At 41.0% G+C, this 248,984-nt stretch overlaps 3 protein-coding genes and 2 long non-coding RNA genes across 12 annotated transcripts; all 5 read left to right on the forward strand.

The window, feature by feature from the left end:
- Nucleotides 1-41,127: 41,127 nt before the first annotated feature.
- LOC129783708 (uncharacterized) lies at nt 41,128-59,225 on the forward strand. The gene is made up of 3 exons (XR_008745541.1): nt 41,128-41,414; nt 43,556-43,712; nt 59,129-59,225. It is a non-coding gene; the product is annotated as an uncharacterized LOC129783708 (long non-coding RNA).
- Nucleotides 59,226-69,718: 10,493 nt separating this feature from the next.
- QRFPR (pyroglutamylated RFamide peptide receptor) lies at nt 69,719-89,544 on the forward strand. Its single transcript, XM_055797982.1, has 6 exons — nt 69,719-70,211; nt 83,418-83,576; nt 84,200-84,261; nt 85,071-85,306; nt 86,852-86,949; nt 88,953-89,544. Exons 1-6 carry the CDS (start codon nt 69,872-69,874, stop codon nt 89,354-89,356), a joined length of 1,299 nt encoding a protein of 432 aa, XP_055653957.1. The 5' UTR covers nt 69,719-69,871; the 3' UTR covers nt 89,357-89,544.
- A 32,452-nt stretch (nt 89,545-121,996) lies between these two features.
- On the forward strand, nt 121,997-181,270 carry TNIP3 (TNFAIP3 interacting protein 3). The gene is made up of 13 exons (XM_027794984.2): nt 121,997-122,133; nt 130,302-130,387; nt 139,551-139,686; nt 150,386-150,472; nt 151,505-151,594; nt 152,731-152,796; nt 154,088-154,219; nt 158,009-158,137; nt 163,626-163,742; nt 166,931-167,056; nt 169,121-169,279; nt 172,676-172,736; nt 181,132-181,270. The coding sequence occupies exons 1-13, from the start codon at nt 122,131-122,133 to the stop codon at nt 181,161-181,163; spliced, it is 1,224 nt and encodes a 407-aa protein (XP_027650785.2). The 5' UTR covers nt 121,997-122,130; the 3' UTR covers nt 181,164-181,270.
- A 2,055-nt stretch (nt 181,271-183,325) lies between these two features.
- NDNF (neuron derived neurotrophic factor) lies at nt 183,326-226,227 on the forward strand. 8 transcript variants are annotated; one of them, XM_055796542.1, is made up of 11 exons: nt 183,326-183,459; nt 189,691-189,817; nt 190,485-190,575; nt 191,156-191,237; nt 191,986-195,742; nt 195,822-195,977; nt 196,107-196,385; nt 199,985-200,051; nt 221,926-222,114; nt 223,137-223,261; nt 224,168-226,227. In XM_055796542.1, exons 8-11 carry the CDS (start codon nt 200,032-200,034, stop codon nt 225,559-225,561), a joined length of 1,728 nt encoding a protein of 575 aa, XP_055652517.1. In that variant the 5' UTR covers nt 183,326-183,459; nt 189,691-189,817; nt 190,485-190,575; nt 191,156-191,237; nt 191,986-195,742; nt 195,822-195,977; nt 196,107-196,385; nt 199,985-200,031; the 3' UTR covers nt 225,562-226,227. The 8 variants fall into 8 exon arrangements, with proteins under 8 accessions (XP_055652517.1, XP_055652519.1, XP_027650756.1 ...); XM_055796544.1 differs by lacking the exon at nt 191,156-191,237; XM_027794955.2 differs by lacking the exons at nt 183,326-183,459; nt 189,691-189,817; nt 190,485-190,575; nt 191,156-191,237 and having other exon boundaries at nt 191,261-195,742.
- Nucleotides 226,228-232,649: 6,422 nt separating this feature from the next.
- On the forward strand, nt 232,650-241,718 carry LOC129783980 (uncharacterized). Its single transcript, XR_008746196.1, has 3 exons — nt 232,650-232,722; nt 233,329-233,451; nt 241,560-241,718. It is a non-coding gene; the product is annotated as an uncharacterized LOC129783980 (long non-coding RNA).
- The last annotated feature ends 7,266 nt before the right edge of the window (nt 241,719-248,984 follow it).

The raw sequence follows: 248,984 nt of genomic DNA on the forward strand, positions 1-248,984 counted from the left end.
CAACCAACAAGCAGAAAGGGCACATCAGGCCATAAGCACACATTACACCAGTGGGGTCATAAAAATGGTCCTGGTGGGATTGGGAACCAAGTTCAAGCTGTGTGGGTCAGGTTGAAGTAACTAACTTCTTGACCAAGACCAGCCCTGCAGTCTGACAGGTAGTAAGTGGCCTGCTGGTCATTGCTGTTTTGGAGTGGATGTGTGTTGTGAGTGTGCTCCTGGTGTTGAGGAACTGTTTGAGGGCAGGTAAGGAATCTTCTAGTACCTATTGGCATGTGCTTAAGTTGCAATGTGATGTACAATATTCAGCATTTCCTTATGGGATCATCTTATCCTGCTTTGCTGTCGCATTTAATGTGTTAGAAGAATTTTGAAATTAAAGACATTGTCTTAGCAAGAAGTACTCCAGGATTTTTTTTTTCTTTTTTCTTTTTTATTTTTTTTAATAAAAAGACTTAAAAATAATCATCGTCTCCTTTTGGTTGAAGACTTATTGAAATAAAAATATAATCTACCTGTGGTATTGAGAATATGAAACTTTTGAGTAGCTGATTTACTGCTTACTGATAAGGGATGTGCATATGCTTCTGGCTCTGGGGGAGACTGCCAGTTTTCAAAGCTGATAAACGTGTAAGAAGGTCACGCAGACAAGAGTAACAGCTCAGGGGCAGATATCTAGCTATGTTGTCAGGAAATAGGCTACTATAATTAACTAGGAAAAGTGCGAAGTAGCACGTGTAAAGAAAAAAATAATCCGAGTGAGGAGATATGTTTGGGGCAGACACTTGGAAAATAAAGTAATGCAAAAAGAAACTGAAGGACAGGCTCGTAGATGGCAGCTGCAGTGTGTGTAACAGCAACTGGAGCCATTCTGGCTAGTCTGGGAACCTTGTTAGTGAGCAGGGAGCAAACCCTTTTTCTACTAACATCATCTTTGTAATTTAGAAGACTGCATTGTAGATGTCATTAAGACAAAGATTTTTGGCAAATGAGATGGAGTCTAACACAAATTGGAAGGTAATGAAAGAACCGATGTGTTACAAAGATTAAGCAGAATAGAGATGAAGGACTGATTTATTTAGTTACAACCAAAATAATGGGGTGAAATTAAGCCAGGTACAACATTTAGGTTGAATATTTCGGACGGAATTTCCTCATTAGGAGAACTACTGTCTATGTAGATGGCTTCCTGGGAAGTGCTGAAGCCTCAATTGCTGTGTCTCATAGAATCAGGCTGGATGAAAAGCTGGTAAAGGCACAATAAAGAAACCCGGCCTTTGTTAGGAGAGGGATGCTGTAGCTCCATTATGAGGACTTTTCCCTGCTTAGGGCCAGTGAATGAGCTTTCCGATAAGCTTAAATGAGGAGCCCTTTATTAGTTCAATGTTATTCCTTCATTGCTCCATCACTTCCTTTTTAGAAAAATTTGTAGCAGGAAGGCTACAAGCAGTGACAGCCACTGAGGCTCAGCACAGCTCACCGTAGCACCTGAGGAGCAGCCCTGGATGGCGTGTAGGTATCAGCAGCCCAAGGCCACGGTAGCCAAGACTGCTGGGCATCTCAGTAGGTGAAGTTTATTTACACAGCTCTAACCAGGACCGTCATTAAAATTTGTAACCTCGGATACTCATCTCATTTAATTTGAAATTCAGGGTTGTACTCATTATACTGTTACTTAAAAGCATTGATGCTGAAAGACTGTTTTTAACACACAGTAAACATATCTGCTGGGAAAGATTGCCACTTTCAAGCTCTTCTAGTAGTGGTAAGTGGCTATTCTACAAATTAAATTTATAATCTGCTCAGTTACGTGCAGTTTTGGAAAGCAGACTTGAACCTTGTGAACAGTGTCATTCTAGAATGAAGCAACAGTCCTTCCAAGCAGGTATTTTATTGCTAGCATACTGATAGGGTTATTTAGTGATATAACAGTTATGATCCTTTAACAGTAATACCAGGCTGGTGATCTCACTGCAGAGAGCATGCAGGATATCTTCTGTTTCTGGTTGCAGCTTTGGCCACCCTTATGGGAAACATTAATGGTATGTTAAGAATGAACCAAAATTTAAGTTTAGATATTCTGAACTCAGCATTATGGAGTGTAACTAATGTGTATACTGAGAACATTAGTCTTTTGAAGATGTTTTCTGTTAAAAAAAAAAAAAAAAAGTGGGTTTGTGTGCCTCTTCTATTGACTTTTACTTTCTCCCATACTTAGTGCTTTCAACGATATGTATTATATCAAAATTCCTCTTACAGTTCATCTGTTCTAGACCTTTCTTTCTGCTTAGTTGTCCAACATTTCCCTCTCAAATACTATTTCACAGAAGTAATGTTTTCTTTTATTGTAACTCTATCCATAAAGCCTGTACCTGGTGCAAGAATGTAAACAGCGCTTCTTTTTCAGTTCTGTACCTCAGGATGTTTCCCCCTTGCCATAGTAATACGATGTGAACAGTCACTGGGATGCGATATACTTCTGCCTTTGTTTACTGACCTCTGCCCAGGAGTCTCTTGGGAAGATCCAGGAATCTGTAGACATAGCTCCTTTTGCATGTCTTACAGTGTTTTGTTGAATATGTTGTTCTGTTTTGCAGAAAATTGTTTTTAGAATCCCACTTGTTAAAGAAAAAGTATTTTGAATTAAGAAATTTCAAGTGCTGAAGCTGCTAAATGGCAGAACCAGGCCTTGTCCCTTGTATAGCCCTGATCCAAGGCTGGTTTAAAACTTAGTTCAGTTAATCAGTGGGAGAACAGAGAAACAATAGATGATCAGTTTGTGTCCACAGGTGCTCTCAGAAGCACAGGTGGTTTTAGAAAAATTAGTATACGTGAATAGGAATTGCTTGTTTAAAGAGTAAGTGTGCTCGGAGGATTGTGAGAGTTAAAGCCCGCAGAAAGACGACCATGACCTGAGGAGAAGCTTGGAACCAAGGCAGAGACTGGACCAAACAGATGAATCAACTGGGACAGAGTCAGGTGATGGATTCGCAGAACTGACAAGACCAAAGGGAGCTCCTAAAAGCTTTGGACATTGACTAATGAATGGATAAGTGTATGTGAGCTGTGCTGCAGCCCTTTGGTCTCTGCCACTCACCGAGCTGGTGGCCCAACTCTGAGTTGTGACTGAAGCAAGCCTAGTGGTACCCACATGTCTGTGAATTTTTTCTTTAACACCACTTACTCTGGAATATTCTATCCTTAAGGAGGAGTGCTTGGATTTTAATTATTTGTCAGATGAATTGCAAATAAGTGCAAACCCCATGTCCAATTTAACTCTGTGGACATATTCATAGAATGATAGAGGGTTTGGGTTGAAAGGGATCTTGAAGATCCTCTAGTTCCAGCCCCCGTGCCATGGCAGGGACACCTGCCACCAGCCCAGGCTGCTCCCAGCCCCGTCCAGCCTGGCCTTGAGCACTGCCAGGGATGGGGCACCACAGCTGCTCTGGGCAGCCTGGGCCAGCGCCTCACCACCCTCACGGTAAAGAGTTTCTTCCTTATAGCTAACCTAAATCTGCCCTCTTTCAGCTTAAAACCATTCCCACTTGTCCTATAGCTACACGCCCTTGTACAAAGTCCCTCCCCAGCTTTCCTGTAGGTCCCTTTGGGTACTGGAAGGATATTAGCTTGCAAACTTAAAGGAAACTGGTGTTTTTTTTCTGAGGGCTACTCTAGGCATACCTTTGTTATCCTTGCTCTCCCCCATGCCCATCCCTCTCCCTTGTTTCTTCTGTTTTCTATCTGATTATCACCTTTGATATGTTTGGACATAGCAAAGAAAAGAGTTCATTAGTTTGTAATAATTAAGCATGTTTTGTGATCTGTTAGCCACAGAAGCAAGGGTTAGGTCTGACTTGAGCATGACTGTGTGTTGAGCATCTTGTTCTGCTGAAGGGAGTGGAGACGGTGCAGCAGGGTGGTGTGGGGCCTGCACTGGGCAGTGCTGGGACAGAGGGTGTGGAAGGGAGCGGGCCCAGCCAGGAGGTACCCCCCAGGTAGCAGAGAGGGCAGGAGGGAATCCTGCTGCATGCCATTTGCCTGGGCTTGGGCATCTCTTTTTTTTTTGTGTGTGTCTTTTTTTGCCTTACAGCTGTTTAAAAACATACAGGCAAATGTATTTTAGACAGAAAAGAATTAGTGGCAAGCGTAAGCTTTTTCAAAAAGCTTTGCTAGCTGTGTAGAAGGACATATATAACAGATGATCTGTATAGATAAACCTGTACAATAGGCTTATATAGGATCACAACTAGATGAGGATCTCTAATAGTCTGTTTATATTTCCTCTTTCACACTTCAAGTGATAACACCCAAATATTATGATAAAAGAATTTTATGTAACTGGATGAGGATGAGCTGTTGCTTTTTACCAAATTGACTTAAGATAGCTGTCTTGGCTTTGGCTTTCATTCACATTTAATGTGCACTTCACAGAGCAACTGAGTCACCTCTAGCTGTAAATACTAAGAAATGACGTGCGGAGGAGGAAGGCAGATAGTGAGAGCTAGCAGCCTGCAACTGGCCTGGAATTGCTGTCACATTGCTCGTCTTGTGGTGATTTGGCAGCCTGGACCTAATCTGAGGTGAGCTGCTATCAGTAATTGCCTAAAAGGAATTAAAAGGTACAAGCTAAAGATAATTAAAACATTCTTCTGGAAGCTGTAGAAAGCTGTTCTTTAGTATTACTGTAATAGGCTGTCGATGGGATTAACCAAGGTTGTTTATGTGAAAGAGTTTATCCAGCCACAGAGGGAGGTACACAGTGCGGCCTATTTGTAAATTAAGCAAAGTTTGTAAATTAAAGAGGTGCTTTCTGCACGTTGCCTTTCAGACTGAAGGTGAACTTAAATCCCTACCACGCAGCCTTGCTGTGAGAAAGAATGTCCTGCTGAGGGTGAGTTTGGGCGAGTCCCAGCACTTTCCTGCCCTGCTCAGAGAGGTTATGGAGAGTTTTCTGAAGGTGGGATGCACAGTGTTCCCCTCAGTCAGTGCTAGCACTATAGTCAGATTGGCAACCGAGCCAGCGTTAAAGGTCACTAGCACCTGTTAAAGCCAGGTCTGCAATGGGGAAGGGAAATGGGGCACCTGCTGCATTCAGTTCAGACTGCAGTGGCATCTCCTGTATAGAGAAAGCCTGAATCTGAAATGCCAAATAGCTGCCAACACCCGCTGATCTCCTCAGGGTTAGCCCTCCTCTATGGATGTGCCAGATGCAGTGTGGGAAGGAGAGGGGCTTCCTGAGGAACATTTCTGAAAGGACTCGGTCTGCTTTACAGGATTTCATTAGTTGAGCCTGCAGTTTGTAACTGCTTACATCCCGTGTAAAGCGAATAGAGCCTGCTGCTTCACATTTGGCTATGTAAAAAACCCCAATGCTGCGAAGCTGCTTCTGGCAGGAGATACCATTGTGGGCCGTTAACAATTCTGCCTTAGGGTGCTTTTAGGGGAAGCAGGAGATGGTGCTCACTGAGAAAAGGGAGAGGATTTCAAGTAGGGAAAGTGTAATCACCGGTTTTAGGGGTGTGGGTGATAGAGGTATTTAGCTGAAGAATGCAGAATTTCTGTGAAAAAACCAAACTGGATGTTTGCTTCCAGTAGTTAAAATCCCTTAAAGACCTCACGGGGTGTGTTTGATGCTGCCTAGTGGGTTAGGACAACAGTGTAAGTGGCAGAGAATATTTGGGTTTTGTGGGGAAAATACAAGGGATTTCAGAGCAGCCTAGTTTTATGGTGAAACCGAAACAAGTCTGCTTTCCCTCCAAGTAAGAGACAACTCCTTTTTCAGAGCTTTCAAATAAGAGGTAGGGGAAGAAGGCAAGTTTATATACACTTCCTTAGACTGAAGAAAGGAAGTTAATGAGCACTCATGAAAGCAGGCATGGGGTTAGATTTACCCTGGTTTCAGAACATATGTTTAGGTTTTGTTCTGTTCTTTCAAATAAACTTGTGGGTTGCTGGGATTAATCCCAGGCTTTTTGCTCTGCTCAGTGCCATAATAAATTGGCTCATTCTTTCAATGTTCCTTCAATAGCAATGAGTTCAGTTAAATAAAAAATATTGAATACATGTTCACTTAAAGCTTCTGTTGCTCACATGGGGCTTGTTCTGGGGGCTGATAAACTCCCATGAGTGGGAATCTAATTGTCCAACATCATGTCCAGGATCTGCTCCGGAGCCTACAGTTTATGAATTGCCTTTTCTTTTTTTGAATTATTAGACTTGGATCTGCCATATCTCTTAGGGGGACAACAGGCATGCCTGCCAGGTGGCAGAAGAAGGGCTGGGCGAGGGCAAGCACCGGTGCTACCCTGAGAGTGCTCTGCTGAGCGCTGGGGAGCAGCTGCATCCAAATGCTCTGCCTCTCATAGCTGAACTCATCAAAAAATACAGGTTTCATGGATATTGCTGGCTCAGTGCCCAATTAGTCATCTCTTCGTACTTCGTGTAGTGCTTTACACTTGCGCAGTGTGGCTGTAAAATATTTCAGCTCTTGACGGTATGTGGCTGTGCACTTGTAAATAATTACACAGGGTATAAAGCAGTGGAGGATCAGGACAAAATGCGTGCCATTCCTCTCACGACGCTGGTGCTACAAAGTTAGCTATGTAATCCTGAAGTAAAAGTTTGTTGGAAGTGAATGCAGAAACAATACCTTCAACTCTGTGATATTAATCAGTGGCAATTAATGCAGACTTTGATGCTTGTAGTCTTCATCTGAATTTAATTGGCATACTTCTGTGTCTGCTTTGGTTGATTTTTCCCTGCACATTTAGTGAAATGTCATGGAAAAATAAATCAGTGGAACAGACTCTATGCTAACTCTTACTGTTGTAAAAAAAATAAAAAGGAAAATGTTTTCTGGAATTTGTCAGTCTTAGAAGAAATTTAATATAACCTGGTCCCATCTAAATTATGTTGAAATGGCCTTTCTCTATTTTATTGCTTCTATTCTGTTTAAGTTTGAATCATTTTCAATGACTTTGTTTCCACTTCTATTAAAAATGTTTCCTCACTAGTAAAATGAAATGCATTTCCAGTTCTGAATTGAACTAGTAGTTCAGTAGTTCTGCAGATAGTTTGTGGGGTTTTTTCTTTTTTGTTTGTTTCGGGGTGGTTGTTTGGTGTGGGGTTTTTTTTGTTTGGGCATTTTTTTGCTGCTGTGGCTGACATAGTCATTCAGAACAAACATAATTCATTGTTGGAGTTTCACATACAGCAGAAGATCCAGATCTTTAAACAGCTCAGGTAGTTATGGACTTGCCATTCAAATGATACTTGTGTTTCCTTTTTAATAACCATCACTGTTTTGTTTTATAATTCTGGTAAAGCTGGAGATCATACCAGTGCAAAATCGGAGTCTGAAAGAAATGCAGTTTGTGTTCGAGTTATTACTTGTCTTAAATGATATTAACCACATGTATTTTTCTTGTTGCAGGTAGCAGGGTGGTTGTTGGAACATGTTCTTCTAGAGTTGTTATGCCTCTCCCTTGCTTGTGACCTTTCTGAATGACTCTAGAAAGTCAAAGAACGACGCATTTCTTCCTCATTCATCCTAAAAACAGAGCCATCCTATTCTCATATCTGAGAGGTGCTTTTACTGAAAGCAGGGGCTAAGTAGGATGCCACCATTTTCTCTGATGAAACTGTCTGGAAGGTTAGGTCTTACTGAGTGCAAACCCAAAGATAAAAGAACATCCTTGGTGCCTGGTGGGAACAGAGAAAATGCTTCTCTCTTCCTCCCTCATGTCATCAGCAGCCAGGGCTGGGCATGACTTTGCTGTTCATCTGGAGTCTCTGGGCTTCATGTGTAGGCTCAGCTTTGGTGCCTCTCCTCTTAGGTGTGCTGAGCATGACTGTGGCTGCTGGCAGTGCACCCAAAGGGCAGCCAGGCGCTGCGTCTCTAGGCACACGCCCACAGCCCTCTGGGGGAGCCAGGAGGGGAGTGAGAAGTTCCCTTGTCCTTTTGTTTTGTTCTCTGTATGCAAAAGTCTTTATTTTTTGCTACTTCAGATCGTGGTTCTTTTCTTTATAGAGTCTTTTTTTCCTCCCCATTACTTTATTCTGAGTAGAATATTTTATTTGGAAAAGCTATAGCTACGTAGAAGGGCTGGGGAGTCTGACCTACTAATTCTCCATCATGTTGCACTGTGCACTCGGTTATATTTGCAAGAAGTGGCAGTAGAATGATACCTAATACACATGTAGTGGGCAGTACAGTTTTGGTGTAAGTGTAAAAACATGATGTGCAAGGAATATAAAAATCCAGCCTACGCTCACAGCCTAAATGCTTTAATGTATGCCATGCTTTTCCTTTATAGCAACTTTAACCTTTCCCCTCTGTGATATGCAAGCATTGCAGCAGAATTTAGTAGCAGTAGGTTGGAAAGCCCAGTATAACCAGAGCTCCAATATTACTTCTAAAAGTTACTCGTTAGGTATTTAGCTAAATATTTAATGGTTGAGGTCAACATTACCAAGAAACCAATTTCTGTGCTAGTTTTGCTAGTAATCTTCTATTAGATGAGTCTTTTCTGTACTTTACGCATGATCTGTTAGTTGTGTTGTTAGAAATTTGAAGTTTCTTTCCCTTAGCTCTTATAATTTCACACTAGCTGTGTGTTCTTTTCACTGGCATTAAGTTCTTCTAGGAAAATTAAGCACTGTATTCAGCAGGAAAATATTTTGCTGATTACGTGTCTTCAGGGGAGAAATGATTACCTGCAACAGCGTGATAGTTAATGTGATGCATATGGTATGGGAACTTGTGGGAACACTGGGCTGAACAGACCCCCTGTGGGAGTGAGCAGTTAACTACTGAGAGGGTTTGAGAGTGAAATTCTGTTCCAGCCAGGGCACCAGGCTCACGGCCTCGGTACTTCTGCCTGCTCTGAGTAACTGTGCCACATAAACCAGCTGCTTGGGAATGCCACTGGTTGCACATGAGGCTTGGGATGACTGTTTTTCATTTGCTGATTACTGGTTTTCAGTCCACAGGTGTCTCTTTCCCCCCCCCAGTATACTTTCACAATTCAGGTGTTCAAGAGTCTGATGTTAATAGCTCTGTGTCTCTTTGTACACCCCATGGGTGGCTGTTTGAGTCTCGATTTACATTTTCCGTAATTAACTCTGAGCTTTAAGGATACCAAACAGACAATTTACTCAAGTGGCAGGATGCCGCTTTTTAGAAGACATACACTGTTTGCTTAGCCAATGTGGAGCTAGTGTTTCACAGTAGAGGAGCAGTAGAGCTGTCTGGGGGTTCAGCTCCACCAGACATTCAGATCCCCAAGTCCCAGGGCTGGCAAAAGCTCCAGGTAGGGTTTGTCTGGTGTAAGGGATGGAGGCTGGGAATTTGGTAGCATCATAGGGCAAGGATGGAGGCTGCTGCTTATAGAGGAGAGGGGTTACTGGCTAGTTCCTGACCAAACGTGCAGCTGTTGGCAGCTGTTACGGCTACAAAGCACAAGGGTACGGTTTGGTGCTGCAGAAGCTAAAGAATCAGGATTACAGCAACGTCTTTAAAGGCTTGCAGGACTCTGTCTGAGGAGGCCTGGTTCTGGAAAACAAAACAGCTACAGTACATGTGGGCTGCAGGGTTATGGTTAAACCTGGAGATAAATTTGGGGGTGTTGTCAGAGGCTGTGAAAACAGGGGCTATACAGTTACGTTTTACCAAGGCAGCAGCAATGATGGGAATAGTGCCAGTGAATCGAGCTTTTTTAGAGCCTGTTCCTGTGCTGTGGTGGGCCTTAACCTGTGAGCGAGGTTAGGGTCAGGGTTAGAGTTCCCAATCCAGCTGCGAATTAGGACAATTAGTTTGTGGTTTTAAAGTACTGTGTTTAGTGTGTTGAGGCTGAGTATAGGGTTAGGTTTGTGTTGGGTAAGGGAGAAGTTGAACACCAAGTTTGTTGTTGGATCTTGGAAAGCGTGCCGAGGTAGGATGGAGATTTGTTCTGGTACAGCTGGGGTTGCGTGTGTGTAAAGGAAGGATTAGGTGATTAATGGGTTTAAGGCTTTGGTGACAGTAGCCAGGCGGCAGAGCTTACTGATGGATTGCATACCTTCTGTAGGGGCAACCAGCTCAGTCTGGTCTGCTGTCGTTTGGTCTGACACAAAAAGTGTCTTTAGGACATCAGGAAGGCTAGCATGAGGCGGCAGTTGGTGGGTAAAATTTTTAGGATTATGTTACTCATTGTTAGTTACATCACTAGGGCTTCTTTAAGCTTAGGTTTAGAAGGGTGGTGAGGATTTAGACTCCAGATCCTAAGAACAACTATGTTGATTGCTTCTCTACTTGTGTCGGATCCAACTGTCTTACAGTTAGTTTTTACTCAGGAGAGGATCACTGTCGTTTTTCTGGGAGTAGGTTTGGGGGTTATAGGACCTAAAGAGCTACATTTCTTGTTTGCCTCCTAAGACTACAAGACCAAGGTAAAGATGATCCTAGTCAGCCAGCCATCAGATGCTGCTGTCTTGAGCTGCCAGGCTGGTGTGAGGCCATGTCTTGTGTCAGGGTTAGCATTAGGCCTTGAAACACAGGGCACTGAAGAGCTTGGTGTAGTCCTTCTAGCCTGAGAGAGTTCATGATCGGCAGTAAGGTGGGGTTTGTTAACACTGGTTGGGAGGGACATACAGGTAAGACTTGGATGCTTATGGTTGTAAGATTAAAGCTTGTGTTAAGGGCCAGATCAAGAGTGGCTGAAAAACTGCATTCATTGCTCAGCCTGGAAGGCTGGTGGGACTGGGATGATGGGCTGAGTGGGCAGCAGTTCTTTATTATTGAAGTTGGATGTTTTTGTTCACTGCAGTGTCAGGGCTAGAACCTGTGTGAGTTATAGCTAGAGTTGGGTCCAGAGTGTAGCTTGTGGGTGATTTTGAGGATTGGCTGTGTCCTTTTCAGGGGAGAGCTGAGATTCCAGTTTGGAAAGCCTTGTGTGCGGCCCCTGAAATGTTAAAGAACTGTTCACATTTAGTGCTGGTTGTCCTTTTGTGTAGACCAAACCAGCAACATTTTGGGAATGAAAAAAGCTTGCAGAAAATAAAACTCGTATCTCAAAGTATATTGCATCTTAATTCTATATGCTTGTGGGAGTGGAAATCAACAGAGCTAGTCTTTACTGATAAATATTTTTGTTTTACACTGGAACAAATTTTAGTTCTGTTTCACGTGTGTCTCTCCTTCACTAATAAAAGTTTCATGGAGTGTTTGGGGGAAAAACCTATTGTAGATAAAATGGTGTAGATAAACAGTGTAGATAAACAGGACCTGCCTGGGAGAGGGGGCCATGCAGCTGAGACCGAACATTATTGCATTTATGAGAGAAAGTAACACAAGTGCTGTGCTTCCCAAGTGGTTTTTTTTTTTAAATATATTTTTAGCTGCTTCCCAGTGGTTCAAATAAAAGTAATATTTGCCTTAAAGGCTCAGTAAAAATCAGTTTTGCTAGTGTAGGCTGGTATTTCAAGCAGAGACAGTGGTATAACAGAAAACCTCGCATTGCTCACCGCAACGGGATAACTACTGAATGTAGCATCCTTAGTTATGCAACGAATAGGAATTGCTAATTATTTTTTTGTGGGCTGGCATTCATGGGGCTTTGTAGGTATATGATACCAGGACTTCTTGGCTGGTCCTTCCTGCCTAGTTTGATAGAATGCCTTGGTTCCATGAGGTGGCCCAATTCAGCTCCATGCAGAGATGAGCAGCAAGCCTCTTCCTTTGCCAGAAGGGCATGAGATGATCTTAGTAGCGGCATTCTCGATATGCATCTACCTGAGAAGCAGTCCTATGAGGACTTCAGAAGAGGGAACTGGCTCTCCTGACTCAATGCAGTGCCTTTGACAAGGCTGCATGCAGGTTTTCAATGTGTAGAGTAATGCAGACCCACTGCTCCTTCCAGACTTTGGGGTAAAGTGGAAGGAACGCAAGAAAGAGCAGGCTTCAGAGAGGTTTGTATTTGTAATTGTTCGTGTGTTATGTTTGCAATTGTTTATCCTAAAAACTATTCTAAAGGACTTAATGCAAACTATGTGCCTACTCTTTTGAGAACATTTTAAAAGCTAGTTCTAGTAAGAAAGGTCACGTGTAAATTTTGATAGATTAGAAATTACTCTAGGCTGCTGTTTTTATGTCAGTAGCCTATGTAGCTATGTGAGCAGCAGCCTGTGGTAAGTGCGTGAGTGTCCCCTGCTACTATTTACTGACAGGTTCATTTTTATTAGCTAATGGCATTTTTGAAAACAACAGGCTTTCTCATTTCACTTCTGTGACAGTATGAAGTAAGAGATTCATCTTTCCAAAGAACTAAGGAATGGATATTGAAAAATCTTTTCTATACATAATTTCATCTGATGATGAAATCATCGGGATCAAGTGATGCTTTTGTTGAATTAGCTCTAACAAGGTCTACTCACCTTATTCTTGTTTTCTAAAAATGAGTGTTGAATGATGGGAAGCATTATGTAAGGAGTGAATGCAAACAAGGCTTTCAGTATCACGGAAAACCAACATTACTTCTGAGAAAGAGAATGAAGAGCGTGGTAAAAATGACAGCACGATGATTTAAAGTTAGATGAAGTATACATCTCAATAGAATTATATCTTATTCTTCTGACATGTTTTAACATTTGCAAGAAGATTAAACTAAGTCTCAATTTCAAGTTATGCAAGGGACTCATAATAATTCAGATACAGCATGTTTCAGGGAATTGATTTACTATAAAACATACTCAGACACTGAACAGATTGCTGGTACTTCTTGTTTCAATTTTGTATAGGCATTTTTGTGAGATTGAAGTGTTTCAGTGTGCAGAGTTTGAAGTCAAGATCCAGCAATTCATCCTCAGTCAAAGCTCCAAAAAGTCCTGGAATTGTATAGGAGTTCTGTGTGGTTTTTCTTCTTTAAAACTGGAGCGTCAATCAGAGGTAAAGACCTGTAGAAACCCTCTGTGTTACCCCAAACCATTCAGCACTAAGAAAGGAATATCAGGATTTTGCTTTCTTGCCCCAGCTTCACATCATTATTGTGCAATTTTGTCACTTGCCTAAAGCCTCAACGGTCAGTCCTGGAAGCATAAGAAGACTGTATGTAGCACCGAGAGTGATTTCCTGATGCTTGATGCCTGGTTTAGGTGTTCATTGTCCCGCCTGTGCAGAGCTAGACACAGTAAGGGATTCCTTTCTAGTCACGAGAGCTGAAGCGCTGGAGAAGCTGGATGGGTCTGTACCATCAGTGGTTTGAGTGTGAGTAGTGGTATATCTCTTTTGGATTTCCCAAGTATAGAGCATCATGCTGTTTAAGCAGGAGGCTTGAAACAAACTAGCCTTATTACATGAAGTACACTATTATCTGTGTCTGTGTGATTAAATAAACTTGCTTAAATGTGTGCTGTGTGGCAGCTGAAGGCAGAGTGTGGTTCAGCTTATGGCTGGGGAGGGGATTGGACCCGTACAGGGGCAGGTACTCCCTCTAAGGCGTGTAAGTACATAAACTTGCAGGTTTTTCTTTAAGTATAAGAAGAATTAAGAATATTTAGCAAACCAGGTACAGTCTATTAATTAAGTACTCAAATTTTAGTTTGCCTGCAGTCAGGGACAAATACTTACTTCAAACGTAAAGAAAATAGTTTGCTGGAGTGATTGATATCTTGGTTGATGTTTCTATGTCTGAAGTCCTGTAACCTTGTATAGGAAAAGACACTTCTGAGACACTAGAAAACACAGCCATGAGACCAGGCTGCTACCTGTAAATAAGTTTAATTGTTCTTGAAAACCTAGTAGGATGTATGAGAAATGAAAGGCACTTTTTAAATGGGTAGCAGGTTCTGAGATAAATAATTGCAGAGAGAAGAGTGTTTGGGACTATCTGCATTAGGGGGAATGTTTTAAATGTTCTCTCCTGTATTTTTTTTCTTACCCATTGTGTAGATTTTTTATACTGAGTTCTGAAGTTTGCCTTTTCTCTTTCCAGGTCTTGGCAATTTTAATTTTGTTTTGTTTTGTTTTAGAGGAGGAAGACATTTGCTTCAGACTTGTCCATCAATGTCACTGGACATGTTGCATCATGTTGCTTATCAGCTCGTGTAATTTGTCCTTCACCCAGGTCTAAATTTGAATGTCTTTACTTGAGCATGTCACCCTGTGTTACCTTTATACTTGATGGAGAGAAATATATATGTTTAGGGTATGACTTTCACGTGCATTTTACACACATGCTTCAGGATGAAACTCATCTAATCTAGGAACTGAACCTAAAATATTCTGTGTTCAAGAACAGCCCCTTCAACGAAGGTGCAGCACCTTTCCTCTGTGAGCAAGGGCCGGCATTGATTCCATTGCTTAGGAGGCTCTTGTTCAAGAAAAGCCTTCTCTGCTTGTGGGCCCTCAGAGTTGCAAAGGAGGACTGCCGGAGGCTGAGCGGAGTCTGAGTGTGAGCAGCGTGGGTTTGCAGGGGGGACTGTCTGTGTCTGGCAAATCTGCTTGTGCTGGATGCTCTTGCATCTTTTGGTTGATCTTGTTCAGTTTTTGTATTATTTTAAATTGTATGTTATCAGGGGACTAAGAATACTTTAACGTGAAGTAACTTCACTTGCTCAGAGACATTTTTAAAGTTTGAAATACCTAATCTCCCTACGTTATCACAGCTTTCCCAGTTACTTGAGGGTCATGGCAGCTATGAGAAAATACCTACCTTTAATCTGATTCTATTAACCCTGGTATAGTACTGTGCTTAGCAGCTTTAGCAGATGAAGAAAATTTTCCATGAGCTCTATGGTGGTAAACATTGTATTTTATTGAATGGCATGCGTAGGCCTGGGCCTTGGGAATCAAGTACGATGTAAGTCCTAACAGTTCCTGGAATGAAGCTGTGGGTGAGAGATGTGTCTAGCTGCAGCATAATTGTTGAAAATGTAGGATCTTAGCTTGGATTTTGGCCAGCACTGTCTGCGCTTTAAAACTGAAAACAGCTTTCAGTACTGTTTACGTGCAATTGAGCTAATCTTGTTTCAACTTTCTGTTGAAAAATACATTGGATATTTGATATGGTAGTACATTCTTTCAAGTGAAGAGAGTGGCACTAGAAAATAAAATATTACTAGTTGCTTTTTCTCCAGGAAGGCCAAAAAATATGCCTGTTGTATATCTCTGTGTGTGGCTGGTGGAAATACCATGCCTTGGAACCCTGCCAATGAGATTTTCTCGTGTTATAACACCAGGAATTTACTGTCCTGCTTTCAGGCTTTTACTGTGTGACCAGTGGAACCGGCTGCTGTCAGGGCTGGTGTCTGCAATTCCAAAGTGAGCTGAAATTGTTTCTCATTAGGGATGCGGTGGATTTCTAATTTCCTGACGGACACTTAAAAAGCTATTTATTTCTAAAAGACAGTATAGCAAAAGAGGCAGATAAACTCATGGAACAGGAACTGAGATTTTGAGTGCCACATAGACATAAAAGGGAATAGATCACTTGCTGTCCTGATGTAGCTAATTGGTCTTTCTGGCAAGAATTTCTATGCTGATTGAAATGTTTAAAGTGAAACCTTATAATTAAGATGTTTTTGTCTTTCTTGCTGAATTGCTCTTTAGCTTTGCAGCTTATCTGTTACTGAAAAGCATCTCTCCCACACCTGGAGTTTGCAATACAGTAGCTATCTGCGTAGGAAACATTTTCTTTGTACCTTATCTAAGCAGGAGGGGGAAAATTCTTCCTTATTCTATGTCTATATGCAAGAACATGGGATTGAAAAGATATCCTGGGTGATCAAGTCCTGTTCCTTGCTGTCACAGCCACCACATCATACAATTCCCTTTGTAAATGTGTTGTACTTCATCTTACAACTGATCACATGTCTCTATTGCCCTCTGTCTCCGCTGTCCCAGGAAATCATTGCTCTACTGATTAGGGACCTCCTAATTTTTGGTTTAAAATAGGCCACTGTGTTCCCATATCTTGGACCAGTGCTGTCTTTCAGCTTGAGTAGCGCTTACTGCTCACCGTATTTCATGTCAGTGTATTTGACCGAAGCAGTCATGCCCTGCCTCCCACAGGCTAATTTAGGAGGCTGATTGCACAAAGGTGATAGTTAACTCTTTCCTTGGGGGAGTGGCTGCTCTGCTTCCTAGTCATTCTGTTAATCATTTTAGCTTGGGTTCATATTCTTGGGTATGGATGACCAGAACTGCAGAATGCCAGCTCTGAAAGTACAGTGAAAACCAAATTGCCTTTCGTTTCTAAGATTTTTGGTTAAGAAACACACCATATCCTCACCCTCCATGGGTAGTTTAGGCTCAATTTCTGTAGCTAAAGTGTATTAATTACCACTACTGTATCACCTTGAGTTAAGACCCTGATAGTAGGCAGCCCACGTTGCATCTCTGACTTCCAAACTTTGACTGACTACGTAAGTAAAGAGGATGAAAGTAAAGTTCAAAGTTAGATGCTTGTATCAGGTTGCTGCTTACAGCTTACTGAGTGATGTGCTTGATGCATTTCTCAGCCCACTACTACAGAGGTATTTGGATGACTGAAAGCTGTGCAGTAGCAGACTGAGCCAGCGTTAAATTTGCTATATGTTACCTCATGTCTGAAGTAGCACCATTAGAGCTAGTCTGAAAATGTCTAGCAAAACCAGCTGCCCAGAAGAAGTAGGAAATGGAAAAGAATGATGATATTTTATCTTTTTCTCCTGCTGCTTTCTCTTGGTTAACTCGATCATTTAGTTGACCTTACCTGACAGCAGTTTTCTTTCAGCAGCCATTTATATAGGTGTATAATGGCGCTTTAGTGAATTAGATCACCTTTCCTTGTTGAATCAGGTAAAAGAAACAGATGGAAACTCTCACATGTGTCTGAGACACACTTTGGAAGTGTTTATAAATTAAGCCTGACAATTTGTGTGCCAGCGTTTGGAATGCACTGTCTTGACAACATTTCCTAATGTCACCAGAGATCTGTAAGCTGCTGAAGAAAAATGCATATGCCATCGGAAATAGATGTATGGCTTTTTGTGGAAGGAGAATACAGTCTTTCCTTTTCATATTAGAGAGGCTAAGGGAGAGCAGCCAGATCTGAAAAAGCAATCCCTGGTAAATGTGAGATGTGTTTGTATCGTTGGTAAGCTTTCAAATTGCTATTTTAGCCACTGAACCACATAATACAGCTTTTCCTAAAGCGAAATTGAACGCATGGTTTTATCTCTTGCTTGGCAGATAGAACTGAGTACTTGTTTCCCTGGAATTCCTGTCTTCAGAAATATTATCCAGGCTTTCAGCCATGTTCTTTGCAGAAATGTTGGTGCTTGAGCAAAGGCATAATCTGATCTTCCCATGCTATTCAAGACGCAACTCAAGATCTTACCACAGGTCCCAAGAAAGAGAGATTGTGGCCATTCCCTGACTTGTTCAAAGTGCCGTTGCTGCTGGTGCAAAGGCCAGATGAGGTAACCCTGTAACGCTTGTCAGGGCAGCCCGCGGGAGCTCAGCTGGCAGGCCATTCCCTGCAGAGCAGGGCCTTGGCACATCCTCTCTGGCAAATGGAAGAGCTCTGATAAATAACAAATCCCTATGTGATCAGAACAGAAGATTATGATAGAAAATTTCTAACCAAATCAGAATTAGTTTTCTAATGCTAGACTGTGGTGGGGCAAACTGTTGTGATCTAATTCAAGTGATTTATCTCGAAGTTACAGTCACCCTGCCTGAGGGGCAGTGGCCATGTGATTGCCCATAGTTCACTTCTTCACAAGTCAGCTCAGGCCACCTGCCGCTGCACATTGTCATTAGCACTCAAGGGTCACTGCCTTTTCAAGGTAGATTGCATGAATTTGCTTGGCCAAACCCTCTGCTTACAGTGATGATGGTTAATACTAGTGTTGTTTATATCCTTCTGTCCTATAGCCCCATACCCAAAGACCCCTTCTGATAATACCAAAAAAACCAGTATTTTGCATAATTGTCAGATAAGTCATGTCAAAGAAATATTTGTTTCTGCCTTTCACAAACACATTTCCTCCAAATTATATCTGAGATTTGAGATAAACCAATTTCATTTCTACAGCAGTGAGAGTTTTCTTTTACGTTTTCACCTATAAATATAAAAAAATGTCACTTAGCCGTGCTAGGGCTCGAAAAAGAGATTTGATTTTTCAAAAAGAAGTGTTCCTGGTTTCTCAACAGTACACAGTAACTTCTTGTAGCCTAGTGTAGGCCCAGAATACCAGATAATAATAAGAAATTATTTGTGAATGGAAAGTACTGAAGCTATGTCTGAAAGGAATCTCATCAGTAAAAAACCCCACCAAACCCCTAATGCAACTCTCCCACCAAAGCAAACAACCTCCCCCTACCCCCCAACCCCCCTCAATATGATGAATACGCAACTAGATAAATGGTAGCTAGAACAATTCTGTGTGTAGATAATCTACTACATCTTCATAAAGTTTGAAGAAACTTTATGCATTTTATACAGACTTCCTGCCTAAGTAGTATTGAAATTAGTTTTGGGATGATCTAATTCCCTCAGAGGTAATGTGGCTGACCATATTTTTGCTACTCAAACTGTGTTACTTCACTCTTCTTTGCGTTTTGTTGTATGGCAAAGTCAGAATGACTCACAAGCACTGAAAAAGATAAAACTGACTGAGTCAGGTGGATAAAGACATGTTAAGCTCCCTCTACAGCAATAGTATGGAACCCCTGTGTGATAAAAAGGAATAGGTATAAGGTAACTTAAATATCTGCTAGTACTTTTTGTGTAGTGATGAAAATGGTCAACCAAGCCTATGTTGCCCAAAATAAAAACGGGGGAATTGTGGATAACTGGCTAGCTGAAAAAGTTCACATAGACATAGTCCAGCTGGCTGGACAAAAATGCACATCGCTCTCAGCTTATCTGAAGTAAAGCAAAATACACTGTCTTTGGCTGTCCTTGTTACACAATAACAGGAAGATTTTGGTGGGAAAAGAATGTTGCAGGTGGGAACAGAAAACTACAGAAGAGAAACTAGGGGTGGGCTTGGTATTTAGGCAACTAACCAATAATGAGCTTAACTTTTGTAATATGTATGAGCTAATTATAAGAAGGCATAAAAGGTGACTGTAAGAGACAGTAAACGAAGTCTGCTGATCACTCATATTGAGCGACTGCGTCTTCCCTCCGTCGCAACATTGATTCATTTATGTAATTCCCTAAAATTTCAAACATCATGTCATTCAAAGTATTAAGGAAAAATAGATTAAAATGTGGTGAATAGTGATTATTTGCACTCCAGTTTTCTCTGGGCAAAGATGTCTGAAGTGGCTATTAAAAAGCATAAAGCTCTATCACCTAACTATCACATGCTTGTAAGGTGCTAAAACAATTTTTCTGACAATGATATTTGGAACTAAGGCATAAAAAGAATTGTGTCCCAGAGAACTGAGGTGCAAACAGAGTTGTCTGTCAGTTCCACTTCAGTGCTGTTTCTTCAAACAGGAAGATCTAGCTGTAGACCACTGCCAAATTACATGACAAATTCTAATAAGCTGTTTACTCTTCAGAATAAACTATTGTCCAGAAGGCTTTAGTGATACCTAACAACTGTGCAAGTGCTTTGCATGGTGTGATCAGTTACACTTTCATGTGGATTCACTTGCACAGCTCAGAATGTTTGGCCATTTTTTCTTACTGAGGCATAACTGATTTTTTCTTTCCTGTGGCTGTAAAACTGAAATAATAGGATTAGCAGGATATATAGAAATAGAAAAAAATAAGTATAATACAAAGGAACATGAATTTAAATTTAGGAAAAAATCTAGAAAGCAGGATTTTTATGCGGTGTTGATGAAGGATGTACATACTCACTGACTGGCAGAAGTATGATGTATATTTTGCAGACAGGTTCTCACAGAAAAGCAAGCTGTGGATCTGCTTCTGCAATGTGTTTCCCTTGAAGGGGGGTGCTGGAGCAGATGTGGTATTTGCCTACTTGTGCACTGACTGGCAGGGTCTGGTAATCTCACTTTTGACATCATATTCACCCGTCTGTGCTACTCAGGCTATGGATTTGGTTTTCATTTTTGGTTTCTGTTGTGGGAATTAGAAAAATCATCCTCCTTTAGTGTCAACCTAATAATACTAAGCTTCTAGGGTTTGGATAAAATCCTGGGGTGGTTTGTGTTTGGTTTTTTTTGTGGTCTGTGTGTTGTTGTTTTTTTAACCTTATGGATGCAATTTTTAAAACACTCTTACAGTTCTCTGTTCCCTTCATGATTACGGGCCAATCCTCCAGGAGTTTAGTGAGAACTGAAACTGTGTAGTAATGGAATTACCCACTTATTCTTTACAAACTGCTTTTGGTGGCTGGTTTCTGTGAGCAGCCAGCCTCCTCTCTTTACACAGTTCATTCTGATGTTGACCCAGATGGTTAGACTTTTTGTTTGTCTCTGTCTCTTTTTGGCAACTCAACACCTATGTGTTTATCAGAAAGACAGAGATACATGTGCCCTGTCTCCTGGTGACTGTTGGCAGCACAAGAGTAACAGTGGGGCCAGGAAGGTGCAAATTTGATGGAAATGAAAAATGAATTGCTCTCTGGAAGCGAAGACCATACCTACAGCAGTAAGCATCTCTGCCAGTGCAGCCTCTGTGTAGGCAGAGCAGCGTCCTTACAAGCAGTGTAGAACCAACGCTAGAAATAAGGCTTGGAAGAGGCCTGACAGTTCCGCTATGAAGCCTCATGCCCCCAGCATCCTGGACACCTATTCCGTTCTATTATTCTTTACTACAATTTTTTCACAGCATTTACCTGTCCTTGCATGTTAGCCATGTTCAATGAAAAGTCATAGACCAAAAAAAACATCTCTGAATCCTGTTAAAAAGCCACTGGCCCATTTTACAACTGAGCCATGGGTATATGCCAAGCGCTAAATGCTCTTTACTGAGATGGGAATTGCAGTTAGTGTAACAGCACAGTCACTGACAGCAGCAGTACTTGCTCTTTTTATTACAAACTTCTGTCCTCATCTTAACAGCTTTAAGACAATTTTTTATAAACTTCAGTGAAAATAATTCTAAGTTATATATTGCTATATAATCTATTTGATTCTTTTCTTAAATGGCATTGAGAAACCTAAGGAGCTTTAAATCCAAACTGGCTAATCTCTGCATTGCAATTTATTTCTTTTTCATTGTTTTTCTTACATCAGCTCAGCTACAGAACATACATTATTGCCATAAACCTTTAAAAAAGGTTTTTGCACTCGTGCATGAAAATAATCTAGTTTGATAGAAATCATTTATGCACAATTTCTGATGCTCTTAGAATTATTTCCACTAGAAGCTATATTCATCGTACATCAATGGGAAAGGAAGAGTCTAGCAGCAGTCCTCAGAAGAATCTTCTCTTGTGTAAAGCTGTGTTCTGGGTAAGATTTTGAAATATAGATGAGGAACCATCTTTCAGAAGTTATTTTTAATTTGTATTTTTCTTGGACTTCTGACTCCAAAAAGCCTTGCTTCTGGCAGCTTCTAAGTTTTAAAACAGATTTTTTCAGAATATTTTTTAACAGAATAAATTTCATGAAATTTGTAAAATAAAGCTGTTGATTCAATACTATTTTTTAAGTATAGGGGGAAAAGTTCTGATTTAATTTTCTAGATAAAATTTTAATTAAAGCTCTAATTTTATGTTTCATCTGGAAGGGTTAAATGTATTTCTCCATGCATAGCAAGTAATTGTAAATAATCCTTTGGGCTAACACAGTTAGCCTTTTCCATCACTAATGTATTGGCTGATATAGTCTTTAAAAAATCCTCATAAATACGTTCTGTAGAAAAGATTATGAAAATGACTAGCCAGATGATCCAGCGTCTTGTACAAACTACCATGAAACTTTACTATCAGGTTGCATTCCTTCATATTGTCATTTAAGAGCTGGGACTAAGACCCAATGAACTGAGCATTGAGAGCATGTTTTTATCTTGCAGATATCGTTGTGATGCTTGTTAGTGGCTCCAAACACCTTCTGCGAATGTCCCTGTGTGTTTCACATGTACGTGTCTTCTATGACAATATAATATAGACCCTCCTACAGCAAAGGTTTTTGTGACCAGCTTGAAAGTTGATCAGTGTTATTTTTAGCCCAGTCTTTTTGGGGGAAGTCTTTGCAAAGCTTCCACTGTGTTTGTCAGAGCGTAAAGAGGTATCTAGATGCTAAGCCAGCATTGTGGTCTTTCTAGAGTTTATTTCCTCCCCTATTTAGAGTTTGAACTATTTTGTGTTTGACCACAACCGGTCATTGTTTCATCTTTACATGCACAAGAAAAACAAGGGAAGTTGACAGAAAAGTTGATAATGTTATTACTGTGGTTGGCTTGGGTGATCTCATCCTGCCTGAGTTTCCTTTCCCGTGTCAAATCAATCTGCCAGCATTTCCCTTATTTACAGAAAGGTGTTTTCATTAGAATGCTTCCAGAGAAATTAGTCCTGCAAATGACTAAGGACTTACAAACAATTGTGCATCTCTGAAGAGATGATCTGCATGGATTCTTATTCCAGGATGCAGACATTGCACATAGGACCCTGAACTCCTTATATTTCCACTGGCTTTAGGTCTTCATGGGTAGCAGCAGCAAAAGTGGATGTAATCAAATCTGTTAGTGGATGTTGTCTGGTAAATTGTACTGCCTGCCTTTTGAATGATTGGAGTTAACCAGCTGAGGTAGAAACTGGTGACAAGCAGCAGGGCACGGGCATCAATGGGTTGTAAAAGGTACTGGCTATAGTGGGAGTCACAACCCCTGCTATGCAAGCAGACCGCTTTGCATTCGACAGTGAGGGCTTTGTGACAGCAGCTGCAGAGCATTATGACTGATAAAACCAAAACATCAGGGAGGTATTGGCACACTGAAACTCTTAGTTACTCTTTTAGAGCCTTGCTTGCTTTCCTTTTCACTGGAAAATATAAATTGCTGTCAGATGTAATGTCTTTCACAAAGGCCAAGTCCAGTTTACCTGCTTCATTGTTATTGCATAATGAGTTTTAATTATCTTGAGTTGTAATATCTAAAATACAGATAAGATTAAAACCAGACTCTGCCTTCTAATTCACTTTCTGTGTTTTACTCTTGATTAGTTTTTTTCAGTTATTGGATGGATGGAAAGCTTACTTGTATCTGTAAAATTAAAACTCATGTGGCATCATAAGCAGAACAAAATTCTGCTCAGAGAAACACACACATGAGAAATATTGAGAAATTACTGAAATATATTTTTTAATTTAGTTATGTTCAGAAATCCCTGGGAGTACACTTTAAATTTGTAGCCAGTCTACCACTGTTCTGCTGTAGTGTTTCAATTATAAGAAATTATCGCTGATGACATATTACAATTTCATGCCAAACACATTTGTTAGCTTTCTTCTTTTCAGTAAAACTTTCATAACATTGCAAAATCACTTAGCTTGATTCCTTTAATGAGCTTACTAGAAAGCTGCACGGCCATTACCCTTAACCTGCAAGTTTGTATGCATACTACCCCTTAAAACATCAAATTTGGGACAGTAACGTACTCCTAAGCAAAGAGAACAGTTTTGGAGCCTATTTTCATTAATATAGAAAAATACTGTTTATATCTAAAGTCTGTATTTGATGGAGTCAACTGTTGTAGATTGAACCTCAGACCAAGACAATAAACGCAGTCTGGCTTAGGTGTTACACAAGTGACTTATGACCTCTTCTTGGGGCTTGCTGGTGGTGGGACATGAAATGCTAGACTTCTGGTATGAGGTGTGAAACTAGAGAAAAGAAGCTTACTTGAAATGTTTTAGAGGTACATTAATCACCTTGAGGGAAAACACTGGTGGGCATGTGAAGGGAAATGTCTACAAAGTCTAGAGAGCATTTTGTTCCTGGTGTTCAGGAGAACGTGCAGTGAACTGTACATCTCTAACAAGAATGATATCTGGGGGAAAAAAATCAATGACTGAAAGACAGCGTCAAGCCTTTCAAGTACTGGAAAGTACTAAGGGCTAAGTTTTCTTTTGGATTACATTGGTAATAAATTAGATCTCAGATTGCTATGGTTAGAAGAAGATAAATCAATGATGGCTGAAGCAGCAGCCCAAGTACAAGGGAAGATCTACCATGATACAAATACATGTATCTCCCTTTCCTTGGGTTAATTTGATTGGTACAGTCTTAATGGCTCCTATGGTGCCGTGTGGACATGCCTATTACTTGCTACAAAATGCAGCTATTTCTGATCGATTCCTTTATGTCTGTCTTGGGAGATTATACTACACCACCACAGCCAGCAGGCAGACTATTTCCTGTACGTCACATTGTTACATGCAGTAAGTATCTCAGTGTTGGCATTAACCACTCACTGAAATAGTTAGCTCTACATTGACAACTTAACACACTGAAACTCAGGGCACTGCTGGATGGTAAATGTTACCTGCCCTGCACTTCGCTTGCTGGAGCTGATACAGCTCCGGGCAATACAGAGTTAAAGCTAATAAGCTTTAGAACTCTCCTGAAGGGATAAGCAGTTAAGTCTCCTGTTTTGTAGATGGTGCTGAGATACTAAATACCTGATGCAGTGCAGTCTGCCCTTGGGGTCCACATTCTGCATCAGCAAGAGACAAATTGGCTCCCAATAGATTTCTTTGTTTTATACTTGAGCTAAATAAAAATAACTTTTTATATTTACCATGGCTACCTGCAGCGTTAGCAGCTTTGGTAAATGGTGTGAGATGGGGTAAAGTGTGGTAGGGGCAGCAAGTAAAGCCACAGGGTAAATGTATGCTCCCGGCTTGGTTTACAAAGCAAACTGGCATATGTCCTTATAGATAACAACTCAGGTAACCAGCAGGATTGTGGGCAGGTAGCATGGCTAGAAGAAGCAGAATTAAGTGGGACATGACCTTCAGAATGATAGAAGATTTTCCAAGTGGAGACAGTAAAGACTTATGGTTTGGGGTTATCAGCCAGTATGAAATCTGGGTTGGCAGAACAAATGGCTGGAGACCCAAAGACAAGGGGCAAAATAACAGCAATGCACATCAGAACTGCTGAAATCCAATTAGCAATGAGCAAAATCATAAGGGTTTTTGAAGGTTTCAAACATCTGCCGTCTGAAAAAGCAGACTGGAACATTCAAGAAACCAAGTTTTCAGACAAATTTCATAACTTGTGTGTGTTTGTTGTTGGGGTTTTTTTTTCCTTTGGAAATATTGTAATCACCTTTTCTCCTTCAAAACAGCTTTCTTCTCACAGGAGAAGGAAGGAAATGCAGTGAAGCTTCTCTTTACCATTTAAAGGTATTGCATCTTGATCTGATGATAGCAAAGTCTATTGCGTGATTACACTGAGGCCTATGATTACATGGAGGGAGAAAAAAGGAAAAGAAAGGAGGAAAAATAATGCTGAATAAGATGCTTCACATGAAACATTTCAGATTATTGGTACCTAGGCTAGTCGTCTGAAAGTACTGACTGTCTTCTGCCAGACAGCAAGCAGTTATTTGCATTAGATGAACCAATGCCAAAACAGACAAAAACTATCAGTAACCCCAGTTCAGGTGTGTGCATAAGACTTTCAAATACAGTCCAGCAAAAATGGCATGCCTTTTAAAACGATAGTTAAAATACCAGGTCGTCCTTTTTTGATGAGCCAGAAACACAAAAATACAGGTAACTACTATAGCAGACCACTGGCACCTTAGCAGGATGCTGAACTAGCTTTACATGAGCAGGCAGCATGTCTCTGCCAGCGCAGAGCTCAGTGCATGTTAATCTGTTTGACCTTATTGTTGCTGTCTTTTGGTTTCCAGGTTAAAGTCAGGTTAGAGATCTTTATACCAGGGCACAGACTACATATAGCTGTTGGTTTCCAAGACCTGTTTATGAATCTCTCAGCCTTTTATAGCCAGTGGAGCTCTAACATTGACCTGGGGTCTATTTCTGCAGGTACAGCATCAACTGATTTATAGACTTTGTTGTTTAGTAAGTCTGTGTGAAAGTTCAGAAGGCTGGAAAATAATGTGGGTTTTGTTCTTCAGCTTCATTTGTGCTGTCTTCAGGTAGAAAAAATGTCTTTTGTCATTAACCCAGAGCAGCTAAAGTCCCGTGGAGGTGCTCAGATCAAGTTGCTTGGGAATCAAACTGCGTTTTCAGTATGAGATGTGGCATGTCACTTCAAAAATTGATTCCAGTTGTGTGTTGACTGATCTGAAAAAGGCAATGTAGGGCACTTGGCTGTGAGGAGCAGTGATTTGCACTGTCTGAGCTTTGCTTTAGTTTCTTTTCAAACATTGGAGACTCAGAACAGTGCAAAGGAATCATGGGTGTGGGGAAAGTGATGAGATGACAGAAGGAATGTGTTTAATTTGATGATGGTACATGGCTAGGAACAGGGTCCATCTGGCTATTGATTCCAGCTGACCAGCACACGTTTGAATATTATCACCATTTACCTAGTTAATGGAGCCACTGCAGCTCTGATCACAGCCCCAGGAAAACGACTGCAACTTTGCTGCTGACTTGCCAAACCTGCTGTGCCTCCAGATGGAGGAAAATAAGGTCTGTATTTATTAATAAATGCAGGCCATGCAAATAAGAGATGGATGAGTGAAACTGCAAGTAATCAGTATTCTGTACTCCGTGTGCCCAAAGGAGCAAGAGAAATCTACATATATAGTACAGCCTGAAAAATAAAAAAATTATTGTAGAGCTGAACTTGGACTTCTGGGGTTTCCTGACTTGTCAGTCATCAAAAACTTTGGCTTCCATATCGACTCAAAATTTTTTACATTTACTGACCTCGGAGTTGTATAGTGCTGTTTCTTATGACATGTGCTTTAGGAGGAATAAACATGGGGGCAGGGCAAGTTGTTAGCAGAGAACTAACAGCAGGCAAATCTGCTGAAAATTATGTGGGGAAAAAGGTATGTTGAGTCGTGTTTTATGTTTTAGCTGTTTTCAGCAGTCTGTCAGTGTCTAGACAGCTCAAATGGAAGTACTGAGGCTCAGCAGTGCTCAGTAAGCCAGGATTACAGGACTGGTTGCTTGTTTTGCTTATTTGCTTGGTTTTGCTACATCCCAAGTGAGTTTTCCTGTTGCAGTGGCTGTGAAAGTTGATCTGTGGAGGGCAGAGAAACAAATATACTTTGTGGGGTAGCCTTGTTGAAGAATGACAGGCATTTAGTAGGTGAAGCAGCAGATCAAAACCAACCTATTTCAGTATTTTAATGGATTTGAAAATGTCTGTTTGAAACACCTCTGAATAATTAGAGACATTTATTTTGATATAAAAGAAGGAAATTTGAATAACAGTAAGCATTATTTATAAGATTATATTGAGCTTGGAAAAAGGTGACAGATAAAAGGTGAGATCTTACCAAACATTCCCTTCAAACACAAACTGCCAGGGACTGACTGATCCCTGGGGATCAGCCTCTACATAATTTACCTACTCTGACACTGACTCAATTGTGCTGACTAGCAGCCAAAACATATTTAGAGGGAAAAATATTCAAGGCAAACTTGTTGAAATTAGTTGCTTTTCTTCACCTCTGTGCTCTTCAAACCTGGGGGGGAAAGTGTCTTTTAAACTGAAGCAGTTGTTAGTTATTGCAGCTGATGAAAGAAAAGGAAGGAAACAAACCAGTACATAGTCAGCTGGAGGTTTTAATATTTGTCCTTCACCATTACTGACTTTTTCACATTTGTATACAGGTAGTATACAAATTTTCACAGTTGTGAGACTCCTTCCTGATGACTCTATGCCCTGGTCAGACAAACTTTCTGTGCTTCACAGTCACTTCCTCCGGCTGTTTTGGGCACTTCTAGGGGCATTTGTCCTTGTCATTGCGGCTCGCATGGCTGGCACTACACTACTCTGCAACTTTCTGAGTGGGGATTGGGACCTAGGAAGATAAGAGGCCTTCAACCTCCAATTTTTTTCCCAAACTCTCCATCCATCCATCCATCCATCCATCCATCTATCTATCTATCTATCTTCTATTTTACTTTCAATGACCATACCCCTCTCCTTGGAGAAAAAAATAAATTGATGCTAGGTTTAATTATTGTGTCTCAAGCTGACTATTGCAAAACTAGCTGTTGGGTAACAGCCCTTTCTGTTGCCTTTTCAAGGATCACTTTGATGGAGTGTGTTGAGAGCTTTGTTTAACACAGCATATAGCCTGCATTAGGGTGCAAGCCTCAGAGCATTTAACAGATTGAAGACTAAATCTGACTCATCTTTATTTGGGCGTATAGTTTCTCAGACATCTTGCAGCTACTTTAGGAGCTTTGCTACTTTGCTTTCAGATAGAACTCATAGATTGGTATGGTACGTGTTTGGCATCTGTGGTAGGAACCTTACTGCTAACTCTCCCCACTATCTCCCCTACCAATAAAATGGCATTACCATAAAGCCTTGCTTTGTTTTCCTCCTGAGAAGCTCACAGAGTTGGCTCCCATCTTGTCTGCCCTACAGCTGGGCCTGTACTTCACTTGGTGGTAGGACTGCCTGGGGTGTCTCTCCAGCACCAGCTCATTGGCCTGATTTATGATTCCCTATTTAGCCACAAAGTGCTGGCAGCAAGTTTCAGTCTGGTTGGTCGATCTGTCTGTTACAGACTTCGTGTTCCCAGTTAGATGGGATACTTGTGTTGCCTGTCCACTGCTGGCCAGCGTTGCCAAATGGTGCTGTTACACAACTGCTGCTCCTCACCAGAAGTAGAGGGGTGGTAAAACTGTGGATGTATTTGACTAGATTTTGAATTTTGTGAAGGTCCTTTGCCATTTCTTCGGTGACATAAATGCCTTAAAATGTTGAAAGTGGTGCTCTGAGACCTCACCTTTGGTGGGTGGGCTTCCCAGGTGGTGTGGGACTGGCATATAGCCCTCTTTCCCAATGCCACTGTTAAGAGAGTGGCCAGGCTGCAACTTTCTGAAAATGCTGTTTTCTGTCTTGAGCTGTTGAGAGAAGCCTACTAACCTTTCATTTATTTTGCGGGATTCCCAAGGCTCAGTACAACCTAGTCTCTGGGAGTACCTTGAGTGCTTAAATTGTCCTTGGCCATGCCTGCATCTGTTTCTGGCTGTTCACAGAGATTGTGTGTGTTAGCTGCCACTTTGGAGAGCCAAAGCTTTCTTTGTTTTGTCATGCTATTTTCAATTAATTTTCAATTAATTTCTGAACATCTGTGAGATAACCTTGAGAGAGGTTTGGAGGAATATAAAGGTTCTTAACAAACTGCTCTTAGGTGAAATAAGAAAGTAAGGTTTCTCTGAGATGAGAAGCATCTTCAGGAGACGTTTTTTCTTATTCTTAAACAGTGGGCTTCATTGTCAGCAAGAAGCTAGTTTCTCAGAGTAAGTGTGTGTTTATCTTTCAATAATTGCTATGTGTTGTACCAGTGAAGCATTTTTCAAGGCAGGGAGTTATGCAATAAGGCAGCCATTCAGTAAATGGCATAAAAGTTGAAGTCATAAAACATTAGAGATATGCTCATAATGTAATGTTGGTTTAGTTCTGGAGGAGCAATAACTGATGTCGAATAATAATGTACAAACAAAAGCCTTAAAAACTTAAATTCTGAATTCTCAATCCGACTACGTGTAGGAAGGTAGGTTTGAATGCATATGTTCCTTGGTATCAGAAACGTCTGATTTCTCTAGGAATAAAATATAATAGATGATGATAGTTGTTGATATTCAGTTGTCTCTTATTTATGGGCAGGTACAACACTCTGACGTCTTGTCCTGGAAGTCTGCAGATAATCGTTGGTGTTTCTGTCTAAAAGCATGAGCACAGAGCATAGATGTGGACCAGACAGGGATGAAAACTGCTCAGTGTAGTTAATGACTTGGACAAAGAACCGGTGAATGGCCTTTTTAAAACCTCAGAGGACACTAAGTGGAGAGGGTGCCACAAATATGTGGGAGAATAAAAAGCTCAGGATTTGAAATGATCTTGACAAACTGCAGGTGTAGTCTGAAAAGAATAAAAAATCAACAGGTACAAATGTAAAGCACTGTGCTTAGGAATAATGATGGCATGGGAGAGCTGGCTGCATAGCATTTGTACAGAAAAGGATGACAGTTTCAGGGGAAGACTGTAAAAAGAAAAATCCTGTTGGGTGATGTAAATGAGATACATAGTCTGGGTAGGAGGTTAATGAGTTTGTCTGCATTATCAAGGTTTCTCCTAGAATATCAGGTACCAAATCTTAAAACATTTGGGTACTGAAGTCCAAGAAAGCTGTGTACCAGTTGAGGACTGTGTAGAGAGGAAAAGAGAGTTGCTGGAAGGATGGAAACACGATCTGTGAGGAAAGACGAAGCATATCAATATTCTTTAGCTTGAAGAAGAGAGGATTGAGAGGATCTGTCCTTTGCACATATTTACGGACTGTTGCAGGGTGGAAGGGAATGGCTTGTTCTGCCTGACCGCTGCTGGTAAAGGTAAAATGAACAGGCTTAAATTTAAATGAAGAAAATACAGAGGTGCTTACTAGGACTTTTCAAAGGTAAGGATACTGAAATGCTAGCATAGGTTGGAAAGACTGAAATCTCTGTCAGACCCTGACATCTTTAAGCACAGGCTGCAGAAATAAATGTCAAAAATAACATGTACAGCTGGTCTTGCCACAAGGCACAGAAAAGTAATCCTTTCCTAGTTTTACTGCCTATAAAACTTGCATGTGCTTAGGCAACCGTGTAACTGATAACCTGTGCCTTCCCATTCCAGATTACATTGCAGGGAAGAATAAAATCAATGGTGTTTATTAAGAAAAAGTTACAGCAAAGGCAGAGCAAAGCAAGTAGCTGTTGGACATAAGCTCTGTTCTGCCACAGCTGCTTAGTGATTTGTTTTGATCAATAGACTCTCTCATACAACATGTTAACCAGGCAGAGTGGTGAAGGGGAGAACAAGGAGGCTTGACGATACTGAGTGTAGGTGGCAGAATTTAGGATCCCACCACAGAATAATCTTTCTGGGGTTGTATATATACATCCTTGGTCCCCTTCCTAAAATCTGCTGTTTTCTCCACCTCCTTGCATTTGGGAGTTTTATCTACCTAGTAAGGAAGAATCTAGAATCACTTAATTGCTTGCGATGCCAGAGGCCACACATCTCTATATAGTTTTTTTCATTTGTCTCATAAAGCAAAATAAAATGGAGATAGTGACTTATTAAAAACCAGGTTTCTGAGCTGCTTATTTGAGAAGTAAAAAACTAAACAGAGAGACGGTGGTGGAGTTTGCATTCTGCCTGCTCTGTGCTGGTGTGTGCTTGCAAGTCTGTTTCAGGAATGAAGGCTTTATGCTCCCAAAAAGCTTCATCAAATCAAGTGTAATGGCTCCTGCTGGTTTTGATTTTTTATGCCTTTCAAAAATGCTGGTTATTTCCTCTATACCTACCTACCTGTTAGGTAAGCTGGATTTACTGTTTTGTTATGTGAGTAGTTTTTGAAAGGTACTTTCTGGTGGCAAGATGAATTCAGCACGAATATTTGCTGGAATAAACAAATCTGTTGGCTGTGCTTTCTATTGAATGGATAAAGTGTCTAGTTTTTCAGGATTTTGGTGTTAGAGATTTTCTTTTGTTAACTTTTTATATAAGCTGAACAGTATTTCCAATTTTTCAGTGAAGACTGACCTACTCAAGGTCTGTGTAAGAACCATCAATCAGATTCTGTATTTAAAATTTATTATTAAATATGTAAATAGCTACATAATGCATACAAATAATTGTTGGACTAGCTATTCACCGAAATACTTGAATGAGTTGCTGAAGTGCCACTATACTGATGTATTTGGTTATGTGATAAAAAAGATACAATAACTTCTATATTTCCTAGTTACCTGCATTGGAAATTCATAAAAGTACAAAGAAACAGGATTTTAAAAGCACAACCATAACGATATGGGCTTCATAGCTTGGTGTGTGTGGGGGTGGGTGGGTGGGTGTGTGTGTGTGAGACAGAGAGAGAGAGAGAGAGAGAGAGACATATTCAGGCTGCTGAAATTTCAATCCAAATTTGGCCCAAACCCTCCGAGTTGTGCCCTAGAAGGTGGAAGATTGTGTGTGGAAGTTTGTTTCCTAGTTACATTCAACTGGGTTGAGAGAATCAAGGAATCAACTGAAAAGCAGCCATCTCTGTGTTTGGAAACATGCAGAGTGGAGATAAATAAAGCCAAAGTTTGGTAGGAAGAAATGGCAGGAACCAAAACCAGTTACCTCAAAGCATGTTGAATTTCAGAAAAGTTGACCTCATGTATGAAAACATCTTCTTTGCAAATAAACATTTCTGACAAGCATCTGCTCATTTAGCCATGATTTCTCGAAAGATAAAGAAATCAGGTAGGGAGCAGTTCTGTAATTACTAGTGCAAAGTAGGTTATATCAAATTAACTTATTTCTTGATCCTAAGTTTTTTTGACTAGGAGTTCTTTGAACACAAAAAGGAAAGGAAGGCAGTCACCTTCAAAGCCTTCCATTCTGTTGTGAAGCTTAAAAAGAAAGATAAAAGTAAGTGGCCTGGAGCAGGTCAGCTACCCATGGATAGGAATAAGCTGAGGATGAAAGAATTCAGTTTGACTTTCTTCTGCGAGTCAATAGTAAAATTGCTACAGGTTTTTGACAACAAAACCAGCCTCAATTGCCCTTTGAAGTAAAATCTTCTTTAAACACCTGATGAAATCACATGTCAAAAGGTGAGCTGAACCTCTACGTGTAAGGACACCTTCCATCTTCATTGCCATGTTCCTTGTCTAGTCCTGTTTCATTAGACTTGCATAAAGGTCACCCACTCTTTTTCTGGTAATGCCATTGCTCTAAGGAGTACACAGGACTTCAGAACTCTTGAGCTTCCTTCTCCCCCAGGGCTCTGTAGAATGCCTGCAGGTTTTCTTTCATAGTTCCTCACAGAGATTAACATCCCTGTTTTTGGACTCACAGAATCTCATTTAAAATCTGTTTCTTCATAAAAAATGATGCTCTCACAAAGGAAATCTTTTCAGCCTCAGTTGAGAACCAAACCAGCCGACTTTAAACACGAATCCCTCACTCCAACCACAACTTTAATTTTGACACGTTCTAAAAAGAATCAAATTTAATTGAAATGTCTTCTGAAGTTCTAAAATATGCCGCCTTTGTCTTCTGTTGTTATCAACACTGAACAAAGTGGATGTAGTGCATTATCATGAAAGAATGTTTTTCAAGATGCTCTTAGATCAGAAGTGGAAGTCTCTGAAATAATGAATGTGAAGCTGTCAAGAAGCTTTTAGCCAAATATCACAAACCAAGGCAATTGAGAGTAATTTCAAATAAGCACCTATGCTTGTGAGCATTTATCCTTCTGGATGATTTTTTTTTTTAGACAGCACACTCAGCTAGTTTCTAATTTCCTTTAGAAGACTTTTTCCCTTTAGGGAAAAGTTTGATTACAACCTTTTAAAAATGTTGGAATTTTAAATAGTAAACCAACCTGAATAAGCATTACCTCCTGCTCCAGTTGGAATTAGAAATTTGTTGGCTTTTCATATTTTCCTGGAAGACATCTTGATCTTCTCAATGGGTTTGTACTGCCAGTTCTCACACTTTCAGACTGAAGACTGTATCTTCTTCAAATATTTTCCATTTGATATTGAAACTAAGTATTGTGCAAACAAATCTCGTTGCGAGTTGCACAGTTTTCATTTTCCCAATCCTGAAAGTTTTTTCTTGTCTTCAAATATCATACAGCATTCCAACTTCTCATTCAGATGGAAAGGTTTGAAAAAGATGAAAAGAAGAAATTATAGTCCTTTAGACATAAACATGCTGAAGAGAATCTACATTTTCCTCATTGACAGGCTGAGTATCATCACTACTATTTATCATTTTTGAGTGTTGGACCTGATTCTTCTGCTGCTGCAGATCACTAACCTCTAACCTCAGTAGAGTTGAGCCAATAGCAGAAGAGCAGATCTCCTGTTGCCTTTCTCTGAGCAGTGCCTTGCTTCGATCCCCGAGTCATGTTTTCCCCAGTCCCCCACACCTTTCTTCCTTCATTGCCTTCCTTGACTACACCCAGGACCACCTGATTCAGTGGGGGAAGTTAACTGCTATGTGCAGTACACATCTCTTATGGAAAGAATACTGCCAAGGCCTTGTTATCCTCGTGCTTCCTCAGGTGTGACATGGTGTCTCCGAAGCCAGCTCCTGTGTATGGCACTGAATCATTAGCAAGCTTGACTTGGCTGCGGATGTTTCAAAGCGCAACAAATGAATGCATGTTCCTGGGGTTGATATGCCACTGAAAGCTCCTGGTAGCTGCACCCATTTGGACAGGATCAGGTCTCCCCCACACTTCTGTGCAGAAGCTGATGATGAACAGTCTCTCCTTTCGGCTCATCCTGAAATGCCCTTTCTTTGAGTCCCTAATCCTTCACCCCTTCTCATCAGGTGCAGGTTCTGCACACCCCAGTGCAGATACCTAAGCTCTCCTTTTTGGTTAGATAACAGCAAAGCACCAGCTTTTCATTAACCTCTAGGGTAAAAAACTAGTTTGGAAAAGTCACATTCTCCTCCTCCAGGGAGAAGAAAGGATTATTAGCAAGATGCCTTTCTATGCTGAAACACAATTTTCTTTCTAGTAGTACTATAGTTTTAACACAAAAATATTTTTCTAGCCACAGTAATGGAATATGGTACAATAACAATACAAGTGTGACTGACGCCACTGAAAGCATTAGGATAAATGTAGCAATGTACTAATCGTGTTAGAATAAACTACTTGATAATTAATCAGCAACAGATAAATAAGGCATTTTTATAGCTTTTGCAGTTGTGGAAGACATGCTTACTATTATAATTGTTATTCTACCTGTACTTTCATTCCTTACTCATTATTTTGCTGATTCAATAATAAAAAAAGAAGAAGTAACAAAACAACTGCAGCCAATCCCTAAAAAGAGACTGCTTAAGCACTAGTGATATTTATAGGGGATGTTCTCAGTATCTTGTCTCCCTATTTTTCTGTTTTTAAAATCAATCTTTTTTTTTTTCACCTTCTGAGGATATTGTGAGTCACAAGTAAGTCATGACAAGGTTAAAGTGATCTTGGGTTTTTTCCCCTTTGCTGATTGTTGTTTTTAAATATTGTTCTAGAACAAAAATATCTAGAAGACTGTGTTTAGTACTTCTTTCAGGAGAAGCTTATTCTCTGAAAGAAGGAATAGACAACTTCTTTTCTTAATTATAAAACCATAAACAGACAAGTATATCACTACCCTGTCTGTTCACTGGTTGAAAAATTGAATTTCTGTCTTTGCTAATTATTGTTCAAATTTGGTTTTATTTAAAAGAAAGTTTAAAGAGCTGTTTCTTGAAAAAAAAATGCTTTTGATTGAATTAATGTAATTAAATCCCTCAGGTAGAAACCTGTGGAAGATGGGTGATCATTGGCCAAATATTTGTAAGTTTTCCAGAGTGTAAGTCCATGCCAGAGTGAAAACTGCTATTGGCGTTTCTTTTCAGGGCTTTTGCCTCAAGTCAACTTAAAAAGATTTTCATTTTGGCAAAATGAGCTTTGGTGAAATTGTCGAATATATTTTTCAAAGGAGAAATGAAATGATTGCTTGAAAATAAAACCAAAACCCAAATCTGGTTCATATGAAACACCAAAGTAAAATGTTTCTGCCTGGGTGGTTGACCTGTATGTGCTGCAGGACTTGTGAATGACATGATTTAGCCTCCTTTTCCCACCCCACCTTCTGGATTTTTCTGGAGTTTGTCTGTGGGTTTCATGCGCTCTAGTTCATGAAGCTCCACAATTACTAGCATCACATCTCCATAGTGTGATAGGCACTGGTGAAGAATGGCTGGAAAATGTATTTTACAGGTTGGTCTTCTAGATTTTTCTTTTGACAAGGTCAGGAATAAAAATACAATCTGGCTTGTAGAAGGCAGCAGTGACACACAGGGTTGTGCCAGTTCCTCTGAACAGTGCAAGCAGTGCAAAGCAACCAGTGATGGAGCTAGAAAGGGAGTGTCACTGGCTGATTTAAAATATGTGAATGACATCCAAGTCTGAAGATGCTAAAATTTAAACAAAATACTCTTCAAAGTCAGCAAAAGAAACTGTTGTAAATTTTTATTATTCTGCTGTGTTCTATACTCATTATATTCCTCAGAAGTGGAAAAACCTTGAAAGATTAATTAAATAACTCTTTCACCATACTTTCTGATAAGGTAATACAAATTGCTGTGAAAGCTAGTGAAGCACAGCTGACAATAAATGAACTAACATTTCATTTAAGACTCCTCTAACCTACACAGATGCTTAATATCAAATCCTGAAGCATGGGTGAAAATATACACAGAATGAATGAAGAACAGTGATTGTCAACAACTTCTACAATATTTTTCTTTGTACTGGGAACAGTTGTGCTCTTAACTTAATTTCGGAGTCAACCTCTGAAAAACATGGCACTTTTCTGTTTGTTTGTTTGTTTGAAGGCTTTTGTGCGGATGGTGTTACTGTGAAATATAACAATATGCTTAAAAGGGCAGCTTCTCAGTCAATGTGTACCTTTGTGTATTTACCAAAGAAGTGTGCCTCATAGAGTAGCAAATATATTAAAAAATTGCTTTTTGAAGCATTTTGGCTCACTTTCAATTCCTTCTTCTGCTTTCTCAATTGAATTAGTTATTAATCTGTGATAGTTGCACCTGTGAGACTATATAGGTGTCACTGAGAACACAGAAAATGAACAAAGCTGTCCTATTAAGATGAAGCTTCACAAATCAATTAGGTCTTTGATGCTAGCAGTGATAGAGAAAGCCCCACCTGAGTGTACTTGCTTGGCAACTACGAAAACTGTTACCAATAAATGATGATAATTGCTGATTTGCACAGTGGTACTGCCTGAAGGATTAAATAGCAAGGGGCTGGCATGGAGAGGTGGTTAAGAGCTGTGGCTTTTGTCCTTGAGAGCATTCATGTCACAAATTGTTATTAACTGGTTCCTGCTAGTGTGTTTTTTATTTAGATTTAATATTAAGCAAAACACCTGTGCACAAGCCCCAAGAGCCACTTTGGCAGTAATTACATTTGCAATTGCTGCCCAGCAGTATGAAGACAAATGCACCAATAAATAAACTTTGCCAAGCCAGCACCAGTGAAAACGCTGATTTAGCCCAGCAGATGAAAATAGAAGAATTCCTCTGAAGACTTTAATTTCCAAAGCTGCCCAGGAACAGGTATTCAGCCTTTTCCAAGAACCCTGGCCAGAGGCTGGTGTTGTTTCTGGAAAGTAACCTGCGTTGGATTATTTCAGGTCAGGGAGCATGCCCCTTATTTCTGGGGGTCTTCTGAAGAGCATTCTGCAGACAAGCCTCAGACTTCTCACTCTGAAGATCTCTACTGAGCGTTATTACAGCTAAGGCAGTAGGTAATTGGGAGAGAAATGGCTTGGTGGGCTGTATATCCCCTGAAAGCACTCCAAGTGCCATGGAGAGTTAAAAAAAGGTCTTGTATTTAGTGTTGTGTTGTGTAGTCCTGGTGAGTTTCCCTGCTTTGTGATACGTGTAGTTGTCTTTGCTGAAGCCAAGCAACTAATCAGCATCACACGTTCTTATGGTCACCATCTATCAATATATGAAAAGGGATAATGCTTTCTAGGCCTGTGAACTAATTATATTTTACAAACAACATGTTCTTTTAGAGGTGTGTGTGTGTGTTTCTTTACATAGACTCCAAAGACAAGTTTCTGAAGTCATAGAAGTGTGAATATTCAAAATTTTCTTGCTATAAAGAAAAATAAAGATTATTGGCAGGAAAAAAAATCATTGGCATCCTCAAAAATAATGATATGAGGAAATTAATTCTAGCAAAAAAAGAAATAAGTGCTTTCAAGTTAAACATAATGTATATTTGGACAGTTATTTTTCTGTTAGTTTCCATGAGAATTCGATGGAGTCCCTAGTTTATATGCAGACAGGCTATGTAAGGTATACATGGGTTCTTTACATGAACTGGAGTATGGATGGGTGAATTATTTGGAAGTATGGAAAGCTTAAAATTGTAGAACTTTTTTTTTTACAATGTAAGACATCTTGGCGATTTATTTTTTTTAAGGTAAAGATCTTGTACTCTGGAAGTAAATGAGGGAGCAAAGGGTCTTTGGTAACTGCATGTGCTCATAGCTGAAGGCAAATATGAGGTAACTGAATCGCCTCAGCCCTCAGTACAGGAGGATAATCTGGGTAATTTTGCAGCTACTGAAGGCTGGCAGTGAGCACGCAAATGATTGTGCTGAGTTAGAAACAATAACAAGGAAGGAAATTCCAAGGGCAGGTTGCCAGGGAATCGGAAGCAACCTCCTGTGCCAGTGCAGGAAAAGGTAGTAGCTCTGAGAGTGCAAGGGGTAAAATTTGTAAGCTTGTGTGCAGAATAAGTTTCTCTTAAACCAGGTAACTGGTTTGCCGAGGCAAAACATCCACCATCACATATTTATGTTGTGCTATGGATCAGTCAGGGCATGACACAAATCCTGCCTTATGCTGGGCTAAGGCCATTAGTGGAGTGCTTCCAACATGGTTTGGGAAAGTAGAAAAGAATACATAGAGGGACTAGTGCACATTTGTGATGCCCATGAGAAACTATCTGCAGGACAGACACAAAGCAGTGCTGGCTAAATTTATAAATATTAGATGCCATGTTAGTATGATTTCCATCAGAGCTGGCACATAACCTGCACTTTTAAAAACAGACAAAACATCACCTATCATGCAGTAAATAAGTACTGAGTTTCATGACTGCTATTTTAACATGCATGTATTTAAAGCTGCTCTCTTATTTTGGGGAAAAGTAGCACTGGTTGCAATTCAACAACTATGCTCGTGTTTTGCAAATCCCAACAGTTTCTGAGAAAACTGAAAATAGAAAATTGCTAAAAAGCACAGGTGCAGCTAAGACTGGAATTCATGATCTGAATAAAGCTCTTGCATTTAGTGATTTAAAATTGTGATTACATCTGGTAATCGGAGTTGCTTTCACTGCCTGCCTGCTCTTCACTTTGGTCACTGTGGTTCTGTATCAAGACAAATTATTGTGATGGCTCTCCTGTCACAACTAGGAATGCTTCATTCCTCAGCTGTGACGGGTACAAAATCTGTTTTACTGCCTTCCTCTGGCACATTGGGGCTGATCTTAGCTGTAAGTGTGACACAAGACTCCTATGGGCCTTTGATGTGGCACAAAGGATACTTTTTCTGGTCTTTGTCTGACATTTTTGCTTCCATGTGTATGCTCATATTTGAGCATCTTTGAGTTGGAGATGGAAATGACTTTGCCCTGCAGGTATCTCACAGATTTCCACCTTTCTCTGATGTCTGGGGAGCATCTGGGGCTGTCAGGGCTTATGTCAGTCATCCACTTCCCTGCTATTACTACTGTCTTGGGAATAATTGTCTTGTTGCCTGTCTGTGAAACAGATGCCTCCTGATAGCTATGGCACGTTAGACTGACTAAACTCTCTGGGCTTTGTGAAGGGGAGCCAGAGGGAAACTAAAGTGGAATTTTTTCCCTTTGACTTTGTGAGAGGATATGACTAGAACAGACAAGATGAAAAAAACCTTTTCCAAAGGCTGACAGTGCACTTATGGTGAATGCTCATCTTTCCCCAGGGACACTTTCCCGTAGCCTGGAACCCACCCACGCAGCCTCTGACCCTATGATCTCTGTGGAGGGTGGTGGTTGTGCCACACCATGTGGGAGCCGTCCCCTGTCCTGGTGTGGTGGCTGAGCACTATAAGCCACTTGACTTTGATAATTGCTGTGAAAGGAGCAGTCCACACCTCACCTAGACCTGCTGACAACTTTCAGGACTCAGCATTGTGTTGCTCATTCAACTGCACCACCCCCCACCCTCTATCCTGTGCCGTGATAAGGTAGAAATGCTGCTTACTAATGAGTGCAAGCTGTACAATCCAGGTGGCGATTAGCAGAGGAAAGCAATTAGAAATGAATGTTCCCATGAGATTTTCTGAAGTTGCACTTGATGCTTGATCTAATTATTTTTACCAGCTGTTAATTCTTTTCCATACCCTGATAATTCTGTACATCTCCTTTATGGTATGATGAATAACTGTAGTTGAATTTTTAAAAGAACTAAGAACTTGAAATAGCATGTGGACTGTATTGAATACCCATAAATAAGATGTAATTCTAAGCTTTAAGAATAATGACTTCCCAGAGTAGAGCTAGTATTCCCTCTTAAAAACTTTTAAATGAAGTTAACTTCTTAGTCTTTCAATTTAAGGAACAAGGGTGTTTCCCCCCCCTGTATTTTTTAATTTGATGGAAACTTAAAATAGTTTTTTGTGTAACAGAGGTGAATGATTAAGAGTAAATATTTGTTCCCATTTCCTTTTCTTTTGGTCCTTTTCTCTGCGTCCAAAGAAGAGCAACAAAGCTGGTGAAAGGTCTAGAGCACAAATCTTATGAGGAGCAGCTGAGGGAATTGAGGTTGTTTAGCCTGGAGAAAAGGTGGCTCAGGGGAGACCCTATCGCTCTCTGCAACTAACTGAAAGGTAGTGGGGTGGGTGTCCACCTCTTCTCCCTAGTAACAAGTGACAGGAAAAGAGGAAATGGCCTCAAGTTGTGCCAAGGGAGGTTTAAATTGGATATTAGGAAAAATTTCTTCCCTGAAAGGGTGGTCAAGCATTACAACAGGCTGCCTGGGAAGGTGGTTCAGTCACCACCCTTGGAGGTATTTAAAAGATGTGCAGATGTGGCACTTGGGCACATGGTTTAGTGGTGGGCTTCGTAGTGCTGGTTTAATGGTTGGACTTGATGATCTTAAAGGTCTTTTCCAATCTAAACAATTCTATGATTTTATTTTCTTTGCTGCTCTTAACCCTTTCATCTCTCTTTCCTTTTGTTCTTGTTCTCCTTTCTTGATCTCCATAGTGGTCTCCTATTCTAGCTACTATCTCTTTCCCCGCTCCCCCTGAAGACTTTTAAGCATTGAGAAGGTAGCTGGAAAAATACAGGTGTATTTGAGTTATAATAATGGTGGAAAAACATTCACTATCGTTAGGTCTGTGTCTGATCAAGGCCTTTTAAATGTGTCTCAGGGTGCTTACAGTAATGTGTACAAAAAAGACTCAGAAGAATCTATGCAATAATCCCAGAGGACATCTGCAAGATACCAGAGAGACCGGTAGGAGGGGATTAAGGGTGAGGAGAAGCCATTAATGTTGTTGGTACCGATGCTGGTACGTGATCAGTGGTTTAACAGGTTTGGACAATGTGATGTTCTGCAGGGTGAAATAGGACTGGACAGCTGTGGCACTCCTACACCTGTACCAGAGATTGTTCCTTGAAGCCAGTTCAAGCTGGACATGATTTATTTTTGCGATTGTAAAAAGGTGCACTGTTTATGACCCTTGTTTTTCACCTTTTATTTGTGATGTATTTCTATTATTTGCTCTATAAGGATATTGCAGATACTGACCCTGTGACAAGATCAGTCTGATGCTTTTAATATCCTAGTGGACACGCCAGCGTGCTAACCTAGATAAAGGACATTTCCCTGATGTAGCTGAGATGGAGATCAAGTGATATTACAATGGATAGCATATGGTTAAGTTGTAAACTTAAGTTGTATATCCACTGAGGAAGGTGAAACTTTTGAAAAGAGATTACATCTTTTTTCTTCACCCAGAAATCTGGGCAAACCAGCAAATTCAATGCTACAGTTTATAATATATCACTTGCTCCAAAACAAATTAATCATTGTTGATATACAACAGTTTCTACACTGATACTGTGAACGGAGTATCTTCACTACTTAATGCTACATGCCATGTTCATAATCTGTAAGACTAATTTTATATATGTTTGGTACTTCATCTCATAATTCTACTTTCATGAAACATCATGTAGAAAAAGGCCAACTATGTCAATAATTAAACTTCATATGTGTTTGAAAGCTTTATTAGGCTCCCATCCTACTTAATACAATTGGAAATTTTACATCTATTTCAAATTTATATTGCTTTCACCTACCAGGCACAGCCTGGGCAGCTCAAAGTAACTATCCTCTTTCAGAGGTTACAAGTAATACAGCATTGCTGTTGCAGAAGCATCCTCAGAGCTTTTAAAAGTTCCTGGAAATTCTGAGGATGAAAATGCTATTAAAAACTAATATATCATTCAACACCTTGAAACTAATTGCAAAACAATATTTGACCAGATAGGAAGCTGTCTTTGAAGGAATCTTGGACTTTTTCTAGTATGTTATTTTTCCCATAATTGGTGTCAAGAGACAAAGGGATGCTTTTATAGCCTGTGGCACGTGTGGCAGTAACATCAACTGCATTTTCTGGAAACTTGTAGTTGGAAGTAAGAGTAAGGGTGAATCCCTGTCTTACTAATTAGATGAGAAGGACAAAATTGGAAAGAAGAAATATATGCACAAGACTGAAGCGATTAGTAGAGAAGGGATGAATCCCAGGATTTTTACAGTTTAGGAATGTTCAGATACATGTGAACTTTTTTTTCCCTTCATGTTATCCTGAGATAACAAAAATTTATAAAGTATTTGTTAACATGCATATAAATAAAATAGGCTAAGAACCAATGGGGACTAAAAGTGTTAACATGCTTTTTTTAACTTCTCTGGAAAAAACAAACAAAACAAAACTAAGCATTATATTGAACTCATAGCATTAAAGAATGCTCATGACTGAACTTCATATGAACTTTTTATCTTGTTTGTGATGCCCCTGGAAGCTGAAGCCAATAGGTAGTATGCAAACAAAATGGATTACTGGGATGTGTTTCTTTTGGTGAGAATTATATATCAGATGTTTGTGTAACTTCAGAGAGTTTTTATATTGCCTTTGCAGGCAACAGCAGTGGAGCAGTTAGAACCAATTCAATACACAACTTGCCAAGTGTTGCATCTAGTGCAAGCCTGACAAGCTAAACCAGGTCTTGTCCCTGGTTTTACTGATGTGTATGTTATTAAATACAGATGGAGTTTTGACTGCAGCCATCTGAGACCAAAGCAATTTTGTATTTCTGATAGTTTGTAAGGATGTGTTTATAGTCATGCCAGATAAACAGAATAAATCTTGATTTGACAAGTCATATTACATAAGCTTATTAGAGCTATTATATTTGCTCTATTCTGATGAGATTTGCATATGATGATTGTTTCCTGTGTCAAATAGTTTCAGATAGTTTCTGCTGTGTCAAATATTAAAACAAAGTATTTGGGATAGAGCTTCCCATACAGTGACACAGTACAGTAAGACTTCAACAGAATCTAATTTAAGCAAGAGATAGATTTTCTTTTCATACTTACACTGAGAAGAGCCTTACCCCCGTTAACTAGAGTGCAGGTGGAATGAACCTCTGCTTGGTAGAAGTGAGCATCCGCTAGTGTCATAAGTCAATCAGAATTGTCTGAATATAGCACTTTCACTTAAGAGTAATTTTATTTGACTTTTGTATGAAAGGTGTGTATCAACAGAACAAGTCTTCCCTCTTTTTAATTCCACAGGATAAGGAGCTGTGGTCCTAATAGCACAAAGGAAAGAAGCAGGAAGCGACTCAGGAGAAGCTACAGCAATGGAAAGGCATTGAAGTGAATGGTCACCATTACCTCTCTGGGTCAAAGAGACTGTGCACAGCAGTTCTGCTGAAAGTTCTCTAAACGGGTGAAGAAGAAAATGTGTGTTAGCCTCTGAGTTTGTTAAACAGTAGAAGTTAGATGTCCTTGTGCTCAGGCTGGGCTTTGAGAGGTCAGAAGTGAGCTTTTACTCTGCAGTTAATTTCCATTGGGTTAGACTCCAAAGTGGGACATCTGTGCCAAATATTTCTGTGAAGGCTTTAGCTGCCAGTATAAAATATTGCCAAAACCTTCTATATAGCTCATCCTTATAAACCTCTTCCTCAATTGCAGTCACTCCCAGTAGGTGTTTAAAGCTTCAGTTCCTGACAATGCAGCTGGAATATCAAGCATTTGAGGATCTGCACGTCTGTTCAGAAGTGTTCTCTTGGTGTGTTTCTGTAGGCAACATTATCTCCCTAATTCAGAACAGATTTATTCTCAGTGGAGGCCACATAGTTACCCTTACTCATTCTGAGCTCATCCGATGATGTATAACTCATCTGCTACTCTCAGTAGGATGTAGGATGATGTCTTCAAAAGTCGACGTCTGCTCAGCCGGCTCCAAACTCTTAGGTGCCCCCCAATGCTGTGGGATTCACAGCCTGAAGTTAATACACCAGCTTATTTGCAATATGTGAGGAATGTTAGGTGCCTCTAAGTAGCATCTATAAAAGCCAATATGGTGCTGAATAAAAAATGTCAAAGAAAAGGTGAGGTCTGGGTATTGAAGGCTCTCTGAGCTGGAAAAGGAATCCTCTCCAGGTAGTGTTGCTGCCTGGACCCTGGTACTGCCCTGAGCTCTCTAAGCCAAGGAAGTCCTCTGTTGCACTAAACGGGGCAAAGCAAAAGCGTTGCTTTGAGAATAATGCTTTAAGAACTGAAAAGGTAGAATGTTTTCACAGCTTAATGTGGTTCAACTTTTCTCAATTCTTCCTGAAAGAAAATAACACCTGCCCTTTCAGAATGAGTGGCCAGCTGAATGCCATGATAATCTTCCAGTGTGCCTATTGGAAAGGCATCACTTCTTTTTATAGGCTGGTTTGAATTGTGGGTGATAGCATGAAGTTCTCATCAAAGCTGTTACTGTTAGAGGGTTGTATTGAGACAGACTTTTGTAGTAATGCTCAGTAATGAGAAATTTTGAAAAAATTAGAAGTATTTCCAGAAATTTAAAATATTTCCTAACACTATTGATGACTTAACTTCAATTATTCAGAGGTGATTTTAAATTTAAAGCAGGGTAGACTTATGAATTTGTCTTTTATTTTAAGAAAAACAGGCACTAGATTGTCATGGGAAGATATTCTTGTAATAGATCAGAAATTATTGTACCTTCTTGTGACTGAAGTTTTGAGAAATATCTGATGAATTCTACCTTTAAAAGAGTCTATCAGCAGCTACAAATTTCAGACAGAAATTAAAGCAGTAATTCTTCACCTCAGCACTAGGGAGGACAGCATCTAGGTCAAGATGAATGGAACTCAGTTTTAAAATAAAAGCATTTTTCAGGGAAAAGGAGTCTTTCCTGAAAGCAGTGAGCACATTGAAGTACATGAGCATCACTGCAGGAGTCAGTAGGTACCCAGTTTGTTGCAATGGTGAACAGTATTTACTCTGCTGTCCTTTACCCCACGTTCCCTGACTTGAAGTATTAAAATACAAGCAGTGCCCTCTTCACGTACAGGACCAGAAATAAATGCTGTCAAAAGCATGGGTGGTCACACTGCTGTCTGGGAATAGTTCTCACTAACAGGTGCCCCAGAGGGCAGGCGTCTGAGCTCAGCAATCTTCCTGTAAGCTGGATGAGTTAGATCACTGTGATCTCACCAACAGCTTTTAAGATGACTTTATAACCTGTTGCTGTGCAGAATTAAAGAAGGAAATTAATCAGAAAGGGAATTGTCGTAGCTGTTCTAGAGTAACATTCTGAGAAGTGAACTTGACTTCCTAAAAAGCCCAGTGACATTTCAGGTCTAGGAAAAACTCTGCTCTCCAATGCAAGTATTAGTGCATTGTTAGAGAGAGTTGGTGTTTCTCTGAGGGATGAATATGAAAGTTAAATGACTTAAGTCCAGCTAGATAGGCCTGATGAGGAGCAGATATACTCAGAGATGCCTTTTTCTGTCACATACCTCTGTTGGAGTAAAGTAAAGGAACTGCTCTTGAAATGAAACAAGTTCAAGGAAAAGGAAACTGGAAGCTCTCACAAGAAACCACACAGTTTGTAATTGGGCGTTATTTTTTTTGGCAACGTATTAAGTTGTGAACTTCTTCATAGCTATTTATTTGGTTATGGATAAGTAGATGGTACAATGCAGCTTAATGGAGACACTGGTATGTTTTTCTACTTTTTTTTTTTTTCTATGTGGTTTTTACTGGTTTGGTTTTGTCTGTGTTCTCCCCCCCATTTATATGAAATTGATTTTTGGAGATGCAGGAAAAACTATTATTTATTAATTTGATAAGTGTGAAAGCTTTATGAAACTTTGGGGTCTGACTTTCCAGATACTTCAAGTTTGCACATGCTTTCCATGGCTAACGTTTGTGCAGCTGCACTGTAACTACCTATGTAGGCAGTGTGTGAGGCGTGCCTCTCTGGGAAGGTGGGGACCTTGTCTGTTCTCTTCCAACCTGTGTCAGGATCCAGCAGTCTTTGCCAATGAAATGTGAGAGAAGAGCATCTCTGAGCAATTGCTGTGGCATCTGTGAGGCTCTCTGCATATGGGCCTGCCTGTTGTGCCTTAGCTAGTGATATCAGAGAGAAATCCCCGGCATCAATCATCAGACATAAATTCCCAGAAAAACTCCTCTGTTTCCAGAACAGAAGAACATAAACCAGGGTGAATTAAGGAGCATCTGTCTGAGACTTTCTCTTCCCCCTTGCAGTCACAGGCATTTCCCAGAGCAACCCACCACTGTGTTTGTAAGTGCTTTTAGTCTGCGCAAAACTCAGGAGAAGCAGCCTGAATATTCTGGGTCAAAGCAAAGGTAACTAGGATGCAACCTTTTAACCTAGCACACACTAATAATTTCTGAAAAATGCAATAATGTTGCCAAAAAACTAATGAATCTTATTATAGTGCTAATACATTAGGTAGATCCAACAATTTACTGAGATGAAATTTTTCAAACTTTTCTTCTAACTCACAGTTCGATAATTTAATTGTGAAAGTATTAAACTATCTTGACAGCTACTACTTTCTTGTATGTCATAAATTTACCTGTTTTGGTATAAACAGTTATTTCTTGGGAAAATAAATTATAAAGTTATAGTGGATATAAAATTAAATTGGGACGGACGAAGTGAATTTGTATGTTACATGAGTTATAGATAACTTATGTGATTGTTGTATCCTTAAGTCAGTTATGGATAAAAAATTATCTTGTTGAAAAATAAGTGAAGGTGCAGCCTGCAAAAAGGAGAGATTTCTGTGTAGACCATATAGCAGACTAATTTTACATGAAGAAATAAAATACGTGATATGTCAGGTTCATAACAGATTATTCATACTGGGGAAGAAAATAAAAAATGATTATGTGTTGTTAAATCCTCAAAAGTCAGGGAACGCTACTTTTAAGTCTTCATATTACCTCTGTTTTCTCTTGAGAGTAAAATGGAAATTTCTGCAATATTTGGAGAAAAGAGCAAAACCCTAGCAGTTCATTTCAAGAATTTCAAAGCTTTTTCTGGAGCAGCCTGCCTTGAGAAACTTCCATGCTTTATTTCAGGAGCTGTTCTTTCACAACCAACGTTTTACCTCTGACCAGCAGTACAGAGCAGCACAGACCGGTGGTACAAAGTTTGAGTCCCAGGGCCTTGCTCCTCTCCATCATATAAATGGTTCTGTGGGCCTTTCCCTTTTTTCAGCTTCACTAGACTTCCCCCCCCGAAAGAAACTGTTTCTCAGACTGCAATTTCCCTGATACATACTCCCTAAAAGTAGCAAATTCCTATTTTAAATGTCTTCTGGATTTTTTTTTAAGTATAGTCATGTGATGACCTGAGACCTGCTTTTAATGAGATTTTTTTTTTAATAGGTGTTTCTGTATTACTCTTCAGCTTTCTTCCTTCCACTGTTTTAGCTGCTAGGGCCATGGAAAATACATCTTTTTAAAAAGGTAGCCTTTCAAAACTGCCTTTGTACTTGTAACTATTTCTGCCTAATAGTTCAAAACTTATTTGATTCAATAAACTAGGAGAAAATTGGAAACTTTGGCTACAATTATGAAGATGTAATGCTGTAAGGGTGTTCCTGCTTCTGCCATGATAGACTGTGCTGACAAGTGAAAATGTGAGGAATTGACGCTTCCAGAATGCATGATAATGCTAATCTGTGGTACTGTCCTCTTTCACTTCTCTGTTCTCAGTCTTCGTCTCTCCTGGTGGTGGTAAGTCCTCTTTTTTTCTCAAAAGCATTGTACCATGGTCAACACTTTTTATTTTTATGGCATTTCTTTTGATGTCTAATAAGTTTATTCAATGCAACATGGAGGCAAATTAAGATTTCACAAGCAGACATAATCCTGATACTTCCTACCTGTCATTTGATATTCCTAGTAATTTTCCTTTTAGATGTAGTAATTTTTGTGTATCCCATCTGTGTGTGTGTATATAAACAGAATATATTTAAGCTTGAATTTGTATTTTTGTGTGTGTGTGGTAATTTTGTACATTTAAATTTATTTTTTTTTACAAATGTTTGTATTTACAGGATTTTACTCTTGTATTTTTAAATAAGAAAATATTCAGTGCTTAATAACATTTGAACTCGATGATCTTCAAGTTTTTTTCCAGCCTAAATGATGATATGATTCTAGGGGTATTTTCATTCTTACTTGAAAGGATGAATAAAAATGCAACTGGGGGCAGGCAAACAGTTTTCAAGGACATCCTTTAAATTACTTCTTTGTAAAAACATGTGTCAATCAGGATAGAGATGCTGAAATTAAAGGTTGATATTCTTTGTGCCTATAGTCAGATTTATCTGTTTTGAATTCAATATGAATATGAAACACAGAGAAATATTGTTGATTGCAACTTTCTTCCCCAAGTTAAACCAGTTTAAATATGCTCTGAATGCATAATGTCCTTAACATTTCTAAGAAATGTGTGCTATGTATGTATACCTATAACCAGTTTTAAGGGGAACAAGATTAGATAACATATACCTGAAAAAATGTGAGGGCACTGTGGAAGTCTTCCAGTGAAGGACAGAATAATAATAATAAGCAGCCAGTTGCTGTTGGGATCATATAACCAAGCATTGCGCACCTGTTAGAAGAAGAAACCTGTCTTCTGGGGAAATAATTTCCACTAAAAGCAAACCCAGGAATGCCTGCCAAAATCACTATTACCAATTTATTTTTGTTAGCTAGTTTCAAAAGTTTGAAAAGTTAGAGAAGGAAGGGATATTGCCTCAAGGATTTGACTACTGGTACTTTCAGGATTGGTGCAGTCCCCCCAGCCTATGTGGTGGCTGTAAGGCATGCCTAGCACTTGCTGTTTTCATTCAATTGCTGCTGGTGGTGGTGAAGTGGGAGTGATTATCTCTGGAGACAAGAATTTTATTCTCTAATTTATTCTGAGCTGCCTTTTCTAAGTAAAAATAATATTTTGAAATGTGGAAGGAAAGATCATGGGGGAGAAAAAGACTTCATACCTAAACCCCAAGTTTTCCCAGTTTCCTGGCAGAAATGGAACCTGCACATATACAAATATTGAGGTTAGAAGCTCAAGGGGTTTGCTGTGCATCTATTGACAAATGCACAGAAGCTCTTGCCCTTTTTTCTCATTTCCCATTGCTGACTGAAACTGGTGATTGTAATTGCAAGATTCCTTGAATTCCTTTGAATTTATTGCTAGCCACAGATGCTCAAATAGCCTGATCTTTCCTGTACCTTCTGCTCTGTAAGAATCCTCATTGTTTGGGGCTGGCAGCGACCATCCATGCATCTGTCACCTTTAGTTGCATTACTGGATCTCTACATGAGAATGGTGCCTGTTGTCTACTGGTACCAAACAAAAGTGCCTCTTTCAACACAGTCTTCCAAGAATATATTGCTGCTATATTCACAGTCCTGCATGATGTCCTGGCCAGGTTCTGATGCAGGTTTAAGATCTTGGTCCTAACCTTTAACAAAATTATTAGGTTGAGGCCAAGCTAACTTGAATAAAAACAAATTTAAGCTATGAACCTTCTAAATGTCTGTGTGCCTTGAAAGGTGCAGGCTACAAACCCCTCAAGTAAAGGACATGAGAGTGTAATTTCACAAGGTAATGGCATCAGCAAAGAAGGCAGGTTCCTGTCTAGTAATTTAAATCTCTGTGCTTTAGCTCGCTGTCTAGCAGGTGGTGGGTTATTTCTGTAGTGCATCATTTCAGTGGTAGGGTTTATACTGTGAATCCACAAGCCATTGCACTGGTTCAAATGGGAGGAAGGTAAACTGTGCAAGCAGGTCATGGGAGGCAAAATCAATAACTTCTTATGCCAGGTTTTCCACCAAAGAAATGGCTTCTTGAATTATGTCTTGAAAGTTGAAAACAAAGTTGTCTTGAATGGCCTGCGAACAAACATTGACAAAGCTTTCTGACCCATAAAATGGAAATGCTATGGGGTTGTTTTTAAGCTTGAGTGCCTGCCAATTCTTTTCATCTCACCAAACCCCACAATTACAGGATGGTAACTTATGTAGAGTTTTGAGAAGCACTTGAAACTTGTGCGTAAATTTGCCACTGCTACTGATTTTACCCAAAAAGGTGCCTGAATATTCTTGGGTTTGCTTGAAAGATAAGCCAATGTTGCAATGGTTAAATGGCACTTGAAAGTCATGTGTGTACCTGGAGCATACCCACATGAGTTATAGTTACAGTGTGAATTTCATTCAGACTGGATGTTCTTTCTAAGTGTTATTTTTTTCATTTAACAAATTCACCATGAAACAAATAGGATGACATTTCCAAGGCTGGTTGGAAAACATTGTTAGAATTGATCGGTCCTATCTATCACTATGTGTTAACTACAGCTCTATGTAAAAACTTGAAGTGAGAAAGAAATCAGTCTGATATTAAAAATTAGGAATGAACTGTAATAAAAAGGTAGCATATACTGAAATCTTTGAAATCTTAGTCTTGGGAAGAATACTCACTGTTAGATAGCTGTAGTTGCTCAAACCATTTACTGAAAACATACTAAGCTATAAGGACAGATTGCGTACTGTAGGCAATTATACAAGGTAATAATCACTATTTCTGGAATAACACTTGTTTCTAAACCGTGGGGTTGGAGGGCTGCCCAGTGCATCCACACAGCATGATTGCTTGGAGACACCAAAGTCACCAGCACAAGTTGTATGAGTCATCCCACAGTGTTTCCATCATGGCAACTATGTCATAGTTTTTTCGTGCTGTGCAGTGGCTTCCAGCTCCTCCTGTTTGCTGCCCATGCTGCGTGCGTTGGTGTAGATACACTTCAGTTGGGCTATTGATCCTGCCACCATTTTAAGGGAGAGAAGCCCTAATTCCTACATGACCTTTTGTCATTTTGTCAGGTGCTTCTGTGGTTGCTAACATGTTAGAGTTAGTGGAGTTTTGTAAAGCTAAGAAAAGATGGATATGCCCTTCTCAAATGAAATTCAAAATCTGACAGATTGTTCTCTGAAGGTTTCTAATGTTATCAAATATTAAATGCTGAGTGCCATGGTACGTATGTTGTCTCTGGATTAAAAAAGCCCACATAATAAAGGCTTCTGGAAAATACATTTTTTGGATTTGCATGGAAATGATAAGAAAAGGTTCTCAATGATACTTTACCAAAGGCAAAAAGATAAGAATAAATAAATGAGGACTGATATAAACCAGTGTGATCTAAAGCAACAGGCAAGCAATCATGTTTTAATAACTGAATTTACTTTCCTTTTGCATTCACCAGTGATAATTGAAAATGGTACTTCCATGTCCACACTTCCTGCTCCCCCTCTTTTCTGTCTCCATCCCTCCATCTCCCACCAGCGCAAGGTGAGGCAGGTTTCTGCCATCTTTGAATATAACTAATAACGGGGTCCTCTGGCAGAGGACTTGCACTCTGCTTGGGCCTTGGACTGTACACCAGACAGCAGGGCAGCTGGAGCCTGCACTAGAGAAAAGGTTACTGCAGGCACCCTGATTTCCTTCTGTCTTCCTCAGGCCTAACTGTCTCGTGATTATATCTTACTGGTCTGTTTTTCACTAGCAGGTCAAAAGCCATTTTCACAGCAATGGCACCACCACAGATGTCATCTGTCATACACTATTTCCCCGTTTGGCATGCCAAGTTCTCAGACTGAAGAGGCAGCTGATGTCACTTAGGCTGGGACTAACACAGAAGGGACATCTTCCTGTTGAATGTAGTTGTGTCTTAAGGCTTTTTTTTTTTTTTTTTTGGTGCATTGAGTGACTCTTATAAGAAGGAGAATTTATAATTACTTGTTTGGGATGATTTATACTTTTCTGTGGATAAAATTCATGGGAGGACAATTTCTGAAGCTTGTCAAGTCTTGTCAGCCTGGAACCTGGAGTTAGCAAAGACTGAAAACCTGAATGAGTAGGATTTGGCATCTTGCCGGAGTTGTGAATGAGAAGGCATGATGTTTACTAACGACCATCTCTCTTTTCTGATCTGGATCAAGTTATTAATTTTTTTTGTTGAGGCATTTTATATTTCAACACAATGGACTTAACGATAACCTAGAAAACTGAACATTGTGTTCTCAAAGTTATGATTTTAATATTTTATGCTTTTGACAGCTTGAAAACAGAAAATATAATCAGGGAAATTCTTCAGAAAAAGGGCAAGCTATATAAATAATATAACTGTAGTTGGGTGTTGCAGTACTCACAAATACAGGCAAATGAGCAACATACCTGTGATTCAAATGACAGAGTAAATCTGAAGATATAGGAGCACAGGACTAGAAGCAAAGGGGACTTAATGATCTTGACATTGCATCATCTCTGTGATACTGTATCTGCTACACCATGCAATCCCTTAGAGGAACTAATCTGTCTCTACTTTTGAAGGCTTTGCATCCTCTGCTTTTCTTGGGACGTAATTCAGGAATCTCACTCTGAGAAGTTTTATAAGAAGCAGAGGTTGGCCATAGCGCATGAGACTGAAAAGCCATCCAGTTTATTAGGCATATCTGAGAACAGCTTAGGAAAGCATGTTAACATGGGGCAAGTATAGACTGGTACTTCCTCAGCTGAGGTTTCCACTGCAGCAATAAACACATTAGGTAGTATATTTATGTATTGTCAGTTTTTAATTTCCCTATTGCTCTGGTCACTTTTGGAACACACATAACTATGCTAAGTGGAGGAAGATCTCGCTGCTTTTTTTAACCTGATAACTGCTGGTTTCATGTTGTGCCCTGTTTTTCATTCTGTTTAGTGTTTGCTGCTTTTATTTATTTTTTTTTTAAGAAACAACCATGCTCACTTCATCTTCCGTCACTCAGCATTCTTCTTTTAGATTTCTATTCTCTCTTCCCTTTAGTCATGCCTTTCCAAGCTGAAGAGTTTTGGATATGAGAAAACTTGGTACCATTAGCTATCCTTCTCTGCACCTTTTCCAGTTTGGCTCAGTTGTTTTTAAACTGAGAGAAATCAGAACTGCATCTTGTGTTTAATATGCTGGCACAGCATAGACAAGATTTTGTAAAAATGTTGACTTTTCCTTATTCTTAAACTAAAACTATTCCTGACATCTGGTTTTGGCCCAGCTGAATTTTGCAACTTAAATAACTCTTCTTGTTCTCCACAGTTTTTTAGGTGTTTAAAAAGAGCAATCAATTTCTTTCTGTGCAGTTATTTCAAGCCCTTCCTGGGATGAGGTTACACTGAGTTGCTGCGGGGCTACAGGAGACTGTTCCTATGAGTCGTCCTATGCAAAACATCCACTTGTTTCTAAACAGTGGGGCTGGAGGGCTGTCCAGTGCATCTGCACATCAAAGTCACCAGCACAAAGCTCCTTTGGAAAGGCTCTTCTAGTGCTCCTGCTTTGCTCTCAGCTTGTTAGAGACACACAGACCTGTCACAGCACTGCATGGGAATGTGTGGGCTTGCCTGTCCTCTGCCAAACCCTCATATCCAAGGAATAAGATATTTGGGTGTGGGACTAGCAGCTTTCCCCAAGGCTCATCTGCTATGACCTAGCAGCTCACAAAAGGCAGAACAGCACTCCTCCCTGTCCAGGAGGCGGCACACAGCCCTCTTTCCCTGGGTCTTTCCTCCCCTTCTCTCCATCTTGTCCAGACCTCCTTCCCAGCATGATCCAGCCTGGCTTGGCCTCCTCAGTGCAGCTATATGGGACAAGTCACTTGGCTGCGTGGTGTTATGAGTACAAGGAGCTGTTTCGATGTGAAACTCACGCGAACACCCGATGGCCCCATGTCAGGGTGCACGTATCATCTAGTGGCACAGACTTTACATTAGGCAAAAGCTGATGGGAAGAAAAGGAACCTATGCAATAGATTTCCCGTAGGGGGGAGTTATAGTCTAGTTGAAAAAACACTGGTCTAATGCCTAAGTCCCATGCTTGGTTTTGTTTACAGAATAACCTTTAGCAAATCATATTTCTTTGTACCTGAGCTTCCCCCTCAATAACATTTTACTGCTCTCCGTTGTCAGGTGTTTGAATGTCAATTGATGACAGAGTCTGTGGGCTGTGCCATATTGCATTCCAGAGGCGTCACAAACACTTGCATGGCGGACATGCCTGCTGTCAACTGCTGTTGTTATTCTGTCCTTTCTAACATAAGGAAGGGGGTCTTTCCTGAAACCAGTCTTCACCGATCTTACACCTGGGACTGCAGCCACTCGTTTGTTCTGGGTATGGGAGAAATGGGAAACCTCAAACCCTAGGAAAACTTTTCTAGAGATCTAGTAAGGAGGAATTACACACTTGCCTCATCTGTGGCCTCAATACCTTCAGAACTGGGAAGAAGATTTCAAGGGAGCTCTGTAACACTCATTTCCTGGCATCATCCTTACAGGATCCTCTTAGACAGCTTTGAGCAAACTCAGGCTGAAAACCAGCTCAGCCAGGGAAGCGGTGGAGCTGCATTTGAGCTAAATAGCAAGAGGTCATTTTAGCTTAGACTTATTTATGTTAGACTACATTAACATGACTATGTGTCTTTTGAATGGTAGCTGGCTTGCTTGCAGCTGGTTCCCAGGATGTGCAGAGCTTGCTTGTGTTTCCCGACAAAGGGCAGACAGTTTGACCAAACTGTTCAAATTCAGCTTGAGAGGGATGATGACCTCCAGGCTTGGTAACAAAATATTAGGCTTTCTCTGGCCTGAATGTGACTTGGAATCTGAATTTGCCTTGCCTCAGCTGGAGATCTCTGTGAGTAGTACCCCCAAGCCTCCATGCTACTCTCTCCTGGCCTTGCCTGTGGTGCCTGACTGCACCTGTATGCAGCAGAACACTTGGCTGCATCCTTGTGGCCACAGCTCCTGTGGTGCCTTGAGCTTGTGGCACCACCGTGCTCCTTGGGGCTTGCTAACACCTAGCTGATGGCAATGGATGGGTTTGCTGCCAGCACGGTGAAATGCAGGGTGGGTCGGCTCTTGTCCCTGTATGGAGGTGGTGTGTTAAAGACAGAAATGGTACTGCCAGCCAGTGTCCTTTCTCTTTTTTCCCCTCCACCATCTTCTGAAGTTGAGGAAAGTGTCTGAAATCCCACAGTGGGACTAAGATATATGTTGGAGTAATGCAAATCAAACTACTCTGTGTGCCTTCTGTCCATGCTTCAAGCCATTGCTGGGTAAATTAGTCCAAGCTGAAAGTCATAAAGCTGGATTTCTGTACACAGACCCTAAGTAGCCCCCAAAAGATAATTAGAATTGCTTTTCAGCAACAAGAAAGGACATGGTTCCCCACCTACGATCCAGTGAATTTATCTTGATTAAAATGAATTGATGAGCGGTCAAACAGGCTCTCATTTTTGCTGCATGCTTGTAAATACTGATTAGAGATTTAATTTGCTTGACTGAGTGTATGGAAATGCAGAAACATTTAGAGATAATATTAACTTTGTGTGTTTTCCTGGGATCCAGTTCATGTGCATGCAGAACTATCTTTATCTTTCTTCTCCTCTCTGTCTTGGGGAGTGTGCAGGATCAAACACAAGCTTGTCCAAGGCTGTTAAATACAGCTTTTCTAGAAAACGCTTTGCACTACCAGGCAAAGATGGATGAGGTGCTTAACACACAAGTGATTTAACTTTTGAGGATTTGGGAAACCTCTAACTTGTGTTCAGGCATGAGACTTTCTGATTTACTGGATTTTTTTGGCAAAATGTCTTTACCTTTTTCAACTAAATACTTCATTTACCAAATAAAGGACTGGAACAATGCATGGAGCCATGGCCAAAACGCTCCTTGAAAAAATCCAAAGTTCTCTGCCATTGATTCCTTAACAGGCTGGTTTTTTTCTGAACTCTTTTTTCCCATGAAAAAAATTATCTAAATTATATAAATAGTTCAGTGGGCAGTGTACAATATAATGACAGCTGTGAAATATTAAATGGCAAAAACTTGCTTCACAGCTCTATTTTCTTGTCTCCATAATGTTTAGGAGAAAACTACTTAGATTCATTTCACAGTGTTTACTTTGTAAACCACTCACAGTCACACCAAACAAAGACCACAGTGGCCCCAAATACATTTATGTAATGTGAAAAATGAATTGTGCACAAAAGGCTTATTGATACTGACACTATTTGAAAATCAGATTGTTCCACTGCACTTCAGTTAATTTAAGATTTCCAGGATTTCTTACACAATTCAATCTTTAATGCCCAGATTGGTTCCAGAAAACTCCTGCTTTTTTTAATGAATTTGCTTTTTTCCCACTTTCTTGGCCTTTTTTATCCTTGGATTACACTGAGGAAGTTGCTTTTGTGTCTCAAGGTTTTTGAGGCCAGGTTTGTCAAGTGCTGCACCAGCATGCAAAGATGCAAGTTTCTTCAGGATCTCAAAAGAGTTGAAAGTGATGGCAACTGAACATCTAGCTGCTTCTGCAAATCTCACTTCTCCTATGGATAGTGAGAGAGATAGTGAGAGCTTATAAAAGTTTCCTGTAGCATAACACCACCTGAGTGGATAAAATTATCGAAAAAGCTGGTCTCTGGTGATTGCATCTACCTATGATAGGTTTTTGTTGTTTCAGCCTTAAGCTGAAATTCTGTAACCAACAGTGAAATCCTACATACCTTTTTCTACCTAGTTATGGCATTCAGTTATTTAATAATTTAACATTATTTAAAATTATTTTGGAACTGGATCCACTTTTAACCTATTATTCTGAAGCAAGGTATAACTGAGCGCTGAGGTGGTGCGTGAAGGGGGAAATAAAACCATTTTTTGCCCACATGGACTATGAGAATGAGACTCTACCTCTTCTCACTCCTGTTCTTTCCCCTCAGTCTCATTCTTACCACTGCTTTTGCCAGCCTGTGGACCACCTCATTAGTCGGATGTGACTCTGTGTGACAAATTATATATATTCCTCTTCCATACCTACTGCCTAAAGGAGGTGATAACTGGTAGCCTTACTGGTAAATTTTTCATGTCTGGACAACCTTTCTTTTTCTGCCCTCTTGATTCATAACACTTAGGATGTCAACAAAACCTTGTTTGGAGATTAACCCATATTCTATAGGTCAATGTGTAGGCTTGCAGAATGCATTCAGACAAATTTTGATTCCTATTTCACTGTCTAGCAATGGCATGTATGTTGCTGACATTATATGCTGTGACACTTGATTCATGGAGATAATGTTAACTGAAGGTAAATTAGCTAGTCTGTCACAGAGGTGATCATCATCATGTTTAGCCAGGTTGAAAACAACTCCCAAACCCTTAAAAGCAGAAAATTAAATTGCTTCTGTATACTGTTGATCCTGGCAGTTTCAATATGCATTGTTAAATGCCCTAAATCAATCTATTCATAAGAATTATTCCCTGGAAACTGCCTGTACATTGAAGTCTGTATTTTTCCAGATATATCTCCTTCTGTAAATTTTATTTTTCAGGACAGCAGGTGGTAGCATGAATAGAAGCAGGATAAGTATGCTAGGATGAGCCTCTTGCTGCTTAGCACATTGTGCTACCCTTTCCAGCTGGAGTTATGCAAAATATTAAAAAGGAAGAATGATTTAATATTCTAACTGAAAGAAAGAAATGACTCATTCAGAGCAAGCTGATCTAATTTAGAATAATCCCAGTTATGTGAAATTAATCACACCTAACTAAATCCTGGTGTAATAGCATCCTAGCAGGGTCACCAGTCACAACAGTATTAAAGAAAGCTTAAAAGATACACAGGTTATAGCCAAAGAGCTTGATTATTATTCACACGAGCCCCACATTGCCTGTGTCTGGCCACATTAAGGGGCCTGTGATTCATCCCTACTTGAATACTGTGTGGATTGTTTAAAGGAGAGTGGTGTACAGGGTATTTCATAAACTGATTTTTTTTTTCCTTTCTGAAATCCTGTGATCATCTTTAAATTAGAAAACTGCTGCCAATCAAACAAAACATGTAGGGGAAAGAACGTGTTATTATGTAATAAAACCTTCTGGAGTTTAGCAGGACCAATCCAGTTGCTATTCAAATCATGGCAAAGTAGTAAGCACCCAGATCAAAAAGGGTAGGATTAGCCATTTCCTGAGATTTTTGTAAGTGGTGGTGTGCCCTGCCTTTCAGTGAGACTAGTACCTGTTAAGTAATCTGATGGTTTTTGAAAGTCTAGTTCATGGCTTTTGTAGAAGTGTGATTGTTTTAATCACCTTCTCAGAGAAAGTGCAGATTAATCACAGTAGGAAGATCCTTCTGAGACAAAAAAAGCCTGAAAGTCTAATTCTAATTTCATCAAAAAGGGTAAGAAATACTTTATCTCCAGGTGATCAGCCTTCATCTCACTCTATCTATGGATATGCTCTGAAAACTCTTTTGTGGAAGTGAACTATGGGGCCAAGCAATATTACCAAATTTTGTTAATACTTTTGTGTTGATCTCCCCTAGTTATTTCTGTTACAGGCTATCTTTCCAAGATTTCTTATTCTAATAATCAGCTTTTTCCCCTGAGTAATTTCTCAGCAACACTGTCTTGCATTTGAAGTGGCTATTTTTTAATTTTTTAATTTGTAAATTGTAAAGGGATTTTTAAGGGGTTGCAAATATTAATCTTACATAGAAAAATTCATCACATAAATGAATATGGCATCTGCCATTTAGCTGTTACTGTTGTCATTCGGTTCAGCAGGAGTGATTGTTAAGTGATTGTTAAGTCTTTTTGCAAGACAAGGGTGAAAAGAGAGTCAATCAAATGCTTTGCTCCAGTGTATGGAATATCCAGCCTTTAATGCTTGTAAAATGTTGGAACATCTATTAACTATTTTTTCCAATATCTTTTCAGAAAGCAAAAGCCATTCTACAAGCTGTAGCAGATATGAAACATGAAATCCACTATCCTAAAGCAAAATATGGATCATTGCAATCACCTATGACAAATGTACTATGCTGAGCTCCTTCTAGGAGTAAAAAAATTGTTGCCTACCTGTGGCTGCTCATGGGTGACACGTTTCCTGTAGTCCACTGTCAGTGTGGCATGGCATTTGGTAACTATTCCCAGTATCAGAGTACAAAAGGCAGAATAATCTGCCAATTATTGAAGCCTGCTGCAGATCTTAAGCTCTTTTGGTGAGCTGGGTGTATGTACTGCAGCATGGTTTCCTGGAAGACAGAAGCTGTTGGCTTGAGCTTATAAGTGAGAAGTAATGGAAATGTTATCTTGCATCTGAGGTGCCTTATCATCCATTGAGGACTCCTGTATCAAGAATGGGACAGACTCTCTTCCATCTCTGGTAATTTTTGAATTATGGGGAGTAGAGTCTTGTTCTACTCTTCCAGATGAAACAACGGAAACATTTCTGTCTGTGGTTGGCTGTCACCAAACGGTTCCTCTGGAGAGGGCAGATTCATTAGAGGGGCTACTTACAGATGGCAATTTCCAGTATTGGTTTTCTGGTGTCCAGTTTGAGGTCATTTCTGTTGGCTGAGCTCTGTGAACTGCCTTTAGCATTGCTTCCATCAGTTCTGCCAACACTTAACAGGAGCAGGGTGAAGCACTGAGGGAGAGAAAATACATGTGTTAATATTATTTTCCTTGCCCACTGCTGGTGCTAGGGTTTCTGCTGCAAAGGAGGACTGATATATCACATGGAAGAGAAGTAGGCCAGCACTCTTACTAGAGCTGACAGAAGACAGGTCTTGAGTTTTCACCCTGTGCCTCTTCTGAAATGTCCAGTGCCTGGAGTTCGTGGCTGCTGCAGTAGCTAAGTGTGTAAGGCAGGCTAGAAGGCCACCTTGACATTTGTTTGGCTTTTTAAAATTATACCCCTGAGCTCCTCTTTGATAATGCAGTGTGACCCAACAAGAAGGACAATTGCTCTGTATTTTTCAGTTTCAGAGGCTGGCATTTGACTATGCATCTGGGGCAACCCAAGTAAGGTTTCCTCTCAAGCTGGTGTATGTGTATTTTTGAGGACTCGGGCCTGTGGAAGACTTTTGATGGCCTTGAATTTCTCACATAACTCAAATAGCAGGGAGGCAGGATTGACATGAAAATACAAGTATTTTAACTTGAAAATGAGGTGGGTGATACCTCTTTTTAATGCAGTTAGAGTTAATTTGGAGCAGCCTGCAACTTCCAGAGTATTCCTACGGGTCTAATAGAATGTCATTAGTGGTGAGGTTCATCTTGACTATATCACAAGCTGACTTATTTTCCTTTGTGAGGTGACTGAATGTTTTTGCCTCTAGAACATTAGCAACTGAGACACAATCGAGCTCTTACAAGCTGTTTGATGCCAGGGTCAGTACCAAAACTACAAGTATGTTTGGTAATAATGAGGAGAACAAGTAAAGGTGATGAAATATCAGCCTTTCTGATGCTTCACTTAACTAAGTGTTGTCTTTGATGCTGAGAATAAGGTCGTGCCAGTAAGGTTGCCGTACCATGACTGATATCAATGCTTATATTAGCACTGAATCTTCTCAATGTACCAGTTGCCTGTATGATCAATGGGTCATTAGCCCACATTAATTTGTCTATTAACAGGGTTTTAGAGCATTATTTTGGGACTCAGTTTGTTTCTCAAAGAGAGAGTCAGACGGTGGATCATCAGCCTCACATGCCACTTGTAATTCTTGAGAGCACTCGGGCAACTCAGGCTTCTGTGCATCATATTAGCAGCTGCCTGTTAAGGAAAATTAGTGTACGCATCTGACCAGTGACACATCATTGCGAGGCTGTGGAGGTTGTGTTTGGGACTCTGACTTCAGGCATGGTTTAGAGTTTTCATGAACTCTTTCTCCTTTACATCTGTTACCAAACCATGTTTATTACAGTTTGGTTTATAGGGTTTAGTAATTATCTAGTGATACCTGATACAAATGCAAAGCACAAAAATATGGACCTAGTTTTCAATAAGCTTTTCAAAAGATGATTGATGAATCACTAAGTATTCATTTGGCAAGAAGGTAGGATCCTAGTAAGTTGGTTACAGAAGTTTAATGATCTCATTTTACTTTTTAAAGTAAATTTTCTAACATAGATCTATCTTTCAGAAATAATTTAGGGTAATTTAACTGAATACTACACATCTAGAACTGCACCATTATATTCTTTAGCAAGGAACTTTTTCTGAGGTGTATTTGATGCTTGAAAATGTGTGACTGAAATTTTGTCAGATGGTCATTATCAGTCAAACAGTTTAAATCTCTACTTGACAACATCAAATTAATGATTATAAATAGAAACAATTAAAATTATTGACAGAATTACAGTATCATAATCCTCATACCAAAGTATTTTAGTAATATTCAATGCACAAAATCATGACTGTAACTCAAATTTTAAAAGTGCTTTCTTCCAAAATGGTGCAGCTTCTGTTGTCAACCCCTGTAACACCATATTCTCCATTTCCCTGGAAAGGCTTAGATCCAAAGAGTCCCTCAGTTTTTACTTGGCATCTAGGATGGAATCTGTTTTTTTGTGATAAATGGGTCTTTACTTGAGAAGGAAAAAAGAGACAATACTGCAGTACAGACACTTAATACAATGTTTTGCAAATGACAATGCTGAATACTAGAATCGATAGAAGAGAAGAAAGAAAATGAGAATTGGACTATCAGGAAATGGAATTGCTTTTGTATTTTATTTCTTGAACGAAAGTGTGGAAATTTCCTTGTCTGCTCTTAGATGGAGAATTCATTCCTGAGCAAGCTGAATAGAGGGCTAATAGCTAAAAGTTGTGCAGGGTAATAGGTCTTTTGCAATTAGATAAGGCTGTGTCTGACAGTCAATTGAAGTCTTAAAAATCAGTACAAAAATTAATCCTTAAAGTGAAAGAAAAAGCAAGAGGTATTCAGGATTTCTGATACATTTGAGGCTGACCAGACAACTAGCTGAAAGATTTTACGTGAAAGAAAATATTTACTAATGGAATCCTTTCACTGTGGTTGTAAATGAGGTTTACATGAGGTTTAGAACTGATTTTTGGATACAAGTAATCTGGAAATCGTTGAAAGTAATGAAAAGGACATGAGGGCTACAAGGGGTGATGGTATTTGCATCATGGTACTGTTCCCATTATTTCCTGATACTCATTACAACTGATCTGAGGACAACAGAAATAATTTGTGGATGGCCACGGTGAAAACTATTTGTTGAGGAATTTGTGACTATTTCTAATATTCTGAGGCAAGGCTTAGACTTGGTATTGAATCAGAAGATGAGGAAATTTAATTTCACATTGGTGGAAACAGTGGTAATTGATAACTGCTAGTAAAGAGATGCTGGGTTTCTGTGTATGTGAATAAAGGAGAATACCAATTGGAATTGTAACTGGAAAGAGGAAAGATGTAGAGAAATGAGGATGGATGAACTCCTCAGCACAAGCACATGGAAAGAACTTAAAAACCTAATCAATATACAGCTTAGCATTTGGGCATGTGTATGACTGATACTTGCATATATGTACATAATCAGTACTTAATGGTTTAGATTAAACCCACTCTTCAAATTCACCCCCCTCCAACAAATTAAATAGTGTATTTTTTTACATTCTACAGCTGTTGATTGTTGTCTTTGTTTTGGGTTTGTTTTTTTTTTTTCTTCATTTGCATGACAAGAGAGAATAGGGAAGGAAAGAAAGGGAAGTAGAAGAAAACAAGTGCATTTAAATTATTTCCTTTGAGCATTCTGCTTGCTGCAGCTTATTTTTGATTCCACAAGTTCCTCACTAAACATTTTGGGATGGCAAATGGCAGAAGTCAAAGTGTCTAAAAGAATAAGTCCTAGTTCAGCACAGACTCTGTTAGAAAAGTCTTCATTTGTGATAGGAGGAAAGCCCAGGAAGGAGCCTGAGGGAAGCTTGTCAGAAAGTGGGGTAAAAAGCAAATGGAGGTAGTCATGACATGCATCAGGACCTATTAGAAATGTGTTCTTTTGAGGGAAGGGATCAATTTCTCAAGGTGATCTTAAAGGCTCCTGCTCAATGAACCAATTTCTGTGCTTACTGAATAATTTGAGGGGCTGGGATACAGTGCAGAGAATAGAAACTGTAAATCAATGTCAAAACAGCCTTAGCAAGAAAGTCTTGGTTTGGGTGAATAATCACCTACACTGGGGTGGGTTGCTACTTTTTCCGTAAGACATAAAGTTAGTCTCCCTGTGAATTCTTTAAGATGCATAGGTGCTACAGTTGCATGTTCCACGGTGAATTGTTGGTGTATCTGCAGTCCTTAGCAGCTTATGTGGGGGAGTTGTGCCAGGTGGGCTGCAGCTGCCTGACCCAGCACCCTGCATTCTGGAGACATGCCACTGTGACAGACACTGATGGATCTATGGTTCCTCTTCAAAGACAGGACTAACGAGGTCAGGCTTTCCCAGTTTAAACAAAGAGACTCATGCATGAAGTAGTTCTCGTTTGATCATTGTATCAAATATGACTAGCAAGATGTATGGGGCTGTAAGGTTTGTATCTCTCCCACAGCCATGTGTGCATTATACATTAATATCACTGATAGATGGGGTTGTTATAAAACTAAGTGGGGATCACTCAGTCTAGAGGTGTGCATGAATTCAACCATGGAGGCATAAGGCTTCACAAGAATAAAGATTTTCAGCCATCAGCGTTTATCAGCAGAATCACACAGTATGAGACAAAACATTTTGGAGTTAGCCCACGCGCTAGGTTATCGTAATTTATTTTCTGTTCAACCACTCCAACATACCTTGCAACTGTGGGAATCTCTATTTTAGATATTGATGTTTTCCTTAATAAATAGTGTTTTGTGGGAGCTGCCTGTCATCACAAGTGATGGAAAGTAAAGCATGCTCAAAGAAGATGAGACAATAGCCAGAAACAAGTATATATTGGTAAGACCAACCCTGAGCTGTATCCTTAGTAAACAACGAAGATTCTAGTCCATTTAGTGTCGAGTTTTCCCTTATCTAAGAGAATTTATGGTTTATCTAAAAGTATAAAAGCATGTAAAGATTAGGATTTAGCTTCTGTGCTCTCCCCAAACACACATTCTCAACAAACAGCAAATGTTCTAACTAAACTTATGTTTCAGAGGCTGCTTTGACCACTTCAATAGCTACTTTATTTTTGATGTAACCTAAAATTACCTAATGATGATGGTAAGCTGTTCCGTTCCTTTGAAGAATGATCCTAAAAGCTGTGATACTAATATGGATTAGCAGTGAGTGCATCTCCAACACAACTACCAAAGGATCCAAAGCTAGTAAGGTTTACTATTCATTAGTTGCAGTGGCTGTTCAAAAGCTGGTAACATGGCTCTGAAAGGAATTATCTCTTCCGATGTCTTTTGAAATGTCAAAGGAGTGAAAGAGGAGGAGGAGGAGGAGGAAAGGGATTATTTCTGTTAGTTTTGTCATCTATTTCTCTTGCCCGAACTAGGGAATGTGAGTAGAGATTTGGAAGGAAAAGAATACATTTTAACATTTCTGTGTTGGGATTACACAATAAGTATTTGCTTTCTCAATGTTCAAAATGTGTGCTGTTACAGTTTTTACAAACTTCACGCTCAGTTTACAAAACTTACGCAAAACTATGCATGCACACTCTTTGTCATTGGCTTTTTTTGACCGCAGCCATACATGGACCATACTGCTTGCTATTAAAAGGAAAACAGAGTTCAATTACAGCAGTATTTTTCAGTCTGCAGAAAATTGGCTGTCCCTTTTGAATAAGAAGAAAGAGTCATACCTCTGAATCATCTAGGCAAAAAAAAAAAAATTAGCTTATGGTGGCATGAAGAAATGAGTGGTTTTCACAGAGTGCAATCTGGTACAACTCATTTACCACTTTTCACACTTATCAGTCTGTAGGTTTGTGACAAAAGAATATATAATTTCTTTGAAGTCAAGTAAAATTACTGGCAAACCCAAGACTTGATCTGTGTTCAAGGTGCAAAGTTGTTTCACAGGGATTCTACAGAAGTAAAATAATTCTAGCCATTTCTTTAGTAGGAGGCTTAATTTTTTCACTTACTTAAGAATAATGACAAATATACTGTTCCTGTATAGTCAATTAGTTAGAATATTTTGGTTTTTCAAACCCTACTTTATATTTTTAACCACATCAGTTTAACAATTAAAAATCAAGAGGAACAGAAAAGTGCCTTGTAATTTATTATTATCTATAAAGGTGTGTATGGGCTAATCACAGTCTTTATTTTACAGAACACTACAGCTTCTGAAATTTAGAACAGAGATTAATTTGTTAAGTATTACAAAAATTATGTAACAGCATATGACATGATGCAAATATCACAACTCCATAGACTTCAATGGAAACAGAAGGATTTGGAGGTAGATGATAAAAGATATGGAGAATCATCATTAAAAACTAAAAAAAAAGTCATGCAGGAGAATATAAAAGATGTGTGTGTATATATATGTAAGTGTACATATATATTTTGGCAAGGGAGGCAGCTGTAAAGTTGCTCAAATCTACGAAGTAAGAAAGTCAATCAAGGAAGAAGAAACCCGTTTGTTTCAAAAGGCTGTTTTATACCTCATCTGTCAAGAACCAAGGCAGGACTGCCTTCTTATGGTGCTGGTTTTGGCTGCGATAGAGTTTATTTTCTTCATAGTAGCTAGTATGGGGCTATGTTTTGGATTTGTGCTGAAAACACTGTTGATAATACAGAGATGTCTGCGTTACTGCTGAGCAGTACTTACACAGAGCCAAGGCCTTTCCTGCTCTCACACCACCACCGAGTAGGCTGGGGGTGTGCAAGAAGCTGGGAGAGGACAGCCAGGACAGCTGACCCTGGTTGACCTAAGGGATATCCCATACCATATGATGTCACACTTAGCATATAAAGCTGAAGGAAGAGGAAGGAAGGGGGTATGTTGTGTTTGTCTTTCCAAGTTACCATTACCTGTGATGGAGCCCTGCATTCCTGGAGATGGCTGAGCACCTGCCTGCCCATGGGAAGTGGTGAATAAAATCCTTTTTTTTGCTTTGCTTGTGCCTGGCTTTTGCTTTACCTATTGAACTGTCTACGTCAATCCACAAGTTTTCTCCCTTTTCCTATTGTTTTCCCCATCCCACCAGTGCGGAGTGAGAGAGCAGCTGTGTGGGGCTTAATTGCTGGCTGTGGTTAAACGACAACCCTTGCACATGCACACCCTCTCTTTCTGTTTCTAGAGAAACACATTTACATGGTGTGTCATTTTACTGGAGAGCTGAATGACATTGTGCAATGTCGGAGCAGCCCCAGATTACTTTACTTTGCAGACTGCAGGAAGCAGCAGGAGTCAGCAGCAGCCACAAGGTGCAGGATAAGGCAGAACTCTAGTTGCTGAAAAGTAAGCAACACTTTTACCAATCATTTGCAGCCCAGGGAACCAGAGAAGTCATTTCAGTAATTTCAGCAGGTTTTAGATGAGATCACCTTTCGTAACTCAACCCTTTTTACTCCAAATATAATTTTATTCAGGTCAAGGAGATGGGTAATATGATTACTAGCGATTTGCCATATCACTTTTATGATGCCCATGCTGTTATTGCTTTAGCCAAGAGGATCAATAATGCTCAAGAGAATGAAAGTTTCTGTAAATCCTGCATTTATCCTCTCCATGTGAGTAAATACTCAGGACAAATGTTGTCTGTAAAATTACCTGCATCATGCCTTTCTTTGCACGCAAACACCAGCTAAATCTGCAGCAGATGTAATGGCACACTTCCATAGCCTAGAGCTTCAAGATTTGTTAGTATTATGTAGATTAACCATTCAGACGTTTTTCATTTTTAATGCTGTTTGATTACTTGTAATGAACAATCATAGTAATAAAATAAGGATAGATGCAAAACAAGTGTCCATGTTAACCATAAACCCTGATTATTTGCAGTATTTAGGTGAGAGCTTACTCCTTTTTGCTTGTTAAGTTCCTGATATGCTTGGATGCTTTTGCAATGAATAACACAAAACTGCAGTCCAGGATGACAAAGACTGGCTTTCACATTTGGCCTTTCTTTATTTGTAATAGGAATGAAATCTGCTGAAATGCATCTGGTTGGTTTGTTAATAGAAGAGGTTCTAAATGAGGTTTCTGTTATTAACACAATGGGGCAGAGAAGAGGGGAAAGAGGTATAGGAACTGGTGTATGAACAGAGTACCTGAAATGGCTTTAGGCTACACCTCGTGTACTTAAGTATGTAGTCCAAGGGAAGGTGCTGGGAAAATTGAATCCAAAAGAAGTCTATCTGCGCTATGGAGTATAAGGTCAGCAAGATCATTACAGGATTAAAAAAGTGAACTTTTCTAGCCAACAAGGTAGGCCTAAGGGAAGGTGAAAGGGGCTGTCTGAATGTTGGGAACTAAGCTGGTATGGTGAGCATTTCCCTCCACAAACAAGGCTTTAGAAAGTCTGTCAGAGAGGGAGCCTGATTATATTGATCTCAAGAGGAAAACTCAGGGCCATACTGCACCAAGGAAGGGTGACAGGACTCTTTCACAATGGGATAATGAAGAGAATCTTAATTCTTTGACATGAAGCTATATCTTAAAAGAGGATTGTCAGCATTTGGAGGACTGACTTGTGCAGACTGGAATACATATATAAGCGCAGGCATGGGAACTTCTGTCTGTTGATTTCCACTTAACACAATTTTTTCCCCAAAGATTACACAAAATACCTTTGCTGTTGTTGAGAACATTCATTTTGCTGAGAACGACTTGGTGGCAGACTCTTCCCTCCCCAGTCTTCCTTGCAAGCCAGCAACACAATGCCTAATAAATGGACAACTTTTGTTAGACTTTCCTTCATTCTGTTTTATACTTCCCTGGTACAGGTAAAGATGTGTATGTACCCAGGGCAAGGAGCACACTTTCTGTATAAAATCAAATTTTGCAGCATTGTCCCAGGTGATTCTGTTTCCTTAGGAAACACCTATCACTGTGGGGAGGAGGCAGTGTTGCTAGAACAATTTTCTACATTGTTATTGCCTTCTTTGGATCTTTTTCAATAATTTATTATCGTGACAGATTAAAAACAAGTTGTTGCTGTTAAATATATTTTCATATGGTACAAAGAGGGTATACCTACACTAGTGAGAAAGCTGTGCTAAGCAATTTAAAACAGGATGGAAGCCAAATCAATGCATATTTTCAACGTGACCTTGCCGTTAGACCTTAACTCCCATTATTATCCACACTTAAACTGCAATGGCATTTTCTTGATTACTGTTGCAGCTAGCTAAGCATACCTTATTAATACCGGAGGAATTTCACCAGTGTGCTTAATGGTAAATGTTGCAATTAATGTATCCATGACATTGCTGAACGGTACAATGCTCTAGTATGTAGTTTAGCTACTAGTAGAACACTGCGTTGTATGGTTTAGCTGCTAAGTACATAAGAACTGGTCCGAAATCAAGTCACAAGCCAAGAGTGCTGAAACAGGGCCAGAAGAGGAAAAGGTCATGTAAAGGATGAGAAGAGGAGATGACAAAGAAGAGGATGAAGAAAGGATGAAGATGTCCCAAGTGACCGTCAGGGGATCCCTGACCCATTAAGCCCCACATGTGTAGTAAGAGTGTAGATACAAGTAGTTCTTGGAACTGTAATGAATACACTAATAGTTTCTCAGAAATTTTATTAATATGTATAGATCAACCATACAAAGATAAACAGTGAACAAAGTATGCACATTGGGCAGAACTTACCCCCGTGCATCTGGTGCCGAAAATAAAGAATGCCTGCTTTCTAACATGCCAAAACGAGAATTAGAGGGTTTTGTCTCTGATTTTTCAGTAACATTAGTAGTGTATATAACCTTACCTAAGTAGCCTAGCCAGCTAGGTTGAGTGGGATGGGATTCTGACAAGCCTCCTCCAGCAACAGCAGTTATACTGCTGGTGAATGTCTGCCTGGGAAAGGAATCTTCTGGAGCCTCCTGGGCTCTTGAGCTCAATGGCCAAAAGTTTGGAAAATTACTTTTTTTTTTTTCTATGATGAGCTTTGGTTCATCATCACGTGAAGGCCTGCAGCAGCATTGGCACAGATGAGGGCTGGAAGGGCAGATAACCCCCCCTGTTGCCTCGTTTGGCCTGGGCACAGACCAGCGTGTGGCACGAACGTCCCTCCGTGCAGGCAACCATGTATCTACTACACAATCTCTTTCATTTCCCTCTCAGCCTGATCCAAACCTGAGGAGAGGCTGGTTCGGTAGTCTTAGCCCCCACCTTGGGCATTTCGAGCCTCGGCTGGGGAGACGCGCGGCGAACGACAGCCACCTGCCGCCGGGCAGCGCGGAGCGCCAGCCGCTCCCTCAGGCGCGGAGCCGCTCCACGGCGGCGTGGCCGGGGCGTTCCCGCGCTGCGAGCTCATTGGCTGCCGCCCCCCCGCCCGGGGCTCGCTGGATACGGCGGGCGGCGCCGCCGTGTCGAAGTTTGCCGCCGCTTCGTCCCCCGCGGGCTGTTGCGGCTCCGCGCGCCTCCGCTGCCGCGCGCCGGGCCCGGTCCGCCCGCGCCCCGGCAGAGTGCCGGAGGGACGGTGGGCTGGTGATGGCGGGGCGCGGGCGGCGGCGCTGAGGGGACTGAGAAGGACGGCGCCATGCGGTCCCTGAACATCACCCCGGAGCAGTTCGCGCAGCTCCTGCGGGACAACAACGTGACGCGGGAGCAGTTCATCGCCCTCTACGGGCTGCAGCCGCTGGTGTACATCCCGGAGTTGCCGGGGCGCACCAAGGTGGCCTTCGTCCTCATCTGCGTGCTCATCTTCGCCCTGGCGCTCTTCGGCAACTGCCTGGTGCTCTACGTGGTGACCCGCAGCAAAGCCATGAGGACCGTCACCAACATCTTCATTTGCTCCCTGGCGCTCAGCGACCTCCTCATCGCCTTCTTCTGCGTCCCCTTCACCATGTTGCAGAACATCTCCTCTAACTGGCTCGGCGGTGGGTGCCGGGGCGGGCAGTCCCGGGCCGGCGGAGGCTCGGCGGCCGCTGGAGGGAGGTGACGCTGTGGGGGGGGGGGGGGCGGCCGGTGATGCGCGGCGGTAGGGCCGTGCTTGTGGCCAGCGTCCCCCGTGAGGGACCCCGTCTCCCTCCCGCCCGCGCTGGGGGAGCCCGAGGGGTGTGAATGTCCCCGCGGTGAGCGCCGGGCAGCCTTGGCCCTCGGGGCCGGCCCCGCGCTGAGGGGGAGCGGCGCATCCGCCCCGCTGTGAGGGGCCGCTGTCCTCCCTCAGGGCCGCGTTATTTCTGCGCTGCCCTGCGGAGCTCTTCCTACTCGCTTAAGGGCTTAAACTCGTCGGCGAAAACTTGAAAAGTCAGCTGCTTTTCCGCAGGGCTAAATAGTGGCTATACCACTCATTCAGGTTATGTTAAACCCAGTGTGCTTTCATACGTGTATTCTGTGTATTCGCTACAAGTTGCAGTATGTGTGAGGAATGGTTATGTCAGGTGGTGTTGATGAGGTCTTTTCGCAGTACCTTCTCTGGTTTTCTAAGTAACAGAAGCTGTCTGGCTAGTGAAATACCATTCTATTCACCTCGGGTTCCTCTGACAGCAGTCGACTCGGAGTCAGGCCTCTTTAACCTGTTGTGAGTAGAAAGAATGCATCCTTTGTGAAATAAAGGAGTGAGGGAACACACAGAATTTATGTTGAAAGGATGCATTAATTTCAAGATATGCCTGTATCTTGCAAATTGTGTTGTATTCCTGTTGATGTGAAAGACCTTTAGACAGCACCTCCCTGATGCCTGGAACGTATTATTAGCTTTTTCTTTGTTGTGCATCCCAGCTCCAAGGTAATAAAGTAAGAAGAAGACATAGGTGAAGTAACACTGCAAATGGTATTTATTTTCTTTTTCTTGGTCTTAAAACAGTGTTTCGCAATTATAAGTGGAAAAAGGGATGGTTTTGCAGCAAGTAGCAGACAGCATCTTGTACAACCACAAATGAAAATATTTTTCAGAATATTTCAGTGTAAACAGAAAAGGTGTTCATAAAGTGACACAGTTATGTTTCAATTTCCAAGGCTTCCAGTGCTTTAGTTGTTGGAAGATAGTGAAGGTTACCCTCAGAAAATGGAGAATTCCAGTACATCCAATGGACTGGAATGCAGGCTGGGAATGGACACATCAGAGGAGACTTGAAAAGCACATGGATACCTAACCCTGTGAGAAATGGCTTTTTTTTTGTCTGAAAACCAGAACTTACTGTGATGAATATAAAACTGCAGGGACTGCTGACAGTAAGGACAACTGTTCCATTTTCTTACAAGTTGCCTTTTGGGGGAGGTAACCACTGTTCTAAGACAGTACAGATGTTGAACCCCAAAACTAATAAGGATATGTAAATAAAAATAATGGAGTAAATTGATAGCTATACTGCTATGCCTTCTTTTTGACTGTGGTAGTTTTGGTTCTCCTTCCTCAAGGAATACAGCAGAAGATTACTAGGAGTGTCAAGAGATCCCACATGAAGGGGAGAGGACTGAATTGAGTAGCTTTCCCTAAAGAGGGGTGATTCTTCTCATTCCTAAGGAAGACCCTGGTCTGTCAGCTTGACTGCACGTATGACCAGAATCAACTAAAAGTGGGGCGAGATGAAGCCTTCTGAGGTGAATTACAGCAGATGTGGCACAGGCATGTGGAACAGTATAGGGAAACAGTATGTTTCCATTTACCTTTTGTTACTGAAGACACTTGACAAGTCAATTTTGGAAGTCGTGAGTGTAAAAGATAGCATAGTTGTGACAAATACCTTCAGATATTCAGTAGCTGCATACTTTAAAGTATACTGTTTTGTGGATTTTACTGTACTTTTTGTCTACTCTCTTTGCTGTGCTAGAGCATCTTCAGTACAATACATCCTGTTGACTTTGATAGCAGCCTTTATGGTCCTGGTAACAAAATTCCCTTTAACAGGGTACTGGGAGGACATGGTAAGTAACATAATTGATGGGTGTTACCCTTCACTGTTGGGGGTGTGGGGTGTGAAGCAAAATTCAGGAAAACAAATGGGATGTAAACTGTTGGTATCCCAAAGGTATCTGATTCCTGAGGCTCGCACTGTGAAGTGTGAATAGTGATTATAGTTGTACTGGAAATTGGAGCATGACAATCTGGAAGGAGCCTTGTCCTTGTTGGCTTTACTGGTTTAATTTTCCTTTTGTTTTTTGTTTTGTAGTCTGAAAAAGCTTATTCTCATCCACCTTAATGCATCATCTCTGAGTTGTGCAAGCTCCAACTCTGTTAAATAAAAGGTGATTAGACTTATGTAATATATCCTTGCTGGAAAGAGTGGTGCATCCTGAGACACTTGATGCTAGAGAAATACCTTTGCATTTCTGAGCATTTAGTCATTTAACATCTTGATTGATTTGCACTTGCATCACTAAAACAAGCTTCTGTAGTAGGTGATGTGAACTGAGATGTGCATGTTTTGTACTTGCCTTTGATTTGGAACTGGTTTGTTACTTCCATGCTTGTATGTGTGTGTGTTTCTTTCTCTTCTTTTTTCTCTTCAGAAACCCACAGCAGAATGGGAGAGGTGAGGGCAAAATTGCAAACACTCTAGACTGTAGAAGGAGAACATAGAAATCATAAGACTAGCCACAGTTTTAGAGTAGCTGTTGTCTTTTAAGACAGTATGGGCTGCTATCAGAAAGGACTACATACCATTTTGGTCCTCCTAAAGTGAAGGGTGAAACAGTTTCACTCCGAAGGGTTCCAGGTGTGCATAGTTTACAATAGGACTCCAAGGAGAATGTTGATAGCTGGTGACACAGAGTAATTGAACTGGTGGATGGTAAAGTGGTTCACCTAATAGATAGTGTTTGTTAGAATTCCTTAGAAACTGAAGATTCCTCAGGTTCACTGCAGTACACCTATCGGAAATTCTGACAGAGATGGGGAAAAACTAAAGAAAGCACTGGCATGACTTTTTCCACAGTATATTGATTAATACATTTTCATTTCACCTACAGTTTAGCAACTGCAGTTTCAAGAAACTGTGTGCGCTGCACTTTGCCTGGTAATTATGCAACATTAAAACAGACCTGCGAGTTCTACATAGGTAGCAACTGGGAGCAGCACTGTATTGACTAAAAATGAGTGAATGGGTCACACTTTTGATTCTTTGATCTCTTTAAGAATCTGTATAGCTATGTGAGACTTATAGTGATAGTATATGATTTAATTTTTTACTTTATACTTTGCAACTAAAATGTCTGTAATTTCTATGGGAACTTTTATTGAAAGTCCTTCAAGTTAATCTTTATAACGTGGAAGATACTGTGGAAAAAAATGAAGATTGTGGCTTTGGCATAAATGGTCACTGGGATCACATTTATTGTTGAGAGGAAGATAAAACGGGAACTTGAATAAGGGGCAAATCGATGCATACAGCTAAGGTCGTGGTGCAGACTGAAGCAGCTGAGGTTTTGCTTTTGTGATGGTAGGTAAGAGGCAGCAGTAGTAGTCTCATTGTCATAATGATGACAGTGCTGTTACAGATACATTTGGGCTTTTGTCTCTGGAGCAGATATTACAGGAATTGCTTTATTTTCTGACATTGCTTAGTTAGCTGAATAACAGTGTTATCTTTACAGAACTGCCTGAAGCAGCTACTGGAGAATTACTTTTGATGTTGCGTAATACAACAGCCTTGGCAAAAGGTCTACTGTAACTTCATCTAGCACTATGCTTCATTTTCCTTGTGAATTTTGTGTTTTAACAGTTAGAATGTGTATTCTCAAGACAGGTATCACTTGGTGGCTTTTCTTGTCATAGAGTAGTGAGTCATCTGAGGCATCACTGAACCAACAGCAGCGTTTGAGATGCCCTCCCATATCTTGTCTCACCTCCAGCTGCCATTCAGGAGAGGGGTGGGTCTTCTGTACATCACTTAGTGATGGAAATCACTGGGCCTTTTGTGTCTGATATTCCTGGATACCTCTGATCTCTTCAGTGTGACATTAGAAACTTCTTCACTCTGACTCCCTTCTGGAATGTTCTTTGATAATGAAAAGTTTCCAAATACTCTCAAACTGCTGACGTGCTGTTAGGGTTAATACTAGATGGTAAAGCTGATGGGAGAGATCCAGTTATTTGAATGTTCCATTTTTAAGCTTTTTTCTAGCTTTCCAATTTAAATTGTCTAGTCTTGCTGTAAATCGGGTCAGGGACATGAGTGCTTTTCGTTTGCCTCCTGCAGTGTGAGAAGTTGTGTCTTGGGATTGATCTGCTTGTGTTAAGAGCAGGGTGATTTTGTAGTTCTGTCTTGGTGAAAGCTTGCCTTCCCTTCATTCTCCATGCTCTGCTATTGGGTATTTTGGGGTGTTTGCTTATGAGTAGAGGCAGGAGTAAAATCCTGTATGAAGACGGTTTGAGAAGGGGTTTTACAGTGAATGCCTCAGTAAAGGAAATAATAGGCTTAGGGTTTTTATATATATATATATATATATATATATATATATATATAATATGTTGGCAGGGTGTTTTGCTTAAAAGCAGCAAAACAACAAGTACTGACATACTCTGCATGGGGAATTTCTTCAAGTTGTGCATATCGTTAATTAGTGTAAATATTAAACACAATGACTGATGTGAAATATTTGCTGTTGCATTAGTCAGGCAAAGAAATAAAGCAAGTTTTAGGATGCAGGTAGATTGATTTCATATGAAGTGGTTATTATGTGCTTTTGCTTGATACAAATACCTGGCATTCTCTGCCTTGCATTGAGTGAATTGGGAATGTGCTTGCCTTGCCCTGTTCTGCTCCCTGCTGGTCAGTGTCTCTTGAGAAGAGTTCAGGGTCTTTGATCTGTATCCCTGCCGAAAATCCAGCTGTACTACTTGTTGATTGTACCACAAAGGCAGACAGTAGTTTACTGCAGTAGTTTTGTGTTCTAGTAGCGGTACTTTGCTGCACAGCTATTCTGCATCTTTGCGTGCCTGTATTTGGTTTTGCTCACCAATGGCTGCATTTTGAAATAAGCTGCTGATCCACGTTTGCCTGAAGACTGTGGTGCCTGTTTCTCTGCCCATGGATTTACAAAGCCACTGAAGCTGCATGTGAGCCTTGGAGGGAAGGGGGAAGGAGGGTACACAGTGTGGAATACCTAGGTCAGCTAGCCCAAGGTGTGTGGTCCATGATTTCAAATTGCAGGGTAGAGGGAATAGTGTGGACTCCATCTGGCATCAGTGAATAAACTATAGGCTATTTGAGGTGTGTGGGCTCATGCCATGCCATTTTATCTCAGCTGTTTTAGTTGACCATGAACAGACTTAAACTACCACAAGTCTACTCTCAAGTGCTACACTCGTGTCTTTTTCTGGGCAAGCGTATGTATAATGTTCTTTATCCTGTATAGGTAACATGTGAGAGACTTGTGCATCATGGATAGTAAACTCCTAAGGATGCAAAATGCCTGTATACCTGAGAATCTATATAAAACAAGCATTGCCCAGGTATGAAAGGCCCTTAAGGTTATCATCTCTGTAATGATGACTGACTTATTTTCTGCCCAGAAGTTATAAGAAATCTTAACTAACTTGCATCATGTGAACTGGAGAGAACTGGTTTACAAGCTGTGATAGAGATTGTAGTGCAAGGGCTTGGCCAACAACATGGAACAGAAGAAGGAGCAATTTACCTTTTATCAGAGAATCGTTTCAGGATTTTGCCTTTGTTACCGTAATAAAGAAAACACCATCTTTTAAATGGGTAATGAAATGTCTAAATCATAGTTACAGCCACAACATCTGATAATGAAGGCATGAGGAATTGTTTAAGTGAATACCATTTATATTTGCAGCCTTCTGAATGTGTTATCATTGGGGAAAACTAAGCGTTGCTTGAATAATCTTTGCAGTTTTTAGCAGTGCATAAGGAATATTTCTGGGAACATCTTAGCTTCTTGAAAAAGGGAAGCAATTAGTTATTTTCATTCCCAGTGTTCCTGTGCAAATAATTTTCTTTCCCAATTGGAAGTGGTCAGTATTAAATCCTGCAGTGTTGTCTTTGCTAACAGTCTGTTTGAAGTCTTTGCTGAAAGCCTTAGCTTGTAGAAGGTTAAACATTTAAAATTAATAATTAAAATATACATAATAAAAATATTTAAGATATTAGGTAAGGTATTGTTATTACTTAAAATATTCAAAGAAGTCAGCTGTTTCTGGACAGGAGGTATGTAAGTGAAAAATGAGCAGGCAAAAAAGGAGATAATTTTTCAGCAAGTCTTTTCAAGAAAAAAAATATTGTTAAACAGTCTTTAGAGGTTTAGAATTTAGAAATTCTGAAAAAATATGGATTGGATTCTTTCTGATATTAGGCATAGTGGATGCCTGAAACTTCTTTTGCAAGCTATAAAGTAATTAAGCAAAATTCTGTTCTGAAAGATTCAATATAGCTACAGCCAAAAAAAAAAAGAGGGGGGGAAACCCAGAAGAACCAGAATCTGAGAAAGAGGCACTAGGAACACTTCAGTCTTGTTTTAGAACAAGAAGAGTTCAGTGCCGAAGTCGTCTCAGAATGCGTAATGTACTGGAGCTGTGTTTAGCTCTGCATTTGAAGGTATTACATAGCTGTTACGTATTTTCTGCAGTATGGTATAAAAATGTCCTGGGTGTCCCAAAGACCTGGAATAAGTCTAGCTGTGTGTTTTGCATTGGGAAGCAGAAAGCAGCCCCATTTTCCCAAAGCTCCCTCTTTCTAGTTTGGCTCATTTAATGGTCGTTAATGACCTCAGGTAGCTGGTGTCCAAACAAATTTTGGAGTCAGGCTCAAGAATTTAAACTTCAGTTTGAGGATCTATCTAGCCGGGCTTTTCACATGAATCAAGCTGAACATTGTTTTCAAGGGTAAGTCAGCGACTGCATTAATCCTGGATTTTTATAATTATGTCCCGATTCTGATTTAGGGACGAGGGGAATGTCTTCTGTTCTCAAAATGGCTGGTTAAGTCCAGGATGGGATGCATAAGCAGGCAGTAGAAGAGGATTTTCTTTTTTGAAGTCTGCTCTTGCTTTGCAGTCCTGTATGTTGTATTTACCAGGTGATCTGTTGTGAAACCTGAGGGAAGAAATGTAAATTGGATCAATGAACAGTAATACATAGGGAAGCAGAGTAGTCCACATAGACTGACTTCTCTTCTAAGAGTGGGTGACTGATCAGGAGCATACGGTTGTGTTAGGTGGGCTGTAGCCAAATCCTGCTGGAACTGTACAATTTGCCTGCCTTTTTTTGCGTGCTTTTTTTCCCTGCTTTTATTGCACTCTTCATTGAAAGAAGAGGCAAATAATGATTCTGGTGTCTGCTTTTTTGCATGCTTTTCCCCACTTTTATTGCACTCCATTGAAGGAAGAGGCAAATAATGATTCTGGTGCATGCTTTTTTGTCTGCTTTTTTTGTACTTCTCATCATTTAAAGAAGAGGCAAATAATGATTTTGATTTGTTTTCAGTGATTTAAAGGCTGTAGGGATTTAAGATAAAGAATTAGTAATAACAGAACAAGATGGTCACCTCGGAAAGAAGTGACTAAGCTTTTAAATTCCTTCACTTGATAGTGAAGGTGGCTTTAGTAATTAATGATTTAAATCAGCAGCTAGGTAACATGGGTATATATACATTTTAATGTTGTTTGGAATCTGCACTTCTGTTGTGGCTTAACCCAGCTGGTAATTAAGTACCACACAGACACCTGCTCACTCCCCCCTCACTCAGAGGGGTGTGGAGGAAAGTTGGAAAGGAATGTAAAACTCGGGAGTTGGGATAAGAACAATTTAATAATAGAATAAAAATGAAAGAACAATAGTAACAACAATGACAATAACAGTATATAATGAAAAGGGGGAAGAAAAGAATAAAATCCAGAGGGAAAGGAAGAAAGAAGCTAGTGAGGCACAATTCAGCTGCTCACCACCTGCCAACCAATGCCCAGTCAGTCCCTCAGAAACGATTTGCCCACCCCGCCAACCCCCCAGGTATATAAACCTGGCATGATGTCCCATGGTCTGGAGTACCTCTTTGGCTAGTTTGGGTCAGCAGACCTGACTCTGTCCCCTCCCAGTTCCTTGAGCCCCTCCACCCTTTTTGCTAACAAGGCCCAAGGAACTGAAAAGTCTCACATCAAAGCCAAAACACAGCACCATAGTAGCTCCTAAGAAGATAATTAACTCCATCTCAGCTGAAACCAGGACAACTTCATAGCTATTTTTCTAGAAAGGGGTTTCATTTTGCCAGTTAATGATTAAAATGTGAGGTGTCTGTTTAATTAAATATAGTTCTTTTACAAGTTAGAAGACTACTTTTTGATAAGTAAGAGGATATTTTATATATATGCATGTCGTAAGGTGTTTTTTTTTCCCCTTAGGGAAACTTAATCAATCACTATTTTCTAACGTAATTTATTATATAGTTGTCATTTACTAACGATGATGAAGTTGCTGGATGGGAGTTGCAGTGTAACTGAAGTGCAAGAGGACAGCATTGTTTTCAGCAGTTACCTGTAGGCAGTGAATGTACTGTTGTAACTGACATATCAGATTTATTCGAAGCAAGTAGATATCGTCCTTTCTTACCTCTTTTTTTTTTTTTTTTTTAAGCTTTGAAGTGGAGTGCATACTTCCCTGCTGCTTCTGTTTCTCACCTTTGAAAGACAAATAAGTCCAATTGCTTTCTTCCTTATCAAAGGCTACTTGCCTCTTCTAGTCTGATTATTGCAATTTGGGTTGGTGTTTTCTTGACAGCAGCTGTAGGTTTATGTTGATGATTGGTCTGTCTCAAGAGAACTTTTAAACATTGTATTTAAAAAATTCTCTTAAACCCTTTTTGCTTTTTCAGCATTACTTCAGTGTGCATAGAGTTCACATTACCTTCCTTCCTCCATTAAAATGAAGTTCTTTCTTTGGCAAATTCTTCCTTTATTCAAATAGTGATTAGCTTAAGGACTCCAAAAAGACTCTAAGGAGTGAGATTTAAATAATCCTGACTGAAACTCACTGAAGTGGGGTTTTATTCTTTACTTTTGTATGTTACTTCTTTACTAGTTGTCCTCTTTAGATAGGATCTGAAAATATGCTTTGAAGAATATGTTGTTTAAAAATAAGTAAATAATAAAATAAAACCATTCAAGTGCTTTTATCATGAAGATAAAAAGCAAATCCATTCTTATTTTCAGATTGATTGGGAGATAAAGAACTTCATTGTATTCTTAATCCAATGTTGATTTATTATAGGTGAGTATATAATGACAAGGACATAGCACCTGATACAAATAACCGGATTATCTAGCAGTTATGTTAGTGAATGTTAGTGAAGAGTTGAATAATACTAGCTGTTAAATAATGTTACCTCCAAACCATGTTCTAAACTCTGTGCTTTTATCAGCGTGATTAGGAAAAAAGCATGAACTACTATATTCTTTAAAATTTTGCCACTCTGTCATAAGTCTGAACACAAACACGTGAAGAATAGACTCGATGTGTAAAATGTAGTGATACATGTATACAGGTCTGGTTTTTGCCTCTCTGTCTTTAATTTCACTGTCTAAACTATGATAGATACAGTAACAGAATTTAAATCCCCCCCCCAACTTAATATGTCTTCCTTATAGTAAAAATTGGCTTTTTTTTCCCTCAGCTGTTCCAGAAGGGAATTTTTCAACTAACAGGCACTCAAGAATGAGGTTGCATCAGTTTCTTCTTGTTGCAGGTGAAGGTTTTTTTTACACAAATGGGTTAAATATTAAGTGAAATGTGCACGCATTATTGGATCGGGGACTAGACCTCACTACCTCTTTCCCTAGTAGTGAGTATGCAAGTTTGCAGGTATTGTGTGAGGTTGGTTTTTTTTTTTTCCTGGATGTGAAAATCCTTAAGTATTCTTGTGAGATGGCTCATTTCAGAGGATGGTCCTGGAGGTGGGGCCCTAACAGTATGGCTTTCTCCTCAGGGTTGGAGACCCTGGATTTGAGGCCCCCTTCTACACACTTCCCTTGTTCAGTGATTATAGCATGTGATCAATTTAAGGGAAGGAGGAAGTGCATTATCTCTGTTTTGGGAAGGCTTAGATGTAGTAAAACCTACTTTGCCTGTTAAATAGAGTCTCACAGGCAAGGTTGTGTTTAGTGTCCAGAATACGGCGTCCAGTTTTGGACCCACAGTACAAGAAGGATATTGATAAACTGGTTCAGCAGAGGGCCATCCAGATGTCAAGTGTGGGAGCAGCTGCCCTATATGGGTGGAAAAGCTGACAGAATGGAGCTTGTTGAGCCTGGAGAAGAGACAGTTTTGGGGCAACCTAGCAGCATTTTGCATTGCATACTGGAAGGTTACTGAGAAGATGAACCCAGGCTCTTCTCAGCAGTGCATGGCAGGAGGAAAAGAGGTAAAATGTTTCAACTGAAACAAGAAAGTCAGAATATAAGGAAAACATTTTTTCATGTGAGGACAGTCAAGCAGAGGAAGAGGCTTACCCAGGGAAGGCTGTGCTGTCTTTGGCCTTGGAGGTCTTCAAGATCTGGATCCTCTGGGCTGCATCTGGTTTGATCTGGCTTGATTGTGGATCCTGCCATGAGGTTAGATCAAAGATCTCGAGTTTGTTTCCAACCAGTGTTGTTCCACGGTTCTCTTAATTCTCTTTTGTGCTTGCCAAGACTGACTGAGACAACTCCGTGAGGCCATGCTGGGAACCTGTACCCTGGAAGTATCTGAAGGAGCAGGGCAATAGAATCAACCCTTTGGACATTAGGCAGCTAAATCCCAATGAATAAAATGATGGTTGGCCTTTCATAAAGGACTTCTGAAGTCCTTTCAGTAATCTGTTCTGTCTAATGTTCTGTTTCAGAATATCCTTGGAATAACCAGTATTCACTCTGAGCTTTCTACTATTCTGAAATACTAATTTCAGGTTGCCTCATTTGTTACTTGAGTAATAGTGTGATATTTCTTTTCTTCCTAAGAATACCCTGGGATGCTGGGACTTAAGTGAAGGCGTAGTGCATTACAGGTAAACCCCTGTAATGGATTGTAGTTCAAGTGGACTAAATTTGATCAGGGTTTCTTTTGCCACAGCTCCAGCACTCAAACTTCAGCTCATTTCTTTAGTGAAATAGGAACTTAAGCATTTGTTTCATATACAAATTTTGCTTTTCTGTTCATGTTATTTGTATCAGGAGTCGCTTGTAACTTAGTCTGCAAAGCAAAGCACTTGAAACCAACAGTGGAAACTCTCCTTTTGATTCCAAGGAGGATTTGGATTTGGCTGAAGATCATTTTAGCTCTGTTTACTCATGGCAGTAAGCTGATTTTCAGAAGTGGGCAGAGATTGTGCGCCGTAGCCGCCTCTTTGGTTGTACTCACCATCTGCCATGTGCAGAGATACGATTTGAGCTTGCTTTTTGTTATCTTACTACAGGAAGTTTCAACACACTGGTTGAAGGACTGTAAATTTCACTTGAGTGGGTCTAGTGCTTGCATGTGTGGTGTACTGAGAAACTGCTGAGATGCTGAGTTAATAAGATGTTGGCCATATTTCATAAGGGTTTTTACTTTGTGCTTACTGAAGCCAAGGAGGAAGCGGGGGGAATTTTATTGCATAAATTGCTGTTGATACAAGATATCAAGTCTTGCTCTTCCTGAGACCCTGGAAAAACACATACCCTGTGAGAAACAGATCTGCAGCCCAGTGTACCTTCTTCCATGCAGTTCCTACTGACTATGCTAAGATTTCATTCAAGTAACTTGAAATTGGGCTGCATGGTGCATTTTTATTGTTTTAAGCCAGATCTCTGTGCACATCCACGATGTTGCTGGTGTTGAGTATGTACTTGACTTCCATCCTTTGCCCCTTGCCCTCTCCTTACCTTTTTAGAGCTACATAAAAAGTGATTTTTTTGGGGGCAGCTAGAATTGGTAAGACCAGTAGTAAACCAGTTCCTTCTTGTAAGTTACAGTGGCTTTTAGTCTGGCCTAGCAGACAGAAGTTTCCCTGTTCCTTGTTTCCTTCATGGAGGGCAAGATTAAGTTTTGATAGTATCCTGTTTTCTGTTTTCTAATGCTTTTGTGGCTGGTGTCTGTAGCATCTTAAAGCTTGATTTATGATTGGATTAGATATTCCTTTGTCTATTTTGAGTTCATAGATTATATTTAGGTAAGGTATCATTAATGATCAAATAAGGGAAATAACCCCAGCTGTAGCAGAAATGATTAGCTGATACTAAATTGTAAGAACGTGAGGGAACTGAGAATGCCATCATACAAAATTATCTTAGGGTCAGAAATATGGTTGGAAAATGAGTAAATGAGAAGTAGGTTGGGAAAGGCATTAAAATAAGATTTCTGACAGTAATTTACACCACAGTTTCTAAGATAGTTGGACCTTGAGGATGAGTAATGGAGAATGGTATGTTAAGGATTGCATATGTACTTTTGGGAAGCTATAGCAGTAATGAATTCTATAGGTTCCCATTGTATTTATGCACAGCTAGCACAGATCTTCAGAACTGTGAAAATGCAGGCAGGAAATTGCATTTAATTTGGACAGCATCTTTAACATAATGTGTTAATCAGGAAAGAGGGAAATTGGAGAACGGAAAGGTGATGAAGCTGAACTTCTCTTATGTTACACCTCTTAGAGGACTCCTATATATTTATCTATGCTTGGCAAAATGTTGCATTAAATGTCGAAGTGTACAAATAGAGTGGTATTTAAATGAGCAGAAGGAATGTATTTACAACAGCAGAAAAGGTAAACTTTTAAACAGGTAACACTAAGACCTTCATAAAACTGAAGAGTAATATGCCAAGATAAAAAGATAATAAATATCCTTGTAACTTGGCGCATTTGAAAACAGATGATGGAAGACTTGGTCAGAAGTGAAATAGGAATAAATGTCTGATACAGAGCAAGCTAATATGTCCTTAGAAGTCTTGGTTTTGCAGATGTAGTGCGTACGATGGAAGAAGGACTATTGAAAGCTGCATTTGACGAATAACTTGGGTGACTTAGCAGTTGAGCTGTTAAAATAAGTCTAAGAATCTTAGTCTGTTCTTCTTGTACAATAGCACTTGAGTATTGACTAATTAATTCACTCCAGTATTAACAGCTTTTTCATGAACTGCAGCAGTTGCATACTTTACTTTCTGACTATTGCAGGTGCCTTCACTTGCAAGATGGTACCGTTTGTTCAATCCACTGCTATTGTAACGGAGATTCTTACAATGACCTGCATTGCTGTGGAAAGACACCAGGGAATTGTGCATCCACTAAAAATGAAGTGGCAGTACACCAATAAAAGAGCTTTCACAATGCTTGGTAAGATTTTAGGCATCTCCAGTAATTGTGTGCATGGTGAAATAATCTTCAGTGTGCTGGTGTAGATGACATGACAGGAGAGAAGGCACTGATATGACCAGTGATTCAGAGGCAGGATTAATGATATTTTATAAATGTTACCAGATATATCTCAAGGATAGTGCCTGTATTTACAGTAATTACTAGCCAAAACCCTGACAATAGGCTTGGAATCTGAAGTCAAAAATTTATGTAACCAAGACTGATAAACCTTTGGCAAGCTTTTATTTTTTTTTCTTTTTTTTCATTTCTTTGTTCAAAATGTACAAGCACTGCTAAAGCAAGGTAACAGCTTAAATGGCCTTTCCTTTGTAACACAAAGAGAACATACGGTGCGAATTAAGTGGCCTTTACACTTGTATACCAATACATGAAGGTAGTTTGAGAGAAAGAAAACTGGTGACAAAAGAGCATACTGTTATTGGTGTGAATGTTGACTAGTATATGCTTCATATAAAAAACTTTGTTATTTGTTTAAATTGTCTGCTTTTCTTGACTTAAAGGTGAAGCTGTTAAGCTGTTTGTATCCAAAACTTATGGGGCTATTTATTGTACAAAGTATTTAAAAATGTATTTGTTTACAGGCATAGTCTGGTTGCTGGCACTTATTGTTGGATCACCTATGTGGCATGTGCAACGGCTTGAGGTATGTTAGGTGAAATGGGAACTTAAATTTTAAACTAGGTCCTTGCTGGATATTTCTTTACCTTAGCAATGAAATTGAATAAACTGAAGAAATGAGAGTGAGCTGAGAGAAGTGGAGCTTTTGTTCTGTGTGCCAGCATGAGAAAGGCTAAGGATTAGGATCTTCATGTACTGGGAGGACTACCAGCAGGGACTAGTCATGTCTACCTTCCACCATTATGCTAAAGAGCAGTAATTGCATCTATGACTTCCACTGTGGCCTCCTTTTCATTTACAGGTGCACTGGCACATGGCAGGGTAGGGCTTAGCCTACGGTTTCAGGATGACATAGCTTTCCCTGAAATGTGGAAGAACTGTGCCTAGTTTAAAACGTAATGAGCTGCCCGTTATAGTTTAAGGAGCTACCATACACTTTTGGAGGGAAACAAAAAAACCCAAACAACTGGTTGGAACCTGTTGCTTGTGAGTCTGAATGTTAACAATTTTTTTTTCCAAAGTTACTAATATGTGAGATTTCTGTACACTCATCTTTACTTGCAGAATGTGTACTAAGGTGTCTTTTGAAAAATCCTCATTTAAAAAAAAAAAAAAGGTTTTGAGGAGAAGTGCAAATCAAAGCATCTCCCGACCTCTCTTTGTCAACTTGAATCAACCAACACTTGATGTGGAAAACCGGTTGGAAGAATTTTGCCACTTTGAAAAGTCTGTCTGAGTTTTGGTTGTATTAAGAGCAAGGAATATTTGAATGTGCTTGGTTTTTACACTTGGGGTAAACACTGTAGTGACTCATCTCCTTTACACTTATTACAGGTTAAGTATGACTTTCTGTATGAAAAAGTGTATGTTTGTTGCTTGGAAGAATGGGCCAGTCCAATTTATCAGAAGATATATACGACCTTTATTCTTGTTATACTCTTCCTTCTTCCACTGATGTTGATGCTTTTTTTGTACACTAAAATTGGCTATGAACTCTGGATTAAGAAACGAGTGGGAGATGCTTCAGTTCTTCAAACCATTCATGGGAGTGAAATGTCTAAAATATCAAGGTTTGTAAAGTAAAATACAGTTGGAACTTTGACTTCTAGAAAGATTTTTATTTTTCCCCACCAGGTTTTGAAGAGCAGTGCAAAACACCCTAAAATCTGTCTTTTCTTATCTGTTGGCAAGTCTACAAGCATAGACCAGATTATTAAAGCTATCTAGTTATTTAACACTGAGATAGCCACTTTAAGGCAATTTACACAGATTGTTTTCTTCAAAGTAGAGTGTAGCCATACCTTGGAAGTCAAGCCCTTTCAATAAATCTCATGTTATATATTGTGAAATGCTTGTTTTTAACACATGGAGGCCATGAGTTAGAAGATGACTTGGGGAAAATGCTGCTACATTATTTCTGCATGTTTTATGGAAAGTTCTTTATATAATTCTGAGACTGTGAACACTCCTTTTTGATCCTGTTACAATTTAAATTGGCATATGGGAAAAAAATCTGAATTAATTTAAAAAATACTTTGGTAGTTTAACTTGATACTGCTTCCAAAGAGTTTTGAGTGTTTTCAGATGTGTGTGTGTGTGAGACTATCCAGATGGTAATGTGCTATCTGAAAAGGTAGCAAAATCGATGATTATCAACTTTGCTATTCAGCACTAAATGCGGGCTACCCTTAATATTGGCTCATGTTTTTTCCTTTCATTTGGCAAATTGATCTTTGATCTGTTGCCTGATGTGCTACAAACCTCTAGCAGTTCTGCTTGTTGAGGAGAGTATCACCTTAAGTATTGGCTGTAAGGAGAATACTGACAAGCAGCTTAAAGATAGTTTCTCAGATACTTATCTAACAAAGTGCCTAAGGAGACCCTCTTAAGTCAAAACTGAAAGAGGGTGCAGTCTCACAGGACTTAGGTGACATGCAGTTTTTGGGCTACTCTCAGTGGGGAGAGGATCCTGTAACTGCTACCAGTGAACTGCTAGTTCTTCAGCTCAAGTGTGAGATCCCTCTTGGCATATATAAATGTAGTTATATGAATTATATCGATTTGGGGATGATAATAAATTCATGTATACCTTGAGTTTGTGAGGTATTACAGTGGAGGCAGGGAGTGTGTTTCTTGCTCTTACTCTAGCACTTCACCTACCAGCAAAGGTTGAATGTTGCAGGTGCAGTTTGACTTACTGTCAAACTTTCTGTGTCATCAGGTGCTGCAAGTATGGTCAGTACTCCCAGACCTAGGAAGGGACTGTTTTGGGTTTTTATTAAGCTATTAATGGAATTTCATGTGTCCCTCTGCCCTTACTATTGGAATTGCATCTACTTGAATAGAGTGAAAATGCCTTGCAGGATTTCCTAATGTCATTGCTTGCTGCAGCTGCAAAGTCCATTGCTTTCCCAAAAGAGAGAAATAAAAGATGTTAATTGATGTGCTAGATTTATATGATGCTGCATTGTCTGTTTCACTTGTGAGCGTTATTCCAGGGTTTTATTTGCATCTGCAACCATCAGAACACATTTACAGATCTAACTTCAAGAGACACATCTAACTGCCAGTCAATTCTTAGTGATTCAGTATGGAATGTCTTGATGCAATTTCAGGAAGAAGAAGCGAGCAATTGTTATGATGGTGACAGTGGTGTTTCTCTTTGCAGTCTGTTGGGCTCCTTTCCATGTGATTCACATGATGATAGAATACAGTGAGTATCTGTCACGTGTCATACAATAAAGCCTTTCCTGGGTGTTTGTGGGTTTTTTGTTTGTTCCCCTCCCCCACAATAATGGAACTTTTTTGTTGTTTTTACAACAAACAGGTTGTAAAAAGCTAATGCTGCAGTAGCATTCTGCTATATAATACCTTCTTCTAGCTAAGGTTAATGTTGTGCTTTTAAGTCCTGGATCGCTGTCTTGTAATAGAGATACATAGCCAACAACAGATGAATTACTCTGAAGTCTGAGCGACAGGCAGATCTGCAGTGCTCATGGAAAACAAGAACATTGCAAAAAACCTATTATCATAGAATCATGGATTCATTTAGGTTGGAAAGGACCTTTAATGGAGTGTTTGGGAGATACCGTATATCTGAGATAAACTTGTCAACCACATTTCTTCTCTGCTGTGTGTTTTAATGGAGTTAAAAAAAATAATAAAACCTTTGTATCTTGCTGTAAACTCTACTGAACTTTGTGCAGTGTGAGTGGGAGGGAACCCAAGTTCTCTGCCGGTTCTTTTAGAATGTAAGCTTTTTAGCAAGGAGGTTGTCATTGCCGCTGGGTTTGTACAGCCCATAATCCAGCCCTGAAAAGGAAGTTTGCTGTGCCTTACAAGACTCAAAAAGACTTTTTGGATTGGTGAGCAAATCTCTGTAGATTCTTTTTCTTTCTGTGTCTGTCATGCTACCCTCCTTTGGTAAAAGGTCAAAAGTACCTGGCTGGAATGTAAAAGTTATTTCCAAAACCTCTTATAAAACTTCTTGAACAAGAACTTTTAAATTCAAACTTAATCTTAATTCAATGTGTGAATACTTCTGTTTGCATCCACTTAAGTTGTTATACTGCTTTGAGTTAAACTGTTATGAAATACTTATCCCTTCACTTGCCCTGGTTTTAATGAGGTAGGCATATTGGAAATACAAATACTGGACATCATAGTGGTAATACCTAACAAATCCAGTTGAACTTTTTCAGTGATCTTGCCTAGATACTAGCTTGGAAATACCCTCAGTGCTTGTTATCTTTGCTTTTTGCGTTTGCCATGTTCTCTGCAGTCTTGCACTGTTCATCTCCCATCTCCTGTGTGAGTACTGGGATAGCATGCAGGACTGCGCGGCAGGCTATGTAGGAACAAGAGGAAGTTTTCAGTAGCTGTGGAACGCTACTTTGCCAAAGGCACCAGCCATTTCTTTGTCTTCTATCACAAACAAGGTTGTAGCAGAAAAAATCAGTAGCCCTGCAGCCAGTCAGATGAGCCAATGTTTATGCCTGGTCAGAATCAGAAGGTCGGAAGCTGTAACTGTTAAAATTGTTGTAATTGTCCCATGTTAAGGTTGTCTGTAATGGTCCATGAATTGTTTGCTTTCTTTTCATTGCCAAATTCAGGAATTACTTCAGGTGCTGCAAGGCCTTTATTTTACTTGACATATAAACCTTTATAGTATTTATCCAGGAGAGTTTGGTCACTGGGTATTGGAATTCAAGGTATTCAGTCCTCTGTGATCTCAGTGATTAAAAAGTGTGAGATGTGACCAAGAAGATACATTTTTACCCCCATGAGCTGATCTGTGCCAGCACAGAGATGGAAGCTGTGTGTGGTCAGTGACAAGACAAGGATTGGTGTTAAAGTACTTAACAGATTTAATACAGACATGAAACTCAGAGCCAGAAGAACAACTTGAATAAACAAGGCCAGTACTTAGCAGACTGGAAGCTTGCTGTTGCTTGGCCATTTCACAAGTTTTTTGGCTCATAAATTGTCTCTTTTGAATGACTCTGTCCTTATTTACCTATATGCAAAGCAGGGCCATGTGGCAGATCTTGATCGTTCCTCGCTGATAAAACCCTATTGCTAATATTAAGAACCTCCAGAGAGGTCTTTTGTTGATTTCAAACAAAAGCTTCTAATGCCAGACTGGATATAAATAGGCTAAGTAGTAGGCATTTATGCCATTTGATGCTTACAGCATATTTCCTTTTTCCTTTCCAGGTGATTTTGAAAAGGACTATGATGATGTGACAGTCAAAATGACTTTTGCAATTGTCCAGATTATAGGATTCTTCAATTCTATTTGCAACCCTATTGTGTATGCTTTCATGAATGAAAACTTCAAGAAAAATTTTTTGTCTGCAATCTGCTTCTGCATTGTCAAACAACATGCATCACCAACCAGGCAACTTGGGAACCTGGGGATTACTATGAGGCGGCAAAAGGCAAGTGTTTCTCGGAGAGATCCCATTGACTTGGACGAAGCCAGGAGGGAAGCATTCAGTGATGGCAACATTGAAGTCAAGTTCTGCGATCAGCCAGCTTCAAAAAGGAATTTGAAGAGGCACCTTGCCGTATTCAACTCTGAGCTTACTGTGCATTCTGCATTAGGAAATGGACAGTAGCGTCATAAAGGTTTTGAGAATGGAAAAAGCATTCTCTTTATATGATAACTATCAAGCCATTTAGAATAGTTTTCTACTTTGCATGCTGAAATAAGGGGAAAAATATTTTGTGGATTATTATAATGGGGTAACAGTTGAGAAAATGTAATATATTTTATAAGGATGAGGAGTAAAACTTGGGAAAACAATATTACTGTATGATTTACAGGAAACAATATTTTTTCTTCTTAAGCTAATTTAGGGCTTTTGCCCTCTGCTTTAGGTAAAACAAACAACTATTGCTTGCTCTGTTTATTTTGTGTCTGGATGCTGGCATGCTGCTGGACCATACACAGCTGAATGCCAGAAGACAAGAACTGTGGAGAAAGTGTGCACTTTCTTTTGGACAAATTGCAAATCTGACATGGGTCTTGACATTGTAAGATCTGCTCTTTGCAGCTCTGAGGACAGAGAAGCCTCAGATCTGAGTTCAGGAAAAGTGCAAACTGACATGCAATTGTTTTAGAAAAAAATTATATGAAAGAGCCAGTGAGAATTTGACTCTGAAGAGACTAAGATTTAAACGTTGCATGCATATTCAACTTTTATTAACAGGAAGCATATTAGAAGTTAACAATGCATGCATAATTAATGTGCATTTTTTACAGGTTAATTATTGGGTACAAATTGAAACGCCAGTGTACTGTCCTGTAAACTGCATCGTTTTGCTGAAAAATGTAGAAGCTGGAAAAGTGCTGTACAAGAGCGTGCAGATGCTGCAGGTCTGGTCTATAAACACTGAGTTTAACTGTCATGCTTGCATATATGACTTCTGGGTTGAAAATGTGGTGTTGCTGTTTTCTGCAGGGATACAAGTGCTAGATCCAGAGCTTGTTGGGTCTCTACAGAAGAATTTCAATTGAATGCACAGTCTTTTGGCCAAACACTTCTCTGACAACATGCACAATTTTTTCTGTCTCTACATCTTCAAATTGGCCTACAGGGCCGGTGTTATGCTATTGTTAGGCTTCACAGTAAACTACGAGGTTGAAATTCATATAAATTCTAAACATTTTTGCTCTCAGTGGGTGAAAACTTGTAAAAGGATGCTTCTCCTAGTAGGACTAGGGGAAAACTGTGATCTGGTATGGTATGCTGTGAACTGATCCCGTAAGTGAGACTTGGAAATACATAATTTGCAACTCCAGCTGAGGTTAGGTTGGTTTCCTTTAATAGCCTACGAAATGTCAGTGCTCTCTTCTGTTATCCCTTGCCTCACCTAAGGGACCCTTGGCAGTAAATTTTAAGATTTTTTTACATTTGCTTTTACATTTGCATTGTAAATGAAAACTTAGTCTCAATTAGCCTTTTATAAATTGGAAGTAATCTGATCCTTCTGTAATGTTTACAAATTTCCATTGGATAAGGCATTCTGAAGCTGGTTTGTGACATATTCTTTATTTACATATAGTTAATGTATATTTTATATGATATACTCCCATGCAATGATAGGGGAAGATTCCTGACTTGTCCTGACAGCCAGGAATTGAGATAACTGTTTTGGAGAGCTAGGTCTGCACAAAACAGCATGAGTGAGGTCAGGTTCCACTTTAGACAATCATGCAGACATGGCCCTGTGCATTACCTTTGCTGTAAGCAACAACAACAGTTTTTGCCTGCAACTACAACTGTGTCTTCCTTTGGAGACCACTTACGTGTTAGCTTGTCTTTCATCTTTCTAGACAGGGTTATTTTACAAAAAGTATTCTGCCCTAGAGGATAGGGATTAGTGGCTGTTTAACCAGATAAACATTACACCAACTGAGGAAAACTACAATAATAATGATGAAAACTATGGCTTTTGACAGATTCTGTGACTGAAAACCAATTTATTTTATCCTTCTTATTTATTTGCACCGCTAATTTCAATGACAGATTTTAACAAGTATTTAGCAAAAACTTCAAAGTCTTATGTTTTTGTTTCATCTTGCCTGTTTCTTCTATGGTTTCATAAAATGTTATCTCAAGGAGTAACTATTGTCGTATTGTGTTAGGTTTTTTCACGAAAATTCGGTTTTGGCATTGCTGGTGCTGTTTTGCACTGGGAGTATCTGCTATAAACTTAATTCTTTGATTCTCTGTTTAAAGATTCATATAAGCTTATATGTGCTTCTTCAGTGATTAAATTCTGGTCCTTTTACAGGTGCCAGCTGTTACTATAATCCTGAGAGATGTGATTTAAAGGCCTGTGCAGAATGAGGTGAAAGAGGGGGAAAAAAATTCCAGTCTCTTGGTAGGAGAGAAGTGGTAGTTGTTTTAGTGCAGATTTATGTGGCTGTGGTTAGATTAAACATAAACCAAAGTACTTGAGACAGCTCTAGTACTGTCCCTAATAGTAACTATTATTTGTACACTTTTGACACAACAGTTTTCTCAGAGCCGGATAATCTTGTGAGAAGGCCTAGCTGCAGGGAATGGAAAAACCTTTATTAACTTAAGCAGAATCAAGATTTTGCCCATTTTTTTTTTTAATCTGTCAGAGCATCAACTTTTATTTAACTAACAAAACAAATTGTTCTATTGAATCAGGTCAATTGGCAGTCCAGGCTGTAACTGAATACATCAAACCAGTGAAAACTAGCACTGCTGTGGAGCAAGCAGCCCTGCTGTCCTCCCAACTTGCCTGCTTATTGCCATCTTATATTAGTAGAATTGCATGGTAAATCTGATCAGAGAAATTTCTGGCTAATGATTTTACTGGAGAACAGAAAAGATAACCATGCTTATTTTCCTGAAGTGAGAATATTTATCAGAGCTATTGTGTTCTTTGAGGAAAAATGCTTCTTTTAAAAAGTTTCTTTTTAATATCTTTGTTGCGAATCACTACTTTTTTGACTTTGATCAGCTTCAAGAAACTTACTTTACTCTCAGCTGGAAGGTTCTAAACCATTAAGTTACAATAAGATGATGCCAGGAACTTGCATGTGGATGAAGACAGGAGCGTGAAAGGACACATTCAACTGAACAGAGACTCTGAAAATTTGAATGGAGCAGGAAAAAGTGTCAGATGTGTAGTCTTGCTCAACTGAAATCAGAGTATAAACCTGGAAAACAGTGAGTAGAAGGGAGTGAACCCTCTTAGCAACTGTTTGTAACAGTGCATCTGCTACGGAATTCCTATGCTTTGGGATGGGGAAAAAAAAAAGGATAAATTAAGTGAGATTTCTTCCTGGCAGGATTCTTTTATTGTTTTTTTGAGGGGTTAGTTTCAGAGGACATCAGATGGATTCATTGGGGGTATAGTTTTAAGCTTTTGAAATAAGTACTGGGCTATAATACTTTTGTGATGAATAGACATGGAAGTGTGTTTTTATTGAGGAGACTTTTGGTGGTGGTATGGGCTAACACAATGCGATGAACAGCTAAATGGGAGAGCTTGCGTTTTCCCTGTAGTGTGGGGAATGTTTTCACAAGATTTGTGGTATTGAGTGAGGGGTGCATTTAGGTGCAGACCACAAGACGTCCATTTGAAGTTTTATAGTTTCATTCTGTTTTCAAGTAGGCTTGGATTGTTCCCTAAACAAGGATAGCAAATAGTAGCAGAGAGGACAGTGTGTCTCAGTCTGGTAGTGTGGGCTTAGAACATCCTCAGCCAAATTCCCAATAAAAAGCAAGCTCCAGAGCTGAACAGCTAGTTGTTTAAGACCTTGGATTACGGTTAGCATTTTGAGGAGTACTGCGTAGTCTTCACAGTATGAGTTTATGTAAAAATCTTTGTAGATCAACTGTGAATTTGCAAGTTGCTGGTTCTCGGTCAAGAAGAAAAAACCCATCTGTAGCTGAAGCTAGTTTGCTCTGGTAGAGTATCCACGGGAAATGATCTGTTTGAAGGGAGTGGTAGTGGTGGTAAGGATTTAGAAGGGAACATGCCCTAAATGTAAGGGAGATGTTGGAGGGAAAGGTGGAAATGCTTGAGGGCTGATGACATGAGCAAAGCAGAGATGGGCAGTTGAAAAGCACATGTAAGTAGGTGCAAACCCTTGTCCAGTGTTCAGCTGTCCAAGGCTCAGTTATGAAGCACAGATGCAAGTCCCTTGCTTAGCTTTGCTGAAAAAGTTGTTGAACTGAGTGTACATGTCATAAAGCCATGTAATAAAACAATAACTTTTTTTAGTTTTTTACAAGATAGTAATGGCAATTCACAGAGATAAGTTCAATTCGAGGCATGAGGGGAAAGATTTTTTTTTTTTTTTTTTTTGCAAATTAGAAGATCGCTATTAAAAAAAACTGAATATCAGCCTGTTCCAAGGAGTGATGGGAGGCAGCCTTGCTCCATGTGTCTCATGAGTGCCAAGCCAGCAGAGACATGTGATGTGCCTACATCAAGGGGGTAAGTACGTAACTTTTCATCTTGGCAATGTGTTAGTCCTGTCTATATGCTGATTAGCTAATATAATGGTTGTATATGCTACTTGCAGAGCCTCTGAGTATGGTAGAAGCTATTAAAACGAGTCATTCGGTAGAGGAGAAGACATACCTGAGAGATGATAGTAATATGCAGAGCGTTGAAGATGAGGACTAGATTTTTATTGCACAGGGGGAAAAAAAAAGTAAGTAGATGAGAGGATTTAGTAGAGCTGGTGACAGAGATGGCATAGGAAGATAATCATGGCAAGCTATATTTTTAGACAGAAGAGGGATGATCTGAGTGTTAGAAAAGTTGGGAATGTTTAGAAACTATTTAGGGAGTTGTTTTGGGAATGGGACAGCATCTAAATGCGCAGGGCAGAAGACTGGAAGAGTGAAAGCTCCCCTTTTGGTGCTTCTCTGGGTGGGAGTGGTGGAATGGAGCACGAGTTCTGCCAGGGTCAGGGGGAGCATTGGGTGCACAGTTCAGTTCAATAAAACTTACTTGATGAGAACAGGAGGAGGTTTTCCTGAAACAGTAGGAAGAGGAGGGTTAGAATAATGTCTTTCTGCATCCTGGTTAGCAGCTTAGATCTCATGTTTAGTTTAAGGTTTTCAAAGCTGTGGGTTTTCAAAGCAGCTTCTATATGTTGTAGATGAATTCTGATTAACAGCAGCATTCTGAAGCTGATATCTTTCTGAGAAGTAGAGTCTTAATGCAGAAACACAACTGGGGGTTGGATTGTATATATTCCTCCAGAAACATTCGTATAACCATTTCTTTTATTTCTGTCTCTACTGAAACTCCTGCTATGACTGACACCTCTAAACTATGTTCCAGGAGTCTTGCTGGAAATTCAAGCCATTGTTAGCTTCCTCTGTTGAAGCTCCAGTGAAGTTAATGGACTATGAAATTACCTTAAAAATCTCTGGTGATTTGAGATGAGAAAGAATCCATGCTATTAATATTTAGTTAATAATTTATTGCAAGTGGCTCTAGTTCCTCAAAACTGTCAAGATGTGAAGTCCTGCTCAAATGTTATGCAGATTTTCTCTGAGCCTGTAATAGATTCTGATTTCAATTACTATCTCAAACACTGCTATTAGGATGTGGTACTCTCTTCACCAGTTTCTGATTACTGCTACTTGTAGGGGTATTGTTTCCTGTTCTGGGATTTCTGGGTTTTGCTCTGTCTTGCCAAAAGTGGTGATTTTTGTCTTACTGACTTGTCTGTAAACAGCTGCAGTGATTAGAGCTGCCTCATTCAGACTTCATTTTATAGAGTTATGAATATATCTGTTTTAAAAAAAGGTACTTAAATATTTAGGATGCTTGCATTTAAAAAAAAGGAAATCATACTGCGTGGAGTAAATCAGTGTTTAATCCTTGACTGGATGTAACTGTAGGTGGAGCTTGGTGCATTTCCTCAGACTGAGCAGAGCTAATGATAAAGTAGATCTTCACCTTGGATTCAGCAATGGATCTGTAACCCTGTACTAGGTATGTCTGGAGGAATAAATAAGAGTGTAGTTATCTGCTCTCCTCCAGAGTCACATACTGTCTTACTACGAGAGTTCAACCCCCCGCAACCTTTCAACACATCAGTACAACAAAACTTGGTCATTCAAAACCACTAAAACCTGATTCCTTTCATTTCTAGAAATATAGACTACTGATCCTGCAAGTCAACCTGAGATACCAGTTGTTTTGCTGCAGAAGTGCTGTCCCACAAGCCAGGATTGTTTTTGAGAAGGTTTAAGAGTATTTTTCTGTAACATATACATTCTTAAAAGGCTGTATAATTTTAGTAGAGATACAAACAAACTTCTAGAAGTTGCAACTGCACCCTGTATTAGGGTGTTTAAAGCTCAAACCAAGACTTGAAAGTTGTCTGCTGCCCGAAACATGTTACTTGAAATTTGTTGGCAGATCAGCCTCCTGTGGAATACAAAGCTTTTTACGAAAAACTCTTAGTTCCTTACATTTTCCCATTATTGTTCTCAGAGCAGAAACTTTTGCTTATTTCTTTGGGATGAGAAACATCCAGCATCATCCATTTATGTCACTTGCTGGTGAAAAATGGGAAAACCTCAACTTGGAATGTTCTCGCTTAAAAAAACCCCAAAACTATTTTGAGCCATATCAAAAGAAACAACTTCAGAGATTCAGTAATGGTGTACAAGTGTTTGTGGTTTTTTGAAGCAGCACTGTGTAGCTGGTCAGCAGAAACACTCTGTGTGTTGGGAGTAAGGGGGATGCTTGGATATCTTCACTTTATTTTTCTCTAGTCTGTTCTTGTTTGCAAAGGTGCTCACATTTAGATAAGAACATAAAAACTCTTGGTGCCAGTACAAGTCCTTCCCTTCCTTCATGTACTTGTTCCTACATAATTGCTGATCTCTAGAATTACCACTTTGAGGCCTAAATTCCAGGTCAGCACAGTGTCAGTCCATCCACTTCTGTTGCTAACAGAAAATACCTTGTTTTATGGAGCATAGCCAGGTTTTTTTTACAGATGTCTTTTTATTAAGCACCTAGATAGAAATATGTAATTAAGATCAGCTACTGAAGACTATGTCCTGTTCACGTTCAGAAAGCCTTAATCTATTTCTTACACACACTGACCACAACTTTTCCCTTTTCATCCAAAATAAATCCTTGCAGCTACATATAATGCTGGCCTATAACGTTTCTGGTCCTATTGCACAGTGCCTTACCATGTTTTCTTTGAGAGCTGTTTTTTTAGTATAATCCATGTTAGCCTCCTATGAATTTGCTTTGATGCCTAATTCTGTTCTTTTTCTTTATTTTCCATCTATAAACCTGGCTGCTTGTACTATCACTGTTCAAGCAGTTCTTGTGGGTGTGATGTTTTTTTCCAGTTGTTACTAAGAAATTATGACATGACTTGGAAAATTGCATATCTTGGAGTTTTTTACCTGTGAATTTATGTATATTTCTCTTTGTGTGATGGTAACAGTGAAAATTAAATACAAAGTTAGCATGAAACAGTCATTTAAAATATTGTCACCATTTTCTGATGCAATCTTACATGGTTTGCTTAGGAATGTATGTAAGCAGTGTAGTTGACTGGTTACATACTGTTGTGCCATATGGTTAGTTTATGAAAAGGACTCTATCCTAAATGACATAATATTTTCCTTTCCTATAGGAAAACTTGTTTTAAGTTTCTGGTTGAAATCTCTTTATAAAAGCTTTCTAGTTTTTGTTTACTTTTTCCAATAGCAGCACTATTTTTTTCTAAATTAATCACACTAAGGTTTCTTGGGATTCTGTCTTGTCAGGTAAGTTTACTGTTCCCTTGCTCATGGTCCTTCTCTCTATCTCTAATCTTTTCCAAACATGCATAATTAGTCTGCAGTTTTTCAGCTAAGGCTTTAACAGTCCCTCATGGAATAAATATTAGTCTTTCCTGACAGTTATATCTTTGTTTGCTCTCACTGCCAGAATACAAGTGCCTTTGGATGCTTAACTTTCTCCTTGTACAGAATTCACGATGTGTGAGTTTAAATGTGTACTTTTGTGCCTCTTAGTAAATGGGAAATTCTGGTTTTCAGACTTGAAATGATTTTTTTTTCCTACCTCTTAAACTTACAGCTTTAATCACATTCAATTTCTTACTTAGAACATCTTTCCCCCCTACCCCCAAGCAAAGCCTTAATTAAATAATTTAAAATTTAAGGCAAGTTGTCAACAATTTCCTTGTTATGTCTTGGAAATACAAGAGAAAGTTTTCAGACTTTTGAGTGCACTTGTAGCTGATTTGTAAATCCATTTCATTTTCCCGTCTGAAATAGGTGTCCTTGCTACTTGTCTTTATGCCACTTTGAAAGTATTCTACATACAACATTACAGGATCAGTTTTCCAATAGCATCACAGGTGTACTGTTTTAATATAACTTTCTACTTCAACAGTTTGTTCAAGTAAATATTCTACAACTGTGCTGTATATTCCAGCACTGAAGAATGCATTCTTGCCCAAATAAAATAAAGCAGGAAGTACATTGACTTATGTATCCATCCCTCTGGAGGGGTAAAAGTTTGAATGCTTTTTTTTTTTTTAATGTTGTGCAAGCCAGTCTTTTTGCAGGCAGATATTTGCTGATGAAGTTACAAGACTAATATTCACTAATCACAAGTGGCAAATTAGTTGCCACACAACTATTTTAAGAAAAATAAATCTGTAAAAGAAAGAAGTCAATAGATCTTCTTAAATGTTTTGTTTTAACATAACTTTGCTTTCTAAATACATTGTTAGGCTGTAAATCTTCCTGACTCCCTGAAGCTGTGACTCCATCTAGCAAAGTTGGTCTTGGTCATGTTGCAGTGGAGCTCTTTCTATTATGAATATCAAATGTATTTTTTACTTTGCTCATACCTCCCAGAACTTACTGATTTAAATCCTCATTGCAGTGATTATCATAAGAAAGAAGCATTTGCTTCAGAGGTCAAGTTTGAGAGAGTGAGAAGGGGGCCTGAAGGTTTCTTAAATTTTTACAGAAAGACAATTTGCAAACCTGTGCTTCTGCTTGCCAATAGCCAGGCAGCTAAGCCCCTGCTGGCAGACAAAGTCCAGGACCAAAATTCTTCCTGACAGAGTAAGAAGTAGAGTTTACGAATAACAGAAGCTCCAGTAAAAAGCAAACCTGCATGACTACTACTATTTGCAGCGCAGTCTGAAGTAAAAAATTCAACAGAGGTGCGATGAAAGGCTAGCAGTGTGAATACTGTAAAGTTTATTGGTCAGGTTGGAGCTTATATGCTTTCTGCTGTGGAGCAGATTAGATTTCAAGATAGATGGGGAGGAGGAGATATAACTGTGTTAAGAGAAGTGTCCTAATCAATATATATGGATTGGGATCTAGATGGAGGCAGTCTCTTTGTATGGAAACGTGTGCCCATAATGAAATGTCTGAGTAGATAACATAAAATTGGGTAGTAATTTTTTTAAAAAATACAAGAACAAAACAAACTGCTGTACTGTGAAAGGTTTGCTCTACAAATCAGCTTTAACAAGCTTATGAATTGCATGCTCTTCATTTTAAATGTCTTTCCCAGGTGCCCAGATTCTGCTGTGAAGGGTGAGAAAGCTGCTAACTGGCCTGTGTTGGATTCACTCAGTTAAGAGGCTGAATTATAATTCTCAGTTTGTATGAGGGCTACTAATATTCCAGTGACATCCCCAGGAACCTTGCGCTTTCACAGAGTCACTGAGCTCTCTAGTTACCTATTGCTTATGATCATTTTTTCCTAACAATCACCTTGTTTAGTGGGAAGTTGAGATTTGATTTCTGCCTTTTGCCTTGCTCCTTTCTTTTTTTTGCCTCATCAGTTTGTTTACTTTTTCACTTAGTTTCTGTCCCTTCTTTTTTTCTTTTGCTTTCCCTGAAGCAGTTCCTTGAGTTCCCTGTGACCCCCTGATCTCTTATACAGATTAGAATAACCAGGCAATAAATTTTGATGAAGTGAAGCAGTCTTGTGTTTCAGAATTTGTATTCAAATCAAGGCTGACTATGAGATGTATGAACTGCATTTCCAGTCCTTATTTCAAGCTGTCTGCAGCCTCAGAAAGACCTTGCCCACTGGGCTTCCATATGGGAAGAAAACCTGCGATTACTGAGACACCTGCCCTTACCTAACAGAAGGTTTGCATGTGTTGGGGAGCTGGATATCCACTAAGAGGAGTGCATGCAGCTGTCAGGCAGATGCTTGGCATCAGGCCTGGGTGCAGCTGTAATGACAGTAGAGGTGGTGAGATGGGGCAGTATGGAGAGATGTGCAGTGATGCATGATGGGGGCCAAGCTAGGCAGCACTGGTAGAGTTGTTAAACCCCCTGTGGTAAAATAGATCGGCTCCACTTCACATAGTTGGCATAAACAAAGAGCCTTTCCATCTGGTCCAATGAGTATGTGAAGAAAACATAACTTGCATCAGCTCAAGCTTCCAGGTGCTTATTAATGCTCTCTTCGTGGTAGCTTGTGTGTATTATAGTATAATACAATAGTAATAATAATAATAAAAAATACTATAATACAAATAACAATAACAAAATACTGTTGTTTCTGAATTTGAATTTATATATTTCTATTGATATTCTATTTCTAATGCTATCTATTGACATATTTCTATTTACATATTCTCTTTCTTTGACTTTACATATTTAATTCCTAGGAAGAAAGGCTTCTCAATGATGTGCCAGCTGCTCTGGGAGAGCTGATTTTTCTTGCTCCAAGTAACAAGCGTTGATGTGCATTTTCATTGTACAGATGACAGCTGAACTATGGCTAATAAAAAGGTGCAGTAACTTTCTTCTGGGACTCTGTAAAATACATTCTGTGCAATGCATTGTGTGTGATAAGGGAAACGTAATGCTCTTCTGCTTCTAACATGTGGTTTCCATAGACACATCTGTTAAGCACTCAGCTGTTCTTGGGTTTGGTCCGTAGCTGGAGCCTTAAGGGCCATGCAATTTGAGAACAAACGACCAGAAAATACATAGTATCTCCATGGGTAAAGGATAAAAATATATCCTACTAACTATCATATTAAAGCTGTGTCCTCAGTCAGACTTGAATTTCAAAGATCAGATTTGTGGCAAAAATGTCTTTACCTGCGGCAGCTCGGTCCGGCTGTGTTGTGGCCTCACTCCGGCTGCAGATGGCACCGTTGCTGCACACCAGAAGCAGTCCTGGGCTTGCTCTTCCAGTCACCTTATTCCTAAGTGAATTGTTACCCTACAGACTTCTGAAAGCATGTATTTGATGATAGGATTTGATAAGAGTTTGATAGAGCTCCCGTATCCCTAGAATTCGTATTAGGAAGAAACATGGAGAGAGATGTGGGTTTTTTTCTCCTCCCCACTTTGTGTGATGATGCCTTTGAAATGCATTGGTTACACAGCTTTTTTTCTCTGATGGTGCTAATAAAGACTGGGTCTGTTATTTTGGTTCCCAGTGAGAGCTGTATGTGTCAAGGAATTTCTTAAAGGTTTTCCATTTTGTCACCTTCGGAGTTTCTGTGATGTGTTCTGTGATAATGCTAACAAGTCTAGTATAGCCATGATGTATTATGGAGGATGCTGAAGTTGAAAGCCTACGCTTTCCTGATAATGTCAGCTTAAACATCTAAATCCATTCTTGGAACTTTAAAGTGGTGTTTTTCCCTGCAGAAAGAGGTTGTCAGTAGCAGGAAAGGGAATGGGTCTGCTCTGGTATGAGGGAGGGTGCAGTATGAGGTCCTTTGTGCTTACCCATGGCCTGAAACAGTGAGAGGATGAAAACCTGAACTAAGGAGTTAATGCTGATGAGTGACCATGGGTCAATGGTATAAGCAATCCAATAGAAATTGGCTTTATTGGTTTTTTTGAGTCTTACCTGAGATGTTTTAAGTTTTCCTTTCTGAGAGGAACATCTGAAAGTCTTCCCCTTTGCTCGGGTAAACTTCTGTTTTCCAAAACAAACAAATACCACCCTTAGGTCTCTCTGTCTTTTTGGCAACTCATTTCCAGACTCCCTGGAGTGTACTAAAAGACCTATTGTAGGATTACTATATGTAGTCATCCTGCTTCCCAAATCTGATGATATAGTTGAGGGAAGCCAAAGGGGAGATGGGGGGCAGGGGGTGGGTGGGTGGGGGATGTGGAATAAAGAGTTGTTTGTTAGCAATCAGGAGGAACCATTGTTCTGAAATGGTGACCTTAAAAATGCAAGGGGACTCAAAATGATCTGTTTTTATTAGTCTCCATAGATATTCACTAAAACATGCACAAAAAAAGCCTGTCAAATCTCAAAGGGAGCGGGGAACATCACAAATTTTTTTTTAAAAAAAACCCCTAACAATACCCTTATATGGGGAAACAAATATAGTAGCTTGTCAAGATCAGCTGTAAAATACAAGTCTTGCCATAGGGATAGAAGTTAAAGCTCCACAAATACTAGGGCAAATGAACAAATTATTATTTGAACCTGTTAAGAGTTCAACGGAGGATAAGAATCCTGGTTATCCAAGGCAGCAAAAACCATGAGAAAAAGTGGGAAGTCTTTGCAATAATTTGCACCATTCTCATGAAATTATCAAGTTCTTCAAAGAGTTGTTGATGTATGTTTATAAAGTCTGAAGTGGAATAAAACTACTTTACTGATGAGGAGCACAGAAGGACATAGCCACAAAAATGGTTTGTTTTGTTTGTTTGCAAAGTAACCTGAAGAGGCAAAGGAACTCTCTGAGTTTACAGTGATCAGATATTTTGAATAAAATAGTTGATAGTCACATGAAAAACAAGGCAAGCACTTTTTGTTTGTTTTTTAAAGAACATATTAAGGAAATGTTACTGTTCTTAGCATGTGGTCTTTTCCTCTCCAAAGTAAACTTACACAGGTTTGAGTTTAAAGAGAAAGATATCAGGAAAGCCAAGCCATTATTTAATTCATCAGCTATAAAGAGGATCCAAACTACAGCCACCAATAAAAGAAGCTTTAGTCCTGCTAGTTTGTCTTGGTACAAATTTGGGTGGGATGTTCTCAGAAAGCAATATTTCAGTTTGTCACAGTTGCATGTTCCAGGTAATGGTTATGGGCAATGCTGTTTTTGTTGTTACTGCTTTTGCAGTAGCCTTTTTATTACTTCCTGTTTTTTAATATGTTTTGGAGCTCACAAATCATGGAGACCTTTTAAAATCAAGTCCAACTGTAAACATAACACTGCCAAGCCTACCACTCAACCGTGTCCCTAAGTGCTGCGTCTGCACATCTTTTAAATATCTCCAAGGGTGGTGACTGAACCACTACTCTGGACAGCCTGTTCCAATGCTTGACCACCCTTTCTGTGAAGCATTTTTTCCTAATACCCAACCTAAACCTCCCTTGGCACAACTTGAGGCTATTTCCCTTTGTCCTGTCACTTGTTACTAGGGAGAAGAGATGGACACCCACCTGCCTACAGCCTCCTTTTGGGTATTTGAAGGGAGTGGTAAGAGAGACAATACTTCTGGAGCTTTTCTTCCTAGAAGCTGTGCTGCAGTTGTCAGTATCTGGCTCTTTGTCTGACAGATGACCCTGAGGTATTGAGAAACTACGTCTGCATAGAATACATGAAGCCTTATTCTAAACAGTTTTGATTTAACTCATCCATGCAGAATAACTTAGTTACTGATTCTAGGAAATGTAAAATGACTGCCTCGTAGGGATTATGTTTGGACATGTTATAGGCTGTTACTACTGCTATCATAGTTGTAATGTATAAATCAGTCACATAAAACATTTCAACTCCATCTGAGACCAAAGTCATGTTTTTGTATTAACTGTATACTGGGTAAATAGACCCTGTGTGATATATGTGCTATATTTTTTAAGTAATCTATATATTATACTGATGTGTGTGTATATTCTAAAGAATATATCCTAAACTTTTTCTCCCATAAAGCCAGTATTTGAGCCACAAGAAAGATAACACACAAAGCCCTCTTACTTCCCCTTGTCTTGGTTTAACCCCAGCTGGTAATTAAGTACCATGCAGCTGTTCACTCGCTCCCCTGGTCACCCAGAGGGTGGGGAGGAGAATTGGAAAGGAATGTAAAACTCCAGGGTTGAGATAAGAACAGTTTAATAATTGAGATTAAAATAAAAAGAGTAATAATAATAGTAAGTTATAATGAAAAGGAGTGAGAAGGGGAGAGGAATGAAATCCAAAGGGAAGGGGGAAAAGAGAATTAGTGAGGCACAATACAACTGCTCACCCCTGGCCAACCAATGCCCAGCCAGTCCCTGAGCAACAGTCAGCAGCCCTGGCCAACCCCCCAGGTGTATTTACCAGGCGTGACATCCCATGGTCTGGAGTACCCCTTTGGCTAGTTCGGGTCTCCTGTCCTGGCTGTGTCCCCTCCAAATTTCCTGTGTCTCTCCAGTCCTCTCGCTGGCAGGGCCTGAGAAACTGTAAAGTCCTTGACCACACTGTTCCCACACCAAATCCAAAACACAGCATTACACTAGCCCCCAAGAAGAAAATTAATTCTATCCCAGCTGAAACCAGGACACTCATATGTAAACTAGTTACAGATGTATTCCAAATATAAGTGGAGACATTTTAAATTTGATTTTTTTTTCCGATTTTAATTAGCAGCAGAAGTCCTTTCTATGTAAACTTTCTAATGGCAGTTAAAACTATATGATTTTAAAGGCTATGCACTAGATTATTTTTTCTTTGGTTTATTTTTTTCTTTGATCATATGCATGAGACTCTGTGTCAGCCAGCACTGTTGTTTCTCGGAGTGGAACCCACCCATAGAAAGTGAGCAGCCTCCTTGCCAGAGTGCTCGCTCAGCTGGTGTGAACTCTTTACTCCTATCTGGATAGTCTCTTCAGTGTCAGAAATAGGCAGCGGGAAGCTCTGGGAGTGTCCTTTTTCTAGCTTTCCTCCTAATCTTCTATTCAGTTGTTGTCCTAAGCATAAAGGCAGCACATAAACCTCCCAGTTGTATTGTGGTTGTAAGTCTTTTGTGGGTGGCCAGCGGCTAAGCACCTGCACAGCCACTTGATCACTTCCCCCTAGCGTGCTCCCCCTAGTCTTTATTGCTGAGAATGATGTTTTTGGTAAGCTTTGATAAGTTTTCTATCCAGAAACATCTAGTTAGACATGCCATTAGGACCTTACCTTCTGCTGTTTTTTCAGGCTCTTCTTTGCACAAAATACAGCTTATGGCAATGGTTCAGCAACTATGGGTCCTTTTAGGGGGAAAACTGACTGCTCAGATACAACCTTTTGGAGATGTTTTCCTGGCACAATCCTCAGGATCTGTGAGGACAGAATACAACTTTGCGGTAGAGTTAAGACTGAAGCATGAATCACAGCCCTAATTCTTATTTTAGGTGTGCTGTTTAGTGTGATGTGATGAAAAAATGGCCAACCCCCCTCTGCTTTTGTGCTTATTTAAGAGTCTCTTTGTCTAGGCTGGATTGTGTAGTGAGGACAAGGTTTACGAGCAGTTACATTACCTGTTATTGCTTTGTAAAGATTTGTATTGTCTTGGCCTTCCTGTTCCTCCTAAAGAATGAAATAAGGGGGAAGTGATCATTTAAGGGGTTCTATCAAAGAAATAAGGGGCAGTCCTTAAAAGCTAAAGTGAATCAGCTTAGGTCACTCCTATAGATCGCAGCACAGGCATGTAGGACTTGGCTGCTTGCACCATGTAGGGCGTTCTTTGGAAGCTGACTTGTAGCACAGGGATGGGGTGAGTTGGCTTAATTTCTGCAGCAATTAACTACAGTGCACTGGCTGCTAGTCAATAAGCAATGTAAGTTATTATACCTGGTGTACTTGAATCTTTCAAAGCAGGTGAGTGCTAGGTCAGTGATACACGTCGGCACTGTTTGTGAGTAAATATGTCTTCTACTAAGGCTGTAAATCATACTGATTTTTCAGAGAATAGGAAAAATTAGGTACTGAAATGTAATTTCTGTTTGAGCTCTCTGTGCCAAAGATGGTTTTCAAATGTTAATTAATCCTTCTGTCAAGTGAGATGTGATTTTTTTTCGAGAAGGGGAGATACAGAGGGAGGTGGAAGGGGGAATAATTATTTTTTTAATCCAACACAGTAGTTTTGAATTCATACTTTGTTCAGACAGTGTTCAATAAAAAGGGCCTTAAGCAAAACAAAAATAAGAATACTAATATGTCATCATATCTGATGACAACAGCTATATGCAGAACATCTGTGTAGCTTTCAGGGATAGGTGTGATTGGTAAAAGATGGGTATGAAACCTGAATTATGAAAATAAAGTGAGATAAAACATCCTTCCTGGTATTAGCGTGGAACTGAGGCAGAGCTGATGATTGATTTTGTTCCTCTTTCTGTATTGGGAGTCTGAAAAGGGGGGTAGCGCTTCTTCTGCTTACTATCATTACATAAAAAGTAAAAGCCATCACAAATTTTTTGAGCTCGTTCATTAAAAGTTGATGCCTGAATTTGACTTGTATTTCCCATTGATCTGTATGTACTTGGTTCATTCACTGTTCAAATTACTGTCTAGCAGCTGAATAGGTCACAACTTAAAGGATAGCACTGCACAAGCAGGCTTCTGCTCAGACATTAACTTTTTTTTTCATGTTTTCAAAGCTGTTTGTAACATGCTTCTTAGGAAGGGTAAGCAAAGATAGGGGAGGGTGTTTGCACAGGATTTTGGCTGATGCATCTCTAGTGACACCTTGTGGGATGTTTCACAAATTTCGCTGTAACATTTTTGAGGAAGAAATAAACTGAAAGCCTTGCCGGGCAAAAAGTTGCCCGAATACTCGGCACAGGGTATGGTTATAGTCACTGTCTATAGTTTTTCAGGATTGTCTTTGTAACTTGTAGCTAGTAGACAGGATGAAATACACAACATCAAAGATGCTGTTTGGCAACTAAGGACAGCAGGGAACTGAAAGATGGTTCTTTTGTTGTCAGATTTTAAGGTGACTGTTGGATTTTCCTTCAGTGTAGTTTCTGGAACTACAACGTTATTTATGAGCCAAATCTTCGAGTTTAAAACTAGGATTTCATATCTGACAAAGCAAATTATTTGAATAAGTAGTTAATCAACTCAGGTAAGCAGAAATTTAGCAATTTGGATTTTCATTGCTATAGAAATGCCATTTCTTTATACATTACAAGTAAAAAATACTAGACTGTTTGTTCCAATCTAAGTTGATTTCATTGTTGATGTTCTCTACTGTTGTTTCTTGGAATAATTTATGCTTTAGCTCCAGCATAAAGTCTTCTTTTCCACCTTTTTAATTGGAATGCTGGAAGGAGACAGCCATACAAACTTGCCTTTGGATGAACACAAAGCTGAAATATTTGCATGTTGCTTTTTTATATTTTAACCAGTTCAGTTTAAAGTCTGAAGCTACCTCCTCAAGACATCCTTAAACATCATCAAAGTGATTTCTCCATTTTCCTCAACATACAATATTACTTAGATGAAAAAGTCCATATTTACTCTTACAGTCCAGAAATGGATTTGAGTTTCCTCAGGTGTTAGTCAGGACTGTGCAATTCATTATGCACTGACAATGTCTACAGGCATCTAGCAACCCATTCCTCTCTTGAATTGTCTGATCTTGTACTTGGGCCTTCCAACAGACTTAGCAGGTTGGTGTACTCCGTGGGTGTGCTGAGTACGATGCCTTAGACATTTTGCTGTTACTAGAGAGGCAATTGGGATGGAGACTCTGTAGCCTGGTAGACAGGACTTTTGCCATTAGTACTACAAGGCTGTAGGTGTCGTACTGGCCTGACAATGGAGTGCCTCAGGGCTTGTCTGGCCTTTAGCTAGCCCTTACTGTGGATGTTGCTTATTAGCTAGGCAATTGTTTATTCCTGATGTATCCGAGCTTTGCTCTGTAAAAACTCTTTATATAATATCTGAGAACCTAGATGCAAATGTTTAAGAAACAATAATCCTTTATGTTAGTTGGAATGGGTGAACTGTGTTGTCATTTGAAACTTAAACTGGTAGTTGAGTAGGAGAGAGCTGTGTTAAAAAAACACAGGGGGACCCCCAACACCAGTGGTGAACTCCCAATGAGGAACTTGAGATGTTGCTGATAAGATGCCATACCACCCTGGTGTTTCAGCATGAAGACGACTGGTGCTGTTGCCTTCAGGACCCAAAGAGTGAGTATAATGCCAGAGGAAGAACATAAGTAGGTACTAGGAAGTTTGTATACGTAAATCTTAACTGTATTATTAACCATAAGTGTAAGTGGACTAATAACAATAACTTGTGTTTTAGTTAGACTGCTAAGACTTCAATTAGAGTAGCTGGATTTTAGACTGATAGCATATATAATACTCTTTATAGAACAGCTGAAAATAATTACTGTTCTTACTGAATTTTTTGGTTATACAATCAATCCTCTGGTCTTGTTCCATGGAACAAAAAAAGTGCCAAAACATTTAACTGGTCTTTCGCAAACAGCAGTTAAAATGGAAACTCTGTAAACAGCCTCCTGGCTTTTGATTTTTGACAGACTTCTGCTCACGTGCCCGCCCCCCCTCCCCCCCCCCCCCCCCAGCCCCCCCGCCCCAAGGTGAAAGGATAAAGTCATTTGATGGAACTTCCCGATGCAAACCAAGCTACTAATTCAACCAGACTTCAAATTAGACTGGTCTTCTAATGACATATTCTCAGTGAAGAGTGACAGATGTAATGCATCAGATATAAGTGGGTCCTGTAATCATATAACTGACACAGAAGCTTATTTTTTCCCTGAAACATGAAACACAACACAGGCAAGCACAAAAAAAACCCTAGAGGAAGACATACTTGATTGTTCAAAGCACTTTGGCATGCTTCTTCAATTTTGTTTCCTTGGTTTCTGCTACACCAAGGAAGAGTAACTTCCTTTTCATTTCTTCAGCTATGAAGTGGAGTACCTCAGCAGCTTGAAAAATAATGACTATCACAGTTTGATCTTGTCTAGCTACATGCCATTGAAGTTCTTGCTAGATTTGGAGGACTAACGGTAGTCTTAAATTGAAAGTTGCCCTTTTCTTCTGCAGGGCCCGTGAGCAATATGAAAAATAAGTTAGATGCTTGTTCCTGCTCCAGTGAGGGTAATAGTGAACTTCACTACCATGCTGTAGATGCAGGACAGTGCATGGTAGGACAAGAGGGCTGGAGAAGATGCAAAGATGCTCAAAATCCAAGTGCACACAGCTGATGAGGCAAAGCTGGGCAGCAGAGAGAACAAGGTGAATGGTAAAACCAATTGTTATTTTTTCTGCAGGCTAATATTTGAGAAAACAAATGTTTTGCTGAGCCAAGTCTGTTGCACCCCAGAAAGACCAGAGTCCTGTACGCTGCTGGCATACCTGCATACAACGAGAAAATATCTATTGTAAGTGCTTCTTTAAAAAATAACTGTTAGTAAAGAATAAGGCTGATTGTGGTAATAAAGTATTAAGAGAAATACTGTGTTTTCACTGAACGTGCCTTCTGAATTTCTGTTTCATTTGCTTTTTTCTTATACAGAGAACATTTTTCTGCTCTCTGCTGTTATTTCTGGGTAATTTGGTACTAAGTTTTTTTTTTCTTCACAATGTGTTGGCCTCTCCTTTGGCAAAACAAGTCTTGGCTTCATTATGTAAAATGCATTTGGGTTGGCTGACTTAGAAGTCAGTATCTGGTCCATAGTTAATACCAGGAAAAAAACATAGTGATGTAATTTATTCAAAGCTTATATGAAATGGTCTCTCTGAGATTATTTTAACATATTATCTCCTTAATAAATGCTAACATTTTCTGTGAAGGAAATATCTTTCATAATTAATTTTCTTTTCTTGCAGTGCTTTGAGGATAACTTTGATGTTGTCTTCAGTACAGCTCTGAAAACTGCTGCAAACCCTGGAAACATGAGTGTCAGCCTGTTAAAGGGTTGGTCCCTCCAGTTGTTTGTTTTACATGCTAAGTACACTGAAAATGTCTCTTAAATGCCTGCTGTTGATGCTAAATGGGGGCATGAGAAAAATAGTGCAATAGGGGAACTGAAGAATAGCAGAATTCCTTTTTAATGCTTGAATCAATATATGATATCTCTGGGGTAATCAGTGTAACTGAACTAAAAATGCAATGGGCAAATTTATCTTGATTTCTGTAGTGAATGGTATGTTTTATATTTAGATGTTAAACAAATACACACACTCATGCTCCTTCTAGTGAATGTGTATCTGGTATTCAGTCAATTCAGTTTGCTTGTTTGATTATAAGCTTTTTCCAAGAGTCAGCTGGATGAATGGCATGCATAGGAATTCATTGCTTCCCAGAAATATGTTAAAAATAAGCTACAAAGATACACTGTCATGTGTTACACACTTTACTCTCTGTGTGTATACATATAGTATTATTTAGAAATAAATTTTAAGTTTTTAAAATACATACATTTAGATTCACATTCAGAAATAGAAATTATGAGAATCAGTTGCAGCTGACGTGATTTAGAGGGGCTCAGTAGATAGCTCATTGTCCTGTCTCGTAAAGGTTTGCTGTTCTGAGGGAAAAGCTGGTCGGGAAAAACCCCCAAAGAATTGAATTCTTTTTTTCTGTTCAAAAACAAGTATTTAGAAAACTTTAATCAACATCTTGATCTTGCTATCGAAGAGTTCATTTTTTAGAACCCTCTGGTGATTTTTACCTTCTGATTGTAGGGACCTTTATCCCTACTTAGTGGTACTGGAGTAACTATTTTGACTAGGTGCATGAAAGATCTGTTCCCTGTTGCTTGCTCTCATTTTGTGAAAAGTGTGAAGTCTAGAGATAACTGAAGTCCTCAGTACAGCACCATTTAGGAAATTGATCTCTTTTCTGTCCTCAGAGTTATACACTGGTTACAGCTTCACAGATCTGGCATCTCAGCCTGCTGCCTTGCCCCGGCCAGAATAATATGAATCCCATCTAACCCTGGGGAAACAGAGCGGGTGAGACTGAGCAGGCTGAAAGAGGCTGAAACAAATTCTTACACTAAATAGCAAGAGTCTGATCTCCAGCAGCTTGCCTTTTTGCAAGTGGCTTTCAGTGTGAATTCTCACACTGGAGCTTTTTGCTGGCAGAAAGTTCTCACTTGGCACGAGCTTTGCCATTTGGTTAGGCACCACAGGAGAGGACTACTAGGGAACAGACCTCAAGAGCTCTGATCCCAGAATGGCTTGCAGTCAGGTGTGTTTTGGATGTATGGCTAGTTGATTTCAGCTGAACTTTGAAGCCAGTTGCAATGATTTTCCAGAACTGAAGCAGTAATACTAGACTGGGGGAGAATGACCAAGCAGAGGCTATGCTGTGTGAGCACTCAGAAGCAGATAGACAACTGGGGGTGCAAACTGAGATGCTGCCTGGCAGGCAGGCAGGCATTCAAGATATGATCAGAACCCAACATAAGAAAGTCTGTTCTGCTTGGCACGGCTGGATGGGAAAGAGTAGTTGTCTTTATCTGGATTGCATGATTTAACACTATTGTAGTCATAGTTGGGACCTTTGTAAGGTTGGTTTTTTTTTTCAGAAAAATGCTGCCTTGGTGAAATAGAAGAGTCCCGCTGTCCCTTGTCATGAAGAAAGTTCTTTTTTCAGGTCTAATAAGGAATGAGGGAAGACTGGACCACCACTGCAGGGGCTGCAGGAGGGGTGGATGCGAGAAGGATGCTGGCCTCAGGTGCTGCTCTGCAGGGCTTCAGCAGCTGTTTGAGGTGCAAATGCAGCAAGGGCAGCAACAAATTCAGAGCGAGGCTGTTCTTCCTCAACGTTTGCCTTTTCTTGTGTTTGGAGTAAGGAGGGCAGAGAGCCTGATTGCATAGGGGGTTCGAAAGGGGGCAAATGGATGGTAGCAGATTCCAGTGTCTTCCTGTGCCTCACCTTACCTGAAAGCAGAAGTGTCAGTCTCGGTGCACTTCTCTGCAAGGGGCAGGGGCTGCAGTATTTGTCGAGTGTGTGTGAAGAGCAGCAAAGGAAAGGCTAGCTGTCATCAGAGCTAGAGTGCCCAAAGCATATACATATTGATTGATCTGAGGCCAGTGGTTATATGTCCTACTCCTTGCCTTTGGCCTGTTATTTGTCCCCTTTGTCACCTGAAAATTAATTCTGCACCCAATAAAACTACTGTTGTAATTAGTATGTTTCTGCATAAGAGTTGTGGTTTTCATGAATTATCATTTTCAAACAGACTATTTTCTAGAAATTTTTCAACCACCTATATTGCTGGGAGGAGACTATAGTGAGGGAGATGTAGCAAGATAAATGGCTTGAAAAAGAGAGATTAGAAAAGAAGACTGAAAAGAGATTTGAAAAAGATTTACTGTTTCTTTCTTGCCCAGCAGAATGTTTTATCTGCCTGTGTGTATAAATATAATGAATGTAAATTTAGCTTGGTCCTTTATTGACTGAGAAGGAAAAATTGGGAGACTTCAAGAAAATGCTGTGGATTCTCTTGCAGCATACACAGCCTTTCCTTTCGTTTCATTCTCCCCCTTACTTCCTTAGCCACCCCAGGCCTTTTTACTTCTATAGGGTTGTGTGATTAGTCCTTTAACTGATGCCTTGATTCCATTGATAGTTTTCTTTGTTTCCTTGTTTTTTCTCTAGATGCAAGCTTTGGGCCATCTGAACCTGGGAAGGGTAAACAGGGGTCTCTAATACCTGAGCTTAGAAGTTAATTCAGAGGATCCATTTTGTTAAAAAGCCATCCACAAAACTCTGCTATGAAAGAATGACAGTTTTACAAAGGAGTGAGTTTGACCTCTTTTATATAGTCATTAAGATTTCATAAACAAGTTGGTGGAAGTGTTGGCCATTTCTCCTACAGCAGCTGCTGTGTAGAAGTGCAGCAATATGACACTGCTCATATAGCTTTCTAATTAGTTAATGTATATTTGCACTCTGCTTACCTCTTGCTTTCTATGCCTGACATGTGAAAGTGAGATATTTGGATCGTTGCTCAATGCCATGGTGTCTTGCTTTTGGGCTAACAGTGCAGGTAGATGGCAGAGGCAGAAGACATTGACTTCCTGGTATTGCCTCCTGTTCCCATCTGTCTGTAGTGATGAAGTAGAACTTAGGTAGCTAAACTCAGTACAAAGATGATACCTAAATACAACTATACTCATCCAGCAGTAATATCTTTTATTGGAGGATTGAGTGCAGTAAGAACATTAAGCTGTGCAATTTTCTTATACCTCCTGGATGGAAGTAGACAGATGGTGTGACTTGGTGAGGTAGCACTGTGGTTCAGTGGCAGAACAACCACTGGTTTTATCTTCTGCCTGCTGATCTTCTTCCCCATAACATGACACCACTGTGAACCTACTGGTATGCCAGTCCTCTGTAAGAACCTCATGCACTGGGCAGTCACCCAGTTAGTAAAAATCTTAAAGGCTCGCCTTTGTATTCAAGGCAGAAGGCTTCCTCTGTTTGTATGTTCTACGTATGAAACATCCCACATAGTTTGTAACCATCCTCCTGCTTTCATTGTGCGTGGGAGTTTATCTTTACTAGAAACAGTAATTGCAAAAATGACCTTCATGCTTACTGAAAGCAGTAGACTGCTCCACTCTGACTCATGGAATGAGCCCAGGTATTGGGTAATGGCTTGTTGCTTGATAACATGTTTCTCTATTGTCTTGTGTGATAGTTAAACTGAAGCCTAGTTCTGTGTCAGATATGATATTGTAAGTGATGCATATGACAGTTCTGTCTCTACCAGAGTCTAGGGTGAAGCAAAAACTACAAAACCACTGCTGGCTGATGTGTTAGCTCAGCTGGGTTTCAGAGAGAAGGCTCGCATTTTAGCATGTCTTCTACTTTCGGTTTTAGAATAACAAATCCAGTTTGGATCATACACCTCTAGCTTAAATAACAGCCATTACTTTTCTTTTGTAATCGTATTGCCTCCCTTATGGATCCTTGGGCTCTCTCTTTGCTGTCGTCTTAGCTGATTTTTGTTTTCTGTAATGTTCATTGGTGTTTTACTTCAGTAGGAAATCCCCTTTTTTAAATGCCTTGTAATGAGTCACTGCTACTGTTTGCTTCAAACTGAAGGGGATTCCAACTATAGAATATTGCTGAAATATAATCCTGTTCCATTGCATAGGTTGTCTTTAAAACAGAGAAGGGTTTGGAGGAGATGTAGGGTAAACAAGCAATGTTGTTGCTCATTTTGTTTATTAAGTTGAGGATTAATGGCAATTCTAGTAAGAAGTTAGCAGCACAGAATTTTGACAGATCAAAACCAATCTCAAACTGAAAATATTATTCAGCAGTTACATATCTCTGAAGTTCTGTACAATAGAAACCAAAAAAGAACCCCAAACCCTAAGAGTTGATGTGTTCCTAGTAATAAATATTAAGATTGATCAGCAAGAAGCACAGTTTGGTTTGGCCGCCTTTGTGTGTATGTGTGTGTGTGTTCATTATGGATTCAAAAGTGAATTGCTTTAAAAATGTTTCTTTCAGGCATGGAAGATTGCTTTGAATTTCCTTCTTTCATTATGTATCTGACTGTCCTCACATCTATGTTATTGTCAGTTTAGCCCCTGTTGCTTTAAGCTGCAGTCTTCTGAAACCATCGTCTATTGCTTTCTTTTATCCGGAGTAACTGCTGCAACTCTGTCATGCTGGAGTTTTGATCACGCTTCAAATCTCTGTGTGTGCATGCTGGAGATGGAAATGTCAGTTTGCAGTAGCCTTTGGTTTTGCCTTCACATGTCTACAGAGATACGCAGACAGTTCCGGTGTATTCTCTAAACACTTACTTTGCTCCCCCTTTCTGCTCTGCATTTCCTTCCTTATTTCCAGAATTTACCTGAGAGCTTCTACAGGCTGTAATCCAGGTTCCCCCATTCTGCTGGTGACAGCTACCTCCACACTCAGCACTAGGTGAAACAACTTGTTCTCTGCTTCTTTTGGACTCTGAATGTCCTCCTCGCAATTTTTTTTTTTCCTTGTCCCTTTCTGGTTTTATCTGTCATTTAAACAGAACTCAGCAATTCCAGTTTTGCTCTAGGCTGTCTAAGAATGCAAAAAAAACCCTGAAAAACCAAACCCCCAAAAAACCAACAAAAGGCACCATGCAAAAGCAAATTGTATCAATGTCTTCAATATTAACATATGGAAGGCGGTGGTAATACATTGAGATGCGGTGGTTATTGAGCATTGAAAAGGACCATGAGGTTGCTGAAAACCCCCCAAAGTAACACTCAAGTTTAAAAAGAGTCTCACTACTGGTTTTACTACATATTGTTGTAAAGGAAATAAGTTCATAAAAGCCACAAAGATGTACAATTTCCCATAGCCTTTGACTAATGTTGTAAGAGAAAGAACACTTAAAAAAATACTTTTGACTAAAGGTGAGGGGATTTCCTTGGGAAGAGTGCTTTTAATGGGCCTTGCTCTAAACCAGTGACCTCAGGAGGCAGCTGTTTCTGAACAGCATGAGGAATGTCTGTGCTGATGAACGAGAGGACATAGACAGCTCCATCCCTCGATCCCCAAAATGCTTTTGGCTTACCTTTTTTCAAAGGTATTAAAGTGCTAAAGACTCAGAATTTTACACCAATGCACCTAAATTGCCTAATTTGCTTAGCTGCGATCCTCTTAGAGAAACAGGGCCAGAGAAGCTGGGCTGCCCTGCAAGTACTGTGAACCAGGGCAGTGTGGTGCAGAAGCACTCAGGTGGGTCCATGTGGAGCCACTCTGGGTCTGGAAGCGGACTGGTTTGGCCGGTGCAGGTCAGTCTTCTCCAGTGAAGGTTACTGGTGAGTAAGTCTGGGATTCCCCATTATCCCATGCACACTGAGGGTGTCTTGGGGGCCAGCCGTGCAGACTTGCCTCATGTTATGCTAAGCAGAAACTGTTAAGTCCCATCATCCCATCATGCTGCAAACCTCCATAGGTCTGGGGGGGTCAAAGCCAGGTTTGGGTGGAGTGATTTGTCTGTGTCTCCAGGGTCCCGAGACCTGGCTGTGGAACTGAGACATTTTTGTGAAGTTGCAGCATGGTGGCCCAAGCTGACTGTTCATGGGACTCTGCTTCGAATCTGCATTTGCGGTCTGGCTTGAACTGAAGCCTGGATAAAACATGGCTACTGGGAGCTGACTGGTTGAGGGTACTCTTGACAGTTCCATATGGTGTTTAGGTACATAACATGGAGTCTGGCTGGTTTGGAAAATTTGGACCCAAGTGTTTTTGTCACTTCTGAAAAGGGAAAAGATTCCATGGATCCTGTAGAAATTTTGAAAACAGCACCCCGTTTATGTAGTGAGATCTCTGTGTAGACAACTAAGTTCACCTTGGCACTTTGATTAGGCTGTGAACTGCTAAGAGTCAATTTTTTTCTCTTTGTTTCTATGACCGTTACTCTTTTTCTCCTGTGGTAGAATGTCTCATCTGAGTATGTGTTAAATTGCTTTTCAATGTCTATCTTTGGCTTGCAAATGCTGAATGTGCTTTTTCAGGAAATTAGGTTGAACTAAACTTGAATGCATGCAAACATTTGCAAGACAAGTAGTAACAGGATATTTATGAGACTCACCGGCTCATTGCTGTGGTTCAAGGATTTCTTAAAAGTAGGATGCACAGAGAAGTACGGCAAAAGTTTAGAATAAGGATGTACTTAATAGGTGGATATGTATCCCTACTTTATAAAATAATATTTTTCTTAATCTTTTTTTTAGGTTTTAATTGCTGGGAAAGTACATAAGGGAAGTAAAACTGTTTGCTACAGCTTCCTAGTGCTCCAAGCACTTGCTGCCTTTTTTTTTTTTTTTTTTTTTTTTTTTTTTTTATTACGGGAAAATAAGAAAGGAAGAAAAAAAGGGCCTTATCTCCACTACAGTAAATGGCTTTTCCTTACATCATTTATAAAAATTAATCATTTTAACAACATTTTTCTTTACTGTTCAAGGAATTTTTACATTTTTTTGATTGTTCCCCAGTGCCTATACACTGCCTCTGTCTACATTTTATGAGTAAAATCTGAATAACACAAGGGTAAAGTTTCCATAAAATTAAGGTCATATGAGGTGGAAATAGCAGCCTAAGATCAGGAGTGCCTTTATTTTTATAGTCCTTTCTTTCAGTAACAGGAAACAGCTCTAAGGCAGTTTTTGTGTCGAACAATATATAGGAATGTTTGCCTTCACATTTTTTTTTTTGTGTGTGTGTGTGTCTGCATGCTTATGTGATGGAGAGCGGCATTAGAAATGCTTGGATCTGGCTTCTAACAATGAGAGTGCTCTCTCTCTAATGTGGTTATTGGCTTTACCACACGCTTGTATGTCTTGCACAACCATATAGCAAAGTTGTAAGCAGATATTCTTGATTTCACAAAAAGGGAAAATTAGATTCATGTGCTTGGGGTGGAGGCAGGGGAGTGGAACTTCTGCTTCAGTGTTATGGTGAATATTAGTGGTTGTGAAAAGGTCATCAGATCCTCCAGGGAAGCTGAGAAAGGGTACAATTCTTGTCTGAAAAGTGGTAGATGTTTCGCCTCTCACAACCTTCCCCTCCTCAAGTGCCTTTCTTCCTGTCCACCAACAACCAGGATACCCCCTATGAGATGCCTTCACTTCTCCGTTGCCCTTGGTCAGCTGCCCTTGATCACCTGGGTTTAGATGAAGGCATCTTCCTCTATTCAGCCACCTGTACTGATGGCAAACTAGATCTCAATGGGTACATTAAGCCTTACTGCCTTTTTCCTTTGATTTGTAAACCAGACTTTTGTAGCTCCTGTGCTCAGTTGACAGTGTACAACCTGTAATAGTAGTGGCAGCTGACAAAGGCAGGCTAAGCTTACTGTTCAAGGGAGTGGCTTTTCAGTACAATACTCGTTTATATTATTGTGTATTACCTTACTCAGTGTCATTCTAGTGTTTTCTTACCATTATGTCATGGTTTACTATTTACTAGGAAGATAAGTAACTATATCCCACCGGAGACAGGACACGATCACAGCTTCTAATGGTGCTTTAGTTAACGTGACCAAAACCTCTGCTGTGCTTAAATTCCACAGAGCTCTACAGAGAGACAAGAAAGTGTAATGAACAGAGCTAGTTTTTGTAAAGTTTTTTGACATATTTTGAAACACACATTTTTGTACAGTGTATCTCAGAAAGACAGGTTAACATCAAGAGTGTGCGCCTTACACTTAGGGTGGGCAGTGATGGGCCTTGTGATAATTCTTCATGCCTTCTATGATCTTGAACTTAGCTTTGAACATCTTGCAGGCTATCCATGTACCTTGTACCACTGTTACAGGTGAACATAGTATCTCACTGCACTCTCTTGCTGCTAAGAAAAAAATCAAAGACCAGAAACTTATTTTTCTGGTAGATAATCTTGTTGAGAAAATTCTGTACTATTTTGTAGTAGTAGAAGATATGTAAGTCGTCCAGGCTCTGTGGCTGATCTTATGGTATCTCAGCCAAGATACAGCGAAGGCAGAAAAATGTCTGCAACTTGCAGTTTTTGGCAGTCCCTGAATCTGGGTGAAAAAGCATTGCCTCATCCAAAACAACCCTGTCTCCAAGAGGTAAAGGTCATACTTCTGTCAAACCACTAGAAGTTGCTTTAAAATTTCACTGACTTATAGAGTAGGAAACTTCGTGTGCCTTCAAAGTTGACTTTTCTCTCTTGTTAACTGGTAAGCAGGTTAAACTATGTATGGTAGGAAAGAAATCTTTCTAAGCCTACCTGAGGCTGAGAAGGAGAAATCCCTTTCATGGAGGATTCATACATTGCCTAGAATTAGATTTAATTCTAGTTTGTACTAGAATTTAAACACCGCAACATTTCAGCAAAAAAAGTCATGGTAAAAACCAATGGGTGGGCAACCAGCTGAAGAACAAGGTTGCCATGTTGGCCAGAAAAAAAAGTTTGTAGTCAAACTTCCTTGACACTGAGCTGTGTGCTTGAAGTTTGTGGAATTGAAAGATGTGATGGAAGTGATGTTCTGCTGGAACCTGCTGCTGGCTTGCTGTAAGGCCTATTTTCATACTTGCTATTGTATCAACTTCATGAACACCCTCAGGAAACCCCAGTGAAATAGCATGAGAATATGAGTAATAATAAAAAATGGATTGAATTGCCATCTAAGATCTCGTAAAGGAGCTGTGGCATTTCCAATTTTTTCTGTGAGGAAGGGAGAATTTCTTGTGGGTGGTCTTTCATTCGTGGCTAAGCAGTAAGCCACACAGGGAGCAGGAACAAAATGGGTGGGAAGTGTCTTGACTTTTAATACATCTCAGGCAAAAACTGTCTTGAGTCCAAACTAAAATCAAAGTGGTTCACTAAAATTTAGGGTAGAACTGTGCAGCAATATCTTCTGCCCTAGGAAAGTCACTTCTGTGAGCACAAAAATGTATTTCAACTCTGTACGAAGTGTGGATAGGAGGTACCCTCATCTTTAAGTGTTTAGTTTACCTCAAAAACATCACAGCTGGGACTGGTCTCATGTTGCTATTTCTTGATCTGTGGCACGTGAAACTGTTCAAGAAATATATAAATAAGAAAAAGGATGGTGGCTAACCTATTTCTGTGTGAAGCAGAAGAGAGTGTTTTAGCTTGACAGAAACGTAAATGTGTGGGAGCAGTTCTCATTCATGCACCAAAAAGAGAAGATAGAGGACAGCTATAGACAGCCAGTGAGTAAGCTTATGTTGAGAACAGCAGGCTGCCTTATTTCGGCAGAATGCCATAAGTGTGGTATCAAACTATAAACTTAAAACTAAATCTTGAAACTTCCTGGACAGCAAATCTGTCTTCAGCTTTCTATCCAGAACACTGGAGTCCCAAACTGCTTTGAGCACTTCTGAAACTTGCTTTTTTCCAGTCTCCTTTCTTCCTTGTATTGGTCTTTTCTCTCCTGAATAATACTTACATGGCAATTAAGCCCTTTACAAGTCACCTAGGATCTGGTACTTTAAACTGCTGTCTTTACATTATATTAAATTTTCTCTAACTCATTTCCTTATTTTTCCCCTATGGAAAGCTCCTAAACAAACAGTTCTTCAGTGGACAATAAAATAATTTGAATGGCAGCCATCCAATCTGGGCTTTCTCTAGATAAGTGGCTTGGGTATGCGTAAGAAGCAATGAAATTTTTATTATTCAGTTATGAAAGGTTTAGCCAAAAGGATTTTGCTTTTCTGAATGGGGGGAGTGGGGAGGTCAGTTAAAAAGATGCATATGTGATTTCTGCTGTACCCCTACGGTTTTCCACTGGAGGTTAAGAGAAAGGATTCCCCCTTCAGTTTTCCATTGACTGCTTTTCTCTACCTCCACAAAACATTTTGTTGTGCCTGCTTTGCTGTGATGAAAATGTCATTACTTTCATATCACTAACATTTACAGGAGTTAAAAACGAAACAATGTAATAGTTTGAGTCAAGGTGGCTGTTAAGCTGGTGTTAACAGGAACAGAAGTGCCCACATTATCATTTTCTCTTCTCTGGAAGCAGTAAGGATGCTGTTTCCCATTAGTATCTGCAGAAGGCAGCTGTTGCTGCAGCAGACAGAACGGTGCATCCCTCCCTGTGCATACTTCGGGCATGGCTGTTGAGAGGTGCTAGAGGTAGGCAAGCATGACAGTAAATGTGTGCAGCTCAGAAAGACTCCAGCTAAAATGTTTGTAAGCATTTTGCATTTTATTCAGGGAATTTTTCCCAGAATACATTGGTATCTTTGGTCACTTAACTCGTAGGGTGGCATGCAACCCTTAAGATAAGAAGGCACCTTAAAGGCTTAACAGCCCTGGCTTAGCCTGGTCCTGGATGAGGAGAAATCTGATTATTCCTGGCCTCCTTGGCAGAAACCACAGTGGTGCAGTTGAACAGGTGATGGATATTAAACCCAGGAACAGAACACATGGGAAGTTTTATTTTAGCTCCATCATCATTGCTGAGCTGATAGATGATGACAAAATGACAACACAATCCCCCGAACTATTTCCAGTCCCATGGAAGTCAAGCATGTTGGTCAGTCCAAAGTCAAAAGCTGTGTTTGAGTGCAGTGAAAGCCAAGGACATAGAAGACCAAATTCACCGTGCTCTGTGTGAATGCATTGCTGAGGAAGAAGTAATGCTCTTCCCTTGTTGCTCAGTCATGTGGTGGAAAAAGCATTTCCTCTCAGACATGTATCTCTTGGTTTTGATTTCTTTGGCTGCTTGGAAGGATTTGAGTACATGCCACTCACCTCCTGAAGCAGTGCTTTAGCAGTTTGCTACTGAGCTTTTGCTGGTAGCTTCTTTCAAACCTCCCCTGTGGAGGCTGTTCTGCTTTTTATAAATGCTTATATAAAACTAAACAAGAGATCAGAGTAAGAAAAAGTAACTGATGTGGAGCTGAGTGAATAGGATGCTGTTCTGAGAAGTGGAAGATGTTTGTGCCGTTGGTTTGGGGTTTTTTTTATGATTTTATTTTATTTTAACCAGGCAGACAGTATATCTCAACTCTGTTGGTAAATGTCTTGAAGCATCAAACTAAAGTTACTAACATTTTATCCAATGAAGTAATGGTAAATACTTCACACGTAGTGGAAGACTGTTATTACAAAAGACTGGAGAAATCACCCTGCAGCTCCAGCAGTTAAAATATTTATCCAGGAGGTACAAACACAGTTAAACTCCCTTCAGGGAAAGGCAAGGAAAAGAGTTGAACCTTGGTCTCCCACATCCTGACCCTGGCCTGTTGTTTCCTCTGCTATAATTGCAAATGCCTCCAGAACAATTTTAACAAAACTGAATTTGCAAATGATTACTGTCTGTGTGCATGTGAGAAGCAGAGTGTAAATGGTTTGACAGAAAAAGATCCACCCTGCTCTACTGAGCAGCTGTAATATTTCCTGCTAGGAGGATGAGAATGTTCTCAAGGCAGTTAGATCACTAGTATTTCCAATCCAGAAGGCAACAGGAGTCCCCAAAAAATGTCAGAGTGGGTTCTAGTCCTTGGTGCAAAGCTGCGCAGGTTTTGTAGTCATCAAAACCGAAACCAATACAAGAATTTGGCTTAAAGATTAACTTCTCTGAACTTACTTGTCATGAATCTTTAATTTCTAGCTAACAGCATGACAATGATAATTTGTATTATCTGTGAAATTGCATTAACTTCTGTGTGCAGTGAACTATAGGCTGAAAAAGAATAGTATACTTTGGAAAATGCTGCATCACTTCTTTTCTGGGTGGAGGGAAGAAGTTTCTGCAGTCTCCGCTTCTATACGCCCTCTTCCTCAGAGAAAAAATCAGATACGATAATGTAGTGTTTCTGGCTGGGGGCAGAGCTGAGTATCACTTCTGATGAGGCTATAGCTGGCGGAACAGAGTGCTGATTCTGTAGGGAGACCTTTAGAATAAGTTCTAATTAAAACGTATTCCTAGAAATGGCTCCCTGACCTATCTGCCCCTTACAGTAAATTATTCTGCTTCTAGATTAATATTTGTGTTCTATACCTTTTGGGTTGATGCAACTTTTCCACCATGCTAGACCGCCGCTTTTCCCACAGAGCAGCTTTTGCTGGTGCGTGGGCGTACCATTGTGTCACTGTTCCATGGTATTCTGAAGAACAAGAGGGAATCCTCTGTGGTCTCTTACAAGCAGTGCTTTCAAGTAGATCTGCGTGGGCGGTGTTTGAGAGAGATGAATATGCTCTCAACGTTAGAATGACTTTAAGAAAGGGGTTTCCCTAAGCCTGGTGTGTAGGTTAAACCTTGAGAGAAAGATAGAGATAGATATATATATATACACACACACATATTTGCCTCCAAACCACTTAGTTCTCATTTGATTCAGAGAGCATTTATTGAGACTAGTACATCCTAACCTAGCAGCACGGAGACGAACACCTTCCCTAAATATGGTGAGTAACTTCTGCATTAATTTGAAGCCCGTATCAGCGGGTCTCTGCCTAGCCTCAAAATGGTCATGTGCCTCTTCTCCCTTGTTATCTACCAAAGAGACCTCAAATCGAAAACCTGATATTTTAAGGGTTTTTTTTTCTAAGTGACTTCTTAATTTCTTCATAATTTTTATGTAGAAGGTCTATAGGAGAGTTCTTTTACTTTCTTTTCTTGTACAAAGCTGGACAGTGAAAGGTACAGGAATAGTGAAAGATTCTTGCTGTATAGAGCATTGAAGCTATGTCAAACAGTCACTTTGGAGTAAATAGAGTGATATGGAGGTTCAGTTCACCTGTACTGGGGTTTGACCCACGTTCCTTCCTTGGATAATACTTCTGCTGAGACCTTTGGAAGTTTTACCTGTTCTGTAGAGTATGGGGTGTTCTCTGTGCTATTGACTGACCGGAGTGGGCACAGGATTCCCTTAGCTGGGTCTGTCATTAGGAGACAGGCAGGCGCTTCTCCACACCTGCTACAAATTGTTTTCTATAATCCACATTGCATTTGAGGGTGGGATAGTCTTCTGGGCTAGGTGGTATTTTGCTTGCCTTGTTGCTGTAAATTGGCATCAGTGCTGTGTCTCAGAAAAAGTTTTGATGCATTCCAACCCTGAGTAAGGAATACTTGGGAGTCATAGAATTATAAATTTTAAGTGGTATGTTTCAGATTAATAAATATAAATGAGGTGAGCTATGAGAACTTGTGAGATGAGGTTTGTGTAGAGGGAAAAGAAAACTCTTTTTTTGGTACTTTTTCCCTTGTTTTGATTTCTTCTTTGATCAAAATATAAAGCTGCAGTACTTGTATCCATTGTAGTGAGAAGCAACTCTTCTGTTTTCAGAACCAGTGTTGGCTGCTGCCAGCGGGTACCTGTTGTGCTATGGCAGCTGTAGGGACTCCAGACTGCCCTACCTCTCCCCTCTCAAAATGAAGCAGAAGTTGTCAGTACACTGTGAGGATTACTTTGCTCACAGCAAACCATTTAGAAGCCTAGAGAAAGAGAGCTTCTTGAAAGTCATCTTCCCTTGACTTGCTTCTGCATCCTTAGTACACTGTGATACGCTGTCAGCAGAGTCCAAATTTCTAGCAGCAGCAGTGCAGCATTTCCAAAAGCGTGAGCACACTAGAACGTATGGAAAGCAACGTGAATTTCTGAGTTCCTTAGGACCGGCAAAATAGCCAAGTAATGCCAAGGGTTTTTTGCAAATGGCTCATTAGGTTGTTCTTACCTTTCCATGGGCTCTTCTTTCTCTTTTCTGTCCTGACATTTTGAAGCATTGCTGGAGAGTGTGAAGTTTAAGTAAAATAGAGCTGCATTCCTCATCTAAATCAGACCTATCTTACCTTCTCATTGGTAAAACTTCTGTTCTTGTAGTTGCACAGCTCTTTGTAGGTAGGTCTGCCTGTATCTTGAATTCTTCTCTCACAGCCTTGCTTCCTTCCCAGACACCTGGGCCCTTGGAGCAATCTCCTTCCTGTTACTGTGCTACCTTTTTATACTGCAGAGACTTGATTCCAAAGTCATTGGAGTTGACAGATCCTAAATCTTTTCTTTCTTGGATTGGATTGCACAAGAAAGTTCCATCATTTCTCTTTCTTATCACAACCTCACAGTTTCACTGTAGTGAGATCTCCATTAAAAATTGTTCGGTAAAAACATCTTGGGCACTATCAGTGAATATTGTAGTAATTAATCTTGCTTTTATCCTGCAGCATTTTTCCTTCTCACTCCAGTATTTTATCTCTTTGAAAGTTTCCTGTCCATACTTTGGCAGTGAATAATAATAAAGAACCAATTTTTTACTGCATAATTTAAAGCTGACATTTAACAAATACCTAAGTACTTTCTTCCCATCTTGTCTGCCTCCAAATAATTTGTCATGCTAGTTGGATTTGGATGAGAAAGTACCATTGGAAAAGCTCATACAGTGCTATTCCATTAATATGCCTAGTTTGCAAATGTTTTTCTGAAGATCTGTATATTTGGCAGATTTCTGTGTATGTAACAGATCTGTGATTGCTTTATAAATGACTTTTGAAGAAATCAAAGATATTTCTTGTTGAGAGTTTTATTTTATCAACACATATTATACTTTTTTGGAACTAAATTGTACTCTATTAACAACAATTTGCTTTCACAGAAATTACGTAAAAATAGGTATGTCCAAAGTTGTTATTGACTTTCCCCCCAGACCTGTGTACAGTAATTGGCTTCAATTGAACCTAAGATTTTCCAGTGAAGAAAAGATCTTTTCTAAATGTATTAAAAATGAGGAGTCTACATGCAGTGTCTGAAAAATAAGTGACAAGGCTACATTTAAATGTCAGAGGAGCTCAAGTAACTTGAAAGTTAAGATATGTTTCAAAACACAGAAAAATACTGGGATTTTCTTTAGGTGACATTTTTTGTTGTTATTGTACATCTTCTAGCAATTTCTTAACATGTTGTAAACCTCCTCAAAACAGAAAAGCTTATATCTTCCCAATTCCCAAACTCATAACCTTATAATAATTAGAAGTTAGTATTTTCCTGGTTTTTTTATGGTCTCTGATGATTGGAGAGAGAGAGAGGGTGACTACAGGAATCCAGAGAAGTACTGAGGGTGTTTTGAGGTATGCTGTATGTGGCTTTGATGGCTTGATGATATTTATGACTTCCTCTGGTCACTTCTTATGTGAGACTTTTGCATGCTGAAAGTGTAGTCATGATATTTTTGGCATTGAACTTATGTTTTGTAGCATTTCGAATTAGCTTGCATGCTTTAAACTCATCTATGCAGATGCCCATGTGGAGTGACTGATATGGTAAGCTCAAATGCCAAAGTCTGTCACCTGAGTCCTAGGCATGACTGTGGTTGCTTTTTGGTAAAATTTGTGCCACTGATTTCTATCTGAAGAAGGGATTTATACTCACTAGGGAATAATTTTCTCATTTTTAGATCGAGTTCTTGAGATATACAATCCAGAGGTTTTAAGAAACTGTTAAATGGACTGATTTCCAAAGAGAGAAATATGCCTGAAATTTGGTTTTCTCTCTGTTTTAATTTAAGGAAAAAGTGATATATTTACTTTTAACAAGGTCATGTAGTTTAAAACAGTGTTCTGTACTTACCGCTTAAACTACTTTGTGTGTCGACGGAAGCATTTTCACATACCCAGGGGTGGAGGACCAGCAGTTGTAGGACCAAAGAGCTATACAACAGGCATTGTCCATCTGTGCAAAGTCACCCTGCTACCGCCAGTACTACAAAGCAAATGCAGAGATTACGCTGCACATTCTCCTTTCCTGGACTGGAGCCAAAGAACCTGCAGTGCAGAGCCTCTCTGGAGTCCCTTCTGCTCTGCGCTGCCAAAAGCCAGGCATTCAGTTTTGGGTAGAAGTAGTGTGTTCAGCCCTTAACTGGCTCTTTCCTTGGTCTGGTCCATTGCAAGGGGTTTCTGTTGTTCTGGCTTTTACTTCAGTTGCTACATAGTTTGAGCCTGCTTATCAAGCTGTGGATATCACAGCTTCATGGGAGGGCATCTGTGAAGTAAGTTCTTTGGGGTGATTGCTGTTCTGAATCTACCGTTACTCTCACTGAGAAGAATTGTACTTAATGGTGAGATCAGTTTTAAGTATTTGGCATTGAATCTTCTTGCATCACACAGGGCAGGTACCAGTTTTATCTGATCTAAACCAAATCGGGCAAGAACCAAGGTACCTAACCCATCTTTATTTCTGGCAAAAATCAAGCTTCAGATTTTAAATTTCAGTTTGAAACTTGTTTAATATTGAATTTTCAGCACTTTTATCAGGAAATAATGGGGGGGGGGGGTAGGGGGAGGAGAGAACTGGCAGATCTTGGTGTGTTTGTGGCTTTTTCTCATGCTGCATTTACATGACTGAAGCTGCATTTTTCAGCAGAATATTGGATGCAAAAGCAGAAGGACATCTATTGCAATGGCTGGTTGAAGGCTGGCTGCACTGCACACTACTGCTATTATGAGTACCAAACCTGGGAATATCTAGGTAGGAGGAGACCACAAAAACATTGTATGCTTGATTTCTTCAGAGCAAAAAAATCTTGGAGACTTAATTCCCGTTTCAGATTAGTTTCAGTGAGTGTTCCTTAGAACCTCCTTCATCAAATGTTTATTTCTTCAGTTCTTCCATTTTGATCACATTTACAGTAATAATCCATTTCTTCCTCCCACTCTTCCTACACAACAGCCACACACAAATAATGTATAACCTGCTTGCTTGTTTATCAACAGCATTTATGATTATATATGTTCCACTTTGTTTCAGAGCTATTTTGCAATATGGGTAATACATAAATGAGGTAAGTTTACTTGGCCTGGCTGTGACCAGCCCTGGATCTTGCACAGTACAAAAATGGGTATCGCTGAAAGGGTAACTTGTCAATGGGTTTATTCCTTATGTATAATTTGCTAGTATGTACTTCCATTTATTTGGCATACTCTGTTTTCTGCAACTTCTGCTGTGACAATATGTCTGTTTATGGTGGTGGTCTGTAAAATGAAATCATTGAACTGATTTAGGCAGGAAAAACAAAACAAAAATCTCCTTTCCTTTCTCTGCCTCTTTTAGGCCAACTTACAATATAAAATGAATGTCAGAAGTATTTCCACAAAATACTGCTTTGAAACAACTGAAGAACAAGTGAATTACAGAGCAGGTCTGGGGAAAATGAGCGAAGGTCTGGGAAACTAGGATGCTCTTAAGCCACAAATAGACTTGGAGAAAGAAAAAGAATGGGGCAAGAGCAGTGCAGGATTTTAACATTTACAATACAGATGTTATTGAAATGCATTTTGGATCAGATTTTGAAACTCCAGCCTGATGAGTGCCTGTCTGTCTGTTATAATTTTTTATAATTAAGATTTTATTAGAATTAGCGGGTCTGGTCATTCTTGAATGATGTATTTTTTTCTCTCCAAATGTGTTTTTTGTGTATGGAAAACCCACATTTGTTTTTCATGCAAATTAATACTCTGACCAAAAAGTGGGTTTTAGGCTTATTTGGGTATATCTAGGAAGTACTTAGGGCTTGGTGCACTGATAAATTTGGTGGGCAAGCACCAAGGAAATTTTGCATGCTTTTTACCAAACATGTTCAATTATCACAAACCTGTATAGATTGGTGAGCAAAACTGATCCTGTTTTACTTCAGGGTGTTCCTGTTCTTAAAAGCCGTGACGGAAAACAGAATTCATGTAATTCTGAGCAATCCTTTGCATGACTCTTATAACCCCCCATTTTCTACAGAGCCTTAATTCTTCAAAGTAACTGATTTTTAGTCATCTTGGCATCAATTTGTATGATCTAATAAAAACGTACATTACATTACTTATTATAGTTGTAAAAACTTACGGTTGTTTTAATAACGGTTGCACATGGTACAATAACCTAGCTGTGTCTCTTTCATTCCGGTTCACAACTGTGCATTTAGATCTAGCACAATTTGTACTGCCAACACAGGTCAGACTCGCTGCAGTAAATTTTTTGTTGTGAAGAACAAGAAATGATTTAAAAAAATAAATAGTTTGAAAAACCTTTTAGAACTGATGCACTTTACAAAAAAAAAACCCGTAAGAAATGAAAGGCAAAGCCATGAGTCTCCATCAACAGTCCCTTGCGCATCAATAATTTGGGAAACGGGGGAGACAAACCAAAGCAGGTGGCAGTGCTGCTTAGCTGGCACTAGCCTAACCGTGCTTAGCTGGGTGGATCATGCCAGCTATCACTGCAGGTAATTTTTTACTACTTTTTCCCATATCTTGGATGGGATAGAAGAGGGCAAATGTACTCTCATGCTACGATAATGAAATGGCATCTGATAGCTGGGCTGGCTTGTACAGACACGCATTAGATCAAGGTACCCAGCATGCAGGGATGTGCTGCAAAATCTGCATATGGCTAAGAGTCAGGAAATACATACAGTGCGCCTTGTTGAGCCACAGGGGAGCGGACCCCCCCACCCCAGCAAATTCAGCAGTAGGGTTTCTGAAGAACTGTTTGTTTATGCTGGCTGGGTGCTCATCTGGGCCATGTAGTGATTTGAGAATTGTTGGCTTTAGCAGCATCTTTTCATGCATTTCCTTGGCTTCGCAGAGCAGGGCTGTGGAAAACCTGGAGCACCCGCTACGTGATCCCAGAGCGCTCCCCAGCAGGGAGTGTGCAGCACCCCTTCCCTGTGAGGCCCCAAATCTGGCTTCCCATCCTGCCATGGCAGAACCAGTTTTTCAGTTTTTCAGAACTTGCATGAATTTTGCCAACCTAGGTATCTTCTTTTCAGTAACATCTAGCCTGTATCCCTTTAACATGGCCTGTATGTCAGCACATGGGCTGCAAAATTGTGCATAACTTGGCAAATGCATCTGAGACTGTTGAAATGTCTGAGCCCCATGTGATGGATTAGAGATGGAGTAGCCTGAACTCTGTGTTGGTTTTTTGGGTGTGTGTGGGGTTTTTTTGTTTGTTTGCTTTTTAATTCAAGCAAGTATGGTCAGATTTCATTTAGTCATTTTGGTTTATTTTTTGTTGTTTCAGTGTTGGTGGGGAGCATTCATTCTAGATCATCATCTTTCAAATGTTGCATTTTCAAGTCAGACACCTAAAAGCCAAGTTTAGGTACTCCAAAACAAGGCTTAATTGTCATTAGTTTCCAGTGTTTGCAGCTCCCATTGAAATCAAACGAATACAGCTTTCCATACTTCAACATGTTTTTGTTATGATTAAACAGACACTCATAAAACTCAGACAAGCTGGAATCAGGTTTCACATGAAACTGAATTGACATTTTTTCTTAATAGGATCCTTGTAATTAGTGATTACCAGATGCATTTAAAATGTGTGAAATGCCTGCAGGAATGGGAATTAAGAGGGGGGAGGGATGCCAAACACCTCAGATCTTCTCCTGGCAACCTTTCATTTTAAATTTCTGCTCTGCACGTAGATGAAGCGGCATGGTTTCTATAAAATGTTCAGCTGTGGTTTCACATTAAGTTGATCTTACCAATAAAGAGAGTCACTTGTAATTGAAAACTTATTTGCTTATAAATAGCAGGTTTCGCGCTTGATGGCTCCCCACTTTATTTCAGTGGTCACATTGCTGTCCTTGTGATAGGTCTTATGAAACCTGACAGTTTTCTAAATCCAACAACTATCAGAATGCTATTGTTTGTCATTTTGATCTAAAGAGAAGAATAAGACTTCTGGGCTCCTTTTAGGTGAACTAGAGATGTCCTACATAGCCTGGAGAAACATACCCAGGACTATTATCAGCCTGCAGCACAGGAGGAGAATGACTCCTCTGGATGAGGTGTCGTTGGCTCACTCTTTGTACCATCTGTTTTCCCACTTGTGATGGAGAGGTGGTGGTACCTCATAAAATTAAAAAAGCTTGCTTTTTTTCCTGTTTAGAGTTTTCAACCAGAAGGGAATATCTAAATGTGGACTGTTTACTGTTACCCTGATGCTTGTTGTCCTTTCCACTGGAAGGAGGGGTGTTCTTTTTTTCTTCGCAAGTGCAGTGCTGGACAGTAGCTGGCCCTGACCAGAGGAAAGCTTGTTAGGAGCCTGTATAGTTCTTGACAACACATTCTTGCACAATAGCTCACATATGGCTCCTTTTCTCTCAAAGTGATCTAGATCAGACTCAGTACTCAAATTCTCTTAAATATGGAGCAGTAGTTTTACTGGACACTTCCATGAAGCTTATGAATTTTCTGATCAGTGTGGGGACATGCTAGAGTGTTTGAGATAGTTAATTCTTTCAGGATGAATAATAAAAGCTCTTTTAGCAACATTTCCAATGTTCCTGTGGTGACTGGCGGCTTTGCTCCTTGGGTAGATTCTTGCTACCATAGCCAGAAACTGTTACTGCTCCTACCCTTGCAAAACTGTCTCACACGGAGTGGTGGGCATCAGCGAGGGTGCTGCTGGAGAGGAGGAAGTAGATTCCTGGCCTGCTTGTCAGTCATGTATGGTATATGAAAACAGACATGCAGACCAGACATGGCTATCTCTTCTCATTGTAATAGTGTACTTAAATTTTTCTTCCTAGATGGTTAATCTTTTTATTTCCCCTTAAAGTCTGCTTTTCTTCCTCCCTTTTTCTAATAGATTCACTGTGAGCAGCTCAAAAGGAAGAATAAAAAAGCAGAGGAGCATCCAGAATTGTGCCCCCATCAGTGTGTTGAAATGGAAAGGTATTAACTATCTTAATTTTATGTGGAGAAACTTATTTTACTTTTATTATTTAAAAAGTAATTTAAATTACATTATTGGAAATATATAGTTGAGTGTTTCCTGCGTGTCAAACAATTTATCTGACAGAGACCCAGGTTAATACTTTTTTCCTGTTTTAATCTGTCCTGTGGAGATCTGTATCAGTTCTGTTTAAACAAGTGAAACATGGAAATTTTCTGTACTGAGGAGCAAAATCATAGAAAATAGTGTCGATTGGAAGGCACCTCTTGAGGTCATCTGGACTGACCTCCTGCTCAAAGCAGGGCTAGTTAGGTCATGTTACTCAGGGCCTGTCTAGGCGAGATCCAGATATTTCCAAGTATGGAGATTTCACAACCTCTTTGGGCACCTGTTCCTTCAGGAAATCATATTAGTTCTACTGATAATGGCAGTAAAAGAGCCGTTGTAACATATAGAGATAGAGAAGTCACATTATGGCTGCAAACTCTAATGAGGCTGTGATGATGGCAACGCCTTTCTAAGACTGTCAGTGAGTAATAAGGAGCTTTAAGGAAATTGATAGTGCTGTGTACGTCAGTGAATACGGCTGTATTCAGTGAATATGGCTGTATTCAGCAAGATAACCTCTGGCAAAAAAAAATAAATTCTTTTTTAGGTAGCTGAGAATGATTAAAAGGTAGTTTAGAAAGTATTTAGAAAGTATAGTGTGTTGTTTTGAGAGAGAGATAAGAAAAATTGCTTTAAGGTAACTGTAGATTGTTTGGGGAAACTTAGGAAATAATACCTTACCCTTCTTTCTTCATGCAAGAAGTATGTTTTCTCAGGTTAGTTTATTGTCAAGTAACTGGATTTGAAATCCCTCGCAGGCTGGGATTTCCATTTTTTCAAGACATTGTGAGCTGCTGCCACTGTAGTTTGACTCCAGTCTGTCTCTGGGAAGGGAGGGAAGTGCTAGGTTCCTGTCTGCTGTTGGCATCCCTGGTGAAACCATATGCCAATTGCTGGCAGTTCAAACCCTGGACCTGCGACGCAGACAGCCGTGCAGCAAGATTCCTCTGCTTTTCAGCTTGTCTGCCTAACAGCTACCACAAGCAAGACGTTGGCTTGACTTAACAGAGCTGGTTGTCCTCTGTCAGCTACTGTATGTTAAATTTCCTGGCTCCTTTCCAAATGGTATTAATCTGTTTATTCTGCTTGCACTGTTAGTAGATCACTGAAAATATTTCAGGTCTGTGTGGGAGATGCTGACCCAAATGAATCGTGGCTTTGTTTTCCTCCAAGGGTGCAGCCCAGCTGCAAGCCCAAGTCAGTAAGGTGTTGGGTGACACATCCACATCCTGGCTAAGGCTGAACTAAGAGGCAAAAGGGGCTGTGGATAGGTCTAGTTCTGTTTGTGGTGATGCTTGATTTAGGAAAAGGAAAGAATAGTGGTGTAAATTTCATGGTTGACGTTTTTAACTGGTACTTGCATCACGATCTCAGTTTTCCACAGAAATGAGTACATCTAAGATCTGAATAGAATCATGGTGCTTAAACTGTATCTGTGGAGTGAGCACCCAGTCCAGAAAGGGCTGTGGGAGGGGGAACCATTTAAAAAAGGCACCTACTGTGGCTAGGAGAGTGTCTGAAAAGGTTTGTAAGCTTTTCTAACTATTGGTCTTCACAGAAAAAGAGAAAGCACTTGAAAATATCTAGATTTGTCTCTCTTCTTGTTTTTTAACTCTTAGCTTTCAGTTCTTTCAACACCTTCCTGGCATTGTCTGCCAGCTTTATGCATATGTGTATTTCAGTGGGGGAATTCATCTGCTCAGAAAGCACGTGCTAGTTGGTGGCTCTGCTTGGCCGAGCTTTCTATTTGATTGATTTTCATGGCAAAACTTCAGTTCCCTTGCCATTAGCGATCCACACGCAGCTACATGAGTTCTGGGTGATAAGTCTGCATGACAGTGCTCCTTTTACTGCTTCTCCAGGGAGACAGTCATCTGTAACTCGCTCATGGCTCATTTAAAGCCTGAGAAAGTTGGTGAAAATAATTTAATTGGCTTTCCTGAGGTTTGAACTCAGCCCAAATGCCGTCCATCAGGAAGAAACCCAGTTATGAACTTGGTAGTATAATTAAGCAGAAGATCCAAGTGAAAGGGGAATGATGTTATATTCCTGATGTACAGTCTGTATGGGGTATGGAAGTGAGGTGACAGCGTTGAAACCCTGTTGCAAAGGACAGGAACCTCCAGGCATGGAGGGGAGAGGCACCATGTGATCAGTAACGTGTCATTTAACGTGAGCCAGCTAGTTGTTGTCTTCTTACATGTTGTGTATTTGTTAAGGGGAATAGTCAGACTGGGAGACTCTAAGTGCCTGTATATCAGTAGCTTTACTTCTCTCTTCACTGACATGGGATGGTTTATAGGTGCAGCTTCACTTAATCACTGGGCCCCCTTTTTTTTAGGAGGGGGGCTTATTTTCAGAGAAACCAGATGTGTTTCCATTAAGAACACGCACCTCTTTTGTTGTGATTTGTGTAATTCTTAAAATTAAGCAAAACTATTAAAGAATAATTGTTTCTGTTCACATTAACAGCACACAACTTCTCCAGATGTGGCATTTGACAGCCAAGCAGCTGCTGGCTATTAAATGTGCCTTAAAAGCTCCATTTCTTTGTCATAAAGGGAACAGAAGTGTAGGGACGTTTATGGGGTGATAGGCAGATGTTTTGGCTACATCAGATTTGAGCGAAAGTTTAAGTGGTTTCTCTGCTATAGTTGCAGTGTGTACATGTTTTAACCCATATAATTCACCTTGCCTTGTGGAACTCTCTTCTTGGGACTGGAGTAAGATTAATTCTAATCTCACACTTACCTCCCAAGCAGCTGCCAGCACTTTTTTCGCAACATCTGGGACATCTCACTCTGAAGACAGTGCAGTTCTGCTAGGTGGATCTCAGCTGCTAGTAGTGGCAGGCTTTTGAAATACTGGGTTGATTTTTTTTTGTTGAAAATTGAACTAAAAAATTAAGTTGGAAATAATTGGAAATAATTTGTTGCTTTTTTAAAAAAATAACATAAAAAACCCCAACCCCCCAAAACTTTCTTTTTAAGTATACCCTCATAATTGTCAAAGACAATTTTTGTGTTTGTATCAGCACAGTAAATTTTATGCCCAATAAACTGCTTTTTATGGTGGTACAAGTGAGATGGAACATAGAACTAGTGGAGCTCAATTTCAAGAGATCTGGCTCAAATTCCCAAGCCTAAACTCTGAGCGGAGATCCACTTGCTGGGTGTTGAGTGCTGGAATAGCACCACTGATCCTTAGGGAGCTACACTACATTGTAACTATTCACTATTAGCTCAGGATCTGCTAATCTTGTAAGAGCTCCTAAGGCTGAAAATTTTTTTGTCTGTAACAAATGTCTCTGTTTTCTTGGCAAAATTTAGTTCGTCCCATCACTTCTTGGACCGGAAGTTTTGTCATTTAGTCTTAACTGGGTAAGCTTTTAATATAAAAATCCCAACGTTTACAAGAAAAAAATCTGAGTTCTACAGAACTGAATTACAAGAGAGCAAAAATCCTTTAAAATCATATGGAACATAAAGGAACAGGCTAGTTCTACAGATAAACGATCACTTTTAAGAATTATATGCCTAACTTTATTCCTATTTTGTCTACTTCTAAATATTCTATAATCCAGATCTCACTGTCCCATATTCTAAAGGCCTGTTTCTGAAATGAAGTGCATTATCATAAATAGGGGAAATATTAGCTGAAGTGGTTTGCCTTGAAATTTGTGACATTTTTTTATTTATCTGAACCAGTTCATCCTCTATAATTCAAATGCAGAAATTTATTTCTTTCTGTGGATCTGCTCCTTGGGTTTTGTCAAGCAAGAATCTTATGTCCTAAATGCCCACCCAAGGGGATGAAGCATATGTTTAACCCCTAGACTCTGGAATTCATTTCCCGTCAAAATATGACTCCGTGGTGTTAGCGTCTGGCTGTAAATCCTGACTTAAAACCTTTTTTCACAATTGTTTATGGTATGTATTTGTGCTTTCACCAATTGCACAAGAATGACCCCAGCACACCAGCCTTGAAATTATTATTTCAGAGTCGTATGCCTCCAATATTAGTATTTTGCAATAAATGTCTGGGGCATGTTGTAGGTATTTCCATTGTTGCTACATAACTGCTATTAGTAAGTAATAATGCCGGTTCCCAGTGAAAACCAGGGAGAGCTAAGATCTCACAAATGGTACCAGCTGCAGAGCTGGGACTCTTCATGGGACTTGTACCTGGCTCTTTGATAAACATCTATTTCTTGGCCATCAATCTATGCTGCTGCAAGCCAAAAGCGTGTGGCTCATCAAAAGAGCATGGGGCAGGCCATGAGGAGCTGAATTGGTTGCTGCTCCATATTGAAAGTGTATATTAGTGGGAGTTGTTCTGTCTCCTGCTTCTTCTCCTGACCAGAAAAAGATGAACTGCAAGGAGTGCCCTTGATGCTATTAGAAGCTGCTGGTGTCCACACATCATGCTTCCTTTCCCATGGCATCATATTTTGGCTTTAGTTTTGGGCCAAATAAAAGTTTTGCTCTGACTCAGTTACATGCATATTTTAACAAAATTCCCTGTGTCTGTACAACCAGCACTTCATTGCTTGACCTTGTGAGGATGGATAGACAGCATGGTTTATTTAGTTGAGTGGCATTGACCTGTGTAGGAATTTTACTCCCATTCACATACAAAGCATGTGTGGGGCACAATTTTTGGTCTGGTTCCCAGCTGAAAAACTGAATTGCTGTAAAAAGTATGCAGCTTTTTATAAATAATTAATTACAAAAAGCCAATAGAACCTAGAAACTGAAATGGCATGAAGATATACCATTAGGCAAAAAGTGAAAAACATTTTAAAGGCAACTAGATGAATATGTGGGAGAAATGAAAAATTCTTTTATGTGGTGCACTGTTACGTCTCTAGTAGTTGAAATCCTGCATGGGTATGGCAGCTTGCAAACCAAAGAGAACAGGCCTAATTTCTTATTTTTGGAGATGTGACTAGAGGATATCGTTTACTACTTTTCAGATATGACATGAAAATTATGAGTAAGGTTTGGTGCTCTCCTTTTCCTGCAAGCTGCTAAAACTTATGCGGGGAGACCGGCTTCCTTCATTATATCTTAGGGTTTGCTTCCATGTGAAATGTCTTGATTTTCCCCAAAAAAGGCAATTTAGCAACTAACTTAGTTTACAAAGAGGAGTTAATAGCCTAATCTTTTATTGGCTACTGCATTACCATAACATGCTATGTAAGTGGGATGAGTTGTGTATTTTTTGTATATTCATATACTTCAGAAAGTTTTTGTGCATGACAGGATATACTTTGTCCTATACAACCATGTGAAAATGCTTTTAATGTTCTCTGATGGTTGATTTTACAAAAGGTAAAAACCTGGATCTCCCAAATTTGAATGAATTTCATTTTAACGATTTTTTTTCCCTAACAGATTGCCTATTTGAATAATGCAATTATTAAAAACCAAAACACCCGACTTTAGAAAACATTGGCAACAGTGTAGAACAGTAAGGGTATTAATAATGCAGAAACATACCTGTGAACTTCACCAAACCAAAAATAGTTTTGAAAAAATTGCTTTGGATCTATACACCAGTTTTGATTAATGTTTTACATCACAATAAATATATCCTTATAATTATTGAAGTGGCTACTATTAAAATACAGATAAATGGAGTAAGAGCTTCTGGTTGGAAGACCTCAATCAAAAAACTGAGGGAAAACAGAATGCGCTGAGAGATCCAGTCAATGAAGTCATTTTCTGACTTCTGTGATTATGTAGAAACATGTGGATGTTACAGAGCAGCAATCAATTTGTAGGGATTTGAGTCTTCTGTGGTTCCCTTTCTTTAGCTAAGCACAGCTGGTCCCTGCTCTTGCCCACGTATCCTAAGCCTGGAAAGGAGAATGCAGGAGACTGAAACAGGGTGGGAGCAGCCAGAGGTGAGCATCATTTACAGCCACAGTGTCAGACAAACGGTGAGGAGAAAGGAATGGTTGCTTCCTGGCTGAAAAGAAATATTTAAAGCCAGTCCACCATATGTATGGAGTATTTCCCAGTTTGATTCACACACTGATCTCGGGAGGCTGTGGTCACCCATCTTCCCTCGCTGTGGCTGAACCAGCAGCAGAGATAAGTGCACCCTGCCTAAATGCTGCTGCACTCCTGCCAGAGATTGCTGTGTATCTTTTACTGTCCTCAGGACTGCCCCTAGACATTGCTCCTTTATTTTGAACAGTGGTTTTAGTCTAAGCTGCATTATTTGACTTAAAACAGTTTAAGAAATGTTGACTACTTTTACCTAGCTAGGTGAGTGGGTTGTGCTGGCAGCTGGGATGGTAATTTGCAGTAGAGAGGTCATAAAGGTAGAAAGTGGCTGGGGCTGTAGGGGAGTTAAACTCTGGCTGGCTATGCTGCAGCTGGAGCAGGATGTGTCACGGCAACCTTGGACAATGAGCAAAATAGCCCTTCACCAGAAGCCCCTTGTAGGCCAGTTTTTTCCCTCAGCTAAGCAGTAAGCTGATACATACAGAAAGAGGAGAGCAAATAGCCTACCTTCGGTTGCCTAGGCACAGATAAAAAACCTGACATTTTGAAAGCACGGTCTGAAAATACTGGCCTGTGGTTTTAGCGGCTCTGTCTGAAATCCTTCGATACTGTCAGTAACATTCCTCCTTGCTTTACTGAACTTCTCCCTTCCTTCTGCCATATTTCTAGGGGCTCTAAGAAAGCTACAGCAATAATTTCTGCCTTACTATGCAAATATAATTTCATGCACTTTTCCTAAATCTGCACCATGAATGACTGCTTCTGTACTGTGGCTTTTCAATTCTTCTGAGCATCCTCAAAAGCACTGAGTGCTCTGCACAGTGTACATCTGATTCTCTTACACAAAGCCATCTCGGGCTGGGTCAGGCATGGAAGCCCAAATGAGCAGAGTATGGTGTTTACTAGAGAAGTGCACTTGAGAGAAAAGAGGTGTTGATACTGATGTTGCAAAGTTTGTATTATGCAGCTGATTAAAAATGAAGGCTGTAAGCAGAGTGCTTGGTCATGCTGCTGCCCAAGAATTCATTCTCCAGGAACCTCAGCACAGAATTGCTTAAAAAAGAAAAAGTGCCACTTGTGCTGGTCTACCCATCCATGATTTGGCAATATTTAGTGAGGCAGAAAAGGGCTGGATTTCTTTTTGCAAGGTTCATTGTTTTCCTTCTGTAGCTTTCTTCACGAGCTGCCATGTGGTGGCTGTGCTGCTGGGGCTTACCTGCCACCCACATGCAGATGAGGCTTTGAAAACTGCCATGAGCGTTCTGAGCAGCTGCAGCTTACTGCACTGCTGTGAAGTTCATGAAAGTGTGCATTGGGAAGGTCGTTTTCTTAGTCCTCATGGCTTTGAAAGGGAGTTATGGCCAGTTACAGTGTTCTAACAAAAGATAGTTCTCTCTTCAGTTAGATATGCTTGTACTCCCTGTGAACTCCCGCTAGTTGCTATATTGTTTAGGTTTAAAAAAAAAAAAAAGGCAAAATGTTACTACAAAGAAACATGTTTCTGCAGAGAAGAAAAATAATGTGATGTGTTCTACTGCTTCAGGAACTTCCAGTGCTAAAAAACCCTGGTCTTGGTTCCTTGTGTAAAAGTCCTGTTTCCTTGTGCCATATGTCTAGCTCTCAAAACACATCCAAGTATCTCTTTTTCTGCCATGAAACTTGTTGCAGGCAGGCTTCATGGCAGCTCTGAAACTGCCACGGAATTCTAGCTTGTCCAACTACTAGGTGGCAAGCAAAAAAAAAAGGCTCTTGAGTTTTACTTGTCCTTATTTGCTACAGTTGGTACTTTGTTGTAGTACCTCTGCATATGATTTTGCCTTCATGCTTAATGAAAGTACATTTTTGTTACAGTCTCTTGTGTTGCAAATATCGAGAATACAATGAATCATTTTATGCTATCAGCACAAAATTCACCACACTTATTTACTTGTAGTTAGGACAGATGGGTTTGTTTATTGGATAATTTTACCAGTTGCCAACTTTTATCAATTGCCAGTTTTGTCAGCTTCAGGAGTTTCTTCAGATCCTGCAGTGCAATCCCTGTGGATTGCCTGTATAAACTGCAATAAGTATAACTGATAAAATTCTTACTGCTTTCAGTTTTTCTGGTAGTTCAAATGAAGACTTTAGTGTTCTCTGTCTAAATCAAGAATTTTGCTATAGCAGGTTGGTGATACTTTCGAGGCTTACAGTTAGCTTTCTGGTCGTGCATTACTTATATTTAGAGTTGGTTTAAGCTCATTAGGAAATGAAGGTCTGAACTTGCAAGACATGAGTATTTCTTGAAAACCTGGGTTGGTCTAGGGCTTTTGGGTGTTTGTTTTATTTATGCCTCAATCCATTCTCTGAAAGTCACGTTCCACCATTATGGTGTATCAAGGGAACCAGCCCTAATTGTTAGTTCTGCAAATTTGGAGCAAGCCCTTAAGTACACATGAGTCCTGTGTGTACTTAGCAAAGAAATGGAATGAAAAAATTTTCCCAACAAACACATATAATTCAGTTTTCACAACAGACCAATTCTTACAAGATACAAATGTTTTTAAAAGGAACTTTCAGGAAGAAAAAAGTTGAAAATCTAATACTAACTGTTGCAGCAAACAAAATGTTCCATCAAGAAACTGGAGCGCCTAGTTTTGGAATTCAAAATCAATTTAACATTTTGATTGCATTTTTGTTAAAGTTGAATTTAAAATTCTTGACACTGCTGGTGAGTGGGTGGGATTAAGAGCACATGACAGTCTTCATACAATCGCCAGAAGGGTCCACTTGTATTTTGTAGATGCAAGTTAGTAAAATTCATAAAGATTGCTTAGTGTAAATATTTTAAAATTAATTTCTGCCGCAAAGCATTTGGAGATTGCCTGTATGACACTGCTCTAGTGCTCTCTGATTGTGTACCAGGAAGGAAGGTAGCAGGAGCTTGGTGCAGGACTACCTCTGCTGTCTGCACTGTCACATTCAGAAGACAACTGACAAATTTAGCTTCTCTGCACTTCCAGTTTTGGTGTGAAGTTTAACATTGCTATTTCTTTCTAAGCAGGTGCGAAAGTAAAGAGCTTGATGTTGAAATAAGGAACCTGATAGAGAAGAATAACAGTTACCAGTCATGTGAGGACCCTGAACCTATTGCCCAAGAGAGTCCGAACCCCCAGAGAACTTCATGTTCCCTTAAGGTAAACGCAATCTGCTTTTGCAATGTTTATCTGCCAGGAAAGAACATTCAGGGGATGTTCCCTGGGTGGCTTGATTATGCATGAAACTTTGATTTCTGAAATGATGCAATTAACTTGCTACACTTTTTTTTTTAATGATACAGCTACTTTTTGTTATGAGGAAGACTGAGTGAGAAGATGTGTTTTATAGTGCTTTAAAAGGTCAGCTAAACCTGCTGATTATCCAAAATGCCACCCTCTGTAGCCAGCTGTGTCTTTGGATAACACAAATCCACAAAACTGTATATACCCAGAGCACTGGCATTTATTGAAGTTGTTGCATTTGGTAGTTGTGATTTAACTGAGAGTGAGCAGAGATGTGGGAGACAAAGATCTTTGGAAGTGTCAGAAAGGCTTTTAGATAAATAGGAAGAAAGAAGAAGAATAAAGATGATTCAAACCTATACTTCTGTGGTATTGCAAACAGAAAATTGTAAGCCATCTGCTAAGATGGTTGTCTTGGCTTGCAGTGAAGCAGCAGTTAACAAGCATGACAGAAACTTGTTCTAGGTTTCCCTCTCGGTTTCCCTCCTCTCTCCTGAAATAGCAAGCTGCTTTTTGTTGTGCAGTAAGAGGACAAAAGGAAATTCCTGTTTTCTCCAAACTGGGAAAGGGAGGAGTGAGAGGTGGGGAGGAGTAATTGAGTCCTGAATACCATCCACCTGCAAGGGGTGACACATGCACCTGCCTGTGTGACTCCACTACGGGGGCGGGGGTGGGAAGGGAACCTTTGAAGGCTGGGCCCCAAGGCGTGATGCAGAAAATTGATGAGGAGGTAAAGGAGAGATGACTCTCTTCTATGAAATCCAAAATTACACATAGCTCTTTTCACATGTAAACCGCTATCTCCAAAATGACTCATGATCTTGAGATATGAAGCTGTGCTGAGTATAAGGAGATGCCCCTTGAATTAGAATTATTCTAATTCAAATGGATTTTTGAATTAGAATTTTGAATTAGAATTAAATGTTGAATGTGTTGAGCATAAAGAGATGTCTCTTGAATTAGAATTATTCTAATTCAAATGGATTTTTGAATTAGAATTTTGAATTAGAATTAAAAATGGAATTACAAACAGTGAGAAGCCACAGGGAGGAATGGGGATTCCCAGCTGCAGGGGAGGAATAAGCACGGTGAAACAGAAGTCAGTGCAGAATCAAGTAGCATTGAGCTATGAAATTAAAGGGCAGAACAGTAAGCCACAAATAGTCTGCAGAAACCCCTGGTTCCCCATGTTAGCCTCCCTCCAACAGAAGGAGATGTAGGAAAGGATTTGGAGGATGTGGGGAAGAAAAAAAAAGGAAGTGCTCACCTCAACCGTTTCTGTGGGATGCTTCAGTGTTTTACACAGAATACCGTGGCAGTATTTCATTTGTAGTGCTTTGCTTTTTTAAATGTTTTTTGCATTTATAGCATTCATTTGGCCATGTGTGTGGTTTTCATAGCTTAAAGGAGGAAGATTTATGATATTTCTGCACTAGAAACATGCTGCTATTTTTAATTTATACTTCTAAGTTGAACAGCTTTTCACTTTGGCTGGTTAGTGAGTTGGTCTTCAAGTGGGTGACAGCTTGACGGTTGCGGTGAGCTCCAACAACCTCAGTGTAAGATCTAGGAGTACCTGTCTTGGATTGTGTGTTTTGGAAAATAAAGCAATATTTTTAGGTATACTTTCAATTATGAAGGTTATAAAATTGTATTACTCCCCCTTCCCCCCCCAACAAACAGAAAAATGTCATTTTGTGAAATTAGAATCTGATGTAGACTTAAACGAAGGGGAACACTCTATATTTATAATGAAACAAAATTGTACGCTTCCCTATAGTGTTGGTTGTTCATCGGGACGTTTCTTGGCAAAGACAGCAAGTTGTTTTTATTCTGATTTTTTTTTTTCTGGAGTGAAAAATATAAATTTGACACTACAAAATGGCATTTCCTTCTGAGTTTAAATCACTTTATTATTTCTCTAAATCTGTAATTTTTTTATTATCTGCAAATGTCTGTAAACAAATTCCCTTTTCACTAGGATTTTTTTTCCATAAAAATACATAATATTATTGTGGTTTTAAAGGCAAACATTTGAGAGAGGGGAAACGCAGGTCTGCAGAATAAACTAATCCTCAGCACATTCTTCAGCCTACAATTCCTTTATCTGTAGTACTTTAGTTGCACCTTGTCATGATGCTATGTTCCCCGCAGTGGGAGAGGGAGGAGATTACAGGAAAACATCCTCACAAGCAGGTCACAGTGGTTAGAGCCTGTTGGTGTACTTGGGTCCCTGACACCCACATACAGTCTATTGGTCTAATATAAGGGACTTGGGCACCTGTGTCCCTACATGTAGTTTGTCTAGGTGAGCAAACTGGGTGTTTTAAGTGTTAAGCTGAAATGAGAGGTGAGACGTTAATGTGACATCATTATTTTATACTGATTTAAGCTCTTCTCAGTTTATTGAAATGTATTTACTTTTTCTAGAGCCATTGACCAGAAAAGGGAAACATATGTTGAAGTCTTTTACAGATTAGAACAATTGTTAATTTCTAATCTACATGTACTTATCTATTCCCCCTGTCTTCTGTAACATCACTTATTGCTGTGATGTGCAGCAGGAGTGTATGTGAACGAGAAGGATTGCAAACTCCGGTCCTGCAGAGGCCATAATCTGTGAAAATGCCTGTTCTCAAAACATACCTCAGGAGGGAAAGGGTTCGTTGTTCTGTCTTCTACAGAGGGTGAAGCTGAGGGCCAAAAGGATCAGGCAGTTTGCTGTTTTAATATGAGAAATCAAAGAAACGTTTCTTACCACAAAAAAGCAGCTTCTTTGTTCAAATTTAACTGTAAAACTGATTACATTCAACTGGAATAAGCTAATACAAGTATTGCTAAAAAGTACTCATGCAGAGTGTTTTCAGTATGTTTAGGGCTTTATCAAGATTATACACACAAAAAGGATGTTTTCTGTGGGAGGTAAGGGCAGACAAAAGTATCAGATAGGAAGGGAAAAATAGCAACTAAAATAGCAGTGTGTCAACATAAAGTTGACAGAGATAATATATTTAATGGGATCAAATGGTAAAAAAAACCCAAACAACAATAAACTTTCAAGCAGATAAACTGTTCTGAGTGCGAAGCAAGAAAGTAAAGATTTCCATTTAAAGGCTATCTGTACTTGCAACAACTATGTTTTAAAACTCTGAATAGCTTGTTTGCTACAGTTAAAAATTATCATCCAATTATTGTTCCATGAAACTGGGATTTTCATTATCAGGCCTGAGTTTGCAAATGCTTTGGTACTTGAGTTGCGTGCCCTTACGGTTCATCTCATTGGCAACAATGGGAAACAGTGGATAAAAGAAATCCTGAAACAGAAGCCTGGGCTATGTTTTACTTACTCTGAGAACACATCTTGCTCTAATTTTTTCTGGTTCCCACATATTAAGGCACGCATTTGCATCTGCACATATTTTTCTGTTAGAGTGAATACCTAACCAAACAGCACAAAAAGTTAAAGGCTGACATACTTAAGGGAAAATCCCTTTCTATCACACTTCTGTGGGTGAAACACGTGGACCAGGTTTAGACAGGAAGAGGTAGATTCTTCTTCAGGTTTAAGAGCTGATTTTATTCTTCAACTAAAATCTCTCACTTCTTGTCATTTCACCATGTTCACCAGAATGGGAAAAAGGGTTGCAGTGGATATTGTAGCAAGCACTGGTGGCTAAGAGCAGCCTCAGGAAAAAAGCCAAAAGCAAAGCCCAACCAAAACATAAGCAAACAGAAAGCTCCCCAGAAGACAGCAAATTTTAACCCAGGTAGTCGCAGAGTAAATCTAGCTTCTACAATTCTGCAACTGAACAGTACAATAAATTAAAAAATAAACAAACAAAAACCCCCACACCCAACAAATCTTACAGCAGATACTTGATGGGCTAGAAAGAAAAAATAAATTTTAAAATTATCATTTTGTCATCATCAAGGAAAGATTGAACTTTTACTTGAATCAAGTAATGATTCTTGGTTTCACTGCAGTTACTGAATAGACAGAATTTTCAGAAACTAGTGGCTTTCATTATCTTGATTTGTGAGTGCCTATTTCGTAATACTGTAACAGAAGCCTTTCCCATAATAAAGATCCAGCACTCTGAAAATGAGAACTTTTTATCTTCTTGTGGTGCTGATGCTTGTGAGAGGATTCAGTGTTGGCCACAGCTCCAAGGCTTTGATTTTTCTTCCGTTGCAAGCTTTCCAAAGACGACTAAAAGGCTTTTACACTCAGAAAGGTCAGGTCTTCCTAGAATACAAAGTAAGGTAATTCTCTTTTTTTAAACAGAAGAAAAAAAACCAACTTCAAAGCTGCTACTAAAAGAAATTACAGAATATTACAGAAAGAGAATAGACATGAGTAAAAAGCTTCTAAGCAGTTCAATTCACTTTGCCCTTGCAGGCAGGGTTGTATGCTACACTTGTGAGTTTCTGAGGAGCAGCAAACCCTGCCCAGTCCCATTTGCTTCCTGGGAAGCCTTTTCCATACCTGGTACCCGACTGGTTTATTCTTGCTCCTCAGAGCAGTCACTCTGCAGGAGCTTCTGGCTCCCAGCTCCCTGCCAGGCATTCCTTGCAGCCACACTCCAAAGTATCTGAAACTTTCTTCCCTGAGCATGCTCAAACTGTGCTCAAGAGGTTGTTTTCTCTTTCCACCCCGGTCTTTAAAGTAATACAAGACAGCTGTGAACAAAAAGGAAAGATAAAACAGGTACCATCTGTCATAATGATCAGAGCGGCCTGATGAGTTTTGAAAAATACATGGCTAATTCTCTTCTGTCACCATTGCCTGTAGCATGGAGAAAAATGCAAAGGATTATGCTTTGTAGCTTAAGTGTGTGAGTATGAATGGGGAATAAAAAAAGGAGTTTGAAGAGTGGGAGAAAGTTAGGTAAAGGTCCTACTAAGAATTCATGCTGATTAAGAGAATTTAAATGTTTTAAATTATGATTCAGACATTACAAAAGGTTTTAGACTATGAGTCAAACTTGCAGGTGCAGATTTGCTCACTATAACATTAACACATTTAGTCATGTTTAGATCAGTCCCTGTAATAGAGAGAGAACAGTGGGAGCCAAGGAACAGAAGGGCTCATATGGATATTAAGAAAGCATTTTTATAATACATATAGAAGAGAAATTATCAACCACTCTTCTTGGAGCAGCCAGATCTGACCAGCTCTCCAAAGACAGAAAGTGGTCATTCTTGTTGTATTAACTTCATTTTCTTAAGCTACTGAACTTCACTTGCTTATCTGGAGAGCAGACTTTGATCCATTTCTCTCCTTTGTATTCCATGTTTACTCGAAGTGTGCTCAAATGTAAAGAGAAGTTTGTTTGTATTCAGCGGTGGTTGATGCTACAATTGCATGTCACAGCCCAGCAGCAAGAGTAATGATGTTTTGTTTCCTTGTTGGGGATGGATAGAAAGAACATGTGAAGGAAGTGACTTTCTGGAGAGAGAGTGGAAGGAGAAGTAAGGGATGAGAAATGGATGAAAAGAGAATATAAGTTAGTTACGCTCTTGCTCTAAAACGTGTGATGGACACCAGCTAGATAAAGAGCTGTATGTCTGTGTATTTTAGGGACGCTATATAAAGTAACACAGATTTGTACACTGCAGACTGTGGTGTGGTTTTACATGTGTGTGTGGAGAAGTTAGAGGCAGTTATCCTGTAAGAGGTTGCCAGGTTTCTATTTCTCCTGCTATTCCCTGCAGTGTTTTCTTGTGATATTTTTTTTTTTTTTTAGTGTAACCAGTAAATCTCATGACACAAACTGACTAGTTCATTTAAAGAGGAAGAGGTGAAACAGTCAGGGAAACCAAGGTTCATGCAAGCATTAGATTGGGTTATATAAAACTTGCTGACCAGTTTGTCACTGCTGTTACATCACATTTAGCAAGTCTTGATTTTGCTCTTTAGCAGCTAATGTAGGTATGATTTCCCCACAGTAAAATCTGATTTTTAGTGTCTGTGACAAGAGTGACTAGATTTTCTCCCCAAGGCCTTTATTGCAGTGTTAGAGATGGCACTGATTTGCATGGCAGTGTCAGGGTACTGCACATGTCTGAAGTGCCGTTTCAGTCTCTGGCTGCAAGAGTGGTTCCCAGGGAACACTCACCTTTGTTCGTGCCAATGGATGTCCCCTCGGCACACTGCACAGCTGACATCATTCCCACCGTGCAGAACAGGCACACTGGGTTTCTCCTTGGGTATCTTCTCTGCTTTTCTGTAGGTATTTACTGAACAGCGCAACACCTAGCAAACATACACTGCCTTGCCTTTGGACAACACTGCTGTCTGTGTTTTCCTCCAAAATTTACTTCTTTGTAGACACCTTCTTCAGCTGTCACTTTTGCTACCTGTGAAGCTTCCTGATCTTCCTGTGACTGTGAAGTACTAGAACAAATTTTCCTCCAAAATGTTGAGCTGATCTGGTTATGTTTTGCAGGCTGGAAAATTTTAACAGCCTCTTGAAAGTTTGCTTGTATCTGTAAATGTTTTTTTAGGTTTGCCACTGCATTTACAGTCTGATCTTCAACTAGAATTCTCCAATCAATTTGAAACTGCATATTTGATTTAATAGCTTCAAACCAAATATAAATTCCTTAAAAATATATATATATATATTTTTTTTTCTTACTTCTGAGTCTGATAGTTGTCAAAAAGAGTCCTCCTTTCAAGGATTTTTATATATCTCAGATTTCTGAAGTGCTGTTGTGCAACTAAGTTGTTCTTCATGGTGTAGCAGTAGACTGATAAACAAATATAGTGTCTTTATCTCCAGAATACCAAAGAAAATTAATGTTGTGATCCCTTGTATTTCTTTTCAGTGCTATTAACTGTTTTCACAGAGACAGACAACGATTTTTCTTTAACCTCTCCCAGTTTTTGCTGGAAGAATACCACAGCCTTTGAAGAGCTTTTTTTTTTTTTTTTTTTTTTTTGTTCCCTACTCACCCTACTCATTGGTATTTTTTCTGTTCATGTAGATTTTAGAGATACTCTTCTCTTCGTTACTCCATACTGTTCTTATGTAGCAGTCACTACAGAAAAGCACTTGGGAGGGAGGGAACAAAGTACTGATCTCGCAGTGAACAGCACTGTTGCTCTTGAACATCACGTTGCTGCCCTTGAGACGTATTTCCTATCAAGTCTCTTAAAAGGCACTGACTTTAGGCACTGTGTGAAGGGGCATCGGCGTTACCCATATGAATGCTAAGCTTGCCTAGCTAGGCACTGAAGAGTACTTAATGTCATTTCTAGTCTGCCATATTTTGTGTAAGAAACTTGTAACGAAGAGCAATAGCTAAGGCTCTACAAGAAAATTTGGCGCTGATTTTAACATTTATACATAGATTAGAAGGCCAGTAACAAAGCTAGGAGCTTCCACATAGGCACACCTAGCTCGGAGCTTATTGTTTGTTAGCAGGGAGCAATACATCTTTCAAACAAGATGGTAACGTTAAAAGATACACAAGGCCAGTATAAATTGCATTCACTGACAGTGCCAAGCTGCATGCAAACAACAGCTATTTCAGCAAACAGCAAAACTTGACTCAGAACTCTCATGCATAGCCCTAGTGTGGGACAGACAGTGGTTGTTGCTGCTTAGTCACTACGGCAGGCTCACAGAGAGTGAAAGTGGACAAATGTGCAAGTCATTTTGGCATGGAAAGCAGGAGATGTGGAGACGCTGTTGCTGTTCTAGCCTCTACTCTTCCAGGAGCTTCACCTTCTCCCCCACATCTCTGCAGCTCTCTGACAGCATCATAGAGGTTGGGAAGCAGAAAGGAACAGTGCTGCAACTAGTTAAAATCCCTATAAATGGCACCTTCAAATCCTCCAGTCCAAGAGAGAATCAGTCGCTTTCAGTAGCTGTTAATATGGTCGTTAAGATACCAACAATAAAGGACCTGGTGTCCTAATGTCCACCTAGCTCTCCAGGAAACTACACAGCTTTCCAGGCAACTGTTTTGAACTAAATAATGATAACAACTGTGTGCACTGCAGAGTCTCAGCCTCACCTTCTCTTCAAAGTCATTTAAGCACTAATAAGTCCCACTTGAAAGTGGGAGCTGTGATTCATGAGTAGGGCTGTGCACTGGGTTTATTCGTGTCGTCTCCCTGCTGCAGGGACCACTCAGCACCTCAGGTTGCACATCACAGTGTGCTGTTGTGAGGAAATCAGAAACTGGGGCTGGTTTACCTTAGCACCAGGCCTTAAAATGCAGCGGTTCGACCTAAGCTTTCTCCCAAGCCTTAACTGCTGCTGAAACAGGGGTGGGATGGCTGAGCATGGGAATTAGGGTAAGGGAAGGTGTCCGTGCTTGAGAATCATTGCCCTCCAGAGCAGGTGTGCAATGTGGAAGATTTCTGATGGTATTTTTGCGAATCAGATGCTCAGTGTTGGTACTTTATAGACAGAGACAGACTGTTTTCATGAATTTATAAACTATAGGACTGTAGCAGGCCAGCACAAGGCAGTAGGACCTTGTGAGAAGACAATAGATAATTGCTGTTCGCATTATTTGTGTTTAGTTACAGTACTTTCTCCTTCAGCAGCTGACTCTTGACTCTTCAGAACACAAAATTATGCAGTGACAGCCTGCTAAGGGATGCTTAAGACACAGCTGTGACAGACAGGTGGACAGACCGTGGGTGAAAGGCGACATCATCGTTCTCTGATCTGACACTAACATCTGGATGATCTTTAGCATTCAGTTGGTCTGCTTCCATATGTGTATAACAGGTTTATTGCCTACTTCTGCAAAGAGCTTTGAAGTCATTAGGTGTAAGCTTTGATATGACACAAACTTTTCATAACATTATAATACTTGGTCTCATTTTTAAAATGTGTGGTGCTTCGTCTGCCTTCTCCACTATGGGGATTTTACAGTTTAACTATTATTACATTCTCTCAGGTAGCACAGTATGTTTATTCATTTTAGAAGTTGGCCTTTTGCGTGTCTGTTTCCTGGAGCATGGCCTTTCTGTTTCACTCAGCCGTGCTTTGGTGGTACGGAGGCTTACTTTGTTTCATTGCCTGACAGTTATCAGCTTGTATTTCTTACAACATATTAATCACTACAGAAATGTCAAGAAATGCAATTGTGGAAATTGCTATTGTGCTATTGGCCAGTAGTTCTTCCTTCTTTAACCCAGTGCTGTAGCTGGGAGGGATATGCTCAAAGACTAGTTTCAGTATATGTACAGGTGAAATTCTTTTATTTTTTGATGGGTGGTATGACTTCTATGTAGAAACTAAAATGTCTTCGCTAAAATGACATTTTTTTTTTAATTTCTGTCTTTATACCCCATGAGTTTTCCAGCTATTCCATAAACCAGTAAAAAGTAAAAAGAATATCAAGGTAGGCAGGATATAATTCATATAAAAATATTGTAAAATAGTAGCTATCTTCCAGATTGAGTTTTGTATCTTGCAAAAGAGGAGTTGCTTAGTCACACATTATGAACCAGCAATCTGGAATGTGGCTGTTAGATTCCAGCATGTCACAGGATTACTTTACTTTGCCTAAATCCTTTTTTGGAAGTTGAAAGAACTCCCACAGATTTATATTATTTTATGTCAGATTTCACAGGTTAGTTTTCATTGTGTTCCTTGAAAAGGAAATAAGGAGCCTCTGCCCCCACTTAAAAAGCCTCAGACCCAGGGATCTTTCCACAATAAGGAAACTGATATTTCTTTCACACTTCCTTCTCAAATGCATCATTATTCATCATTCCAAGACCCAAGATGACAATACGTTGCACTTCTCCATTTCACCTGTCCTAACTTTGCATGTGAAGTCTATGGAAGCCTTTTCTTTGTTAATATTTCTGGGGAGTTTAACTTGGTAAGCTTAACCTCTTTTTCCAAATGGGAAACTAAAGACATATGTTTGAAGTGTTGGGTACCCTGATTTCTCAAGTGAAGACTTGAGTAGCTTGAATCTAGGTCCATGCTTAGATAAGTACTAGAACTGCAAATATGATGTCCTTAGGGGAAGAATAACAACATGTGTCACTCTCCATCTTTGTGCAGCTTTTCTTCAGGGAAAGTAAATCAATTCTCCAGTTAATGGTTTTCCCCTAAACAACTTGGGGTTTGTACGGGTGGGCTCTTCTCCATAGCTGTTAACAGACTTCGCTATTACTCCTTTATAAGCATGAGTCGCTAATGTTTCTATCATGAACTAGATAGAAGTTCACACTGTCTTAGTGTCACTTAATACTTGTGATACTTACATAAGTCCTTTTTTACAACTGGAAGCAGGGGTAGAAAACCCTGTCCTCTTACTGGAAAAACATACCCTTCCTTCCCTTATACATGCAACTTCCTCTCTTGGGGTGAACTGGCCACTTGATTGTGATTTATGTGCACACTAAGCAGAGTACTGCCTTGCCCGGCATATTAGTCATAGGCACTGTTCTTCAACCTTCTGGGAAGCCCCAGTCAGGAAGGAGGAAAAGGTTAAAATCAAAATTCTGCCACTTATTTCTAAACCTTGGCTGCTTCCACAGGCAGCACTTGTGGATCTTCTGGATCCTAGTGCAATTCTCCTGCTCCTTTAGCCAACATAAAGTATCTGTTTCATTGCTGTTCTTCTTCCAAAGACCCGTCGTGAAACAAATGCTCAAGGCCATCTTGGATGCATGTGGGCAGATGTGACTGACATGGAAGCCCCAACAGACCCACTAGAAGTAAGTGACTGTTTTGGCTGTCCTCTGAAGTGCTGTCTGATTAACAGGAACAGCTTGAGCTGGTGCAGGTATCATCTGTGTCACTTTGGAGACTGACAATTATGGGCTTATTTTTGTATTCCAGGAGATTTGTTTAAGAATCGAAGGAAATATTAGAAATAGTTTTAGGTGTGGCATACTTAGGATGAAAACCTTTGCTAGCATTCCCCCCCCCTGCCCCAAGAGTATCTGGTCATTTTAATTTGTTGTTATACAAAGGGTAGGAAATGGTTCATTTTAGTGACCCAACAACTTTTGTGAGCAGTATTGGTGCCAGTTGGTGCCAAGTGTATATATAGCTGTTAGATTTGTGAGTTGTCCTAGTCATTTTAATAGGACTCCTAAATATGCACTTAAATACATGGCTAAAGTACAGATTCTGAAATCAATGCAATACGTGAATTGACTGCCATTGACTGCCAGGTATTTGCTTCAGATACTTTTAAGTTAAAGACGTAAATTGCAGACTGATTTCCTAATTTCTCCAAATGGCCTCTTATTTTTCTGTATTGCTTGTTTTGAATCCATTGTGCTAAAGTTTATTGCCTTGGGCCTGCAAGCACTTATCAGGGGCAATACTACTAATTATTGTAGTTCTTGAGAATGAAGGGAGCTGCTTACGCTCACTGCAACTTATGCTCAACTTTTGTGGCTTGTACTACTTGTTTATATTACCATCTGTAAGATAATTAAAATCCTATTTTGTGTTCTGTGTCTCAGATGGTACAAGTATATACATTTTTCTTTATTTCAGTGTCCATTTGCATAATACTTCAATTAAAACAGACAAAGTAGGGTTAAAGCAGATGTAAACTTCAGAATCTGCTGTCAGCAGGTGTAAAGGTACTGAAATACAAATGCAATGTAGAGAAAAAGTTGCTGTTTCAGTTTATTTACATGCACATATCAGGGTGGATGGGAGTTTTATATTATAATCTTGACTTGAGGAGAGGACGCGAAAAGCATTCATTTTTGAACATTTATTTTCTCCAGTCACAGCACACATTACTGACCAAGAAGAAGACTGTATCAGCCAGTTCTCTGGAGCAACAGATCCTCTCACTGGAAAGACAGAGACGAGAAGTAATCTCATGTTCATCCTTAACAGTTACAGATACACGCTCTAAGACACACATTACAATATCAGCAATATGCCCAGGGCAGGAAATCACTGAACATGTTATCGCTGTTACTTACACTATGCTGCAGTTGGTTTTACCTGCCAGCCCAGTATGGCCTTTGTTTTTGCTGTGTGACTCTAATCCCATGCTCTTGTAAGGCAGTATCTATATGGAGACTTTCTGCTTTGCTTTTCTTCACAGCCCAAAGTGTGCAAGCCCCTAAAATTACATTTAAACTGGTTCCTATAGTTCTGCTTCTCTCTACCAAGCTAGGCAGAGTTATGTATGGAGAACTGTTCCTAACAATGAATTATGACTTGCTGTAATGGGGTTATGAATCTAGAAGGGCAGAGATTTATACGGTACAAATGGCAGATTTTCATAATGATCACTATTGAAAGGCCAAGGAACCACTGTGAGTAGTAGCCAGTGATGTCTTGGTCACAGGTAGCAGCAAACCGGAGGCCATTCTTTTGCTCAGCATCCTGAAGACTGAGCCTATATCCTACAAAGCAAAATTCTTCAGAGGGACCTATTTGGCTTTCTCCAATAAAAACGCACACATGCTGACTTTACTCCTGCCAGTTAAGTCTGTGGTGTTAGGCGATCTTTCCATCTTGCATACGTATGTTTGCTTGGTGTAGTGGTGCTGAGAAAGGCAAGTGGGGTTTGCACCCAGTAATAATTGCCATCAATAGGAGCTTTCAATTTGCTCATTGGAAGTCAGAGACCTTCTAATTGGAAATATGTTTATGGAACTTAAAGCGAAATAGCAAGAAAGTCCTTGGCCACTTAGGAGTTGCAGCTTGGGATTTTTACAGCGTTCCAAATGATTCACCTGTAGCTTATTGTGTATTTGCATGTTTCCTGAATGTTACTTCCTGAACATTCATGTGCTTTAACTGAAACACCAAAGCACTGGCAGATGGGCCATAAAGCTTGCCAAACTTTAAACTTGCTTTTTCTGAAATGAACTGGCCAGATAATGAGGAAGTTGTGAACACTCATAGCTGGAGGATTAGAATGACAGTCTATTTTTTTTATTTATTGATGATGTTGAAATAAGTGTTATTTACTATGACTTCCTAATAATTTTAGCTTCTGGAGGTGAACAAGCAATGGGATCATCAATTTAGAAGTATGAAAGACCTTTATGAAAAACAGGTAACAATGTTGAATACTTCTATTGGAATACATATGCCACTTGCTGATAGTTAAGTCTGTGCTTAAATACCAATCAGCCAATGCTGTATTAAATATCTTAGGAGAGGAAAGACAACATGTTTATTTTGTCTTTAGCTCACAAATTAAAAAAGCTTCATCACACAAAAGTGAAGCTAATGTGTGTGCAATCTTCAGTAGGACGAAATAACCAGAGAAGCAGGGCATCTCTAAAATAATAGGGACAAGGGTGGACATGACAGCAGAGATCTTCATGCCCTCCGCAAGGTAATAAAAATTGCACCTATTTCAGAGCACAGATAACTGAAAATTAACCTGCAATGCCTGCTGTGCCCAGCCACTGATCTGCATCAGCTTATATCTGTTGGTTCTTGTCCCATATTTTGTGGCTGGCTTGTGAAGCCTTGGAAGTTCACTGGGGCTCCCTGTAACGGGGGAGCTCTCAGCTAAATCCTTGAATGCTGCCCTCTACAAGCAGAGACTTTTTTGCTTTTGAGAAACTGTTCTGTACAAAATTTCTTCAGTAAAAAAATAAATTGTAAATAAATACTATTTATTTCCTTTTTTTGGTAAAGATCCCATTGACATAGCTTTCATTCCTTCCTTGTGGCTGTGTGGTATCTTTGCTGCAGACATATCAGCTGCCTAGTGAAGCTGACTGCTTACAATTTTGCCTGGTATTCCAAAAACCAAGCTGGCTTCTCATCTCCTGTTTCCATCTGTGAAAATAAAGTTTGCAGAATGACCTCATGAGCTTATCAGGAAAATTTTCTCTCTAATGTTTTCCAGTAAGCTTTACCAAGATCTGGATCATTTCTTTGATTCCTCTCCCCTCAAGAGAAGAGGAGTTTAAATGGCTTTTCCTCATTTAATGTGGGATCATTTTATGCCTCTGGCTAGGTCATTTGAATGTGCACCATTGCAGGGGAAGTCCAAATTGCAAAAGAGAAAAAAAAGAACATTAAAATGGAAGATTCACTTTGAGGATCAGACCCATGGTAGCTGTCCTGTGGCAGCAAAACAGTGTGAGACCCAGCTGGGCTAACACCAACAGAGAATTTGCTCAGGATCGTTAAAAGTCTCCACTGCAGACAGAGCATCGGAGGTTGGGAGTGGGGTGGGGAAAGTCAGTGGCTGGGGACTTTGCACGTAACCATATCCACTCCTTTACACCTGCCTGCTGAGAGCTGAAAGTATTTGAAGGCGCTTTTGAGATGCTGTGCCTTTCAGGATCTCTGGTCTGCCCACCCTGGTCTTTCACTTGCTTTTTCAGCTGGCAGAAATGAAAACAAAACTGGACGAGTCAGAGAGGAGAGTCAGTGAGCTGGAGGAAGAGAGACATCGGCAGCATCCAAAAGATGAGAGGTTCCGAGCCCCGGGCAGCGAGAGGCTGTTGCAGGAAATGGTAGGAGGGTGCGCTCTGTTACCCCGTTTGTGCTCAGTGTTGAACGCTGCCTTGCCTCTCCTCTTTTCTCTTCTCATGAGTGGCAGGGTGTGGGTTGTTGCACAGCCATGAGATGCGATTGTGGTGTCAAGTGCTCTTCAGTATTGTACCCAAGGCAGTGGCTGATCTTCTGTCTAATCAGAGATGTATGTACAGAGACGCATTTCAGTAGATATTGGCAGAAACCATGGCATTGGTGTACGTGGGGGAGTAAAGAGCAGATTGATATGAATACCACAGAGATTTCCTTCCTCGCTGTTCAGTTCAGGATGAATTTCTTTGTGAAGGAAAATGCTACAGCAATTTCAAATGGAATAGGAATGTCATTGCAGATGTTACATGAAGTGTTTGGCCATAAAAGAATAAATTCAGCTCCAGACACCCACATTTTGGTATTGACAATATATTGTCAATTTTTTATACGTGTGCTAGCTATCTCAGCTCCTTGTAAATATCAGCGATGTAGTAGGGCTGAAAGTGCCTGGGCTGATCAGCTGCTCTAGAGCGGTGTTCATCTCCCCCTAAGTGTGCTTGGGCACCTCTCTCAGGACTCCTTAGGCACTGGCTTTTGTGTAGGCATTCATATCTAAGGTTAGATCCTTAAGCTGAATTCCTACCACAGTAAAACATCAACCTGAGTGATGGTCATATATATGCCCAAAGTATACACAAAACTTTGTACCCTGTTCTGCAAGCACCAGAGTGGTGCTTCCTATTCTCATTCTGCTTCATGACATCACATGCTTCATAAGCCCTCGTAAAGGTTTCTGGATGGTGCTCTTGACAGCTGAAGTCAGGCTTCTCTAGTCGCTTGATAACATGAAACAAACCTGAAAACGAGTGGCAATCGTGTGGCTTCCAGGCTCAGTTAATATGTAGGTTAGCTGCTATAGTAAAAGAAATGCAAAGCCCTTTGTTTTTATCTTCATAAGCAGAATATTCATCTTACTTGCTTATCAGCTATGGTATGGTCTTGGCTAAACACATGCATGATTTCCAACCAATAGGATCATTTACATGTTTTAAAGCAAACTATGTTGTTATGTACTTGCTGAATCATGGCCTGTGTTTGCTCCAAGAGTGGATTCAATGTAAGACAATCAATCTCCCTGTTCATATTACTAAGATTTTTACTGCCTACCTTTTAATCTATGATAGCTGTGAAAAATAGCCCTAGCTACCTTTTTGGAAAGCTAAGGATGAGCAGTACGCTCTCCCAGGTTTTTTGCTACATACATTAATAATGAACCAAATGACATAATCCAAAAATCTTAGGGGGGCAGGTTAACCTGCATGAAAATTGAGCCTTAGATCAGCAATTCCTTTACAAATTATTTACTCAGCCAGGAAGTGCTTCTGTTTACCCTGAATTTCTTTACTTTTTGGATGTCATGCAGGAGATCTACACCTTTGCAGAGGTAGCTGCTAAAAGTAGAGATTTTTGACTGAGCAACAAGGATTGTAGCACCCATGTCAGCAGCTGTGCAAACTCCTATGCTGCCTATGGGGCAGGATGAAGAAAAAGCAGTGCCAGAGGATGATTCAGATATGTTCAGCTTGAAAGCACGTCAGCAGGCTTGCTGCTTTAAAGTTGAGCAATGTGGAAGAGGCCCAAGCTGACAGATATACCAAGATGAGATTTTTAGGGCTTGATGTTTGTTTGTTTGTTTTCTGCAGCAACTAACATTCCTCATACCCACATTTGGTTTTATATATATGTTTGTGTGTGTGTGCGTATATATATATTTTCCTTGAAAAGTAACAGCGCTTCCTGTTAAAATGATTTACTTACCCCCTTGTAGCCACGGAGCTGGGATGGGTTCTACAGGGCAATTGCCGGAGCAAAGTAATAAGATGTTTGTTCTCTACTTGCTTATCTAGTCCAGCAGCCTGACAGTACCTTTAAAATTTGTTTACTTAGAGGGGCAGTTCTCTCGGTGCTCTGCTGAGCCACTTAGGAAAACGAGCAGCACCAAACAAATCTGAGAGAGATTACATGCTGCTTCTGTTTTACAGAACTTTTTTTTTTTAAATGTACCTGGAGTATGACTCACAAAATAATAATGTGGTGAACTTTATCTGTCCCCATGTCCTCCATGTCCCACAGAGGAAAAGTGGCTGTTTCGGAGATGTAATTTTTTATTGTTCTCTCTGGGCTTGACTGTGTACCCATAGACAGGAATCAAAGACTAACCAAAGCACTGGAAAGTCTAGGTGCCATAACACCTAAGATTCAGTGTGGAATAAGAAGCACTAAGACGTAAGAATTCAGATCGTTCAAAAACCTGAGCAAACTGGAAATCTTTAATTATAAGTGGCTGTGTTCCCAGAAGCGTCAATCCCTGAGAAGGAGAATGTGTGCTAAGAGCTAGGAAAAGAGGACGGCAAAGGTGAAGAGAAGAGCATAGCTAAAAACCTGTATGGATTTTGGTGTTTTGTTTTTCTTTTAATATCTTAAAACATACATGCACATGCCAGCTTGAGCTAGCTCCTGGGTGAGTTTCTATACTTAATGCAGAGGTACCCCATTAATCTTGCCCAGTTTTTGGAGAAAATGAAATGTTCCAACTGACTTAGAATGAAGAAAAACAAAGCTACTTCATGTGTAAGTAACGGTTTCTTAAGGATGTTTTTCACTGGCTCAATTAGCACATGGTGATGTACTTCTCATGAGCTTGAACTGTAAATGCCTAGTAGCTGGCTCCACAGAGATATGCCTGTTGCACAGAAAAAAATGCGTTCGTGTGGTGTCCTGTGTGTGTCATTGTTGAATCTCATTTTTTTGATCACATAAAGCAGCCGCAGAAGAATATTTGAAATACTTTCTTGTTTTTGTAGAATGGGCCATTCTGTTTCATACATCTGAACAATTTTGGTCTAAGACGGTCTGGCAAAAGTGGGCAACTGAGGAATGCATTACCCTGTGAGAGAAGCTTACACAATGCTGTTTGCTTAGGATCTGATTTGGATCTTAGCTCCCTTCAGTGTAAATCAAAAACAGCCACACTGAAAGTGATAGAGGAAGAGAATTAAACTTAAAGTTTGATATAATGCCATATAATACCTAATAATCTATAATACTATCCTGAAAGACTAGTGTGTAAATCCTGTTGCAATTAGGGACGTCTTTCTGGTAGTTTGCTGGGGTAGCAACAGTGTAGGCACATGCACTAGGAAGGGTCAAGCTCAAGTCAACAACAACTGTGATGGGGTCCAAGAAAGTAGATTTTTAAGCCTTGGTTGGTAGCTTGGTAATTCTTGAGCAGGCTGAGACCTGCCTCAGTCTCTTATGTGGTGGAAAAAGCCCTCAGACTGTGATCTTGAGATCTGGTTTTGTCTGTAATATTGTATGACACTGGGAATGCCTGGGACTCCACCAGCATTTAGTCCTGGCCTTAATGCCATAAGTAATAAGTAATGCAGGTTTGTGGTAATCATCTGTACAGTTACTGATCTGCTTGGCCTGCCAACTTTCTCATGCCTTTGTGCAACTGCGGACTGTAGAGAGCAGGGATTTAGTCTTGTATGTTGTTTCCGTGTCATCATATGGTGAATGGTCAAAACAATTTCAAGAGACTTTATCATATCTGGGTTTTACTAACAACCTGCCTTCCTGTTGCCTCCCTTCCCAGCTGTGTTTGGGGCAACAAAAATGCAGCACATCTGCCAGACAGCAGATATTCTGAAAGTTGTTCTTGAAAAATGGTTCCATCTGCTTTTCAGCAGCATCTCTCTGTTTTTGCATCCCAGAAAGAAACAAAGGTCCTTAGTGAAGCTCTCCATGAAATGAAGGAAGAGAACAAGCTCCTGAAGCAGAAGAACGCCTCAATGATCAGAAAGAAAGAACATTATGAGTGTGAAATAAGTCGTCTCAATAAGGTATGAACAGGAGTGAGCTACTGACCAGAACCGCTTCCTTTAATTCTAGGGTCTCTGTTGTCAAGCAGTGACACTACCAAATACCCATATTTTCAGTCCTGGGGGAACAACCTTTTCATGGTAGCAAACTCATGATCACCATTCAGGAGCTGGGGAAACAAGCAAATCTTACGTTAGCTAATACCTGTGCATGCTGTTCCTGACAGGTAGTAGGGTTGCATTATAAAGAGGGAAGTTAAGAGACTCTTTGGCTTCTCCTGTGAAACCTCTCTGTATCGTATCTAAGCTCTTTCTACATTCTCTGTCCTTAGAACAAAAAAAGAAATGGCACAAAGATGCTTTCATATGCATCCAGTGAAATGCTGTGATTAAAAGAAGATTCAGACCTATTGTTTTAGATATATTCTGTGTTTGAGAATAATGGCTTCTCTTCACAAGACATGCTCCTGTCTTATATATACATACATATATGTATTCATACATATAAGTATTATGTGTATATATGTCTCATTGAGGAAATTGCCATAAAATAGCTAAATGGGACTTTTTTTTTTTAACTGAGGGAAAGTAATAAATGTAACTTTGTTTTAATCAAAAGATCACATAAAGCAGTGGGTGTTTTCTAACAATTTTATATTTCATGGTGTACCACAAACACTTCCTGAGGAAATGCACTGCAGTAACCATTGCTGTGTAACTTGTGATATGCAAGCTAAAGGGCCATGATGTACAAAAGTAAAGGCAAAAAAACTAATGTTGCCATATTAGAAAAATCTGACAGAACATATGTTGTCTAGCTGTTTTTTGAAATGCATTGACAGGACTTCCATTCAAGGTCTTGTTCGTAAAATAACTTACTTCAATGTTTTATTTTGCTGTGTTATCTTACAGTGTGGTTGGAACTAAGACAGAGGGGTAAATAGACCATTCTTTTAAATAAAATACCAATTTCACGTACCACACTTTTCCACGAGTAATTTACTGATTTGCTGTGTATTTTCATTCTTAAAATCTAGTGTCATGAATGCATGTAAGACTGGAAGAGATCTTCTGTGCCCTTTTAGGTCTAGTCCCCTGCTATTGTAGGTTCAGTGACTTGAAGTTCTTACAAATTCCCCAAAATCAAACAAGTTCTTCCATAAAAATACTTAAGCTCCTTCTACCGTGCTTCTGTTGAAAGGCTATTCTGGAACTGTAACCCTTCTTTCATGAAATGCTTTCGTCTGTTTTAATTGGGTTGAATTTATTCTGGCCAGATAATATGAATTTGTTCTTCTGGTAGAAGTGTTGAACAGATCTGCTTCACTCCTTGTGTGAAGCGGGTCTGTCCTCTCTGTGAAGCAGAACTGTCCTCTATAGTGAAAATATGATTGCTCTCAGGGGCGCTTGCTCTTCCCCTATAGCTACAGAAAGAAATTGTACTTTTTACTAGAGGACAGTTTAGCTAAGCTGACCCAGCTCTTTTGGTCTTTTAAAATACAATTATGCCTGCTAATATGTGTGGGTTTTTATCTGAGACGTTTTAAACTGCTCAGTTCTCGGTTTATGGAAGATGCTACTACTTGTTTCCAAGTACATGAATCTTTTAAGTACGTTGATCTTTTTACTTTTGGCTTCATCTGACTTAGATCTGATCATCCAGAGTACCCAAAGTACAGAGTCCGATCTGACCCTGCTTTGTCTGCAGCAAGAAAGTGATGTTGCAATGCCATAATAGTTTGCAACACTATATCCCAAGATTATTGGCTTTCCTGTGGCTGTTTCCTTGTTGACCATACGGTTCAAGTATAAGCCAAATTTCTGACTTATTTCATAACGTTGCTGCAGCACCATATCAATTGCTATTTAAACATAGATTAATAAACTATATAATGTATTTCCCCTGAAAAAATTGTAAGTTTTGTGAAAAACATCAGGTTAAAGAGTGCTTTACTTCATCCCATTTCTCATGTCCGTAGGGCAGTTCTCTTTGAAATTCCTTCCCAAGCCTAACACGCTCTTGAGGTTAGATTAAGAGGTTTCTAGGCACGTGGACGCCTTTTTTCTAGCGATGGAAACAGAGGCAGTTATTTTTCAGTCATACAGTTCCATTTTTGATGTTAAAATTCAGAAAACCTCTGTGCTGCTTGTCTTGCAATTTCAAGTTTCAGTTCTCAGTACTTCTGAATGAATGTTATTTAACACCACGTTAATTAAAGCTCAGTTAAATTTAGCAATCTGTGAGTTCTTTTTCATTGGTACATCTTCCTTGCTGTTAGCCATCCTGTCACTGCCACAGCGCTCTACATTATCCTCTTGATTGGAAATACTGTCTTTACTCTTGCTTTCCTGTGTAATGCCTTCCCTCTACTCATTTTTATAGAGAAAAAATTACATTTTATAGTTATATGTATATATTTTATAGTTTATTTTGCATCATGTAGACATCTTGTAGATCAGTGTGACTGTTTCTCTTACCCTGCACTTTCATCTAAAACCTACCAAAAGTGGTGGCTTTTGTTGGGATGAAATCCTTTCTCCAGTCCCTCAAGGGTATTTTAATTTTTCTTCGTGAAATTATTCATCTAGCTGTCCATCGAGCATTTTCCTATACAATTTTTTTTCAGCTTACCTACCCCCCAGAAAATCATATCTCAAGGAAATAGTTTGTTTTGTTGGGGGTTTTTGTACTTTGACTTTTAATGAAGCAGGAATAACCAAATTATCAGAAAAAATTGCATACAGGACCAATTATAGTCGGTGCCTGGAAGTTCTTTGTAATTACTCAGATTTGTGAATTTGAAATTACAAATCCTAGTTACATATTTTAAACAGCTTATTTACTTTTAATTTCAAGTGTCTTATGATCATTTTATTTGCTGTTGTTTTTTTTAAATTTGTGGAACAGTAGTATCTTCATTTCTTCCATAAATGACCCTAAAACAGCTCCACCTTTTGTCATTTCTGAGTGATGGCAATTTTGAAAGAAAACTATTCCAGTCATATCTTTAACTGTTAGCTTTAGTAATGTTTAGTCTGCATTTTGTACTTGGGAACCCAAATCTCCTATAATGACATAATTCTCAATAATGTACTATTGATCTAATAGCAACATTACAAAATCTTACCACCACCTCCCCCCACATATCACTTCTCAGAATGTATTTTACAGTCTTTCTTCGAAGATTTTGATCTGCATTTAAATATGACCCTAAACCAATTCAGCTTTATTCATGCTGCAGTTTCTTATTTTATTTGAACTGATAAAACAGGGTCTCACAGTATTGCTTCCAAGGGTGTTTTTTAAAAAAATCCTTGCCTTACTTTTCTCTACTGTTAACCTTTTGAAGGTCAAACGTTCTGGATTTTTCTGGGTTTTTTTCTCCATAATTCTGAGATGTAGAACCTCATAAAAAAAAACCTAAATAAACAAACATGAAGAATTGCCCAAATACCTGATACATTTATGTCATGGTGTAATTCTAGGAAGTGAGCTGCAAGGAAAATAGTCAATGTGGTGACATTTGTTCAAGAATTAGGAGAACTGTCAATAGCTTATGAATATACATATTTCAGTTGTAAAGGTGCATTACCATTTGGTAATGTCAGGGAAGCCATGACAAGTAACCTGTGTCCTAGAAAAGGAGTTTTTAACAAAAGACAATGCCATATAAAAGCGGGTGCAGGAGATGACTGGGAAAATAGTATGTTGTGAAACAGGACGCTCAGTTACCTTTGAATTAGGGCATCTGAAGCACTTTCTTCTGAGGGTGGTCAAATATTAGGAGAGGCTACATGGAGAGCCCATGAAATCACCCTCTGTGGAGGTGCTCAGTACTCAGTTGTCAGGGCCTTGAGCAACCTGACCACCCTGGCCGGGCTCTGAGCAGGGGCTTGGACCTCCAGAGGTACCCTGCCACCCAAGCGAGTCTTGTGATTCTGTGGTTGTCAGCAAGATAGAGATGTGTCCTGCATAGGCAGGGGCAAGAAGAAAAGCACGTTTCACTTGTCTTTGTCCTCAGCAGCATGCTTCACAAACCACAAGCCTGGGAAGGGGTCTGGGTTGTGGTCAGCCAGGGAAGGTCTCATATGTTCCATGCTGTAATCAAACTGCACTGGCTCTTGCTGCTGCTGGCAATCCATGCCCAATCTGAATGCCAACGTGAAACTTGGTTTTATTATTTGTTTTACTATTTGTGCAGACCACTACGATGTCATAGCCTAAAAAAGATTACCATTGGCTCAGAGGGGCAAAAGGAAGATTAAATCAGTAAGCTAGCTGTATCTTCATCCTTCCATGTTTATGTTCAGTCTTATCTATGTATTGACATGGCAACAAAATTTGCTGCTCTTACACCATTTTCTCTTCTGTACAATTCTTAGGGACAGTAGCTCATCAGATAAAAAGCCTCCCTTTTGTCTTCTGTGCTCTCCATGGAAAGTGCTAATTTTGTTTTTTAATATTTTTTTTTCTATTTTGGGAATACTACCCCTTGGGTTACTTTAGATATTGGTTCTCCTTCGTCGCCGCTTCCCCCTCTGTCTCTTCCCCCTCCAGATTATCTTCCCTCCTTCCCTTATGGCATGAATGGAGTGTGGCCAGCAAGGGAGAGCTGGGGTTCATTAGTAGGAACTGAATTTTCTAAAATGGATGAAGTTAGATGAGTCTGTATTTTATTGTGAGAGACATTGAAAAGTACTGAGTGTGAGTATTCCTACTAGAGTCAAATAAAAATAATATGTGTGTGTAGTGTATGGTTATAGACAGGGAGGGATAAAAAGTGATTGAAAAAGTATTCCTGTCTAAGGGAGAGCTGTGTAATACTGTTAAAAATTAAAAAAAATATCTGCAAAGAACTATGGCAGAATTTGAAAAATAGTGTGAGGGTTACTAATGTAGTGTGTGTATTCATAACTCCCTCTAGTGACAAGCTATAGAGACTACACAACTTCCTCTCAACGAGGGCTTTACTTCAGTTCCAGTTGAAGAAAATTTTACTCAGTGCAAAAAATGTTTTAGTCAGACTTTACTGTAGTCACATTCTTAGGCCATCTTTGAATATTGCTTTTATGTTCTTGGGGGTTTTGTTTATGTGGTTTTGGTCTCAGCTGAGTTTAGATACTTTTTTTTTGTTTGTTTTCCCAAGTTCTGACTTGGACAGGAGAACGAGTGTTTACGAGTTGAGATTTGCAACTGTGACTTCCATAGGTAAATGTTGGTTATAGTTATAAGTAAAAGCACAGTCCCCTAAAGAACCCTGTCTCAAAGTCACAGATGTAGTGTGGGCACTTTGAAAATGTGGACCTAGTCATGCATGTATGTTATTCATGGGGTTTATATTCAGTGTATATAATTAAAGCAACTGCAAGTGAAGGGAAAACCCCCACGAATCTGTGACTCACTCTAATCTGTATGTTTAGAGAGCAAACATTCTAATAACTTAAAAGGATTATGTATTTTTAAATGTATTGAATCTGCGTTTAGTAGTTTTGCTCTTTAATGTTGCAGGCCCTTCAGGACATGTTGAAAAAGCAGCACTCTCCTGTTCCTGGGACTCTTTCAGAGAAGAGTGACAGGAACAGTCTTGAGGACATGAGAACCCAACTTGAAGTTCTCAGACAGCAGGTGAGAACAGCTGGAAGTAAGCCTGAATGGATTTCATACAGCATAATTTTGCCCTTTCTCCCAAGAATTGTCGTGGTAGACTTGCTATGTAGAGCTTTTGAAAGGAAGAACCAGTTTAGCTGTATCCCATTCAAGCAGTGTTTCCTAAGCATCACAGCAGTGTCCACTAAGTGAAACGGAGTCCTTGCAAAGGGCTGGAGCAAGGATTTCTGTAGGACTCATGTAGGACTTGAAGCAGCAGGGTGACCCTCCTGGCTCTTGGAGACATCCTGCCAGCTCTCTGCAAGAGGCTGAATTTCATCCAGAGGGAATGCTAAACTTCCTGATTTACTGATTGTGTCTTCTGCTGCTTTTTTCTTAGAAGTTGAAAGTTTAGTGAATTAGTTATCTAAGAATCCTAGTCTTGGAAAACTTGTTGGCATTGCAGTTTGTCAAAGTGTGAGGCAAAACATTTGCATCCGTAACCTGCACACCAGTCACTGTAGAGAAGTGTATTTATATTTTTTAATCTTTGTTCTAAGCATTGCAAGTGCTTTGTGCACTCTTTTTCTTTCTGTATGAAAGAATCTGTTTGAAAACATGATACTTTTCAGATAATTTTACATTTTAGGTCTGGCATCCTGGACAGTGTTAGGGTTAATGTTATTGACACACAAATGGATGTGATCAGAACGGGAATTTTGTTCAATGGGAATAAAATACTTGTTTCTGTCACGTTTGACAGCAGAGCCAGATTTTGCTCTCTAATGTAATGCTTGCCACATGCTGGAGAATAAAATCCTGCACTTGATTGTGCAGTAATGAGTTATTTCATTCTACACAATAACATAGAGTAAACCAATTTTTGTCAGAATTCTCATGGGGTATCCATTTTATGAATGTATTTTTCTAGTTGTATAAATCAGTACAGTGAGTCCAGACTTCCTTCTGCACGAAATGGAGCAGAAATCTCTTAACTGTACAGAAGAAGGGAGTCTTGGGACAAATGGCAACGTGGCAGTCTCACCAGAGCTTGGCTGTCATCAGCCCATCCCTGGTCACGACAGAAGAGATGAAGGCGTTCATTCCTTGGGAGGTGTTCCCCTCTCTCAGAGCAACAGACTATATGGCGAAACCGTGACAGCAGATCTTTGCAGCTTCAGTAGATCTTACAGCCGGGGAGCAGGAGGGAGGTGGGACAGCAGAGAGGGAATCAGGAAAGAAGAAACAAGGAAATACTGAGAAGCATGTAGGTGGGCAGGGATACAAGAGACCTAGATATTTCTGCAAGCAACAGCTTAGCCTCTGCTTGGGAGGGTCAGGGGCATGCGTGCCTGATCCAGGCACAGGCTGTGGAGCTGAGTCCCTGCATGGCCACACAGAAAGCCTTTGTTCCTTTTACACAGTGCTGTTCAGGAAAGAGGCTATATCTAGTGGTGGACTACTAGTCCATTTAACTGGTAGTTAACCGGTAAACTGGTACCATTTATCCCTTAAAAAGATCACTGTCCTTAGTATTTGCTATATTATAATATATATTATAAATAATATTGAAAGCTGGTATCTCCCAGTCAGCCTTCTAAATTATAAGGGTCTGAAAAAAACCTTGCAAAAATTAGCTGCAACAGGCAGGTCATGAAAATAATTTATAGAACCCTGTGTTGACTTTTTTTTTTCCCCCTGAGGTATTAACATTTCTTTAGTCCTCCTGTGAAGTCATAGCACTGCCGCCAGCAAAAAGAAAACTGGATCTGTTCAACGGGCAGTGTGTAAGCCACAGCAAGCAAGTTCTTTGAAAACAGATTGTCATCATGCTTTAGTGACCAACCAAGAGGACATGAAAGGATTTCTGAAAGTTCTGGTGGTGGTTCCCACCCCAATGTGCTTTTGCTGTTACTTGTCAGTAGAAATGCCACCAACCTCCAGCTTCTTACCAGGTGGATACCTGCCAGTTAGCTGAAGAATTAAGCCAGTCAGTTTAACACCTATTAATTTATGGATATTTTTTTTTTATGGATGTTTTGCTTCTGAATCTGTGTGCTTGCTGTCTGTGCCTGGAGTGGTCAGATATTCTTTAGTGGGATGAAGCTTTATGATTCCTGGCAAAGTAAACAGAGCTAAGCCATTGCATCCTTCAGTATTTGAAAGGCAGCTTATCTTCTAGGAACAGGGTCAAAACTCTGTATTTCGATTTTGAATGGTGTGTGTAACATTCCCTGCTGCTTCTGCACTGGGGCAGGTTGGTTCTTTGGGCTGCAGTTTGAAAGGATGAATTAGAAGTCCTGTATTGCAGAGAAAAAGTACATGGGCCAGTTATTTTGTCTGCATACAGTTTCTAACATCTGGGCATGATAGCCTCCCACAGATTTTTTTTTTTATTTATTTTTTTTTTTTCCCAGGGTGCTCCAGCCAAGGTCTAAATTCCTTGACAGTCCTGACTAATCCAAGTCTTCTGGTCATTTAGTATGTGACCACAGCTCTAAATGGTAGCCCTTATTCTGCATGGATTAGTCCTTTGGGCCACACCTTGGTTAGCTAGCACAGTGGGTAAAGTAAAGCTGCAGACAACTATGAAAAGGTGTAAAGCAACACAGGCTCAGGACCAACTGTATTCAATAGGCTATAAAAGGCAGGACATTATTTGATGATAGCGGATCATTGTGAGGCTGGATAAGGTGATAACATTCTGTCAGACTGTGTGCTAGAAGTCAGGTTTTTGTGCTGTGCTAGCACTGCCCATCTCTACCAGGATGGTAACTGCTTGCATCTGAGATACGGGGGATTAAAACTGGTCATAATTGAAGAGAAAACTGGAAAAAATGTTGGTGAAATATTTTTCCTGGTACCGTTTATCCCTTAAAAAGATCACTGTCCTTAGTATTTGCTATATTATAATATATATTATAAATAATATTGAAAGCTGGTATCTCCCAGTCAGTCTTCTAAATTATAAGGGCCTACAAATACTGAAGCTGTCGACTCTTTCGATTGACAGGTTCCAGTGGAGAATAGCCATTGCTTGTCATTTTGTATTGGTCATAAAAAAGATGAGGGAAACTTTTTGGTTGCAGGATTGTAAAGAGGAGGGATGTCTTTGGACTGCACCTGACCACTTGGCCAGTGTTTAACAAGCAACCAAATAGCAAAGTGGATGAAAATTTCTGTTGTGGCTTGACTGCAATTCACATACTTGGTCCTAATGATTGCAGGTACAGATATACGAAGACGACTTCAGAAAGGAGAGATCTGACAGAGAAAGACTTAACGAGGAGAAAGAAGAATTGCAGAAAATTAATGAGAGATTACAGTCTCAACTGAATAAACTAAACTCTCAGGTATGAGTCTAAAGAAAGTTACTATTGCCAGCACATGTGTATTTTATTTTTATTTTCTCACTTTCCACACAACCCAAGGCTTTCTGGCTTCCATTAATTGACATTGGATTTTATATGAGGTCACCACCTGGGATGAAATCATTCTGAAGTAATGCAGTAAGAAGATGAGAAATGATTAGAGATGACTTCCAAATTAAGTAGATGAAGGGAGTTATTTACTGCAAAAACTCTTCAAACATATCTTAAAATGGAGGCAGGGGGACCAAAAACAAATCCAGAGGACTGTTGATGGTTTCACTGGCACTTGATGTAAGAGTTGTAACATCAAACTAACTTTTGAAATAAAAGCTTTTGTAATTAATCCTGACCTCTGCAGTGGAATTACAGAGTAATGTTAGTATCACTGAGGAAAAAAAATAGTTGTCTCCATCCAAATTAGGTGAGCAGCCACTGCAATAATTGTTTGGTGCAACATCCTTTTTATCTCTTCACAGTAGTGTCAGTATTCTGTTCACAAACATTCAGGAAGCCATAGTAGAGTGCATGGCATGCAAAACCGTGAGCTTTCTCAATCCCCATTTAAAAATGATGAAATTCCGAGGTTTACTGTCTTGACAAAATTGTGCAATGTCTTAAAAGAATGGCCAAGTACCAAAATGTTCTGTGATGATTTATTGTCCTCCCCAACATTGTTGTGAAACAGAAACTTCAGTATTGGCTTATTCTTAACCAACCCACGCACCAATACTCATAGGGTCTTGCAACAGTATCAGAGGCAAGGTGCTGCCAAGCGCCCTTCACTCCCATCAGCTTCAGCAGGAGTGGAGAGTAGGTTGGGTATCCTGGCTGATGCTGGGTGCTGCTGCAGTAAGGCTCCAGACTTGTCGGTGCTTTTATGGATATTATCTGGAAGCATTTCATGTAAGTGTAAAAATAGCAATGCCAGAGGGAATGCTGTGATTTGCCGCTCCGGGCATCCCAGGCATATAGAAATACCTTAGACAAATCTGTTAACACTGCATGCAATAACTTTCAGGTATATTTCCCCCACCCACCAGCCCTCTCCTGGATGGTTCAATGAGGTAAAGAATTTTTTTGTAGGAAGACAGAGTACTCCAGGATACCTTCTTCCATATATTTTTACATTGTCTAGAGACTATGAAAGACTAAATCTCTTGCATAACGCCAACCAATCAATGGATGCTGTGAGAACCTCTCGCAGCAGTGACAGTGAAGAGGGGTCTATAAATGAGGCTAAAAGGCCTTTCCCACTCTTCCCCAGCCACTCTGAACCAGGAGAAATGCCAACAGCACTGCACATGTGCAACATACTCGAAGGGCTATCGAGTCAGCATCAGGAATGTGTATGTACAACTTGACAGTCCCTGCATTGCATCGATAGTTTACACTGGAGATCTTGTTTGTCTCTTCCTGCCTTAGGATTTGATTAAACAGAGCTTGTGAAGGATCTTAAACATGAGAGGAACCATATAGAATATTTGTTTGGTTTCTTAAGTCAAATTATTTAGTTGTGACTCATAGAATCATAGAATAGAATCATGGAATGTTAATCATCTTTTACCCCACCTTGCTCTGTCCTTAGGCAAATTCCTGTTGACTCTGCTGGATTACAGAGGGCCTAAGAAAAGGCAGACCCAAATCTCGAGGCCATCAACTTTGCTCCTTTACCAAAATGATTTTTTTTTCTTGTTATGCAAGTGCCTGTCCATGTAGTTCTGCTTCAAACTATTGAAAGCTACCATGTGTTATATAAATGTTTCTTGAATATAGAAAACGCCCAGAAATGTGCTTGTCATATCTTGAAACCAGTCTTTTCTCACATAAAAAGTGCCAAGACTGGTGTGGTGCAAGTCAGCTTTCCTAAATAATTTTTAAAATCGTGAACAGTTTGAAGAGGCTAAATGGGCAGCATTGCGGCCCGTGCTGAGAGAGAAGGGTTTCTTTCCTGTTGCTTTTTACTGATGAATTTGTACATGAATATTCTGTGGTCATCATATCCTGCTGCTAATGCATTTCTTCTTGCTGTTCTTGGTTTTTTGACAGACAAAAGACCTCCCGGTACAGCCTGAGAGGCCCAGCTACCCACCTCCCCTCTTTCTCTCACCATGTGTTAATTATGGGAGTTGTGGGTTGGTTCTTCACTATCAAGATCCTCGAGTGCATCCAGCATCTCGCAGGGCGCATGAGCAGCAGCAGCATTCTGTAAGGTTCCCACCATCTCTTATTTCACAAGGGCACTGATGTTCTTACAGTGTGGTGACCGCAGGAGAATAACCTGGTGCTATCACAGTGCCATCCTCACCAGTAACTAAACCTGTTTGTTCCAGATCAAGATTTTTTACTGGTTTTAGAATTAGCCCTAGGTCTAGAAGAGCCTTGATGATCTCTGTACAGTCTCTTCCCTTACTTTTTGCCCCCAAATGCTGATTTTTCTTGTGATAGTTATGTTCTTTTCTTCCTTGCCATTCCAGTGTCTTTGGTACTGAATTGCAGAGTTTTGCCACATGCAAATCAAAGCACAACCTACAGAAATCTGTGCACAAAGAGAAAAATTACAGCAATTTAAATATATGGTTGATGAGTTATATTTTAAGTATATATACTTATATATTTTAAATTTACTTTGGCAAATACTATTTATCTATTATATCACTAAGAAGAAAAAGGGGATTATTATATATTTGGTTTCAATGACACTGGTGGTCATTCCTTAATTAAAAAAATAAGGTTGTTTGATTCGACTCTTGCTGATATCTTAGATTAATGTACTTCCATGATACACATTCAGAGCCCTTTTTAGCTATACAGTTACTGAAATTCATAAATATGAATCAACGCTCTGGAGCCCAGTTCTGATGATATGAATTAAATAATAGTGACAAAAATGAGAATTTAGCTGTGGTCAGCATTATTCTGGTCTCTTCCCTCTATTTGGTTGAAGAAAGCTTGTTGACCAATATGTCTTATTTCCATGTCTTACACTGGGTATTTCTTTCTCTGGCCCTATCTTTGGAGAATGACTTCCCTTCTTCACTCACAGCTTCAATATTCATAGGTAATATAACGGTCCTGCTGTCGGGCAATGCCACTGCAGCCAGACTGTATGGTCCCAGGTTCCCTGTACACTTTCCAGGGCAGGCAGAAAGCTATTGGCAGGGTTCACAACATTGCTGTTAAACTGTAAGGGTGAAATCACAGATGTGGTTGCTTGTCCCCAGTAGTATCTTCCCTCTGGTATGTTGCTGTGAAAAAGGATTACATGAGGAGTAAGGTTCTGCTGAAGGTGAGGCACTCTGTGAATGCTTTAGGAAAGCAATTTTCCCAAGCAAGCCTGTGTATTGCAAAAAAAGAAAAAACAAAAATAAATCGGCAGAAGTGGAAGTTATGTTTGAGTGTGGCTAGCACAATGGGAAATTTACCTTTTTTTCTGGCACACAACAGGGTCCTGTCTTCCTCAGCATGAAGAAGAATAGCTTTGAACGAGGGCAGGTTATGTGAGGGGGAGTTATCTATTTCAAAGAAAATACTGCTTCAAAGAATGGTATTTTTGAAGTGCTTTGGGTTATCCAAGTAGGCTGTGCTTTTTCAAATCTAGTGAGAATGCATTTAAACATGGTGAATGTCATTTTAAATACACAATATCTGTTTCTGGCTATAAACCTGTCACATATGGAAAGATGGTCATTATTTGAGAAATTATAGCCCAATTTTTGCAAAACGCATATAAGGCTTTCAGACTGCAGAAATCCAACGGAAAAGCTGTGGTCAAATAAGTCATTTCTGTGCTTCAGGAGTGTGCTTATCTGCCTATTTATCAGAGTTGGAAGTATTGCAGAATGTTTTTCACTGCAATTTGGACACTGTCCCAGATTATTTTGGCTCTTCTCCCTGAACTTTCATCATCTGGGTTTCTAATTCTGCGAGGGATCACTGGGTTTACAACTTTGCCATTCCTGCCGGAGCGCCGGGGTCAGTTTGACTGGTTGCTTTGTAACTCCCAGTTTCATTCTGAGTTTTCTTTGAAATTCTTTGTCTGTGTGAGTGCAGTGTTGCTGCTCTGAGCTTTTGATACGTCCCTGAGCAATTTGTTAGCAATGAAGAAAGGTGTTAGAATTTAATGAGTGTCCTGAGTTAACGTATGTAATCCTGTGTTTAGTCTGTGCTTTTGCTTGTTCTATCCTTTTATATTTTGCACCTTTTCGTTCCTTTTTACATTGTTAGTAGAAACATTTTGTTCAGTCTCACATGAAATACATCTCTTGTTTCCAGAATTCATTCAAGTTTGCATAGTGTAAGCATGTATGAAAGAGTAGATCAGAGAACAGAAAATTCAACAGAAACCAAAAAAAGCAATGCAAATAAGTGTATTTTGAGCCATGGGCAGAAAAACTACCTGTGCTTAAAGCAAAGCAGAGTCTTGCTTTGTAGCAAAGCAGAGTCTTGCTTTGTATCAAAGCCTGTTTTGTTTGTCCACAAGCACAGAATTAGTTAACGATTCCTGTGGATGGTATAATTTAAGAGAAAATAGGATAGCTCCTTTTTTCCTGACAGGGTAGGAGAATGATTACTGCTATGTAACTAGGAATGAAAGCACAGGTAAAGGTTAAATCTGTTTCCTGTATCTACAGCTTCATCCTGCCATCTTAATTTAGGCAAAACATCTTTAGAAGTCTATGAAAAAAGTTGTAGGGAAGAAGAAATCTGGAGGAGTCTCCTTGGGACTACTCAGGATTTTTGCCAGAGTTAATTTCTGCAAAACATTATTTTCCCAGTTTAACTAATTTGAAGCAGTAATTGCCTGGAATTTGACAAGTTTGCATGTACTACTTGAACCAGGTAGACAGCTTAATGCAGCTTCAACTGAAATGTCTGGTTCCAAAATTGTTTTCTCTAGTGGTAATTTGCTGCTCATTTACCACAGTTTGTGGAATGAACTACAATGCAGTATTTCTTTCTTCCAGGATTTCCCTGGACAAAACTTTGTTTGCCTGGACATAACCTTCTCAATACTTCCTCTTATAAGAAAGATGGGAATTTTTCCCATCCCACAGTATTTTCAAGAAGTTATTTGATAACAGCTAATGTTATAGTAACACTAATGCTAACCTGTGGGGAAGGGAGGAGGTGAGAAAACTTTATTAAATGGGTTATTCCTGTCACTGTGAAACATGTTACAGATGTTACACATATTCAAAGTGGAACAGCTTCACCTGTCAGGTGTACCAGGTTTCCCTGGGGTTCTTTAGTACAGAGAATGTGATGCCTGCTCGTGTTTTCTGGTGCACTTTATTCCTTAGTGCTTTTTAAATCTGATTTGGTTCTGTTAACATTTCTTCTGATTTGTTGGATCTAGAAAGGTTTACACCAATATTTCTAATGAGTGCAGCATCTAAACCACTTGTCATAAAAAAGGAAGCAAGCTGAAAGACTCAATCAGTGGAAATAAAAAGCTAAATATAAGATTTTTCGGTAAACTACTTTTGTATGACTAATAAAAACCTTCACAGCACTATTATATTTTTATCATGTCACTATTCTTTTGTTTGAAGTGTCTATGAAGTCCATATTGCTGTAATAATGTTTTATTGTTCTGTGCAGCCAGACTATCAGTGGTATGTTCCTGACCAGTTTCCGCCAGATGTGCAGCACAAGGCAAATGGTAAGACAACAGCTGTACAGAGCATATTTTAAATGTACTTTTTTAAAATGAGGGCCTTTGAGGGATGTAGAGTAAACTTTTGTATTTATTTGTCGAGTGCTTATGTGACAGCTTTGCCTCAGAGAGCAGAGGCTGGTGTATGTGCAACACAGGTGAGGTTTCTAATGTAATACCATCTACATTACAGCTTTCAGCTTCATTGCAATTCATAAAATGTCTCTGTTACATATTATAGGATCGCACATTTGCCTCATTAAACACCTAGTAATAGTCCTAAAGAAAAGATATCCTCCGAGTTGTCCTTAGAGCTTCTGTTGCTCCAGCTAAGACTAAATTTAATGATGTGCCGAACCTGGGGGCCAAGATAGGACAGATTTTAGAAGTTCTTGGTAACAAAATACAGAGTTGAGGATGTTTTTTTCACCTTAAAGGCAAAATGCTTGTTGCTTTTGCTGATCTGCTCTGATAGTTCAAGGTGCCAGGTCTGATCAGAAAACCATGTAAATGGACAGAGTTAATTAGTTGCCAAAGTGTTGGTGCAAACTATCTTGGAAACCAGGAATTGTGTGTCTTATTTGTACCTGGATTGGAAATCATGCCAAGTTCCTGGTTGTTTCAAAGTACTTGTTTCAGACCACTCAAAAGATGCATGTCAGGGAGCACAAGGAAGAAGGGACATTGTTCTGGCTGAGAACCCACCCCCCTGGATCTTCTCCTCCAGAAACTGCCTTAAACCACCCCTTTTCTCTCACAAGTGATTGAGAATTATGGCACCTAAAGTCTTGTGTTTTGCTCTGTTCTCAAGTCTCCTGGCCCATCTCAGATGAAAGACACGTCATCATCCTGTGCTGTGGAGGGACCAGCAAAGTTTGCTGGTGTGCACTGCAGGACCATGTGTGCTTCACGTGTTCGCTATTTCATGGTGCAAGTGCGTACCATATGGGGTGGCAGGGACTCATCACCACAAGCTGTTTTGTAACATCTAGAAGAAGAAGAAGATGGCTACAGAGGGACTATTCAGTTTTTTACTGTTGTCCACATTTGCACAGAGGAGAGGGTAGGGTGGGAACGTAGCTCACCAAAGTGGAGGATGAGCTTCCCATAATTACATGGCAACTGTTTAGAAGGTTCTGATGTGGTTGTAGGGAAAGTAGTGCTGTGACTGCAAGAGAGGACAGGAGATTAATTTTGTAGTTCCTCCCACTTAAACTCCAAGTGATTTACTGCACCAGAGAATACAGGGAGGATGTTTATAACAGTGAATGAAACAAGTCCGGCCACCAACTGCAGCTGTGGTCTAGGGCAGTACACTTAGGGGATCTGAAGAAAGAGAGCTTTTCTTTTACCCTGCTTGATTATATGTCTTGACTTTTGGCTCCCTGAAAAAATGTTTTTTAAATCTATACTCTTTCTATTGCTATTCCTTGTCCAGAACATCCAAATACCTCTTTCTCAATGGGACAGTGAGAAGGCTGCTTTGAGACTTTTACCTTCCCTTTTTTTGTTCAGTCCCCATAAAGAAGACTTCTCAATGAGTCCCATCATAGTGATGTGTAGGATGTCTGCTTTAACATCTTTGGAGCTCTTATTCTTTTTATCTTTGCTGATAAAAGAAAGACTATTTTATTAGCCATCAATCACAGAGAAGTCCAACTTCTACTGTCATTTAAAAGACACTAGCCTGGGTTTATGTATTCTATAGAGTCACCTATATTAAATCTGCATTTAAGTATTTTGAGAAAGGTTTTAAAGATAGTAACTTCAAGAACAGTTGATGAAAGTATTCTTGATGTTCCAGTTTCTTTATTCTATTTTGTATCAGTGCTAATTACAATGGTGGGATTAAATGAGCTAGTATGTGCAGCAACATTCCTGGGTCTCATTTCTCATTCTTCATTTCCTCATCAGGTGATAAACTGACCAATAAATCTGACTCAGACAGGGCATCATTATAGAAAAACAAAACAGCAGTGCAGCAACTTTTAGGCATGAGGCAGTTACCTTTAGGAAGGCTATTTCGGTAGATGGATGTTTCTAGGGAAAAACCTTAAGTTTTCCTTAACTGACAAATTTTCCTTTGATACTAGGTATTTTTTCTTAAAGAATAATTACAAAATGTCACAGGTGGTAAATTTAGAGCTGAACACAAGTGAAATGAATTGGGAAACTGATATTTTTTTATGATATACCATCAAAAAAAGCCTGTTTTAAAAATATCTGGAATCTGTGAGTGTCTACATCGCCTCAATGTCAAACACTATAATGTCAAAGGCATACTGTCACCAAGGAGGAACTGTTAACTTTTTCTTCAGTTTTGTATAGATGTACCTAGATTGTGTTTTCCTACCTCTCTCCCCTCCTTTGTGAGGGAGGAAGTTATTTACACCTACGTGCTTTGGCATTTGACTTAGGTTCTCCACGTCCTTCTGTAACCTGCTGTAACCTCATGTTTTCTGCTTCTCCTGTAACCATATCTGGACTTTTCTTCTGAGTGGCACCACTTTTCTTAGCTGCTCTGATGTTCAAAGAAGGCTATCTTAAAGGGCTGCTGCCTTTGTGAAGCCTAGTTTGTCTTCCTATTTTCTATAAGAATCACCACTTTGCCTGTATCTACAGAAATAAGATAATCACTGAAATATTTTTAAAATCTTAAAAAAAATAATTTGCTACAGAAATTTGATCAGTCCTGTTTGATCCTATTTTCTAAAGTTTCTACTCCAGTCTATTTTCCCCACAGATCTATGTTTTGGTAGTTGGCAAAGGATCACTTATGCACAAGTCTGAGGAGCAATTTTGCCTCCAGCACTGAACTTTCACTATAGTGTGATGGTTTGGATCTGGCACTTTTTGATTTGAGCCCTCTCTGATTAGCCTGGAAGTAACTTCATCATAATACAGCAAAGATGAGAGGAATAGGGGGGAAAAATGGGGGGAATCCCACCCCCCAAACTCTGAAAATTCTGCTATTTTTTCCATTAAGCCTTTCTTTCTAAAATGAAGAATAAGCAAGCGACGTTCTATGGTAGCAAGGCAGTGGTAATTATCTAAATTAAATCCTTGCAAATTAGCTTTATGAAGAAAGTGAAGCTAAAGGGAGCTGCTAAGATTACAGCTATGAAGTATGGCTTTATGCAAAAACCTCATGTGTCTGTTCAGAATTTGGAGCAGTGAACACCACTTGTTACTTAATCAGGGCTACATCAGCTCCCTCTTTCCCAAGAAATTTGACAGTTAACTGAGGTTCAGCGATGTGCTAGGCAGTCCTCAGTTCTTTGACTAAAACACCTCACAGCTACCCTAGGCTTCTTGTTGCTCAAGTAATCTCTGTGTGTCTGTATTTTGCAGCTAGAGTGTCTAGGGGCCATTTAAGGGTTTCATCCTGCTGAAAAGAGCATAAGGACTTGGTTGTAGTGACCTACCTCCCTGTTTCACAGCTATCTATCTATGGACCAGTTAAGAATCTGGATGAAGAGAGGAAGGGTCTTGTAGTGCTTGTGGTATATAAGGCTGAAGTTGCTTTACAGAGGCAGACAGTTATTAACAGAGTTGCCACAGGCTGGCTTCTGCGGCTTGAGAGACCAGTCCTCAGCCTTGAGCATACCCTTGAACACAGAGTTTAGAGTGTAATGCAACAGCATGCTCGAAGATCTTATCCCTGCCTTGGTTCACATAGGGCATGGAAAAGTGATGGTACAAGTGTGTGTGTGTGTGTGTGAGTATGTGGAGGTGACTAAACACAACTAGTAAGCCTGGGGTGTGTGTTTGATTACATTTACTTAACATTTTTACTTCTCTGTATGCCTGAATAGTAAAATAAGAACTGTTGGCTGTATGTAGACATTCTGATGTCCAGGAAGCAACCCTGTGGACAAGACTCGACATTTCTTTATATTTTTGGTTGAGTAATCAAGATTTAAGTTATTTTATCAACTACTTTTTTTATTTGTCCACAGTTGCCCACCATTATTGTTGAATTAGTTTAATAGTTGTCTTCAAGCAGAAGTTGATGGTCTCCCAGCTGCGTAAAACCGTTCAACTTGTTTTAAAAGTATGTCTTTTGTTTTAGGGAGTTTACTTAAAAGTGAACAAAGAACCATTCGGGCCTCTCTGGCTTTGGGACACTAGAAATGGCTTTCGTAGGCTTCATAGGTTAAAAAATGTCTCCTCGGTAAGCATGGAGATAACTTTTTGACTTGCCAGGGGTTGCATGGGACAGTGAAGAATTACTAAGCATATATTTCTCCAAAAAGGATGGGAAAAAAAGTCATGTCCTTGATGATATTTTTAGTGAGTTGATGTATTCCACAGCCTTGCACATTCGCAGTGCAACAGGTACTAAAGGCACGTCCATGGTTTGGGGTGGCTTTTGTGCCAGGCTGCACTGCAGGATGTAGTTGCCTCCATCTGTGTGTCTGCAAGGCCACAGGAAGGTAAGGGTTTAAGCTAGTTTGTCTCCTGCTCTTTTGTGCTGCAATCTCATCAAGAGTTTGGTTTTCCAGTCCACCACTGGGATCCAAACTGAATCCAGAAATATTCAACAATCTGCAAATAGGAGGATGTGGGCTGTATTCAGGTTTATTGGTCTTATTTTACTAGCATTTTCTTCCCACTTGCATCCAGAAAGTTTCATGTTGCATCTCTTGTTAAACTGCTTGAAAACTCAGATAACTCGTACCAGAGTTCAGCTTGTCTGTGCACATAAGTATTTCTTCTCCCTACTTTCCCAAACATGAAACACTCCAGCTGAAAACAGATGGGGTGAAGAGATGGATAGGAACATTTTGTGTCCAGGCATGCTTTGTAGGTGGGCTGTAATGAAGGTGAGGCTGCCAGGGGAAGATCACACAGGTAGTCCTCACAAGGCAACCACCTGTCTGCAAAGCAGGATTAGGGCAAATCATTAGGCTTCCATAAAAGCAAAGGTGTTTCCTTTGAAGGTCACACAAAAGAAAGAAGGGCAGTATGGAAAGGTAAATGGTAGGAGACAGATAGAGATTAAGGAAGAAGTCAATGAGATGTTGTCTTATTATACCAGCAGTGTGTTTCCAAGAGAACAATTCTTCTTGCCCACCTCTGGGCTGCTCCCTCCCCAAGTGCTTTGCTGTGCAGAAAGCCTGGTCCTAAACTGTGCTTAAATTCTTCCAGCTTTGCCTTGTTTGACCATCAGCACTACCTTTGGAGGGGCATTAACTCCTAAGTCTCTCTGTGCTCTGTTAGTCAGTGTTCCTGGAACTGGTTTCTGATCTTTTTGCTCTTCGTTGGGGGCGGGGGGAGGAAATGTGTGTCTTAATTTTTGTTGTGGTTTTGGGGTTTTTTTTGTTATTTTTTTTCCTTTTTAAGAAGCAAGGCAGAAGGATTTCCAGCAAATGTACTTAATGTCACTTTATTTGGCAAGCAGTGTTGACTTCCTTCCTTATCCAACTGTGCAAAATTGAAAAGACAGTTGAAAAAAAGATTGATTTTGGAGATTTTCCCTGAACCCAATTTTAATGAAAAATTCTCTGGAAAAGAGGTTTACTGCTCAAAGCCAACTCCTAGCAAGAATCCTTTTGCATGCCACAACTGCTGGTATGTATTGCCTTTTTCACTTCCAAAATCCATCTTGCTGTATTTGTTTTCTTGGCAGAAAGACTCCCGTAACATGTATTTAAGAACCCCAGTTACCCCTTCAGAACATCAGATGTAACTACTGGTTTTCTTTGACCTAAACTGTATGTTTTTATGTTAGATCCAGTTATGCCAGGCACAGGGAGAAGCCAAAACCTAGCCCCTCACCTACCTCTGAGCTCAAGGGGTAGCTTTTGAGGCTTGTGGGAGAGGTGAGAGCAGCTGGTCACCATCTTGTCTTGGCACACCTAGAGAAAACAGAAATCAACCTGCAAAGCCCTAAGGGTTCCCAGATGAGCACATGAAGAAGCATGATGTGCCCGCTTGCTTTCATTATACTATCATCTCTTGTGCCCTTCCACACTCTGCTGCTTTCCAGATTTTTGCCCTCAAGTTACCTACTTTTCTGCTAATGTTGTTATAATTACAGCTAATTGGAAGAAGAGGAGGGAGAAGTGTGGGGTTTTCCACTGAAAATAATGACATCTGTAGGGAGAGGGGGGGAAATGAAGAACTGAAAAATGGATTGCTGGAGGTTTTCAATGAAAACCAGACAGAAAAAGTCAATTAACTGACATCTTAATTTTCCTGGAAAAAGTCCCAGACCCTAAACATTTTTGGTATTAGCCTGTCTCCAGTGTATATATGACATTAGAAATAATCACTGCTCCCAACCAGTCAAGACAGATTTAATTAGCAACTTGCCATCTCCACTGGGAATGAAAATGTAATTTTCAGGATTTTTACTGATACGACTTGATTTCTGCTACTGCAGAAACAAGAAGGCCATTAGCACACCTTTAATTTCTAACTCCAGAACATGAGAAGCTGCTTTTTTTAGGGAGGTATTGCTTTTAAAAGTCAGCTTGAGTTAAAGATCACAGAATCTGTTGTAGGTTTTCAGAGTACCAGGCAGAAAAGTGTGAAGAGGAACAGGGTATCTAATTTAAACAGCTGCATGATTTGATAATTTTATTTCTATGAAACAATGAATCAGGATTTATCATTCAGTACCTGTTAGATTTTAAAAGGCTTCACACACACACACTGGCTTCCCCCCCCCCCCCCCCCCTTTGAGAACAAAACATAGGGAAGAATCAAGGCATTTAAGGGAGCTTGCCTTAGGGGACTGATGGTGGTCTTCTGGTGACAGTTGATGTGGTGGCTGTTCTCATTAAATCATTCTCTTTCCTGGTCACTTGATGAAGCATCTATCTGCTATCTGGAAATATCCTTAGTTCCTCACTGATCATCTAAGGAGGTGATGTAAAAATACATTCCATGCCTTTTGCCTGTTAAAGTAGGAGCCGGGTGCTGCCTCCCCTCATTATACTTCCTTTGCCTGTTGTATGTGTTTTAAGTGTAAAAGTACACTGTGCTGGTCTCTGAAGCCTGTCTGTACTATGAAATAACCAGAAGGTTTTCTAAACAGTTAATGCCATCCTAGGGGAGAGACACTCTTTGGGGTTTGCAGCCCACAGGTTATATCATGTTTGCCTTTCTTCTCTGGCAGCCTGTGCCTGCAATGCTGTGGTATCTACTGGTTTGCACCAGCTGGGCAAGAACTTTAGGAGCCAAAAGCATCTTGGCAGAAGCAGGGTGACCTCAGTGTGTCCCAGTGGGACTCGGGACTGGGAAGGAACAGAAATAATTGAAGGACATCCTCGCCACTGTATAGCTTCCTGAGATGTTTGAATAGCCAACAGGTCCCACCTCTTTTTTTTTTTTTCCCTTCCAAATTATATTGTTATATGAATGCCAACATTAGATGTGAAGCTTGGAAGCATATTTCTTGTTAGAAAAGTTTTGTTCTACCATCTTTTTGTTATAGGGGGCTATTTGCACAAAATGAAGTGAACACACAAATACCTATATTTATCTACCTTGCACAAAGAAGCAGTCTGGTAATTGTTGCTTTTCCTTTTTGTGAACAAATAACATGCATTTTAGCTCTGACACTACCTGCAAGGAAAACATGTCAAATCAGTGATTCATGGTACTGCTGCTTGCTACAGATGTGGACCTTTTGAATCAAGTTTTCTTTCATACACATTTGGATATCATCAGCACTGTGGGTTTGGAAGTGAATGATGGGGTTACTGTGTAGCAGCTGCAGAGCAACTCTCCTAGGCGAGTTAAAAACCCTGCTGGAAATATTTCACTCTTAATGTTCTCTTGTAAGCAAAATACTGTGTGCACTTGTGCATGTGCTACTAGAGATGTGTTACAACATTTTCAGAATCTCTTGAAACTTCAGGAAGGAAGTATGTGTTACACTGGCAATAGTATATTTCCTTTCTTCAGTTTTATTTTGTTTTCCTAGTTCAAGCGAGTTACTCTCAAACACATCTTTGAACCACAGACACCTACTTAGCCATAGGTACTACTACCTAATTCTTCCCTCTGTCACACGTATGTCTCTTGTGTGCACCTAATGCTAATGTGTACCTATGAGCGCTGCTGCATGTCAGCTGTTCTTTTTAGAGGTCTAGAAAGATTTTACATGGGGGGTTTAGGTTATTAGACCCTACTGTTTGCTCTGTATCAACAATCAGGATTAGATAAAGTTGGGAGAGAGGCTGCTAGTGCACTGTATGATATCCCTACCCTCTTTCGCTTCTTCACACTTACTGCCATTTGCACTGGATTGATTACAGGCTTATAATGCTGTACAGTGTTTGCTCTGTGGGTGGGGGGGTTCATATACGTTACAAAATAAAGGGAAATTAATCATAAGCGAGTTGCATTTCTCAGCGTCAAAATAATTTATATTGATTTACTTTTGCAGATGCTTCTTCGGAGAAGGGAGCCCATCACTGACGACCTATGACCTGGAGAAGTGTAGACCAAAGACTGCAAGCTAGTCTTGCAACTGCATTGTTCTGTTTTGTTCTGGTTTGGTTTGTTTGGCGTTTTTTTTTTGTGTTTTTGCCCCTAGCGCCTTATCTCTTCAGTGCATGTTATTTATGCCTGGTGAAATCCCTGTGAGGACAATAGAAGAGCAGATCATACAGGCTAGCGATCCTCAGGATCCAGTAAAAATCTTTTGGGAAGCATTATTGCCCTTTGTTCTGAAGATGCTGTTTGTGCTGCCTATGAGAATCTGTTAAAAAGCCTTATGAGAAACGATGCAGCTATTGCTGGGGATTTGGAGACTGTCACATCTGGTTTGAATTCAAGAGCTTATAAGACCAGTAGTGTTGTGATTATTTTTTTTCATTGAGAATTATTGTCATCTTTATTTTATTCCAGGGAACAATTTGTTGATATGCCATCTAGAATTCTGTACTCTTTTTTTCTTGTTTTTTTTTGATAAAAAGGAGATCTGCTTAACTTTTTTGACACATTTGTGTAATTGCAAACAAGGTACCGTCAGTGCCAGGCCAGGTAGAAGGTGCTTACACCCCGCTTTTTGAGTCGAGGCCAGTTCTCCTTTTCTTCTGGCTTCAGAATTATATGGAAAATGTAATCACAGTTTTTCTGTGTGTAGTTATTTGTATCAGAAGAATTTTAGTAGAAATATTTAAGGGGGTTAACTTCTCAGTGCAAATGGCTTTATATTTCCAAATGAAATTGTTGTAATGAATCTGAACATCATTGTGTAATCTCTAACCTGAGAATAAAACCTGGCTTTTAAAATGAAATTATATTTATAACGTGAAAGTTTTTTAGAAAATTGCAGTGAATGGGTGTTCAGAAAATATTACTTGATAATCTCCTTGCAAGATTGTCTCTTCCCTTCAGGCTTTTAAGAGACCAGTTGCTGGGAGACAGGTACCCAAAACTGCTGGGATCCCACCTGAAAGAGGGAGCAGAGATTTTCGCACTGTGAGGCTGCATGAGATGTCCTGTGTGCGTTCATTATAGCTCAGAAGTCATTAATATGAGTTTAAGTTCCCACACTAACAGCTTTTTGAGCTGTGCAAAGACAATCATCAGTTACAAGATTGTCTGCGTGTGTTGTTCTGGCTTTTAGAACAGGTATTTCCATTTCCATCAATATACAAAGGCCTGTGCATTAAAATAATAACCTTACAGGATTAAACATGTTCAGCATTTGATTTTGGACACAATAGGGAACAGTCCATGGGAAAGGATTTTTCTGCTGTTACATTTTACAGCGATGCTGCTTTTGCCTCCACTGATGAAAGAAACAACACTCCTGACTTAAAATACAGACTCTGGAAGAACGCAAGCAAAGCACCGAGTGAACCAGCCTCTGGAGAGAAATTGCCTTTTCACGAACTATTGAAAATTAGAGTTTGACTGCAACATTAGCTACAGAATAAACTCCTGAGTGTCTATTAGAGAGACGGGACTTTTTCTCTCTGCATGAATTTGGAGCTGACTTACAGACGCTATAGCGCCAGATAGTTTAACCAGCAAACAATGTAACTGCACTACTCCTGATTAGTGATTTGGCTAATAAGGGTGAGATCATGGAAAATGCTAATGTGGTGCCTTCGGAAAATCCAATTATAATGTAACCTAATTCAATGCAAGCTCTCAGCAGGTGACCAGTGCTGTGGGCAGAGCATCCCGCGCTCAAAATGTCGTGAATCCTCAAAACAGACGAGCTTCTGTGTGGTTGATGTGGGAGGCAACAAACCCCCGTTTCATTAATTTCCACTGTTTTTCTCAACTAAACGCGAAGGTTTGTGCCTTCCATTTGTGGTGCTTAACTCATTATCTGACAACTTGCGCAAGCATTATCTGGCCCAGCCGGATGATTCAACATGAGCCATTCACAGTAAGAAAATAGCAATGGCAGGGCTGTCTTCTTTTTTTCTTTTCTTTTCTTTTTTTTTTTTTTTTTCTTTGCTCTGTTTAGTCACAGGCTTTTAATGTTTGGCTGGCTTGGGCACAAGACTGTAAACTCTGACTCTCACAAATCCTAATCATGCTAAGTGTGGGGTATTCCTTGTATTACACAATAGAGAATTTGTATCTTTTAAAATGCATATAAAATGCCCATACAGTTGATTTTCCTCTTTATTTTCTTGTAATGATGTATGTTTCCCAAATGCAGGTGCTGTAATCTATTTGAATTAGCACTGTCAGCTCAAACAACCCCAAAGGATCTGCTTTCTGCAGTGACCCAGACAAGTTTGAGGGGGTGAGTTATTTTAGTTAAAATCAACCATAGTACTCATAACAGGCATTTTTCCTTCCTTGAGCTTTGCCAAAACTGGGTATCAGCGCTCTCAGTTCTTCCTCTGGCCTCTTAAAGAACCTTCTGGCATTTCCTAGTCTTCGTTACATATTTTATTTTCCAAACACCTGCCAGCTTTTCCATCTGATTCTTTCTGGTTTGCTTTCTCCAATAGTTTTGTGTATTGATGAGTCGACCAATTTCACAGTAAGGGCTAATATGTTTGTGAAAGGTCTTTTCTTTTTTCCTTCCTTTTCTTGTAGGAGCTACTCAGGGTTTGGGGATATTTGAATTACTGTGCACGCTGCAAGAGGAGTAATTCATATACAAAGAGTAATTTTCTTTTCTGGACAAATACCTGAACCCGTAACAGCAGAAATGAGCTACACCTGCAGTTTGTGCCCCCCAGTTTATCTCTCACAGTGGCTTGGGGAAACAAGACAAGCATAAAGTGATTTTCTGTCAAAACTTCTCAGCAGTTTAAGGTGATGTTTTCACTAGTCTAGCAGAAAGACTGTTGTGTCCTGCATCAATGCTGGCCATTCTGCCTACCAGGCAAGATGTGTTAGGATGCTTGACTTGAATCCCTGTGTGACTGTGTTACAAGGACTCAGACTGCCATATGAAAAATGCTTACAAGGTGATGAACTTGTAGGTATGTGGTAAGGAACTGACCATAATGAAGCCGATTGCTCAGTATGTTAAATGATGGAGGGGGGTCCAGATGTGGGTTGCAATCAGTCCTTGGAAAGCCTTGTTAGCTCAGGTGGGAGTGTGCATGTTGACACAAGTTTGTACAGACTAAATGGCGAGTTAGGACATCTAAGAGACACTTAAAATGTTATTAAATAACAGATTCTAGAGAACATTCTATGTAACTTCTGGCATGGTTTTCTGTAGACTTTTCTTCTAAAATGAACCTTTTCCATGTGGTTGCAGTGTCATATACTAAATGGCATAGAGAAATATTTGTTTCATATGTCTGCTTACATATGAAACATACATGCTGGATTCACTAAATGTCTTCATTACCATAACAGTAATTACCCAATAATAAAATAAAATAAGAGCACGTTTGAACTCATGGAGTCATAAACACAAATGAGGTACTTAAAAGCTTGGGGTCTTTGGGAAATTTTTGTCCCATCCTTTTTTCTTTCCTTTTTTTTTTTTTTTTTTTTTTTGGTGGAGCTAACAGATGGGATTGAAGTTTTTTGTTTTGATTCACCACTATTTTACCTCCCATATATTTTAAGCTCTGTGCCTTGTCAAAAATGTGTGTTGTTTTAAAATTATATTTTTCTTCTGAAGACCTGAAGTGCTATTGGTGACAGTCATATCAATGCTTATTCCATTCTATTTCGATAAGTACTTATTTTTACTCTTATACATACTGTGTGGCATGATATAAAGGTTTTGTTGGTGATAAGTTGTCTGTCTTTATAAATCACTAAACAGCACCCCTTCTTAGTCTCAGGCTGTCATTTGTTTTAGGGAGAAAAAATTGTTATTTTGAAATTGCTGGTAAAAGGTGGGAGCTGTTTGAATTGCTGGATACAAGAGAAAGTGGATCCATGATAATTCTGTGGGCCAAGCACACGAGATACCCAAATACACACCTATGCTATCATATGATGGGAAGGTTAGGTACCACAGCTGAGGATGATTTGGTAGATTACAAGCAAAATCCTGGATCGCGTTACTTTCCTCCTTTAATACATTCACTACTGTTTTTTATCTTTTACTGCATAAATATTAGATTTCATGTCCAAATAATAAACTTTCATCACTTATTTATGTCCCACATAACATTTCACTCTCAGGCTCTCCCAGTTGCTTATCTTTTCTCTTGTACAACTTTTGTGTCCGATATAAAATGATGTTGCTATTGCAAAGTTTTCAGCTTCTGCCTGTCAGAAACACTTCAGTCTTCTTTCAGAACTCTCCTGTAACCCCAGTTCCCAGCTTCTCCCTGTGATTAGTTTCTAAACCTTCTTTACTTGCAGTGGCCTTTCAAATTCTGGCATAGCATATTACATAGAATATCTAGGCTTTTTGTAATATCTTTTCTTATAATAGTATCTAGGGGAAGGTCAGGGCTTTGTTTCCTAGATCTACGGGCAAGGAATGCCATTCTACAATCCCATAAGAGGGATTAATGTGTTACCCACTGCAATCCAAAGAGTTACGTTGTTTATATATAGTCTCATGAATTACAGTAAGAGCACGTCATCAATGGAAATATCTTCTTCTGAGATGAAATAAATTATACAAATAATAGAACTAGAAATGTGAGGTGAATGCTTCAAATGAAAGACTGCACTGTATCCTTTGGCTCCGGCTCCCCACACCCAAAGACTTGCATGTCATACTCCCAACCTCCTACCAGTCTGTCAGCATTTCACTTTCCATGACAACACGTTTTGGAAGAATTGGGTTTATGAGATGCCCCAGATTTCTGATCTTCATCCCCCTCTCCTTTCCTGTAGTTGAGAACAGAATGAGAAAAACCTAGTGTTGTACGATGATACCTTTTGGTCAAGCAAGCTCAGCTGCTCCAGCTTCCCCTATTCATCCCCCTATAACAGACTGAGAACACAACCTTACCATAATGAGCTGGAAACTCTGCCTTGCCCATACCACCCTGTGCTGAGCTTAGAGAGTATTTCCAATCAGGTTGAAGTTGTCTCTCTTGTTTAAAAAAAAAAATTAAAAAATCCTCAAGTTTTAAAAATGTTTTCTGTATTTTTACTTTGTTGTGAGAATGACAGAAGGATTTCTCTGATTTTTGCAGATGCAAGTTTAAAGGTCTGCAAGACACCACAGGGTGGAAAGTATTTTTTTGATTAATAAAACACTTTCCCACCAGGAGCCAGGATGCTGGCTAATGCTGTGTTTTCACTTACGGCAGCAACAGCCTCGCTTCCACCTGCCCAGCAAACGGGGAACACCCAGGTGCTTCCTGTTTCCAGGGCTGCTTATGCAAAAGCAAAGGGTCCACACTGGCTGCTGACCGTGAAACGGGCTGGTGGTGGTGAGAGCAGGGCTGAGGGCAGTGAAGGCAAGCAGGTAGGGTGTGTGATAGGCCATGGTTCCTGATACAAGCTGCTGATCGCTGTAAGAGTTAAGATCTTGCAAGACCGAGACTGTAGATTGCAACTTTGTTGGTCTAATGGGAGGTATCAGACCAAGGGGGGTCTGGGGCTCTTCGCATGGCTGAGGGAAAAGACTTGGAAAAGGGAAATCTCATGGAGCGAAAGCAGGATATGTGCTGCTAAAGTTTATATCGCATGACCTGATTAAGAGAGATGTTATGGCTTTCATGGAGGGTGCAGCTTCTTTGTTGGCGTTTTCATCATCAGATTGGTTTCTTTCATTAAATTGTTTGGGTTTGTTGAGAAGAGAGAGGGAGATGTTTTAATTTTCTTGGAGGAAGTTTTCACTTTGTGCCTTTCTGTTTTCAGGCATCCTGTATTTCAGCTCTTAGTTGTGTTAAGTCCCAAGTTAATCGATTTAAAGCAATGGCATTACCTTCTAGAGCTGGCATACACATAGGTCCTTTGCGAGTTAGTCACAAAACCAGCTCTCTCTTGGACTAAATACAGCAGTCACTTAAAACTGTTACTTAAGGCTAGGCATAAAGCACCAGCCAGAGTATTTCCCTATGCTAAAAGTGGGGAAAGAGCCGCGCTTTTCTGAGGATTGAACTAAGAGCTGATATTTTTGTAATTCCTGTTCTTTTTCCCTTTTTCTCTGCAATGTCAAATTTGCAGCCTGTCCTTTGTAGTCACGACCCAGCATGAAATCTGTAGAAATAGTGTCTCAGAAGAAACATTCCTAGTTGTGCTAAATGGAAGGACTAGCAATGGTATTAGAAAACCACAGTCATCAACACCAAAGAGCAGGATATTCCAAATAAAATTCTTTCTACATAAATGACCTGTTTGGACACTGAAACAACTTTGGAAGGGCAGTCAACCTCTTCATATTTTTAGCTTTATTTTAGGAAGGAGCATTATGGTCATACAGGAGAAAAGCCGATCGCTTTATGAGCAGGAATAATCATGTTCTCTTACATTGTCAGTAGCAAGGGAGGGATTACTTTATTCCCTGTTATAATTCCCCTGTGGTCAAGAGTTAGTGAGGGTGGGGATACCAAACAGGGACTTGGATTCTCCAGTGATGTACTTGCTCTAGAAAGGAAGGGAACTTGCTAAAATCAGTTTTGAGGGATGAATATTGTGTTACAGTTAGCTGAAACCAGGCTTGAATCTGGCTCAGTAATGCCAGCAAAATTAGTTGCTCACAGGGATTGTTCCTAATCCTTAACAGTGACAATTAAAATTCAAAGCGTGTGTTTCATGTTGTTATCTCACTGTTCATGACTTCTGAAGAGACATCTGACTTCCCTGAGGATTGGGGTGTGGTTGGGTCAGGGCGCTGTAGCTGCTTTTCTATTTCTGTCTGATAAATTAATAGCTTGCAACTTTGAAACGCAGCTAAGACAAAGCTGCAAAAGCAGAAAGCCTCACCGCCAAATCAAACCCACTGTGTTACAGGGTGACCTCTATGAACCACAGTTCTGCATTACAAGATACCTGTTGGGCAACTGGGAAAAAAAAAAGGAAAAAAAAAAGCAATTAATCTGAATGTGCTGTTAATTTAATAGTATTCCCATGGGGAGCCTTAGACAGTACTACTATTCACAAGCTTACCATAACTTCCTACTGTTCCACAGATGCCTGTGACAGGCTCCACTTTTCATGCTCGTTCCTCTGGAGTCCTTTACTTTGGAGTCACAGCAAACCATCCATTTGTGGTTTTTGAGTCAAATGAGATTCGCAGGAAGTTAAATTCCCATTGAAGAGAACTTAAAAAGGTGGTGCTGTACTGCCAAGAAACTTTTCCAAATAATTGAATTCTTATTAATAGAAGTTTTCACTTTGATGAATGCAAACATTCAAGCTATAGCATGTTGTGAGGTTCTCTGTATCTGAAAACACAGATAAGAGATGTGGGAAAGGCAAACAAAAAACCCTCTGAGTAGTACCAGGGAGGGGGAGGATATTAATAAGTAAGGAACATCCCTCACTAGTTTCTTGTTTGTTCTGATTCATTTGGCCTATTCCACCCCATTTTGTTTAGTTTCTGTGTGTAAACATCAGTACTGTTGACAAGCAGTATTTAATTTTAGAACAGCTCAATCTTATGAAGACTGTAAGCCTTTCTTCATCTAAGAAAAAAATGATACAGACATTGCACCTCAATTTATGTATGCTATTGGGGTGTAACACCGACACGATGTTTCATGACTACTAAGCAGATACCATTCATCTTGGTCAATTGTTCTCAAAAATTTTACATTTCAGTTGCAGGCATCTAAATCTCCATTAAATTCTTCAGGCTTCTTTAAACTTCTGCAGATTAGTCCCTGCAATTCTGCAGGCTTTCTGCCTCTGAAGTCCCCAGCAGACCCGCGGGGCTCTGCAGAGCCAGGCTGACTCTGGCTTTGCTGAACTGCATGGGTTTTCCTTGCTCTATAGGAAAAATGTGTGCAGATAGCTCAAGTTCAAGGACTGTACATGCTGGTGGGGATGTTCATGCACACACGAACGCATCCCAGGTTGTGCTCATGTATGTACTTGCATATTTATATTATACACATGGAAAATAAGTGTTCAGTTATGAAGGTTTGAGTGTAAGAGTTAAAGATACATGCTATTTCCTCTAGGAAAGAAACCTAGCAGGATTGCTAAAACTTTTAACCTGGCCACATAACAAGAGTCAGTATGCCACGTCCCCAGGGAGGAGTGTTGTAGTAAGAGAAAATGGAGATTTCTTTTTAACCTGGAGCTCAAGCTGCACCAGGCTTTCATTTTGTGAGTCTTTCCAGGCTAAGAAGCTTTGCCTCTGTTAATGATGCATTGTGTTCCAGGCTGGCAGAGTCCACTCCCTGCCACCATGCTTGCTTTCTCAGTGCCGGCTTTCTCATTATACACTGGTGAGGGGAAAGTGCATTTCCATTGATTTTTATTTACTCTTTTATAAGAGTACTTTTTAGTTTACTATAACAGTTTAATTGGGCTCCAAAGCAGTCTGTCCCGCTCACAAAAGCATACTGTTGTTCCACCTCTGTTTTTCCTTTTGGTATGAGGGGCCTCCAGAGCTAAACCACCATCTCCTCTCTGCCCACAGGCTGTGGAAAGGCTCACGGTGCACCTCTGTGCGTGTTGCTGGAGTGGCGATGGGCAGATGGCACCTTCCTTCTCCTCAGCCTCCTTCACCCAGCGGCATGTGGGGTTTCAGCAGGAGGGAGCAGCAGGTCAGTGCCTCTTGAGCAGAGCTGCACTTGCAGCTGAGAGGAAGGCTGGAGTTTTCTGAAACAATATAATTTTAGACAAGCCTGAAAAACCACTCCTGGCAATTTAAACACCTTTCCTTTGTAGTGAGAAAGTACAGTATAAAATCTGGCTTCCTCAAAGGCTTCCTGGGCCGTTCTCTCACCTCGTAGAGCTGGTTTGCTTCGTGCAAAGCACAAGCTCTTTGTTACAGGGAGTAGATTATTTTGGGGAGTTTCCAAATGCAGGTACAACCCTGCCTTACTCTTGCATGGAGGGGAAGTGACCCAGGCAGAACAGGTCCATGCTCCTGGTTTCCTACGGAGCAGTGTTTATGAAGCTGTGCTGGCTGCGTGCGTGCAGGTGTGCTTCTGCCAGGCCTTCCCAGTGACTTTTATAACATCTATGACATGTCGTATTTGCCATCTTCAGTCAAATTTGATAGAAAGCCAGCAGGTCTCGAGGGTGTTGGTGTCCTAGAGGTGGGCAGGTAGAAGATAGGGGAACCTCTCAGCTCAAGGTAATCTCAGTGCAAACTCTGGGCTTATTAGGCATCAGAGAATCCACACCACACCTTAGCCAAGTGAGACCTGTCCCCTAGGGGACCCCAGTTTCATGCTGTCTGTTTGATTTCCATCCCTGGTGCTGCAGGTTGCAGGGCTGGTGAGATTTTTCTGAGGAAGACAGGCCATAACAAATAAACGTAGGATGTGTCTATTATGGACTGTGGACACACGGAAAGGTATGACATTAGGGTGATGTTTTTCTTGTTATTACGGTCTGCACGATCTGAATCTTGTAGAGTTTGGCATGCAATCAACTTCTGCCTGAGTGGCTGTACTATGGACCATCAGACATTTTCCTGATGTATGTATTGTTTCCGTAAGAGTATTCTGTTTCATACTCTTCAATTTGTATAGGAACAGCTGTCTTTCAGAAGGCTGTCTGATAAAGCCATAAAAGGCAGATAGGTGGGTCAGTGATCCATCTTTCCTTCCATTATGGTCATATAACACAAGGCAGGGTTACATAAGGTTACAGTCATGTAACACGATCGGTTGGTTTTCCAGTGTTTCTGGTTGACTAGTGCTGCAGTGAAAGAAAGCTCTATCTTTATTCAGCGCTCTGAAGATGTATCACGAGGGGAGTGCACACCAAAGTAGTGTAACCTCACGTATAAATTTAAGCCTGTTGCATTCCTCTAGGGAACTGAGGGTTTATATTTTATGTTTTTGGTAGTCGTTCACTGGTGAAATTACATGTCAGCAGGACAATAAAATAAGAATATAAAATGTGAGTAATACGTGTGCATATTCACATAGGTAGACACAAAAACCAGGACATGTTCAGAAGATGGAGTCCAACCTGTCTATTTTCATCAGTGTGATCTTTGTCTGAATAAAGGTATCAAAATAAAGTCATTGCTGTACAGACTCGTCTGTGCTCTGGGGATCATAAACTTCTTCAAACAACTGCATATGTGACTTTATGCTGGGAAGGAGCTTTATTGACTCTAGAGAGAGCAAGCACGTAAAATGCAGAGCATTTGTAATCCAGATCCAGGCCAATTTAGAGGAGATCTGTAATGTTATCAATAAAGCAGGAGAAGGCTATAAATTAGCACATGATAAACGCATTGATGGGCTGGCAACTAATCTAGACAATGCATTGAAATGGTGTTATTGATGCCAGGCTGAAGTTGGCACAGCTGAGTGCTTTGACACTGGTCTTCCCTTGATTTGGCAATGGGATTTTTGCGGACATGGTCACCACCATCCTGATGGTTTCACAGAGAAGCCACGCTATCTTCTTTGGAAAAGTGGGGCATAATAATCAGCACTTGAGGATGCTGCCTTGTCTGCATTGTGCCAGACCTTTACTGAAGTGGCATTGCATTACTGTGGCTAAGCTGTAGCTGGTGTTAATGTTGACTCCCTCTTCAGTTCACCAACATCCCATTTCTTTCTTAGCAGGAGTAAAATATCATTTGAAAACGAATGTGCTGCATCTTTTCCTGCTTTCAAAGATTATTGTGGTGATGGGGAAAATAAGTGGCTTCTAAGCTGTACGTTTCCTATTTGGCTTTTGCTTGGTTTTAAAATGCTTTGGTTTTAAAATGCTGTTTCCTTTCCCTTCCTCTTTGCTGAGCCAGCATTCACAAATCTTAGAAAGAAACCCTGCCCCCTTGAAAGACCCGTTCTCTCAGCAACACTGAGGATATTGCCAGGTAGGAGATGTCCTTATTCTTTTGGGGACTTGTCATCAACTGTTGGTTGCACGTGAAGGTGTTGCATGTCTTTGCCCTCTCTGACCATGTTAGCTGGTTAGCACTGTGCAGATCCTCTGTGTACAGTGTGGAGTGCTTTCCCAGGGGGTATGTTTGCCACAGGGACCTCCTTTTCCAAGTTTGGATTCCGTCCCCAGAAACATAAGAAAAAACAGAAGAGCTACACGTGGACCCCAGGATAAAGTAGATTCCAGTGAGAAACTTGGGGATTGTGTAATTTTTACCTATGTGTTTCTTGTATTCAGTTTAAGAGTTTTTTAAGCAGTGCTCTCAGTAACATTCCTTAGAGCCTTCCGGCACAGCAAGCTCTGGTGTTTACAGACAATAAATGCCTGTTCTGTGTAGAGGGGTGGGAGAAGAAATTGGGGTTGGAAAATATTTCATTGGCTTGTATGAAAAACCTTAAAGCTGGTGCTGAGAAAAAAATAATTATCTTTAAGTAAGCAATTAGATTTGGAGTACTAACACCCCAAAAGTATTTCCAGCCAGTTAGTTCAGGGGTGCTCTTTCCACTCGGACTCTGACTTAGTTGAGACTCTGTGTTCCTCCAGCTGGCGTTTTGAAAATGAGAGGAAAGATGAAAGAAATTTATCCTGCCAATTCCTCCGTGGTCCTTACGGTAGTAAGCTCATCTGCACAGATTTCTTAATGTCTTGAGGCAAGCTCTCCCATGGGCTTTCCTGAAGACCACACACAGACTTTCAATTCTCTTGCGTTTTTTCTGTTAATTGCCCATCTTCTAACAAGCAGTCCTTGTGCTTATCAAGGGTCACAAATAACTTCTTTTGAATAGCTCTGATGTGCTTAGCTACAAGGAAATTGTAAATAGAAAGCTCTCTGTTGTGCCTTTTGCTCCTCACAACATATGAATACTATGAAAAAACAGACAAACTGGTCGGGCGTGTTGACTGCACACACACATCTGAGGCTATGTGTGAGCCCTTCACAGAGCCATATGAGTCCTGCAACCCTGCCCAATTTGTGGAGGCTCCTACCAGAGACAACACAGTGAGTGCTTCTGAAGGCAAGTTACGTGCATTCCCACATGCTGTATTCTTTAGTCAGAGACAAATTCCTGCTTTTATATAAGATGTTGGTTTTTAAGCTTTGCATAATTGTGTTCTGCATCATTTTGATCTTGTGTGTTTTAAAATTTTGCTTTCCTGGCCAATGCAATTTATTACAATTAACTTTTAATCTTCTGTATTGGTCTTGATCGTCTATTCACTTGAGATGGGAAACAATTATAGATCTTTGAAATAGATGTCCTACTTAGACTCAGCAAAATATCTTTAACAGCATAATAAGAGAGGTTTGAAAATTATAGTAACAACCTAATGTGCAAACTTGGGAACTCTGTTCCTGAGCTGTGCTGTCTGCCATTGATACAGCTGGGTGCAATAACTGGAAAAGGTACTGAGGAATCAGGGTTCCTGTTGCTGGTTTGCTGTGTGACCAGAAACCAGACACACCTGGCTCAGTTTGTTGTGTAAAGACAGTCACCTAGTACCGTCTGAGATGCCACTGGGTATCCAATACATTGGCAGATATGGTACAGGGCAACTGGGAGGCTCATACCCTTCCGTACCAAAAGCTATGGCCAAACAGGAGCCCCAGAGATATCTCAAAGGGTGTTAGGTGCCTCTCTTCAGGAAACTGAAGTAGCTTTTGGTCTCCCTGTGTCTTGTTTTCTCCGTCAGTAAAGACTGTGATGCTGGTTGCGCAGGGATGTTGTAAGGCTTGACATCGAAAAATGCATTTAAGACAACTTCGTAGGTTATTTTCAGAATACAGAAAGTCAGAGACTTTCCTCTGCAAGAGCTGAATGGCCGGCAGGGTGAGCTTTCGGTTAGTTGTGCTGTCTGAACACACGGCCAAGGTGGACCAAATCAAGACCAGCTCTGCGGCAGAGTGCTGACGCTGGTCGGCTGGTCCTGTCAGCTCTCGTTGGAGGGGTTTGTAACTCTGGGTTTGACCCTGAGGACCAAAATCGGTCCCCCGCAGTAAGTTATGGCTGAAATCCCCACGCGTCGTTGGGGCACCTGAATTTGTGGCCCTGGGGGGGCTGGATGCATGCTTCGACGTTTTGGGAAAGTCCACCAGATGGAGCTCTTGTTTGAGGGATAAAGCTCTGGCAGGCTCTGCAGAAGCTGAGAAAAGAGGAGATAGACTTCGTTTTTCTTGCATTGTTTCACGTAACGGGGTTGAATTGAGCAAGCCTGACTTCCCAAGCGCTTGCTTTTAACAGGAAACGATTGATGCTAAAGATGCGGAAAAAGGAAATGTACATTTGCAGCTAGAAGCGCTTGAAGCTTTCACTGATGTTTTCATTTTCTTCTTTTGCAGAAATGTTTTAGCATTTGCTCCCTCAAACATTTCTGTCCCTTAGTATGCTTCCCATATTTAATTAGAATAATTGCACCCCTTAGCTATTAAACCCATATAAAATCAAAGCACCAGAAAACTTGCTTAATGGTTTAGAGGAGAAAAACCACATACAATTGCAGCGTGAGAGGGAAAAGTATCCAACCTTAAACTTAGTTATCTAAAAGACAGCTAATAAAACTTCGGAGCGTGACCAAGAAAGCAGAATTAAGCGTGCCTTAGTCTGTTTTCTGAAAGATGTAATCTGTGAGTTCAGAAGTCCAGCTACATGCCATTGCCACCAGGACCGTACTCATTTGGTATGCATGTCACCTCTCAGATTTGTGCCTCAAAAGCTTTGAAAAACACATTTTTAGAAGCAGTGTAAACACCCCAGCTCTAAGGACATTCTGCTTGTCTTCAACATGAGTAGTACGAGCACCGATGAGATTTGGCCCCTGCTCCACACAACGTGAGGTAGTAATAAGCCACGTTCTTCGTGGAAAGCAAAATGAATGGATAGCACTAATTTCACCTCCTAATGAGGCAGACAAGTCATTGCAGCCCACCTCTGTTCTTTGTAACACAACGTAGCCATCTTGACACAGCATCAGGGATGTCCTGGGGGTAACATAAAGCTGAATTTGACTCACTTGCTATCGGATTTATTTTAAGCTCCACCAAAAAACATGTTTATACCGATTGGCCTTGAGCTTCAGACAACGCAAAGCAGGCCTACTGCCTCATGCCACGGGATTTCTTGGTTTGTGAGATGAAACACAGTCAGATGATCTTTCATTCTAAATCATGTAGGATGAGCTTCCCTTCAATAATGCCTTTAGAAGAACCATTTTATAGGTTGCCTCCCCACTCTTGTTGCCTGGAGCTCTCCTCCGCTCTGTAATTGAATGCCAGCACACAAAACATCACTGGGAATCGCTGGGTGCTACTGGATATACGTGGATACGAAAAAAGCAGCATATGTGAGTTAATGTAGCTGGATGTGTACTTTTAAGTGCGGTGTGGTGGCTAGTTGTAGTTTTACAGTAGCCAGATGTTGCGCCATGCTCGATTTAACCTCTTTTTGTATTGTTACAGCCCATAGTGCAGACTTTGAAAATAGATGAACTTGAAACCTGGGGCTCCCCGGAGGAGAGAGGTTAAGAGTTCGTTTTCTTGTTGGTCCTTCTCAGTAATTACAGAGAATCAAATCTTAGTTCTGAAACATTTCAGATTCTCTCAGCAATGGTGTCATCTGGTGAGTGACTGACAATTCCCTTTTCCTCATTCTTTCTCAGTGGTTTCTATTAAATAAATCGCGTATTCTGATTTCCTAGGGATCACGGGTATCTGCTGATTAAATACACTCAGTGGCATGGGTCAGCGCTTACTCACGGCTATTCTGTCAAGAGAGCGTGATGCTTACTGCAGACAGCAACGTTATGGGCAAATATGTGCATAAACAATGTAGATGTACAAGAATACTAAGAATTGTGAGCATCTTCCTGTTACACTCAGCTTGGCATCATCTGGGAAAGTCCAAAGGGAAAAATGTCATGAGGGTGATTTGGGTGTTTCTGCTGAGCAGAGTTTGTAATATCTTCTTTTCTTCTTGTAATTAGTTAACCAGAAGGGAAGAAGTCTCAATCTTGAAGTGGGAGCTGAGGATATTGAAGGCTGGTCATCACCTTGAGGGAGAAAGGAGAAGAAGAGGAAAAGGAGGTTGATGCCATGGATTTTTCAGTGGCTTGGAGGGAATTAGGACACTGCAAGCTCCCCTGGTCTGTCCTGGGTGCAAGCAAATCCTTCTCAGTCAGCTGCCATCAGATAAACCCAAAATCAGCTCTTCAGATTGGTTCTAGTTCTCTGCCACGGACATTACAATCTTTTGTATTCCACAGGTAAGCACTTAGAGTTCTCAAATTGGCCCTAAACATTGCAATTAGTACTTTGGCACTGAGGTTTTACGAGGAGCAGAATGTCCTCTTTGTCCAGACGTGTGCAGAAGCTGTATGTATAGCTGAACTTCAGGGCACGTGAAGCATTAAATGCCAAAAAAAAAAAAAAAGTTATTGTTTAGTTTTAGGTACCGTTTTTGAACGGCTGATTCTTATTGCCAAGGGAAGAATTTGTCGCTCCGTTGTCTGAGCATGTAATACTGTGGTCAAAAATAGTGACTTGAATAAATACTTTGCGGCGACATGTCAAAAAATTCTTCTTTGAAGACAGCAATATAATGAGAACCTAGATCTGGGCTGTGTCTATAGGAACACCTAGTCACATAAGAATGAAAGGGGGTGTGTTCTAGATCGAACTTCATAATACGTCTAATTATCATACCATTCTCCTTTATTAAGTTCATTTGCTTTAATTAGAGGAACAGATATTTTGCATCAGAGTTTAAGGGGTCTATGGCACACTTGAGATTCAATCAATGGTTTGTTAACAGTTTTATCTAGAAAGTAGATTAGATTATTTAAATTATGCAAAGTAGTATCCTTTTTCATTTCTCAGTAGAATAAAGTTATGATTAAGAAATAACGCTTGGAGCATGAGAGCTTTGCTTGTCATTATTTTTCACACCCAGATTTGAGATTTTACAGTGAATTTGTTCATCTCTAATCTGGTTTTATAATATTATATCAAATTTGGTGAAATAAAACAAGTGCTACAGTAGTGTATATATTTTAGATTTGTGTTTTTATTTTTGGGCTGTTGGAGCAAAAAGTCTTGTTAATTAGTTCATAAAACAGTAGGATTAAAAAGAATACACTGGAGGTGTAAAACAGTCAACACCAAGAGAGTTTAAAGATTAGCTTAATAAATAAAACGTAATTGGATAAAATAGGCAAGTAATGAGTTAAAGGCAGCCCAAATGTGTAATTTCTTGGGGTCAGTGGCAATCCTCAGTTTACACCACAGCTGGGTAAGGCCTAGAGGGCACGTAACAGGGCGTAGTGAAATGGTATTAACCACTCCCTGCTGTTGTGGTGTCTTGTTTTATCCTTCTCCCACCAGCACTTTTAAGTAATGCAGGAGGAATATTGGGTTAAATCACAAGCTGCACACCAACTGCGGCACCTGCTTTTGATTTTTCTCAAGATAGGGTAAAGAAAATGTCCCTTATTGGAACAAGAAGCTGTAACTGAGGCTAGAAGGGAGCCAGCAGAATGCTTGCAGGATGCTCAAACCATCCCGCTGCGGGTTGCAGTAGCTCCGGGTTTTCAGTGGAAGTGCGTTGGGCGCAGTGCCCCTTGCCTGCCTGCCTGGGCTGTGCTTGGTGAAGCTGCAGTGCGCGCGGGGAAGATGTTCTTGTAGGCTTGTGCTTTGCCTAGCCCTGAAAGGCTGTCATCTCTCATGCAGGTCACTGCTTCAAGCAGCACCCGCTTGCAGCCTAACAGGCAGAAGAAAAACGTACTCAGATGAAACCTGTGGCTCAGCCTCAGGCAAGCAAAACCCAATAAGCAACATCAGCGTTTCTACTGAAAGCAGGAGCATCATCTCTGTGCTTGCAGGAAATAATTTTGGGTTTATCGCTTACCTGCATGCTGTCGCTGCTTGGACTCCACCTGGGCATGCATGTGTTCCTCAGCAGCAGCTACTGAGCCAGATGCTTCCTGGATGCCTCTCGAGGCCCCTGCTGCCCAGCCAGTTCCTCTTCTGAGAGAGTGAGCACTGTGTGGTGCTGCATAACTAAAACCTATCATGGTCTACAAGGCATAATTGATTAAGTCCAGTTTAGCATCTCTGTTTCTGAGATTAATAAATAACGATACCATTTACCTAGCAGCAAATATTAATTGATGGTTTACTGATAACAAATCCTCAGATCTGCATCACATACAAGAACCAGATAATTGGGTGAAAAAAATTATATATACATGCAATTAAACACACACATGCAAGCACACAGAGTGTCATCTGTCCTCCACACCAAATGCACAGCAGCATTGGGTGCTCAAATTTGCAATGAATTATTTATATGATGAATTATCCCTCTTTCTCTCCTCCTAGAATATCCAATTGCCCATTTCCATTTTTGTTTCAGAAGGATTTATTATTCAGATTTATTCACTGTTTAGCTTATTAAACATTTCCTCCTCTTTTTCTCCATAATATATAACACGCATCTTGTTTTCTGGTAGCACCTATCCCTCTGCTCTAAATAGGGTCTGCCAGTGTGGTGAAACCGTGAACAGTGCAATTGTTACCCAGACAGTTTACACTCACATTTGTGAATCAATTACATATGTTCCAAATTTTGGATATGTATTTGCTCACTTATGTCAAAAGGGTTTCAGCCCCCAAGTAAAATCATCCACAGACAAAGATTGGGACTGCATGGGAATGAATAGTTTGGTTCTCACCAGTATTTAGCGTGTAGCTTTTGAAATTGCACCCATTTTTGCTGGTAAAACTCCATTCCCTGGAAGCCTTTGAGAGGGTGGAAGGAGAAGATGAGTGCCTAGAACCAAGTCATTTAGAGGTTTGCTGGTCTTCTCCCCTTTGGTTTCTCAGTTTTGCCACATTGGCATAAGGAACAGCGTTTTAGAGTCAGACTTGTCGCCCTGGGTGTTGCACGCTGCCACGCCTGGGACCTGTTCCTGCAAAGACTGTACGAACACAAGTCATCTCTGGGTGCAGGGGGTAGCATTGCAATGCCAGTTTCCTAGGTGCTGGGGTAGTACCTGGGACAGTTAAATGCATTTAAAAGGGATCACCTACCCACAAGAATTTTCTGTATTTTGGGCTTTCGTTGTTTGGTTTCCATTTAACTGGCTGCCCTAGTACCTTCCAGGCATTCACGTAATTTTCAGCACTTGAAATCCACCTTCCATACCTGTGTTTAATATTTTTGTACCTTATAAATTTTGAGAACAGTGAATCTTGTTCTGAAAGTGTTTTTAACTGTTCCTTTGGCTGGGAGTCAATCTGTGCTACGCTTTAAATCACGATAGAGATTTACAGTTGTGATAGAGGTGGAGCTGCAAGCATCCGAAAGAAGAGTTATCTGTGTGCGGAGGAGTCGGTGTTCACATACCTCAGTAAATAATATCCCCGGGATGTCATCTTGCTTCCCCTGAAATCACAAACAGTAATACCCTCTAAGAACAATAGCACTAAAACTGTCCTCGGGTTAAAAATAATCGGTTTGCCTGTGTGTGAAGCGCACAGTCTCAAGAGCTCTTTGGCTGGGTAGCAATATTTTACCTCTAATGACCTCAAACGGGAGCCAGCCATTTTTGCAGGCTCTACAGAATACTGTTGTGCCACGAGTCATACCCGAAGGTAGCTGCCTGCCTTCACCTGAGCCCATCCCTCCCTGCTGGCTCTGCACACTCCAAAGGCTTGGGGAAAAACTAGTCAGGATGCACTGGGTTTTCTTTGCTAATTTTGGCTTTCTTAATTAGGCAGATTCTCCCTGTTTCGGATGATTGTGTCTTCTGCAGCAGAAGAGGAGCACGTGTAGTTTGCTGAGATTTTTTTATTTTTTATTGAGGTGTTGCAGTTGGAGGCGAACGATCTTCTAGAAAGGAAGAAGTCGGGATGCTGTGTGCGCATACCAGGTATTTTTAGGTTCTCCTTAAACATGCATAAATTAATTCTAAACTTCTGTGTCTTTCCTCCCTTCCCCAAACTCCTGCCCTTGAGCCTATTTGAAAACGATAAATAGAGTTGTGAATATGTAAAAACAGCGATATGAAAACAGAAGGATAACCGGGTGGGGATTCCCATGGGACTTCTTTTCTTAATGGTGTGGGGTTTTCAGTGAACTTAAATTTAATTTTTGAGCAGACCCTTGGGTGAAGTGCTCGCTGGCTTGCGGCGAGCGACCCAGCTGCTCTGTGAGTTAAGGGAGCGGGAGGTAAGTGGCAGTAACTAATGGCAATTAGCAGAGGTCTGGACAGCTACGTGTCCCTGAAGACATGAGCTCTTTTGGGGGCTGTGTCTTCACCCTACAGAATATGACGATTTGCATCCCTCCGCTGAGGCTTCGCTGTCAGATCGGTGCGGCAGGCTTGTCAAGGAAGGAGGTTTTATTTTATTTTTGCCCTCCCAGTCTGTTGAAGCAGTGGGGAAGGAAGGATTACCTTCAGGGAAATTGCCCATCAGCTGCCGTTGGTAGTAACTTGTTTAATGCTTAAGTAGCACTTGACGGTTTTATGACTGATGTGCCAAAAGAGAAAGAAAAGGGGAGAGGGTATGGTTTTTCAATGGCAAAGGGTCCTTTCTGCCTTTTCGTTGCAGCTTGCAGGTAATAGGAAAACGCCGACGAAAGCTGCCTCTGATCAAAACCGAGCGAGGGAGGTTGGCAAGGGGTCGCGTACGCGGCTGCGAGACGCATTTGCTAACTTGCAGGAGGGCTTAATAAATCCCATTTCTCCCGCATCCTTGACCGCTCTCCCGCCGCCGCAGGGATGTTAGGCAGCATTCCCGCCGCCCCATCCCCTCCAAGCAGCGGCTGCGGGCAAAGGAGGAGCGGGCGCGCTGCCCCCAACTCCGCCCGCTGCCCCCCCAGCCGCCCCGTCCCGGCCGCGGGGCAGGGTAACGCTCCCAAGATGGATGGTGAGCGGCTGCTCGCAGCGCGGCGCGGCGGCGGCGGCGGGCGCGGCACAAAGCCGGGCGGCCGGGCCGGGGCCGGGGCCGGGCCGGGGCCGGGGGCAGCGCGGGGCGGGGACCCCCGGGGCCGGGGGCAGCGCGGGGCTCCCCGCGGGCCCGCCCCTGCGCGGAGCGGCGCGGTGGCGGGGCGGGGCGGCCGCACCCGCGGGGCACCCCCTGCCCGCCCGCCCCGGCGGCAGCAGCGAGACGCGCCGCCGCTCCGCGCCGCTCCGCGCCCCTCCGGCAAACTTTTGCCGGCGCTCAGCGCCGCGCCGCTCCTGCCGGGAGGCGAGGCCGGGGCCGTGCCCTCGCCCCGGGCGGCGCAGGGGGCCTGGGGGGGGCTCCCGGCTGCTTCTCCCCGCGTTTTATTGTTTTTCCTTTTTTTTTTTTTTTTTTTTTTGTCCGCGGGGAGGGGTGGGGAAGGGAAGGGGTTATAAAGCGCGAAGGGACGTGCGTGACACAGTCCCTGCTGCAGCCTGTCCCCGCCGGAGCCGGGTGTTAGGTAAACACCCACCCCCCTAAACAAAAAAAAAAAGCTTCCCTCCCCCCCCCCCGCCTCCGCGGGAGGGACGGGACGGGACGGGACGAGACGGGACTGGACGCCGCAAGGTAAGCCACCGGGCCGGGGAGCGGGGCCGCCGCGCAGCCCCCCGCTGCTGCTTGCCGTCGGGCTGGCTGGACCCCCACCCCGGCTGCGGGACCCCCGGGTGCAGCGAGCGGCCAGCCCGGCGCGGTCCCTCCAGGCGCGGCTGCAGCGCCGAGTCGCCGGCCGGCATCGCGCTCCGCCGCTGCCGCGGGATGCAGCCGGCCGGACCTCGCCCCCTCCCGGTCCCCTCTCGCCCCTGGCAGCTTTGGGGCTTCTCCCCCCCCCCCGGTCCCTGCTCTCAGCCCGCGGCGGCCGGTGCCCCGCAGCTTGGGCTGCCGCCGGGAGCCCTGGCTTGTTCTCCGGCGGCTGGGTGCCAGGCAGGCAACGGCTCCGGCCCCGCCAGCATCCTACCTTGTTTGCGGTCGGAAAAGAGAAAAACCCACCAAAGCGGCTACCAAAGAGAAGTAGATGGAAAACTCAGCGCTGGGCTGTAAGTGCTGAGATTTGCTAGGCGCAGCTCGGGTCATGTTTTTATTTCGACAGCGCAGAGACAATGGCTCCGACGCATTGTTTAATCACTTGCAGATAGAACTTTCATGGATTTAAACCTTCACAGTTAAAGGCTAGTGCAGGTTTTTGAAAAGTGGTGACTCTCTGAACGTTTTTGTTCTGGCTGTATTTAAAGCTTGGGTGGTAACACGCCCCGATTCCCGGGACCGGTGAGCTTGGTGCCAGGGATGAGCGTGATCCTGTCTGTGCCGCGCTGCCCAGGGCTGCTCTGGAAATCATCCCGGTGGACGTTTCTGTGGGCAAGGCAGCCTCTGCAAGGGTGGTTTCAGCGAGCGGCTGGCAAAGCTTGTAGCGTCCCTTGGACTTGCCCTCCCCACCAACGGATCTGGTTAGCATCTAGTTACAATCTTTAATTAAAACACTTAAACAGTATTACTGTTCTGGTGGCTTGCCTGAGCTGCAGGAGGTGAGCTCAGAGAGGAGGCGAGGTCCCCAGCGTAAATCCACCGCTCTCCCTGGCCTGGCTGGCTGTTTGCGAGCAGATGCCTGTGACACAAGTGTGGCACCAGTGCTCTGCTGGAGCATCCTACAGTCAGGCTGCGTTGGCAGCCTCGTCTAGCACTGTCTTACAGCTGGTTCCCAGCCTAGGTGCTCCGATTTTATACTTGGTCAAGCTGGTAGAGTTGTGTCTGTGTAGAACTGGAAGAGGCGAGAGCGATTTGAGGGTGAATTCCTCCCTGGGCGGTTGGCAGTGAGTGATTTATACGCCAGTGACCCCGGCAAGGCACTGCTGGCTTGGCCGTAACCTGGTTTCCGTAAAAATAGCGCTTGGGTGTTGGACGTCGTCAGCACCCTTGGCCGTGCTGTAAGGGAGCAGGGGGGAAAACTTCGTGATTCTGTTCAGCCTACTTTGAAAATCGCTGATTCTTAGCTATTTTAGGAATGGCATTTCAGATTGCTTCTTGTCAGGAATGCCTCATCCTCCCAGCCTCGCTCTCCAACCTCATAGCAAAATGCATACCTGCGAGAGGAGAGCTGCCGAGGTCAGCTTTCTGGTACCACTAAAAATCTCTGGGAATACTTAGAGTAACGTTTAGAATGTAAAACTTGTTAATATTTGAAGGAGGAGAGGACATTTTAAAACACCGAGAGATTTTATGTTCTAGTTTGACCATTAGAAATGTCATGAAGCAGGAACGTGCAGCAGTGCACCACGTGTGGGTACTGTAGGCATGTATTTGGGGTCCTGTGGCTGTGTTTTGTCCTGTTGCAAGGAGAGTGATTACCTGTTCCTTGGGGACTGACTTTCTGTGTCAGCAGATAATGAGCCCCCCCTAATTTGAAAGAGCTTTATCATATGTCTGAAAAATTCCTTTAGCCTTGTTACGTTTCTGCGATGAGAATTGCGGGTGCATCACGCTGGCCTTGTTTCTGCGTGGCCCCAGACAGAAAACCCATTGATTTTTCTGCTGTGGAGGGTGGGTGCTACAGAGTGTCATCGCAGCCCTGCCAGTGAGGTGACACAGTGCACAGACATGCTGTGCTCTGCAGTGCCTGTGAGAGATGCTGGCTGCTCCCTGGCATGAGCCACACCTGGCATGCATGTGATGTGCTGCTGGCGTCATCAGCCAGTGTGTTACCTCATACCCCAGCCCCCCGGGGAAGTTTGGGCTTTGGAGATCAGATGCGCAGTTTGAGAGGGAATTTGAACACCGCGTGGGGTGCTGGTCCCACAGAGATTATACAGGCCCTTTTTAGTTTTAAGAAGATTGTCACAGAGGTGAGGCAGAGCTGCACAGGATCGCCCTGCGTGCCTGTTTTGTTGTGGATGACTATTTCGGAAACACCAAGGAAAAGCATTTAGGTTTCCCCAATGTTTATAAATACAATATGGTGCAAACTGTCAAGCAAGCTGTTCAAAATCACGTAACGCCTGTGTTGCCTTCCCTGTTCGGCTCGAATGCCTTCACCACATACTCGGCGTTCATCTGACGTTTAAAGCTCCCGGCACGCAGCTCTGGTCCATCTGCCGCGGTTGTTCCAGCGTGCCTCCCCTCCTCCCGCAAGCTGGGCTGGGGATGCGGCAGTGCGGGCAGGGTCGGTGCCGCCGCTCCGCTTGCCCCACGACCTGCTCCTTGGAGCCCTGGCCCTCCTTTGGTACCACGCTGCTCTCAGCTGGCTCCACGAGAGCCCAGCCCGGGCTGCCCCGAAGCATCCTGGCTTGCAACCGAAACTGCACGTAGGGGCAGAAATGGCATCTTCAAATGCGCTTTGTCCTCCTTAGAAGTCCCTGAAAATGAAGGCATAGACCCCGCTCTGGGGAGATGCCCTGAGAGCTGAAGCTGGCGGTGGGTGGGTTAATGGGGCCGGGGGAGCAGGGGCTCACCTTGGCTGTGCAAGGTGGTTTCAAGCCTCCAGCCACGTAGTTGTCTTATGCTCCCCGTCCTGCAGCTTTGGTAGGGCTGGATGAAGCCTGTTCGTTAGGCATTCTTCTCTGAAGTGTACTAGGGTCTTTGGCCTTAATATATATAAAAAGATGAGATGTTTATTAAACTCAGACTCTGCTTTTTCTTCTGTGCTTTATGGTCTGAAAGGCCGGTAATGAACAGTTTATTATATAGAAATCCTGATTTATTTCTTCAAATGGTTACATTTCAAGCTGGTACCAAACAGTTTTGTAGGAGACCACCTTTTATGCTTCCCATGGCAGTTTAAAAGATTGCTAGAAAAATAATCCAGAATCTAAGTAGGTTTGGATAAAGGCAAACCAGGACTGTACATCAGGGTATGTGGCGCTTTTACGCAGCAAAGCGGCGGATTTTACCACAGAACATCTGGGTACTGGCTTTGGTTACAGCACAGATTTTAGTGGGATAACAAGTCTTGTTTGGCTTCGCGTTCATTTTGAAGTCACTAAACTTTATACGAATAATAAAACTGTAAGCCCATTACTTCACTGTTTTCAAGGGGCTATTTCAATCCTCCTTCAGGGTCTTGCATCTTTCTGGAGCTGGTTTTGTTTTATTTTACTAAGTGGATATTTATCTTTTCAGTCCCCGGTTTGCTTTCGCGGGAGGCAGATTTACTAATTTGTACGGATGGACACACCAGAGATGGCAGGTTTCCATTCGACCTTGCCGAATGTGCACGTTTTCTGCATTAAGGCCAGTCTAATGAAAACTGCACGTTTCTCGTTCAGTGCATTCAAAGGGGCTGATGTTATTAACGTGGAAGACTATATAGCTGCTCTGGGCTACCAGTTCAACCGCTCGTGAGAGTTGAAATAACGGGGGAGGTTTTGCTCTCTTCCTCTCTTTTGATTATGAACTGCAGAGGAGAAGGGTAGTCCTGATTGAAGGGGAGAAGGGCGTGCTCCTTCCGTAAGAAAACAAGTTTGCAAGCCCTTACAAAAGGGTGCGCATACTGGTGGGAATGCCCAGCATCGAGGGTGATAACCTTGACTGATTGTATATCAAGAGATACGTGTTTGGAATACGAGGCTTCTGTGAGACTAACGTTTGCGGAGAACCCGGTGTGATACTGAATGCTGTTGATCTCTCTGTGTTGGCATCACTGACTGTACAGGCGGGAGCGAAAGGAGAGTAAATCAGAATTATGTTGAAGGACAGATGGTGTCTTGGGTAAGACCAGTGAGAAGGGACTTGAGTAACTGCTTGAGCTTTGCTAACTAACAGGCGGTGCAGTGAGTGAGCATCACCTTGGAGAAAAGGCAGAGTGCAGAAGCTGTGTTCCCCACTCTTTGTTTTACGTCGTGACTGAGGATACACCACTTCGGTGACAAAAATCTTCATTATATCAAACAGGGATAGTTTCTGCTCAAGAAGGCTCAAATAAGCTAATACTTATGGACGGATGGAAGGAGCTTTGAAGGCTGAGGAGATGTTATGTTTGAAAACTTTAACAAGATGTCATTAAGAGAGGAAGTGTTTTCCCTTAAATCAGGAAATGGGTCAGGGTAATAAATCATAACTCCAGGAGAATGTACTTAAAGCTGGAAATAAATTAAGAGGGAGTGAGAGAGTAAATATTAAAAAGAAGTCTGTTCTTTCAGAATTAATTTTCTCCTTTGCAGTATGTGAGGACACCCACTGAATGGGAGAAAGATAAATGTTAACACAGAGCTGTAACAGGAACCAGCGGAAAAATCTCGTGACTGCGTAGATGGCTTTGATTGCACACTGGGGAGCCCATCAGTTGTGCGGGACACGTCAGAAGCAGGCGAAGTGTCATCATTGTTGGTCCATGTGCGAGATAGCTGATACTGTAACTTCACCAAAAACGTGCCAGTCTTCTGGGGGACATTTTACAGGGTGGGTTTTAAATGCTGTTCGAGAAATCGGCCTTATGAGTGGTCTGAGAACCCAGCCCCCAGTCCACAACTGCTTCACTAAAGGAAAATAGACTTGAGCTACCAGAGGGATGCAGGTGAATCCTGCGCCGAGTGTCTTCCACTGGGCTGTGTCATTCCACCGGGGCGGGGGCGAGTGCACAGGTAACTGCAGCGTTGTCAGCATTTCTCAGATTGCCCAAGATCACCCAGGGTTGTTCAGCTTTTGGCCTGAATCGGGACCGCTCTGGTTTTAGGGTAATTAAATTCAGTAGTTGGAGAGATGTTTGTTGCTCGCGTGACAGCTGAGATAAGAAGCAGTGGGTACTTATTGCGAGCACCTGGAATTCTGAAAAACAAAAGGCAATAATTTATCGCTCCTACTTCATTCTCCCCTCCACGGGTCCGGATATGAGTGCCCCTCCAGCGTGACCCTCGCACGCTCACAACGTGACACACCACCGAGTCCAACACTTCCCCTGTGATTTACAGGGGAAAGGCATTGTTTGCCTAATTGAGCGTATTTCTTTTTATTTTAAATTTAAGGAAAAGGAACCTTAAAGGATTTGAAACTTTATTAGGGTGTGAGAAAAATGATGCTTTTTATCTTTCTCAATTTTAACTTGCTCAGTACCAAAATAGAGCAGCGCTAGACCAGCTGCCGCTCCTGCTGCAGAGGCTGGTGGGGAGATGGGTGGGAGGCGCGACGGCATCACAGGTTCTTCACACGCATCAGCAGGGATTGTTAAACAGGGTGGATGGTTTTTACAAAGCAACCAGAATATTGTGAAGACGTGAGCGCACTCTCTTTCCCTCTCTTGCTACTTTGTTTAGGTGTGGCAGATTTACTGCTAATTTGTTTATAGTCAAACAGTCTAAACGTGTCTCAGCATTTTGAAATCCAGAAACCTGATGCAAATCAAGCAGTTTACAGATCGGGATGATGATGGTGTGGGAAAGCCAAGTGTCTCGGAGCTGCCAGCTGGTCTCTGGATGCGAAGGAAAACATCAGTGAGCAGTGTTAACGATTTCTAGTCCCCTTTCTCTTCCTTTGGCTATTCCCTTTGGGGTTTTTCTCCTGGGTAAGAATTACTTACTTGAGTATGATTTGTAGGACTAATAGGATCTTATCCTTATTTGGGGAAGACCCTAGGGTCTCTCTCAAACTCATTTTTCAATAATGAGAAATAATGAATAAAAACCTAATAGTCCTAGGGGGCATTAAAGGTACAATTTTGCAGGGAAGATTTAACGTTAGTCAATTAAAACTTTTATAATCCTGTTATAGTACAATAGTTGAAAAAAAATCATACTAGGGAAAATAAGTAGGTTTAAAGACCCTTTCTCATCATGTGAACAAGTCTAACTGAATTTAACATTTTCATTAAGCAGGCATTTTAAAGCGAGAGTATAAGACATCTCTTGCAAGTGTGTGATAGCAGGGCAGCAGGCTCAGGGAACGACATGTGCTATGTTAATTTACGGAGCACATCCTAATTCCCACTCATTTAAAATAAAGCAGTTGCAAAGCATTTATAAGATCCAGGCAATTAGGACTTTAATGAGAAAATGCAAAATTCATACATGTCACATAACGTGAGATTTACTTCCAGTTGGACAAAACATGCTTTGGTCTCAGCCTTTTGCTCACTGGCTTCATGGCTGTCCCCACTCGGCACGATGGGCTTGGCGTGGTTTTCTTCACCCAGGGACTCTGCAGACACTGGCTCGCAGCCCTCAGTGAAATGTGCACGTGGGGAGAGAGGCTGGAGCTGGGGGCATCGTCCCCGCAGGCAGAGCCCCCTGCCCGGCTCCAGCCCAGACCTTTTGGGCCTGCTGAAATGCCTTGAGGGGTCAAAGCACCAAAGAACAGATACTTTTTTTTTTTTATTTGTAGCTTTTTGGTTTTTACAATGCAGTATTAATGGTGATGTTGATATGACACTTATGGTCCTTTAGCAGTAACTTTCATCCAAGGATCTCGGAGCCATTCCCAGTCACTAGCAAAGGGACACCTCTGGAAGGCAGCACTGGGTCTCGCACCACAGCTCTCACCACGTCTTCTCTCTTTGGGAAAGGAAATGTCCTTGGCACGTGTTTCAGCCATCTCTGAATGCAGAAATTGTTCTTTCCCCTCCGTCTTTCCCCTCTGTCTTTCCCCTCCGTCTTTCCCCTCCGTCTTTCCCCTCCGTCTTTCCCCTCCGTCTTTCCCCTCCGTCTTTCCCCTCCGTCTTTCCCCTCCGTCTTTCCCCTCCGTCTTTCCCCTCCGTCTTTCCCCTCCGTCTTTCCCCTCCGTCTTTCCCCTCCGTCTTTCCCCTCCGTCTTTCCCCTCCGTCTTTCCCCTCCGTCTTTCCCCTCCGTCTTTCCCCTCCGTCTTTCCCCTCCGTCTTTCCCCTCCGTCTTTCCCCTCCGTCTTTCCCCTCCGTCTTTCCCCTCCGTCTTTCCCCTCCGTCTTTCCCCTCCGTCTTTCCCCTCCGTCTTTCCCCTCCGTCTTTCCCCTCCGTCTTTCCCCTCCGTCTTTCCCCTCCGTCTTTCCCCTCCGTCTTTCCCCTCCGTCTTTCCCCTCCGTCTTTCCCCTCCGTCTTTCCCCTCCGTCTTTCCCCTCCGTCTTTCCCCTCCGTCTTTCCCCTCCGTCTTTCCCCTCCGTCTTTCCCCTCCGTCTTTCCCCTCCGTCTTTCCCCTCCGTCTTTCCCCTCCGTCTTTCCCCTCCGTCTTTCCCCTCCGTCTTTCCCCTCCGTCTTTCCCCTCCGTCTTTCCCCTCCGTCTTTCCCCTCCGTCTTTCCCCTCCGTCTTTCCCCTCCGTCTTTCCCCTCCGTCTTTCCCCTCCGTCTTTCCCCTCCGTCTTTCCCCTCCGTCTTTCCCCTCCGTCTTTCCCCTCCGTCTTTCCCCTCCGTCTTTCCCCTCCGTCTTTCCCCTCCGTCTTTCCCCTCCGTCTTTCCCCTCCGTCTTTCCCCTCCGTCTTTCCCCTCCGTCTTTCCCCTCCGTCTTTCCCCTCCGTCTTTCCCCTCCGTCTTTCCCCTCCGTCTTTCCCCTCCGTCTTTCCCCTCCGTCTTTCCCCTCCGTCTTTCCCCTCCGTCTTTCCCCTCCGTCTTTCCCCTCCGTCTTTCCCCTCCGTCTTTCCCCTCCGTCTTTCCCCTCCGTCTTTCCCCTCCGTCTTTCCCCTCCGTCTTTCCCCTCCGTCTTTCCCCTCCGTCTTTCCCCTCCGTCTTTCCCCTCCGTCTTTCCCCTCCGTCTTTCCCCTCCGTCTTTCCCCTCCGTCTTTCCCCTCCGTCTTTCCCCTCCGTCTTTCCCCTCCGTCTTTCCCCTCCGTCTTTCCCCTCCGTCTTTCCCCTCCGTCTTTCCCCTCCGTCTTTCCCCTCCGTCTTTCCCCTCCGTCTTTCCCCTCCGTCTTTCCCCTCCGTCTTTCCCCTCCGTCTTTCCCCTCCGTCTTTCCCCTCCGTCTTTCCCCTCCGTCTTTCCCCTCCGTCTTTCCCCTCCGTCTTTCCCCTCCGTCTTTCCCCTCCGTCTTTCCCCTCCGTCTTTCCCCTCCGTCTTTCCCCTCCGTCTTTCCCCTCCGTCTTTCCCCTCCGTCTTTCCCCTCCGTCTTTCCCCTCCGTCTTTCCCCTCCGTCTTTCCCCTCCGTCTTTCCCCTTCTGTCAGCCAGGGATGTATGGTTACCATCAGAAGGCTTGAAGGTTCTGGGGTTGTTTGGATGTTCGCTCACCCATGACAGCCTGACCTACCTGCCTGTCCACTGTTGTTCGCAGTAACTAGATGAAGGACTAGCCTTTTGCCTGCCAGCCTGGACAAATAAACACTGGCCCAGCAGTAGAGTGGAGCTGAAACCGACCCCTTCAATAATCTGATTTCGGAGACTGCTTATCACAGCTCTACAGTTGACCCTGGCAGGTTTGAAACTCTTAGGGTACGTCCCTTCAGAGCGCCTATCTTTTTCCCCTTGGGAAAGACTTTTCAGCTTAGTCAAGCACAAGTCCACTGCTTAGAAAACCCAAGAAGTGTTAGAAGGCCACCTTGAAGACTGGCAGCTCCCAAACATGCTCCTATCCTGCCTTGGTATGATGGACTGGTGGCTGGCGAGCTGTGGTTGGATTTGTAGTGTCTTGTAACCTCTTCAGAGAGATGCACATGCTGGCTCCTCGTGGCCATGCTTCACTGTCTCTCTGGGCACGTACCATTTTGCCCTTTGGAGACGAATCCCTTCTCCATCGAATGGCTCCTTAGCCCTGGGGAGGTCCAGTGGTGCTGCGTGAGCAGTGCCCGCCGAGCGGCTCAGGATGCGGGCTGCGTTACGGCCATGGCTCCTCCAGCATCTGGCCGTGCTTGTCCCGAATCTTTCGTCCATTTCTGTGAGAGCCTTGAGTAACCCCAGGAGCCACCCCAGCACCACCTGGGCGCTCTCCTCCAGTGAGGGTCCGCACTCCCTCGCAGGCATGGGGCGGGCTTGCTGCTGTCATTTGTCCCAGTGACTGGTGGGAGGGTTAGGAAGGAAATGGGGGCCGCAGCCTCCACGCAGGGATCTGGGCAGGGTGAATCTCACCCACCGCGCTGTGGGAAGGTCGGGCTGTTGGGTGAAGCAGACGTTTGGATTTTCTCTGGAGGCAGTGGGAAGTGTCAGGCACCACAGGGGATTACCTCAGGTAGCTGCATCGAGAAATTCTGGGCAGCTAATACCGCCCACTAACAATTTTCATTAATTTACTGAGTGGCCCTCTATGGGAATCTGTGTCTTTCTTAAAGCAGGATGTTAAGGAAATAAGTGGTGGTAGGCAAAACGTAGCCAGTGTGAGTGTTCCTGCTTTTCCTCATCACTATCCACGTAGCGTACAGACGTGAGCATGCGAAAGCGGTGATTTTCGGAGTGACACGCAGGAGAAGTGGTGAGGCTGGTCATCCTCCCTGTGATGTGGTTCACTTGCAATGGGCCGTCATTGGCTCTCGGCCACCGCAGCCTCTGAGGAAGCCACCAGAGCTAATGGTGTGACTAAGAAATTGTGTGTGCTGCTTTCTAGGACAGTGCGGACCAGCATGGGGGACAATACCCACACGGGGTCTTGGCAAGTCTTGGCGGCTGTAACTGTGGCTGAGGTCTGCCAGCTCTAATGCTGAGCACACTGGTAGAAATATGTAAATAGCAATATCTTTAGCACTACATTTGATACTTTCCATTTTCAAGCACTTGACAATTGTTTACATATTTTCAGCAACCCTCTTCAAACTAGGGAAAACGAGACACAGCATCTGTGAATTGCCGTGATACGTAACAAATCATTATCAGAGAGCACCTGGAGGGTTCATTAAGGACTTTTAAGGCCTGACATTTCTTTTGCATGCCTTTAAAGCTGAAGGCAGTTAATATTAAAAGTCAATGTGTTTTTGGACAGTAAGCTCAATCAGAAAAAAATGGATTCTGATGGTGATTAAGGAATTGGAAAGTCTGGGCGGTCACCTATCAGTGTAACATGTATTACTGTCATCATAACTAATATGGGCTAGACTTAATTCGGTAGATTTAAGTCTAATAATATTACACATTACATAATAAGTCTAATAAAATTACAGGTTTTTTTTAAGTCATAGTTTTTTTGAAGTTAGCTGAGGATTTGGGTTACATGATTCAGGTGTAACTAAAAGCAACACCAGGGTAAGACTTAAAAAATAAAGGAAAACAGAATAAAAGAGAAATAACTTTTTTCCCTCTGTTCATATAAATTATCTTTTCTTCTTGTCCCATATCTAGTTAACTATGGGTGTTCCTGGATGGAAAAAAACTAGAATCCAACTTACAATTGGAGTTGGTGCCAGATGCCTCTAGAGTTTCTGTTTGAGTTCATGTTGCTCTGTCTTTGCTCCAAGATATCCACTGCCACTGCGGGACATGGTCCTGGCAGCAGCGCAGAGATGCGGTCACTTCCCTGGGGGTCGGAGAATCACCTCCTGGGCGTGAGCACCCTAACAGGGGTTGTTAGCCATTCTTCCAGCTGCCAGAGGGCTTTCTGGAGAGCTGCTGCTGTTACTCTCCTTGCTATCGCAGGCATCACCGGTCATTACTGGTTAGCCTGGAAGCACTGAGGAACCCTAGGCAGTGAAAGGGAAGATATGGTAAAATTGCAAATGAGAATTTCTGAGTAGCTGTTGCAGGAAAACTGTGCGCAGAGGTATGGAAGTGGGTAGGAATACTAATGTGCTGGGGCTGGCTGTGGTTTGTAATCCTGCGTACACGTGTGGTGGTGTTCCCGACGCTGAAGAAAACTGTGTGGCTGATGGAAGCTTAGGGAATCGGCCTCCGTGCACTGAAAAGCGTTTCAAAGTAGCCAGCAGATTTCCTTTTTTTAATCACCTACCAAAAAGCAGAAGGGAAGAAGTGCATAAGCGATTCCAGCACACTCACAGCACAGCTTTCCACAGAACGTGAGCATTCTGGTTGACACCAGAGCTGCCGGCGGCTCGGCTTCCCCCCGCGGCTGCCCTGCAAGTTGTGCCGGTGACCCGGAGCCCCTTCGCTGTCGCTGCTTCCCCCGCAGCTCCTGGCCCTGTGTGAGCCCTTGATTTTCTCCCCTTTAACAAACACGTTGCTGGCCGCAGGCAGCTGCCAGCCGAGTGGTGTTCCCCAGGCCTAGGAATGGCTCAAGCAACTTTAACTCCTTCGGTAGCTAATGCAGTTAATGACTTTGGTTTTATATTTTGGTGTTTTCCAAAGGTCTTTCTGACCTCCAGCTGTAAGCCCCGGCAGTTTGAGGATGTGATTGCAGGATGCATGGACCCTGGTTCTGTTCCTGCTCTTTATCATACCCTGATGCTTCAGTTATCCCTGTCCCTCGTGGGTTTTGGCAAGGGCACTTGCTCATAATGTCATTCAGAAGTATTCCAGAGAAACAGTGGGAAACTCTACCAACGTGCTTGTGTTGGTTGTAATTTGTAATTGTTCGTTATGTTCCTCCCCACTAATCCCTGTGCTGCAATTCATTGTGGAGAGACAGTACCATACACTCAGAGAGCTGTGCTGAAGGCAGAATGACTTGGCTGAGGAAAGTAGCTATTGTTTTATGATTAAAGGAAGGGATTATATTGGGATTTCCTTGAACAAGGAAAGTCGCTGCCCCACTTTTATTGCTTGTAACAAGAGGATAATAATTACTCTCCATTATAAAACACCTCCAGAACTTGCAATGAAACACTTGTGGAGCTGCGTGGCATTCAGGGTTGGTTATCTTAAATGGCCTGGAGTTGTGCAAACTAAGATTTCTCTGCCTTACCTTATTTCTCCTGCTGGGGCTCAACCCCTACTGAGACTATGGAAAAAAGTCACTTCCCTGAGTTGGGCGTGAGATTTTCCTCTGGCAGAGCCGGTACCGCTCACCTGTTTGGTGATGCTTGCCCTCTCCAGGAGCGACGTCCAGCCACCCTGGGGATTTTGTACGGGCTTAGGAGGATGAGCAGGTATGACAGAAAGGACCCAGGCCAGCCCGTGCCCGAGTGGCCAAGGGAAGTGGTGGAGCTCGGTGCAGGGGGCCAGCCGGCAGCTGGCTGCCACCCAGTGCTCCAGCACATCCCTTCTTCCCCTGCCGCTGCCACCCCCTCGCAAGCAGAGGTACAAGAGAACAACTGAGCATTGTACCAGAGGTCGCTGGGGACTCGCTGTTTGTTTGGTTTTGACACTCACCGCTGAGTCACATGGGTCGAGATGGCTGTGAAGGAGAGAAGCACTGGTATGTGGTCTCTGATTAAAAAAAGAAAAACTACGAGGCATTTCCTCAAGTGTCCCAAATGGCATCTCCTGGCTCAGCTGGTTTTTGAAGCATCCAGCTACGGCCAGCTCGAGGATGGTGATTTCCATGTGATCAGAGTTGAATCTGTTTCCACTAAAAGTGGAAAAATAAATAAGGCTCATCTTAGAAACAAAATAGTCCATGTAAAATTTGGTTTCTGATACCATATCTCCCGGAGTATGTTTGCTTTTCAACATGTCTAATTTGAGACAGCTCTGCATTTTACAGTGTAACCCCTTCAGACTTAGCCTCTTTCCTATTTTGTAGTCTGTTGTCACTGTTGTTCGTTAGGATTTAGTGGAAATGTACCCTCATTTCTTCATACTTTCTTATTTTTATAGTTGGCTTTTTTATCCCGTGCGACTGTGATTTGCTTTGCTAAAACAGTGCTCCCAGCAAAGGAAAATTAAGGACTGAATTAGAATTGCAAGAGGCTGTCGTTTAATCCACAGATTACTGACACGGTGGACCCTGAGTGCTTCAAAGGCACCATTATAGTCCATCGTGTCCGTGCGTACTTAGGGAGCTTTAATCCATGGATTACAGGTCTGTAAATGCTCCTGCCCTCCCAGTTACAGCGGGTTCTGCCAACAGGAGCTGCCATGTCAAGCTGGCCGCAGTGCTACACAAAAATACGTCTCTGGCAAATGCATGGAGACAGCAATCCACTCCTGCATCCCTGTTGGGGCTGCATCCCTAGCCCCCACCCCCCTGCTCTGTAGGGAAAGGTTTTGGGCTGGTGCACACCTCCGGCGAGGGGCTGGCTGGGGCTGGGGCTGGCTGAGCTCCTGGCTCGGCTCCTGGCTACTGCAGCCCTGCACAGCCCATGCTTTTTCCCAGGCACGAGGCAGGACCGGACAACAAGATTTCAAGAGTGCTGGTTTTAACAAGAAAACAAGCCACCAAAACCACCCAAATAAAAAGCATACCAAACATTTTCCAGATCCTTTAGGGAATAGTAATATTAAATAGAAGGCCTTCGCTTTTCCCCTCTGGTCTCCCCCTAAACAAACTGAGCAGCTCCCAGTAACTACTTAAAATTTTTCCTTGTTTGCACGTTAAAAATAACTAATTGTATTACTGTCGAAATTGCTGGGTGCTTTTAAGCTCCTGTGTGGCTGAGGCGATAACTCTGCATGCTGAGGTACATGCATTTGTGTTATATATCTTTGGAAATGAAGTGTATAATGGAAAAGCTCACAGCCTCTTTACTTGCGGCGTTCCTATAATAAGTCAAAGAAGTCACACAGTGCCCTTTTATTTCCGAAGCGGGACTTAAATCACGTCAATAAATCTACAGCCTTATTAAGAGATGCAGCATGGGTAATGTAAACAACCAAAAAAAAAAAAAATCCCAACACACCAGAGTTTAAAAATAGGACAGAAGGAGGAAAAAAAGTTAACCATCCATACAATAAAAAGAGAAGAAATGTAACACAAAAGCACTGTGGCGGGCAGCGCCTTGAAATTATCCTCAGTAAATTACAGTCATGCACTTCCCACTCTGTAATTAAACATTAGAGTTCATTTATTCCAGATACATTTGCTTGGGGTAAACTCAGATCTTTTGATTTGTTATTGTAAATCCTTTACAGGTCTCTGTGACCTGCAGACAGTTGAGAAGCAAAGCAAATGATTTCCATAGATCAAGGCACTTGAAGATGACTTGTGAACAGTCCTGGCGTTGCGCACGGTGAATCTGACCCTCTCGGCTGCCTTGTTGTGGGGTGTAGGTGTGCTCGGTGCCATGGAGCCTTCCCGGGAGCGTGCGTGTCTGCACGTGGCATACGTGCACAGGGAAGTCTGAATAGCAGTGCATGACTGCCTTGATCCCAAGCGGCCGAACACAAGGGATTCTCGGCTTTCTGCGTGGAATTTCTGTGATGGGATGTAAGGGGGGAGCCTCTCCTACCTCCTGGAGTACATTCTGTGCAACCGCTGTATTTTGCTGGGAAAAAACGGCTTGCTTAGGGCAGACAGAAAATACTGTAGGCTTGATTGGTGAAATCCGAAACTGGGTGATTTTACCTGCCCCCGAGGCTGCCCGTTTCTGGTTTTGGTTGTGGATGCACCCACCGCGCGGATCCTGCAGCCTGCGGGAAAAGCCGGTGAGGTGCTGCCCCAGCTCTAGCTAATTTATCTCCTGACTCAGAACCTAAGCCAGCAGCAGATCCCGTTATCCTCTCGGTTTCTGCTTGTAATTGTAGTTTGCCCAGATATTTGCAGGCCTTTTGTACAATGACGTTTGTTATGCAAAGGTCTTAAAGGCTGGACAGAGAGCTTGCCCAGGTGGGATTTTGGAAAGGCTGGGTAATGCTCGCCGCCCGAGTGGCAATGATTAAAAAGATGGAAATTAATTATAATCATCATAAAATCTGTGATCCAATGTAACAATATTTCCATGTTTGTGCTTATAGCTAAAATGTATGAAATGGCCAGACTGCTGCTTTTGTTTATTTAGTTTCTGAAGGGAAAAAAAAGAAGAACCACCATCTCTGGCAAGGTGGTATGTTTTGAGGTGTTTCAAATAATATCTATCCCTCTCCAAATGCACAGCATGCATTTTTCATCTGTTGATCTATTTAGATGAGTATGTTTGCGTTCATGAAGTAAACCTTGCAAGGCGTGGCTGTTGTCATGGGAGTGTTTGTGAGGCCCAGGAGCTGCGCACCTGGGGCCAGGGCTGCTGCCTTCCCGATTACAACCCCGGCCCCCTGCCCCGGCATCGCCCAGCCTGCCCGGGCTCCGCGGCCGGAGGCAGGTGGCCCAGGAGCAGCCCTACCTGGGAGGAGATGGGGACCCCCTGGCTGCTCCCTGCGCGCAGCCTGGCTCCCCGGAGCAGGTCAGTCTGCTGGGAGAAGGGGAGAGCGGGGGGGAAAAGGAAGGAAAAAAGAAAACTTTTTTTTGCTTTGTTTTGGAAACAGAGGAATATACAAGCAAGGCCTGTTTTCTCAAGGACGTTGCTCTTGTTGCTGGTCGAGAGCTGCTGGTGCCTGTGGTCCCTCCAAGCTGCGGCGGGTTTTTAACCTTTTGCTTTGTGCCGCACTCGGGTCGCTGCGTGGGATCTCCTCGCCTCCAGTAGTGCAGGGGAGGCTGGCGTCCTGGCACGGGCTGGCGAGCCATCCCGTTCCCATGGCCCAGGGTGTGATCCCCTGGGACACGGGTGCCGGCTGTGTCCCACAGCCGCTGCTCTGTCCCCCCTCTGTAGCCCGCAGCCGGGGGCCAGGGTGGGAGGTTTGCCTTCGCGCTGGGTTTGAGGCTTGGTTTGGAGAGTTTGGGGAAGAAGTGAGAGGTAAAGATGGGCCATTAGAGGGCACTTTTGCAATCCCGGAGAAGGAAAATGGTGCTTATTATTTCACTTAGGACTGTTTATTTTGGCACTCTCTTAAATTCGGTGATAAACAGCAGGCAAATCCCTCCAGTCAGCAGGAATATATCAATAAAATATTGACTCAGAGTTTAAAAGAAAAGAAAACAAGACAAACTTGTAGAAAAGGGAATAAAAGGCATTTAGGAGGTGGCACAGCCTGGAGAATAAAAAATCACACAACATATTTCACATAATTTATATGGCTTTACAGTGCAGCACTTAGGCCTCAGCTTGTACCTGGCTTCTAGAAATGAAACCGGCTCGGAGCACGGCACCCTGAGACAAGAAAATTGTTTGTTGGAACTATCCGAGGGCTGGATGGGAGAGCACGAATTCACGTGCTCACATCGAGCAAGTGCATTTTCTGAGGGCCTCTGCCAAAGTCATTGCCTGGTAGTGAACTGGTGCAGACAGAAACAGGGGACGAAGAAATGGTTGGTTGGTTTTTTTGCTTTCCTCTTGATGTTTTGCATGTGTAAACTATAGAGGATTTAGTTTAAAACTGCCAAATTGCAGTGAGTGTGCTGCAAAAAATAAAATCTGTTGATTAACTGGTGTGAAAGGGTGGTATAGCGCTGACAGCACAGTTTCCAAAAACTGCGAGTGAGTTTTGAATGCCTCTTTGCTGTTGAGGTGTCTCACTTTTGGAAGTGTCGTGCATTAAAACTGGGCCCACGTGAAGCCTCTGAGGTGGGGTAAGTGAAAAAGAAAGCACTCAAAACCCTATTTGCTCGTTAAGGAGCAAAGATTAGAAAACTTTCCTTTTGACAACTTTGCAAGCTGTTTCGTGTATGGGATGGGCCAGTGCTGCCTGCCCAGGCTGGGCAGGGATCACAGAGCTAATTTTAATATGTCTTTTATTTTTAAGCCAAAATACTATTACAATTAGATAAAGAAACCAGAGACAAATCTGTACCCTGTTACTGTGCCATGGTTGTTAATAGGGACAGGAGCGCTGTCTACAGGAGTTTTTTAAGTGATTCAGCTAGTGAAATTATTTAAGAAGTGGAGCTTAGCCTGGATAGTCCTATAATCAAAAATCGTTTATTTTAATAGAGGTTACATTGCACTGGAACGGACTGTGGGAATATACAAGATTGCAGTTTCAAGGAGTTCATGTGGAGGACGCTGTCTGCAGAAAGCGTCAGAGTTTCTTACCTAACCAAATAATCTGCTCTAACTGTTGTGATTAAGTTGGAAAGAATTTCTTCCCTGTTGGCTAACGGTAATACTTGAAAGATCAATAAACAGCATGTTAGAGCACAGGAAACTCATCCTGCTCTGTGTGAGGGGAGATTTTTGCTGACTTTGGTGACTCAAGTCAGCAAGTATTTTGACTTATGAACTTTGCTCCAAAAGGTCAAATGTGGTCAAATGTCATTAACTTTGCTGATAAGTATCAACACTTCAGACTGAATTTGAGAAAATATGTCTGTTGTCATCAAAAGCTAACTCAGGACCTGGTCGGGAGAAATTTTGACAAACGTTGGGAAAGCTAAATCAGGATTTAACTGTAAGTAGCAATTGCATGTCTTAGTTTGCTCCCTTCCGTAGGGCAGGCTGCTGCAATAACCTGTTAGGAAAACATCCCAGACACTAACGGAGCGCACAATTTGAGAGCTGTGAGTGCCAGAGGTGAAGCGTTACAAGCCCTGCAAACGGGAAATCATGGCAGTATGTTGCTCTCACCAGGTTATTGCCAAATAAATAAGGGCGCAGCCTTCTCCAATTTCAGAATAACTTTTGGCAGCCTCAGAACAGGCAGGGCTTCCCCAAGATGCCGGGGCCATCGACTGGCAAGCTCGCCGCAGGGCTCCCTGGCACACTTGCCGCTTGCTTGCAGGGGGATGGAGCTCCCCCATCGTCTCCATGCCCACCTGGGACTCGACTGCGGGGGAGACTCTGCCAGGTGCACCTCTAGCAATCACCTTCATCTTTCCTGTGGTTTTCCACTCAGGAAGGGGAGGGTCTGGCTGCAAATAAAGGAACATGGGGCAGGCCGGGGAGTGAGAAAGCTGAGGAAGGCATAGCAGCTCTTGGCGTGAGGAAGGCACGAGCGAAAGGAGGCGAAGATAACATAGCATCCTGGCAGGGGAGTTTTCAGTACGTGTCATTGGTGGCTTACGGTTACTTCGGGGTTTGCTAAATGTTTTCTCTTGCGTCACCAGTTTCAGTGAGAAAACGAGAGAGATGAAGGATGGGGCCCAAGCTGGACAGCAGGAGTTGGAGGAAACAGTAGAAAGCGGGGTGGGAATGAGCTGAGGTAACGGCGCTAGCGACAGCAAGGAGGAGGGGAGGGGGGTGCAGAGGGAGGGGGTGAGCGGTGCAGTGGGGGCTGCGCCGTTGGTGGAAGGAGCAATTAAATAGCAATGATGTCAGAGGCAGAGGAAGCAAGACGAGGGTGAAAATAGCCCTCCGTGGGCCTTGCTGGTGCTGGGGGACCTGCTGTCCTGCACGTGCCTTTAGCCGTGCTGGGAGTGCGGTGGGCTGCAGGGCAGGCAGATGTCGCGGCCTCTTCTCAGCGCACGGCAGGAGGAGAGCTAGAGGCAGCAGGGCGCGGGGATTTGGGAACATTTTGTCAGGAGCTTGGGCGTGAAAAAGAGGACAGGACCTTGTGCTGCCTGTGGTGAATTCCCACGTTTGGGGAGCTGGTACTCGCGGTGAGCTTCAGCAGGGATGTGGCGATGAGGAGGGGGGCAGAGGCTGGCAAGCTGCTGGCCACCTGCCTCTGCCAAGAGGAGAGTGGGAAGAGGCACGTGGGGATGCGGGGGCTGCTGGGGAGTGGGGCTTGGGATCTTGCTGAAAGCTCCCAAAGGGTGGGCTGGGGTGAGAAGGAGGGTCCTGCGTCCTGGCCGCACTGCCCTGTAGTGGCTCCTTTGGGACTTTTGGAAGGTAAAGCCATGGGAGGGGGGAAGGAGGAGCCTCCTGGGCTCTGTTTCTCTTTTCACTAAGGCCTTGAAGGGGAAGAGCAATTCTGCTGCGGCTTAGATGGCATCATGCCACTTCTCAAGGAGCTTTGTGTTTGCTATTTTTACATAAAATCTTGGGGAAAGGTCAAGTGAAGGGGAAAAAACCCACCTCCAATCTCAACAGCAGATTTGACCTTAAAGGTAAAAAGCAAGAGTGCATTACAAAGCCAGAGTTAATGTGCAGTGCAGTACAAGGAGCGCTGTGTGACCGCACATTCAGCCAAGTAACGAGATAAAACTGTTCCTGCCAGCTCAGCTTTTTATCATGCTTCTCCCCAAAGGCAGTGGCGAACATGGTTTAGGTAACAGCCTAGACCTCTTTCTTCTAATTTTAAGAAACATTACCATTTAGCGATTTAACCTTGCTATGCTCATACCAGAAGTGGGCTTTCTTTCCTCCCCGCCCCCCCCCCCCCCGCCCCATACCAGAGCTGTTATATATGAGATCATCTACTGTACTGAAAGGAGATTTCCAGCCTGTCCCACTGTATACGTTAGGGTAGTCATTACTGACCTAGTTGTAGACATAATAATGAGAGGCTGAGATTATGAATTATTATGCCCAATTTGTAAGGGATTCTCTGCTTTTGTGTTTTGCAATTCCCATCAGGTTTGAGGATTAAGCCCTGCTGAATTGCATGCTAATACCAATGTGCTTTGAATATGTGTGGGTTTATATCACATGTTTTCCCAATTTGCTATTTTTATAAAGGACAATTTCACTGGAAATATTTACTTTTCAAAGGATTGTTGGAAGCCCAACTGAAATCTAAGGAAAGTGCAGTCGATGCACTCTCCATCTGCTCTGTGTTTACTCTAGCTCCCATGTCCAGCGAGCTCTGTTCCTGCTGTGGCAAAACACCAACCTGTAGCTCTGCCAGAGTTGGTGGCTTTTTCTCTTTGTTGATGAGAGATACCGGTTTGAAACCAGCGCGTGGGCTTGCTTTCCATCGCAGTTCAAGTTGGAAAAATCTTATATACATACTTTATCCAAGCTCTGTGATGATGTGAGCTTAGTCCTTACAATAAGTATGCCTAGCGCTCATATGGCCGTACAGCGCAGGTGCCTCTGCCAAACATACAGTGCGTGTAGCGCTGTCACAGGTGTGCCTGCGTTTCAGCAGTAAGTCAGCCCACAGGAGCCACACAAGTTGGCAGTTAGCCGAGTCAGTGACTGCGGGGCACGCGTAAACTGGTGCTTCACCACAGCCTCGCCCACCAGCGTGGGACAAACAGCTCCTGCTGCGTGTGGTGTGGCCCCCCTCAGGTGGGACTCCCTGTTGTTGCTATAGGATGCTCCTGCTGCGCTGCCCGCTGCTGCTGCTGCTGCTGCCGCTCAGCTCCAGACCCCAGAAGTTACCTACCAGAGATGAGGAGCTCTTCCAAATGCAGATCCGGGACAAAGCGTTTTTTCATGATTCGTCAGTCATCCCAGATGGAGCTGAAATTAGCAGCTACCTCTTCCGAGACACCCCTAAAAGGTATTTCTGTCCGGCTCAAGCGAGGAGATTGTACTTTGAAGATACTAGCTTTATTTGCTGGGTGTTTTGAAATTAAAATTGGATCCAAACCAGAAAAATACAAATGCCAGTATTCTGTCTGGTGGAGTAACAATGCGAGTTTCCATCCCAATCTGTCCTCCCCAGCTGAGGGTCTATCCAGTTTATTTGATTTCTGGGATAAGCCCAGAGCTCCCACAGACCACAGAAGTTCCCTGAAGTGGGGCCACTAACCATGTCTGGAGGCAAAGGGAGCAGGAAGGAAATTAGAAACTACAGGCTTACCCACCACACTGGTCTCTCTTCGTTATTTCATATTGTGCTTTAAAGAAGCAGCATAAGTCAGTCTGGTCTGAACTCCCCACTTCCCAGCCTTGACCCTACGGGTCCAAGAATGCTGAGGTTAGACTGGGGAAGAATCTGAGGCTCCAAAATGTTCAGGGAGGACCAGCACTGCCACCTTTCTGCTCATATCAGGCACCTCCTTCAGCCTTCATCAATGAAAAACATTGACTAAATTATGTGTAGTGTCTGGGGGGATGTGGGAGGACAGCTGGATGTGTATGTATCTATATGTGCTTCTAGGGCCCTTACCTGGACATAGCATAAAATGTGTGGTCTCCTTCAAAAAGCATATCCCTAAATTCCAGGAAAGATCCCGTTTCCCTCATTTATACCTCTGTGACCATTTATACCGTATATAGTTAGTGTAGGGGTAAAAAATGAAGCTGATGGAGAGGAGAGCAGGAGGCCAGAAACCCCTCTGCCATGTCTTGACAAGCAAAGCGTGAACTCTGCACTAACGTGTTAGTGGGGGCACTCCCCTCACCTCCTTAGCTCTCGCCCCCCAGCCTTTCCATAGTCCCTCTGCACACGCTTGCCTGACAGTAATGCTTTTGTCTCTGTTGCCTCCCCAAGACCGACATTGATTATGTCAAGTCAGGCCCTGCCAGCTGGCTGCCATCGGGGTTTATTGACGTATGGGTCTGTTAACCTTCTCCTAGGTATTTCTTTGTGGTTGAAGAGGACAACACTCCCTTAGCAGTGACAGTGACCCCATGCGATGCCCCTCTGGAATGGAAGCTGAGTGTGCAGGAGCTCCCAGAGGAAGCCAGTGGAGAAGGTTCAGGTAACAACCCATCAAGGACTTCCCTTGCACCTCAGAGACCTGCTTTTCTCCTGGATGCAAAGCCCCTCAAAGCAGTCTCGGTGTGACGCTGAGTCTATCTTTATGATCTCCTGCTGCTTGGATCTTCAGTCTCAGTCCTGACATTTTGTAGGAAACTGGCAGCTGGTAGCAACATGACAAGGAAGAGGGCTGTAAGAAAGGAAGAGTAAAAGCTGAGGTTATAGCTACAGAGTGCACTGGATGCTGCCACAGCAAACTGCGTTTGCACAAAGGAACTCGATTTCACAGGGGCTTTGCTGTGAGCTGTGTACACGAGATAAGAACTGGAGAGACAGGGCTGGCATTGCAGCAGGGCTGAGCTCGCCCCTTTGAGGGGACTCATCTATAGAGTGGAGCGTATTACAGCCATAGAACTGCTACTCAAAAGAGAAAAGGTCTTTGGCTTCCAGAGCTTCTCACACAAGTGCTAACGTCTCATCCATGCCACATTGTAAGGTATACACACCTTTGCCCCCCGCTGTATTTAGGCACAACATTTTAGTGTGACTGGAAGGGCCAAAGCTAAGAAGTCCAAGTCCAGAAACAGGCAGCGGAGTCAGTTCCCCCAGGGGAATGGTGCGGCATCTCCACGTTGGCTGCTTGAAGTACTGTAGTGGAAGGCATTAGCTACCATTCACAAGACTCCGTTAGTACTGCTCAGGTGCAATTTCTATTGCATTTTTTTTAACTTGAGTACCAAAGCAATTTCCCTCTCTTATTTGACAGAAGTATCGATTACATCTTCCTCAGAAGATAAACCCTTTTTTATCTCACTTTGTGTGTTTTGTGTCTGTGTCTGTTAGAGTTTTATTTTCTCGTGTTTGCAGATGGCGTCTGTACAAACATTTTTCTTTGCTTGTAATCTAGGTGAACCAGAACCTCTTGAGCAACAGAAACAGCAGATTACTAATGAGGAAGGCACAGAACTGTTCTCTTACAAAGGCAATGATGTTGAGTACTTTGTGTCCTCTAGTTCCCCATCTGGTTTGTACCAACTAGATCTGCTGTCGACAGAGAAAGATACACATTTTAAAGTGTATGCAACCACTACTCCAGAGTCAGACCAACCTTATCCTGAATTACCTTACGATCCCAGAATTGATGTCACTTCTCTGGGACGTACAACCGTGACGCTGGCGTGGAAGCCAAGTCCCACTGCCTCCTTACTGAAACAGCCGATTCAGTATTGCATAGTCATCAATAAGGAGCACAATTTCAAAAGCCTCTGTGCTGTTGAAGCCAAGCTCAGTTCTGATGATGCCTTCATGATGGCTCCAAAACCAGGTCTGGATTTCAGTCCATTTGACTTTGCCCATTTTGGCTTCCCCTCAGACAACAACTCTGGCAAAGAACGCGGTTTCCTAAAATCATCGTCAAAGTTTGGGCGCCATACATCCTCAAAGCCGAGAGTTGACCTGCACAAAGTTTGTATCGGGAACAAGAACATCTTCACAGTGTCTGACCTGAAGCCCGACACACAGTACTACTTTGACATGTTCGCAGTGAATACCAACACTAACATGAGCACCGCGTACATTGGCACCTTTGCCAGAACGAAGGAGGAGGCTAAACAGAAAACAGTCGAACTGAAGGACGGCAAGGTTACAGATGTATTCATCAAGAGAAAGGGAGCCAAATTTCTACGGTTTGCTCCTGTTTCATCTCATCAAAAAGTCACCTTCTCCATTCATTCATGCCTGGATGCTGTTCAGATCCAAGTTAGAAGAGATGGAAAACTTCTCTTGTCTCAAAACGTGGAGGGTGTGCGGCAGTTCCAGCTTCGAGGAAAAGCAAAAGCTAAATATCTCATTAGGTTGAAAGGGAGCAAAAAAGGTGCTTCTGTGCTGAAGATCCTGGCTACAACAAGGCCTAACAAACAATCATTTCCATCTCTTCCTGAAGATACACGAATCAAAGCCTTTGACAAACTCCGCACATGTTCTTCGGTCACGGTGGCGTGGCTGGGCACACAGGAGAGAAATAAATTCTGCATCTACAAAAGGGAAGTGGATGACCATTACAATGAAGAGCAGAAGAAAAGAGAGCAGAACCAGTGCTTGGGTCCAGATACGAGGAAGAAATCGGAAAAGGTTCTCTGTAAATACTTCCACAGCCAGAACATCCAGAAAGCAGTGACCACAGAGACAATCCGAGGCCTGCAGCCTGGCAAGTCCTACCTGCTGGATGTTTACGTGATAGGGCATGGTGGGCACTCTGTGAAATATCAGAGCAAATTGGTGAAAACGAGGAAGTTCTGTTAGTGCCCGTGTACATAGAAATATATGGAACTCCAGTCCGAACATTATCCTACTTCCAATATATGGATTGACTACTTGCACAGCTGAGAAGTTGTGACCTGTATTTGTACTGTGTAGAAAAGATATCAACTTGTATATTTATGTTTACATAAGTAATTGTTCAGAGGAACTGAGGCTGGTGCTCTCTGGTAGCATCTGGCAATGGTATTATCATGTGTCCGGTGACCCACATGTGATGCTCAGTAGATGTCCAAGGTAGCGGGAAACCTCAAAGGAACTGGCACTCCTTTGCTTCCATATTGCATGAACTGCTTCTAAATTATTTTATACTTAAAAGGCTGAGATACATCATTCGTCCACCTTGTTATTCACACACCAAACCCACAGACATACACCCTTTCTCTCAGTGTAGATGGTAGGGTTTCTGTAAATTGTTTTATAGAGTCTTGTTTTAAATGTTTATGTTTCTATGATTGTAAACTATTAAAATCTTCCCCAATAAAATACAGATCTAAACTAAGTATTAACCGGGCTGCACATGAAGCAGTTTCATTGCTAATGTAAATTCTTACCTAGCTGATTTTCATGTTTAAATACTGTATGTATTTCATGTACAAAGTTGCCATAACGTTATATTCCTGTACATAAAATTAAAAATATTAGATTATATTTTGTTTCTTTTTTCTTGACCTTCTAAGGGGACAAACAGACTTGGGGACAGAAGAGGCATGCTGAAACTTGAACTGGATTCAGCTGGGACAGGCTTCTCTTCTGTCATTCTTCATCCTTTTGGGCAAGGTGACTGAAGTCCAGTAGAATTACTGATGTTACCGAGCCAGTTAAAATCTGCAAGGGAGTGCAGGCCATTGAAGGAGGGGTATTTGTGGCGTACTCTGGGTCTACCAGTGATCCAAGCACTAAAGGAGCAGGACAGCACAGAGGAGCTTCCCTTGTCCCAGGTGAGAATGGATCCTGTTTCATCGTGGTTGTGAGTGCCACCGGTGCTTCACAAGGAGATCGCAGTCTGAGTTAGACAGACCATATGATTCAAACAAGTAACACACCAGAGAACCAGTTGTTATTTTTGTTAGATTATCATTGGAGACGTTTGCTTTCTGGATGCTGCTGGTTTTGACTGCAAGTAATAACAAGCTGAGAGTATTATTTTTTTTCCATTGACAAGAATGGTAATGCTAAGAAAAAATTGTGTACTTTCATTTAAATTGCAGTTCTTTCCATTGTTTAGATTTCTTTAAAATATTAAACGTCTGGATCTCATCTTTTCTAAATTTTCTTACTTGTTTTCCCACATCACCTTCATTCACTCAAAAACTTCTATCGAGCTGCTTAATGGAAAACACGCTTCTGAGAACCAACCAGACCAGCCCCCTTTCAAGCAGCTAAGAGCAGGGTACGTACTGCCTCAGTCCCCGCACTATAGTGTGGGTCAGGGCCTCAGGACAGGTGACGGAGACCTTTTTTCTCAGTCCCATCGTACCTATCAGTCTGCAGCACTCAGGCAGTGGATGTCAGGGCTTGTTCAAAGACAGTCTCTCTCTTCATTAAGTGCCTACCCAAAAAACACTTCACTGCTGTGACTGCACACTTGCAGCCCCCTCAAGGCTCTGAAGATAGACGGGGAGAAACTGGGGCATGAGGGAAAGGGATCAAAATCCACATAAAGGCTGCAAGCAGATTCCTCTTGGGCTGCTCACAGGGGAGATGAGATTTCTCCACCCCTGCTGAGGTGAGCTCCAGTTTTCCTTGGCCGCGTAGTGCTAAGCTCTTCAGGTTTTCCTTTCTGCTGCCTCCAGCACATTTCAGTTTGCAGACTGGTGGGTGGCAGCAGGGTTTCATGGCTGCACAAGCTCCCACACTGTTCCACATGCTGAGTTTATGACGATTCTCCAAAAAAGAGACAGATACTGTGTGGAGACTGATCAGAGAACGCCTGCTGTGTTTTATGTAATTATATAATAAACCTAATAATTGAAATTTAGATTTCTCTGGAGATGATCTCCACTCCTCATTGGAAAACATCTTTCTGATTTTTTAAAGCAAACGATTTCAGTAACACACACCTGCCAGATTACCGTGCCAGGGTCTAGGTGAACAGTAGGTCACTACAGCTGGGAATCCCTCGAGAATGGGACTGTGTGACCAGTGTGTTAGGTCATCGGTTGCCAGGGAGATACTTTCCCTACATTTCACTGTCCAAAAAGCTACTGAATCCTTCAGTTAAAGGCAACACTTGCATTTTTTAAGCATTTCTCTGTTCACTGCTGCCCTTTTTGTGGAGAACGGTACCCCTTCCATTGGGCTGTTATGATGTTGACTTGAAACCATGTTTCATCCCAATTCCAGCTCTATTCCCTTTAGCCAGATTTCTCTGGATATTCATCCAGCTCATTTGTTTTTTCTGCCTGCTAACCACTTACATTTGCAGTATGTCACAAAATGAAACAATTCCCCAAGATGCATGCATCTTCTGTTTCTGAACACTACATTTTCAAAGAAAAATGTCACAATATTTGTCTTTATTCCCACTGGAATTCTCCTTTTCCCAAAAAACTAGCTCTATTCATTCTGGATGAAACTGAGACCACAGTAGTATCACAACTGCTAATCATCCCATTATTATTCAGGTCTTCATGGGGTCAAGTGGATCTGAGAGAAGCAGTTCTTGTTTTGAAGGATGGAGTAAAAATAAGAACACCAGTCTTTACACAGTGCAAATGTAAGTCACCCTTAGGTGGGAGGTGACCAAAGTGGGTATTAAAGTAAAACAGGTGTCATTGCTGGGAAAGCTCCAGAACGGGTGTGTGAAGCCCAGAGCCCCTGTAAGGAGTCACAGCATGGGTGAGCACAGAGCTTTCGTTATGCCCCATCACTGCCAGTCCGCCTGGCTGCGAATGCAGTTCAGGCTACGTGTGTCTTCATCCTCCAGCTTACCTCATCACCAATTTACAGCTTTCTTCCACTGAGAAATAAAACAAACCTACACACTCTTTTCACATGGGCCGCAGAACAGCAGTAACTTTGAACTGGTGTCCTACATGAGGTCTGACAGTCACAGATCTGGATCCTGTTATTAACGCACTGTCACATCTGTATCCCTAGTTCCACATCAAAACATAAATTAAAAACTTCTTACAGAATATAATAGATGGATGGATACATGGCATAGAAGGACAAAAAAAGCAGATATATCAAATACATATACAAATATATATAACATATAAAAAGTGTTTTCATGCACAAAGCTGGAATTAAAATAGAAACATAAGCTTGGAAATAGAAGGTTCAATGAAGCTCAGCATTCATATTGATGGTATGTGTCCCTCTGGGAAAAAAATGCCATGCTGGAATATGCAGTTGAGGAACATGCAAGGCCAGCCTGGTGACAGCACCTCATTAAGGCATGTCTGCTGCAGGAGTGAGTAACAGAGAAGAAATCCTCCACGTATTTTGTTGTTGTTGTTGTTTGTTTCAAAACAAATAAAGAGTCATTGAGCCATTGCATACCACAGCAACATAATCTTCAACACCTTCATCAATCGAAATTGAAGTTACCTAATTTTACTGATTGTCTTACCGACATATGTGGCAGCAGCCTTTCAATATAAGCTTCAAAGAGGTGGAAGGGCAAAATAGTCCATGATTTACAGAACACAGGTTAAGGTTGTGATGGTAGCAAAACTGCAGAATAAATCAGTTATACACGCAGACATACAACTTCATTTCAAGAACTCCCCTTGTTCCCAGGGTATGGGTCTCAGAGTCATATTTGTTTGGGTTCTAAGCAGCAATGTTAAGACTGATAATGTACCAGGGAGAAAGAAAATCCTTACTCAGAACAGCAAACGTTTTTTACCTTAGTGCTTGGAAAAGAAATGCCATAGCTGTGGTTGCTCAAAGTCCTTTGAATATTTAGTTTTAAGGTTATCATGTTTGAATACATTCAGATAAATGGGATGTGAGCATGCATGTTACCAAATTCAGTACATAAACCATGATGAGCAACTTTGTACCCGGAACCTTGAACTCTTCTTTCTCAGCCTCCCTCTACCTGGGAACTTACTCATAAACCTTTGCGACAGCAGAGATCAACCCTCAACTTTTGTGGCAATACGCAACTCTGGTCTGACTGACAACGCAGATATTGTCCCAGATCTGCACAGCACAGCTAGTAATTTGGGTTCTCAATACTACAACTACTAATTCAAATTACTGTGGCTTCAGTTATTTAGAAGTAAAGACATATTTCAATAAAGCATATAATTTACACTTGGCTTGTACTGAGTAGAGAACATGAGGCTGAAGGCCGGTGTACACTATGAAAAGCTTTTACCGTAGGTTAAATTCTGGGAGTCATTGAATGTTACTCATACACTAGTAAGCTGTTGGTCTTTGACAGAACCTTAGGAAAAGTCAGCATTCACCTACCCCTGTCTGGCTCAGTTGGAGAAGCTGTCTCTTCCATCTTCTACAAGTGGTACTCACTCTTATCTTGTCTTGTAAAAAATATACTTCTAATAAAAACAGCAACAAACCTTGCACTTGTGAGTGCAGTGTTTAGTTCCAGATGCCAGTTGTCATGCAGTTCTGCTCATCTGGCCAGCAAGCCTACTCAGGTTTTCAGGCCACTTTCAACAAGCACATCAGGTCAAAGCTTTACTCCAGGGAGACCATCTTTTTATGTCTCAGAAAAAAGAATTCAAACCCACAGTTTCAGCATGAATGCATATTTTATCTTCTCGCTTGGCCAGCACCAGGAACTTAATTGATGTTTGAAAAGTGCAGCATCTCCTTGCAGTATTTTTGTCTGCTTCAGCAGTGCAAGCCCATTTCCCAGAGAAGTCAGACAAACTCACTCTTGGCATAATGAATGAAATTAGCAAACAAAGAAACTATGCTGGGAAGGGTTACTTTGCTGAAAGCACTGCATACTGGCTTGCGGTGCAAGGGACTGCTCTCTAAGCAGCCTGTCTGGCAATTTCCCCTGGTTTGTGTATCAACTTAATTAGTAGCTACCTGGTACAATTACTGTCAGTTGGGTCCCTGTCTTGTAACGTGATGCTCTGCGTCCGCACAAGGACCTGCTGTGGCTGGAAGTCTGTGTAGGGGCTGGGGTTCCCCTAAGCAGATCTCATTTCAGGATTTGGGTTTGAAACTATGAGGCAGACCCTCTAGAGAGTACAAGGACTGTGTGAATTGACAGCATTTGATAAATAATGTGTGTAGACTAATTTAAGTTGGTTTTTTGGCCAAGAATATATCTATTTGGGAAAAGGAGGTTGTTTGGCTTCTTTTTCCACAAATAGTAATCTCTGTTCTTCTTAACCACAAACTAATTGCTTATGGCAGAATAAAGTGGAGAATGTAACTGTGTATTTCCAGTCTTGTCTCCCTTTTCCAATTCCATTTTGCAAGCATTCCTGCAGGTCCAAGCTAAAATGAACAGATAAAGTCTTGGCATATGCAAAGAAAATATTTTATAAGATTCTGGATGCCAAAGTATACGTTAAGCTCTTGCCCTAGCGCAGAAAATTGGGAAGGACTGGAGTAGTCCTGAGGTATTAACATTTTCTTTTATGTCCTCTTCCATTTCATAATGTTTGCTACTACTTAAAAGGTCTCATAGTATTCCAGCAATGTTAGAAGGAGGCTAGAAAAATGTGAATGTTTTTTTCTTGCTTATTACACACTTTCTACTTTTTTGCCTGTTATTTCTTGCCACTGGTTTTCATTCAAACACATCTGCTTAGAAGTTGCAGCAGAGTAAGATGCACAGTTTTGCCCAATAAACAAACTCAGAGCAATTTTACTTCCTTTTCTGGGACGCAAGTAACAAAGATCATGTTAAAAAAACCATGGGGCTGTGGCATATCAGCAAAGCCACCTACCAAGGCCATAAAACCTGAGAAAAACCCTGTAAAAACCCCCTTCTCTGCTGGCCTTCCCTCTTACATAGACTTTTTACGGCGATATGGGTACAAAATAAAGCCACATGAAAGAAGATGGCTTTTTCCATCTGCTTCTACCTTGCTTTCACTGATTTGAGCGGCTACACAAAGTGCTCACCAGTTCCACAGGGAACTGTCAGCCTGCTCTCCAGAGCGTGTGGCTCCCTGTCAGCCCCGCAGGGCCAGGGAGGATGCAGCTGGGCTTCATTACTAGCCCCACCACTGGGGCCAAGTGACCTTGCTTCCTTTAACAAGCCTTTTAACATGAACTATAAAAGACGCCTGTCCTGCTTTAGGAGGAGGGAAGGTAACAGTAAGTTGCTAGGGGTAGGTGAGTCAGTTTGTCTTTGCCTTTTTAAGTTTGTTTTTTAAGGAAAATTTTCAGATCTGCAGGTGTTTTGGTTTTTAGCTCTAGCAAGGAGATTTTTTTTTTTCTTATTGTGATACTGGGCTTTCAGCCAATTGTTTGTGATTTGTAACAGTAGCCCAATTAAAAAATGTTTCCTTCTTCTTTCTTTATTTTGCCTGAAAGTATATGTATTTCTGACCTGTATTAGGTCTCCTGAGTCAGCTAACCTCATATGTAAGAGGTTTAAATTAAACTGCTGTGTCTTCTTACTTAGAAAACAAACATACGAATTCTAGAAGCCTTTCTTTGCTCTTTGAATAAATAATGAAAATGTACTTCATATCATAAATGTTTGTTGATAGTATAATAGTAAAGTTGTTAAAAGGCTGATACAGAGGAAACTATAAAGTGCGGGGGTTTTTGAGTATTAATGCTGTGTTAATACACATGATGCTGACTCTCATTACCTGTTTTGTCCACCCCTGCAATGCCTGTGTTTTAATGCTGGGTTTGGATGGTAGTTCAGGCTTTTCCTATGTGGCAGTAAGGGTGGGCTTAAGGCTACAGGTGTTCAGAGGCTTAATTTGTTTTTATCTGAATGTGAACTAAACATACCTATATGCTCTGTGTATGTGTATTTGTATTGCTTGGTTGTTTAATTACAATGCTAGCTATGTACTTATTGCTTGAAATAAGATACAAAAAGGTGAAGTAAATTTTCTTACAAATACACAATTGTCTTAGCTTTTATGGTATCAGGCAGAGGTATGAGTTGTTACAGCCTCTAGGTATTACTGGGAGGTACTCTCTTGCTCCAGACAGCTGAAGTGAAACTTTCAGCCTTTTGAAGTCAATGGATTGCTTTCTTGACTTCATCAGTCTTGTACTTCTGTAAATGGTTTCAGTGTAGGCAATCTAAAAAGGCTGCATCCTAGATTCAACACATGCTAAGGTATTTTCCCTCTACAGCAAATTGCATTTGGTATGCATGGACTAGTTTTATGTGAGGCTTTTCTAGAAGGCATTCGTTCTCAAACTTACTTCTGCTAATTTTGATGATAGGAGGGTCCAGCCATCACTGAATGTTTGTTTGTTTTTTTAAACCTGTCCTAGGTACTCTGAATGCCAAATAAGTGATGGCAGATACAGAAGTTGACAGGAGATGTTACACACTCTTTGTGTCACGCTGCATGTGAAAACCATCAGTTACTAGTAATACGTAGTATAGCACGTGCTAGAAGTAAGCAGCCATGTGCTTAGTCCTTTCCCTTTTTAGAAAAGTATATCCCTGTGCGTTTGTAGCAACAGGCAGCAGAAATAACTGTGAATTTCTGCTCCAATGGCTTAGCTTAAATAAATGTTGACAGGATTATTAACTATTAATCTTATAATGCATACCTTCCTAAAGGACCTGAATTCTCATTTTAATTGTATCAAAATTCTTTCTAAATCTAGCAGGTCTGGTAGTGAAGGGTCTGACCATGTGAAATTTCTTTGTAAGATGGGAGTAGGACTGCTTCTTCATTAAATCATAAATGGGAAACACTGCTCTAGCTTTCCACGCTTGTAGAATAAGAGGTAAGGAATTATCCTGCTTATTCTTACAGTATGCTTTTTTGCACTCAGGGAAAGAGATCAGACAGTTTGGATTTAGAAAATGACCTTATGTCTGGTGCTCAGTGGTTTAACTTGGTTCCTAATCCATGCCTATTTTGTTACCTGTGCTGTTCCACATCTGGGACTGCACACCATTTCAGGTGAAACAGTGATACGGAATAAAAACTGAGATTTAAATGTTTTGTGAAGTAAAATATTTTAATTTTCTTTCACCTGCCCCCCAGTTTCTGTGCTGTTAATGTTTACAGCATGCTCATTTCTCCTTGACTTCCCTGCCCCTCTGCCTTTTCCAGCTCCTGTTTTAAAAATGCTGCATTCCCCTCTTGAGCTATAGCAGCTGTAGCTGGCTGTGTAACTTAAACCTGTATGTAGAGGAGAAGCTGGGCTTTTCACTTTTCCATATTAAACTTTCCCCAGTAGCTCCATGAAGAGAGCCTCCCATTTGTTGTCTTTAGGTCCTCCATGGATTTCTAGAGCCTGTTTAGACTTTCAGTGAATCTGTGAAAGGCTACAATAGCAACTGATATAATTCAGAGATGATCTAGTCTTCTAAATCGGTGTTTAGACTGGTTTATAAACTTGTAGTATTAACCCTGTCAGAGATGCGAGTTCTTACTTAATTTCATCTGTTCACTGGTTCCAAAGTAGGCTTTGGAAGATTTCTTTTATCGCTTCTTGAAAGCCCAAACAACTGGTTATAATAATCATAATCCTCAGCTTTCATTGACAACCACTGCTGATACTAGGGCATGTGGAATATACCCCTCCTGTCTCTTTTAAGCCATTTATTTTAAACAGAGATGTTCTTAAATGCAAGTTCAAGTGACCCAATAACACTGATAGGTTTTTGAATGCAGCTAGTTATCACTTTCTAGCACGACTTGCTCTGTAATGGTAGGTATCTGCCTGTGTAACAAAAAAGGGACTCTCCTATCTCATAATAGGCATGAATGTATAGTTGGCTGATCTTGCAGCTGTTGTGTATTTTGGAAAGTCCGCTGATTGACAATTTGATTTCTGCCTGCTGAAAAGCGTGGAGTTGAGGTACCTTTTGATGAACTGCTAGATAAATGTTTATAATTCACTTCAAAAAGATATCCCCTCTCCTCTGAAGATTCTTTTTTTACTGATACTATCTACCATGAGGAAAACTGGAAAAGCACAGGAGGTGGAAATGTTATTACTTGAATGCCTGCTGGTTGTAGACACAGAATAGGGTGCCTATTAAAAAGGTTGTTCCATCTCAAAGCCAGATAACATCATCAGGGAGGGATGATGTTGGAGGGTGTTTCCTTTCAAGCAGTTAAGCATGATTCTTATTTTACTCCTTGGTGGAATCAGGACTTACTCATCCTCTATGTCTTGGGGAATTAATTAATTCTTTGAGGACACAAGGATGAAGTTCCTGCTGTGTGTAGGCAGGGCTTGCACATAGGCTGTGGGCACTTCTGGTACTTTTCCTCCCACATACCCATGCATGTGCCAGCTGCAATCTGGGCCCATTATTATTACTGTGTTTATTCTCTTCAATTTCCCATCATACAGCTAGGAAGTTGTGGGTAAATGTATTGTGTTTATTTTGCATTCAAGTTATTTTGCATCGTGTTATAATTAGAAGCTGGAGACAACTCTCTGTTGTTCAAGTGAGGCATTGTTCCTTCTCTTGGCTTTTCTTTTTCCAAGTGCTGCCTCTTCATAGTCATTCTTTCACAGACCAAAAGTTTTGGGCTTTTTTGTTTGACACATTTAAAACTAATGGGCAGGTACACTGAGCTAATGCATATAGTGTGCTGTCCTAGAGAACTGGTTTAGTCTGTCTTGAGAGCAGGAGCAGCTGCAGACCACCTGCAGATGTTGACTGGACGGACAGTTGCTCGTGAGTGATTCGATTATGTTTCTTCAGTTCCGTTTTTGAGTCATGTTGGGCAACTGCTCCCAGCCCTTAATGGCTTCCTTATGTTCTTTCACCCTCTCTTGTTCAAACTGTGCAGCTGGCTGCTGGGGAGGACAGCACAGTGAAAATGGCTGGTGCCACGTGGTTTGCAGGCAGATGATGTGTGACACTGTAGACAAGACAGTGGTTCCATTTCCTCTGTAACTAACTGGTGGCTGCTGAGTGCCAGGTGATTTGTCTCATGCCTTCTTGAGAGAGGGTGAAGGAGACCTAAAGGATGTGGAGAAAGTCATGCCTGCTGCTTTGGTTTGAGCAATAGGTTAAAGCAAGTTACAACTGTTTCTGGATCCCACTTAGTCATAGGTTCCCTTTTGATATTGACAAAGCCCCTGTTATCATTGTGTTTTAGAGATGTCTGACCACTTTCTCCTGGACTTGCTTACCCAGCATTACAGCTGGTTGTATAATAACCCCATCTAGCATTCACAGCATTCTTTGCAGGAGGCTCGGCCCAGAGGTCTTGATCAGCAGTTCCTAGTTTGAAGTATGGGAGAACTAGAGGAAAACTATGAAGTTATGAAATCCTTTTTATGAGAGCCTCATGCTGACTTTATATCCAAGTGTGAAGAAATTGCTTCTGAGATCATAGCTGTTTCTGAGCTCAAATTGTGTCCTTGTGCATAGCTTGTGATGTTGCCACTCACTAACAGGTATGGCTTGACAAGGCCAGTACTTACATGCTGCACATGGCAGCAAAGTATTTATTATCATACTTAAATGAAACCCCAAAATACCTCTGCAATTAAAAATATATATATCTCTGACCAGAGCTTTGAGGTAGGTCTGTCCAGCCTTCTTCCCTCAAAGAGCTTTTAAACTCAAACCTCAGGTTTTCCGTGAACAAAGCCGACATCAGACAAACCTCTTAGAACAGAGACAAGAGAGAAAAAAGACAGACTAGACATGGGGAAGGGTTTATAAACAAATCTCCTGCTGCTCACTTTGTCCTTGCTTCCAGTCTTGGTTTCAGTCGGCTCTGTGGCTTTCAGGGTTGAAGCAGACTGTGAGTTCACTCTAGTCCCTAGCAAGTTTTTTTTGTTGTCACTGTGGGGCTTATTTCTAGCTTTTCCTGCTGCTTTTGGCCATCTCCTGAGCCTGAACTGCATGCTCATGCCTCCTTGCTGTTTGCTTCTCCCTTGTCTTAAGCACACCCAGTAGCTCTCAAATGCAGATACTGCATCCTTTTCCCTGCAGAGGGGCCCACTTGGCTCTGTTGCTCTCTTTAAAGGAAGATAATATACCAAGAGAAACAAACAAATTGGATACTGTCTGTTCTAGCCCCTAACAGAGACATTTTTCTGGAAAAAGAACGGTATGTTGTGATAAATGTGAAATGTACAATCTAAATATTTAGCTACTGTTAAGTCATCTGTTAATGTTTTCTGGCTATCTTTTAAAAATTGTTTGTGTGCTTCTTTGTATAGTTTCCATCAAAAAATACAAAAGGCAGGTTTTTGAATTCTCATATAATGGAGAAAATGTACAGTTATCCATACCTTTGGTTTGTGCAAAGATTAACTAGGAGATCTCTGACTGCCTTACACCTCAGCTGGAATTTGTGCTTTTAAGTCCTTAATAGCAGTTTTGGTTGTCTAGGCTGCTTAGTTCTGCTAGTTCAGCAGACCTCTTTGTAATGAAGAGTGGAGGTTCAGTATTTGGTATATTTTCTGCATGGGATGAATAATTTTGCTCATATTTGGTACTGTTGTAGTAGACCTCCTATATGAATACAAGTGTAGATGTCTGCTCAGTGTAGGTGCTTAGATTAGATTAAGAGGAAAGATCTGATGGGCAGCAATCTGAGAAATATAGCAAGTTTTTGTCTGGTAAAGTAATGCAGCTCCCGTGTTACTCTGCACAATGAATATGGTTGCTTTTATCCTACTTCAGTCTGAAACTTCCCAATGAGTTCAGAGAAGTTTATGGTGGAAACATACCCATCTGTAAACTAACCACTAGTGTAATGAAAAGTTATACAAAAATGTAACATCTAACGAGTTCCATGGCAACTAGAGGAACAGCAAGATACTTCACAATATGATGACAAACAACGATATTGAGGAGGAACGTACATGAAAGAAACAATCAAACAATAATAACAAGAATAGAGGCACATTTTCATTAGATGAAAACTACTTAAACAATGACCTTTCTGACAAACCACAGAAATAGCAAACACGCAAGCTTTTTAATAAGTTGCATATTGCAGTTTTGCACACATATCCCCTGGAAGCTTGATACAGTCCAAATGTCTGTCCCTTGGTCAAGGCCTGTGGGTATGTGCTCTTTGGCTGAACGAACAAGTGAAAGCTTGCAGGTTACTCAAACCTGCAGGAAATCAGTGGTTCTGACTACTCTTCCCTCCACTTGAATATGAATTTTTCTCATTTGATGTTTTCTTAGTCCTTGTCATTACTTTTGTGAGGGAGAGAGGGGAACAAAATTGTTAGTAAATGATCTGTGATCAAAGGTATGGTTGGGATCCAATAAAATTGACTTGTCTCTGAATTTAGTCCAAGCCAGCTCTAGTTCCTGCTTATGTTGTAGCACTCTTTAATGCCATATTGCATTTGAAATGTATAAATGTCTTGATTTATATTATGAATGGGTCTTTGGTTGCTTTGTCCCATTAGGCTGATGCTGTAAGCTGGAGAGGAGGGAACAAAATATCATGTGGGATGATACCAGAATTAGTAGCTGTTCCTTCCAAGACTTCTCAAAGCAGTAGGTTTCTTCTGAAGAAAGTATTTCAGATACATTGAAACCTTTTTAATTCTCACTTCTTGCTAACAGTTCTCATTGATGAGATCTATCAGGTCTATCTGGTTCTTAAATCAGGGGGTTATTATGTGTCTTCAACCTGTCATAATATTTGTGAACAACAAATTTTCAAGAGCATTAGAGATTAATTCTGTTCAACTAAGTGTAGGCTATTAAGAGTTAAAATCCCTGCAATGGAAAAATGATTCACCTATGTCTATTTAATGTTTTGCTCACAATCTCTTGGCTTGTTCTAGGGGTTTTTTTTCCTTGTCTTTTATCATAGTTCAATGTTAGTTATTACAAACATTCTCCAACCTTCAAAATTGCATTAGAAATAATGGTTATTCCTACTGTCTGTGAAGATGCAAAACACATGAGAACAATTAAACTGCCATTCTTATTTGGTGTTTTATCAGAAATGAAATGTATGGTGTATATATGCCAGTAACTCTTACTGCAGTTTTTAAACTAAAAGGAAGTAATGCAGTGTCAAGCACTATTGGACAAATAATAAAATTCAGCAACCCCAAACAGAAAAAAGATGGTTTCTTGCTAAGAACACACGAGAAGGGAAACAGACTCTGCTTCTGTTTTTTGCTGGGGGCTCTGTGTGTATAGTTGTGTGCCTGTGCCTATGTGAGGAGTGGGCTGGGTGGGTTCAAAAATCCACTGGTTAGACAGGCAGGACCATAGCAGCAGCTGCATATTGAGTGCTCGACATCCATGGTGCTTCCTTCTCTCTCACTTCTCTTTGGCTCCCTTCATGCTGTAAGAATAACACTGCTTAGGCACAGATCAGGCAAAATCATGTTAGTTGTGTTGTATCCTGTGACTCTGTGCAGGTTAATGCTTTTCATCTATGTTAACAGAACAATGAAGCATGGTCAGCATGCAGGTTGGCCACAGCCATGTTGTATGACAAGGGCTAAATATGGCTACTTCTCAAGAGTAGACAGAGCTTCATTCAGCCCTTCTGTGACTAATTATTACAGTTTGGGCAGACTTTCATACAGTTTCAGAAAGGGCATGTTAATGTCTTGTACCTCTTGAAAGACACACTTTTAAATAAGATGCAGCTGCACTGTATTTTCAGTTCATTCCCTTGCTGCTTTATGAGAAAAGATGACTAACTCATTTACGGCAACACTGAGCAGTAATAACTTCAAATTTATGGGGCACCCAGTGTCTAGATGCCTTAAGGCGCCTGACAGGCTATAACTTAAAATGTAACTTGAAAAAAAGCAGTCTGATTTAACACAATAGAACTGATGGAGAAACAGAAACCCTATTGTGTGATAAATAGAACAGCGTCCCACAAACAATATCGAACCCAAACTCTCTGCAGCCTGACCCAGAGGGGTGCCATTGTTCTCTCTGAAATGTCATAGGCGTACACATTTGAGCTAGGAGAAAGCATTTATATAGGCAGGCTTTGCACATGGTAAACCAGAACTAGCTACAGCTTTAGACTGAGCAGTAGGATTTGTTTGCCTTGTTAACCAAGGATGAATACTTCAGAAAGGAAGCAACATAGTGGCAGACATCTTTCAGATGTCTTTCTATAGGTATTACTTTTCTTTGAAAAGTGTGCTTTTCAAAGTACACTTCTCCTATTAATAGTTAGATTAATCTGTACATATACACATATTTTTCCACTGGTCCCTCTTCTCTACTAGTTTCAGATAGTTACAGAACTACTTCCTGGCTTTAATCTCGTCTTAAAATAAACTTCTGCCCCGAAGTGTGGGTTTAACAGGCTTCTCTCAAGCTTTTCTATCAGCTGCTGTTCTGGGTGAACAGTGAAAGTAGTTCCTAGGAGGGTGCCCTGTGAGATCCTTTCCCCAATTATTTGAGCATCTCCAGACATTTCTGCTTTGTGAAGCTAAGTAGGCTTGTAAAGTTTAAATGAAAGGCTTTGTCTGTCTGAAAGAGTGAACTTGTTTGAATCATTCTACCATTGCTTGTAAGGAAAACTATTACTTATTTCTGTCTCAATTTTGAAAACATAAAAGAAATGAAGGGAATAAAAAATATACTCTGTAATCCTTCTAGTGTTTTCAAGACTGAGTAGCTTCACTAACCCATGTTAAGCTGCACAAAATTTTTGTAATAACAGAACTTAATCTTTGAAATAGCTATTGGCTTTCTTCACTTTTACTGTTTGCTTGTTTTTCTAATGTACGTAAGTCACTTTACAGTTGATCCTTATAGTCCTTGACAACAATATCTGCAAATCATTTGAGCTAGAGTTGTATACTTGACGATTGCTGCTTCTTAAATTCTTTTTAGTCTAGTCTGACATATTGTATAACACAGACTTGGCAATAAGACTCCTGCAGTTAAATAAATTATCCTACTAAGTATTGTGAAATTTTCTTTCTAATAACAACAGAAGCCCTATGTTTGTGATTTTCTTATTTGGTGTTATGACTGTACCCAGGGGATGGGGGAGTGGAATTAAGCAGTTTCTAGAGTCTGGCATACGATTTCCAAAACAGTGCATTTCACAATCTTTATCTACCTCATGGCACCCCAGTTAAATAAAGTTAACAAGAAATACAGTGCTCCAAGAAGTTCTGTAGCCCGGAATTTACACATCATGGCATCAAAAAGTATTTCTATTTGTCAGATAGCAAAATTGTAAATAGTTATAATCTAAACACAAGTATTATTTATAAAGATTAATAGAGGAATGGAGAGGACACAATTTTACACAAACTGATGCTATTCAGTGGGTGGCTGTAAATCAGAACAATTTTTATTGAAATCAGTTCTTCAGAATGTTATAACATTTTTTTAAATATTGCTAACATGCAATCTCACCTTTTTAAGGTGACTCTTCTCTGCTTAAAGTTCTGCAAAACTACAGGCTATGTAGCTGGATGTGTTGCTTTAAAAACAAAACAAACCCCACAAGCATATATAGTACATACCAACAGGTAACTTACAGCTCACTCTCTGATCCTGTATTTTCAGCTGACTTGACTTTGAATTCTGAATCTTTGAGATGGAGCTGCTGAGTACCCATGGTGTCAGATGGAATATAATGAGGATTAGTTTTCAGATGGGAGTATTCAACAGAAAAGTCACTTCCAAATATTCATCCTCTATGGTTTAATGAAAACCTAACTCCTGACAAATGTTGGCGTGTTAGTTGGTTGGCTTGTTTTTTGTTAGGCTCAGTTCACCCTAAACAGGTGCATATGGTACCCCTGATTATTCAGGTTCTTAAGTCATATAAAGCAACTCATGACCATGGGTGTTGGTGAAGCTAGTTCTGCTGAGGCCTGTAGGTGGAAAAATCTTAGATTTGTTTTACATTTTTTATATGCAGGACTGACTTCTCTTTCAGAATTCAACATGTATTTGGATGGAGTGAAGCAAAGATCCACTGAAGAATTCAAATATGTCTTCTAGGCCTGTGTTAAAGCTCCAAGAATTTCCCATTCTTCCAGAGGAACTTGTTACAGCACTGAGAATTACATCTTCCTGGCGGAATATTTTGCTAACTGAGAAAGTGACTTAGTTTGGATTTTCAAAAACCCCACATATTTTCTTTGTCAAGAAAAAAATTTAAATCTGTATTCTTAAAATTGATTAGAAGATGCATTCTGTGCCATGTTTACGCAACTTTCCCAAATCTCTTGTTATAACCTTGCATTTCGTAAATGGCACAGAATTACCAGAAATCTAACACAATTTGAAATGTAAAAAAATATTACAGCATAACTAAGGAATGGTGTAGGAATGAGTGTCAGCTTAAGAGTCAAAGCAGAGCTCAATATTAAATAATTCTTCACCGAAGCAGTTGGAGGACGCAGTCTTCTTTCCAACACTGTACTGTGCATAGGACTCAAAACCCAAAAGAAACAATATTCCATTTATGGGTCTGAATGTCATATTGCCTCTTATGAGATAATGTCAAACTACACAGTGTGCTGATTTCAGCTGTTCTAAAAATAACTAAAACCTAGGAAAAAATTCCAACAGCCTTCTAAATAATACTCCCAGATACTAGATCCCTGCAGTCAATGAGAATTTATTTTGCATTTTGAATCTACTGCCTCAACCCCTAATGGTTTGGCTACCTGTCTTTTTTTGTCTAGTATCTCAGGTCAAATACCATAGATAGCTGTGAACTAAACATTTCATAAATGGGGAGGGGGGAATTAATAATCGGGGTCTGTAAATACTGGAGGCATATGCTGGTCCTTGAAACATGATCTCTTTGCATTCAAAGTCTACAAGACAGACTGAAGTGGTGCTGATGGTGAGACCAGTAGTGCATTGAGGAGTATTAATGGAAAAAAGTTTGGAGTTCTTTGAAGGGGGGTTGGGGGGAAGTATTCAGTGGCTAAAAGTTGAGGGTGTTTTCCAGTAGAAAGGAGTACTAGAAATGCCAAAATGAAGCAGGAATGAAGACAAGATGCGAGTAAAGAGGCTGGAAAGGAGTCAGAAGGGAAAGTAGCAGGTGTGCAGGCTGCAGTGCAGGAAGATAATACTTGACCATGGGATCTGGTCTAAGATGGTTACAGCTATGTAAATACTCTTAGGTGGACCTGGGAATTAGGCTTAGCTCCCCAAATAAGTGATCTTTTTGTGTTTCCATTTCCTGTAGGCCATAAAGAAATCTCTTCTCTTCTGTGACCGGGTTTCCTGACCATGGGAATTAAATTGCTCCAGCTCATAGTTCAGGAAGAAACTAACAAGTATGTAGTGTAGCTCATCAGAGGGTTTAAGCCCTCCACTGGTGGTTCAGACACAGCTAAACAGAATACAGAAAGGTAAAAGGTGGAAAGGGCATCAATGCCATTGACGAGGGGGTAACACAAGTGCTATTTTTCTGAGAATGGGAAGAAGACAGTGAGGCTAAGAAGAATAATAATTATGTGAAATGACCTGAGACCAAGCTCTGAGCAATGAACAGGACAGATCTTGAAAATGTTCTTAGAGTGCCAGGATGACTTTTCCATATCTGGCAGTTCTGAGAAATATTTTCTGCATGCATGTAGCTGTTTTCCAAGGATTTTAAAACCATTTTGTGTAGCAGCTTTATGATACCCTATGCAGTGGACTGACTGCTAAAGATTCATGGAGAAATGAAAACGGGGATATCCAACACCATGTGGCAGACATGAAAGGTAGAGGTCAGTAATGAGAGTTGTCACTTGTCTGCTATAATATTAACAAACCACTGTAAGTTCATGGTACAGTAGTCAGCGCTCTTCCTGCTATAGGAAAACCCAACATGGTGTTCTAGCTTCCATGTCCTGTTCAGGAATGGTGGAAAAATACTTCACAGCCTTAAAGCTCTTTCAAGGTTTTATAAAGAATTTGTGTAGTTGGGCTGCTAAATATGAGTTAAATAACAGGCAGGTACTGAAAGGGAACCTAACTTCTGTCTTTTCAACAAATAAAAATAGTTACACAGAGTAGGAATGATCTTGGTGACAAAGTTCATGTTACATGAAGATCCCTCTCAAGATTAGGTTGCAAGTAGGAGAGGAAGTAGGTAAGTTTAAGACTTATTGCTCCCAGAAGGAGCATATGATCAACTCAGCGCAAACCCTAATGGGAAGCGGGGCCTGGGAAAGTATGACCTTTATGCAATGGGGCATGTATGTGAATGGTTAGGATTGAAGGAACTAGCTCACCAGGGAGAAGCTGGATCTGGAAAGTCACTTTCTATTAATAAAGGCAAGAAAAGGGGTGAGCTGATTCTGAAGGGTCTGACAGGAGACACAGGGTGGGTGAAATCAGTTTAGGAAGTAACTCTTGAGCTAAAATAGGATATTGATGGGCTGAGGAAGACACTTCTAGAAAGTGTATGGATGTGGCCCAGCAGTTCATTTGCTGCATAAAGTGGTTCTGATAGTTCCTGTCATTTGAAAAAAATAATGGAGATGGCTTCCTTTAAAACATTTACTGTATGTATTTTGGAGTTTAGTGCTCCAATTTCTGATGTTCCAAGACTCCCTAAGTTAATGTTTTTCTAGGCTTTTTGATATCAGAGCATAACATGAGTATACCAGAGGTCACTCCACAGCACTGTCCAATAGCAGGTGTCTAGAAGAAATTGAGTGGGTCAGGTGTGCATGATGTTGCCCCTGGGTACTTGTCTGGCCTCCAGCTATTTGAGGCATGGACAATTTCTTAGCTAGACACAACTTCTATCAGTGTAATAATAACCCTCAACAAGCTTTTCTTACATCAGCCTGTTGAACAGCCCTTTGAATCTGACCAGCCAGCCAGAGCTATGTAGGCTGGGGAGTTCATGGTGGTTTGTTTTTTTGGGTTGTTTTTTTTTTTTTCCCCCCAGTTAAAGCTGACTGACCGACACCAACAACAGGGGAGGGGGTTGAAAAAGCAATGATATCAAATCAGAAAAGGTCAAAAGCTGGAGCCTGAAGTCCTGGCTGGATATGGGAAAGCTACCTCACGTTTTTTTCTAAGTACTGATACTTTGTGTATCAGTCTGACACCACTTTTTGTGCATCTCATTTTAAACTCAGAATTACAGGAAATGGGACTAGAAAAGAGCTCAGGAAATAATCTGGTGCAGGTTTATGTCAAGCACTGGCTGTGCCTGTGTCACTTCATACGCTTGCCTAGCCTATTCTCAAAGACCCCTGCTGATGAGAGCCCAGTGACCTCACCAGGTGGCCTGTGCAAGTACTTTACTCGCTTAGGAAGTATTTTTGATGTCTAAATTCTGACTTGCTTCAATTTGTGTATTCATTCTTCTTGTGTCCATAGTGGTCATAAAGAATAATTTTTTTCTAGTTTTGTTTGAAGTATTTATAAAGTATTTGAAGACTATTATTACATATCCAGAAGTTTTCTGTTATCTGGACTAAACAGCTCATTATCTTCAGTCTTGCTTCTGAGGCCGTAACTACTAGGCTTCTGATCAATGTCTAAGGTTATCATCTAGCCTTTATTACTTTGTCTATAAGGGCTGTAATACCTATAGAAAGAAATTAATACACTTGACGTAATTTTCTTTTAACAAAAGAACAGGCTGCCCAAGACAAGAGGAAGTGGCCTCAAGTTGTACCAGGGGAAGTTTAGATTGGATATTAGGAAAAATCTATTCACCAAAAGGGTGCTCGGGCATTGGAACAGGCTGCCTAGGAAAGTGGTGGAATCACTATCCCTGGAAGTACTTAAAAACCACATAGATGCAGTGCTTAGGGGCATGGTTTAGTGATGGACTTGGCAGTCCTGGGTTAATGGTTGGAACTGATGGTCTTGAAGGTCTCTTCCAACCTAAATGATTCTGTGATTCTAAAAACATGCTAGAACTTTGCTGTTCAACTTTTTTCTGGAACTGTGATACCTCAAAATGAATCAAGTTAGCCAGCTGAAGCTGAACTGATACTGAAGCTGACTTTATCTTGCAGTCTTTCATGATGGGGCATATAGAGTATATAATATATTTTCACACCAGCATAATAACTTTGACTCAAGTTCAGCTGAAGACCCACTACTGCTTCCAGTACTTTTTTTTTAAAGACAGCTAGCTATGGGATTGTATTCTTTATCCCTTTTACTTATGTTGTGTAGCTATGAGATTTTCACTTTTGAACTGCAACCTGTTTTATCAGGTCACACCTTCAATCTGTCAAGACAAAAATGTAAATACTACAGTGCTTAGGGCAGGGCCTGCTATTCTGAAAGCAAGTTACTCCTACGCAGTATTTTAAACCACTTTCTGCTAGTTCTTTAGACTTCTTTCCTATATTGCATACATGAAGCTATGTGAGATAGTAGCAAAAATCTACTACAGTCAAATTATATTGTGCCTCTTTCAGGTCCATACGATGTGGATTAATTAAGTGGTCATTACTTAATTCAGGTTTTGTAGTGATGCATTACTAGCTTAATCTGGTACTTATTCACTTAAAAGTTTTGTCTTAAGAACTCATTTTAAACCCTGGTTTAAAAACCTCTGAAATAATAGGGGTGGATACTGAATTTGCCATCAGCTCAGGAACAGAAATGTGAAAACATGTATATATTATTTTCAAAGGGGAATGAGAAAATTCTTAATTCTGAAATCCTACAGCTAACTTCTAGGACTTCGAATAGCTGAGAAAGAAACTTTGACAGTAACTACTCTGTATATGTAAGCAAAGAGACAGAAGTTAAAAACTAATCTTACAATTTACTGCTTTGCATGACCTTGAATATCACAACACAAGAAGTCTGTATCGGTTTACAGCGAAACCAGAAAATCAAGTCTGCATTGATTAGAAGAGAGATTTCGTGGGGAAGTATTTTTAAGGTTGAAATGATTACTGAATTCAAAAAAAGCTCTGAAGGAATCAGTGTAAAAACAAAACAAAACAAAAAACGGTCCTTCAAAATGGCTCTGAAAGGCATTTTCCTCAGCAAATTAAAGTGCATTAGGGAAAGAATAACTTAAGTTTTTCAGATCCCCAGAAAATACAGACAAAACAAACACTGATAGAACTGGGGAAAAAAATCCTGAGACACTGAGTAGATAGGACTTATTGCCATATTTACAAAAGGTACATTTAACTGTTTTGGAAAATTGATTGTCTTAGATACAAAAGATTGATTTTTAGTTGGTAGTATAACATGTGGTTTAAGTTGACTGCATGTCAACACAATTTGTTCCAGGTACTTGCAGTCACAGTGCCTGGTGATAACTAGTAGCAAGGGTGCCATTGTCCCCAAAGCAGAGCAGACTTTAAAGGCATACACATCTCCTCCTGAGCTCTGCTAGTCAGCTGCTTCTGTTTCCAAATCTTTCATTTGAAAGTATTAGACTTCTTGGATTTGTCTTCAGAAACAGAAGAAGAGTCATTCTGACTGCATGAGCTGGCATATTGTGGGGACTAAAGCAATACTGTTTCATATTCAGCTTGTCAGCATTGCATATCATAGTTGTTGCTATTGGCTCTAAAGAAGGGGGAAATTTTTCCTATATGTGTATTATCTGGCTTCTTTGGGGAATGGAGTAGTTAAAAAAAAAAAAAAAAAAATTTTTTTTTAGGTTAAACTCCACAACTGAGAAAAGAACAAAAAACGGAGAGGTCTGTAGGCTATTCCACTTCAAATGTTCCCCTCAGATTCTGTCATCAGACAAGTTGAAACCTTTGTTTCCTGAAAACCTCAATGCAAAATGAGAAAATACAAAGCCCTTTTTCCATCCTGGTCCGGATACTGCAGTGTAGAAGGTCTGGGAAGTCATTTACAATGAAAAAAGAACAAAGGTCCCATACCAAGTTAATGACCTTGTACCCAGTCAGAGAAATGGGCTTGGCGAATTCCAGGGAAATATCTTACTGAAATCTTAGCATGCCTGGTCAAAGCTAAACATTATTTGCACACTGGAAACATGCAGATATACATGAACAAAGGGAACAGTCTGATAATATTGTAAGTGTTCTGCAAATGGGGTACAAACCAGGTAAGAAAAGATTTTTTAATGTGCTGATCCTGATCTTGCCAGGTTAAGAGGAAGTGGTTGGGGTTGGAAAGGAGCTATGTAGATCGAGGAAGGAAGTTTTGATTCAAAACAGTAGCTGCACATTGAATCTGCAGTGCAGAAATGTTTTGTGGACCATTTGTGAATGTACAGATTTGGAAGGGGGAGCCATTATTTATGAACAACACCCTTTCTCAGATCTGTCAGCTGCCAGAATCAAATTTGGTATTGCTATGGATACTGCAAAAGCTACTATTTTAATACTTAAGGATGCAAGGAACTCCTAAAAGGATAAAACCCCCCAAACAATTAGCCTCTTTGATTTCAGTCCAGCTGCCTGAGGGGCAGGAGGAGGGAAGAAAGAGATGTGAAGTCCCTGAAAACCTTTAGGGATGATAACACCACCATCTGAACAAGGGATTAGCTATGAAAAACCATCCTTTCCTCTGGAGAACACATTTTCCTTCTAAGCTGCTGGATACTTCAGTGGCTGGCATGTTTATGTCTGGAATCGTGAAGACCATTTTTGTCTTAAATCTTTCTGTTTCTTAGACTGTGACATGTGAACTTAAGTATGACCCTTAACTGTTCCTTGGGTTGACTGAGTATCATACTGTGCTTCTTGTATGTATTGTTACAATTATTGTAACTCGAGACAAGCAAATCTCGTAATTATTTTGTCACCACATGTGGATTCCTGCCATGGTATTTCATTTAGGGCACAGCAGCTTCCATGACTATGTAAGAGCTTTATTCTGAAAATACCTCTTTCTCTTTCCAAGAAAGTTATGTAAATAGTTCCTGACACCGTTAGGCTTCAAATCTGAGAGCTGCTGGATTCCCTTGTGTTTCTCCTTAGTGTTCCATGTAGCTGTAAACAAGCAGCTATGGAGCTACATAGAAACAGCGGGGTCAACATGTTCAATTTCTCTGTGCTAGATTGCAAATGAGTTAGTTCAATGTTTGCTTTTTGAGGAGGGTAAGATTTTTCAGCTGCTATGCCAGCGAACCCTGGTGGATCTGCAGAGATTGTAACAGAAGTGTGTATTCACTCATTCAGTTGGTCACTTTAGAGATGATTTAGCTATGTCAGTAAGAAAACACCTTTCACTAGTGTATGCTGTGTACTCAGCTGAAGGCAATGCTGGCATAGGTATGTTGTGCAATTGATGTTGTTCATGATGGGCAACTACAAGAGCCTATATGCACCTATACTATTTATGTACCAAATAGAAAATAGTTCTATTGAAACTTACAGGGCTCCACTCCTGCCATTGACTAGGGATCAGCATACATTCAGCATGATGCGATGTCTTTCAC

The sequence above is a fragment of the Falco peregrinus genome, chromosome 2 (assembly GCF_023634155.1).
Source record: "Falco peregrinus isolate bFalPer1 chromosome 2, bFalPer1.pri, whole genome shotgun sequence".
In the NCBI taxonomy this organism is placed as follows: Eukaryota; Metazoa; Chordata; class Aves; order Falconiformes; family Falconidae; genus Falco; species Falco peregrinus.

Bases quoted from the DNA above. Each gene is read 5' to 3' on its own strand.
- QRFPR (XM_055797982.1), top strand. From the start codon at position 69,872: ATGCGGTCCCTGAACATCACCCCGGAGCAGTTCGCGCAGCTCCTGCGG. The intron at 70,212-83,417 runs GTGGGTGCCGGG...TGACTATTGCAG, and splicing joins CTCCTCTAACTGGCTCGGCG to GTGCCTTCACTTGCAAGATG. The intron at 85,307-86,851 runs GTTTGTAAAGTA...ATGCAATTTCAG, and splicing joins GAAATGTCTAAAATATCAAG to GAAGAAGAAGCGAGCAATTG.
- TNIP3 (XM_027794984.2), top strand. The intron at 150,473-151,504 runs GTAAGTGACTGT...TATTTTCTCCAG, and splicing joins CCCCAACAGACCCACTAGAA to TCACAGCACACATTACTGAC. The intron at 172,737-181,131 runs GTAAGACAACAG...TTACTTTTGCAG, and splicing joins TGTGCAGCACAAGGCAAATG to ATGCTTCTTCGGAGAAGGGA.
- NDNF (XM_055796542.1), top strand. From the start codon at position 200,032: ATGCTGTGTGCGCATACCAG. The intron at 200,052-221,925 runs GTATTTTTAGGT...TTGTTGCTATAG, and splicing joins ATGCTGTGTGCGCATACCAG to GATGCTCCTGCTGCGCTGCC. The intron at 222,115-223,136 runs GTATTTCTGTCC...ACCTTCTCCTAG, and splicing joins TTCCGAGACACCCCTAAAAG to GTATTTCTTTGTGGTTGAAG.